The 288358-nt window shown below is 45.5% G+C and overlaps 1 protein-coding gene across 1 annotated transcript; it reads left to right on the top strand.

Annotated features, from left to right (window-relative positions):
• The first annotated feature begins 49547 nt into the window (after positions 1-49547).
• Positions 49548-221471, top strand: DISP3 (dispatched RND transporter family member 3). The gene is made up of 21 exons (XM_040326322.1): positions 49548-49864; positions 97765-98706; positions 105752-105971; positions 118794-118930; positions 121220-121354; positions 129285-129445; positions 131966-132105; positions 135358-135503; positions 141593-141754; positions 143059-143220; positions 153767-153889; positions 158731-158867; positions 173100-173281; positions 188417-188544; positions 192046-192218; positions 195803-195929; positions 199007-199152; positions 201305-201464; positions 204905-205018; positions 208039-208205; positions 216375-221471. The coding sequence occupies exons 2-21, from the start codon at positions 97785-97787 to the stop codon at positions 216735-216737; spliced, it is 4005 nt and encodes a 1334-aa protein (XP_040182256.1). The 5' UTR covers positions 49548-49864; positions 97765-97784; the 3' UTR covers positions 216738-221471.
• Positions 221472-288358: the final 66887 nt, after the last annotated feature.

The following is a 288358-nucleotide window of genomic DNA, read 5'->3' as shown; positions in this document are numbered from 1 at the left end:
ATATGATACGCTACGCCGGCTGAAACATACGCCGCCCTACGTGAATCTGGCCCTTAGATTTGAATAAAGTGGTGAGGGATTATAACTCTTGTCATGTTTTTTATTGCTGCGGTGTCCTTATTATAGGGATTCACCCTCTCCAGCTGTCCTGATCACCAGTGTCATAGGGAAGTAAAAGTGAGAGCAAATCCAAAATGTTGTTGTCACCACAACATGAATAGAGTAGAAATCATCTAGTGGGGACTGTTGACAACTTTCTAAGGCATGATATCCTTCACAAAGGAAATATTTCCTTACTTCCTGTTGAGTCTACAGGACAGGAAATGAGGGGAAATCTCCCTACTGAGAATCATATGGCGAAAAATTGCTGACAGCAGTTGTAACCCTCTCCAATTCAAAATTAAAATAAAATATTTTAGCTTTAAAGCTATGTACTTTAAATTAGACAATGTTTAAATCACACAACCTGTTAAATCCCAGCTCTAGCCATAGAGCAAGGAAGAGATAGAGCCTCTGTCGGATTTATATTGCTGTCTGTGTCTCTATATAGGAGACTTATTTTCACTTCCTGTCACAACAGGAAGTGATGTCAGATATCCCCAACAGAGCATAGACAGACAAAAGCAAACACATATGTTCAGTTGAGTGGGGAAGGAAGCATCTGACAATAACTTTATTGCTGTCTGTGTTTTCCTGACCCAGTGGCAACCACTCAACTATTTCTTGAATGGGTGTCACAGGGAAAGCAAGTCAGATAAATCTAACCAATCTCCCTTTCATCCTCTACATATCCCTTCTTTATCTTGTTCTTCTTTCCCTTCCCCTACTCCCTTATGCCCTTTTTTTCTTTCCCCGGTCTTCTTTTCTTCATCCTTTGCTTCACTTTTTCTTTCCATCCCTTACCTCTTTATGACCTCCATCCCTTCTCATTCTTCCCTCCCTCTCTTACATTCTTCCTTCCTTTTCTTCATTTCTTATTCATTTCCATCCTTCCCTTCTCCATCGTTTCCCTCCCTTATATGCCTATGTCTTTCCTTCCTTCATCCTTTCCATCCTTCCCTCCTTCTTTCCCTCCCTTATATGCCTATGTCTTTCCTTCCTTCCTCCTTTCCATCCTTTCTTTCTTCTTTACCTCCCTTCTTTTCTTAGGTCTTTCCTTCTTCCTTTTCATCCTTCCCTTCTTCCCGTCCCCTACTTCCTTATGTCCTTCCTCCTTTCCACCCTCCCTTCCTTCTTTTCCTCCTTTATTTCCTTATGTCTTTCCTTCCCTTCTTCCCCTCCCTTACTTCCTTATGTCCTGTCTTTCTCCTTTCCATCCTCCCCTTCTTCTTTCCCTCCCTTATTTCCCTATGTCTTTGCTTCCTTCCATCCTTCCCTTCTGCTTCCCCTCCCTTACTTGCTTATGTCTTTCTTCCCTTCCTCTCTTTTAATACTTCCCTTTTTCCCTTCCCTTACTTGCTTATGTCCTTCCTTCCTTTCTTCCTCCATTCCATCCTCCCATTTTTCTTTCCTTCTCTTCTTCTTTTCTTCCCTTACTTCATTATGTCCTTCCCTCCTCCTTTCCACCCTTCCTTTCTTCTTTCACTTCCTCATTTCCTTAGGTCTTTCCTTCCTCCTTTTCATTCTTCCCTTCTTCCCATCCCTTACTTCCTTATGTCCTTCCTTCCTTCCTCCTTTCCACCCTCCCTTATTTCCTTATGTCCTTCCTTCCTCCTATTCCATCCTTCCTTCCTTCCTTCTTTCTATCCCTTGTTTCCTTATGTCCTTCCTTCCTCCTTTCCATCCTTCCCTTCTTCTTCCTCTCTCTTACTTCCATATGTCCTTCCATCCTTCCTTTATTTTTTTCTTCTTCCTTCCTTCTTTCCTTCCTCCTCTTCTTCCTACCTTCCTTCTTCTTTTTCCTTCTTTTCTCTTCCTCTTTTCCTTCCCTCCCTCCACCATCCTTTTCTTGCTTCCTTCTTCTTTCTTTCTTTTCCTCCTACATCCTTTCCCTTCTTCCTTCCTTCCTTCCTACATCCTTTCCTCCCTTTCTTCCCTCCATCCTTTTCTTCTTTCCTTCCCTTCCCTCCATCCTTTTCTTCCTTCCTTCCCTCCATCCTTTTCTTCCTTCCTTCCCTCCATCCTTTTCTTCCTTCCATCCTTTTCTTCCTTCCTTCCTTCCCTCCATCCATCCTTTTCTACCTTCACATACTGTATCTTAATGGTGCACGCCTGAATTCTGGACATTTTCACTGTTGAGCTTCATTCAGCACAAACACGACAAGAGGTCCTCATTAGGTGATTGTTGTTTTATTGTGAATTAATGACAAGAATACTTTTTTTGCGATTTAATTGCTATGTGCTGGGATGGGGCCAACCAGAGGCCACTGCCTCGCTTCTAATTATTCGAGACAATTAATTACAAGGATTCCGTTAATTACCAACTGCGACGTACACATGGCGACCCCGAGCTGTCTATTGCCAGCAGATTGTATAGGAAAGGTTTTGATTATGGGACCTTACAGGATTAAATGATAAGTAGGAATAAAGTGAGCGCAAGTGTCCAAGGCAGGCTTAATGGCGGCAAAAAAAATGGAAGGTGTTAAAGCTTTTCTAATCGTAACTTTGTGATGCAAATTACAATTAAGCTGATTAGCTAATAGCACTGAAATCAACAGTCTCCTATAAAAGGAGCACACATTTGGAGGTATTTTTCTCCCTGTGGGTTGTGCGGGGGCGTTTAACTGCTTGCTGGTCAGATGCCTTCATTTTTATTCAGCTCTTTTCTGACGCACCCCAGTAGCTCCAAATTTCAGGGTGCCCTTTATGTGAGCCCAATGCTTGTAGGGTCCCCCTGTACCCTTCACCCTTCTAATGGTCATTGGGGCCAACCATGAAACTTGCTGACTAATAGACATGTGAATTTCGTTTCGTTACGAATTCGAATTTGGACGAATTTTTCATTATTCGGACATTCGGATGCATCCGAATTTCCGAATTACAAAATTAACGAATTTAAACAAATTCGAAAAAACGCGAACGAAATTCGAATTCGAAACGAATTAGAAAAAAAATTCGAATCGGATCCGAAAACAAATTCTATTCGCATCGAATTCGAAAACAATTCGAATCGAAAACAAATTCGAATAAAAAATGGAAAGCAAATTTGAATCAAAATCGAAAAAATATAAATCGATTTCTAAAAAAAGAATACAATAAAATAGAATATAAAATAATAAAACAATAGAATGAAAATCAAAGAATAGTAAAGAACAGAATGGAATTTAATAGAATGTAATCAAATACAATAATACAAATACATACAATCCAATCCGGTTGAAATAATTTCAAATCCGGTGGAAATAATTTCAAATTCGGTTGAAATTATTTCAAATTCGGTTGAAATTATTTCAAATTCGGTTGAAATTATTTCAAATTCGGTTGAAATTATTTCAAATTCGGTTGAAATTATTTCCAATCCGGTTGAAATATCATCGAATTTGGTTGAAATATTAACGATAGTGGATGAAATATTATTGAATTCTGTTGAAATATTTTCGAATCCGATCAAAATATGATCGAATTCGAATCCGGTAGAAATATTATCGTATCCGGTAGAAATGTTTTTGTATTCGACTGGGTTGAAAACGATCGAATTCCGAAAACGAATTTAACAAATTTATTTATTTATCTAACTTAACCCCTTAACGCCCGCCGCACGACTATATACGTCCACAGAATGGCACGTACAGGCAGAAGGGCGTATATATACGTCCTTGCCTTCTAGCGGGTGGGGGGTCCGATCGGGGAGCGATCCGGGACGACGGCGTTGCTATTCGTTTATAGCCGCTCCGTCGCTCCCCGGAGCTGAAGAATGGGGAGAGCCGTATGTAAACATGGCTTCCCCGTGCTTCACTGTGGCGGCGTATCGATCGAGTGATTGCTTTTATACTACAGTCCTACAGCCACACCCCCCTACAGTTGTAAACACGCGCCCCCTGTGGTTAACTCCCAAACTGCAACTGTCATTTTCACAATAAAGAATGCAATTTAAATGCATTTTTTGCTGTGAAAATGACAATGGTCCCAAAAATGTGTCAAAATTGTCCGAAGTGTCCGCCATAATGTCGCAGTCACGAAAAAAATCGCTGATCGCCGCCAATAGTAGTAAAAAAAAAAAAAATTAATAAAAATGCAATAAAACTATCCCCTATTTTGTAAACGCTATAAATTTTGCGCAAACCAATCGATAAACACTTGTTGCAATTTTTTTTACCAAAAATAGGTAGAAGAATACGTATCGGCCTAAACTGAGGAAAAATAAATTATATATGTTTTTGGGGGATATTTATTATAGCAAAAAGTAAAACATATTGCATTTTTTTCAAAATTGTCGCTCTATTTTTGTTTATAGCGCAAAAAATAAAAACCGCAGAGGTGATCAAATACCACCAAAAGAAAGCTCTATTTGTGGGGAAAAAAGGACGCCAATTTTGTTTGGGAGCCACGTCGCACGACCGCGCAATTGTCTGTTAAAGCGACGCAGTGCCGAATCGCAAAACCTGGCCTGGGCATTTAGCTGCCTAAAGAAATTAATTAAATAACGAATTAAAACAAAACAAAACAATTTTTTTCCTTTTGCACATGTCTACTGACTAATATAAAGGTACTGGTGGCAAGAAGAGGAGGAGCTAAACAGAATCCATGTAGGCTCCTTGTATAGTGTTCTGGGGATTCTCAGTTAATAATGGGTGGTCTGAATCACATTTACAGGCAGAATATCACCCTAAAACTTATTTTTGCATTGACTTGCTGTGTCATTTTTGCTTTGTTACAATAAATACTTGAATACTTGAATAAAGACTTGTATATTAGCACTGGAGGGAGCTCTACATCCCACTGCAATCAGGATTGTTGATTGATTGATTGATTCAGGAGGCAAATGCATGCAAGAAATGAACAATTTTTTCGAATAATACACTGCACTAATAACCTCTAAATTGAGCGGCTGCAAGCCCCACAACTTGACAAACCCAGGGCTGTCTTAATGCATAGGCACCCCTGGGCACTGCCCAGGGGCCCCAGGTGAAAAGGGCCCCATAATAGTATTGCATTATTTCATACTTGACAAGGGCCAGTCACGCTTTTTACTAAGCTGTCACAGGATGGCCGTGTCCTGAGCAGCATCCTGGAAGCTGTACTGTGCCCTCCTGACCCCCCCTGTACTGTGCCCTCCTGACCCCCCCTGTACTGTGCCCTCCTGACCCCCCCTGTACTGTGCCCTCCTGACCCCCCCTGTACTGTGCCCTCCTGACCCCCCCTGTACTGTGCCCCCCTGACCCCCCCTGTACTGTGCCCTCCTGACCCCCCCCCCCCCCTGTACTGTGCCCTCCTGACCCCCCCCCCTGTACTGTGCCCTCCTGACCCCCCCTGTACTGTGCCCTCCTGACCCCCCCTGTACTGTGCCCTCCTGACCCCCCCTGTACTGTGCCCTCCTGACCCCCCCTGTACTGTGCCCACCTAACCCCCCCTGTACTGTGCCCTCCTGACCCCCCCTGTACTGTGCCCTCCTGACCCCCCCCTGTACTGTGCCCTCCTGACCCCCCCTGTACTGTGCCCTCCTGACCCCCCCTGTACTGTGCCCTCCTGACCCCCCCCTGTACTGTGCCCTCCTGACCCCCCCTGTACTGTGCCCTCCTGACCCCCCCTGTACTGTGCCCTCCTGACCCCCCCCTGTACTGTGCCCTCCTGACCCCCCCTGTACTGTGCCCTCCTGACCCCCCCCCTGTACTGTGCCCTCCTGACCCCCCCCCCCTGTACTGTGTCCTTTGTGATTTGATTAATGTTTGATTTATGGAATGCTTTTTGTTTTGTTTAAAATCTATTTTATCAAACAAATTAATAAATACATGTTTAATTCTATCAACTATGAAAGTCTGTGCATACTGGTAGGGGCCAAGTGCATTTGTTTACCCAGGGGCCCATGATGCTATTAAGACTGCCCTGGACAAACCATTATGTAATACTAAAACAAAGGGAAACTGGTGCTGCGCTATGAATCATGATATACAGTTGTGCTCAAAAGTTTGCATACCCTGGCAGAAATTTGGGCATTTTTATTGAAAATATGACTAATCATGCCAAAAAACTGTCTTTTATTCAAGAATAGTGATCACATGAAACCATTTATAATAACATCGTTTTTTGGCTCCTTTTAAAATCAGAATGATAACATAAATCACCCAAATGGCCCTGACGAAAAGTTTACATACCCTGGAATGTTTGGCCTTGGTACAGACACAGGAGGTGGCACACACAGGTTAAAATAGCTATTAAAGGGAAATTTCCCACATTTGTGCTTTTTAAATTGCAATTAGTGTATAAATAGGCAATGAGTTTGTTAGCTCTCACATGGATGCACTAAGTCATGAGGAGGTAGAAAAGAACAGTCAAAAGACCTGCGTAACAAAGTAATGGAACTTTATAAAGATGGAAAAGGGATATAAAAAGATTCTCAAAAGCCTTAAATATATCAGTCAGTACTGTTTAATCCCTTATTAAGAAGTGGAAAATTCAGGGCTCTTTTGATACCAAGCCAAGGTCAGGTAGATAACTGTAAACTGGCCTATACTTAAAGCGGAGTTCACCCTAAAAAAAATTGTTAACCTTAGATTGATGCTCATTTTGTCTAGGGGAATCGGCTAGTTTTTTTAAAATCGAAGCAGTACTTACCGTTTTAGAGAGCGATCTTCTCCGCCGCTTCCGGGTATGGTCTTCGTGACTGGGCGTTCCTATTTTGATTGACAGGCTTCCGACGGTCGCATCTATCGCGTCACGAGTAGCCGAAAGAAGCCGAACGTCGGTGCGGCTCTATACGGCACCCAGTCCCGCAGCCCATACCCGGAAGCGGCGGAGAAGATCGCTCTCTAAAACGGTAAGTACAGCTTTGATTTTTAAAAAACTAGCCGATTCCCCTAGACAAAATGAGCATCTATCTAAGGTTAAAAATTAACATTTGTGGGTGAACCTCCACTTTAATAAAATACTACTACGACGTATACTAATTGAATAAAATAGTAAATCACACAAATATATCCAAATTGGAATGTTTCACACATGTAAAGTGCAAATAAATTAGAATAGTGAAATCAAAAAGTCCATAAGTAAATTTGACATGAAACAAAAAAGCCCATAGAGATGGAGGCCAATGATGTATTTTTAGACAAAACATGTCTTGTTGAGGTTCATCCGTATCACTGCATTCCATATATCTACTACCAAGCCCATTGAATTATGTGATAAAATGTTTTTTCCTATGGGATGTAAGTGTTTCATTCCTTTTAATAAATGCTATATAAATGGTTTTACACTATGGGCCAGATTCACAAAGGACTTACGACGGCGTATCTCCATGCAATGTATGTTCGTGAATAGGCGTATCTCGCTGATTTACGCATTCTAGGCGTAAATCAGCGTTCATGCCCCTAGCGGCCGGCGGAACCAGACAGCTAAGATACGACGGCGCAGGCAGTCGTATCTTAGCTACATTTAAGTGTATCTCAATTTGAGAATACACTTAAATGTACGACGGCTTAGATTCAGAGTTACGACGGCGTATCTGATGATACGCCGGCTTAACTCTTTCTGAATCTAGCTATTAATGTTGATAATTGTAAAGTTAAGCACTTGGGGGATAAGAATATGCATCATACATACCAGGGGGAGTACAACTGGGGGGATCCGTAGTGGAGAAGGATCTGGGGGTTTTAGTTGATCATAAGCTCAATAATAACATGCAATGCCAAGCTGCGGTTTCCAAAGCGAGTAAAGTCCTTTCTTGTATAAGAGAGGTATGGACTCCAGAGAGAGCGATATCATTTGCCCCCCTGTACAAATCATTAGTAAGACCTCATCTGGAATATGCAGTTAGACTCCCTCCAGAGGTTGTTCTGGCCAGCTCAGTAGATTGCTTTAAGAAAGGCCTGGATTCTTTCCTAAATGTACAGAATATAACTGAGTAATAACATTTATAGGTAAAGTTGATCCGGGTTTTTTTTTCTCAGTTTGTTTGCGCCCCCCAAAAAAATTGGAACACCAGCCGCCACTGCAACTTAGTATATTCATGCCCTCCCACATACTGACTCTCACCACCTTGACCACTTCAAATCACTTAAGTGGTCATGGTGGTTAGAGTCAGGGGTGTCCTAATGAGAGGACACTCCTGGGCACTGCCCAGGGGCCCTAGCTGCATGGGGGGCCCCTGCACTTTCCCCAAAGCAGCTGGTCCTTGAGCCCACGCTGCCCCATAATTGGGGGCCCCATGATGGCACTGAGAGTGATAGATACACAGGGGAGGCAGTCTGCCTCCTACCTACTTGATGTCTGTTTACCTTTCCTGTCATCATTGTAGGGCGCCAGAGCATTACTTTGCCCAGGGGCCCATGATGCTAATAAGACGGCCCTGGTTAGAGTGTTCCTTTAATATCTCTCAGAAGAAGTAAACCTGTGTATACTAATGACATTTAATTCGATCATCCTCTAGTTGTGTTATATTGGGGGGAATGGCGCAAAGCACCGGGCCACCTCCCTGAAATTAGTTTGCCACCTCCCTGAAGTGAGTTTTGCTAGGTTGGGATGTCTGGTAATTACGAATTGTAAACAAAAGCAAAGTATCTAAAATACGAAATACTGTATTTATCGGCGTATACCGCACACTTTTTTGCCCTTAAAATCAGGGCAAAATTGTGGGTGCGCGATATACGCCGATACCCGCGCCGTGTTTGAACCACTGTGCCGACATATACCGAGCGCAGTACACTCGGGTATACTCGGGCAGGCTCGGCTCCTCTCGCGGTCACGTCCTGTGCGTCCTGTAAGTTCTTTACGCGAGAGGAGCGGAGCCTGCCCGAGTATACCCGAGTGTACTGCGCTCAGTATATGTCGGCGGAGTGCTTCAAACACAGTGTGGGAAGCGGGGATCGGCTGAAGAACACAGCGGGAGGACACCACGATGGCCGCAAAAGAACACCGGACGGACAAGGCCGCCGATGGACGCGATGGACGCCGGGCAAGACACCGACGAGGGACATCCCAACTGTATTTCTTTTTTTCCAGGAATTTTTCTTCTCGGTTGGGGGTGCGCGCTATATGCCGGGGCGCGGTATAGGAAGATAAATACAGTACTCATTGATAAGACTATTTTCAGTTATCTAATCTCTTCCATATGAAAAGATGGATATGTATTAACACCTTGAGGCTTGTAATCTGTACATTAACATTCTTAGGCAGAATTCCCCTTGCCCTGATAACATTTAGTAATGTTACAGCTGAGAACTATCACTAGCAGCTGCAGGGCTTGTATTAATTATTGTGAACCAATTAGTGTGGATTCCAATCATGTGATCACTGAGCCTTTCTCTTATGTACTCATTGTAAATGAGAAAGATTTGGAAAGAGCATACCAGCATGTAAACAAAATTAATGGTATCATTAATAAAGATAAAATATTTTATTACTCATTATTATGTGTAAATAAACATAGAATGTATGTATATTTTTAACATATTTTGCCCATTTGTAATTTTCCAATAAATACATTAAGGATAATATACATCAAAATTGTGTAACATATACTGTCACAGTTTTTTATTAGGCTGTATTGACCTCTGGACAGTAAACAGTTAAAATTAGTTAAGTGGGAGTCGTTGCAATTTTTTTAAACAAATATATATATCTATCTATATATATAGATATATATATATATATATAGATATATATATATACACACTATGGGCCAGATCCTCAGCCAGCGGTGCAAATTTAGTTTGTCCTAACTTATGTGATTTAAGTTACGTTGCCCTAAGTTGGTGTCGTAAGTGCCGTATCCACAGCGCATTTGCGTCTAAATGTGCGCCAGCGTAACTTAAATTCAGAGGCGTAAGGCGGGGTTTTTGCAAGTGGGAAGGAAGTGGGCGTGCTTCATTGTAATGAGCCGTGACCCCATGCAAATGAGGCGCCGGCCGTACTGCGCATGCGCGCACGAATCGGGACCTCACTGGGCATGTGCAGAACTGATCTCGGCGCAATCAGTGAGATAGGTAAAAGGCCAAGTGTACTTAGTTTGAGGATCGCCCTGTGTCTAAAAAGCACCACACACACACACTTCCCTTGCTAAAGTATATCCCATTGTTCCCCTTCCATGAGCAATTTGCTTCTGCTCTGTTTGTTTGTGTGTTGGTAAGTTGTGTTTGTGAGAAAAGTGTTTGAGGAGTTGGAGAGTCTAGTTGTTGTTTGTGTTTGAGAAGTGTATTTATTTAATTTGTTTGTTATTGTTTTTGCTGATTGTTTTTTGGTGTTTGTTTTTTGGTGTTTGTTTTTTGGTGTTTGTTTTTTGTTTGTTTGTTGGTGCGTGTTTCTTTTTGAATTACTATTAGCTGTGTCCTTGTGTGTTTAGATTTTCTTTATTTTTTTGTGGTATAGATTTTTGTCAGGTTTTTGGGTGTGTATTGTCGATTGTTTGTCGGGTGTGTTTGTTGTTGCTGGGTGGTGTATGAGATGCCCCCTAAACGCAGGAAGCTTAATTTCACCCTGGGAGAGAAGCAAATTCTTGCTCGGGGCATTGTGAAATATGGGCGATTTCTGCATGGCCCTGAGAGCCAGAACACCACCCCGGCCAGGAGGAGGCAGCTTCTTAAAAAGATCACGGACCAGATCAATGCGGCGGGGGGGGGGGAGACTAGGACCCCCGCTGGCATACAGAAAAAAATAAACGATCTGAGAAGCGTCGTCCGGACTAAGATGGCAAGGATCGACGCCCATACCAGGGGCACTGGAGGAGGGGGACCCTGCCCAGTCAGACTGACGGAGGAGGAATGGGCAGTGGCCCAGTGTTTCCACCCACAGCAGGTGGTGGGCCTGCCTGGCTATACGTCAGATGTTCCTAGGAGGACAGGTAGGTTTTTTGGTTTATTCTCTGTTGATTAGCATGTGTGGGTGGGGGAAGGGAAGATGTGCCAAGTGTGTGGTTCCTCAAACATGTGATTGTTTTGTGTCCTCCACAGATGGCCAGGAGGTTACACGCCAGGAGGTTGGAGGCCAGGAGGTTCCACGCCAGGAGGTTGGAGGCCAGGAGGTTGGAGGCCAGGAGGTTGGAGGCCAGGAGGTTGGAGGCCAGGAGGTTGGAGGCCCATCGGGCCAGGCTGCAGCACCACCCCCAAGACAGGCAGATGATGAGTCCCAAGAAGGGCAGGATTCCCCAGGGGAGGGGATTGGCCAAACCTCCACTCATGAGGAGGTTGAGGGGGAGGAGGTTGAGGTTGAGTGGGAGGAGGATGATGAGGGGGAGGAGGAGGAAAATATGCAGATTGGCCGGGAAGTCCTCCTGGCCACTGATATGATGACCTTTGAGTCTTCCCCTGAGACTACCCCTGAGGCTGGCACCAGTCAGGCCACCATCAGGGGTAGCCCCTCTCACTTCTCCCCCAACAGGCCTCCAGTCACCAGGGTCACTCTCTCCCCTCCTCCAGGCCCGCAAGACTCAGCGGCAGCCAGGGGGACAACCCAGGAGACCGTGGCTGTGGGCGAGCGTCTGTCGGCCAGTGTGGTGAAGGACAATGCCCGGCAGACCCGCATTCTTGGAAAAATTCTGGAAAAACTGACGCAGATGGAGCACAGCCAGGGTGAAATGATGGAGGCACTCGGTGATGTGGCCACCAACTCAACGGCGGTCATAACATGTTTGAATGACATACAGACCGCCACAACGCGCGTGGCCCATGAGCTGAGTGCCCTGACCCAGGCTGTGCAGGACAATACAAGGTCTGGCCAGGCCAATGCGGCTGCCCTCACTGCCTGTCTCACTCGCATTGCAGGGGCCATGGAGGGCAGGCCAGCAGGGGCGGCTCCTCCTTCCCCAGCTCAACCCCCCCAGGAGGCTCCTCCTTCCCCAGCTCAACCCCCCCAGGAGGCTCCTCCTTCCCCAGCTCAACCCCCCCAGGAGGCTCCTCCTTCCCCAGCTCAACACCCCCCCAATGGACATCCTCCGCGACGGCGTGGCCGTGGCCGTGGCCGTGCCCCTGCCCGTGCCCCTGCCCCTGCCCAGCCAAGGCGTAGCAATCGCCGCCGCTAATAAATTTGCTGGGATACTTGTTTTTTTTTTTTTATGCATTTTTTTTTTTTTTTTATTTGGTCTTCTGTACTTATGATTTGGTTTATGTGTGTGAATGATGTGTGAATGTGGGGGGGTGGCATTCCTAAGAAATTAAGGTTGTCACCCTCAGTTTTGGTGGAGAAGGGATCCCCAGGACCAGGGAGAAGTGCAATCCCAGGTTCCTGAATGGTGTATGAATGCACAGTGACATAATTGGAGCCGTGGCGTGGCGTTACTGCTCCCAAGTCCCAAGGGGGGGGGGGGACTTGGATCTAATCCAATTCGATGTGCATGTGATGTGTCTGTGCAAGGAACCACAGTGGTGTGCATTCATGCATTATCATTGTGACTTTATTGATGTGCATTTACAGTGAAAAAATACATACTTATTGTGACATTAATCATGTGCATTTACAGTGAAAAAATACATACTTATTGTGACATTAATCATGTACATTTACTGGGAAAAAATGCCTTCTGCAAGGCGTCTCCTAGCTGTTGTGCCCTCAGCAGACCGGGTAGAGTTGGTTGGGATAGTATTGCCTGGGTCAGGGGTCAGGTCATTACATAAGTCAATATGCAGTCCCCTTCTGAGGGCAAAGTTATGGAGTATGCAACATGCCCCAATTATTTGACACACAAAGTCAGGGGAATACAGCAGGGTACCCCCAGACTTATCCAGGCATCTGAAGCGGGACTTCAGAAGCCCAAAGGTCCGTTCAACCACTCCCCGGGTTCGTATGTGCGCCTGGTTGTAGCGTTGCTCTCCTGGGGTTTGGGGGTTCCTGAATGGGGTCATTAGATGAGGTCCCAAGGCATATCCTGAGTCACCTGTAAGGGAAAAGACAGGAGGATATTAGTCATGCATGTGCCCCTTGTGATGTCAGCATCATGGGGGGGACATACCTGACACACATGTCACTCACCAATCAGCCAGCTGTCTCCATACATGTTCTGGTCAAAATCTCTTGAGATCTGTGTCTGCCGGTAAATGTAACTATCATGGCAGGATCCAGGAAATTTAGCACAGACGTGCCAGATGAGGCCATGGGCATCGACGATGACTTGCACATTAATGGAATGCCAGCCTTTACGATTCCGGAACATGTGCTCAGTATCATGGGGTGGTTGTAGTGCCACATGGGTACAATCAATGGCCCCGATGGTGCGTGGAAATCTGGCAATGTGATAAAAGTCGGTCATGGTCTTTAAACGCTGATCCTCCTGGGTGGGTTTCTGAAACTGATTTCCCATGCGCAGCAGGATTGCAGGGACCACTTGGTGCACACACCTGCTGATGGAGGATTGTGCCATCCCAGCCACGCCTCCACTTGTGCGTTGGAATGAGCCAGTGGCCAGAAAATGCAAAGTGGCCAGTACTTTGGTGAGTGGCTGCAGGGCATGGGAGCGTTGGGTTGGGCTGGTAAGATCATCCTGAAGTATTGTTGTTAATTCCAGGATGGCCTCACGGGTAAATCTGTAGGTGCGGTAAACTTCACAAGCAGGCATGCCAAACAAATCTTGCCGTGGGCGGTAGACCCTCTCCTGTGCCCTCATCCTCCTCCTCTGTGCCCTCCTCCTTCTTTGTGTCTCTATATCAACTAATGCAGCTAGTATCATTGCTGGTCCTGGCATTTTGGCAGAGAGATTTCAGTCCTGAACGTGTGTGTGCTGAGCTCTTCCTGAATGGTGTTGCTTCAGCAGACATTCAGACGGCATGTGTAAAATTAGGGCTGCTTTTATAATGTGTAAAATCCCACCAAAAAACTAACAGGTGCGCACAGGGCGTAATCTACGGCGCACACACTTAATTCTGTGGATCGCCCTATCTCCCTCATTTGCATCTTTGCCTATCAAATAAAGCGGCGTGCCTAGCGTAATTTGCGCACGAGAATGCGCCGGCGTAATATTTTTAGGTAGGACGGAAAAGCCCGAATTTCAGGCGCTTCTCGTTTTGAGGATCGGGCGCAAAGATACACGCCGTGTAAATTTAGAAAAATCGAGTTAAGTCGGCGTATCTCTTTTGTGGATCTGGCCCCTTATTACCAAAAAGTATTGGGACTCCTGCCATTACACACACATGAACTTTAATGGCATTCCAGTCTTATAGCTAGATTCAGGTAGCCGGGCGAATTTTTACGGCGGCGTAGCGTATCGTATTTACGCTACGCCGCCGTAAATCAGAGAGGCAAGTGCTGTATTCACAAAGCACTTGCCTCCTAAGTTACGGCGGCGTAGCGTAAATGGGGCCGGGCTTAAGCGCGCCTAATTCAAATGAGTATGAGGGGGGCGTATTTTATGTAAATGGGTGGTGACCCTACGTGATTGACGTTTTTTTACGAAACGGCGCATGCGCCGTCCGTGTACATATCTCAGTGTGCATTGCTCCAAAGTACGCCGCAAGGACGTATTGGTCTCGACGTGGACGTAAATTACGTCCAGCCCCATTCACGGCCGACTTACGCAAACGACATAAACATTTCAAATTTCGACGCGGGAACGACGGCCATACTTAACATTGACTAGGCCAGCTATTTGTTCAACTAACTTTACGCCGGAAAAAGCTATACGTAAACGACGTAAAAAAAATGCGCCGGGCGCATGTACGTTTCTGAATCGGCGTATCTAGGCATTTGCATATTCCACGCCGAACTCAACGGAAGCGCCACCTAGCGGCCAGTGTAAATATTGCACCCTAAGATACGACGGTGTAGGAGAGTTACGCTCGTATCTTAGCCTAATTTAAGCGTATCTGGTTTCCAGAATATGCTTAAATTTAGGACGGCGTAGATTCAGAGTTACGTCGGCGTATCTACTGATACGCCGGTGTAAAGCTTTCTGAATCTAGCTATTAGTCCGTAGGGTTCAATATTGAGTTGGCCCACCCTTTGCAGCTATAGCAGCTTCAACTCTTCTGGGAAGGCCATCCAGAAGGTTTAGGAGTGTCTATGGGAATGTCTGACCATTCTTCCAGAAGCGCAGTTGTGAGGTCAGGCAGTGGTGCTGGACAAGAAGGCCTGGCTCACAGTCTCCATTCATTCCAAAGGTATTCTTTGGGATTGAGGTCAGGACTTTGTGCAGGCCAGTCAAGTTCCTCCACCCCAAACTCACTCATTCATGTCCTTATGGACCTTGGTTTGTGCCCTGGTCTAAATCATTTGGTGGTGGTGGTGGGGGGGGGGGGGGTGGGCATTAGAATAGAATCTATCCGCAGATAAATCCCATCAAATGGGGGGGGGGTGGGCATTATGGTGAAGATCCAAACTGTCCCTGATTTTGAGAGACTGTACCTGACTTGGAACAAAGTCCCTCTGTCCCTCTTTCCACCTCATTTGTCCCTCATTTTGTTCTGATCTATATACAGCAGTTATATATAAAATGCACGTTTTAGCTCTCAAAAAGTGTCTCCCAGCGCTAAACCTTTCATCTGATTTCTAAATTACTGCATTTGTAAATTTCAAAAGCCAATATAAAAGAAAAGTAGTGTTAAAAAAAGCACTTGTGGGTTTAACTAATAATTTTTTTGTATAATTCTATTGTAAGGGGATGTGGCAGGAGGTGTGTCCTATGCCTACATACTTAATCGGTGTCCCTTGCTCTCATCTCAAAAAGTTGGAAGGTATGGATTATGGTGTGGGGTTGTTTCTCGGGGGTTGGGCTTGGCCCATTAGTTCAGGTGAATGGAACTCTTAGGCCTCGTACACACGATAGGTTAACCAGAGGACAGCGGTCTGATGAACCGTTTTCATCGGCCCAAACCGATCGTGTGTGGGCCCCATAGGTTATTTAACCATAGGTTAAAAAAAAGCCAACTTGCTTTAAATTTAACCGATGGATTCCTAACCGATGGGAAAAAAACGATCGTTAGTAGGCACAACCATCGGTTAAAAATCCACGCATGCTCAGAATCAAGTCGACGCATGCTTAGAAGCATTGAACTTCATTTTTTTCAGCACCTCGTTGTGTTTTACATCACCGCGTTCTGACACGATCGTTTTTTTAGACCGTTCTCATCGGATGGACTGATCGTGTGTACAAGGCTTTAAGGTGTCAGCATATCAAGACATTTTGGACAATTTCATGCTCCCAACTTTGTGGGAACAGTTTGGGGATGGCCCCTTCATGTTCCAACATGACTGTGCACAAAGCAAGGTCCATAAAGACATGGATGAGCAAGTTTGGGGTGGAGGAACTTGACTGGCCTGCACAGAGTCCCGACCTCAACCCAAAAGAACACCTTTGGAATGAGTTAGAACCCTAAACATCAGGGTGATACATCCTCCCCCTGCCTACAAAACTACGTCTCAGGCCCCATACACACCATAGAATCTATCCGCAGATAAATCCCATCAAATGGGTTTCTGCGGATAGATCCTATGGTGTGTACACTCCGTCGGATATTTATCCGCGGATAAATCTCCCCTGGGATGGATTTCCAGCAGATGGATATTTGCTGACATGCTCAACAAATCCATCTGCTGGAATCCATTCCAACGGATGGATCCGCTCGTCTGTACAGACTTACCGGATCCATCCGTCCAAAGGGATTCCCCGCACGCGTCGTAATGATTTGACGCATGCGTGGAATTCCTTATATGACAGCGTCGCGCCCGTCGCCGCGTCATAATCGCGGCGACGGCGCGACGCGTCATCGCCAGAGGATTTCCGCGCGGATTTCAATGCGATGGTGTGTACACGCCATCGCATAGAAATCTGCTGAAATCCTCGAGAGGATTTATCCGCGGATACGGTCCGCTGGACCGTATCCGCGGATAAATCCTCTTAGGTGTATGGGGCCTCAGAGTTTGCAGAAAAACAATTTGAGCCCTTAAGCCTAACAAAAAACTATGTACGTGGCAAACCACATGAAGTATACATGTGCAACACATACATGAGCAAATGGTATTTCACAAAGAGTACATAAATATCAGACATCATGTATACAATTTAACGTGTGGTGTACCCCCCAATGGTTAAGGGAAAACATATCAACAATAGCCTTATATCATTACTATCTATCTAATATATACAGTAATAAAGGGCATGAATATTTAGCATTATTATCCATGTTGGGTCACTGTCTCTCCTTGTCCAAGGAAGACGCGATGTTGCGGAAACACCTGAAAGAGAAAATAAACAGCAATGCAAATGCATCCTATCCTTATGATAATACAGTACAATATGAACATAAGTGAACCTTAAGGAGTTATTAATTGTCCTCAGCCGAGAACAGCATAGGAGTGTAAATACACCCTATAATATGTCTAAACTACACACACACACATATAAATTAAAGTGGGCCCCATCCTCGTCCGAAGATACCACCCCCTTCCACAACTAGTCTACATAAACTTTCCTTAGCATATTCTATCAATTACTTATAACATGAATAGAGGTCCACTCAGGTCAGCACTGCTTACGCCACCTGGTGACCAGCACAAGAACAATCCTGGTACATTGAACAGTCCATCATTCAAATTTAATGTGAATTTGCCCCTTTGCCACAGCTCATTCTACCTAACTAACTAAACACCCCAATGCCCTTGACATTGTGTTAGGCCCCGGAGGAACCTCATGCTCTCCCAAATCGCACACCTGCTCCTCTTCACTTTCACTCCCCTTTCCAGTCCACAACAAAGTGTCCCAGAACAGTTCAGAGATCCCGTTAGAGGGGATATCAGAACCTGAAATATTCTTCGGGAGATAGTTGCGCTTGGCAGTGGCTTTAACCGGCATAACTGTTTTGCCTCCCTTAATGGCCACAGGTATCACCTCCCCTACAGGCACACTGCTTTCACTCCTTGCAGGCTTACCCATTTCCGGTATTCTTTTCCTTGGGGACTCCGACATAAAAGCTAGCAACTGGGCCCGACCGCGGCCTCGAGGAGCGACCGGAGCTCTGGGTCCTGGGGCAGCCGCCGAGACAGGGAGAGCAGCTTTCCGCACTACTCGGGTGATGGCAGGTAGGCTCTTGATATCACTCCCAGACAGGGTAGTGACATTCTTGTCCCAATCTGCCTGCAGTATCACCGGAGGTTGAGCTGGTGAGACTACCTCAAGCAGGTGTTCCCAGCAATGTCCGTAGATGTCAGATGTTCATTGAGGGAACCATGAATGCCAACATGTACTGTGAAATACTCAAGCAGAGCATGATCCCCTCCCTTCAGAGACTGGGCCGCAGGGCAGTATTCCAACATAACGACCCCAAACCAGGGCTGTCTTAATGAGAGGGCACACCTGGGCACTGCCCAGGGGCCCCAGCTGCATGGGGGGCCCCTGCACTTTCCCCAAAGCAGCTGGTCCTTGAGCCCACGATGCCCCAAAATTGGGGGCCCCCATGGTGGCACTGAGAGTGATAGATACACAGGGGAGGCCCAGGGGCCCATGATGCTATTAAGATGGCCCTGCCCCAAACACACCTCCAAGAAGATCACTGCCTTTGCTAAAGAAGCTGAGGGTAAAGATGATGGACTGGCCAAGCATATCTCCAGATCATCTGTGGGACATCCTCAAACGGAAGGTGGAGGAGCGCAAGGTCTCTAACATCCACCAGCTCTGTGATGTCATCATGGAGGAGTGGAAGAGGACTCCAGTGGCAACCTGTGAAGCTCTGGTGAAATCCATGCCCAAGAGGGTTAAGGCAGTGCTGGAAAATAATGGTGGCCACACAAAATATTGACACTTTGGGACCAATTTGGACATTTTCACTTAGGGGTGTACTCACTTTTGTTGCCAGCGGTTTAGACATTAATGGCTGTGTGTTGAGTTATTTTGAGGCAACAGCAAATTTACACTGTTATACAAGCTGTACACTCACTACTTTACATTGTAGCAAAGTGTCATTTCTTCAGTGTTGTCACATGAAAAGATAGAATAAAATATTTATTCTAGGTTTTAACCTGGATCCTGGAGCTTGGAGACTTTACAGAGCTTTGAGGTTCCAGAAAGCCTCCATTTCTATGTCCACATCTTACCTGTTAGCATACAGTATATGTATGTAATAAATAACCTCTACGACTTTTTTGAGGCTAGGAGGAAGCATGCTTGCAGGGATAAGCTCTTGCCCATTGCTGGATGCCACTCTCAGCTGGGTTCAGCGATGTTGAAAAGAGTTAATTGTTCTGATTCCCTTCCTGTCCCATCTCTTATACATTTCTGGCAGACATTCCGTACACGCAGCTGCTTCTACAAACCTCAGACAACATTTATTTTCTGCAATGTTATGTACTAAATATAAACTGAAAAACGCTCCAGTTCCCTGGGCCTGGTTTTGATGGAAAAGTAGTAAAATAATGATCAGTAAAATCAGGTTTAGAAATAATAATTTATAAATAAATATAAATAAGGAAAATTAGACTTTAAACTCTGATGCCGCTAACACACAATCATTTTTCGGCATTAAAAAAAACGTTGTTTTTCAGCATGTCTAAAAAACGAAGTTTTTCAAACTTCATCATTAAAAACGATGTTGCCCACACACCATCATTTAAAAAAAATGATGAACAAAGGGCGGTGACGTACAACACGTACGACGGCACTCTGAAGGGGAAGTTCTATTCGCCATTGGGCTGCTTTAGCTAATTCCTTGTTAGTAAAAGACGATTTGCGCTTTTTTGTCTGTTACAGCGTGATGAATGTGCTTACTCCATTATGAATGGTAGTTTTACCTGAACGAGCGCTCCCGTCTGATAACTCGTTTCTGGGCATGCGCGGGTTTAAAACGTTGTTTTTGCCCACACACGATCATTTTTAACAACACGAAAAAGTACATTTTAAAAAACGACGTGAAAAAATGCAGCATGTTCAAATTTTTTATATTATGTTTATCATATTATGAGGTGATTCACAGTATAAAAAGTGAGAAATCCACCCCTCCCCCACATAACACATCCTGGTAATATACAATGAACTTTGGATCACCTCATATTATGATAAACATAACATAACATATGATAAACATGCCCAAGCTAGATATGTAAATAACCTGTAACACAAAGCAAGAACAGAGAAACGGACTTTATAATTTGGCAAGTTTTTATCTGGAATTCTGTTAATTTTCACTGAACATTAAAAGAGGATTGCTCAGAGCTGGATTAACTCTGTGTGGCAAGACTGGGCACAAATGATAGGAAATCTTATACTCTACATTGGGTTTACATCCACTTTAAATACGTATATGTATTGTTATTTGTCTGGAGGAGACTATTTAACACTCAAATTTATTCCATTTCCCCTTTCCATTACAATAATGTATGGGTTCAGTAACTGTCAGGTATGGGAACGCTTTCCGATAGTTGAGAGAAACTTTGCAGAACGTACTGAAGTCACCGGATCAGCATAGCGGCATTTTTAGTGAAGTTGAGCCTCATTATTCCTCCCTCTACAGCAGTGGTTCTTAACCTTTTAGTGCCGTGACCCCTTGATACAATTTCCTAAGTTGTGGGGACCCCTAACAGTAAAATTTTTGTAGCGTGCGTTGTCAGCATCCAAGGCAAGAAAAGTAATTTGCACCCCTAACCCACGGAAATTTTGCGCTCCCTGAGTCCCTTCCACTTGTACAGTATTAAAACCTCATATGGTACATTTTAGGATGTTCCACTCTTTCTCTTTGTTCTGCTTTCTTTACCTTTTATCTCTTGCTATCCTAATTTCTTGTTTTTTCCCCCATCCCTCTCTAGCCATCTTTCTTGTTTTTTCTCTTATTCTTTCTCTCCCTTTTTTCTTCTCTTTTACTCTCCCTTCCATGTATTCTCTATTTTTATTCCTTCTCTTACTCCTTTGTGGGGGGGGGGGGGGGATGGGATGAGGGGTTGTGCTTGGGGGGGGTTCTGATCAGCCAACTTAGGTGCTCTTGATTAAGGTCATCTGCTGATCTGAGAACTGTGTCTCCGACTTTGTGGTGTCTCGTAGCAGTGACACCTATGCTGAAATCAGGAGATAGGGTCTCCTCCAGCCCCTCCCACCTGACAATCCTCACCAGTCAGCGGACCTCTAGTCTCTGCCCCCCAGCCATGCCGTGAACTGAATGGGCGGCTGTGAAGAGGCTGAGTGGGCGGCTGTGGGCTCCAGGAACAGCCCAGCTGGGCAGCTGCAGAAAGGCTGGGAGAGTGGTGCGGGCTTCAGGAACAACCCAGGATTTGGTGACCCCTGGCAAATCATCATTTGACCCCCGAGGGGGTCCCGACCCCCAGGTTGAGAACCACTGCTCTACAGGATACCTTTAAAAGTTCCAACAGGCAGCCAAGGTTTCTTTAAGGCTCCATGCATATGGATTATACGCATTTATGCATTTTAATCTATAAGCGATGAACTAAAAATGATAATTTACATCACAGCAATCAAACACGATAACGCGGAGCTGGATGACCTTGGCCAAGTCTCTGGCAGTCTCCGAGGCAAAAATAGATCTCACAATCTGCAGACCATGAAATCATTGACCGCCGCTGTTAAGTAGTCAGCTGCTGCGCACACCAAAGTCACATTAGAGCCTGCCGCCCTCCCGCCGAATTTATGGATGTCTCCTTTCCTCCGTGTGCTCAGGTGGCAAAAATACTCCTCGAGGTAATGGCGTCACAATGGTTTAAACCAATGATGAAAACTAGCGTGCGGCTTTCAACATAATTCAAGGAAAAGAGTAAAGACTCAATGGCAGAAGTAAATCCCGAGGGGAAAGCAGAGAAGCTGCTTAATTCAGTCTTTCCCCTACACATGGCCGGTTTTCCTAACAGGTTCTCCCATACGAAAACTGCCAAAAAACGCCGGGCAAAAGTCCGCCGGATTTCCCTATGGGAAAAAAGAGAACTGGTTCTCTTTTTTTGTCCGGCGGTTTATGGGCAGTTTTTGCCATCGAGAAACTGACCGTGTGTACGAGGCTTAAGAATTGGTAAGCTGCAATACAATACATGTTTGCTTTTGGGTTTACTACCACTTTAAGTACATCCTCTATATTGTCCCTAGGGAGCCGTACTCTGCAAAGCCCAATATCTCTTGCAGCTGTGGCGGCTGGTGCTAAAAAAAATTTGGGGGGGCGCAAAAATACAAAAACAAGAAAAAAAAACAGCAATTGCAGCCTCACTGTGCCATCAAACGTCGTCACTGTGCTATCAAACGTCGTCACTGTGCTATCAAACGTGCCATGCCATCAAACGCAGCCACTGTGCCCATCTATTGTCGCCACTGTGCCCATCAATTGTCACCACTGTGCCCAGCAATTGTCACCACTGCACTGTGCCCAGAAATTGTCACCACTGTGCCCAGCAATTTTAACCACTGTGCCCAGCAATTGTCACCACTGTGCCCAGCAATTGTCACCACTGTGCCCAGCAATTGTCACCACTGTGCCCAGCAATTTTAACCACTGTGCCCAGCAATTGTCACCACTGTGCCCAGCAATTGTCACCACTGTGCCCAGCAATTGTCACCACTGTGCCCAGCAATTTTAACCACTGTGCCCAGCAATTGTCACCACTGTGCCCAGCAATTGTCACCACTGCACTGTGCCCAGAAATTGTCACCACTGTGCCCAGCAATTTTAACCACTGTGCCCAGCAATTGTCACCACTGTGCCCAGCAATTGTCACCACTGTGCCCAGCAATTTTAACCACTGTGCCCAACAATTGTCACCACTGTGCCCAGCAATTGTCACCACTGTGCCCAGCAATTGTCACCACTGTGCCCAGCAATTTTAACCACTGTGCCCAGCAATTGTCACCACTGTGCCCAGCAATTGTCACCACTGTGCCCAGCAATTGTCACCACTGTGCCCAACAATTGTCACCACTGTGCCCAGAAATTTTAACCACTGTGCCCAGCAATTGTCACCACTGTGCCCAACAATTGTCACCACTGTGCCCAGCAATTGCCGCCAGATTGCTTCCCCGTCCCCCAGCACTTACGTTTCTCGGGTCTGCCATCCTCCCTCGATGTCTTCTCCCAAAGTCCCGCCCTCAATGTTGCTTCAGCCAATCAGGTTACCAGTAACCACACCCGGTGAACCTGATTGGCTGAGACGAGTGTCAGTGTTAACAAGGGAACCCACGCCAACAGGCTGTAATCGGAAAGCCTATCAGAGCAGCACTTCCAAACACCAACAAACTGCTGTTATTCAGATGGTCGGCGCTCACCAGGGGGCCGGCTATCTGAATAGTGGGCGGCAGCGGAGAAAATACATAGAGATTCACGCAATGCATGAATCTCTATGTATTGTACACCTAACGGCGCAGGGGAGAGAGGGGGCGGCGCTCCTGCGTCCACTTTGGACGCACCGCCGCTGTCTTGCAGGGTGCTCTGGTGAATACTGGGGGGCCTCTTTAAGACCTACCTGGGTGGCACAAAGGGTCCACTGTGACAAAAATATTGGATTTGGGCTGACCGACCCTTTAAATAAACCACCCAGTCTTCCCAGAAAGATCTACAAATCTGCCCCAGACAATTACACATGGAACCATGGCGCCTTGGCATTCCCCGCTCTCAGCGCGCTGCGATGGAATGAGATAAGCGGCCCTCATTTCAAGTCGACATCCTGGTATCTGTATAGAACAGGTTTACGCTCCGGCAAAGGCACAAACTAATATATTCTTTGCCTCCGGTGAGAGATGTATCTACAAATATCTAAAAATCCTAAATGAAATAAAAATGCAGATAAATGGAAAAAGCGTCTGAGCCGGGAGCTGCGACTCTCCCCGGTGGCGGCGGCATTGCGATGTTTTTAGGGCATTTTAAATTTCAATATTTCTGCATTTTTCCCCTGACGGCCTCTGATTGAGGGAATCATCGGCTTATATTCATGTGGATATTCAATCATCTCCTCATATAAATACAACATTTCCATAATGAAGACCGCTAGTTAAAGGACCGCTAAATAATAGAAAAAAGTTTCTTTACCGCTGAACTCCAGGCAGATAAAAAAGGCACAAAATAATTGGGCTCTGTAATCATACAATAATGCGACATTACGTTTATTTATTTATAAACGCAAGCAGTCAGCCTCATACAGTCCAGGTACAGCAGAACTCGGATTTGGAGGGGGAGAAGCAGCACAACAAGCCAATCAGGTCATATGCTGACAAGGAGCATGCCTGTTAGGAGAAGAAAGCAGAAAGATGAGTTCATCACTGTGCTGCTTCTGCTTCACTGTCCAATCACTGACTGGGGGCGGGTCCGTGACATCCTGGACTCAGGTAGCTAGACTCAGGTAGCCAGGCGCATCTTTCCGGCGGCGTAGCGTATCATATTTACGCTACGCCGCCGTAAGTAAGTGAGGCAAGTACTGTATTCACAAAGCACTTGCCTCCTAACTTACGGCGGCGTAGCGTAAATGGGGCCGGCGTAAGCGCGCCTAATTCAAATGAGGATGGGGGGGCGTGTTTTATGTAAATGTTTGGTGACCCGACATGATTGACGTTTTTTTCCCAGTGTGCATTGCTCCAAAGTACGCCGCAAGGACGTATTGGTTTCGACGTGAACGTAAATTACTTCCAGCCCCATTCACGGACGACTTACGCAAACAACGTAAAATTTTCAAATTTTGACGCGGGAACTACGGCCATACTTAACATTGGCTACGCCACCTAGGGGGCAGCTTTATCTTTACGCCGGCGTACCTCTTACGGAAACGGCGTATCTTTACTGCGACGGGCGCACGTACGTTCGTGAATCGGCGTATCTAGTCATTTGCATATTCTACGCCAAACTCAACGGAAACACCACCTAGCGGCCAGCGTAAATATTGCACCCTAAGATACGACGGCGCAGATTGCGAGTTACGTCGGCGTATCTACTGATACGCCGGCGTAACTCTCTATGAATCTGGCTAAGGAAGTGGATTGATAGTTGTTGGCCATCATTCAAGTGGAAAACTGAGGACATCTAGTGGTGGGAAAGAAGAACTGCAAGAGGCAGCTCTGGATTGAAAGTGAATTACTGTTTGATCTTTCATACTCACCTGCTCTGTGGATCCTCTATCCCCGATCCTCCCCTTCTGGGGTCCCACGCTGGTGCTCCTGTCCCCCCCCCCCCCCCTTCACTGAATGCCCACTATAGCAAGGTGCTTGCTATGGGGGCACTGGTGCATACACACTCCCGGCTCAGCCCCGCCCAGAAAGCAGAAAGAAGAGTTCATCATGGTGCTGCTTCTGCTTCACTGTCCAATCACTGACTGGGGGCGGGTCCATGACATCCTGGACTCAGGAAGTGGATTGATAGTTGTTGGCCATCATTCAAGTGGGAAACTGAGGACATCTAGTGGTGGAAAGGAAGAACTGCAAGAGGCAGCTCTGGATTGAAAGTGAGTTATTGCAGTTTGATCTTTCATACTTACCTGCTCTGTGGAATGGTTTTGCACAGAGCAACACCGATCCTCCCCTTCTGGGGTCCCACGCTGGTGCTCCGGCCCCCCCCCCCCTCGCTGAATGCCCACTACAGAAAGCTGTTTGCTATGGGGGCACTCGTGCATGCACGCTCCCGAGTCTATGGACTCACAGAGTGCAGCTCAGCCCCCGCCCAGAAAGCAGGAAGATGAGTTCATCACACAGGCAGCCTAACTCTTCACTAAGAGTTTGAAGTTGAATCCAAATCAGTTTTACTTTAATTGTAAAAGATATATATTTTTTTAAAATAACAGATATGTCATGCTCTGTGGAATGGTTTTGCACAGAGCAGCCCTGATCCTCCCCTTCTGGGGTCCCACGCTGGTGCTATAGCAAGATGCATGTTCCCGAGTCTATGGACTCACATGGCCCCGCCCACCACTCCCTTCTTACTAGCTGTTCCCTACACAGCACTGGATCAAGTTTGGGCTCAGGTAAGGGGGGGGGGGGGGCTGCATGTATCAGGTTTTTTACCTTAATGCATAGAAGTGTCCCTAAACCCTGGGCCCTGCATTCACTATATCTGTTCTCTCACAGAACATGGAAATGCAATTAGTAAATATAAACGGCTAAATAACTTTTCTCATCAGCAGTATGTATATAGCAGTCTTGCGACTTCTATCTGTGTCTGGTTAAAGCTTGTAAGAGGAGTTTTCATTCTCCTCTGACTGTCCTATGAGGCTGCATGACCCCTGACCCCAGGGCTGTCTTTAATGTTGATTGGACCCTGGGCTATAAATGTCCTGCCCACCCCCCATGCAATTTTGCTCTCCACCTGCTCTGAGACATACAATAAATATCAGCTAGACTTAAAATCAGTTTCCTGTATCAGATCAGTGATTGCGATTTGTTGCCAGAGGTTACAGCATATCATTACCACTTACTGACTGGTTGCTAGAGGATACAGCACACATTACGGCTCACTGATTAGTTGCTAGAGGTTACAGCACATGATTTCTTCTTGTTGATTGGTTGCTAGAGATTACTGTACAGTAATACTGATCACTGACTGGTTGCTAGAGGTTACAGCACATCATTCAGCGTAGAGGGGCATGATATACATATGAATGCCGCCTTTATTTACATATAAATGCTTCCGGCCTCAGCTATTTACAAATGAATGCTCCAGTTATTTACATATGAATGACAGTTATTTACATGTAAACACAGCGTGGGCTAGATTCACATAGATTAGCGGATCTTTAGATCCGCGTAATCTATGTGATTTACGATCCGCCGGTGCAATTTTGCGAGGCTAGTGCAGTATTCACAAAGCACTTACCTCCAAACTTGCACTGGCGGATTGTAACTCCCCCAGCGGAATTCAAATTCCGCGGCTAGGGGGAGTGTACAATTTAAATCAGGTGCGTTCCCGCGCCGATTTAACTGCGCATGCGCCGCCAAAGAAATTTCCCAGTGCGCATGCTCCAAATGAAGTCGCTAGGACGTCATTGTTTTCGGCGGCAACGTAAATTGCGGCCATCCGTATTCCAGACCGACTTACGCAAACGACGTAAAAATGTGAAACTCGGCGCGGGAACGATGGCCATACTTAGCATAAGCTACCCCTCATATAGCAGGGGTACCTATCCGCCGGAAAAAGCCAAACGCAAACGACGTAAAAAAAAAGCGACGGGCGGGCGTTCGTTTCTGAATCGGCGGAAATCGGAATTTGCATATTCCTCTCGTAAAAAACCGAAGCGACACCTAGCGGCCGGCGGGATATTGCAGCCTAAGATCCGACGGTGTAAGTCACTTACACCAGTCGGATCTAAGGGAGATCTATGCGTAACGGATTCTTATGAATCAGTGGCATAGATCCGACCGTCGGATCTCAGAGATATGACGGCGTATCTCATGATGAATCTGGCCCAGGGTCTACAGGTGAGTCATCTGTACACAACAATAGGGCAGAGCTGGGCAGCATTAGTATCAGCACTTCACATTGAGATATTGGGACACAGCACAGGACTAATGCCGCGTACAGACGGTCGTTTTTTTGTGATAGAAAAAAACGATGTTTTATGTGATGAAAAAAAAACGAAGTTTTTCAAACTTCATTTTCAAAAACGATGTAGCATACACACCATCGTTTTTTCCAAAAGCTGTAGCAAAGCGCGGTTACGTTCAGCACGTACGACGGCACTCTGTTCCATTCAAACTCGCGTCCTAACTTGCTTCTGAGCATGAGCGGGTTTAAAAACGCTGTTTTAAACGTCGTTTTAGCCTACACACGGTCATTTTAATTGACGTTTTTAAAAATACATAAAGTGATGGTGTGTACGCGGCATAAAACTTCAAGGGGCAAGAGAATTTAAATTGGGATAATTGGCAAGTATGAGGCGCTGCTTTGGGCCCCATAACAATGACAGGGCCAGGGCAGCTGTCCCTTTTGCTCTGCTTTAAAGACGGCCCTGAAGTGTGTCCTAGGGAGTGATTCTAACTATGTGGGGGATGGGCTACAAGTGACACGACACTGATCGCTGCTCCCGATGACAGGGAGCAGTGGATTAGTGTCCTGTCACAAGGCAGAACAGGGAAATGCCTTGTTTACACAGGCATCCCTCCGTTTTGCCTCTCCGTCTCACATCGAGTTTGCGGGACCCACGGGCACGGTCACGGAGAGTGCGGCGGGGCACATGCCCGCTGCATAACTTCTTAAAGGGGGGATACCTGTACGCCCGATTGCCTACCGCTGCCATTCTGCCGACGTATATCGGTGTGCAGCGGTCGGCATGTGGTTAACTTGTAAGCAATAAATGTCAGAAAAGGCCTGGGCGCAGATTCTTGTAGATCACCGCATCTATGCGGCGGCGTAACGTATCTCATTTACGTTACGCCGCCGCAAGTTTTACGGGCAAGTGCTTGATTCACAAAGCATTTGCCTGTAAAATTGCGGCGGCGTAACGTAAATCCTCCAGCGCAAGCCCGCCTAATTCAAATGATCCGGGTAGGGGGCGTGGATCATTTAAATTAGGCACGTTCCCGCGCCTAACGTACTGCGCATGCGCCGTCCCTAAAATTTCCCGGCTTGCATTGCGCTAAATGACGTCGCAGGGACGTAATCGGTTTCGACGTTAACGTAAATGGCGTCCAGCCCTATTCACGGACGACTTACGCAAACGGCGTAAATTTTTTAATTTCGACGCGGGAGCGACGGCCATACTTAACATTGGCTGCGCCTCATATAGCAGGGGCAACTTTACGCGTCGCAAATCTTCCGTAAACGTCATAACTTCACTGCGTCGGTCGGGCGTACGTTCGGGAATTCGCGTATTTTGCTAATTTGCATACTCGATCAGGAAAACGATGTCGGCGACACCTAGCGGCGCAAAAAAAAAATGCATTTAAGATCCGACAGCGTATCGGATCGGATCTAATGGTTATCTATGCGTAACTGATTCTATGAATCAGTCGCATAGATACGACGGCCAGGATTAGGACTTACGACGGCGCACATTGCGTTGCGCCGTCGTAAGCCCTTTCAGAATCTGGGCCCTGGTCTTCAAGTGGGTAATTAAAGGTGCTAAAGTGCAGCTGAATAAATAAGGTTGGTTGCAGATCTTCCGATCGCCCGTCTGATTCCGTCACACTGACAGTCCCGGAAATGATGACAGGACTCGGAGTCTCATTAGGAGACGGCGCTCTTCAATACGCGCCGCTCCTCATCCATTTAGTATCACTTTATTTCATGGCTCGCAGGGAAAACGCGAAGTCACAGGCAGACGCACGCCACATAATAATTTGTTTGTGTCAGCGGCGGCTGTAGACAGCTCTTTAAGATATTGTACAGCAATTTAAAGCAGATAAGCAGGCAGGAGTGGCGGGGGGAGAGGACGAAGGCAGATTTATTGGGTAATCCCCGGAGGGGGAGTCGCCGGGACATTTCAGGTCATCGTGAAAGCAAATGTTAATCTTTTAATTTTTTTCAAACCCGCTGGGGAAAGTTAAAGCTGAATTCCGGCCTTCCCTTCAGGCTTGCGCAGTTGTACCGGCTCCTCTCCTCTACAGAAATGGCTTACGCTGATTTCACTGCACACTGTGAGCTTCTGACAATGTGCATTAGGAGCTGCAGCAAGTCACATAGAGCTAGGGTTGCCACCCGTCCGGGATTCACCCGGACAGTCTGGGTTTTGAATCATGCGTCCAGGTTTCAGACACCCGGACTGTGGCTTTAAGTAACCAAGTACCACAACCACCAAGTGCATAGGTGTTTAGATTGCCACCTTTTCTTTAAGTCAAACTCGTACACTTTAGCGGCCTGGGAGGTCTTCTTTGGGTGCCCCAAGGAGAACAGTAATGCGGTGCGCATAGCGTTCCTCAGCAATACGTTGATGTTGCCAAATTGCTCTTGCTGACATCATCGCCCTTTGAACCCCCCCCCCCCCCCCACCCCTCAGTGATGCCGAACCTGCCGCAGCACCCAGATGGCAACAGCCTGGTCTGAATAATTTGTCCACCTGAAACCCGGACACATGATTCAAAACACAGAGGGGCAGATCCACAGAGATCTGCACCCGCGCAGCGTATCAGAGATACGGTACGCCGCCGTACCTTACCTGGCTTTAGTTTGAATCCTTAAAGATTTCGCGCCGTAAGTTACGGCGGCATAGTCTATCTCTGGCGGCGTAACATCGCTTAATTCAAATCGGCGATTAGGGGGCGTGTTTCATTCAAATGAAGCGCGTCCCCGCGCCGAATGAACTGCGCATGCGCCGTCCCTAAATTTCCCGCCGTGCATTGCGCTAAATGACGTCGCAAGGACGTCATTTTTTTTAACATAGACGTGAATTACGTTCAATCCTGATTCACGGACGACTTACGCAAAAAAATAAAAAATTCAAATGAAACGCGGGAACGACGGCCATACTTTAACATGGCAAGTCTAACTATACGCCGCAAAACAGCAGCTTTAACTATACGCCGGAAAAAGCCGACTAGAGACGACGTAAGAGAATGCGATGGCCGCGCGTACCTTCGTGGATCGTCGGAAATAGCAAATTTGCATAGTCGACGCGGAAAACGACGCAAACTCCACCCAGCGGACGCCGAAGTATTGCATCTTAGATCCGAAGGCGTACAAAGCCGTACGACTGTCGGATCTAACCCAGATGCCGTTGTATCTTGGTTTGAGGATTCAAACTAAAGATACGACGCGGGAAATTTGAAAGTACGCCGGCGTATCAGTAGATACTCCGGCGTACTCTCTTTGTGGATCTGCCCCAGAATGTCCGGGTAAATCCCAGACTGGTGGCAATCCTAATAGGTGTGCGCACGGTCCAGGTGTGCCTGGGCTCACCCTAATCATTAGGGGTGATGAGTGTCTGTGCCACGCTCTCTCACACTCTCCAGAGCCAGTAAATTAGCACCTCAACAGTCTATGTACCACAGTGAATGAGTCACACTCCTATTGACCTGTTGGGGTCAGAATTAACAACTTGTTATATTTCAAGATATCCTGCAATACATGAATTATCATTATTGTCCCATCTCATGTAATTCATGATATCATTTCTCAGTCATCCTATGCCCCTATTGGACATAGGATGACCCAAGAGTTATTAGTGAAGCTGGTACAGGAGTACCCCCCATCCTTCAAAAGTCTCTGGGTATCACGGGCCATTCCGTTACAATATATATATATATATAAATAAAAAATTCCATAAATATAGCCCATAGTTTGTAGGAGATAAAACTTTTGCACAAACCTTGTGGACGGCCTTCCCAGAAGAGTTGAAGCTGTTATAGCTGCAAAGGGTGGGCCAAATAAACATTGAACCCTACGGACTAAGACTGGGATGGCATTAAAATTCATGTGAATGTAAAGGCAGGCGTCTCAATCAGGGCTCAAGTCCTGCGGGAACGCGTGGGAACGGAGTTCCTGCACTTTTTTCACAGCAGGAACTCAGTTCTCTTTGCAGGACTAGAGCAGCCGAGCCGCCCGAGCCGATCCTTCACTAAGCGGCGATGCCCAGCTCGAGTCACTGTCAGGGGCAGGCGAACCTTAGTAATCCTTTATGTTACTGGCCGCTTCCTGTATATGGATTCATCCGGTAGTGTTCAGTCACTTCCTCGATGCCGCAATGTCTCCTGGGAGCTTTTGTCATTGTTCCCAGGAGACATTGCGGAGGTCTGCCGCAAGTTATCGCAGGATTTAGAAAGAACTTGCGGTTTAGTAATTATGCATATGAGCGTATCATTTTTTTTTGGGGGTGGGGAAGTGGATCTTTGGTGGGAGTTCCCACACTTTTTTTTTCCCAGGACTTGACCCCTGGTCTCAATACTTTTAACAATATAATGTATGTAGTTTCTATATTGTCAGCGCCACCTAGTGGCCACAATGCACTTTTTTTTATTACGACCTCAATCAAGAAAAAAAAACAACAAAAAAAAAAACATTATGGCCACTAGGTGGCACTACAATATTGAATCAACATATATTAGAGAAAATACAGTGGCCCGGATTCAGGTAGATTTGCCCCTTAGTTACGGAGGCGCAGGCCCTGCGCCCCCGCAAATTTACTGCGCTGCCCGCGATTCACGGAGCAGTAGCTCCGTAAATTGCGTGTGCGCTGTGTAAACTTGCCCTGCGTAAGGGCGCCTAATGTAAATGATCCCGTAGGGGGCGGGAATCATTTAAATTAGGCGCGCTCCCGCGCCGAGCGCATGCTCCGTCGGGAAACTTTCCCGACGTGCATTGCGGTAAATGACGTCGCAAGGACGTCGTTTGCTTCAAAGTGAACGTGAATGGCGTCCAGCGCCATTCACGAATCACTTACGCAAATTACGTAAAATTCGAACGTCGCGACGCGGGAACGACGGGTATACTTTAGCATTGGCTGCCCCTGCTATTAGAAGGGGCAGCCTTACGCTAAACACGCCGTACGGAAACGACGTAACTTGCGTACGCAGGGCTCGCGCAACATTGTGAATCGGTGTTAGTATGCAATTTGCATACTATACACTGAGCACAATGGGAGCGCCCCCTAGCGGTCATCGCAAGAATGCAGCCTAAGATCTGCGTGGCATAAGAGCCTTATGCCACGCAGATTTTAGGCTGCAGTCGGCGTTACGATGTTCCTGAATCAGGAGCATTCGTAACGCCGGAGCAAGTAAGCAATTGCGCTGTGTAACCTATGGTTACACAGGCGCAATTGCTTCTTGAATCTGGGCCAGTGATTTTATTTTTCTAATTGTGAAGATGTTTGTCAATTCTACACAACAGACGTTTTATACATAGTTCCTATAAGATCAGGGCAGGATGAAACAAAAGCTGCAGGGGTCTGTGATCTACCCTGGACCCCTTGGACTTGTAGTCTTGTTACAACTGCCACTTCATCAGCCCCTCTCCCACACCACCCAATACTCACATTATAACAGTACAGGAATAGTTTGAGCTAAAGAATCATTTTTTTTTTGGCAGGTAAAATATCTACAGAAGATTAGAAGGCTGTCTCTCTTGCTGTCATAACGATGTACAGTGCATAATTAGGATTGATAGCTACATCATTAAATATCATTAACATGCTAGTTTGTAACTGATCAAATGTAGTAACCTTTCCATCAAAAGGCTTTCTCCTTCAATGCAGCGCGTGTCTCATTGTCAGTCGCGGGTTCTGAAATGCTTGGAAATGCTTTTTAATTTTTCTGATATTATAAAAGGTCATACCATCCAAAACTGACAATACAAAGTTAAAATAAATAGACTCATTTTTTATTGACTGACTCCAGTGTATAAAAGAACAACAACAACAAAAAAACAGAAAGTGGTTGGATCAAAACTGCAGTACAGTTACATAGTTAGGTTGAAAAAAAGACACAGGTCCATCTAGTTCAAGAAAAAAATAAAGAAATATATTATTTATATATATATATATATATATATATATATATATATATATATATATATATATATGCAGGGCTTTTTTTCAGGGGGGAACTTGGGGGAACTCAGTTCCACCACCTCTGGCTCAGACCCTTTGGTGCCTGCTCACCACAATCACTTGTAAACACAGAAGTCTGGTTTCTGTGTTTACAAGTGACAGCTCTGCACTCTGTGTGTAACCCCCCTGAACTCTGCATTCTGTATGTAATGCAATCCTGGTATTTAATGCCCCTTTAAGACCCTTCTACTGTTTTTGAAATCTGAACGGGGTCGTGGTTGAGTTCCTGCACCTATTTTCTGAGAAAAAAAGCTCTGTATATATAAAAAAAATAATATATTTCATAAAGGAAAGAAAAGATTATTAATAAAATATTACTATTAACCACTTCCATACCAGCCACCGTCATATGACGTCCACAAAGTGTCTCTACCATCCAGAGTGGACGTCATATGACGTCCTGGACTTTGAAGGGGGATATCTGAATGATGCCTGCAGCGAGAGGCATCATCCAGATATCCTTCTCTTGTGCCGGCGATTCTGCACAACATAAGAATGATCATAGCGGCGATTCCGCCGCTAGATCGTTCTTACAGGCGGCAGGAGTGAACATCCCCCCTCCCGCCGCCATCCGGTGCTTCTCCGGGCTCTCCCGTGCCATCGGGGGCCCGGAGAAAGAATCGTCCGGCGCTGGCAGGAAGTATAGAGATGACTGGTGACCAGATGGTCACCAGTCATCTCTATGACCGTCGGAGGACCCGGGCGCGATGTGATGACGTCACGCCTGGGTCCCGTAAGTAAACAAAGCCGCGATTGCGGCTGTAAGCCACATTATTCATGAGATCAGTGAATTTTTTTCACCGATCTCATGGTTTCCAGCCTGAAGGAGAGATGTGGGGTCTTATTGACCCCGCATCTCTCCATAAAGAGGACCTGTCACACACATTTCCTATTACAAGGGATGCTTACATTCCTTGTAATAGGAATAAAAGTAATAAAAAAATAAAAAAAGTGTAAAAAAATAAATAAATATGTAAAATAAATAAATAATAATAATAAAAAAAAATGAAAACGCCCCTGTCCCCGGTAGCTCGCGCGCAGAAGCGAACGCACACGCTAGTCCCGCCGACATATGTAAACGCAGTTTAAACCACATATGTGAGGTATCGCCGCGTGCGTTGGAGCGCCAGCAACAATTCTAGCACTAGATCTCCTCCGTAAATCTAAACTGGTAACCTGTAAAAAATTTCAAAGCCTTGCCTATGGAGATTTTTAAGTACCGAAGTTTGGCGCCATTCCATGAGTGTGCGCAATTTTAAAGTGTGACATGTTAGGTATCTATTTACTCGGTGTAACCTAATCTTTCATATTTTACAAAAAAATTGGGCTAACTTTACTGTTTTGTTATTTTTTTAATTCATGTTAACAATTTTTTCCGCCAAAAAAGGCGTTTGAAAAATGATTGCGCAAATACCGTACAAGATAAAATGTTGCAATGACCGTCGTTTTATTCCCTAGGGTGTCTGCTAAAAAAAACATTTATAATGTTTGGGGGTACTGCGTAATGTTCTAGCAAAAAAATGATGATTTGTACATGTAGGAGAGAAGAGCCAGAATAGGCCTGGTATGGAGGTGTGTATAAAAGCCCGGTATGGAAGTGGTTAAATCACATGTAAAAAAAATAGCAATGCTCAAGCGTCTACTGTTCATCCTTTCATTGTATCTCCTCCTAAAGTGAGTGCCACGTGCCAGCCCCTCTAGAAGGATGTCTCGCTCCATGGAACATTTCCAGCAGCTGTTAGGCCCCTTTCACACTGGGGCGGGAGGCGCGGTGGCGGTATAGCTATATTACATACAAGAGAAGGAAGTCCCGTCTCCTGGGCTGGCATTGGACAACTGTTGTGTCTATCATAGGAGGCGGGACTTTGTATTAAAGAGGCCACTGAGTAAGCAGGAGACTCTCCTGTATGTAATCTGTTGGTGCTCGTCCCACCCCCTCCCTGTCCCCTCCGAGGCTGCAGATGGGCATCGATCAGGCTACACTGATGGCAATGGTGAGTCTGCATTCATGTCAATGGTGAGTCTGCATTCATGTCAATGGTGAGGCTGCAGATGGGCACTGATTAGGTTGCATTGCTAGGCACTGACCCGTATTATGATTCACAGTTCATTATTTAAAATTACATTTCTTTTTTGAAACTTCCCTCGTAGGCCCAGATTCACAAAGACTTACGACGGCGTATCTCCAGATACGCCGTCGTAAGTCCGAATGGCCGACGTCGTATCTATGCGCCTGATTCATAGAATCAGTTACGCATAGATTTGGCCAAGATACGAGTGGCGTAAGTCTCCTACGCCGTCGTATCTTGGGTTGCAATAATTACGCTGGCCGCTAGGTGGCGCTTCCTTGATTTCCGCGTCGAATATGTAAATGAGCAAGATACGCCGATTCACGAACGTACGTACGCCCGTCGCAACAAGATAAAGCATGTCTCTAGGTGGCGCAGCCCATGCAAAGTATGGACGTCGGGAAAAAGCGTATCTTTTTACGTTGTTTGCGTAAGTCATACGCGAATAGGGCTGTGCGTAAGTTACGTTCACGTCGCAGGCATTGAGCCGACGTATCTTTGGGCGTAAATACGATGTGATACTGAGCATGCGCGCACATGCGCCGTTCGTTCGGCCATGCATCTACATGGGGTCAAGCCTCATTTAAATACAACACGCCCCCTACCAGCCTACTTTGAATTACGTGCACTTACGCCGGCCCATTTACGCTACGCCGCCGTAACTTAGGACGCAAGTCAGGGCTGGACTGGGACAAAAATTTGGCCCTGGACTTCATCCAGACTGGCCCACTTTGACAGGTCTCTCCCATGGCGGCCGGACAACTCCCCCACCCCCCCCCCCCCGGCCACCCAAACCCCCTTCACTTGCCACTAGCCGTTCTACCTTATTAGATACTGGTACTCTTATAGGCAGTACCAGTGGGGAAGCTAGACATTATTTTACCCGGGGCAAAGAATCAGTTCAGTGCCCCCCCTTATGGGACAAGATTAGGCAGAAGTGAGAAACTCCCAGGCCATAGCTGTTGAGTCAGCTGTCTGTCCCCTCCCCCATGCTTCTCTGTTCCCCCCAGGTAAGCGCTGCGGGAAGAGAGAGACAGAGGAGTGGAGGGGGGAGGCCCACCGGGAAACTCCCTGTAGTCCCAATGGCCAGTCCATCCCTGGTGATGGGCGACAATTGCAGAACTCTTCCTCCAGCAGCTGAAAGTTGGTCTCTCCCCCTCTCCCTGCTTCCAGCTTTTATCTGCTGGGAAAGAGACAGTAGACAGTAGACTTTGGGGGGACCTGTCAAGTAGTCTGTACGGGGCCCCGCAATTTCTATCAGCAGCCCTGACTGTGCCCAATGGTGAACCTACCTGTCACCTGTCCTTTGTGCACATACCCCAAAAAGTTCAAAAGAGTAACTAAGACAAATCTGTCAGTAAAGTTAAAGCTACGCAGCAGATAGAACAACAACAATAAAGACTTGGCTTTACGTTAATCCTGGCGATAGTGACAAACGTGACGGAACCTCAGAGGCGACAATACCGCAGGGTCACTAGAATTACCAAACAGCCCTTGACCGGGAAGGGGGGGATGATGCTGCCTGTGAGATGTCATTTCAGAGCCAGGCACAGACGGCTGCGGTTCACATCTGCCAGCTTAGAAAAGTCGAACGTAAAGCTGTTGCCCCTTCGGAGGTTTATTGGAGGGATCAACTTGCGCTTGAAGCCTGGTGCGGTTCATAGACCTCGACTGAGATGATGGACAGATCCAGGAGGAGAGGGAGGGGGAGCAGGGAATTAGAGGAAAAGGTCATACTACAGAATAGATAGAAAACCTTTTTTTATTACTTCATTTAAAGGTCTAGCAAAAACATTATAGTCTTTTTTTTTTGCATACATTAATAGCTAGATTCAGGTAGGGGCGCATATCTTTAAGGCGGCGTAGCGTATGGTATTTACACTACGCCGCCTTAAGTCAGAGAGGCAAGTACTGTATTCACAAAGCACTTGGGGCCAGATTCACGTAGACTAGCGGCGGCGTAACGTATCGTAGATACGTTACACCGCCGCAAGTTTTCATCGCAAAGTGCCTGATTCACAGAGCACTTGCAATGAAAACCTACGCCGGCGGCCTCCAGCGTAAGCCCGCATAATTTAAATGGGCGTGTGCCATTTAAATTAGGCGCGCTCCCGCGCCGGACCTACTGCGCATGCTCTGTTTCGAAATTCCCGCCGTGCTTTGTGCGCCGTGACGTAATTTTTTCGAACGGCGACGCACGTAGCGTAATTCCGTATTCCCGGACGGCTTACGCAAACGACGTTATTTTTTAAATTTCGACCCGGGAACGACAGCCATACTTTATACAGCAATACAATTGCTGTGTAAAGTTAAGGCAGGTCAAATAACGACTAACTTTGCGACGGGAAACTAGACTAGCGGCGACGTAGCGAACGCGAAAATCCGTTGTGAATCGCCGTAACTCCTAATTTGCATACCCGGCGCTGGTTTACGACGCAAACTCCCCCCAGCGGCGGCCGCGGTACTGCATCCTAAGATCCGACAGTGTAAAACAATTACACCTGTCGGATCTTAGGGCTATCTATGCGTAACTGATTCTATGATTCAGTCGCATAGATAGAAACAGAGATACGACGGCGTATCAGCAGATACGCCGTCGTATCTCTTTTGTGAATCTGGCCCTTGCCTCCTAACTTACGGCGGCGTAGCGTAAATGGGGCCGGCGTAAGCGCGCCTTATTTGAAATGAGGATGGGGGCGTGTTTTATGTTAATATTTGGTGACCCGACGTGATTGAAGTTTTTTACGAACGGCGCATGCGCCGTCCATGTACATATCCCAGTGTGCATTGCTCCAAAGTACGCCGCAAGGACGTATTGGTTTCGACGTGAACGTCCAGCCCCATTCACGGACGACTTACGCAAACGACGTAAAAATTTTCAAATTTTGACGCGGGAACGACGGCCATACTTAACATTGGCTAGGCCAGCTATTTGTTGGAATAACTTTACGCCGGAAAAAGCCATACGCAACGTAAAAAAAATGCGCCGGGCGCACGTACGTTCGTGAATCGGCGTATCTAGTCATTTACATTTTCTACGCCAAACTCAACGGAAGCGCCACCTAGCGGCCAGCGGGAAAATTGCACCCTAAGATACGAGCGGCGTAGGAGACTCCTACGCCGCTCGTATCTTAGCCTAATTTAAGCGTATCTGGTTTCCAGAAAAACGCTTAAATTAACGCCGGCGTAGATTCAGAGTAACGACGGCGTATCTACTGATACGCCGGCGTAAATGTACCTGAGTCTGGCTATTAAACTACAAAATTGAAGCTGAAGTTTAGTTTACTCCTTTCCCCCTCATCAATGGGCTAATGACATTTCTGTTTTTATTACATACCTTATTTTAGGCCCAATGATGTCATCGCTGGGTCTCTGTGCTTCTTTATGTAATGCAGGCAGATCATATCCTCCTGAAAACATCACAGCACCTTGCCTCAGTACTTCTCTTAAAGTGGTACTACACACACTTATGTGTTTAGTTCTATTGGATCAGTTACTCGCCATATTCAATTGTCATTGTTATTCTCCTGGGGTGCATGCCATGTGCTCCTGCCGATGCGCATGAGTTCACGCGTGCGTGCATGCATGCGCGGCACTCCGCGACAAACGCCCTATTTAAACGAGGGGTGCACACAGGATCAGTGCTGTCTGATCTGCAGCTGCCCCTGCTCACCTGCTTCTGTGGTTGATCTCCTGAACAACTCGACTTGATCTTCAGACTTCTCCTGCTTTCTGCCCGCACCTGACCTCGGCTCGCCTCTGACCTTGAACCTGCCTGCTGCTTTGGATACTACGCTGCCCACCAGTTGTTGAACCGGCCTGTGACCTGAACTGTTTGTCTATAGCTCCTGTTCCAGCATCTCCTTAACCAGCCTACCTACTTCCACTTGAATCCGCAGCCCTCTGAATTTGTGTACTGATTGCTAGACCCGACATCGGGAGTAAGTGTGGATATTGGTCGTTCCAGCCACCAGTCTGTCTGCTGTTTGGTTCTTCTCTCCAGTTGGTGGTCACCTCTACAGCACCAGGGACCTCGGAGCAGCCCGTCCAACAGCTGACCCGCCAGGCACTCGGATCATTCTGCACTCCCGCGCCACCGGTCTTCTCTACCTGGGGTCGCGAATCGTATACGTAAGGGAGGCATTCCTCTGGCTCGTCAGTCAGGTAAGTGAGAACTTGACACAAGCAAGCCTGCAAGCCTGCAACTGCAGAGTAGGCAAAATACAATGGGGAAGATCCACAGAGAGAGTACGCCGGCCTATCTACTGATACGCCGGCGTATTTTCAAATTTCCTGCGTTTATATCGTTGTTTTGAATCCTCAAACCAAGATACGACGGCATCTGGGTTAGATCCGACAGGCGTACGGCTTCGTACGCCTTCGGATCTAAGATGCAATACTTCGGCGTCCGCTGGGTGGAGTTCTCGTCGTTTTCCACGTTGAGTATGCAAATTAGCTATTTCCGACGATCCCCGAACGTACGCGCGGCCGTCGCATTCTCTTACGTCGTCTCTAGTCGGCTTTTTCCGGCGTATAGGTAAAGCTGCTGTTTTGCGGCGTATAGTTAGACTTGCCATGGCCGTCGTTCCCACGTTTCATTTGAATTTTTTTTTTTTTTTGCGTAAGTCGTTCGTGAATCGGGATGGGCGTAATGTACGTCCAGGTCAAAACCAATGACGTCCTTGCGACGTCACTTAGCGCAATGCACGGCGGGAAATTTAGGGACGGCGCATGCGCAGTTCGTTCGGCGCGGTTGACGCGCTTCATTTAAATGAAACACGCCCCCTACCCGCCCAACTTGAATTCCCCGCCATTACGCCGCTTAAGATACACTACGCCGCCGTAACTTACGGCACAAAATCTTTATGGATTCGAACCAAAGCCAGGTAAGGTACGGCGGCGTAGCGTATCTCAGATACGATGGGCCGGGGCAGATCTTTGTGGATCTGCCCCAATTACTGTATGTCTCCACTTCTAACAGCAGAGCCAAAAAACTAAATTTGCCTCACTTCTAGCACCTAAACTCAAGGCCGCCATCAGCGGGCCCGGTAAGAGGCCCGGATGGCAACCCCCTTTTTTTTGTAAGGAGCCCCGGATGCCAACCCCCTTTTTTTATAATGTTGTTTTATGTATATTTTTTTGTTTTTATTAAAGGGCCCAGAGGTCCCCAGGGCCCCGGGTGGCGACCCCCCCTTGTTTTAATAAAAAAAAAAATGATTTTTTTTAATATATTTTTTTTTATTAAAGGACCCAGAGGTCCTCAAGGCCCCCGGATGGCAACCCCCATTTTTTTATATATATTTTTTTATTTTATTTTTTTTGTAAGGGGCCCAGAGGTCCCCAGGGCACCCCGCGCTTCTCAAGTTTCTTAATTGGCGGCGGCACCCCCCCGCTTCTCAATTTGCGGCAGCCCCCCCGCTTCTCAATCTGAGGTGGCAGTACCCCCCCCCCCCCCCCCCGGTTCTCTGCTCCAGGGGGCCCATGCCTGAAGCTGTGTAAGGGGCCCCATAATTCCTGATGGCGGCCCTGCCTAAACTTTAGAGGGTGCTACACTTTATTTGAAAGATCTGCAAATGCCAACTGTACCAAATTGTCTGATCTGTGAAAACTGTGAGAAATGTGATGCTCTACTTACAGTATGTAACATTTGTTTATCTGTGTGTGTCTGTGAATTTCAGCGCAAATCCACTTTTCTAAAGGTCAAACATATTTATACAAAGAGCAGCTGAATCCCTCCGGCACAGGTACCAATTAGTTTTAAGGGAGAGGCGACATTTCTAAGCCACTTTTGTCCATATCTACAAGAACTGATGTATTTTCAGAGTCATTTTGCGTTTAATGTATATATTTTGCTGTTAGACCACTGTAAAGGTTATAGCAGTACCCGAGTACAAGGGGCCAGATTCAGGTACATTTACGTTGCTCCGCGGCAGCGTAACGTATCTGATTTACGTTACACCGTCGCAAGTTTACAGCGTAAGTGCCTGATTCACAAAGCTCTTACCTGTAAACTTGCGGCGGTGTAACGTAAATCCGCTCGCATGCTCCATCAGGAAAATTACCCGACGTGCATTGCGCTAAATGACGTCGCAAGGACGTCATTGGTTTGACATTAACGTAAATGGCGTCCAGCGCCTTTCACGGACGACTTACGCAAACGACGTGATTTTTTAAAATTCGACGCGGGAACGACGACCATACTTAACATTGCTTAGACCACCTAGGAGGCAGCCCTAACTTTACGACACGTATCGCTACGGAAACAACGTAAATTTAGATCGACGGGCATCGCGGACGTTCGTGAATCGCCGTAACTAGTCATTTGCATATTCTACTCCGACTGCAATGGCCTCGCCACCTAGGGGCCGGCCTAGAATTGCATCCTAAGATCCGACGGTGTAAGTCAATTACACCTGTCGGATCTTAGGGCTATCTATGCGTCACTGATTCTATGAATCAGCCGCATAGTTACGACGGGCGGATCACAGAGATACGACGGCGTATCAGGAGATACGCCGTCGTATCTCTTTTGTGAATCTGGCCCAAGATACCTACCAGCCATGTGACTGTCCCCCCATTCATGCACTAATGCCGCGTACACACGATCGGATTTTCCGTCAGAAAAACCTTGGCTGGTTTTTCCGACGGAATTCCGCTCAAGCTTGGCTTGCATACACACGGTCACACAAAAGTTCTCTGAACTTTCGACCGCCAAGAACGCGGTGACGTACAACACTACGATGAGCCGAGAAAATGAAGTTCATTGCTTCCGAGCATGCGCCGAATTGTTTCCTAGCATGCGTCTGAATTTTGCGCGTCGGAATTGCTACAGACGAACGGAATTTCCGATTGGAAATATTTTCCGTCTGAAAATTTGAGAACCAGCGCTCAAATTTTTGAGGAAAATTCCGATGGAGCCTACACACGGTCGGAATTTCCGATCAAAAGCTCACATCGGACTTTTCTTGTCGGACTTTCCGATCGTGTATACGGGGCATTGGGTGAACAAGAAAGCATCTGACAGTCGTTGTTGAAGAGTCAATGAAGAAGCCGATCCAGCCAATAGTGTTTCCATCTTGCAATCATTTGTGAACGTAACATAAACCTAATGAAACGTAAAAGATTGGTCCCTAAAGTTGTCTTTTGGCTGATTCAAACTCCATTTTTGCACTCACTGGAGTCACGTTTGGATCACTGCCACTAGCAGCTCCATTATTTGTCATCATAGTAACCAAGGGGATTTTTTTTAATTACTCAGGAGGTAAATAGCCAGCATGTTAAAATTGTAGATGGAAACTAAACCTGGAGAGATACAGTGAATGGAACCTTCGTGGTTTATCTCATAATTTATGAACATATTTTTAATGGTGAGTGACTATTACTCCAGTATCTTCTCCCTGAAGCTTCCAGTACACACATGTCAATGAATAAAGAGACGCACAGTGAGACGTTCATGTCTAACCTGGCTTCCCTTTCATCTATAGTTTGCCCCCTGACCTGGGGACATGTTATACAGTAAAACCTTGGATTGCGAGCATCATTCGTTCCAAAAACATGCTTGTAATCCAAAGCACTTATATATCAAAGCTAATCTCCCCATAAGAAATAATGGAAACTCAAATGATTCATTCCACAACCATGGGCGTCTGCTCCATAGGGCAAGGGGGGTCATTTGCCCCCCCCTGAAATTGCCAGGGAGAGCCAGGCGCAGGGCTGAACTGGCCCTGGGGACGATTTAAGCGGTGACTGCAGCGCTCCCCTCCCCTCTAGTTGTCCCTTATTAAGAGTGCCTGTCCCTCTTCTGAAATCAAATACATTTGTCCCTCATTCCTCTTTTAGACCTGCAATAAAAAAACTGTAGTGTTTCAGTCAAGGGAAAGAGGTGCTGTGTAATGTAAAGGGGTCCAGAGGTGCAGTTGTGACGAGGGGGTACACAGTAGTGACAAAGAGATATTGAAAGATGCAGGGGACACAGTGGGGTGTTTTTACATTTTAACGTGGGGGGCACTTTTAACCCCCGCTAGCGGTCAAAGAAACGGTAAAATGCCGCTGCCCAAGCGCCCCCCCCTCTGAAAAAAATTCTGCGGATGCCCATGTCCACAACCCTTAATTCATAGGTCCTTCAGTTTATAGTCCATATAAAAAGATTATAGCATTGCGAGGAGGCACCTCTGTAGCAATATGTTGCTAAATGTTGTACCTAAATGTAACCATATTGCTACACTTCTCTTTTATACTCACTTGTAGGAAAGACCAGGAGAACGAGGGCAGAGGGAGCTTATGTCACAGCTGTGTGTGGCCGTCGTCCCTCCGGATCGTATGATGAGTTTCTCAGTGCGACTCCCGAGGAGCATGTCTGTATTCAGTCATGTCTAAATCGCTAGCAACAAAAGTGAGTACACCTCTAAGTGAGAATGTTCAAATTAAGCCCAATTAGCCATTTCCCTCCCCGGTGTCATGTGACTCGTTCGTGTTACAAGGTCTCAGGTGTGAATGGGGAGCAGGTGTGTTAAATTTGGTGTTATCGCTCTCACTCTCTCATACTGGTCACTGGAAGTTCAACATGGCACCTCATGGCAAAAAACTCTGAGGATCTGAAAAAAAGAATTGTTGCTCTACATCAGTGCTTCTCAAATAGTGGGGCGCGCCCCCCTGGGGGGCCGCGAGGCTCCGTAAAGGGGGGCTCGTGTGACCTGGCAATTATCCCCCGTTTCCAGCCAGTGGCGGAACTACCGCCATAGCGACCAGGGCCGGCCTTTGCAATGATGTGTGCGGGGATGCTGGGGATGCTGATCTGCACGGCACCCCGGCGCTGCAGAGGGGGGGTGGCGCCGACGCGCCCGAAGTGTCTGACACTGTCTGGTCCCCTTGGCACGCACGCCCTCCCTTCCTCCCTCCTCCGCGTCTCAGGTCAGGTGGTCAAGTGGTAGCGCGGCGCCGTTGCGTGCATGCGTAAGGCATGCAGTTCAAATTCTAACGGCGGGACCAGGACGGTACTGACAGACTGCCTAAAGGTAAGGCTGCCCGTCCCCTCCACCTTATCCAGCAGGCTGACAGGTGTCATCCCTCCCCCACTTCACCTGTACTCCAATGAGAAGGGCCAGTTTATAAAAAAAAAACGTTTAAAAAAAAATGTCAAAATTGATCTTTTGTTGAAAAAAAAAGGAAAAAAATAAAACGCAGAGGTGATCAAAAACCAACGCGCAGTTGTCAGCTTAAATTGGAGGTTCATCTAAAAATCGTATAGAGCAATAACAATTTTATAGACAAAAGATACTATTTACAGTCGCACGGGGGGGGCCCGAAATGTTTTCTTCTTCCTAGTGGGGGCATGACAGAAAATAATTGAGAAGCACTGCTCTACATAAAGATGGCCTCTAAGTGAAAATGTCCAAATTGGACCCAATGTGTCAATATTTTGTGTGGCCACCATTATTTTCCAGCACTGCCTTAACCCTCTTGGGCATGGAGTTCACCAGAGCTTCACAGGTTGCCACTGGAGTCCTCTTCCACTCCTCCATGACGACATCACAGAGCTGGTGGACGTTAGAGACCTTTTGTTTGAGGATGCCCCACAGATGCTCAAATGGGTTTAGGTCTGAAGACATGCTTGGCCAGTCCATCACCTTTAAAGTTGATGTAACTTGCCAATGAGGGAGCAACACCTCGCTCATCCAGCCAGCAAAATAATGGAAACAGGTGACTATTTCACTGTCTTATAGAGCAATCATGACGTTGGCAAGTTATTGGCGCAGACAGAATCACTAATGTGGCATGGCCCTATAAATGATGACCCAAACAACTAAAGCCGTACACACGATCGGAATTTCCGATGGAAAAAGTCAGATTGACTTTTTCCATTGTAAAATTCCGACCGTGTTGAGCCCCATCGGAGTAATTCCATCGGAGTTTAGATAGAGAATATGTTCTATTTTACTCCGATGGAATTCCGATGTGAGTTTGCCCGGGCAAAAGCCTGATTGTGTGTACGGGGCATAACAAGTAGGGTGCTGGTCTGAAATTTTTTATTGCACACAATTAGGTGGATTCAGAGAGAGTTAGGCCGGCGTATCAGTAGATACGCTGACCTAACTCGGAATCTGCGCCGTCCTAAGTTTAAGTGTATTCTCAAACTGAGATACACTTAAACCTAGCTAAGATACGACAGCTTGCGCCGTCGTATCTTAGGGTGCAATATTTAGGCTGGCTGCTAGGTGGCGCTTCCGTTGAGTTCGGCGTACAATATGTAAATGACTAGATACGCCGATTCACGAACGTACGTGCGCCCATCGCAGTAAAGATACGCTGTTTACGTAAGGTGTTTTCAGGCGTAAAGTTATTCCATAAAATAGCTGGACTAGTTAATGTTAAGTATGGCCGTCGTTCCCGCGCTGAAATTTTTTATTTTTACGTCGTTTGCGTAAGTCGTCCGTAAATAGGGCTGGACGTAATTTACATTCACGTCAAAACCAATACGTCCTTGCGGCGTACTTTGGCGCAATGCACACTTGGATATGTACACAGATGGCGCATTAACATAAAACACGCCCCCTCATCCTAATTTGAATTAGGCGCGCTTACGCTGGCCCTATTTACGCTACGCCGCCGTAAGTTAGGAGGCAAGTACTTTGTGAATACAGCACTTGCCTCTCTGACTTAAGGCGGCGGAGCGTAAATACGATACGCTACGCCGCCTTAAAGTTGCGCGCCCCTACCTGAATCTAGCTAATTATGAGCAGCAACGCCAAGTGCAAGGTCACTTCCTTCATGGCCTGCCCAGATATCTGGCCTCAGAAAAGTGTCTGAAATATATTCATAAACAAAAAAAAATATTTTATTGATCATCTCTCTGCCCCATTTATCGTCATCTCTCTGTCAAAAAATATTGACGACAGATAGAGACAGAATGGTCTCCCTACATAACCTCCTTTGTGTGTATCTCATCGGTGAGTTATGGGTGATATTTTATGGCAGAGGCATTCCAAGCATTTACTAGGCTTTGGTGTAGTACAAGACAACACACAAAAACAGTAATATCAATATAACAATTTCAATAGCACCCATAGCCCTTTCCTATTATATTTTATGTAACATTTCATAAAAACAAGTAATAATAATAATACATTGTTCCTTCCTCAATGGATGTTGTTTTTGGTGTTTACTTTTATCAGCTATTCGAAAAAACACATACAGTAATAGTGATAATAATAATAATAATAATAATAATAATAATAATAATTATTTTTCATTGTTTATGTATACTTCTTTGGTTTCTATAAAAACACATAATAATAACAACAACAACAATAAATATAATTATATTAATATCATTTGGTTTCTATTACTCTAGCTATTGATGCTCATGTATAATTTTAGGGGTCATTCTTGGAAAAATAAATATATTAATATAACATTGTTACTGTCAATTATGTGTTTTTTTTGGCATACTTTTTGGAAAATAAAGTATTTTATAATGATAAAAATGATCGCAAAATATATTGTTATTGTTGTTGATACATTTTGGGTTGTTCTATACGACTTATATTATTAATAAAAATGATGGTAATATTTTATTGCTTCTATTAATACGGTTAATGTTGTTTATGAATGCGTTCAGGCCTTCTTTATACTTTTATGCATAGTTCTTTAACCACTTCAGCCCCTGAAGATTTTACTCCCTTCCTGACCAGAGCACTTTTTACAATTTGGCACTGCGTCGCTTTAACTGACAATTGCGCGGTCGTGCAATGCTGTACCCAAACAAAATTTGTGTCCTTGGCGTCGTTTCGCCCAGCCGAGCCATGTTGCTGCAGGCTGGTCGGCAAGTGGTTAAAAACATATAATAAGAAGGAGAAGAAGAAATTATTATTATTATATATTGTTTCCATTACGGTTGTTGTTTACTTTTTGGGTTGTTCTATAAAGACATATATTATTATTTGTATTATTATTATGATTATTATTATTATCTAATATTGTTTCTATTACTGTTGTTGTTTACTTTTTGGGTCATTCTATGAAGACATAATAATAAATAATAATAATAATAATAATAATCTCTGTCTTTATAGAATGACCCAATAAGTAAACAACAACAGTAATAGAAACAATATTATATACAGTAATAATAATCTTGTTTCCATTACTGTTGTTGTTTACTTATTGGGTCACTCAATAAAGACATTGGGCCAGATTCACAAAAGAGATACGCCGTCGTATCTCTGTTTCTATCTATGCGACTGATTCATAGAATCAGTTACGCATAGATATCCCTAAGATCCGACAGGTGTAATTGTTTTACACTGTCGGATCTTAGGATGCAATACCGCGGCCGCCGCTGGGGGGAGTTCGCGTCGTAAACCAGCGTCGGGTATGCAAATTAGGAGTTACGGCGATCAACGACGGATTTTCGCGTTTGCTACGTCGCCGCTAGTCTAGTTTCCCGTCGCAAAGTTAGTCGTCGTTTTAGGTGCCCTAACTTTACACAGCAATCGTATTGCTGTTTAAAGTATGGCCGTCGTTCCCGCGTCGAAATTTAAAAATGATTGTCGTTTGCGTAAGCCGTCCAGGAATACGGAATTACGCTACGCGCGTCGCCATTCGAAAAAATAACGTCACTGCGCGCAAAGCACAACGGGAATTCGGGAATTGCGAAATGGAGCATGCGCAGTAGGTCCGGCGCGGGAGCGCGCCTAATTTAAATGGCACACGCCCATTTGAATTGGCCCGCCTTGCGCCGGACGTCTTTACGATACACCGCCGCAAGTTTCCAGCTAAGTGCCTTGTGGATCGGGCACTAAAACTGGAAACTTGCGGCGGTGTATCGTAAACGGGTTACGTTACACCGGCGCTCTTGTACGTGAATCTGGCCCATTATTATTATTAATTAAATAAGAGAGAAGAGCCGGCACCTCAAAAGTCCTTGATGCAAAAATTTATTGGCTTCATATGAGCATTAAAAAGCAAACAGCTGACGCGTTTTGGCGTGAGCCTGAGTCATAGGTATTATTGTTATTATTATTATTATTATTATTATTATTATTAATAATAATATTATTATCTAATAATGTTTGCATTACTGTTGTTTACTTTTTGGGTTGTTCTCAAAAAATGTATATTATTATTGTTATTATTATTATTAATATTATTATTATTATATTGTTTCTATTACTGTGGCATTTAATGCTTATATATAATTCTAGGTGTTGTTCTTTGATAAAACATACTGTATAAAAATATAATATTGTTAATTTTCTTTTTTCTGTTATTAAATATATTTTGCATTGTATAATAATAATAATAATAATAATAATATGATAATAATTATATTTCTGCTGCTGTTTTGTATGTATATATATTATTGGGTTGTTCTCTAAAAACATAAAATAATATTATAATAATACAATATATAATAATAATAATTATATAATAATAATAATAATAATAATAATACTAATAAGAAGAATAATTATTATAGTTTTAATAATGTTTCCATTACTATGGCTGTTGTTGTTTATGTATACTTTTATAGATTGTTCTTTGAAAAAAAAAAATATATATATATATATTATTATTGCTTTAAATATTGGTATGTTTTTATCCTTTTTGTGTTGTTCTATAAAATCACACTATCTGTATTAAAATGCAATTATTGACGCCTAATAATACAATGATTATTTATTGATCAAGGCGTTTGATGAGCTAGGTGAATGACAAATGCAGATCCATACTGAGATGAAACATAAACACACAGAAGCTCTGGTTGTCTCTGTGTGTTTTTCACAGACTTTGTGTGTCTCTGATGAAGAAAAAGAAATGCAGCCAAATTCTTGTCACTGTCACCCCCTCCAGTCTGGGCTCTGTGCCCATGCAGGGTATGGGGTTTGCTGTGATCTAAGATCCCCCCCCCTTTTCCTTTCTACATGCCCTGCAATTGCTCTTCAAGCCCAGACTCTTGTGCCAGCTGTGGCTCCAGCAGCAGAATATATAGCAGCAGGGCTTGTACCAAGCGTCGGGAGCGCAGGGAGGGAAGAACAGCTGCAAGCCGTTGCTTGTACTCAGCTCTTCTATTCCAGCATCCTTTGGCTGTGTGCAGGTGATTGCAGAGACAAGTGCCTGGGAATCCTTCCTCCTTTATAGATGCCACCGAGGAGCAGGAGGAGACATCCTCGTCCCCTCCGTCATCCATATCAGTGGTAGCAGCCTGTATCAAAACAAAGAAGAGCGCCACATAAAAGGATGTGAGCTGGGAAGCTGAGCACAGAGAAGAGGGAGTGAGCAGGGAGCCTGGCAATTCACCACTACATCCTCTCCGGCAGGGTACCAATCTCCAGCATCCACAGCGAACCCAGCCCTTGGTAAGAACAGGGGGGCGTCTGATGGTTGGGTGGGTCGGAGGGTTGCATGAGTTAAATCGTAGCTGACGACATGGAATACGGAGACCCTGCCAATTCGCTACATTTTTCCTAGAAAAAGTACCTGTTTCCAGCTTACTTTCCCCATCCTTAGGTAAGATGGGGTTATATTTGGAGGGGCTCATGAAGTTGCCCAAATTAAATTCCAGTCAATTGAAATAACTAGCTAAGATGTAGGACTGTCAATAAACAAAGAGCTACATGCAATTTGCTCTTGTCCATTGCAGCCAATCAGTTTAGACTTGCCATTGTTCCAACCGGTTGCTATGGGTCATTGGGCTAGCCATACCATCCTTACTCTCCGTTGAACCTTACTAGACGTATATCAATACCGGTGTGCCTATGGGCTCATAACAGGTTGGTGCAAAACTAAAATGTTAACGAGCTTTGCACACTTGTCCCAGGTTTCTTTTTCCTGCATTGTTGACCCCTTTAAAGCTCAGTGTGAGTATTCCCCTCAATCAAAACAGGTCAATCATTCCAAATCAGTGCCCGGAAACTCCACTCCGGCTTGGCTTTTGCACACTTGTCCTAGGTCGGGGTGTAGGGGAAGTTTGGACTGTTGCAAAGGTCGGGTCCTTTTGTCTGGTCTGGCACATGGGTGGTGCGGTGAGGGGGTTCCAACTCTAGGGGGCGTCTCCTTGGAGGCGAATGTGGGGGAAGACCCTGAAGGTTCTGCAGTCCAATAAACAGGGTTAACCCCTTGCCTAGTAACCCGCCGGTATCGGATTAAACGCGTAAAGCCCAGTTTTTTAGTTGTTATGACTCAAAGACTCTCAACGTGTCTTTGAATAAATGCCAAATGTAGATTCTATTTTTTATTGTATTTTTTTTATTACCTTTTTCAGCATTGTTGACCCTTTAAAAGCTCAGTGTAAGTATTCCCACCCAATCATTCCAAATCAGTGCCCGGAAAATCCACTCCGGCTTGACTTTTGCACACTTGTCCTAGGTCGAGGTGTAGGGGAAGTTTAGACTGTTGCAAAGGTCGGGTCCTTTTGTCTGGTCTGGCACATGGGGGGTGCGGTGAGGGGGTTCCATCTCTAGGGGGCGTCATCTTGGAGCTGAACGTGGGGGAAAGACCCTAAAGGCTCTGCAGTCCAATAAACAGGGTGCCTAGTAACCCTCCGGTATCGGATTAAACGCGTAAAGCCCAGTTTTAATTGTTCTGTCTCAAAGACTCTCAACGTGTCGTTAAATAAATGCCAAATATAGATTTTATTTTTTATTGTATTTTTTTTTTTTATTACCTTTTTTCCTGCATTGTTGACCCTTTTAAAGCTCAGCGTGAGTATTCCCACTCAATCCTAACAGGTCAATCATTCCAAATCAGTGCCCGGAAAACCACTCCGGCTTGGCAGTGCCCATCGTATTGAGCTGGCAGCCAGCACGAGCGCCAGAGCAGAAATGTGTTTATCAGAAATTGTAATGACAGCGAGTTGCGTTGGGGGAAAAAGCTTGATCTTTTCACAGTATTGTTCCTCCTCCTGAAAATTCTGCAATTAGCGGCTATTCAGGATTAAATCCATCAATAATAGCGTTTTTCTTTTTCTTGGGTTTGTGGCCCTAAACTGGCACAGCGGTGTGCCCCCTCTGTGCCCCCAGCTTAATAAACTGTTTGACCTCATTATGCAATCGCAGGCTGTATTAGTTTTATGTACGGAGAATGCAGAGCTTGTATTTTCTACGCAGAGTGACATGCATATTAATGTACTTCCAGTGTGTTTTTTGACTACCTCTCAGTCATTACCCTCTTAATCACATTTTAGCCTGTGCAATTAACACCAACTTCCCAGACTCGACTCTGTGCCAGGCGCCGAGCACTGCTGAGCCGTGCACGTGTTCATCCTCTTTGTCCTGTCCCCCCCTCAGGTGGCTGCAACCGAATCCTTTGTCCTAAAAGCTTCAAATGTTTTTTAAAAAATACATCTTGCATTTATTGTTAATAATTTAGACAAAAAAAAAAAGGTCAGTTAGCGAATCAGCAATCAGCACTGGGCTGTGATTCAAAATCACTGAGTGCTATTAAATCCTGATAGCTTGCACACCTATCTCCAGTGATAACAAGCATAAGGTCTATTTAGGCTTATCTATGGCTGTTGGGATTTTTTTAAATTAATTAAAATATAAAAAAGATAAAGATAATCATAACTAGGGATTCTTGTAAATAAAAATGAGATTACTCTCGGTTTTTCCTTAAATTATTCATCTTTATTAATCCTTTTTGCAAGCATATACCCAAGACAATGGCAATTACCATAAAATAAAATAATTGCTAGGAATTGCATTGGATTGTGGGTGTCAGGCACAAATCTCATGGGCTTTTAAAAAAAAAAATCTTTGTTATATTGTACCTTCCCCTCCTTTTTTTTTTTTTTGCCACTATGGGCAGCTTCCCCTATTGCCCTCCCCAACTTTGGGCACACAGGCTCAGCTAATCAGGCAGGGCTAGATATGAATAGACACACATTGAACTGACTGCTAAATTAATTAAGTATACAAATATATAAATGATTAAATATATCATCAGATTAAGATTTGATGCTTTGGGTTACTGGTCTCTGTTATGTCTTTATTACTCTTGATCACTTTACTGCTATGTTTTGTAAATTAAACAAGATGTTACCCCAGGATCAGGGGCGGACTGACCATTCGGGCACTTAGGCACTGCCCCAGGGTCCCATGCCACTAGGGGGTCCCATCAGGGTTGCTGGCCTCAGTAAAACCAGGGACAGTATGTAAAAATCTGTTTTTAAAAAAATCCCAAGATTATAGCTGCCCCGCCTCTTCAGTACCTTTTCAGTGTGTGTGTATGTGTATTCTGTGTGTATGTATACTGTGTGTGTGTGTATTGTGTGTCTGTGTGTGTATTCTGTGTATTCTGTGTGTGTATATTGTGTATACTGTGTGTGTATATTGTGTGTCTGTATGTGTATACTGTGTGTCTATACTGTGTGTGTATACTGTGTGTCTGTGTGTGTAAACTCTGTATGGATACTGTATGTGTGTGTGTATACTGTGTATGGATACTGTATGTGTGTATGGATACTGTATGTGTGTGTGTATACTGTGTATGGATACTGTATGTGTGTGTGTGTGTGTGTGTGTATGGATACTGTATGTATGTGTGTATACTGTGTATGGATACTGTATGTGTCTGTGTATACTGTGTATGGATACTGTATGTGTGTGTGTATACTGTGTATGGATACTGTATGTGTGTGTGTATACTGTGTGGCCCCATAATCTCCTATTGCCCGGGGGGCCCCATAATCTCCTATTGCCCGAGGGCCCCATGAGTTGTCAGTCCGCCCCTGCCCAGGATGCACCCGCCCCATCTGATCAGGATGCACCCGCCCCATTTGGAGTGCTTACTTTGTTATAAATATCAGTTTTTAAATCAAACATGTATGCTTTGATGAAGGCTTCTTAGGCGAAACGCGTTAGCGTATAGCCTGTACCCGTGTACTCATGTAACCAATAAAGTTCTTTTATTCTAGAGCATACGGGTTGCCAACCCCTTTTTGATTTAAGTTTTGTAAATGCCCTTAAGCCCCCGTTCACATCAGCACGATTTGACATGCGATTTGACAGGTCGAATCGCATGTCAAATCGCAGCCTGTTGCCGGCAATAGGAGAGTCCCAATCTGTGTAACGCCGCCACTTTGCGGAGCCTCACTACTTTTCAAAAGTAGTTCCTGCACTGCTTTTGGCGACTTCGGGGGCGATTTCAATAGACATCTGTGCAGGAACCCGCATAGATTTTTTTTAAAGTCGGACTGAAATGCGGCTTTGAAATCATGGAAGTTCACCTGGTTTCAGAGCTGTGTTCGGTGTGAACGAGGGCTTCAATGCAGATTTTTGTGGATCACTGTAATTCAGTTCAGCAGTTTATTCTGGTTTTATTTTTTTTTATTTTTTTCTGGTCTACAAATAAAGATGACATTTGGGGAATCATATAACAGGAGACTCAGGAACTGTAGCAGTTGTTGGAGGACTACAAGGCTCAGCATTGTGTGCAAAGGGTCCATGGCAGTACACCATTTATGTGAAATGTATAGCTTGCTTTGGAGGTGCTTAAAGAACCCAAATACCTTAATTCTGTGTATGGGATATGAGCAGTTTATGAACTACAGATCCCAGCTTCAGACAACTTGAGATCCCACTGCACCACACTCATTACTATATATATATATATATATGTATATATACTATACATCTTCTTCTGCTGCGCCATTGCATGTACATTCATTCTGTGCGAATGTAGACAAGATCAAATATTATTAAACTATTTCCTCTCCAGGTTGAATGTAGAGGTCTATGGCTTATACCTGAATAGCTCTGTAATTTATTTTATTATTATTATTTTTTAATACACTCCTATAATGTATCTTGTTCATACCTGGAAGAGGGACATTTGATAAGTAATGAGGGACAAAGGGATTTGGTTCCAATATAGGGACGGGCCCTTCAAATCAGGGACACTTGGGAGCTATGGTGGTTACATGGGGGTATATTTATAAAAACAATTTGTGAAATCATTCGTCCAGCGACATTGCATGAACATTCATTCTGTGCGAATGAAGACAAGATCAAATATTATTAGACTATTTCCTCTCCAGTTTGAATGTTATTTGCTTATAAAGAGTAGATTGAAGCAGAAAAATACTGCATTATGACCACTTGATGGAGGTGATGATCATAAAAAAAAAATATTATTATAATCACCAGCTCCATTTAGTAGCCATAATGTAGTAGTTTCCTGGTTTACTCTATTGTGTATGAATGAATAACTATTAACCTGTAGAGAAAATTGCATTGTAACATTTGCAAAGTTCACAGAATAAATAGCTCTGTAATTTATTTATTTTATTTTTTATCAATGCACTTTTATATTGTATTTTCTTTGTAGAGGTCTATACCTCATACCTGGAAGAGGGACATTTGAGAAGTAATAAGGGACAAAGGGATTTGGTTCCAATGTAGGGACAGGCCCTCCAAATCAGATTTTATTACCTTGGGGTGATGCAGACTAGGGGGAATATTGGGGTATAGAGGGGTCAGAGTGCTGGGGGGATATCTGGGGTGTAGAGGGGTCAGAGTGCTGGGGGGATAGCTGGAATGTAGAGGGGTCAGAGTGCTGGGGGGATATCTGGGGTGTAGAGGGGTCAGAGTGCTGGGGGGATATCTGGGGTTTAGAAGGGTCAGAGTGCTGGGTGGATATCTGGGGTGTAGAGGGGTCAGAGTGCTGGGGGGATATGTGGGGTGTAGAGGGGTCAGAGTGCTGGGGGGATATCTGGGGTTTAGAAGGGTCAGAGTGCTGGGTGGATATCTGGGGTGTAGAGGGGTCAGAGTGCTGGGGGGATATGTGGGGTGTAGAGGGGTCAGAGTGCTGGGGGGATATCTGGGGTGTAGAGGGGTCAGAGTGCTGGGGGGATATCTGGGGTGTAGAGGGGTCAGAGTGCTGGGGGGATAGCTGGAATGTAGAGGGATCAGAGTGCTGGGGGGATATCTGGGGTGTAGAGGGGTCAGAGTGCTGGGGGGATATCTGGAATGTAGAGGGGTCAGAGTGCTGGGGGGATATCTGGGGTGTAGAGGGGTCAGAGTGCTGGGGGGATATCTGGGGTGTAGAGGGGTCAGAGTGCTGGGGGGATATCTGGGGTGTAGAGGGGTCAGAGTGCTGTGGGGATATCTGGGGTGTAGAGGGGTCAGAGTGCTGTGGGGATATCTGGGGTTTAGAAGGGTCAGAGTGCTGGGTGGATATCTGGGGTGTAGAGGGGTCAGAGTGCTGGGGGGATATGTGGGGTGTAGAGGGGTCAGAGTGCTGGGGGGATATCTGGGGTGTAGAGGGGTCAGAGTGCTGGGGGATATCTGGGGTGTAGAGGGGTCAGAGTGCTGGGGGGATATCTGGGGTGTAGAGGGATCAGAGTGCTGGGGAGATATCTGGGGTGTAGAGGGGTCAGAGTGCTGGGGGGATATGTGGGGTGTAGAGGGGTCAGAGTGCTGGGGAGGCATCAATCTAGCAGATTTTCCCACTGTTTCTTTGCTGTACAGAATGACTGTTCATGTAGTTAATATGGAGCTCCGCCCAAAAGGGGAAGCTCCGCTTGTCTGCCTCCTACCTACTTGATGTCCGTTTACCTGCACTCCATTGTAGGGGCCCCAGAACATTACTTTGCCCAGGGGCCCATGATGCTATTAAGACGGCCCTGATTGCCACGTATTTATTTGTAGAATGTTATATAAGTCAAACACGACCAACATTTTAGGGCTGTGCAGGGCCCCTTATGGTGATCCAGTTAAACATTAGCACAACAGTTTTATATCATGCACACTGAATCTGCATGTATAATTGCAGGGTAATTTGCATTAATTTTAGTTGTTTTTGATAGGATAATGACATCATCAAGGGGGGTATACACTGGGCCGCATAGTGATTTTCATAGGGTAGTTATGTCTGCTTGATTTGCACATTGATTGTTAGTGAACCCATTTTCACCTAGGGTTCTTCCAGAGGTTGCTAGGGGTCTAGCTCCAGGGCAATTGTGATCTTCTTAGCTGCCTGTAAGAAATTCTGACCACCATAGTAGCCACCAATTTAAAGGGCATTCTACCCACTGACCATCAATGTAAGGCGCATTCACTTTTCACTAGTCACCAATGCAAGGTGCATTTTTGCCACAGACAAGCATTGTAAGGAGCATTATTTTCACGGGCAAAAAATTTAAGTGATATTCTTCCCACTAGCCACCAATGTAGGGGACATTCTTCCCACTAGCCATCAGTTAAGGGGCATTCTTCCCAATGGCCACCAACATAAGGGGCATTCTTTCTACTAGCCACCAATATAAGCCATCCCTCTAGTGACAAATGTAAGGAACATTCTTCCCACTGGCCACCAATGAAAGAAGCATTCTTCCCACTGACCCCAATATAAAAAGTAGGGTTGTCCCGATACCACTTTTTTGAGACCGAGTACAAGTACCGATACTTTTTTTCAAGTACTCGCCGATACCGAATACCGATACTTTTTTTAATGTCATGTGACAGTGGCAGTATTTTTTTTTTTTTTTACTATTTTTTTTTTACAGTGATTTTTATTTATTTATTTTTTTAGGGGGGGGGTGGGGGGTGAATTGTCAGTGTGTTTTTTTTTATTTTATTTTTTTTTAAATTTTATTTATTTTTTAATATTTATTGCAATTTTTTATTTTAATTTTAATCAGCCCTGTTGGGGGGGCTTTGGTGAGATTTCAGGGGTCTTAACAGACCTCTGGCATCTCCCCTTTAAGACAGAGAAAGGGACTAGGGAAACAGATTCCCCAGTCCCTTTCTCAGCAGCTTCAGCTGAAATGAATGGAGGGAAGCTCCTCCATTCATAAACTGAAGCATTGTAAACACAGGAGGTTACGATGCTCAGTTATATGAATGGACAGAGTCAGTGACCACCGACTCTGTTCATTCTGAAAAGGTAGGAGCCGGGCTTAGCGGCTCCTACCTCCGCTCTCCCCCCTGACAGATTGAGGGGGGAGAGCGGCACGGACGGGGACGGGATGGATGGAGAGAGACTGCAGGGACGGACGGGGGGGGGGAAGAGAAAACGGGACGGACGGACGGGGAGGAAAGAGCACTGCATGGACGGGGGGGGGGGGGGGAAGAGAGAACGGGACGGACGGACGGGGAGGAAAGAGCACTGCATGGACGGGGGGGGGAAAGAGAGAACGGGACGGACGGACGGGGGAAGGGGAGGAGAGAGAACGGCACGGACGGGGGGAGGTGAGAGAGCAGCACGGACAGGGGAAGATAACACTGACCATGGGGGAGAGAAGATTTGCAACTCCCCTGCCTGCCCGCTCAAGTATCGGCTGAGGCATCGGGAGCATTTCTCCGAGTACAAGTACTCGGGGAAATGCTTGGTATCGGTCCCGATACCGATACTAGTATCGGTATCGGGACATCCCTAATAAAAAGCATTCTTCCCACTAGCCACCAATGTAGGGGACATTCGTCCCACTAGCCATCAGTTAAGGGGCATTCTTCCCAATGACCACCAACATAAGGGGCATTCTTTTTACTAGCCACCAATGTAAGGGGCATTCATCCCTCTAGTGACAAATGTAAGAAGCAGCGTTCTTCCCACTGGCCACCAATGAAAGGAGCATTCTTTCCACTGACCCCAATATAAAAAGCATTCTTCCCACTAGCAACCAATGTAGGGGACATTCTTCCCACTAACCACCAATGTAAGGGGCATTCCACCCACTAGCCTCCTATATAAGCGGTATTCTTCCCACTGACCACCAATGTAGGAAGCATTCTTCCTACTGACCACCAATATAAAGGGCATTCTTCCCACTGGTCTCCAATGTAAGGAGCATGCTTTCCACTGACCCCAATATAAAGAGCTTTCTTCTCACTGGCAACCACTGTAAGGGGCATTTTCCCACTTGCCACCAATATAAATGTAATTCTTCCCACTAGACACCAATGTAAGGGGCATTCTTTCCACTGACCACCAATATAAAAGGAATTCTTCCCACCAGCCAGGGCCGCCATCAGGAATTATGGGGCCCCTTACACAGCTTCAGCCATGGGTCCCACCCTGGAGCAGAGAAAATTAAGAAACGTGGGGGGGCCCGCCGTGAATTGAGAAGCAGGGGGTGCCACGAATTGGTGCCCCTTACAAAAAAAAATACAATTATATATATATATATATATATATATATATATATATATATATATATATATATATATATATATATAAAAAAAGAAATATATATAAAAAAGAGGGGGTAGTAATCTGGGACCCTGGGGACCTCTGGGCCCTTTAATAAAAAAAATAAAAAATCTAAAAACATTTAAAAAAAAAATTTTATAAAAAAAAAAGAGGGGGGGGGTTGCCATCTGGGGCCCTGGGGACCTCTGGGCCCTTTAATAAAAACAAATGTATATATATATATATATATATATATATATATATTTATATATATATATATATATATATATATATATATATATACATAAAAAATAATATTTTTTTTAATAAAAAAAGGGGGGTTGCCATAATAAAAACAAGCAAAAAATAAAAAGATAAAATAAATATATTAATTTATAAAAAATATATGTAAAAAAAAGGGGGGTTGCCATCCGGGCCCCTCGGGACCTCTGGGCCCTTTAAAAAAAAAAAAATATATAAAAACATTTTTTATTTTTTTTTATAAAAAAAGGGGGGTTGCCATCTGGGGCCCTCTGGGCCCTTTAATAAAAACAAATGTGTATATATATATATATATATATATATATATATATATATATAATTATATATATATTCATATATATATATATATATATATATATATATATATATATATATATATATATATATATATATTCATATATATATATATATATATATATATATATATATAGATAAAAATAATATTTTTTTTAAATAAAAAAGGGGGGTTGCCATAATAAAAACAAACAAAAAATAAAATAAATATTTTAATTTATAAAAAAAAATATATAAAAAAAAGGGGGGGTTGCCATCCTGGCCCCTGGAGTCCTCCAGGCCCCTTACAGGTGTACTGCCTGTACCCCCCTGATGGCGGCCCTGCTACTAGCCACCAATGAAAAGAGCATTTTTCCCACTGGCCACCAATGTAAGGACATTCTCACTAGCCACTAATGTATGGAGTGTTTTTCCCACTGGCCATCAATTTAAGGAGCATTCTTCCCACTGACCACCAATGAATTGTTTTTTTTGCTGGGTTTCCCTGAGACCTGAAATGATTTCAAGGTTTCCCGTGGGCTAGAAAGGTTGAGAAAGCCTACTCTATTGCTTTGAGGAAGAGGCCCGGCGAGATCTAAAACGTTGGCTTTGTTTGACTTCTGTGACATCCTATGAATAAATACGTGGGGATCTTCAATCTGTAACCGAGTGCTGGAGACTCTTCCTCCTCGTCTACAATAAGAGTCCTTTAACTCTGCAGTGTGCCGACTCTATGGAAACACTGTAGACGTCGGTATACAGATCTGGTATCATTTCCAGGAAATGCCATAGACGGTACAAAGAGGGAAGGTATTGTTAAAGGAACACCACAAACAAGAAGATGAAACAACCCCTTCTGAGAATTCAAGGGGGATGGGGGGGGGGGGGGCGTCTCGTGTAATATTTATCCATCTGAGCATTGGATGACAATTCATCATCCTGACAGCCCAAGGAAGATCGCTTGATCCGGCTGCGGTGGGATTTTCCTTTAAAGCTCACCTAAAGAGAGATGATGTAAAAGCTTGCTGCTGAATTATATCTCTGTGTGATTTTTAACATAGGTGATCGCAGGGAGCGCCATGTCCAATGTGTACGGTATTTTAAGATGAAGCGCCATTTATTGCAACGTTCACAAACCTTATCCCTGCAACATGACAGTTTGCTGCCTTTTTTGGCATCTTTATAGCCTTTCCTGTGTGATCGAATCTCTTGCTTCGGGCTGATGTACAACATCGTGTTTTATGTGTGCTACAACCTGGGATCACAGTGCGGTAAGGCTGGATTCACACCGCAGCACGGAGCGGCTCCCAGCAGGAGTCCGGTGCGTCCCCATTCTGTTTCAGGCTTGATTCACATCTATGCATGTTGTTTTTGAGCGTTTCTGCAGTGCTTGTGCGTTTTTGGATACGCGATTTTACAGCGATTTTGCCGCGATTTGCGTTGGTTTTTTTTTGTATATAGCTGGTTGCTAAGGAGGGGGCTGGAAAGCCAGCCGCCAGGGGCCTTAACAATCGATGAGTCAGAAGAAGAAGATATTTTTAATAAAAGACAAAAACGGTCTACTGTATTTTTTAACACCACACTACTTTTTTATGGTGAATGGGTAGGGGTACAATGTACCCCATACTCATTCACATGGGGGGGCCGGGACATGGGGGCCCTCCTGTTAATTGGAGCTTCCAGATTCTGATAAGCCCCCCGCCCACAGACCCAGACAACCACCGGGCCAGGGTTGTCGGGAAGATGGTTGTCGGGGAGAGGCCCTTGTCCCCATTAGCAAGGTGCCCCCCTGCCCCAATGCACCCATCCCCCTATGTTTAGGGTATGCGGCCTGGTATGGTTCAGGAGGGGGGGGGGCGCTTGCTCGTCCCCTCCCTTTCCTGACCTGCCAGGCTGCATGCTCGGATAAGGGTCTGATATGGGTTTTGGGGAGGGACCCCCACGCCATTTTTTTAAAATTTTTGGCATGGGTGTCACCTCCGAATCCATACTAGACTTAAGAGCCTGGTATGGACCTAGGGGGACCCCACGTTGATTTTTTTTTCAATATTTTTTTTAACCGGCAATTTTTTCTTTTTACATTTAGCGGGAAGCCCGCTGATAGCCGATGACTCATCGGTTGTTAAGGACACAGCGGTCGGCTTTCCGGCCCTGTCCTTAGCAACCAGCTATATACTGTAAAAAATAATAATAAAAAATGCAAAACGCTAATGTTCGATGGGAGCTTGCTGTTGGAAATTCCGACCGTGTGTAGGCTCCATCAGACATTCTCTGTCGGAATTTCCGACAACAAAAATTTGAGAGCTGGTTCTCAAATTTTCCGACAACAAAATCTGTTCTCGTAAAATGTAGCCAATTTCCAAAGCACAAAATTCCACGCATGCTTTGAATCAAGTACGAGACGGAAGTGCTCGGTCTGGTAAAACTAGCGTTCGTAATGGAAATAGCACACATTCGTTACGCTGTAATGGACTGAAAAGCACAAGGCTGAAAAGCGCGAATCAACTAACACAACTGGTATTAAACTTTCCTTTCTTAGTGCCGTCGTACGTGTTGTACGTCACAGCGTTCTTGGCGTTCAGAATTTCCGACAACATTTGTGTGACCGTGTGTATGCGAGACAAGTTTGAGCCAACATCCGTCAGAAAAAAATCCACGGTTTTGTTGTCAGAATGTCTGATCGTCTGTACACCGCATAAGACTGGGATGCCATTAAAGTTCATGTGTGTGTAAAAGCCGGCGTTCAAATACTTTTGGTGATATAGTGTATGTGGATGTCCATTTGGAAAATCTCCTCTATGTCTAGGGTATTATCATTGGGGTAGATTCAGGTAGGGGCGCGCAAAACTGCGGCGGCGTAACGTATGACATTTACGTTACGCAGCCGCAAGTTTTATGGGCAAGTCCTTCATTCACAAAGCACTTGCCTATAAAGTTGCGGCGGTGTAGTGTAAAAGGTGCCGGCGTAAGCTCGCGTAATTCAAATCATCCCGTAGGGGGCGTGGATCATTTAAATTAGGCGCGTTCCCGCGCTGAACGTACTGCGCATGCGCCGTCCCTAAAATTTCCCGACGTGCATTGCGGTAATTGACGTCGCAAGGACGTCATTGGTATCGACGTGAACGTAAATGGCGTCCAGCGCCATTCACGGACGACTTACGCAAACGACGTAAAAATTTCAAATCGCGACGCGGGAACGACGTCCATACTTAACATTGGCTGCGCCTCCTAATAGCAGGAGCAGCCTAACGACGTACGCAAACGACGTAAAAAAACTACCGCCGGGCGCACGTACGTTTGTGAATCGGCGTAAGTATGTAATTTGCATACTCTACGCTGACATCTATGGGAGCGCCACCTAGCGTCCATCGTCAGAATGCACCCTAAGATACGACGGCGTAAGAGACTTATGCCAGTCGTATCTTAGGCTAAATTCGGCGTATCTAGCTTTCTGAATACAGAAAGTAGATACGCCGGCGCTACTTAGCAATTACGCGGCGTATCTATGGATATGCCGGCGTAATTGCTCTCTGAATCTACCCCACTGAGTGGTGAGCTCAAAAATTGGACAACCCAATGAGAAAAGAGTATCGAAAAGAGAGAGAGAGAGAGAAAGAGAGAGATATTGGGATTTGGGGTTGATTTGGTTATGAGAAAATGAGAAAAGAGAGTATGGAAAAGAGAGAGAGAAGAAAAGAGGGGGGAAGAAAACATTTTTTATAAAAAGGGAGGGGGGACTTGGCCACTGAATGGTAGCATGAGGGCATGTGTACCTAACAGGATCTTGGAAGTAAGTGCACACTCAAACCGTAGTAGAAGTAAAAGGCCCAAAATTGGAAGAGTAATGCCGCGTACACAGGATCTGGCTTTTGCCTGGCCAAATCACATCGGAATTCAGACGGAATTCCATTGGAAAAAAATAGAACATGTTCTATATCTAAACTCCGATGGAATTCATCGAAATTTCCAATGAAAAAACTCTGATGGGGCTACACACGATCGGAAAATCCGATGGAAAAAGTGAAATTCCGATCGCGTGTACGGGGCATAACAGAAATGAGTCCAAACCGTCCACATGAGGCTGCGCGATTCAGATTTGTCCTAAATTCCGGAAATCATGCTTTCCATTTATTCAATATTGTTAATTTTACAAGCCCAAGCAGCCAAAAGGATGGTGCTTCAGGCTGACACCAACAACTGGCAATGGCAGATCGGGCTGCTGTCAGGAAGTATCGGGATTTGGGGTTGATTTGGTTATTTACCGCCCACCAGGGCATCATACAAATGTAGGCCATACTTAACATTGGCTACGCCTTATATAGCAGGGGTAACTTTACACCAGAAAAAGCCTTACGTAAACGACGTAAAAAAATGCGCCGGGCGGACGTACGTTTCTGAATCGGCGTATCTACCTAATTTACATATTCTACGCGTAAATCTCCGGAAGCGCCACCTAGCGGCCAGCGTAAATATGCAACTAAGATACGACGGCGTAAGAGACTTACGTCAGTCGTATCTTAGCCAAATTTCTGCGTATCTTCCTTTCTGAATACAGAAAGAATATACGCCGGCGCAGCCTAGAATTTTCGCGGCGTATCAATAGATATGCCGACGTAAACTCTTTCTGAATCCGGGCCGTAGTATTTCATCCCAAAAAGGAACAATGTGCGGACACGTACCCCAGATATGGAGCATTGTGCCAGGAGCCTGCAAACAACGCCAACCTACATCGGGGAGAGAAGGGTCAATTTTATGGAGGGTGGTAGGGCAATAATGCCAACAAGAAAGAAGATGATAATTGTGTTCTTGGGTACTCGTATTTTTTTATTTATTTATCCACATGCTGATAGTACTAGCCTGAACATTTACACGGGAAGCTACATATCGGATGGTGCACTGCACAGGCAGCTTGATGCAATCAGCGCTCAGTGGAAAACAATAAGGAAATAGTATTGCTGCTATTGTTGACCTGCTACCGAAAATACTGGTTGCCTGACTGTCTCTGAATTCTGATTTCAGATACTGCATACTTTTGTATTGCAATGACCGCCATTTTATTCTGAAGGGTGTTAGAAAAAAAAAAGTATAATGTTTGGGGGTTCTTTAATGTTATTTTCTAGCAATACTTGTAGACACCGGCCCAGATTCAAGAAGCAATTGCGCCTGTGTAACCATAGGTTACACGGCACAATTGCTTACTTGCTCCGGTGTAACGAGTGCTCCTGATTCAGGAACCTCGTTACACCGACTGCAGCCTAAAATCTGCGTGGCATAAGGCTCTTATGCCACGCAGATTTTAGGCTGCATTCTTGCGTGGGCCGCTAGGGGGCGCTCCCATTGTGATCAGCGTGTAGTATGCAAATTGCATACTACCACTGATTCACAAACTTGCGCGGGCCCTGCGCAAGCCAGGTACGGAGTTTCCGTACGGCAACTTTAGCGCAAGGCTGCCCCTTCTAATAGTAGGGGCAGCCAATGCTAAAGTATAGCCGCCGCTCCCGAGATGTGAAATTTGAATTTCACGTCGTTTGCGTAAGTGATTCGTGAATGGCGCTGGACACGATTCACGTTCACTTTAAAGCAAATGACGTCCTTGCGACGTCATTTGACGCAATGCACGTCAGGAAAGTTTCCCGACGGAGCATGCGCTGTACGCTCGGCACGGGAGCGCGCCTAATTTAAATGATTCCCGCCCCCGGCAGGATCATTTACATTGCGCGCGCTTACGGCAGGCAATTTTGCCGGCGCGTCCGCGCAATTTACGGAGCTACTGCTCCGTGAATCGAGGGCAGCGCAAAATATTTGCGGGGGCGCAGGGCAAAATCGTTGCCCTACTCCCCCGCAAATATCGCGCAAATGTACCTGAATCTGGGCCACCAAGTCTTAAAAAAGGGCAAGTACCCTTTTTTAATACACCGTATTTCCGCAGCAGTCTTACAAGCACACTTTTTTTGTAAAAAATTCACTTTTTTTAATAAAAAAATAAGACAACAGTAAAGTTAGCCCATTTTTTTTTCTTTTTTTTTATATTGTGAAAGATAATGTTACGCCGAGTAAAGTGATACCCAACATGTCACGCTTCAAAATTGCGCCCGCTCGTGGAATGGCGTCAAACTTTTACCCTTAAAAATCTCCATAGGCAACGTTTAAAAAAATCTACAGGTTGCATGTTTTAAGTTACAGAGGAGGTCTAGGGCTAGAATTATTGCTCTCGCTCTAACGATCACGGCGATACCTCACATGTGTGGGTTTTAACACAGTTTTCTTATGTGGGCGCTACTCACGTATGCATTCGCTTCTGCGCGTGAGCTCGTCGGGACAGGGGCGCTTTAAAAAAAATTGCTTTACTTTTATTCTTATTGTAAACATCCCTTGTAATAGAAAAAAGCATGAGGTCCCACAGTTGCGGAATGCTGGCTGCCCATATACCAGAAGCAGTGCGGGCGCTAGACTAATTTGCCTCTCAGCCCAGTCCACCCCATAAGACTGGTGCTACACTAACAGTGTAGCGCAAGCCGGCAGGGACTCTTTCCGTGCCGCCCCCCCCTGCAAAGTGCAGCCTTAGGCCTGGGCCTTGTTGGCCTAGGCCAGGATACAGCGTTGACAGGAAGTGATGAAAATATCTCCACTGTGGGGACAGCAATAAAAAGTCAGGCGTTCTACCTTACCTATTGAAACTTTAAAGTGGACCTCCGGACCAGAGTCCTCACTGTGCTCATATAGCTAGATTCAGAGACGTTTACGCCGGCGTATCAGTAGATACGCCGCCGTAACTCTGAATCTACGCCGTAGTAAATTTAAGCGTATTCTGGAAACCAGATACGCTTAAATTAGGCTAAGATACGAGCGGCGTAAGTCTCCTACGCCGTCGTATCTTAGGGTGCATATTTACGCTGGCCGCTAGGTGGCGCTTCCATTGTTTTCCCGCGTCGAATATGCAAATGAGCTGGATACGCCGATTCACGAATGTACGTGCGCCCGTCGCAATTAGTTACGCCGTTTACGTAAGAGATACGCCGGCGTAAAGATAAAGCTGCTCCCTAGGTGGCGCAGCCCATGCAAGGTATGGACATCGCATGCGCTGTTCGTAAAAAACGTCAATCACGTCGGGTCAATAGTCATTAACATAAAACACGCCCCCCCTGTTCATCATTTGAATTAGGTGCGCTTACGCCGGCCCGTTTACGCTACGCCGCCGTAACTTAGGAGGCAAGTGCTTTGTGAATACAGCACTTGCCTCTCTGACTTACGGCGGCGTAGTGTATATGCGATACGCTACGCCGCCTCAAAATAAAGCCAGTCTATCTGAATCTGGCTAATAGAATCCAGCCTATCACAAGACACTGTGGGGCAGATCCACAAAGCGAGTACGCCGGCGTATCTACTGATACGCCGGCGTACTTTCAAATTTCCCGTGAATCCTCAAAACAAGATACAACGGCATCTGGGTTAGATCCGACAGGTGTACGTCTTCGTACGCCTTCGGATCTAAGATGCAATTCTTCGGCGTCCGCTGGGTGGCGTCCCCGTCGTAATCCGTGCCGAGTATGCAAATTAGCTATTTCCGACGATCCACGTACGTACGTACGTACGTACGTACGTACGAGCGGCCGTCGCATTCTTTTACGTCGTCTCTAGTCGGCTTTTTCCGGCGTATAGTTAAAGCTGCTGTTTGGTGGCGTACTCAAGTACTCAATGTTAAGTATGGCCGTCGTTCCCGCGTATCATTTTAAAAAATGTTTTTCGTTTGCGTAAGTCGTCTGTGAATCGGGCTGGACGTAATTTACGTCCACGTCAAAACAATGACGTCCTTGCGACGTCATTTAGCGCAATGCACGGCGGGAAATTTAGGGACGGCGCATGCGCAGTTCGTTCGGCGTGGGGACGCGCTTTATTTAAATGAAACACGCCCCCCTACTCGCCGATTTGAATTAGGCACCGTTACGCCGCGAGAGATACACTATGCCGCCGTAACTTACGGTGCAAATTCTTCCAGGATTCAAACCAAAAAAAGTAAGTTACGGCGGCGTAGCGTATCTCAGATACGCTGCGCCGGGGCAGATCTTTGTGAATCTGCCGCCTTCTGTGCTTCACATTCTGGTCCATCTGAATGCTCAGCTGTGCTGGACCTGTCGCTGTGTGAAATATTCCCTTTACTTTGTTGCAAAAGTTCAAGGGTAAGCAGGAAAAATGAGTGACAATGTATAATTATTATTGGTGTAAGTAATGAATATAAATTGAATTAAAAATGTAGCATGCATATAAATTGATAGCTAATCTTATAGTTTGTGCCAGCGCCTCCCAGACTCCTCTGCTTCCCCCCCCTCCTCGCCAGCTCTCGGAGTGCATGTTAATGGGCACGGTGCTAAATAAATGCTAAATTTAGTCTTTTAGTGACATTACCTGATGCTTGCTCAGCGCTTTTAAATAGAAAATAAAGCAGGAATAGTTAAATAGAGTGAAATATGAATTTTAGACCAACCTCTGGATTTGTTAAAATATGCAAAGCATTAAAAGAGACCCGCACTCAGCAGAAAGATGAAGGCTGCCATCGCTGAGCTCTGCTTCTGGAAAATGCAGGTAGCCTGGCTTATCCTACTGAGCCAATGGCTTATTCTGAATCGCTAACCCAGAATAAGTATACATATCAGGAGTTGTTACTTGACACTGCCTTCACTGGGTGCATGCTTGCAGTCAAACACAGCCAAGCAACTGGCATTCTTTAGAAAGAAGGTTGTGACGGCAACCTCCATTTTTGTCACAATGGGGTTTCCTTTCTTAACCTCTACCCGACCGGCGCGCATATATATACGTCGACACAATGGCACTCCTGGGCAGAAGGACGTATATACCGTATTTATCCGCGTATACCGCGCACTTTTTTCCCCTTAAAATAAGGGGAAAATCGTGGGTGAGCGATATACGCCAATACCCGCTTCCCGCGCTCAGTTTGAATGCCTGCGCCGACATATACCGAGTGCAGTACACTCGTCTACATTTGGCCAGGCTCGACTTCGCTCGTGCTCACGCATAAACGTCACGGAGCGTGAGCACGAGCGAAGCCGAGCCTGGCCGAATGTAGACAAGTGTACTGCACTCGGTATATGTCGGCGTAGGCATTCAAACTGAGCGCGGGAAGCAGCGATTCAACGGGGAGACAGCGCGGGAGAAGCCAGGAGGACACCACCGAAGCCGCAGACGGACGCCGGACCCGACGAGGCCGCCGATGGACGCCGAGCAAGACACCAAAACTGTAAGTACTAAAATGTTTTTTTTTACAGGAATTGCAGGTCCACATTAGGGGTGCGCAATACCCCGATAAATACGGTATACGTCCCCTTTAACCTCTTGACCACCGGGCCTATTTTGGCACTTCTCTCTGTAAAAATCACATTTTTTTTTGCTAGAAAATTAATCAGAACCCCCAAACATTATATATATTTTTTTTTTAGCAGACACCCTAGGGAATAAAATGGAGGTCATTGCAACTTTTTTTCTCGCACGGTATTTGCGCAATAATTTTTCAAACGCCTTTTTTGGGAAAAAAGAAACGGTTTCGTTTATTAAAAAATAACAAAACAGTAAAGTTAGCCCAATTTTTTTGTATAATGTGAAAGATGATGTTACGCCGAGTAAATAGACACCTAACATGTCACGCTTTAAAATTGCGCACACTCATGGAATGGCACCAAACTTCGGTACTTAAGAATCTCCATAGGCGACGCTTTATTTTTTTTTACAGGTTACTATTTTCGAGTTACAGAGGAGGTCTAGTGCTAGAATTGTTACACACGCTCTAACGCACACGACGCTACCTCACATGTAGGGGTTTGAATGGCATTTACATATGTGGGCGGGACTTGCATGCGTGTTCGCTTCTGCGTGCGAGCTACCGGGGATATGGGCGTTTAAAAAAAAATAATAATTTTTTTTTTTATTTTACTTCATTTTTTTTATTGTTACTCTTTTTGTTTTTTTTTATCACTTTTATTTCTATTACAAGGAATGTAAACATCCCTTATAATAGGAAATAGTGTGCAGGTCCTCTTTATGGAGAGATGTGGGGTCAATAAGACCCCACATCTCTCCTCCAGGCTTACAAGCATTAGATTGTGAAAAAAAAAATTCACCGATCTCATGCAGACAGTCGCGATTGCGGCTTTGTTTACTTCCGTGACATAACATCGCGCCCGGGCCTCCGACGGTCATAGAGATGACTGGTGACCATCTGGTCACCAGTCATCTCTATGCTTCCCAGCCAGCGCCAGCTGTTTCGCTCTCCGGGCCCCCGATGGCACGGGAGAGCCCGGAGAAGCACCGGATGGCGGCGGGAGGGGGGGACGTCCCCTCCCGCTGCCTATAAGATCGATCAAGCGGGTGAGTAAGTCACGTGACGAGTGACGCAACGCGTAGGGGAGGAGCCTATGGTGACGGGACGACCGGACGCCAAGTCAGTCGGATCCGAGTGAGGAGATCTTGAAGCTGAGCGGCGAATTACTTGTCTGAGTCCTAGCGGGTTTCGTGAGTGCACACACTACAGATATAATCTCTGTCCATATTCCATCTTATTCAATATATTGTGCAATGAGGTTTTTTCTTTTTTCCTTTTTTTTTTTGCACATGATTGCCCCTGAGTATTGCTGGTGCCTGCACATCTGATCCTTACAGCTTGGAGCGTTGGGAGTGCCTCTGATCAGAGGGGAGGCATTGTGGATTATTCCAGTCAATATCAGGACTCTTAAAATTTCACTTAATATTGTGTTTATGTTGGGATTGATTTATTGTGAATTTGCAATCTGCACTATTTGTACCTTGTACCATACATTAAGTTAATATTAGCGCATCATTATTTTACAATTTACAAGCGGCGGAACTGCTGCTTTGATCATTCTTATCATGCAGAGAATCGGTGTCTGAAGACGGCGATATCTGAATGATGCCTGTAGAGCTGCACCCATCATTCAGATATCACCGCACATCATATGACGTCCTTGGTTGTTAGGTGGAAGCGCCATTACATAGTTACATAGATAGTCAGGTTGAAAAAAGACAAGTCTATCCAGTTCAACCACAAAAACTTAAACAAAATAAAAAACACAGTACAATCCCATACACCCAACTCCATACCCACAGTTGATCCAGAGGAAGGCAAAAAACCCCAGCAGAGCATGAGATCCAATTTTCTACAGCAGGGGAAAAAATTCCTTCCTGATCCCCCGAGAGGCAATCAGATTTACCCTGGATCAACTTTACATATAAATGCCCGCCGCGAGCTCCGTAAACCTGACCACGGGTCCCGCGGGCTCGATTGCCGCGGGGATACCCGCGATCATCTCACGGAGAGATAGAGCAGGGAGATGCTAATGTAAACAAGCATCTCCCCGCTCTGTCTAGTGACAATGACACTGATCACAGCACCGTGTAATCAGAAGCGGTGATGACTGTCTTTGTGAACACTCACTAGGGCACACTTAACTCCTACAGCGCCACCTCGTGGTTAACCCCTTCACTGCCAGTGTCATTTTTACAGTAATCAGTGCATTTTTATAGCACGGATCGCTGTAAAAATGACAATGGTCCCAAAAAAGTGTCAAAAGTGTCCCATGTGTCCGCCATAATGTCGCAGTCAAGATAAAAATCGCTGATCGCCGCCATAACTAGTAAAAAAAAGAAAAAATTAATAAAAATGCCATAAAACTATCCCCTATTTTGAAGACGCTATAACTTTTGCGCAAACCAATCAATAAACGCTTATTGCGATTTTTTTTGCCAAAAATATGTAGAGGAATACGTATCAGACTAAACTGAGCAAAAACATAGTTTTTATATATTTTTGGGGGATATTTATTATAGCAAAAAGTAAAAAATATTGATTTTTTTCAAAATTGTCGCTCTATTTTTGTTTATAGCACAAAAAATAAAAACTGCAGAGGTGATCAAATACCACCAAAAGAAAGCTCCTTCCATTTTACAGGGCACAGTTTTTATTAAAACAGCTTTATACGCCCTAAACAAATGTTACAGTTCCGTAGGTGTACAAGCTAGTAGACAGAGTTATCAGTTACATGCTGATTCTGCTAAACTTGGCCTAGTCATGTGGACATCAATGGCCCCCGGTCATGAAGCGGTTAAGCGAATGCGCGTTTCATTCTATAGTCGCTGTATGTGCAATAAAAGAAGCACGGCTTCATTTTTCAGAGAAAGTTTCTTTTGTTTGTAAGTTCCCTGTAATGCTGTTAATGCGACAGTGTTTTCTGCCAGATTGCGTCCTAGCCGCCATATATTGATCCAGCCGTACAACGAGCGTCGTGTTGAACACCTAATGGGCTGTTACGTCTATGGTCAATATTCAATTAGCTGTATTTTTCTTTTGTTGTCTGCGATGCCGACAGTGGCATTAACTTGTGTAGGAATTGTTCTGCAGGGATCTACAGTGGGGATCGAAAGTTTGGGCACCCCCAGGTAAAAATTTGTATTAATGTGCATAACGAAGCCAAGGAAAGATGGGAAAATCTCCAAAAGGCATCAAATTACAGATTAGACGTTCTTATAATATGTCAAAAAAAGTTAGATTTTATTTCCATCATTTACACTTTCATAATTACAAAAAAACATACCGGCTTTCACATTGAGTCTGCAGTGAAGGAGTTTTTCAGGCGGGATAGCAGCGCTATTTTTAGCGCTGTATCGCCTGAAAAACTCCTCAATGTGAAATGGGTCTTAGACAGGTATCTGCCCCCTCCCCCTGAAAGGTGCCAAATGTGACACCGGAAAGGGGGCGGGGGGAGAAATCCAGACAGCGGAGGTTTCATTTTTGTGTGGACCTCCGCTTTAAGTCAAGAATGTTTTCTTCAAACAGAACATGCTTCATGTAACAGAAAACAAGTCAAACAATTAAACTACTTAATTAGGGCCAGATCCACGAAGCCCGGGCGCAACTTAATTTTTCGGATTTAAGTTACACCGCCGCAATTTTTCCAAGTTAGAAGTTAGTGCCCGATCCACAAAGCACTTACCTGGAAATTTGCGGCGGTGTATCCTAAATCCGGCCGGCGCAGGGCGGGCCAATTCAAATGGGGCGAGTCCCATTTAAATTAGGCGCGCTCCTGCGCCAGACGTACTGCGCATGCTCCGTTTCCGAACTCCCGCCGTGCTTTGCGCGCCGTGACGTCATTTTTTCAAACGGCGACGCACGTAGCGTAATTCAGTATTCCCGGACGGCTTACGCAAACAACGTTGATTTTTACATTTCGACGCGGGAACGACGGCCATACTTTAGACAGCAATACACTTGCTGACTAAAGTTAGGGCAGCAAAAAAAAAGTGTCAATTTGCGACGGGAAACTATACTAGCGGCGTTGTAGCGAATGCAAAAAAACTTCGTGGATCGCTGTAACTCCTAATTTGCATACCCGACGCTGGTTTACGACGCGAACTCCCCCCAGCGGCGGCCGCGGTACTGCATCCTAAGATCCGACAGTGTAAAACAATTACACATGTCGGATCTTAGGGATATCTATGCGTAACTGATTCTATGAATCAGCCGCATAGATAGAAACAGGGATACGACGGCGTATCAGCAGATACGCCTGCGTATCCCTTTTGTGGATCTGGCCCTTAATCACTAGAGAAAAGTCCCTCCCATATTTAAAAGGAGAATTCCATTCTTCTGACAAGCTTTATATTGCATGGCTAGAGCCCAAGATATCAAGTGAGCATTTGTACACACCTGCTATTCTGCACAAGTGAAACACATGGCACTTTTAAAAATCCGGATGTAAATTTTGAAGATGGATTGCTTCACAGTGCCTGCAGATACAGAGGTCAGTTAGAGCTTGTTTTAAATCTCATTCGCTGTTTGTTAAGAATATGGAAATTTTGCTTTAAGCACAATGCAAAAGGAGGAGCAGAACACTGCAAGGTGATGGGTGGGAAAACTCCAAGGTGAGCAGGAACACCTAAAACTCTGAAGCCTCGTACACACGATCGGATTTCCATCGGACAAATCCATGGAATTTTGTGCGAAGGGCATTGGCCGTGAACTTGGTATGCATACCGACGGCAGAACTTTTTCAGCCAACATACATCTCTTTAGCGCCACTCTTTGGGCAACTTCTGCTAATGTTGTGCTATGGTTAGCATTGGTTTGGGGCATGCGTGTTTGTACTTTGGATTTTTTTTCGCCGTTCTTGTGTACACACGAGCGGTTTGTTGTTGGAAAATTTTGAAGCATGCTATAAGACATTTGTTGGCGGAAATTACAACAACAATTGTCCGATAGAGTATACAAACGGTTGGATTATCCGACAAAACCCTGCCATCACACATTTGTTGACGGAAAATCTGATCGTGTGTACGAGGCTTAAAGCCCTGTACACACGATCGGTTCATATGATGAGAACTGTCTGATGGACCATTTTCATCGGTTAACCGATGAAGCTGACTGATGGTCAGTCGTGCCTACACACCATCAGTTAAAAAACCGATCGTGTCAGAACGCGGTGACGTAAAACACAACGACGTGCTGAAAAAAACTAAGTTCAATGCTTCCACGCATGCGTCGACTTGATTCTGAGCATGCGTGGATTTTAAACCGATGGACGTGCCTACAAACGATCGTTTTTTTTTTCTAAGGCCTCGTACACACCACCGGATCTATCTGCTGGAATTGATCCGCGGATCAGTTCCAGCGGATAAATCCGGTCGTCTGTACGGCCTAGCGGATATTTATCCGCGGAGATTTGTCGGCCGGATCGATTTCAAGCGGATATAAATTTCTTAGCATGCTAAGAAATGTATCCGCTTGAATCGGGTTCAGCGGATTGATCCGGTGGTCTGTACAGACTCACCGGATCAATCCGTCCGCTCCCCTCCCTCGCATGCGTCGTAATGATTCGACGCATGCGTGGAAGTACTTACCTTCCAGCGTCGCGCACGTCGCCGCGTCATCATCGCGGCGACGGCGCGACACGTCACCGTGGAAGAATTCCGCGTGGATTTTGATCCGATGGTGAGTACAAGCCATCGGATCCAAATCCGGAGGAGGAATCTCCGCTGGAAGCGGACCGTTTCCAGCGGAGATCCCCTCGTGTGTACGGGGCCTAACCGTTAGGTATCCATCTGTTAAATTTAAAACAAGATTGCTTTTTTTTAACCTATAGATAAATAACTGATGGGGCCCACACACGAACGGTTTGGTCCGATGAAAACGGTCCATCAGACCGTTCTCATCGGTTTGACCGATCGTGTGTACGCGGCATAAGATAGGCAAGAACACCTAAAATGCCAAGATTCCAGTAAACAGTGCCACAAAATACTAAGATGATTGAGGACGTTTTTGTTACCCAAAGTGCCGATCCAATTTAGTCTCCCAATAGAGAACAGTAAAATGAAAGGGAGGGGGGAATGGTTGCGTTGGGAATACAGACAGTTGTTTCTGGATGCTTAGATACTTAAATAAATGAAGATGATCATAACTCGGAGAATGAAGCCCTTTGCTAACAGTGACAAGGGTTTGTGCTTAGCAATTATTTTTTCATTAAACATTCATGGGAAAGGGTTCCACCATGCACTGGGTAGGGGGCCAGTGTCCTAGTTCTAGCCGCGGGGGTGTGTGGCTCCATAGCGAAGTCATTGACTCATCTTCTAACGTGGGAAGAAGGGAAAAAAATATAAAGATCTCTCGGCTGGAAGTTTTCAATTAGTAATGAAACGCTGTATGCTTAACTCGAATGCATTGACTGGTTCACTCGCCATGCTCCCCCTTCTCACCTCTCCTTTCACACACGCAGATCGCGGTCTACAACGCGGCTCCAAATGTTCTCCTCCACTAACAGAGATGTTATTGACAAGAAAGGAAAAGTAGGTTAGTCTGTGCGCTGTTTTCCTTCAGTTAACTCCTTTCTAGCTGATCTCTAGACCAGTGTTTCTCAAGCTTTTTTCAGTCAAGGCACCCTCCAAATTATTGACAGTCTTGAGGCACCCTCCAAATTATGGACAGTATTAAGGCACCCTCCAAATTATGGAGAGTATTAAGGCACCCTCCAAATTATTGACAGTCTTGAGGCACCCTCCAAATTATGGAGAGTATTAAGGCACCCTCCAAATTATTGACAGTCTTGAGGCACCCTCCAAATTATTGACAGTCTTGAGGCACCCTCCAAATTATGGACAGTATTAAGGCACCCTCCGAATTATTGACAGTCTTGAGGCACCCTCCAAATTATTGACAGTCCTGAGGCACCCTCCAAATTATGGACAGTCCTGAGGCACCCTCCAAATTATGGACAGTCTTGAGGCACCCTCCAAATTATGGACAGCCTTGAGGCACCCTCCAAATTATGGACAGTCTTGAGGCACCCTCCAAATTATGGACAGTCTTGAGGCACCCTCCAAATTATGGACAGTCTTGAGGCACCCTCCAAATTATTGACAGTCTTGAAGCACCCTCCAAATTATGGACAGTATTAAGGCACCCTCCAAATTATTGACAGTCTTGATGCACCCTCCAAATTATGGACAGTCTTGAGGCACCCTCCAAACTATGGACAGTCTTGAGGCACCCTCCAAATTATTGAAGTCCTGAGGCACCCTCCAAATTATGGACAGTCCTGAGGCACCCTCCAAATTATGGACAGTTTCGAGGCACCCTCCAAATTATGGACAGCCTTGAGGCACCCTCCAAATTATGGACAGTCTTGAGGCACCCTCCAAATTATGGACAGTCTTGAGGCACCCTCCAAATTACGGACAGTCTTAAGGCACCCTCCAAATTATGGACAGTCTTGAGGCACCCTCCAAATTATGGACAGTCTTGAGGCACCCTCCAAATTATTGACAGTCTTGAAGCACCCTCCAAATTATGGACAGTATTAAGGCACCCTCCAAATTATTGACAGTCTTGATGCACCCTCCAAATTATGGACAGTCTTGAGGCACCCTCCAAACTATGGACAGTCTTGAGGCACCCTCCAAATTATGGACAGTCCTGAGGCACCCTCCAAATTATGGACAGTCTTGAGGCACCCTCCAAATTATGGACAGCCTTGAGGCACCCTCCAAATTATGGACAGTCTTGAGGCACCCTCCAAATTATGGACAGTCTTGAGGCACCCTCCAAATTACGGACAGTCTTAAGGCACCCTCCAAATTATGGACAGTCTTGAGGCACCCTCCAAATTATGGACAGTCTTGAGACACTGCCCGTGTCTTCTGCAGTGTGCACCTAAAGCTATGTGGTGTGTGTACTGCCTGTGTCCTCTGCAGTGTGCACCTAAAGCTACGTGGTGTGTACTGCCTGTGTCCTCTGCAGTGTGCACTTAAAGCTACGTGGTGTGTACTGCCTGTGTCCTCTGCAGTTTGCACCTAAAGCTACGTGGTGTGTACTGCCTGTGTCCTCTGCAGTTTGCACCTAAAGCTACGTGGTGTGTACTGCCTGTGTCCTCTGCAGTGTGCACCTAAAGCTACATGGTGTGTACTGCCTGTGTCCTCTGCAGTTTGCACCTAAAGCTACGTGGTGTGTGTACTGCCTGTGTCCTCTGCAGTGTGCACCTAAAGCTACATGGTGTGTACTGCCTGTGTCCTCTGCAGTGTGCACCTAAAGCTACGTGGTGTGTGTACTGCCTGTGTCCTCTGCAGTGTGCACCTAAAGCTACGTGGTGTGTACTGCCTGTGTCCTCTGCAGTGTGCACCTAAAGCTACATGGTGTGTACTGCCTGTGTCCTCTGCAGTGTGCACCTAAAGCTACGTGGTGTGTGTACTGCCTGTGTCCTCTGCAGTGTGCACCTAAAGCTACGTGGTGTGTGTACTGTCTGTGTCTGTGCTATTTTTCTCAATGATTTTCATCCATATTGCAGGGACCAGACATTACATTAAAGCCGCAAGCAGTTTTAAATTACTTTTTTCTTATAGTCATCTCATTTTGTGCAGGGACAGTTCTAAACACGTGCCACTTCACAGGCATACTATAGACACCAAGCAGGTACAATATTTAAAGGAATTTTTCATTTTTTTTTTTCACTTTAAGCATCATTAAAATCACTGCTCCAGAAAAAACAACAGTTTTTAAAACTTTTTTTCCATTGATACATGTTCCCTGGGGCAAGACCCGGGTTCTCAAAGACGTTTTACGACAATAACTTGCATATTGGGCTTTAAAATTTGCACTTTTGAATTCAAACGTTCGAGTCCCATAGATGTCAATGGGGTTCTAAATGTTCACGCGAACGGTCGGTCCGTTCAAAGGTACTGGTGCGAACTGGACGGGGGGGGTGTTTGGCTCATCCATAATCCTGAGACAGGCTGCACAAGGTACACCTGCTTCCTTTACTCTATTTATCTTGCACCCCTGACTTCTCTAAAGATGAGCAGCGCTCCTCACATACTGTATATCATACACATGACACACTAAAGTACACCTGCCAAGAGAGACATTTGGAAAAATACAAGCCAATTACAGGAACAAAGAGGAGATAACTGGTACTGTTGCCATGGTTGCAAAGAAAGCAGCTTTTGTATAGCAGCTGTTGAAGGACACAAAGTTAAATAAGACAATGACTGGTTTCATGAATATAACTGTAAACTTAAATCAATACAGTTTTTTTTTTTTTAAATCAAGCTAGCTTTGAAAGTCATTCTACTAAGGGCTAATAATTGGTAGAGTTTTTATGAAAATACAAAACCTGATTTTTTTTTTTATGCCTTGAATTTTGTTGGAACTGAAATTATATTCAGTTCAAATGACACTCTTTTGATCTAGACATAAAAGAACAAATCAATATCCACTAGAACTATAATATTACTACTATTTAGTTATGAATGGAGCCTACAAAGCTGTTCACAGGCTTCATTCATACGTGAATCGCTGTCAGCACTACAAAGCCCCAAACTGAGCGCTGGCTATCAAACTGAGCGCCAGTCTCAGGGATTTGGGCAAGCATAATGACCACAGTGGGGACCTAAGGACGAAATGTTGATTTTGGGTGTAGTGAGGTCTTCAACTGTTTAACCACTTCCTACCGGGCACTTTCACCCCCTTCCTGCCCAGGCCAATGTTCAGCTTTCAGCGCTGTCGCACTTTGAATGACAATTGCGCGGTCATGCTACACTGTAACCATGTGACATTTTTATAATTTTCTTCACACAAATAGAGCTTTCTTTTGGAATTTAATCACTGCTGTTTTTTTTTTTTTTTACAAAAAAAAATGATATTTTTTACAAGAAAAAAAAGACAGAAAGTTTTGAATTTTGCGAATATATAGAAAAATTAATTAAATGGGTTTTCGTTAATTTGGATATTTCCGAATTAACACATTTGTTGAAAAATTTGTTAAAAAAATTATTCGGAAAAAAATAAATAGCACGGGGCAGATCCACAGAAATCTGCACCGGCGCAGCGTATGGGAGATACGCTACGCCGCTGTAACTTACTTTTTTAAACTTTGAATCCACAAAGAATTTGCGCCGTAAGTTACGGCGGCGTAGTCTATCTCTCGCGGCGTAAGGGCGCCTAATTCAAATCGGCGAATAGGGGGCGTGTTTCATTTAAATGAAGCGCGTCCCCGCGCTGAATGAACTGCGCATACGCCGTCCCTAAATTTCCCGCCGTGCATTGCGCTAAATGACGTCGCAAGAACGTCATATTTTATAACATAGACGTGAATTACGTCCATCCTGATTCACGGACGACTTACGCAAAAAAAAAATATCAAAATAAACGCGGGAACGATGGCCATACTTAACATGGCAAGTCTAACTATACGCAACGAAATACCAGCTTTAACTATACGCCGGAAAAAGCCGACTAGGTAAGAGAATGCGACGGCTGCGCGTACGTTCGTGGATCGTCGGAAATAGCTAATTTGCATACCCGACGTGGAAAACTACGCAAACTCCACCCAGCGGACGCTGAAGTATTGCATCTAAGATCCGAAGGCGTACGAAGCCATACGCCTGTCGGATCGAACCCAGATGCCGTTGTATCTTGGTTTGAGGATTCAAACCAAAGATACGACGCGGGACATTTGAAAGTACGCCGGCGTATCAGTAGATACGCCGGCGTACTCGCTCTGTGAATCTGCCCCCACATGTCTACAGTTAAAGGATCACTAAGGCTGCATTCACACCTCGGCGTACTAAACTGCCGCGTTTTGTCCCGCGAATTGCGGCGACAAATAGCGCCGTTTTGTACCGCGATTCGCGGCGACAAAACGCCGCGATTGTGAATGCACCCTCACCCCCTCTATGGAGATGGTTCACATCTCCTATGCCGAACGCCGAAAGACGCCTGAAAAAAAGGTCCGGGACTTTTTTTCAGGCGACAGGCGACAGGCGGCAGGCGGCAGGCGTGGAGATGTGAACCATCTCCATAGAGGGCAATGTTACATCATCCCTCTGGCGTGTCGGGGCGGCAGCGGGCGTCACACTACAGGCGACAAAACGCCTAGGTGTGAATGGGCTCTAAAGGAAAAAAAATTTTTGGATGAAATGACTGTTTATAGGGTATAGAGACATAATAGTTAACTGATTTCTATTAAAATTTATTAAAAATAGATAAAAATCAATCATATAATGTGCCTCTTAGATGCAAAAACGAAACTGAAACTAGTTTAGTCTTTGCATGTTATTTTATGCCTCTGTGCTGGACAGTGCCATAGAGAGTCATGGCTAGGAAAACGAAACTAAACTCTCCCATGACATGACAGCAACATCAGAGCAAAAACGAGCAATGAGGACATGAAACCAGGACTGCAGTAAGGTAAAGGAAGCTATTTAGCTAAAAAAAAAAAATTCCTTTAGTGACCCTTTAACCCAGGGGTCTCAAACTCAAATTACCTGAGGGCCACAAGACAAGTTTTCATATGCCATGGGGGGCCGCATGCAAACTTTCAAACTTCAAAAACAACAGCACTGGTGTCAGCGAACACATTATTACCACCAGCACTGGTGTCAGCGAGCGCATTATTACCACCAGCACTGGTGTAAGGCAGGGTTTGACAAATTTGCTTGGAATCTAGGAGCCAGCTAAAAAAGTTACGAGCTTGCGCGCAGAAGCGAACACATACGTGAGCAGCGCCCGCATATGTAAACGGTGTTCAAACCACACATGTGAGGTATCGCCGCGATTGGTAGAGTGAGAGCAATAATTCTAGCTCCTCTGTAACTTAAAACATGCAACCTGTAGATTTTTTTAAACGTCGCCTATGAAGATTTTAAAGGGTAAAAAAGTTTGTCGGCATTCCACGAGCGGACGCAATTTTGAAGCGTGACATGTTGGGTATGAATTTACTCGGCGTAACATTATCTTTCATAATATTAAAAAAAATGGGGATAACTTTACTGTTGTCTTATTTTTATATTAAAAAAAGTGTAATTTTTTCCCAAAAAAAGTGCGCTTGTAAGACCGCTGCGCAAATACGGCATAACAGAAAGTATTGCAACGATCGCTATTTTATTCTCTAGGGTGTTAGGATAAAAAATATATATAATGTTTGGGGGTTCTAATTAGAGGGAAGAATATGGCAGTGAAAATAGTGAAAAATAACATTAGAATTGCTGTTTAACTTGTAATGCTTAACTTGTAATACCAACGGCCACCACCAGATGGCGCCAGCTCACATCTGGTGGTAATAACTTGTAATACCAACGGCTCACCACCAGATGGCGCCAGCTCTGCTCCCCTCACTTCCGCCCTGCCTGCGGGCCATTTATAACTGGTCCGCGGGCCGCAAATGGCCCGCGGGCCGGTACTTTGAGACCACTGCTTTAACCCATACATTGTGGGCAAAGTCCCACTGCATGGGAGAATATTTTTTTTTTCATGGAGTTCTCTTTTAAAAATAAAAAATACTTCAAATACGTTGGGTGGAAAAAAGAAGACAACATGTAAAAATGGGCCTTTTTTTAAAATGCAATATATAGTCATTTCAATGTTCCTTGTGCTACCCTGGTGCAAATAAAGAGAAACCAAGGTCAGAGGGGTGCACAGCAGAGGGGTTTCTGGCAAATAGGTAATAACATAAAAAGTTGTGACATCTGCTTTTTAGAAGTTTAAATTGATTGACAGGTTCACTGAAGAGCCTAAAGGGATCTTCTGATGTTATTACTTTGAGTCTCTGACCTGGAACAAGCATGCAACAAGTAAAGAAACAGCCCCTGATCTGAAAACTTGTTCCAGCTCAGTGACTTAATATTCCATACGGCGTTGGATTAGCATGGCAGTCAGGCAGTCGGCGGGTTCAGAAGGAGGTCAGCTATGGCAGGTCACATATATCCCTCCATGCGGCTTTAATGTCTCTTTTTTTCAGGCAGAAATCAGAGAAAGATCAGATGGAAGGGAAGGTTCTGCTGTAAATTGGTGGGGCAGATAGAACTCGGCTGAAGGTGAAGTGAGTCAGATAAAGACTTCATATATTTAAAGCAGAAAGTGACAGCTGTGCAGAAAAATGGATAATAAACGTATAATAAAATAGTGACCCAGCACCCTATCCATCACAGTGACCTGAACTATAAACGGCAACAATTCGATTAAATCCAGAGGTCTCACGCCTGTGAAATCGCAAAAAAAAATGATGGTATCCAAAATTATCCATAAGTCGATAATTAAAAATAATTTACAGTTCATGGCCCGGATTCTCAGTGGAGATACGACGGCGTATCTCCAGATACGCCGTCGTATCTCTGCGTTGCGCGGTCGTATCTATGCGCCTGATTCTTAGAATCAGTTACACATAGATTTCCCGTAGATCCGACTGGCGTAACTGTGTTACACCGTCGTATCGTAAATGCATATTTACGCTGGCCGCTAGGTGGCGCTTCCGTCGAATTGCGCGTTGAGTATGCAAATTAGCTAGATACGCGAATTACCGAATGTACGCCCCGGCCGACGCAGTACATCTACGCCGTTTACGTTAGGCTTTTCCCGGCGTAAAGTTGCCCCTGCTATATGAGACATAACTGCGGCGTACCAATGTTAAGTATGGCCGTTGTTCCGGTGTCGAAATTTGAAAATTTTACGTCGCTTGCGTAAGTCGTCCGTGAATGGGGCTGGACGTCATTTACGTACACGTCGAAACCAATACGTCCTTGCGGCGTACTTTGCCGCAAAGCACACTGGGATATTCCACGGACGGCGCATGCGCCATAAGTGCAAAACGTCAATCACGTCGGGTCACAGCACATTAACGTAAAACACGCCCCCTGTTCAACATTTGAATTAGGCGGGCTTACGCCGGCCGATTTAAGCTACGCCGCCACAACTCACGGAGAATACAGCACTTGCCCGTCTAAGTTGCGGAGGCGTAACGTAAATCGGATACGTTACGCCGCCGCAAAGATACGCCGTTCTACGAGAATCTAGCCCTATCTGTTTAGAGCTAACCATTAATTATGGCGCTATAATTATTGCTCTCACCCTAACGTTTGCATGGATACCTCACATGGGTGTTTACATACACGCGCTCACCCTACGCTATTTTTTTATGGGCTGTGTAAGGGGGTGACAGGGGTGTTTTAAAAAAAATAAAAAAAAAATTTAATTTTATTTTATATATATTTCTTACACTTTTGAATTTCTTTTAAAAATGTTAATTAGATCACAAGGGGGCTACCTATGTGATAGCATTGGTAGGGGACGGCTCCTCTTTATGGAAACATTGAGGGTGGGGCACACTTTGAGCGCCCCATAAAAGTGATCAGGTTGCTCTAGAGCCACCAGGATCATTTTTTTTGGAAAGCCCTTTGTTATTTAACCTTGGTAGTCAAGTGGTTAAACTATATAGCAAAAACGTTTTTATTAAACACATGTTTGCAAGTGAAAAAAAAGGGGGTGTTCAAGGATGACCCTTCAAAAACAAATCAGTTAAAATGTACATGTTTTTATAACAATGTACATGTTTTTAGAACCAGAATACCTGTGAAACGCGTAGACTCAACAAAGGATATGTACGTTTTTTTTTGCGATTTCACAGGTGTGAGACCTCTGGATTTAATCGAATTGTTGCCGTTTATAGTTCAGGTCACTGTGATGGGTAGGGTGCTGGGTCACTATTTTATTATACGTTTATTATCCATTTTTCTGCACAGCTGTCACTTTCTGCTTTAAATATATGAAGTCTTTATCGGCCTAAACTGAGGAAATTTTTTTTTTATATATATATTTTTGGGGGATATTTATTATAGCAAAAAGTTAAAAAATATTCATTTTTTTTTAAATTGTCGCTCTATTTTTGTTTATAGCGCAAAAACTAAAAACTGCAGAGGTGATCAAATACCACCAAAAGAAAGCTCTATTTGTGGAGAAAAAAGGACACCAATTTTGTTTGGGAGCCACGTCGCACGACCGCGCAATTGTCAGTTAAAGCGACACAGTGCCGAATCGCAAAAAGTGCTCTGGTCTTTGACCAGCAATATGGTCCGGGGGTTAAGTGGTTAATTAAAATCTCCTAAAATTTTGTTATAATTTAGTGGAACTGAAAATGCTCTATTTGGCAGATTCCTAGTTAGAAGCTTACTTCAGAGGACGTTTGCTTGCACCAGGCCAGTAACCCACTAAGTAGCTGATTGAAGGATGGAAACGAAAATTTTAGGGACAATGATTTGGAAGGGACCCAGACTTTGGACCAGGCATGTCTAACTGAAATAAAACAGTGAGCCAAAATGAATGGAATTATGCTTTAAAGTGACCCAATCACCAACTTAAAAAAATTGCGGGTAAAAGCACAAAAAAAATCAAGGATTTTTAAATATAGTAATGAAGTATTTTTTATAATTGTATATATAACCATGCATTCTAATAATATATACACAATACATAATACAGAGTAATACATATATTATCAATGTATCACCGTTATAGGCGACAGGAGAGGGCCCCCCTCCCGCCGCTCTCCCACGCCCTCCGCCGCTTACCGGAGCCATCCGTAGCAGCAGGGGCGATCGGGTCTTGTCATGCCAGTGGTATAGAGATGAGTGAGGGCAAGATGGCCCCCATCCGTCTCCATACCATTGCAGGGCGGAAGCGATGTCAAAACGTCACTTTCTCCCATACCTCTTAGGCCTCGTACAGACGGGCAAACATGTACGATGAAAACGGTCCGCCGGACCGTTTTCAGCGTACATGCCCGCCCGGAGATTTCTGTATGATGGCTGTACACACCATCATACAGAAATCCGCGCGTACTCGATTCGCGGCGACGAAGCTGCGCCGTCGCCGCGACGACGTGCGCGGCCCTGGCAGTTCAATGCTTCCACGCATGCGTCAAAGTCATTCGACGCATGCGAGGGATGGCGGCCGCTCGGACATGTACGGTAAGTCTGTACAGACGACCGTACATGTCCGACGGGCAGGATTCCAGCGGGCATGTTTCTAAACATGTTTAGAAACATTTGTCCGCTCGAAAACGGTCTGGCGGGCAAATGTACGCTGGAATCCTGTCCGCTCGGCTGTACAGACGACCGAACATGTCTGCTGAAACTGGTCCGTGGACCAGTTTCAGCAAACATGTTCGGTCGTCTGTACGGGGCCTTCAAGGGCCATTTTGTTGTCATTTTTTTCAAATTACAATTTTTTTTTATTGCATTTAAGTCCAAATATGAGATCTAAGGGCCAGATTCACAGATGAGATACGACAGCGTTTCTCTGAAACGCCGTAGTATCTCTCAGAGTATCTATGCGACTGATTCATAGAATAAGTTACGCATAGATAGCCTTTAGATCCGACACCGTCGGATCTTAGGATGCAGTACCTCGGCCGCCGCTGGGTGGAGTTTGCGTCGTATTCTAGCGTCGGGTATGCAAATTAGCAGTTACGGCGATCCACAAAGGTTTTTCCCGTCGTTACGTCGGCGCAAGTCTTAGTTTCCCGTCGCAAAATTAGGGGTACTTTAACATGGTGTAAAATTACTCCACCATGTTAAAGTATGCCCGTCGTTTCCGCGTCGCTTTAGAATTTTTTGTTTTTCCCGGCGTAAGTACGTTACGCACGTCGCGATTCACAAACACGTCGCGCCGCCGTAATTTCGCGCAAAGCACATCGGGAAAATTGCGAACGGAGCATGCGCAGTACGTCCGGCGCGGGAGCGCGCCTAATTTAAATGGTACCCGCCCCATTTGAATTGGGCGGGCTTGCGCCGGACGTGTTTACGATACACCGCCGCAATTTTACAGGTAAGTGCTTTGTGGATCGGGCACTAACACTGTAAACTTGCGGCGGTGTAACGTAAACGGGTTACGTTACACGGCCGCAATTCTATGTGAATCTGGCCCTAAAGGTCTTTTTGACCCCAGATCTCATATTTAAGAGGACCTGTCATGCTTTTTTTCTATTACAAAGGATGTTTACATTCCTTGTAATAAGAATAAAAGTGATCCAAATTATAAAAAAAAAAAAAAAAAAAAAAACAGTTTTAAAATCAATAAAATATAGTAAAATCAATAAGATTTTTTTTAAACGCGCCCCGTCTCAACGAGCTCTTGCGTAGAAACGAAGGTATAAGCGAGCAGCATATGAAAACGGTGTTAAAACCACACATGTGAGGTTTCGCTGCGATTCTGAGGCCTCGTACACACGACCGAACATGTCTGCTGAAACTGGTCCGCGGTCCAGTTTGCGCAGACATGTCCGACCGTGTGTAGGGCCTACCGGACCGGATTCCTGGGCTAGCGGACAGGTTTCCAGCGGACAAAAGTTTCTTAGCATGCTAAGACACTTGTCCGCTGGAACCATGTCCGTCGGACATGTCCTATGGTCAGTATGACTCATCGGACATGTCCGCTGGTTATGACGTATAACCAGCGGCCCGAAATTCCTCGGATGCGTGGAAGCATTGAACTTCCGCGTCAGAGAACGTCGGTGTCGTCGGTGTCCGCGGACCGTTTTCATCGGACATGTCTGGCAGTGTGTACAAGGCCTCAGAGCGAGACCAATAAAATTCTACAGGTTGTATGTTTTGAGTTACAGAGGAGGTCTAAGAGCCGGTTCACACTGGGGCGACCCGCTAGGCGAGTCAGCCGCCTGACAAGTCGCGTCCCATTCTATTCAATAGAACCGTTCTAATAGAAGCGACGCAAGTCGCTCCGACTTAGAAAAAGGTTCTTGTACAACTTTGGGGGCGACTCGGGGCAACTTGCATTGACTTCTATATATAATAGGGTGACCAGACATCCCCAGTTTCAGGGGACAGTCCCCTGATTGAGGACACTGTCCACGGACCAAGTCTGTCCCTGGTTTTGTCCCCAGATTGGATTTAATAGGGGGCAGGGGCAATTTCAAAGACAATCAGTGCAGAATTATAATAAAAAAAAATTGAATTACATCCACCCCCGCTTTGCCGTGCCTACTAGCATAGGGGGGTTGTATTTTTCCCATTATCTGTGCCCCTTTCTGATGATGATGTGCTGGTCGGAGTGGAGGGAATATTTCCTCAGTTTCGGGTGCATGCCCATTCAGCTTCGCTCGCATGTTCTTCTGCCTTGGCTCAAATCCTGGCCAGCCACCTGCCTATCTCCTTGCCTTCCCTGGCGGAAGGCAAGGAGATAGGCATCCAGTAGTAGCCCATCCAGTAATATCCGGGGCCCGAAGAGTAAGACTTGAGAGGCAGTGAGGCGGTCGCTGATTGTTGCCATTACTAGTAAAGAAAAAATATGTCCCCGGATTTTATTTAAAAAATCTGGTCACCTTAATATAGAAGTCATTTTGCAAGGCGCCTCTGAAGTCGTCTTCAGGACGCCTTGCCGAGTCGCCCCTGAAGTCGTGCCGCCCCAGTGTGAACCGGCTCTAAAGCTAGAAAGCTTTAGACCTCCTCTGTAACTCAAAACATGCAACCTGTAGAATTTTTTAAACGTTGCCTATGGAGATTTTTAAGGGTAAAAATTTGATGCCATTCTACGAGCGGGTGCAATTTTGAAGCGTGACATGTTGGGTATCAATTTACTCGGCGTAACATTATCTTTCACAATATAAAACAAATATTGGGCTAACTTTACCGTTGCCTTATTTTTTAATTCAAAAAAAATATTTTTTTTTTATTAAAAAAAAAGTGCGTTTGTAAGACCGCTGCGCCAATACGGTGTGACAAAAAGTATTGCAACGACTGCCATTTTATTCTCTAGGGTGTTAGAAAAAAAATGTATAATGTTTGGGGTTCTAAGTCATTTTCTATCAAAAAAAATTTTTTTTAACTTGTAAACACAGGCTCGGTCCTTAAGTGGTTAATATCATTTTCAAAATGGCGGCACCCAGCCGCAGTCCCAGAGCTTGTGGATGTCTACACAAGAGAGGCTTTTACAGCTACTTGCATAAAACATGATAAATGCATCTCTAATCTTATAAGATTATTTTGTTAAAATGAATAAATTGGCAACAGGGAATCTTTAAGGGGCAACGAAATGTCTACTGAGGGCCACAGCTACAATTACATGATAAGGAGTCTAGTACTTAGGTACCCAACAATATGGGAATCTTTGCAACTCATAAATCTTATCCCAGAGAAATAGGCCATTATAACATTTCCTGAAGTACTGAACTGCAAAACTACACAAGACTTAGGCCCGGATTCACGTACGAGTTACGCCGGCGTATTTCTCCAGATACGCCGACGTAACTCTGAGTCCGAGCCTTCGTATCTATGCGCCTGATTCTTAGAATCAGTTACGCATAGATTTGTATTCGATCCAACCGGCGTAAGTCTCTTACGCCGTCGTATCTTAACTGCATATTTACACAGGCCGCTAGGAGCGTGTATGCTGATTTACGCCTAGAAATATGTAAATCAGCTAGATACGCGAATTCACGAACGTACGCCCGGCCGATGCAGTACAGATACGCCGTTTCCGTTAGGCTTTTCCCGGCGTAAAGTTACCCCTGCTATGAGGCGTAGATGAGGCGTACCAATGTTAAGTATGGACGCCGTTCCCGCATCGAATTTTGAAAATTTTACGTCGTTTGCGTAAGTCGTTCGCGAATAGGGCTGGGCGTCATTTACGTTCACGTCGAAAGCATTGGCTTCTTGCGGGTTAATTTGGAGCATGCGCACTGGGATACTTTCACGGACGGCGCATGCGCCGTTCGGAGAAAGCGTCATTTACGTGGGGTCACATTAAATTTACATAACACACGCCCACATCTTCCACATTTGAATTTGGCGGGCTTACGCCGGCCTATTTACGCTACGCCACCGCAACTTTGGTTTGAGAATACGGCACTTGCCTGTCAAAGTTGCGGAGGCGTAACGTAAATAGGATACGTTACGCCCGCACAAAGATACGCAATTCTACGTGAATCCGTGCCTTATGCCGCGTACACACCATCACTTTATGTGATGAAAAAAAATGACGTTTTTAAAAACGTCACTTTAATTGACCGTGTGTGGGGGAAAACGTCGTTTTATGTCTTGTAAAAAACGACAGAAAAAAATTGAAGCATGCTTCAATTTTATGTGTCGTTTTTCAAAAGTGCACTTTTTACTTCACAGAAATTGACCGTGTGTAGCAAAAAACGTCGTTTTCTAAGACGTTTTTTCATCCACGCATGCCCAGAAGCAAGCTTCAATGGTAAAACGTGGTGGAACGTAACCTCACTTTGCAAGATCATTGTGAGAAAACGATGGTGTGTAGGCAACTTCGTCTTAGAAAATTGAAGTTTCAAAAACGTCATTTTTTACTTCACAGAAAGTGTCGTTTTTTTTCATCACATAAAGTGATGGTGTGTACGGGGCATTAGAGTTCTATGTCAACTGGAGTTTAGCTGGGGCCTCATCCAATTTAAACTCTTCAAGGGCCAAAAAAAAAAGACGCGAGAATCCTCCACTTGCACTGATCCATATTCACCCTTATCCTGGCCGCAATCTTCTAGAAGTACAACTTTCTTGAGTTTTTTTTTTTTTTTGACACATCCTTTTCTGAAAATACCACTCGACCTGAAACTGTCAGCTGGCGGGAAGAGAAGTGTGAAAGGGCGAGGTGTAGCGGTAAGAGGGAGTAGGGAGATTTAGATGGTTCTGAATGTATTACCATAAATTACCGACAAGTTAATCATGGAGGAGTTAAGAGCTTTGGAGCGCTAAAGAGGACACTGAGAGATCTCATGTTATCCAGATGAGTCACTTTAAATCTTTATTATCTCTTCCTTCCTGAGAAGTGCATCTCATTCTAAAAACTCCTTAAAGTGGACCTTTCAGTCATTTTACAAAGCAGTATAACCACCATGCCGATTATGGTGAGAAAGGGAACAAAAATCCACCCAACCAAATCAGTATGTAGCACAATAAAGTCCTCTTAGGACAAACGTATTCACGTTAATGTCCCATTCTGTCACATATCCCAAAAATAGGATTATCCCTAATTTCAGGACAGTGGGCGGAGCCATGCCAATCATTCCTTTATGCCCCAACATCCAAATGCACTTACTGACCCGCTGGTGGTGTATAGTGAAAATCTGCCTTAATTAAATAGAGCCCTTTATTCCAAACTACAAACAGCAGTTTTTTTTTTCAAAAACAAAACACCAAAGTGAACCAAGTAAGTGTAAAAGAGTGCACGTAGCGTGTGTCATTTGGTACCCTCCAGGGAGCACGACCCCTGAAAGGGGCAGTTACACCTTGTTTTGAATTTTCGGATTTTTGGATTTCCAATTTTCCAAATTTCTGAATTTTCAGATTATATGATTTTTATCTTTTATATTCTTTATTATTTTCTTTAGTACAAAACATTTGTTTAAAATACATACCGTAAATACTCGAGTATAAGCCGAGGGCTTATACTCGAGTCACTTTTTTGCGCCTGATCTCCCAGACTTTGGGGACCCGGTACCGGCTGGTCATAGGTCCCCTGGACCCCAAACTCTACCTCTGCAAGTGTGCAAAGTTTGTTGTCCGGGGAACCTACGCCTGGGGAGCACCGATTTTTCAAAGCCGGGCACCCCTTACATAGACTCCCATGTTAAATGGTAATTTCTCCGGTGAATTTGGGGACCGGTCTTAGGTCCCCTGGACCCCAATCTTGGCACACATATAGCCCCATTTCTTATCTATAAGTATGCAAAGTTTTTTGTCTGGGGGACCTACGGCCGGCCAGGTAGCACCGATTTTACAAAGCCGGGCACCCCTTCCATAGACTCCCATGTTAAATGTCAGTCTAGTCATGGATACAGTGAGGCATGGGCACAGTGAGGCATGGGCACAGTGAGGCATGAACACAGTGAGGCATGGGCACAGTGAGGCATGGGCACAGTGAGGCATGGGCACAGGGAGGCAAAGTGAGGAACAGTGAGGCACAAGTTTCACAACTCGCATTCGGCGCTCTATAAGTATTTATTCCAATCCAATCCAATCCAGATGGACACCCTAGGCTTATACTCGAGTCAATAAGTTTTGACAGTTTTTGTGTGGTAAAATTAGGTGCCTAGGCTTATATACGGGTCGGCTTATACTCGAGTATATACGGTACATATTTATACATGCTTCACATTATATAAACTTTAAAGTGCACATGTTTTTCCCCTTTTATTTACTCTCCAGGAAGATTAAACTTTATTATCTGATTTTAGAATTTCGAATTTCCGAATTTCCAAAATTTCGAATTTTGGAATATTTGGAAAAACACAGAAATGTGAAAATTCGGATATTTCCAAATTTACAGATTTGTCAAAATTTGTTTTAAAAAAAGGAATCTGGAACAAGACAAATTGCACAGCATGTAGCTGTAGCTGGTCTGGAGAATGCATGTAGTGAGGTGATGCCCCCCTCATTACGGCTGCGCTCAGGGCAGCTGTCCCTCTTGCCCCCCTCCCCCGGGTGGCATGTATGCAAGACTGGTTGAACAGGATTAAGAACCCTTTGGTAGATTAAACAGTGAACACACATGTACAGTACTTAGCTATTTGCTGTGAATTCCACGCTTGGCGAATATGTAAGTGAAACATAGTGGCAAATGGCAGTTATGATTTTCCCAGCCAAGGTGTCAAGGTGAACTCATCTTGATACTAGTAATACATTTGGGGCTAGATTCAGATAGCCCGCCGTAACTTTGTGCAGGCATAGCGTATGTCAGATATGCTACGCCTCCGTAACTTAGTGAGGCGGGTTCTGTATTCACCAAGAACCTGCGCCCTAAATTACGGCGGCGTAGCGTAAATCTGCCGGCGTAAGCGCGCCTAATTCAAATTGTGAAGAGGTAGGCGTGTTTTATGTAAATAAAACATGACCCCACGTAAATGACGTTTTTGACTAACGGTGCATGCGCCGTCCGTGAACGTAACCCAGTGCGCATGCTCCAAATTAACCCGCAAAAAGCCAATGCTTTCGACGTGAACGGAAATTACGCACAGCCCTATTCGCGAACGACTTACGCAAACGACAGAAAATTTGACGCTGGCCCGACGTCCATACTTAACATAGGATACGCCTCATATAGCAGGGGTAACTTTACGCCGGAAAAAGCCTAATGTAAACGACGTAAAAAAATGCGCCGGGCGGACGTACGTTTCTGAATCGGCGTATCTATCTAATTTGCATATTCCTCGCGGAAATCGACGGAAGCGCCACCTAGCGGGCAGCGTAAATATGCAACTAAGATACGACGGCGTAAGAGACTTACGCCAGTTGGATCTTAGCCAAATTCCGGTGTATCTTGTTTTCTGAATACAGAAAAAAGATACGCCGGAGCATCCTAGAAGTTACGCGGCGTATCAATAGATACGCCAGCGTAACTTCTTTCTGAATCTACCCCTTAGGCCTCGTACACACGGACGGACTGTCCGCTGAAAACGGTCCGCTGGACCGTTTTCAGTGGACATGTCCGCTCGGAGATTTCTGTCTGATGGTTGTACATACCATCAAACAGAAATCCGCGCGTACACGATACGCGGTGACGTGGCCTCGCCGTCGCCGCGACGATGACGCGGCGACGTGCGCGGCCCTGGAAGTTCAATGCTTCCACGCATGCGTCGAATCACTTCGACACATGCGAGGGCTTTCGACCGATCGGACATGTCCGGTGAGTCTGTACAGACGACCGAACATGTCCGACGGACAGACTTCCAGCGGACATGTTTCTTAGCATGCTAAGAAACATTTGTCCGCTGGAAACCTGTCCGATCCGCCGGAAAATTGTCCAGTTTCAGCGGACATGTTCGGTCGTGTGTACGGGGCCTTATCATTTAGGTTTGCTGCATTCCCACTTATGCATTTGGCATGACTCTCATCAGCCGTACACTCAGGAGAAGGCGCACGTTAAACTACTGAGAAATATGCATCCAACTATGAATTGGAATGAGGATTGGTTTCGAGACGCAAGGCCCGCAGTGTAGAAGGAGCTCGTTAAGGCTTCTCTGTCACCGCAAATTATACCGGGAGCCGTAACGCAATCCAGAATGATTTGTTGGGCTCAGACTGAGGAGAAGATGGTCTTATTGATTATTTTCTATCTTACACAGGGAGAGGGTGACTCATCACAAGACGATGTGACCCCCGAGGCCCCCTTGTGCCTTGCAAGGCGTCTTCGATATGTGACTGCCAGACTTATTGAGCCGGAGCCCGGGGGGGACCAATTATGTTGACAGCGTGCGAATCTGACTCCGTGTCGACGCCACTCAGGAGAAGCCGGTGATGGCTGACAAGTCTATGTCCCTTTATGTCAGCTGTCACCTCTGTAGAAGAGATGTCTTCACTAGGGAGCACGGCGGATCTATTTTCATATTTGTACAATAAATGGGATCACACTGAGCACAAAATCCGAGACGTGTCATCAAGACAGCCCCACCGACATGTGTGGCTTTATTCAGCAAGACAGACAAAGTGCCATAACCATAAAGGATCAAACTTCATCAGCCAACAGTAGATAACCCAGCATGGGAGCCGTCTGCGCATATTAAAGCTGAACGCCAGTCTTCCCCTCAGTCTTGTACAGTTGTACCGGCTCCTCTCATGTCCTAAAATGTCCTACTATGATTTCACTGCACACTGTGAGCTTCTCACTACTGTGATGGTTTGGGTCTGTCTACCCTGAAGGATGGCTGGTTTTCGCCATATTTTGGAGAGACAGACGCCTTAATTGCACAGTTGTGTGGTCAGCTATTTAGTGCTGGCCTGGCTGTGGCTCGGAGCCCCACCCACAGACAGGAAGTCTGGTCCCTGGGAGCCAGGTGAGCTCTCAACTCTCTGAAAGGAGTCAGAGAGAGGCTGCATGGTTTGCAGCTAGTGTGTGCAGATCTGCAGGTTGCAGATGCCGCTTTATGTTCAAGCAGCAAGTCGCTGACTAGGAGAAAAGCAAGGGTTGAGCTTATCTCTGGGAAATGCTGTGTGTTCTGAGGAACAGAACTTAGGCTTAGGCTAGAGGCCTGAAGCCGTCGGATGCCAAGATTGAAAGCCAGGAGGCTAAGCTCTTGAGTTTGTACAATGCAGTAGTGATGGAACCCCTGCGAGGGCTGCAAATGTATATGTGAACTTTTGATGTTTTTTAAATAAAAGTGGGCCACCAAGCCCTTAAAAACGCACCTAAAGTTGGAGTCTGTTACCGCAAGGTTACAATATGGTGTCAGAAGTGGGATCCGACCACCCCAGTTCTTAACCTCCTGCACATTTACGTCGGCAGAATGGCACGGCTGGGCACATGCACGTATAGGTACGTCCTGTGCTAGTACCCAGCCATGGGTCGCGGGTGCGCGCCCACGGCTCGGTCCAAAGACCGGGACCACGGGACCCGCGGACCCGATTGCCGCTGGAGTCCCGAGATCGGTCCCCAGGGCTGAAGAACGGGGAGAGCTGTATGTAAACACAGCTTCCCCGTTCTTCACTGTGGCGCGTCATCGATCGTGTGATACCTTTTATAGGGATACACAATCGATGACATCACACCTACAGCCACACCCCCCCTACAGTTAGAAACACATATTAGGTCATACATAACCCCTTCAGCGCCCCCTTGTGGTTAACTCCCAAACTGCAATCGTCATTTTCACAGTAAACAATGCATTTTACACAGTAAACAATGCATTTTAAATGCATTTTTTGCTGTGAAAATGACAATGGTCCCAAAAATGTGTCAAAATTGTCCGAAGTGTCCGCCATAATGTCGCAGTCACGAAAAAAATCGCTAATCGCCGCCATTAGTAGTAAAAAAAAAAAATAATAATAAAAATGCAATAAAACTATCCCCTATTTTGTAAACGCTATAAATTTTGCGCAAACCAACCGATAAACGCTGATTGCGATTTTTTTTTACCAAAAATAGGTAGTAGAATACGTATCGGCCTAATCTGAGGGAAAAAAAATGTTTTTTTATATATTTTTGGGGGATATTTGTTATAGCAAAAAGTAAACAATATTGCATATTTTTTAAAATTGTCGCTCTATTTTTGTTTATAGCGCAAAAAATAAAAAACGCAGAGGTGATCAAATACCACCAAAAGAAAGCTCTATTTGTGGGGAAAAAAAGGACGCCAATTTTGTTTGGGAGCCACGTCGCACAACCGCGCAATTGTCTGTTAAAGCGACGCAGTGCCGAATCGCAAAACCTGGCTGGGTCCTTTAGCTGCCTAAAGGTCCGGGTCTTAAGTGGTTAATACCATGTATTAACATCAATGACAGCTTGAAGTCTTTTGTGGTATTTGTGGATGAGGCTCTTTATCTTCTCAGATGGTAAAGCTGTCCATTCCTCTTGGCAAAAAGCCTCCAGTTCCTGTAAATTCTTGGGCTGTCTTACATGAACGGCATGTTTGAGATCTCCCCAGAGGAGCTCAATGATATTGAGGTCAGGAGACCGAGATGGCCACTCCAGAACCTTCACTTTATTCTGCTGTAGCCAATGACAGGTCGACTTGGCCTTGTGTTTTGGATCATTGTCATGTTGGAATGACCAAGTATGTCCCATGCGCAGCTTCCTGGCTGATGAATGAAATGTTCCTCCAGTTTTTTGATAATATACTACATTCATCTTGCCATCAATTTTGACCAAATTTCCTGTGCTTTTGTAGCTCACACATCCCCAAAACATCAGCGATCCACCTCCGTGTTTCACAGTAGGAATGGTTTACCTTTCATCATAGGCCTTGTTGACTTCTCTCCAAATGTAGTGTTTATGATTGTGGCCAAAAAGATAAATTTTGGTCTCATCACTCCAAATGACTTTGTGCCAGAAGGTTTGAGGCCTGTCTTTGTGGTGTTTGGCGCATTGTAAGCGGGATACTTTGTGACATTTGCGTAGTAATGGCTTTCTTCTGGCAACTCAACCATGCAGCCCATCTTTCTTCAAGTGTCTCCTCATTGTGCATCTTGAAACAGCCACACCACATGTTTTCAGAGAGTCCTGTATTTCACCTGAAGTTATTTGTGGGTTTTTCTTTGCATCCCGAACAATTTTCCTGGCAGTTGTGGCTGAAATTTTAGTTGGTCTACCTGACCATGGTTTGGTTTCACCAGAACCCCTCATTTTCCACTTCTTGATTATAGTTTGAACACTGCTGATCGACATTCTCAATTCCTTGTATATCTTTTTAAATCCCATACCCGTTTTATACAGTTCAACTACCTTTTCCCGCAGATCCTTTGATAATTCTTTTGCTTTCCCCATGACTCAGAATCCAGAAATGTCAGTGCAGCACTGGATGAAAGATGCAAGGGTCTGTCAGGAGTCCAAAAACTCATTGACCTTTTATACACACACACTAATTACAAGCAAACAGATCACAGATGAGGGTGGTTACCTTTAATAGCCATTCAAACCCCTTTGTGTTAACTTGTGTGCATGTTATCATGCCAAAAACACTGGTCGTTTTTAATGGAGCAGTGATTTTAATGATGCTTAAATAAAAAAAAAAAAATGAAAAATTCCTTTAAATATTGTACCTGCTGGGTGTCTATAGTATGCCTGCGAAAACGTCTTTAAGAACCCGGGTCTTGCCCCAGGGAACATGTATCAATGGAAAAAAAGTTTTAAAAAACGTTGTTTTTTCTAGAGCAGTGATTTTAATGATGCTTAAAAAAAAAAAAATTACTTTAAATATCGTACCTGCTGGGTGTCTATAGTATGCCTGTGAAGTGGCACGTGTTTAGAACTGTCCCTGCATAAAATGAGATTACTATAAGAAAAAGGTAATTTAAAACTGCTTGCGGCTTTAATGTAATGTTTGGTCCCTGCAATATGGATGAAAATCATTGAGAAAAATAGCACAGACACAGACAGTACACACACCAATTAGCTTTAGGTGCAATCTGCAGAGGACACCGGCAGTACACACCAAGTAGCTTTAGGTGCAAACTGCAGAGGACAAAGGTAGTACACACACTATGTAGCTTTAGGTGCAAACTGCAGAGGACACGGGCAGTACACACCAAGTAGCTTTAGGTGCAAACTGCAGAGGACAAAGGTAGTACACACACTATGTAGCTTTAGGTGCAAACTGCAGAGGACACGGGCAGTACACACCAAGTAGCTTTAGGTGAAAACTACAGAGGACAAAGGCAGTACACACACCACGTAGCTTTATGGTGCACACTGCAGAGGACACAGGCAATACACCACGTGAGAATACTGCAGCTAGCACCATCACCTGCCTGCCAGTAAATTAGGAAGAGCTGATCTAGCTAAACTATACAGTGTATAAATATATATATACAACAGCTGGGATGCATATATATCCTCTACACACTGTCACTTTAACTGACTAGCCTGCCTGCCTGCTCTATCTACCTACTAAAAATGACACTCTCTCTCTCTCTCTCTGTCTTCTCTCTTTTAACCACCGCAACACACTACAAAAGGCCGACCTGCAGGCGGCCTTTTATGTGGGGCGTGTACTAAACCCCCTGAGCCATAATTGGCCAAAGCCACCCTAGTAGAATTTGGCGCGAATGGCCCAAAATGTTCGTAATTCGACGAACGATCGAACATACGGTGTTCGAGTCGAACATGAGTTTGACTCGAATACGAAGCCCTAATGAGTATATAGATCCTTGAGCCTTTAGAACCACTTTAAAGGGGTTGTAAAGCTTTGTGGTTTTTCACACCCACTAACACACAGCTCCTTTATCTGCAACGTAGAGAGCATCCTGACTTTACCTTTACAACCCCTTTAAGGTGAAAAAACATCCTATGCTTAAATGCCCTTTACTTACCTGAGCCCTCAAAAGTCCCACGTCGTGAACGCGCTGGCTTCTCGGCCGGACTTCTCATTTCTTCTCGGCTCTTCATTGGATAGATTGATAGCAGTGCAGCCATTGGCTTGTGTGGCTGTCAATCAACTCCAATGACGAGAGTGCCGGGAGCGGGGCCGAGTCCTGTAGTTGGCAGCTATGGACAGCGAATACGGGACTCGGGAGCACGCCCGCAAAGGAAACCCAGGGGGGTTAGCTGATGTGGGGAGGAGCCGAGACAGCCGCCGAGGGACCCCAGAAGACGAGGTTCGGGGCCACTCTGTGCAAAACGAGCTGCACAGCGGAGGTAAGTATGACATGTTTGTTATTTTTTTTTTTTATTCAAACCTTTATTAACCCTTTAAGGAGAGGTCAGTAATATTGGCCTCCATGTATCTCCAATTTTTTTTTTTGGGAATCTTCTCTAACATGTCTTTCCTTTCCACAGCACCGTGGTTTGCAGGTAACATGGACACAGATGACCCCCTGTTACAGGACGCATGGCTCGATGACGAAGACGACGAGGTGGCCTTCAGATCACCTATATGCAAGAACTGCCAGTGGACTTCTAAGCCTTTAAAAGACTCCATGCCAACGTGCGAGTTTTGGAATATAGTGGGATGGGTGTTTACAAACGTTTATTGCGCTGCTTTTCTACTGGCCTTGGGCTGTTTGGTCCCCGTCGTCCTCTCGGTCATCATGTTTGTACATTACCCGACACTTGACATTGACATCTCTTACAATGCATTCGAGATCCGCAATCACCAGTCCTCCCAGCGGTTCGACGCGCTGACCCTTGCCTTGAAATCTCAGTTTGGCACCTGGGGGAGGAACCGCAGGGACGTTGCAGACTTCACATCCGAAACATTGCAGCGGTTGATCTTTGAGCAGCTACAGCAACTCCACCTGAATACCTCCCAGCAGGACGGCCCTGTACGGGTCAAACGCAACTCCCCGTGGTGCAATAACACTTTGAGAACTAATGGCTCAATCTCCACTCCTTCAGTACCCTTGACTCTGGCGGCGAATCAGTCTCGCCACCCACGTGGGGCATCTGTTAAGGAATATTCAGGTGTTTACGTGACTCCCAACACGCAGAGCCATGCTCACTGGCGGATTGAACTTATCTTTTTGGCCAGAGGGGACGAGGAGAATAATATCTTTACTAAAGAACGTTTGATGACCATCCATAGGATTGAGAGGAAGATCATGGACCACCCCCACTTCCGGGAATTTTGTTGGAAACCTCATGAGGTCTTAAAGGACCTTCCATTGGGATCTTATTCTTACTGTTCACCCCCTAGTTCCCTCCTGACCTACTTCTTCCCCACGGAGAAAGGGGGCAAGATTTACTATGATGGTATGGGCCAGGACCTGGCTGACGTGCACGGTAAGTCCGCACATTGTAATTTTCTACTACAAAAAGTTGAAAAGCTGCAGAATTATTTTTTATTTTTTTTTAAGTAATGGCTTAATGAGAGTTGAAAAGTCGCAGAAATGTTGAAAGTTAAAAACCAAAAAGTCAAAAAGCTGCAGAAATGTTAAAAAAACTAGAAAGTCAAAAAGCTGCAGAAATGTTAAAAGTTAAAAACTAGAAAGTCAAAAAGTTACAGAAATGTTAAAAGTTAAAAACTAGAAAGTCAAAAAGTTGCAGAAATGTTAAAAGTTAAAAACTAGAAAGTCAAAAAGCTGCAGAAATTTTAAAAGTTAAAAACTAGAAAGTCAAAAAGCTGCAGAAATGTTAAAAGTTAAAAACTAAAAATTCAAAAAGTTGCAGAAATGTTAAAAGTTAAAAACTAAAAAGTCAAAGAGTTGCAGAAATGTTAAAAGTTAAAAACTAAAAAGTCAAAAAGTTGCAGAAATGTTAAAAGTTAAAAACTAGAAAGTCAAAAAGTTACAGAAATGTTAAAAGTTAAAAAACTAGAAAGTCAAAAAGTTGCAGAAATGTTAAAAGTTAAACAACTAGAAAGTCAAAAAGTTGCAGAAATGTTAAAAGTTAAAAACTAAAAAGTCAAAAAGTTGCAGAAATGTTAAAAATGAAAAACTAGAAAGTCAAAAAGCTGCATAAATGTCAAAAAAATGTAAAGCTTTAAAAAAGCTGAAAAAACGTTTGAAAGTTAAAATGCTGCAGAAATATAATTTTATAAAACTGGAAGTCGGGTGAAAGTTGAAAATCTGCAGATAACTCTTTTATAAAATCAAAAGCCTGGTGCTCAGATCCTAGTAAGAATTAGGCCCTCACTTGCCCATGCTAAGCAGCCGCTGTCAGGCATTCACAAGGTGATACTGCTGCCCAGTGCTGGGACAAGGCCATTTGGTGCCCAGGGTGAAGATGGAAAACTGCACCCCCTCCCCCGTTTTTAAGAAAGAATCAATGTGCCCATCCGTCTGGCCCTTAGCATAAAATGTGCCCATTAGTGTTGCTCTTAAAATAAAATATGTCAATCATAGCAAATAAGTAGCATGCTGATGGGCACATTTTATGTTAAGGGGCACTCTGGTGGGCACAACAAAATATGCCCATCAGTATGCCCCTTACCAAAATATGGCCATCAGAGTGCCCCTTAACAAATTATGCCCATCAGTGTGCAGCTTAGGAAACATGTGCCCCACATACCTTGAGCTCAGGAGTAGTCAGCACAAGCTCGCAAGTGAGAGTCAGGACAGGAGCCAGGAGCAGAGAGCCGGGAGCCGCGAGTAGCAAGGGGATAGGGCGGAGCATGCACGTGACGTTTCATCCGACCAGGCGCTCATGTGACAGAAGACTGGGAGTGAGAGCCGCGCTCAGGAGGCGGGGCGCACACATGCAACGTCACTGGTTGCTGGGAAACAGAAACGGGGAAATCCAGCGACTGCTACTGTGTCCCCCCGAGCCCACCCAGTTGTGTGACATTAGCAAATTAATATTGACTAATGTCTTCCTGTTTTCCTCCCGGCCAATCAGGAAGCGGGCCCTGGGACCCGATTGGGTGGGAGTCCTAAGACCCAATTGGCCACAAATCCTAAGTCCTAATTTAATGGGACTCGGGAGGAGACGAAGGGGGGGGGGAGCCGTCATAGCCACGACCTGGATGGGGTAAGTGCAGGGCTGGCAGGGGGCCTGGCGGGTGACAGGCGAGCGAATTGGCGATCGAGTGACAGGGGGTGCAAAGTGACGTTCGATCAATTGCGCCAAGTGTGGGGGGTGGCTGGCTGGCTGGCTGGGGGGGGGGGGGTTTTACTGGCTGTCCCCCCAAGAAATTAAGCACCAACCGCCACTGGTGGAGGGGGGAGGGGGACGGCGGGATAAAGGTTTTATGTGAATAAATAAAACCTGATATTTATTCGCCCCTGCCAGTATTAAACAGTTTGTCTTATCCATGTAAACTGATACATCCTCCTGTAAAGCTTGAGCTTTTGAAAAACAACAGACTTGCTGGCTGGCTAGGACTTGGTCAGATGCAATATAATAAATGTTTGCTTTTGCATTTAATATTACTACCGACAGACTTCATCAATCAGATACAGTATCTCACAAAAGTGAGTACACCTCTCACATTTTTGGAAATATTTTATTCTATCTTTTCATGTGACAACACTGAAGAAATGACACTTTGCTACAATGTTGTGTAGTGAGTGTACAGCTTGTATAACAGTGTAAATTTGCTGTCCCCTCAAAATAACTCAACACACAGCCATTAATGTCTAAACCGCTGGCAACAAAAGTGAGTACACCCCTAAGTGAAAATGTCCAAATTAGGCCCAATTAGCCATTTCTTCAGTGTTGTCACTGAAAAGATATAATAAAATATTTACATAAATGTGAGGGGTGTACTTACTTTTGTGAGATACTGTGGCCCGGATTCACGTAGGAGAGCGCATCTTTGTGCGGGCGTAACGTATCCTATTTACGTTGAGCCTCCGCAACTTTGACAGGCAAGTGCAGTATTCTCAAAGCAAAGTTGCGGCGGCGTAGCGTAAATAGGCCGGCGTAAGCCCGCCTAATTCAAATGTGGAAGTATCCCAGTGCGTATGCTCCGAATTAACCCGCAAAAAGCCAATGCTTTCGACGTGAATGAATGAATGAATGACTTGTATAGCTCATGCGAACTGAATCGCCTCTGGGCGCTTTTTCCAGCCAGTGTCTGCTTGGCTGGTGCGGTCATTTTACCCCGTAGGATTGTGACACGCTTGGGACACACAGTCATACACACAGATATACATATATGAACGTAAATGACGCCCAGCCCTATTCGCGAACGACTTACGCAAACGACGTAAAACGTGAAAAATTCCGACGTTCATACCGAACATTGGTACGCCTCATCTACGCCTCATAGAGCAGGGGTAACTTTACGCCGGAAAAAGCCTAACGTAAACGGCGTATCTGTACTGCGTCGGCCGGGCGTACGTTCGTGAATAGGCGTATCTAGCTGATTTACATATTTCTAGGCGTAAATCAGTGTACACGACCCTAGCGGCCAGCGTAAATATGCAGTTAAGATACGACGGCGTAGGAGACTTGCGCTGGTCGTATCTTAGAGAAATTCTGGCGTATCTGATTCTTTGAATCAGGCGCCAAGATACGACGCCTCAGACTCAGAGATACGCCGTCGTATCTCCTACGTGAATCCGGGCCTGGGTGTCTTTTTGAGTTCCACTTTAGCGGATCTCAGGTGTATAAGACTGTATGAAGGAGTGGAGGAGGTGATAGAAGGAAGTCACGGCATTCATCACACGTTATCAGCTATCAAATAATGAATGAGTTGCATCATATGGAACAACAAAGTGTCCTTGTTCTAACACGGCGTTTGTTAGGCACGTCTCTGTATTGCTCCAAGCAGATGGCAGCTGTGAGATTGCTGTTAGTTCTTCAGATCTTTGAAGAATTAAAGCTAAACTCCGGGCAAATATAGAAGACATGTAATGCATCACTGAATGTGCTTCTGTTCTAAATGAGAAAAGTGCAGGTACTTGTTTGGGCATTAGTATCATCTTCTTGTAATCCCTGTACAGCAGAGCTCAGATTTGGAGAGAGAAAAGCATCGCAAGAAGCAATAAGTTGTGTGGCAGGTTTCATACGGCAACAAGAGACATGTTGATAGAAGGAGAGAGCAGAGTGACAGAGAGATTAGTTCATCTGTCTGCTGATTTTTCCTTTCATTGTGCAGTCAGAGGTTGAAGTGGTAGATTGGGCCTTAGGTAGATATAGTTTGGTGCTATTAATATACACTCTATTTCCAAAAGTATTGGGACGCCTGCCTATACAGGCACATGAACTTTAACCACTTAACCCCTGGCCCATATTGCTGGTCAAAGACCAGAACACTTTTTGCGATTCGTCACTGCGTCGCTTTTTTCCCCCACAAATAGAGCTTTCTTTTGGTGGTATTTGATCACCTCTGCGGTTTTTAGTTTTTGCGCTATAAACAAAAATAGAGCGACAATTTTGAAAAAAATGAATATTTTTTACTTTTTGCTATAATAAATATCCCCCAAAAATATATAAAAAAAAACATTTTTTTTCCTCAGTTTAGGCCGATACGTATTCTTCTACGTATTTTTTGTAAAAAAAAATTGCAATAAGCGTTTATTGATTGGTTTGCGCAAAAGTTTATTGGCCCGGATTCACGTAGGAGATACGACGGCGTATCTCCAGATACGCCGTCGTATCTCTGAGTCTGAGCCGTCGTATCTTGGCGCCTGATTCAAAGAATCAGATATGCCAGAATTTGTATAAGATACGACCAGCATAAGTCTCCTACGCCGTCGTATCTTAACTGTATATTTACGCTGGCCGCTAGGGGCGTGTACGCTGATTTACGCCTAGAAATATGTAAATCAGCTAGATACGCCTATTCACGAACGTACGCCCGGCCGTCACAGTAGAGATACGTAGTTTACGTAAGACTTTTTCCGGCGTAAAGTTACCCCTGCTCTATGAGGCGTAGATGAGGCGTACCAATGTTAGGTATGGACGTCGGAACAGCGTCGAATTTTTCACGTTTTACGTTGTTTGCGTAAGTCGTTCGCGAATGGGGCTGGGCGTCATTTACGTTTACGTCGAAAGCATTGGCTTTTTGCGGGTTAATTTGGAGCATGCGCACTGGAATACTTTCACGGACGGCGCATGCGCCGTTCGTAAAAAGCGGCATTTATGTGGGGTCACAATAAATTTACATAACACACGCCCACATCTTCCACATATGATTTAGGCGGGCTTACGCCGGCCTATTTACGCTATGCCGCCGCAACTTTGCTTTGTGAATACTGCACTTGCCTGTCAAAGTTGCGGAAGCGTAACGTAAATAGGATACGTTACGCCCGCACAAAGTCGCGCTCTCCTACATGAATCTGGCCGATACGTATTCTTCTACATATTTTTGGTAAAAAAAATCGCAATAAGCGTTTATCAATTGGTTTGCACAAAATTTATAGCGTTTACAAAATAGGGGATATTTTTTTTGCAATCATTTTTTTTTTTACTATTAATGGCGGCGATCAGCGATTTTTTCCGTGACTGCGACATTATGGGGGACACATCGGACAATTTTGACACATTTTTGGGACAACCGAAGTTCATTGCTTCCAAGCATGCGTCGACTTGATTCTGAGCATGCGGGAGTTTTGAACCGATGCTTTTGTGTACTAACCATCGGTTTGGACCGATGGTCAGCCGTCCATCGGTTCGATTTTAAAGCAAGTTCTCTAATTTTTGTCTGAAGGACAACAGACCGACGAACCTCGGTCCGTTTTCATCGGTTTGGTCCGATGGTGTGTACGCGGCCTTGAACGGTGAGTACAGGCAAAAAATCTTAAACCGTAAAATTAGGGGGTCGTCTAATATGCCCGGTCGCCTTATATACCGGCAAATACGTTTTTCGTACGAAAACGAAATTCCCAAACAAAATACTTCAGTGTGCACATGTCTAACTTTAGGAGTAATTCCAGAAAAAGCTTGTCTCTCTCACAAGAACAGAAGCAAGGTGTCACTGTTAGCAATTGTGGTTTCTATTTTTTTTTTGCTAGTTCTACAATATAAAGCAGCCTTTCTCAACCTTTAACCCAAGAGGAACCCTTGAAATTATTTTCAGGTCTCAGGGAACCCCCGCTAAAACCAATTCGTTGAGGATTGAGAGAATGCTCATTACTTGGTGGTCAATGAGAAGAATGTTACGTACATTGGTGGTGAGTGGGATTCCCCGTCTTACAGTGGTTGCCAAAATGCCACCCTTGCAGACCGCTACAAACCTCATTGGCATGGGCGTCCGCTCCATAGGGCAAGGGGGGTCGTTTGCCCCCCCCCCTGAAATTGCCAGGGAGAGCCAGGAGCAGGGTCAAAATGGCCCTTGGAACGATTTAAGCCGTGACTGCAGCGCTCCCCTCCCCTCTAATTAAGAGTGCCTGTTCCTCTTCTGGAATCAAATCCATTTGTCCCTCTTTCCAAAAGGTTCCTCTTTTAGACCTGCAATAAATATACTGTCAATATAGTGTAGTGTTTCAGTCAAGGAAAAAAGGTGCTGTGTAATGTGAAGGGGTCCAGTGATGCAGGGTGCTGTGTAATGTAAAGGGGGCCAGAGCTGTGGGGTGCTGTGTAATGTAAAGGGGTCCAGTGATGCAGGGTGCTGTGTAATGTAAAGGGGGCCAGAGCTGTGGGGTGCTGTGTAATGTAAAGGGGTCCAGTGATGCAGGGTGCTGTGTAATGTAAAGGGGGCCAGAGCTGTAGGGTGCTGTGTAATGTAAAGGGGGCCAGAGGTGCAGTTGTGGAGAGGGGGTACACAGTAGTGACAAAGAGATATTGAAAGATGCAGGGGGCACAGTGGGGTGTTTTTACATTTTAACGTGGGGGCGCTTTTAACCCCCGCTAGCGGTCGAAGAAAGGGTAAAATGCGACTGTGTATCTCCGCTGCCGAAGCGCCCTCCTCTGAAAAAATTTCAGCGGATGTCCATGCTCATTGGTATCATGCAACTGGTTCTTCCAAGTAGCGTTGGTCGCAGAACTATGCAGGAACCATCAAATAGAAAGTAATTTAGCTACAGCTCAAGGAATCCCTGGAAACCTCTAGAGCAAGGGTCTCAAACTGGCGGCCCTCCAGCTGTTGTGAAACTACAAGTCCCATCATGCCTCTGCCCGTGGGAGTCATGCTTGTAACTGTCAGCCTTGCAATCAATGCCACTTGTAGTTGGAGGGTCACCAGTTTGAGACCCCTGGTCTAGAGAAACTCTGAATGGCTGATATAGAGTCTATCATGGTAGGGTGAAGTCCTCTGTATTGGTCATGGCAGTTAGACAGGTTTTGAAATGTTGGTGCAAATTTCTCACCATGACATAGAAATAGAATTAGCCGGGGAACTTGCCAGCAAGCACACATCACTGAAAAGCCAGATTTGGAGGGTTCGGCATAGGACAAGTGTCTTGTGTAATCTGCCTCCAGAATAATGATTGTACTTTTACAGGATCTCTGAAGCTGGCCATGACTCACCCGGAGTTTTACTGGTATGTGGATGAGAATCTCACGACAGAAAACCTGAAAAGTTCTCTACTGCGGAGCGAGATTTTATTTGGCGCTCCTCTGCCCAATTACTATTCTGTGGAAGACCGTTGGGAAGAGCAGCACAGGAAGTTTCAAAACTTTGTCACCTCCTACGTTGGCGTTCTGTCCAAAGAGTCCACCAGGTAAGCCGTTGACTTTGATCACTAATTTAGTGTTTCATATTAAAGTAAATGGAAGCCAAAATATATATGTTTTTAATTTTGGGGTGTGGAAAGGCTAGAACCCTTGTAATGTTTTTATCACTGGGGAGTTATGCCCAACCTAAAGGGGTTGTAAAGGTTCGTTTTTTATTTTCTAAATAGGTTTCTTTAAGCTAGTACATTGTTGATTCACTTACCTTTTCCTTCTATTTCCTTTCTAAGGCCCGGATTCAGAAAGACTTACGACGGGCAGATACGCCGTCGTAAGTCCGAATCCGCGCCGTCGCAACTTTAAGCGTATGCTCAAACTAAGATACGCTTAAATGTTGCTAAGATACGACCGGCGTAAGTCTCCTACGCTGTCGTATCTTAACTGCATATTTACGCTGGCCGCTAGGGGCGTGTACGCTGATTTACGCCTAGAATATGTAAATCAGCTAGATACGCCTATTCATGAACATACGCCCGGCCGTCGCAGTACAGATACGCCGTTTACGTATGGCTTTTTCCCGCGTAAAGTTACCCCTGCTATATGAGGCACTGCCAATGTTAAGTATGGACATCGGGACCGCGTCGAATTTTCCGTTAATTACGTTGTTTGCGTAAGTCGTTCGCGAATAGGGCTGTGTGTAATTTACGTTCACGTCGAAAGCATTGACTTTTTGCGGGTTAATTTGGAGCATGCTAACTGGGATACGTTAACGGACGGCGCATGCGCCGTTCGTAAAAAGCGTAATTTATGTGGGGTCACGATGATTTTACATAAAACACGCCCACATCTTACACATTTGAATTAGGCGGGGCTTACGCCGGCCAATTTACGCTACGCCGCCGCAACTTACGGAGCAAGTGCTTTGTGAATAATGCACTTGCCTGTCAAAGTCGCGGAGGCGTAGCGTAAATAGGATACGCTACGCCCGCACAGAGTTAAGCGCTGCCTATCTGAATCTGGCCCTAAATGTTTTTTTCTTTGCCTTAATTTCTCACTTCCTGTTCCTCCTCAGTAAGCTTGCCCCCATCATCCGAGTCGTTTTGGCCGGGGGTTAGTCAGCATGCTCGCCCCCTCCCTTGGGACTACATCCCTGCGGGGAGAACATCTCCCCGCAGGGATGTAGTCCCAAGGGAGGGGGCGAGCAAACTTCCAATGGGGGCATTTATTTCCGAATGCAGCTTTCTACGAGGGGAGTTGATCTTTATTGTGGAGAGATTTAATTTTACTTCCTTTTGTGTGTCTGGCATGGAAACTAGAGGAAAATCTTTACAATAAGGCACATCCATGGCTTGGTAATGATGACTTGTGCCCTACTGTTCCATGTGAAGTGTGAGTTTTAATGATAGGCACACTTGAAAACATTAAAGGAGGGCTGCATGCTTTTCTAGAAAGGATTCAACATCGGGTGGAATTGGAGGCTTCTTTTTTTTTGACTGTCTGTGATGAGTAAAACACGTCTCCCTTGGGGAGCTCCGTGCCAGATCTGTATCGAACTCTCTGAACTTGTACAGAGCTTATGACAGCCACACGCTTGAATAGGCTCCAAGAGTTTTCCCGTAACTAGACAGAAGCGTGTTCCTATGCCGTCTAGATTCACTCTTCCGCTAGAAGAGGTTACTGCACAGGCGGGAGCAGGGCTGGATGGGAAACAAAACATCAGAAAGGCGAAAGTAGTCCGTTTTCACCTAAAATGTAAAATCTTAATGAGACAGCTTGTTTATAATTAAAGCGAGATGCTGAGGTTAGCGCGATTCTGCTGAAATAATTGTGGAAAGTCTCTTCGGAGTGGCGTGTTCAGAAAACGGAGCCAGTTTCTAGGCCGACTCCTCAGCATTCTTCTCAAGTCCTAATAGACAATTCATTGTTGGGTTGTTGCTGGGTGTTTCTGCTCTGTCTGCAGCATTCTACATTTGTATCTTGCTGAATGGATTGCCCTGTATATGAGGCTACCAGAAACAGTCAGTCAGCCACTATAGTTAAAGGGGTTGTAAAGGTAAAAAAAAAATGGGCCAGATTCAGGTACATTTACGTTGCTCCTCGGCAACGTAACGTATCTGATTTACGTTACACCGCCGCAGGTTTACAGCGTAAGTGCCTGATTCACAAAGCTCTTACCTGTAAACTTGCGGCGGTGTAACGTAAATCCGCTCGGTGCAAGCCCGCCTAATTCAAATGGGGCGGGCACCATTTAAATTAGGCGTGTTCCCTCGCCGAACGTACTGTGCATGCTCCGTCGGGTAAATTACCCGACGTGCATTGCGCTAAATGACGTCGCACGGACGTCATTTGTTTTGACGTTAACGTAAATGGCGTCCAGCGCCATTCACGGACGACTTACGCAAACGACGTTGGTTTTTAAATTTTGACGTGGGAAAGACGGCCATACTTAACATGGCTTAGCCCTAATTTTACACGGCGTAACTCAACGGAAACTACGTAAAGTTAGATCGACGGGCAGCACGGATGTTCGGGAATCGCGGTAACTACTAATTTGCATATTTTACGCCGACCGCAATGGCCTCGCCACCTAGCGGCCGGCCTAGAATTGCATCCTTAGGGCTAGCTATGCGTAACTGATTCTATGAATCAGTCGCATAGTTAGGACGGCCCTAACACAGAGATACGGCGGCGTATCAGGATATACGCCGTCGTATCTCTTTTGTGAATCTAGCCCCAAGTGCTATCAGCATGAGTCACTTCTGACTTCCTGACTTCTGACTAAAAAAGGAGACAGGGGAGGCAGCTGCAGCACACAGCCTGCGATTGACAGCCTCAGCTCAGTTTGTGTGTGCTGTGTGGAGGGGTGTGTCTCCCTTTCCTCCAATCAGCTCTCAGAGCTCTTCTTACTGAGCTCTGCAGAGTTTTACTTCAGCTCCCCACCCCCCTGATTTCTGAAAGCTCAGACAATCTGTATAAATTCTGCACTTTGAACTGCCGTAGAGAAGAGACGACTGCAGATAAGCAGGTACAACATATGTAGGGGGATTTGCTTCATCTCTGTGTATCACCTGAGACAAGTAACTTTACTGGGTATACTGTATATTAGGGTTTACACCCCCAAGTCCCTAAAAGTTAAGACTTGCTTTTCTGCACCGCCACCATAAGTCTCCTTCCCCTCCCCCGCCTAGTCTCAAACTCACTGGGAATGTTGACAGGTGTCCCGGCATATGGGGCTTATTAATGGGGGGCTCTTTAACAATGCCCTAGGTGGCTTGGGGAAGAATTAAAGCTGTGATGATTCTGCTTATTATAATCTCCAAGTGATTGATATTTCCTATTTCTCTGCCAATGCAATTGCCGAGCAATCCCCGGTAGTTTTGTATTTCCGCTACAGATACTAATTTAAAGCAATCTGCAGCTTAATTTAGACCTTCACTATAAATTCTGGGAGTAAATGGCTCCTCTGTCTTAATGTGATTAGAATTGAATTGTGTTTAGCACCTGCCACGTTTGATACAAGCATTTCCCGTATTTTAATACATTAGCCGCTGTTATTTCTTTTTAACACTTGACGTGTGGAGAACGGGGCAACTTACGGAGAGCGGGCCTGTGGGAAAAGTGCAAATCCTTAGTGGTGACCTGACAGCCTGAGCCGTCAAAACTCGCTATTTGTTCTAAGATCATACACCACCGCCCGCAGCTTCCTCTTATGCCCCGTACACACGATCGGAAATTCCGACAAGAAAACCGTGTTTTTTTTTTTTTCTGACGGAATGTTGGCTCAAACTTGAGTTGCATACACACGGTCACACAAATCTTGTCTGAAATTCCAACCGTCAAGAGCGCGGTGACGTACAAGGCGTACGACGAGATGAATTATTAGATTAATGGTGGAGAAACCCTTATTTCTTGTTGTTGGGTTACCAGGTTTGCACACATCTCAGCAGGGATTTTTGTCCACTCTTCTTTACGGATCTTTTCAAAATTCTAAAGGATTCTTGGCTGTTGCTTGGCAACATGAAGTTTCAGCTTCCTCCATACATTTCCTATAGGATTAAGGTCTGGAGACTTGCTAGGCCACTCCAGGGGCCGGATTCATAAAGAAGATACGACGGCGTATCTCCTGATACGCCGTCGTATCTCTGAGTCCGGCTGTCGTATCTATGCGCCTGATTCATAGAATCAGGTTACGCATAGATATGCCTAAGATCCGACAGGTGTAAGTGACTTACACCGTCGGATCTTAGGCTGCAATTCCAGGCCAGCCGCTAGGTGGCGCTTCCATATCTTTTACGCGTCGGATATGCAAATGAGCATTTACGCCGATTCAGAAACGAACGACCGCCCGGCGCTTTTTTTTTATGTCGCTTGCGTTCGGCTTTTTCCGGCAGAAAGTTACCCCTGCTATAGGGGTAAGTGCAGGTAAGTGCAGCGTATCCTATGTTAAGTATGGCCGTCGTTCCCGCGCCGAGTTTTGAATTTTTTACGTCGTTTGCGTAAGTCGTTCGCGAATACGGCCGGACGTAATTTACGTTAACGTCGAAACCAATGACGTCCTTGTGGCGTCATTTGGAGCAATGCACGCTGGGTAAATTTGCGGACGGCGCATGCGCTGTTCGATTGGCGCGGGGACGCGCCTGATTTAAATAGTACACGCCCCCTAGCCGCGGAATTTGAATTCCGCCGGGGGATTTACGATACGCCGCCGCAACTTTAGAGGCAAGTGCTTTCTGAATAAAGCACTTGCTTCAAAAAATAGCGGCGGCGTATCGTAAATCAGATAGGTTACGCGGATCTAAAGATCCGCTAAAATATCTGAATCTAGCCCCAGGACTTTAATGTGCTTCTTCTTCTTCAGCCACTCCTTTGTTGCTTTAGCGGTATGTTTTGGGTGGCTGGAAGACCCATCCATGACCCATCTTCAGTGTTCTGGCTGAGGGAAAAAGGTTCTCATAAAAAAGATTCTCATCCAAGATTGTACAATACACGGCCCCGTCCATTGGCTCCTCAATGTGGTAAAGTCGGCCTGTACCTTTAGCAGAGAAACAGCCCCAAAGCATCATGTTTCCACCTCCCGTGCGTGACTGTAGGGATGGTGTCTTTGGGGTCATAGTCAGCTTTTCTTCTTCCTCCAAACACAACCAGTCGAGTTTATGCCAAAGAGCACAATTTTGGTCTCATCTGAGCACAGCACTTTCACCCAATCCTTCTCTGAATCATTTAGATATTCATTGGCAAAATTCAGACGGGACTGTACATGTGTCTTCTTGAAGAAGGGGACCTTGCGGGCACTGTAGGATTTCAGTCCATGGCGGCGTTTTGTGTTGCCAATGGTTTGTTTGGTGACTGTGGTCCCAACTGCCTTGAAATCATTCACAAGTTCCTCCCGTGTAGTTGTGGCTGATCCTTTACTTTTCTCATGACCATCCTCACCCCATGAGGCAAAGTCTTGCATGGAGCTCCAGACTGAGGGCGATTGCTTAGTTATTTAGTATTTCTTCCATTTTTGAATAATCGCTCCAGCAGTTGTCTCCTCACCTAGGGCCAGATTCACAGAGCAAATACGACGGTGTATCTCCTGATACGCCGTCGTATCTGTTGTTCTATCTATGCGACTGATTCATAGAATCAGTTACGCATAGATATCCCTAAGATCCGACAGGTGTAATTGTTTTACACTGTCGGATCTTAGGATGCAATACCGCGGCCGCCGCTAGGGGGAGTTTGCGTCGTAAACCAGCGTCGGATATGCAAATTAGGAGTTACGGCGATCCACGACGGATTTTCGCGTTCCCTACGTCGCCGCTAGTCTAGTTTCCCGTCGCAAAGTTAGTCGTCGTTTTTTGGTGCCTTAACTTTACACAGCAATCGTATTACTGTATAAAGTATGGCCGTCGTTCCCGCGTCGAAATTTAAAAATTTAACGTCGTTTGCGTAAGCCGTCCGGGAATACGGAAGTACGCTACGCGCGTCGCCGTCGCGGGATTTAAGAAACAGAGCATGCGCAGTAGGTCCGGCGCGGGAGCGCGCCTAATTTACTGTAAATGGCACACGCCCATTTAAATTGGCCCGCCTTGCGCCGGAGGCCGCCGGCGTAGTTTTCATCGCAAGTGCTTGGTGAATCAGGCACTTGCGATGAAAAATTGCGGGGGTGTAACGTATCTAGGATACGTTACGCCGCCGCGATTCTACGTGAATCTGGCCCAGTGAGTACAAGATTAGATAGATAGATAGATAGATAGATAGATAGATAGATAGATAGATAGATAGATAGATAGATGAAGATAGATAGATAGATGAAGATAGATAGATAAAGATAGATGTATAGATAGATAGATAGATAGATAGATAGATAGATGAAGATAGATAGATAGATAGATAGATAGATAGATAGATAGATAGATAGATAGATAGATAGATAGATAGATAGATAGATGAAGATAGATAGATAGATAGATAGATAGATAGATAGATAGATAGATAGATAGATAGATGGATATTTAAGAATTATCATCTTTTTTGTTCTTCATAGAAGAAAGTTCTTTGTCATGGGATTGCCGCCGACTTTCTTTCTCCTTGCAGATAGAACTTTGCGTTCGCACAGCCTTTCCTTCCTTTCCTTTAATAAAACTCAATTACAATTCCCGTGGAATTTATTTCTAAATAAAATATGTACAGCCGTAATAAAAAATGCATAAATGCCACTTTCCGTTGCGCACGGAATCTTTCCTCCCCCCAGCCCTCGGCTGCTGACGAAGCGGGATCGCTCTCACCTGTGCCTCTGCGGACTGACACCGCATTGTTCTGCTAAATAGCGCTGTCTTCTCCAATGTGCCGCCGTTCTACAGGAGAGACACAATCGTTAGCTGCGTTTCTGTGGACGTCAGCACTTTGCACAGGGGGAAAGTACAAAATCCCACTGACAGGCCTGACAGGCGGGGGAGAAAAACACGCCGAGGAAACTGGGAAGCGGTCTGGGACTGGAGCAAGCTTGGCTATTGTCAGTGTGAAGAATAAATATATTCCCAATGTACAGCCTGCGCCAGCGTCCTGAATTCTCCTGAATATTAAATCGTGTGTCACAGACAGGAGAAAAGCTGAGGACACTTACTGTCACTTAAAGCTGAACCTCAGGCACAAAAACGTTCATTTAATCTATTCCTCTATAGTAGAAAGGACATACTGTACAATGGATATAAAAAGTCTTCCCACTGTTAAAATGTCCGATTTCTGTGATGTAAAAAAAAATGAGAAAAAGATAAATCATTTCAGAACTTTCTCCACCTTTAACCACTTCAGCCCCTGGAGGATTTGGCTGCCAAATGACCGGGCCACTTTTTGCGATTCGGCACTGCGTCGCTTTAATTGACAATTGCGCGGTCGTGCGACGTAACTCCCAAACAAAATTGGCGTCCTTTTTTTCCCACAAATAGAGATTTCTTTTGGTGGTATTTGATCACCTCTGCGGTTATTATTTTTTGCGCTATAAACAAAAATAGAGCGACAATTTAAAAAAAAAAAGCAATATTTTTTACTTTTTGCTATAATAATTATCCCCCAAAAATATATAAAAAACTATTTTTCCTCAGTTTAGGCCGATTATGTATTCTTCTACATATTTTTGGTAAAAAAATCGCAATAAGCGTTTATTGATTGGTTTGCGCAAAAGTTATAGGCCCAGATCCACAAAGAACTTACGGCGGTGTATCTATTGATACGCCGCGTAAGTTCTACGATGCGCCGGCGTATCTTTGTTTTGTATTCACAAAACAAGATACGCCTGAATGTGGGCTAGATCCTACCGACGTACGTCTTAGTACGCCGTCGGAACATAGGTGCATATTTACGCTGGCCGCTAGGTGGCGCTTCCATTGATTTCCGCGTAGAGTATGCAAATTGGCTAGATACGCCGATTCTTAGAACGTAAGTCCGCCCGGCGCATTTTTTTATGTCGTTTGCGTAAGGCTTTTTCCGGCGTATAGTTACCCCTGCTCTATGAGGCATACGCAATGTTAAGTATGGACGTCGGGCCAGCGTCAAATTTTCCGTTGTTTACGTCGTTTGCGTAAAACGTTCGCGAATAGGGCTTTGCGTAAATTACGTTCACGTCGAAAGCATTGACTATTTGCGACGTGATTTCAAGCATGCGCACCGGGATACCCCCACGGACGGCGCATGCGCCGTTAAAAAAAAAACGTAATTTACGTGGGGTCAAGTTGAATTAACATAAAACACGCCCACATCTTAGTCATTTGAATTTCGAGCCCTTACGCCGACACATTTACACTACGCCGCCGTAACTTACGGCGCAAATTCTTTGTAGATAAGGAACCTCTGCTCTAAGTTACGGCGGCGTAGTGTATCTGAGACGCGCTACGCCGGCCTATATATGCGCCGAGGTACGTGGATCTGGCCCATAGCGTCTACAAAATAGGGGATAGTTTAATGGCATTTTTATTAATACATTTTTTTTATTTTACTAGTAATGGCGGAGATCAGCAATTTTTATCGTGACTGCGACATTATGGTGGACACATGGGACACTTTTGTTGCTATTTTGGGAGCATTGTCATTTATACAGCGATCAGTGCTATAAAAATGCACTGATTACTGTATAAATGTGACTGGCAGGGAAGGGGTTAACACTAGGGGGCTAGGAAGGGGTTAAGTGTGTCCTAGGGAGTGATTCTAACTGTGTGAGTGGCTGGGCTTACTGTGATCACTGCTCCTGATGAGAGGGAGCAGACGATCAGTGTCCTGTCACTAGGCAGAACAGGGAGACACGATTGCGGGACGCTTATTGCAATTTATTTTACCAAAAATATGTAGAAGAATACGTATCGGCCTAAATTGAGGAAAAACATTTTTTTTTTTATATATTTTTTGGGGATATTTATTATAGCAAAAATTGTCGCTTTATTTTTTGATTATAGCGCAAAAAATAAAAACCGCAGAGGCGATCGAATACCACCAAAAGAAAGCTCTATTTGTGGGAAAAAAAGGACGCCAATTTTATTTGGGAGTCACGTCACACGACCGCGCAATTGTCAGTTAAAGCGACACAGTGCCGAATCGCAAAAAATGGGCCTGGTCTTTTACCTGCATTTTGGTCCGGGGTCTTAAGTGGTTAAAGTAGCGCAACGCTAAATAGGAAAAAATGGCCTGGTCATAAAAGGGGTAAAACCTTCCGGAGCTGAAGTTAAAAACAATAAATAAGAAAGTCCGGTCACTGCCCCCCCACGGTCACTGCTGCTCTCTCTCTCCTTGTGGCGGGTCTTGTCTCCGCCCCTTCTGGTTTTCTTGCAGGGAGCCTGTAGTGGGTGGGGTTTGCTGAAACCCCTCCCACAATGCTGTGATGATGTCACTGCTGCTTTCACAAGGTAATATCTTTCAAATTTCCCGCGTCGTATCTTTGTTTTGAATCCTCAAAACAAGATACAACGGCATCTGGGTTAGATCCGACAGGGTCTGGGTACGCCTTCGGACCTAAGATGCAATTCTTCGGCGTCCGCTGGGTGGCGTTCCCGTCGTTTTCCGCGTCGAGTATGCAAATTAGCTATTTCCGACGATCCACGAACGTACGAGCGGCCGTCGCGTTCTTTTACGTCGTCTCTAGTCGACTTTTTTCGGTGTATAGTTAAAGCTGCTATTTGGTGGCGTACGCAATGTGGCCGTCGTTCCCGCGTATAATTTGAAAAAAAAAAAATTGTTTGCGTAAGTCGTCCGTGAATCGGGATGGACGTAATTTACGTCCACTTCAAAACAATGACGTCCTTGCGACGTCATTAAGCGCAATGCACGGCGGGAAATTTAGGGACGGCGCATACGCAGTTCGTTCGGTGCGGGAACGCGCCTCATTTAAATGAAACACGCCCCCTACCCGCCTAATTTGAATTCCGCGCCCTTACGCCGCGAGAGATACACGACGCCGCCGTAACTTACGGCGCAAATTCTTTCAGGATTCAAACCGAAAAAAGTAAGTTTTGGCGGCGTAGCGTATCTCAGATACGCTGCGCCGGGGCAGATCTTTGTGGATCTGCCCCATGGGGTTCTATATTCGATTTCCCCTTTAATCCTCGTCTATTTATCAATGCTCTTCTGACGACTTCCCCCGCAAAGTCTCTCCATCTGAAATCTTAATAAATATACTTGATAATTTCTTCTGGGTACCCGCAGAACTGAAAGGCTCATTTTGTCGGCCCGGTCTGGATGATTAATTAAATTGATTAACAGTGTGGATAATGCGGCTGATGTATTGAGCCGTGCCCGGCGCTGTTCAAACAGGGATCTTTATGGGAACACGGCCTTTGAAGAGCGTTATTGAAGAAATCGGTTCGATGAGCAAGCTCATAAATTAAATTAGTTGCAAACCTAAACCATTAGGAAGATGGTAACGAGCCATTAACAAGTGGCAGTAAAACTCCACACTAAAATGTTTTTTTTTTATTATATATACCATTATAAATCTAATAGAAAAAATACCGGAGGGGCTTTTCTTTACTGCCCCCTAGTGGCTGGTCTGGCTATCTAAACCAGGGGTCTCCAAAGTTATCAGCGGGAGGGACACATTTTATATCATTTTTATAGGTGAAGGCATAAAATTTAATTGAATCAATTTGTTTTACTTCGGGCTCTTTTTTTATTTTTTTTATTTTATAATCTGACTGATATGGTTCAGAACATCGGAGAAAAAACTTCAGTAAAGCAAAGAAATTCCAAACAATTGGAGCCAATGATGGGAAATATGCAGATGGAGTTTTATTAGAGTCACCATCAGAATCCACCCTATTAGAGTCCCCCCTACATCAGGGTTCTCAGAGTCCCGCCCCCTTTTTTTTAGACTCCACACCAAAGTATGTCCTTACTTTAAAGTCACCCCTTACATCAAAGCCCCCATTGGTCCTCCCCCTACTTACAGCAAAATCTACGTCCCCATTAGATCCCCTCTTACATCAGATTCCACATCAAAGTATGCTTTAACATCAGAGTCGACCCTTACATCAGGGTCCCTATTAGATCCCCCCCTCACCCTAACATCAGAGTTTACACACCAGGGTTCCCCCCTACATCAGAACCCATATCAGATTCCCACATTACATCAGAGGACTCCTCCCTTACATCTGAGTCATTATTATCCCCCCCTTACATCAAAGTCTACATCAGAGTCCCCATTAGATTCCCCCCTTACATCAGAGTTTACATCAGAGTCTCCCCTCAACTCAGGGTTCCCATTAGCGTCTTCCCTTACATCAGATTTCACACCAAAGTATGCTTTTACATCAGAGTCAACCCTTATATCAGAGTCCCCATTAGATACCCCCCCTCACCCTTACATCAGGGTTTACATCAGGGTCCCCATTAGATACACCTTCCTTACATCAGAGTCGACCCTTACATCAGGGTCCCAATTAGATCCCCCCCCCTTAATATAAGAGTTTACATCAGAGTCAACCCTTATATCATAGCTGACATCAGGATTCCCCCCTACATCAGGCCTACATCAGGACCTATATCAGAGTCCCCCATTACATCAGAGGACTCCTCCCTTACATCAGGGCCCTCATCAAAGTCCCCCCTCAACTCATGGATCCCATTAGCGTCTTCCCTTCACTCAGATTCCACACCAAAGTATGCTTTTACATCAGAGTCAACCCTTACATCAGGGTCCCCATTAGATTCCCCCCTCACCCTTATATCAGAGTCAACCCTTACATCAGGGTCCCCAATAGATTAACCCCCCTCCCCCCACCCTTACATCAGAGTCAACCCTTACATCAGGGTCCCCATTAGAGCCCCCCCTCACCCTTACATCAGAGTCTAAATCAGAGTCAACCATTATATCAGAGTTGACATCAGGGTTCCCCCCTACATCAGGACCTATATCAGAGTCCCCGATTACATCAGAGGACTCTTCCCTTACATCAGGGTCCTCATCAGAGTCCCTTCCTTACATCAGGGTTCTCACTAGAGTCTCCCCTTACATCAGACTCCACACCAAAGCATGCCCTTATATCAAAGTCACCCCTTACATCAGAGTCCCCATTATCCCCCCCCCCCCCCTTACATCAAAGTCTATATCAAAATCCACATCAGAGTCTCCCGCTAACTCAGAGTTCCCATTAGCGTCTTCCCTTACATCAGATTCCACATCAAAGTATGCTTTAACATCAGAGTCAACCCTTACATCAGGGTCCCCATTAGAGCCCCCCCTCACCCTTACATCAGAGTCTAAATCAAAGTCAACCCTTATATCAGAGTTGACATCAGGGTTCCCCCCTACATCAGGACCTATATCAGAGTCCCCGATTACATCAGAGGACTCTTCCCTTACATCAGGGTCCTCATCAGAGTCCCCCCTTCCATCAGACTCCACACCAGAGTATTCCCTTACATCAGAGTCCCCATCAGAGTCAACCCTTATAACAGAGTTGACATCAGTGTTCCTCCTTATATCAGGGCCCATATCAGAGTCCTCCATTGCATCAAAGGACCCCTCCCTTACATCAGGGTCCTCTCCAGTGTCCCCCCCTTACCTCAGAGTCCACATCAGAGTGCCCCCTTATATTAGGGTCCCCATGAGAGTTCCTCTCTTACACCCGAGCCCCCTTCCCCCATACTACAGGAATCCCATCAGAGTCCTCCCTTACATAAAATTTCAAACCAGAGTTCGCCCTTCCATCAGAGTTCCCCCTTACATCAGCCTTGAGGCAGGGCAGGTGTGAACATATATATATATATATATATACAGTATATAGGGATGAGGGAATGATAGGAGAGAATGAAATGGTCCCGGAAGTTAACCTGTCGTTCTCATATTTCCTAATTTTTGTGTCTGAATATTTCTGATGGATGTCGTTATTTCCTCTCCCTAGTAAAGTCCAGGTTCTGTACGGGGGGACCGACCTGTTTGACTATGAAGTGCGGACGACCTTCAACAATGACATGCTGCTTGCGTTCATCAGCACGGGCTGCATCGCCGTCCTCGTTTACATCCTCACCTCATTCTCAGGTACCGGGTGAATTGTGATTTTCTTGTATAGAAAAAATAAATGTATTTCTATATGGCCATTGTGTAAGCCATGCGGTAAAGAAAATCCATTTTCTATAAATGCCTCATTGCCTCATCCAGAAGTCTCTACAGAGCCCAAGGCCACATTACAAGCTGCAATAAAGGAGAACTAAATGAAAAGCTTGTTTTCCTTTTGCATAGACATAGCTCCCAACTGTCTATGATTTGGAACAATGCCCCTCTGTCCCTCTTTCCCCCTCATCTGTCCCTCATTGTGGTCTGATCTATATAGTCGTATTTAAAATGCACTTTTTATCTTTCAAACAGTTTCCCAGTGCTAAACCCAGTGGCGTCCGCTCATAAAGGGCGCAGGGGCGCCTCCCCCTATTACATGCGCTCGTCCCCTAATCTACATATGTGTAGGACGCCAGACGCATGGATTTCAATGTTTTTTGTTTTGTTTTTGAAGCACATGATTAGAGCCGGAAGCTCTAATTGGATTCAAAAAGGGCGGGCTTGGGGCGCAGAGCACTGCGCCCCAAGCCCACCCAATTGTATGACATTAGTAAATTAATATTCGCTAATGTCTTCCTGTTTCTCCTCCCTATCTAATTGGGTAAAACTTTCATTTTTTCCCAGTGCCAGAGTCAAAAATGGAAGTGAGGGGGAACCCCCTCTTAGACAAATGCCACTGGAACTGGTGTCCCTATTGGGAGATTTCTCCTCACCACCTGTTTTGTCTTCCTGCTTCTCCTCCCTGCCAATCATGAAGCGGGTCCTTAGACCCCATTGGCCGGGTGTCCTAAGACCCGATTGGCCTCAAGTCCTTAATCCTGATTGGCTGGAAGGAGAAGCGAACGCTGGGACTCGGGAGGAGATGCAGGGGGGGGGGGGGGGTGATCCGCCAAAGCCCCAATCTAGATAGGGTAAGAACAAGCCCTTACAGTATAGTACTACAGTATTTCTTTCTAGACTGGTCATACCCCAGTATAAATCCAGGAACCGCCTTTAACAATTTGGCGCCCACGCTATAGCCGAAAGATGGCTTTAGCGCATGCTTAAAATGCAGGGAGGGCATCCATGGACATCCCCCTGTGCTCACACTGCCCGTGTGCCCCCCTGTGGCATGAGGGTGGCATGCTCTGTGATCGATGAGTCCTTGGGACTCGGGTGATTACAGATCGGGTTAAAGGGCAATTCACATCGCTTTATCATGTGATCAGCTGTCAGCCAATGACAGCTGATCACACGAAGTAAACAGAAGTCGGTTATCAGCTGACAGCGTGAGGAGAAAAGACTAAAGCCGATTACCGGCTTCTGTAAAAGGGACCATTTGCCCACCAGTGCTGCTCACTCGTACCCACCAGTGCCACCTACCAGTGCTCATCAGTACTGCTAATCTGTGCCCACCAGTGCCACCTACCAGTGCTCATCAGTACTGCTAATCTGTGCCCACCAGTGCCACCTACCAGTGCCCATTAGTACTGCTAATCTGTGCCCACCAGTACCACCTATCAGTGCTCATCAGTGCTGCCCATCAGTGCCTCATCATCAGTGTTCCCTGTCAGAGCTGCCTATTCGTGCCACCTATTAGTGCCACCTCTCAGTGCCCTTCAGTGCCATTTATCAGTGCCGTCCATCAGTGCCACCTATCAGTGTCCACCAGTGCCGCCTCATCAGTGCGCATTAGTGCGACCTATCAGTGACCATCAGCGCTGCCAATCAGTGCCTCATCAACAGTGTCACCTGTCAGTGCTGCCTATCAGTGCCACCTACCAGTGCCACCTCATCAGTGCCCATCAGTGCCACCTATCAGTGCCCATCAATGCAGCCTCATCAGGGAACATCAATGAAGGAGAATAATTACATGTTTGCTAACCTCAGTTACCACAAACCCTCAGTGGTGATTAAATACCACCAAAAGAAAGCTCTATTTGTGTGAAAAAAATATAAAAAATGTATTTGGGTACAGTGTAGCATAACTGCGCAATTGTCATTCAAAATGTGACAGCGCTAAAAGCTGCAAATTGGCCTGGGCAGGAAGTGCCCGAGTGTGTAACAGTCACAGACATATGAAAAATTCCGAAACGTAGGAGCTGTGCGGGGCCACGGGTCCTCTCACTCAGAGTATTATAGTTGGGGTTTCTCATTGTAAGGAAAGGCAGAAACATTAATAGATTTTCTTTAGATGTGTGCAGACGCTCATTTTAGTATCATTTGTGATCATGTTTGAACCTTTTATTATATTATTATCATTACCAGTAATAAAGGTGTCTCTGTATTATTCAGTGTTCCTGACCTTTTTTGGGATTGCCAGCATCGGCCTCAGCTGCCTTGTGGCTCTTTTCCTTTACCACGTGGCCTTCGGGATACAGTACCTTGGAATATTAAACGGGGTGGCAGCTTTTGTCATTGTTGGTATTGGTAAGTATATTGGAATTTATGATTTTTCTATTCTATAGAGTTACAGTATTGTATGTAGTGTTGCTCACGAATATTCGCATTGCGAATATTCGACTCGAATATAGCATATTCGAGAAATCGCGCTATATTTCGAATTTCGCGGTGAATATTCGCAATTCCGAATATTCGCATTTTTTCAATTTGATTTTTAAAACAGATCACATCCTATCGACGTCTAAAAGCATTGCTGGTATGATTAGAGACCCTGGGCCGAGTAGCTAAGCTGAGGCGATCCTTTTATGTTCCCAAATAGAAAAAAAAAACATTGCGATTTTTCGCTATTGCGAATGCGAAAATGATTGCGAATTTTCGATAACTGTGGTAGGAGAACTCTGATTGTCTCTGATGCAAAAGGGGGGGGCTTTGTGTATGTTTCTGTTATGAATATTTGTATGTTTGATATTATTTTTTTTTGTAAGAAGGAAAAAATTGCGCATACCTTAAAAAAAGGGGAGAATACAGCAGCAACTCAAAAATGTTATACAACATAATTTAATACAAGACAGAAAATGGAGTCGCTCTACAAGAATAAAAAATATGTCTAGTGACAAGACATGTGGGCAAATTATAAAATAAGCAAGCGCAAATAACTTGTGAAATACACAGTGAAACAAATATATAAAGAAATATAGTCCCAATAATAGAAAAATAATCTTTCATAAAAATGTCTTTGATATGTGAAGTGAAAAAAAGTCCAAAGCATGCAGCATGAACGTGTTCAATCTTCAAGGTGTTTGATTGACAAACGGCTGTGACAGATGGATAGAGTAAAGAATCACCACCAATGCAAAACACTTTTTATTTTGTATTGTAAAATATCAAGAATATTCTGAGCCAATCAGAGTGCTCCTTCTGCATTTGCCGAATATTCGCAATTATTTTGTATTGTAAAATATCAAGAATATTCTGAGCCAATCAGAGTGCTCCTTCCGCATTTGCCGAATATTCGCAATTATTTTGTATTGTAAAATATCAAGAATATTCTGAGCCAATCAGAGTGCTCCTTCCGCATTTGCCGAATATTCGCAATTATTTTGTATTGTAAAATATCACGAATATTCTGAGCCAATCAGAGTGCTCCTACAGCATTTGTCGAAATTGCGCAGTAAATATCGCATTCGCATGTTGCGATATTTCGATAAAATATCACGAATATTCTGAGCCAATCAGACTGCTCCTACAGCATTTGTCGAAATTGCGCAGTAAATATCGCATTCGCATGTTGCGATATTTCGATAAAATATCACGAATATTCTGAGCCAATCAGAGCGCTCCTCCAGCATTTCTCGAAATTGCGCAATAAATATCGCATTCGCATGTTGCGATATTTCGATAAAATATCACGAATATTCTGAGCCAATCAGAGTGCTCCTACCGCAGTTATCAAAAAATCGCAATTATTTTCGCATTCGCAATAGCGAAAAATCGCAATCATTTAATTTCGATAAAATATCACGAATATTCGAATTTAGCGAATATATCTCGAATATTCGAATATATATTCGAGATATATCGCGAAATCGAATATGGCATATTCTGCTCAACACTAATTGTATGCAATGTTGGGGTGCCGCCCCCCAAAAGATGGCTTTTAAAGTGGGTGGCTATGTAGTTAGCAGGCCAGCCTTGCAGCACAGAAGTCCATGGCGCGTAAGCGCGCATAATTTAAATGATCCCGTAGGGGGCGTGGATCATTTAAATTAGGCGCGTTCCCGTGCCGAACGTAGTGCGCATGCTCCGTCGGGAAACTTTCCCGACGTGCATTGCGGTAAATGACGTCGCAAGGACGTCATTTGCTTCAACGTGAACGTAAATGGCGTCCAGCGCCATTCACGATTCACTTACGCAAACAACGTAATTTTCAAAAATCGCGACGCGGGAACGACGTGTATACTTAGCATTGGCTGCTCCTGCTAATAGCATGGGCAGCCTTACGCAGAAACTGACGAACGAAAAACGACGTAAAATGCGAACGCCGGGCGCGCGTACGGTTGTGAATCGGCGTGAGTATACCTATTTTATGGACGCTATAACTTTTGCGCAAACCAATCAAACCAATCAATATACTCTTATACTCTTATATACTTATTGAGATTTTTTTTTTTTTTACCAAAAATATGTAGAAGAATACGTATCGGCCTAAACTGAGGAAAAACGATTTTTAGATATATTTTGGGGATATTTATTATAGCAAAAAGTAAAAAATATTGTTTTTTTTTCCAAATGTCGTTCTTTTTTTGTTTATAGCGCAAAAAAAAAAAAAAAATCGCAGAGGTGATCAAATACCACCAAAAGAAAGCTCTATTTGTGGTAAAAAGAAATTATGTAAATTTGGTTTGGGAGCCACGTCGCACGACTGCGCAATTGTCAGTTAAAGCGACTCAGTCCCGAATCGCAAAAAGTGGCCTGGTCTTTGACCACCAAAATGGTCCGGGGCTGAAGCGGTTAAACTGACCTCATTTACAGACCGAAGTTCATCCATTTGATCTAAAAGAACCAAATGATACATTGGGCCAGATTCAGATACATATACATATCTATCGGCGGGCGTAACGTATCTCAGATACACTACGCCGCCGTAACTTAGGGCGCAAGTTCCGTATTCAGAAAGAACTTGCGCCCTAAGTTACGGCGGCGTAGCGTATGTGGTCCAGCGTAAGTTACGGCGGCGTAGCGTATGTGGTCCGGCGTAAGTTACGGCGGCGTAGCGTATGTGGTCCGGCGTAAGCCAGCGGAATACAAATTTTCCATGCAGTGGGCGTGTTGTATGGTAATGAAGGCTGACCCCACGTAAATGACGTTTTTGACTAACGGCGCATGTGCCGTCCGTGAACGTATCCCAGTGAGCATGCTCCCAATTACGCCGCAAATAGTCAATGCTTTCGACGTGAACTTAACTTACCCTATTCGCGAAAGTTTTACGCAAACGACGTAAATTACGGAAAATTTGACGCTGTCCCAACGTCAATACTTAACATTGTGTACGCCTCATATAGCAGGGGTAACTTTACGCCGGTCCGACGCCTTACGTAAACGACGCATATAGATACGTCGGGCGCAACTACGTTCGTGAATCGGCGTATCTACCTAATTTGCATATTCTACGCGTAAATCTACGGAAGCGCCACCTATCGGCCAGCGTAAATATGCAACTAAGATACGACGGCGTAAGAGGCTTACGCCAGTCGGATCTTAGCAAAATTCCGGCGTATCTTGTTTTCTGAATACAGAAAAAAGATACGCTGGCGGGCCCCGCGCAAGCCAGGTACGGAGTTTCCGTACGGCTACTTTTAGCGCAAGGCTGCCCCTTCTAATAGTAGGGGCAGCCAATGCTAAAGTATAGCCGGCCTTCCCGCGCCGTGAAATTTGAATTTCACGGCGTTTGCGTAAGTGAAACGTGAATGGCGCTGGACGCCGTTCACTTAGAAGCAAATGACATCCTTGCGACGTCATTTGCTGCAATGCACGTCGGGAAAGTTTCCCGACGGAGCATGCGCTGTACGCTCGGCGCGGGAGCGCGCCTAATTTAAATGATTCCCGCCCCCGGCGGGATCATTTAACTTGCGCGCTTACGCCGGGCAAATTTGCCGGCGCGCCCTCGCAATTCACGGAGCTACTGCTCCGTGAATCGAGGGCAGCGCAAAATATTTGCGGGGGCGCAGGGCAAAATCGTTGCCCTGCTCCCCCTGCAAATATCGCGCAAATTCTACCTGAATCTGGGCCATTGTTTATAGTTATTAAACTATAGTAAAAAATGGCCTGGTCATTAAGGGGGTAAATCCTTCCGGGGCTGAAGTGGTTAAAAAACGCCAACGCTCAAAAACGCTTTAAAAACGTTGGACACAAACGCTCAAAAATGCGGCTCGCAGGTGTGAATTCTGCCTTATATCTGTAAATATGAAACTGTGACACAAAGATGAATTCTGATTGGTTGCTCTCAGTTGTAGGACTTTCATTAAGCCATAAAAACGTTGCGTCCCTTTGCCCATTGCAGTACAAACGCACTTTCTACTTTTTAATAATCTTGGCGGTAAACCGCGCGCCCGTGCTCTGAAATCCAATTAAAGCTGACTTAAAACAGTTGAGTCTGTACTGAACTCCTTGGTGGCTCACAACGGTTTTCGCCTTTTATATAAAAAGTACTTTTCTTTTTATCATTCTCCCGCTTTTCCGACAAGCTGCAATTCAATATTTCTTTTTAGGTTATAAAATCCGCATGTGGTGCAGCTTGATAGAAAATCATTGTCTTCTCTGTGATCAGCGCACAATGCTGGCGCTGCAGTTTTGCGGCCAGAAAATTCTTCAGCATTTTATGTTTAAAGTGCACCTGTAGCAAAGAAAAAAAAAGAAACGTTGGCTCTGTTAGTTGGCGGGTTATATAATTTACTGTGCTGTTGGGGCACAGAGGCAGCCAGATGGGCGGTAAAAATCAGGCAGGTGAGCCGTGGTTTTACCGCCCCTGACCACCCACCTGCATTCAACTCAACTTTATGAGATGAGACATGAGACTTCCAGAAGAGCATTTGTGAGGTTGGATGAGAAGGCCTGATTCGCAGTCTCCACTCTAATTCATCTCAAAGGTGTTCTATCAGGTTGAGGTCAGGACTCTGTGCAGGCCAGTCAAGTTCCTAGACCCCAAACTCACTCATCCATGTCTTTATGGACCTTGCTTTGTACACTGGTGTGCAGTCATGTTGGAACAAGAAGAGGCCGTCCCCAAACTGTTCCCACAAAGTTGGGAGCATGAAATTGTCCAAAATGTCTTGGTATGCTGATGCCTTAACCACTTAAGACCCGGACCTTTAGGCAGCTAAAGGACCCGGCCAGTTTTTGCGATTCGGCACTGCGTCGCTTTAACTGACAATTGTGCGACGTGGCTCCCAAAAATCGGCGTCCTTTTTTCCCCACAAATAGAGATTTCTTTTGGTGATATTTTATCACCTCTGCGGTTTTTATTTTTTGCGCTATAAACAAAAATAGAGCGACAATTTTGAAAAAAAAACAATATTTTTTTACTTTTTGCTATAATAAATACCCCCCAAAAATATATAAAAAAAAATGTTTTTCCTCAGTTTAGGCCGATATGTATTCTTCTACCTATTTTTGGTAAAAAAAAACGCAATAAGCGTTTATCAGTTGGTTTGCGAAAAATTTATAGCGTTTACAAAATAGGGGATAGTTTTATTGCATTTTTATTAATTATTATTTTTTTACTACTATTGGCGGCGATCAGCGTTTTTTTTTTTGTTACTGCGACATTATGGCGGACACTTCGGACAATTTTGACACATTTTTGGGACCATTTTCATTTTGTCATTTTCACAGCAAAAATACATTTAAAATGCATTGTTTACTGTGAAAATGAAAATTGCAGTTTGGGAGTTAACCACAAGGGGGCGCTGATAGGGTTATGTATGACCTCATCTGTGTTTCTAACTGTAGGGGGGTGTGGCTGTAGGTGTGACGTCATCGATTGTGATTCCTTATATAAGGGAACACACGATCATTGACGGTGCCACAGTGAAAAACGGGGAAGCTGTGTTTACACACACCTCTCCCCGTTCTTCAGCTCCGGGGACCGATCGCGGGACTCCAGCGGCCGCGGTCACGGAGCTTCGGACCGGGTCGCATGCACGCGCCCGTGACCCCGCGGCTGGGCTTAAAGGGCAACGTACAGGTACATTGATGTGCCCAGCCGTGCCATTCTGCCAACGTATATCGGCGTGAAGGGGTCCTTAAGTGGTTAAAGGGGTTGTAAAGGTTTGTTTTTTTATTTTCTAAATAAGTTCCTTTAAGCTAGTGCATTGTTGGTTCACTTACCTTTTCCTTCAATTTCCCTTCGAAATGTTTTTTTTCTTTGTCTGAATTTCTCACTTCCTGTTCCTCCTCAGTAAGCTTGCCTCCATCATCCGAGCCACTCTGGCTGGGGGTTAGTCAGCCAGATCAGCTTACTGAAGATGAACAGGAAGTGAGAAATTCAGACAAAGAAAGAAAAGGTAAGTGAACCAACAATGCACTAGCTTAAAGGAACCTATTTAGAAAAAAAAAAAAAAACCTTTACAACCCCTTTAAGATTTCCCTTCCCTTGAAAACTATTCGAATTTGAAAACTTTTCAAATCGATCCGAATTCGAATTTTTAAAATATTAATTGATTTGAATACGAATAAACAGAACAAATTCCATATACAAATTAAACGGATTAAATAAATTTAACAAAACAAATTTATGCAAAACTAAACAAATTTTTTTTTTTCGTTCTGCACATGTCTAAAGGTGGGCATCCCAATAACTTTTTACAATATACAATATAGTTGTCATGGATATGCAATAAAGTCTGGCAGCTTACCTGTCTTCATGTGTTCATTAGAGGCCAGACTCTCTTCCTGGCTGTCTTTTATCACCTTCCTCCCTGTATGGCTCCACCCAGGCCATCCCAGGAAGCCTCTATTAACCACTGCACTGCTAGTCTGCTTTGCTGTTCAACCTTTGTTTTTAGCTTGAGTGCCTGTCTGCTGTGTGCTAAGTTTACCTTCCTGTGTATCGATTTTGGCTTGTATGTGACCACTCCTGCTTGCCGGTTTCCCTGACCTTTTGCCTGTCCCTCAGTTACCCATGTCTGCCTGTTGCCCTGACCTCGGCTTACCCATCACTATCGCTTGTCCTGGTTGCTGCTTCCCCTCTTTCCCTGCGGAGCGTGACCTAGGGGATCCCAGGGGTTGCAATCTGGATCCAGCTGAGGCGAAGGCCATCCTCACCACTAGAGGCTCTGGTGAACACCAAGCTGAGTCTTAGACTCCGCGTCCTGGGGAATCTTGGGCTCACGCTTCCTCTCTGTTCGCAGCAATCGGCTATAGGGTTCACATCCCTGACCCTAATGAGGTGCACTTGTCACCTGGCCACAGGTGACCTGACAATAGTCTTTACAGGGCACAGCGTGGAGGTGTGCATGGCCCCGCACCTTATTGCACGCTGTTTGGTGGCAGTTCGGTTTTTGGTGTTGGTAGACGTCCTGGGGGCGTGCTTATTCGGAGGCAGTTTGGTTGGGATTTTGGGTGCAGCATTGTGTTGTTTGCCACGCGGGTGGAGTGTAGGGTGACCACGTGTCCCGGATTGCCCGGGACAGTCCCGCATTTGGCAGGTCTGTCCCAGGTCCCGGGCACCTTCATTCCAGAACAATACAGTGTCCCGAAATAAAAGTGACACAGCCACCCCCCCTCCCCTCTATCTGTTGCCCCCAAAAAAGGCCACCACTTGGCCGCTTTACTCACTGACAGCACCTGTCCTGGCCCGGGAATGTCTGGAGAGGCACAATCCCCGCCCCCTGCTTGTGATTGGAGAAATCATAAATCCCGCCTCTTGTGTCTAATCACAGCAGGGCAGTGTAAAGCCAGCGGTGGAACAAGGTAAAATGGGTCAGGACAAGTGTCGTCAGTGAGTAAAGTGGCGATGCGGCTCCCTTTTTCGGGGAGCGTGATCAGTTCTTCTGGGTAGAGCGTGCAGCTGTGCTGTGATTCATTACAGCACAAGCTGATTTTTGGGAAAGGGGTCCCTAAATGGCCGTTTGGGAATGTGGTCACCCTAGTGGAGCGGGTGCCGTGTGTGTGTGGGGGGGGGAGGCTGGGTGCAATTTCACCTGTGTGGGCAAGGATCCTTGCACTGGCCCTGCATTACGCGGTCAACGAGAGGTTAAACTAAATATAGGACAGGCACAACAAAGGCAGCGAGCTGTTACCATAGCAACCAGTCAAATTTCAGCTTTAAGTACATGGGAAACGTCAAACTATGAAAACGTATTTGTTGCTATGGGTTACCGCGCACATCGCCCTTTGCCTGATGTAATAGCACCTTGTATGTTCTATTTTCTATGAACCATTTTGTGTCTCTCCATAGGGGTGGATGATGTGTTCGTGTTTATTAACACGTACCACCAGGCCAAGCACATCAAAGACCCTCGTCACCGTATGATCCACACCATACAGACGGCTGGGAAAGCAACCTTTTTCACCTCATTGACCACCGCCTCGGCCTACGCCGCAAATATCTTCTCCCAGGTAAGAAGCAGCGACATTTCATAGGGCCTCTGTCCTGACCCTTGTGTTCTTGTTAAGGAGGCCATCTTGATGGGCAGAACCCCCAGGAAGTCTAAAGTAGCATCCTCTCCAAGGCTTCATTCACATGTGCGGCTAGGGTGTAGTAAAACCAGGTGGTTGGCCCGTAGTTTAATGCCACCCCTCCCCAACCCGTTGCCCCAATCTGGTTGCTCAGTTCTGTACAGATACGGCATCGTGGCCAGGCCAAAACTTAAAAAGCGCGTTGCATTCAGCAGGCGTTACGCAACAAATGCAAGTCTACAGGGTTGCATTCGACAGGCAGTGATGTGAATAGATAAGAAGGGATTAAATTGTATTTTTAAGGTGCAGAAAAAGGTCCAATGATATCAAAATATAATATAAAATATTTTTTATTTAAGGACAGAGTAAAATAAAAAAATAAAAACAATTGGCAAGTATGTTTCAATACAGGTTTTATGGATACAGCACTATAGAATGGAGTTCCCCAGCATGTTTCGCCCATATGTCGGGCTTCTTCAGGGGTTGCTGTCCAATTAGATGTACAAGCCTTCTATTGAGAAAAAATATATACATGTAATAATCACATCAAAGGTCAAGTTAAAATCACATAATACATGCACAATTATTTCTTTCTTTATATCATATATGATAGGTGATCAATTGGTTCCACCCTAATTCTGGAATTGCTGCACTTCTCTCTTTTGTCACTAGATGGGCGGGTATCTAGTGGCATTAGATAAGACAAGGGCATTGTAAGGACAGATTAGGAATAGATGGGGTGTCTCAGCCAATGGGCAGGGATCTTCCTGGGTCCCTTGGTCTGCCGGGAGAGCCTATTTATTTGGGTGGGGTCAGGTGATCAGGTTTCTGTGCCACCTGGACAGCTGTGTGGGTGGACGTGTGTTGTATTTCCCCGGGCTGCTAGGCCAGAGCCCCAGGCCTATCCCGGGGACATCTGGCTGCTAGTCTGTCTGCCCACCCTTTGCAGCTATAACAACTTCAACTCTTCTGGGAAGGCCGTCCACAGAGATTTAGGTGTGTCTATGGGAATGTTTGACCATTCTTCCAGAAGCACGTTTGTGAGGTCAGGCACTGATGTAGGACGTGAAGGTCTGGATCACAGTCTCCTCTCTAATTCATCGCAAAGGTGTTCTATTGGGTTGAGGTCAGGACTCTGTGCAGGCCAGTCAAGTTAGTTACTCCACCCCAAATGCGCTCATCCATGTCTTTATGGACCTTGCTTTGGGCACTGGTCCAAATCATTTGGTGAAGGGGGGATAATGGTGTGGGGTTGTTCTTCAGGGGAGCGGAGACTGTGACCCAGGCCTTCTAATCCAACATCAGTGCCTGACCTCACAAATCCACGTCGGGAAGAATGGTCAAACATTCCCATAGACACACTCCTAAACCTTGTGGTCAGCCTTCCCAGAAGAGTTGAAGCTGTTATAGCTGCGAAGGGTGGGCCAACTCAATATTGAACCCTACGGACCAAGACTGGGATGCCATTAAAGCGGACTTCCACCCAAAAATGGAACTTTCGCTTTTCGAAACCCTCCCCCCCTCCGGTGTTGCATTTGGCACCTTCCAGGGGGGAGGGGGGTGCATATGTCTGTCTAAAACAGGTTTGCACCCACTTCTGGGCATAAACTCCCGTGGGAGTCACGCCACTTCCCGGCCCCCCCCCCCCCGCTGTCTCCTAGGAAACACACTAGTCCCAGGAGAGAGCGGGGACCACTGAGGGTACGCCGCGCTAGTCGCGCATGCACAATAGGGAACCAGGCAGTGAAGCCACAAAGATTCACATCCTGATTCCCTCACCGAGGATGGCGGGGGTGGCAGCCGAGCGATTGCTCGGCCTCGGCTGCTGACATCGCGGGCACGCTGGACAGGTAAGTGTCCATTTTTAGGGGGTTAGGGTTGGGGTTAGGGTTTCCCATTGAAGAATATGGCTAGGACTCAGGAATTGGAACAGGGACCTCCCCCAAAGGTCAAAGGTCAAAAGGCGGGTTCCCAGAGGTCAAAGGTCACAGGGCGTGGCTGACCCACCCCCACCAAAGTGTACCGCCTACCCCAACTAAGTCGAGGAATGAACAAGTCGGGGAATGAACAAGTCCTTTTAAAAAAAAAAAAATTGGGTGGACCTCCGCTTTAAAGTTCATGTAAAGGCAGGCGTCCCAATACTTTTGACAATACAGTGTATTATAGTTTGAGCTTGACTATTATTAGCTCCAATTTTTTTTTTCTTACATTCTGTACTGAAGCTTTGGTTCATATTACAAAATGGCCTCCTTGGATGGTGACCTGTCAGTCTGCGTTTCTATAAACTGCCGTGATGGCTGTCAGAAAATTGTCTTGCAGACTAACGACCTGAGATTGGCCGCGGAAGAGGGAGCCGAGTTTCATTCCTTTCCTCCGCTCCGGAATTAGTTTTATGAATGTTTACTGCTCAGGCTGATATTGTTTCCTGACAGTTTTGACTCATCTCCCGTCTTGCCGCAGATCCCCGCTGTTCATGACTTCGGCCTCTTCATGTCACTCATCGTCTCGTGCTGCTGGGTAGCCGTGCTGTTTATAATGCCGGCGGCGCTGGGAATATGGGGAGCCTACGTTTCACCGCTGGAGACGCTGTGCCACTCAAAGTGAGTCGACTTTCATATTCCAAGGGCTGATTGACGGTAGAAATTGTTGAAAGTGTTTTCTAGCCTGATGTGCGTCTTGTGTACCTACCTTCTGTGATGACAGATATGTCACTTTACGACTGTAGTCATTTATCACGCTAAACGGGACATGTAGAGAGAGGAATATACAGTAATGTGCAAATATTTTAGGCAGATGTGAAAAAATGATGAAGAATGCTTTCAGAAATAGAAGTGTTAATAGTTTATTTTTATTAATTAACAAAATCGAAAATTCAAATCAAATCAATATTTGGGGTGACCCCAGGCCCGGATTTCCCACAAGGCCACTGAGGCCAGGCCCTGGGGCGGCAGGGCGCCAAGGGGCGGCAGTGGCATAGATTCTCCCGACGTCCGGAACATACAGTTGAGGGCGGTAAGTTATGGGGGAATCCGCTCGCTTGTTAACAAGTGATTGCGGCGATGTCGCCGAAATCACTTGTAAAATGTGTGCTCCCGTCCGTCCTCCCCTCTCCCCCCCACCCCACATACCTCTCTCTGCTGGCTCTGTCTTCGGGACTCCGTCCTCCCCCCCGGCCACCGAGTCTGTCTCCTGTTCCTGCTAGCACAGTGCTAGGACTCCTGTTTTGGAGGTGACAGGGTCAATAAAGAGAACATGTCACCTCCAATTGCTATCACACAGGGAATTGTTTTTTCCTGTGTGATAGCAAAAAAGTTAAGTGAAAAAAAATTGCTAAAAAAAAATAAAAAAAATAATAATAATTAAATTAATAAAGTAAAAAAGTCTTTAAAAATAAAGAATAAAAAAAATAATAAGAAAAATAAGAAAATTATACAAAAACAAAAAAAAGTAAGCGACAAGCTACAAATAAATAAAAATAAAAAAAATGATAAGAAAGTAAAAAACATAAATAAAAATATTTGAACTAACCGTGCCGCCCCTGCCATCCGGTTGCCATTCTCCGTTAATTTGAGGGGGTGGTTCGGTTGGCGGGGAGGGGGGTGCATTGTGGAACCTGGCCTTGGGCCGGCCCTGGGTGACCTCCCTTTGCGTTCAAACCACCATCAGTTCTTCTAGGTAGACTCGCACACAGTTCTTGAAGGAACTCGGCAGGTAGTTTGTTCCAAACATCATGGAAAACCGACCATAGATCTTCTGTGAATGTCGGCTGTCTCAAATCATTCTGTCTCTTCATGTAATCCCAGACAGACTCCATGATGATGAGATCAGGGCTCTGTGAGGGCCAAACCATCTCTTCCAGGACTCTATGGCCCGGATTCACAGACACTGGCGCATATTTATGCCGCCGTAGCGTATCTCCTTTACCCTACGCCGACGCAGCGCATAGAGGCAAGCACTGAATTCAAAAAGCACTTCCTCCCAAATCTGCGCTGGGTTCCTCAGGCGCAAGTCGGCGTAAGTGGAAGTGGGCGTGAGCCATGCTAATGAGGTGTGACCCCATGCAAACGATGGGCCGAGCGCCAGACAGATACGTATCGCCAACTGCGCATGCGCCGTCCCGTGGGCGCATCTCAGTGCGCATGCTCACAATCACGTCGGAACAACTGCCTAAGATACGTCGGATCACTGCCTACGGCGTGAACTTAACCTACGCCTAGTCATATTCACGTCCTACGTAAACTACGTAATATACGTCGGCTTGTGTTCCCTGGTGCAGCCCTTTGCATGAATGCTGCTGAGTTACACCTCCTTTATGGGGCATAACTTTACGCCGGACGTATGACTTTAAGCGCACTGCGTCGGACGGACTTACGTTCGTGAATCAGGGGAATCTCCCTAATTTGCATATGTGAATAGAAAATCAATGGGAGCGCCAAATACTTCCAGCGTAAATATGCGCCCACTCTACCCCAGCGTAGGCAAGTTATATATATATATATATATATATATATATATATGCTGTATATATATATATATGCGATATCAACGGCGTTAACGCAAACCCATGTTAACGCCGTCAATATTTTTATCGCGCGATTAACGGGGGTGGACGTGCAGAGTGTGCAGCTTACCTTCTCGCTGGATTCACAGGCAAGTTACTCACCTTGTCCCTGGATCCAGCGATGCCACCCCGCTGTGTGATCGAGCGGGTCCTCCTCGCTTGGCGGGTCCTCCTCGCTCGGCGGGTCCTCCTCGCTCGGCGGGTCCTCGCTCGATTCACAGTGCCTGTGTGCCGCCGATCTCCGTTCCCTGCGACGTTACGACGCACGGGAGCGGAGAACGGCGCCAAATTCAAAAAAGTAAACAAACACAATACACACAGTATACTGTAATCTTATAGATTACAGTACTGTATGTAAAAAATACACACACCCCCTTGTCCCTAGTGGTCTGTCCAGTGCCCTACATGTACTTTTATAAAATAAAAACTGTTCTTTCTGCCTGAAAAACTGTAGATTGTCCAAAAGTGTCCCTTTATGTCAAAAATGGTTTTAGATCAGCCAAAAAACAGCGATAATAAATTATAATCACTTGCAGAATTGTGCGATATTTGTGGGGAAATTCAGCATAAATTAGATAGATTAATCGTGAGTTAACTATGACATTAATGCGATTAATCGCGATTAAAAATTGTAATCGTTTGACAGCACTAATATATATATATATATATATATATATATATATATATATATATATAAAATAATGTTTGAGGGTTCTAAGTAATTTTAGTAATAAAAAAGTAGATTTAAAAAATAAATAAAAATAACATTTAAAAAAGATTTTTACATCCGAAATGGTCCAGGTTACAACTGGTCAATGGAATCGTAAAAAATAAATGAAAAATTAAAACATTTTTATTTATTATTATTTTTATTATTATTATTATTATTATTATTATCATTATTATTATTTTTATTATTTTTATTATAACATATACATATAAAACAAAATAAAAAAAATAAAATTTTGGGTCAGGAGTACCCTGTTGTGTGACTGCAGCTTCCCCAGAGCCATTGTGCCCTAGTGGAATTTGTCTGACCATCTCTGATCATCATGAGCTATTGATGAGTTGAATCCAGCTCCTCAGTCATACACATTCCAGGTTGTCTCATCCTGTCCATCCGCCATTGTCAGGCTGTGTTGTTCTAATGAAATGCCTGAAGGATTTCCACTTCAATCTGAAGAAATGGAATTGAAATGCATTCCAGTCTTGCTGCTTTTGTTTACTGCTCTCCGGTAACGCGGCGTGCTTTACCGAGGACATTTCCAATAATGTTCTTCTCTGTTTCCAGTTGCAGTGAGAAGTGTCTCAGGAAGAGCAGTCTGAACGTCTATGAAGATCTTATACTAGGCCGAGAAGCCTATTCCCACCATGTCCCCAGCACTGTCCCCTATCTGGACGATGACATCCCTCTGCTGACAGTGGAAGAGGATGCTGGTAGGTTGACTCTCTTGTTCTGTGACTAGGGTGACCACATTTCCAAACTGCCATTCAGGGACACCCCCCCCCCCCATTTTTTTTGCAGATTTTGGGGGCAGGGGCGTATGAAATCAGCGGCCCATGCGCAAGATCAAAAGTGGGCCCTAGGCATCAAGAAGAACAACTGAGTGGTCAGGGGGGGGGGGGGCACAGAGTAGTCAGAGGGGCAGTGCGATGGACAGGGGGACCGTGGGATGGACAGGGGGACCGTGGGATGGACAGGGGGACCGTGGGATGGATAGAGGCATACCTCCCAACTTTCTGAGATGGGAATGAGGGACACCTATTAGCAAAAATATGTAGGAGAATTATAAACAAAAATAAAAATGGTTAAACCCACAGGTGCTTTTTTACCACTACTATTCTTTTATATTGGCTCCTTGAGGGACAAACAAAGAGGAAAGAGGGACAGAGGGACAATGCCCTAAATGAGGGACAGTTCCTTCAAATCAGGAACAGTACAGGAGGGGGGAACTGAAGAACAGCACAGGTGGGACCAGAGGACAGCACAGGAGGGGGGGGCTGAAGAACAGCACAGGTGGGACCAGAGGACAGCACAGGAGGGGGGGCTGAAGAACAGCACAGGTGGGACCAGAGGACAGCACAGGAGGGGGGGGCTGAAGAACAGCACAGGTGGGACCAGAGGACAGCACAGGAGGGGGGGGCTGAAGAACAGCACAGGTGGGACCAGAGGACAGCACAGGAGGGGGGGGGGACTGAAGAACAGCACAGGTGGGACCAGAGGACAGCACAGGAGGGGGGGGCTGAAGAACAGCACAGGTGGGACCAGAGGACAGCACAGGAGGGGGGGGGGACTGAAGAACAGCACAGGTGGGACCAGAGGACAGCACAGGAGGGGGGGGACTGAAGAACAGCACAGGTGGGACCAGAGGACAGCAGGGGGTTGGAGAATGGGGGGTGAGGTAGGAGAGAGCAGAGAAGTTACTGGGGAAGATCAGCCAGGAGAGTGTTGAGGGACCTGTGGGCAGCAGAAGGAAACTGGATAGGAGGGGTGGCATATAGAGAAACTGATGCCCCCCATGTTCTTCTTGCAGTCACTGAATGCCCGCTTTTCCTCCTATACCTCATGCAGGCATTCAGTGGCTGCAAGAAGAACATGGAGGGCATCAGTTCCTCTATATGCCACCCCTCCTATCCAGGTTTAGAGGGAAGCTGCATGGACCCCCTGGAGTATGAGGCTGGGTTGCAATGGCGCCCCCTGTAGTTACACCGCTGCAGTGGAGTAACTAAAACATTTCTGGCAGTTTGAAGGAGCAATGAATGGAATGCTGGCAGGACTCTGAGGTTGTGATAGTCGCTGATGAGCCACTCCTGAGAGGATTGCTTGGTATACAGAGGGGGTAACAAGACTAGAAGGTGAAGAGGTGGCAGAACATGAAAGGCTGAGGGTGAAGGAGGAGGGGGGGGGGCTGCTGCAGGGAGAGGCAAACAAGTAGTGGGAGAGAAGAGACATTGAGCAGCTGGACAGGACTGGGTGTGAGGAGTTATCATGTGTGCAGGAAACATCTTCAGCTCTGAGGAGTTCATGCTGGGACCTGTAGTTCTTCACTTTTGGGGGGGGGGGGGGGGAGTCACATCCCCAAAAGTGAAGGATTACAAGTCCCAGCATGAACCCTGCCCTGATATCTAAGGAAGTTTCCTCCTTCCATCCAGGGTGTCATGTGTCAGTGTCTCTCCTGCCGACCCTTATCTGGAGCAAGCCTCTGAGTGTACTGTGCAGAGTGCAGACACACACTCCAGTGTCTTACTGAACTCTGACTGCTGAGGGAGAGCCGACAGGATTATAACACCGATGGATCTTCAATGCTGGTCAGTGCTTTGTAATGTTACTTGCCTTAGTTTGTACCATCTCTCATCTGTACACTGCAGTCTGTCTCAGAGTCTGATGTTTCTTCTGGCTGCCTGGCTGGACTCCAGAGCATACACGAGGAGGTGGGTGGAGCTGAACAGAAGGCGCGGAGGAGGAAGTTAAACTCTCATCTGCTGCTATAGGTCTCTCCCTCTCTCCTGCTCTGACGTCACTGGTTGCTACACGCCAAGCGGGAGGCAGGAGGTAGCAACCAGTTTGGGCACTGAGCCAGCGGTGGAAATAAAGTAAAAAGGGGTCTCACTCTCTGTCAGCTAGGGGTCCACCACAGGCTGAGACAGAGATGATGTATACAAAGGCTATTTTAGGGGGCATTAGATCGGCCCAGGCCAATTCCGGGACTCTGTATTGTCCCGTAATGAGGGTGTCCGGGACACGGGACACAAGTATTAATTAAGGGACAGTCCCGGGCAATCCGGGACATGTGGTCACCCTATCTGTGACATCATTCTATCTGGGGAACTCTGCACATGTGCTAAAGTCAGATCACTCACTCAACTCAATGTGGGTATTGTACAGTCCAGTCAGGTTCAACAGGCTTTTCAAAGTGCTTCTAGGTTGGTCTTCTGATTAGGGTTGCCACCTGTCCAGGATTTACCCGGACAGTTCGGGATCTTGTGTCCGGGGTTTCAGTCTGCCTGAAACCCGGACACATTATTTAGACTGGGCTGTGGCTCCCCAAGTAACTCACACAAAAATCTGTTGCCATTCGGGAGATGCGGGCCGCTGTCTGGGGGCAGGTTTGGCATCACTGAGGGGGAGCCATGATGTCAGCAAGAGCAGTTTGGCCACACCCACTGTTTGCTGCAGCGCGCTGCATTACCACTGTCCTTGAGGCACCCAAAGGTGCCCCAGGTCTTTTATTATCCTATTGTGTATACCATACCTCCCAACAGGGGAGGGGGATCGAAGTTGTTGAGCGGGGAAGGGGGGTCAAAGTTGTTGAGCGGGTGGGGGTCGAAGTTGTTGAGCAGGGGGGGAACCAAAGTTGTTAAGCAGGGGGGGGGGGGTTGTCAAGGTTGTTGAGCGGGGGGGGCAAAGTGGATGTCTCTCACCTGCCGTTCAGTTCTGCCCGCCTCCTCCTATAGGCTGCCATTCAGCTCCGCCCGCCTCCTCCTATAGGCTGCCATTCAGCTCCGCCCGCCTCCTCCTATAGGTTGCCATTCAGCTCCACCCGCCTCCTCCAGCAGAACTGCCCATTCAGCTCCGCCCGCCTCCTCCTACAGTACTGAGCGGGGGGGGGGGGGGGCTCGGATCCTCACAGTGTGGGAAATTTTACCCTTTTGAATATGCAGTCAGTGCAGGATAATCCCGCAGAATCCGTGCTTGTTGGGAGGTATGGTATACTACGAAAAAAAACGTGCCCTGTGCCGCTAAAGTGTTCAGGTTTGGCTTGAAGAAAAGGTGGCAACCCTACTTCTGATATATAATACACTCTATTGTCAAAAGTATTGAGACACCTGCCTTTACACGCACATGAACTTTAATGACGTCTTAGTCCATAGGGTTCAATATTGAGTTGGCCCACCCTTTGCAGCTATAACAGCTTCAACTCTTCTGGGAAGACTGTCCACAAGGTTTAGGAGTGAGTATGGGAATGTTTGACCGTTCTTCCAGAAACGCATTTGTGAGGTCAGGCACTGAGGTTGGAGGAGAAGGCCTGGCTCACAATCTCCACTCTAATTCATCCCAAAGGTGTTCTATCAGGTTGAGGTCAGGACTCCGTGTAGGCCAGTTAAGTTCCTCCATGCCAAACTCGCTCATCCATGTTTTTATGGACCTTGCTTTGTACACTGGTGCTCAGTCATGTTGGAACAGAAAGAGGACATTCCCAAACTGTTCCCACAAAGTTGGGAGCATGAAATTGTCCAAAATGTCTTGGCAGACTGACGGCTTAAGTGTTATGCCGCGTACACACGATCATTTTTCGGCATGAAAAAAAACGACGTTTTTAAAAACGTCATTTAAAATCATCGTGTGTGGGCTTCACATTGTTTTTCGGCTTCTGAAAAACAACAAAAAAAAAATTCGAACATGCTGCATTTTTTAACGTCGTTTTAAAGAATGTCGTTTTTCGGGTTGTAAAAAATGATCGTGTGTGGGCTAAAACTACATTTTAAGCCCGCGCATGCCCAGAAGCAAGTTATGAGACGGGAGCGCTCGTTCTGGTAAAACTACCATTCATAATGGAGTAAGCACATTCATCACACAGTAACAGACAGAAAAGCGCGAATCGTCTTTTACTAACACAAAATCAGCTAAAGCAGCCCAAAGACGAATGGAACTTCCCCTTTAGAGTGCCGTTGTACGTGTTGTACGGCACCGCGCTTTTTTCATACTTTTTTTAAAACGATGGTGTGTGGGCAACGTCGTTTTTAATGATGAAGTTGGAAAAACATTGTTTTTTGGACATGCTGAAAAACTACGTTTTTTTCATGACGAAAAATGATCGTGTGTACGCGGCATTACCTTCACTGGAACTAAAAGACAAAAAATAAACCCTGGGACTTTAAATGAAGTGGGTACCGTTCTGCCAATAAGCAACCCAATAAGTAATAAATACAGTAAAGGTATTTATTTGATTTTGAAACAAGAGACATAAATAGCATCAATAATTGCCAATTAAAAGAATACATCAAGTAATAATACATAGTTATCATAGCAGTCATGGTACACGGGCATCTGTGGTGCCCAATTGCCATGTAAGTAAAATATGTGAGGTAATAGTGACAGGATAGTGGTCATCGTCATTATACAACAGCATCTGTAGTACCCAACGCGTTTCACGAGGCCAGCTCGCTCCTCGGGGGTGGATGCATGTGACAATGTCCCTAAAAGTAAAAAATATGTATACTGCATATAAATTGGCAATAAAACATGGTGTTGGTTATTGTAACGGTCACCACCGTTTACGACCTTCCATCCCATCCACGACAGCTTATCGACACTCCACAATCAGGCAAACGAACACGACCCATAAGAATTCCCCCCAGACACGAGACACACAGCTCTGTGCTTCTGGTTTCAAATGTAATGATAATTTAATGGTTTCTTCTCAGCTTTTTATGCAGTTACAATCATGTGACAGTATTCAAAGGGACAATGAGATCTCCACCCCCCTAATCACACACTAAGGCTAATTACTAAACATTCCAGACGTGTCGGCGCCGGCCTATAATTATCATGATCTAATCACTGCACATTCCTTCATTAACAGCATAACAAACAAAACACCATCACACACTGAGTTACCTAGACAGACGTTCTGTCTCCGACAAGTACATCCCACACATAAATAGTATTTAGCATACATAATTAGAGGTCTGGGAGCAGACCTGGATTAACACCTTTACACAAGGACAATGAAATGTCTTCCAGGCCCTGACTCAATTAGCATGTCACTAGTCAGGGCTAATCATAGAATGAGTCACTATTGACTGGTTGGGTCACAATTAACCAACATCTTGCAGTATCTCAAAATCCTGCAATATGAACTATTATTAATGTCCCATCTCATGTAATACATGAATTATGATTCACTTGCCACCCCATGCCCAAAGGGCACAGGGTGGACTCAGACCCAAGAGTTATCAGTGACGCTGACACAGGAGTATCCCCCATCCTCACAAAGTCTCTGGGTGTCACGGGTCATCCTGTTACAGTTATATATAAGTGCAGGTTTAGAGGGAAATTCGAAAATTCAAAATTCCAAGATTTGAAAAATTCAAAAATCTGAAAAATTCTAAGTTTGGAAATTCGAAAATCGGAAGTTCGAAAATCCCAAAAATTCAGAATTCGAGAATTTCCGAATTCCAAATTTTCGAATTACAGAATTTTCCCATTTGCAAAAAAAGCAAAAAAAAAAAAACGAATGAAACGAAAACGAGCGCAATCTTTTGGCAGTGCATATGTCTATTATGTAGCATTCCCCTCCCTACAGGATGGAACATGTTCATTGGCACTGCCCATGAACGTACTATACAGACACATATATATCATATAGAATATGTTGACAAGACATGCATACAATGATTATTTGTGATGTTATATTGGAAAATAAGAGGTCACAGGCTGTTTATACATTTTCTTTCTATTTAAGCGCTGTCTATTATTTACAAATGTGAGCCCGATAAAGCACCTCCCTGTCTGCTCTCTCCAGTGGCCCTGGAGTTCGGTGACGTCCCCCTGGTCTCCGTCCTGCCAGATAACATAGAGCAGAAGATGGAGGCTGACCGTACAGACCAGCTCATCAGGTGGTTGCACACCATCCTGCACCACTGCGTCCTGTGGACCACCGTCAAGGGCCGCCATATTACCGTTGGTGAGACGATCCGTCCTATTTACCTTTGTCCAATGAAGAGAAATCCAGTGAGATTATAGTGACCAATTAAAATTGGTCTTTCATTGTCCTGAGCTGTAGAATATCGGTTGGTTGTACATTATGTTACAAAGGCAGGCACTGTTCAGAGAATAGTTGATATCCGATCGAAGGTCATCAGTGAGGAAATCCAATCTAGCAGAGCAGGGCAGACAAACGGGTAGCTTGATCAGGTATTACAAACGCTATCACAAGCATTAGACGGCAGGCTTGGCTGGCTTAAATCAGGTTTGGTCTCCACCCAGAGTATGGCCACAATCAATCACCTTGTAGGTGGATAGACAGACAAGAAGAATGCCACGACCAAAACCAGAATGCTGGAACCAACAGCTTTGAAATGCTCCAGGAAAGCTATTTTCATGCTGAGCTAATCAAAATGACCACAGCTAATCACAGTTATAAGTCAAGTTAAAAGTCAAGTTAAATGTCAAGTGGCTTTGTGTGCCGTTGAGAAGGTAATTAGCGACATCTGATTGAGTTTACAAGTCATTTTAGGAGGGGGTGATTCTTATATATATATATATATATATATATATACACAGTGGAACTTTGGATTACAAGCATAATCCATTTCACGAGAATGCTTGTAATCCAAAGCACTCTCATATCAAAGTGGGGTTTCCCCATAGAAGTCAATGGAAACAAAGATAATTTGTTCTGCATAGATGTCTAATGGGGCGTGCAGGACCGCATTTGGCCAGAGACGCCGGTGACGCTCGGATTGGTTCGGAGCTGTTCGTAAATACTCAGAATCACTCAGAAATACTCAGAAACACTCGGAAATTACTCAGTTCCCTAGTGTTTCTGAGCCTTTCCAAGGGTTTTTCCGAGATCAGCCGAGCTGTCCCCGAGTATTTTCGCGGCTCTCCGGCACCCCCCCACTTCTGGCCACATGCGGTATTGCATGCCATAGAAGTCAATGCGGAAACAAATTATCTTAGTTTCCATTGACTTCTATGGGAAAACTTGTTTTGATATGCGATTGCTTTGGATTACAAGCATTCTCCTGGAACGCATTGTGCTCATAATCCGAGGTTACACTGTACTTGTTTTGTGTAAGTGACCTGGAAGGAATTGCCGCGGCAGTCCCCATAGTTTTCTTAATTATCTAGTATCCATTAAATACTGAAGTAACAGCTTTGGTTGTAGCAAAGCTTTCAATCTAGAGCTATGTTTGGTTGCTATGGGTGATCTCCCTCTGCACACGTTATTCATTAAGCCTTCTATCTGCCTCCCATTTCTTTCAGGTTTTTTTGTGCTGGTCCTTATCCTTTCTGTATCATTTGCGGCACGCCTTCGTCCGGCCAGCCGGGCCCCAGTGCTCTTCAGACCCGACACGAATATTCAGCTACTGCTGGACCTTAAAAACAACCTAAGTGCGGAAGGAATAAGCTGTGTCACCTGTTCAGGTAGGTGGGAGCCAAGCACAGCAAGCCAAAAGAGTAAAGGGGCATTAAATCTGCCTTACCAGCAGGGCCTGGGACAACGGATAGGCAGAAGGGGGAGCTGCCCTGGGCGCTGTGGTATCATGTGGATGGTGGAGGGGCACCACAAGGAAATTAGGGGGAGGGGATTTGTGTGGGAAGGAGGAATTTGGGGTGCAACAAGGAGTAAATATTTTTCTAGTTAGGGAAATTTGAGGAGGAGTGCTAAGATTGGTAATCTAGAAGTACTCGCATATCAAAGCGCGTTTCCCCATTGAAGTCAATGGAAACTAAAATAATTTGTTCCGCATTGACTTCAATGGCATGCAATACCGTATGCGGCCAGTAGCGGGGGGGTGGGGCACCAGAGAGCCTCGGAAACGGGCAGAAAGGTCTGAGGACAGCTCAGCTGTTTATCGGCCCACGTTCCAGTTTTTCAACGGCCCGCCTGGTTGTTTGGACATATATATCTTTTGTGGCCCCCCCGACGATCTCCCAGTGCAGGGGCCGCAAAGATGTATATGCCTTAGAGGACAGGGAGGAGGCGGGACGAGCGTCGTACATACACAGGAGAATTTCCTGTTTACGGGCGGCCTCTGTAATAGGAAGTCCTGTCTCCGGCGCTGCAATTGGACGACTGTTCTGTCCATTAAAGATGGTGGGACTTTAATAAAGAGGCCACTGTGTAAACAGGAGATTCTACTGTAGGTAAACTTTGGCGCTCGTGAGTGCATTCCTGGCAATGGTGAGTGCATTCCTAACAATGGTGAGTGCATTCCTGGCAATGGTGAGTGCATTCCTGGCAATGGTGAGTGCATTCCTGGCATTGGTGAGTGCATTCCTAACAATGGTGAGTGCATTCCTGGCAATGGTGAGTGCATTCCTGGCAATGGTGCTGAATTCCTGGCATTCCTGAATTCCTGGCAATGGTGGGTGCTGCATTCATGGCAATGGCGGGTCTGCAGATGGGCACTGATAAAATGGCATGCACAGCCGGCTTAGCCACACAACATATTTTTAGAATTGGGCCCACAGCAAGGAAATAGAACAATTTTTTTTTCTGAACACAATGGGCCGGATTCACAGAAATCGGCGCATCTTTATGCAGGCATAGCGCATCTAGTATACGCTACACCGACGTTGCGCAGAGAGGCAAGCACCGAATTCTCAAAGCACTTGCCTCCCAAACTGCGCTGGGTTCCCTCGGCGTAAGCCAGCGTAGGTGGAAGTGGGCGTGAGCCATGCTAATGAGGCGTGACCCCATGCAAATGATGGGCCAAGCGTCATAGAAGTACTTAAAACGAACGGCGCATACACCGTCCCGTGGCCGCATCCCAGTGCGCATGCTCAAAATCACGTCAAAACAACTGCCTAAGATACGTCGAATCACTGCCTACGACGTGAACGTAACCAACACCCAGCCATATTCACGTACTACGTAAACGATGTAAAATACGACGGCTTGTGTTCCCTGGTCCATACCTTTGCATGGGTTGCGCCTCCTATATTGGGAATAACTTTACGCCCGAAGGTACGACTTGCGTAAAACCGCGTATATGATGCGCCGGGCGCAATTACGTTCGTGAATCGGCGTATCTCCCTCATTTGCATATGTGCATAGGAAATCAATGGGAGCGGCAAATGCGCCCACGATACGACGGCGTAGGCAAGTTACGTCGGTCGTAGGAGGCCTATTTTCAGGCGTATCTAGTTTTGTGGGCACGGCGCATACATACGACGGCGCATATTTGCACTTACGCGGCGTATCTCGAGATACGTCGGCGCAAGTGCTTTGTGAATCCGGCCCATTGTCTCTTATTAAACACGCGCTACATTTACAATTGACCACATTCTGGGAGATGACCTTCCCCCTTTCACCAAACAATCTCTCTGACCCGTTCCGGGGGAAGGTTATCTCTCCAGAGCCTGTCAATATTACATTCGCTTAGCCCCTTTAATGCCACAATAGAGGAGCTGAGACGCGATCGGTCTGCACTGAAATAGCCGTGACATTTAATTTAGATGGAGAAAAAGAAACGTACAACAGATTCTAATAAAGTATATGCTATGGGTTGACCTTCTTGCAGGTTAAGGCAGAAGATTCAATGCTGAAGAGTACCTGTCAGGCGTATATGGCCGAGAAAAAGCCATTTGGTGGCTCCGTGATATGTAATAAATGACAATTTTTAGGAGTGACATTTCATTAGTAATGTTTTTAAAGCTCGACTCCTGACCATTGCTTTAAATAATAAGGGCACCAGCCAGCTTAAAAAAAAAAAAAAAAGCAGATCAGACGGCAATCATCAAAGTTTTTCCACTCTTTGATGCCCAGCGTCATTCAACTTGAAGATTGAGGACATACTATGCATGTACAAATAAAAATAGAACCATGGTCCTGCGCCCTAAGGAAGCATCACCACGACACCCTACAATCAGTGGCGGCTGGTGCTCAAATTTTTTTGGGGGCACAAACAAACGAAAAAAAAAGAAAAAAAAAACAATTGCAGCCTCACTGTGCCCATCATTTGCCGCCACTGTGCCCATCAATTGCCGCCACTGTGCCCATCAAACGCAGCCACTGTGCCATAAAATTGTTGCCACTGTGCCATAAAATTGTCGCCACTGTGCCATCAATTGATGCCACTGTTCCATGCCATTGTCGCCACTGTGCCCATCAATTGTCGCCACTGTGCCATGCCAAACGCAGCCACTGTGCCTATCAATTGTCACCACTGTGCATTGCCAAATGCAGCCACTGTGCCATCAATTGTCGTTACTATGCCATGCCAAATGCAGCCACTGTACCATGCCATTATCGCCACTGTGCCTATCAATTGTTGCCACTGTGCCATGCCATTGTCGCCACTGTGCCCATCAATTGTCGCCACTGTGCCATGCCAAACGCAGTTACTGTGCCATCAATTGTCATCACTGTGCCATGCCAAACACAGCCACTGTGCCATGCCATTGTCGCCTCTGTGCCCATCAGTTGTCGCCACTGTGCCATGCCAAACGCAGCCACTGTGCCATCAATTGTTGCCACTTTGCCATGCCATTGTCGCCACTGTGCCATGCCAAACGCAGCCACTGTGCCTATCAATTGTCACCACTGTGCATTGCCAAACGCAGCCACTGTGCCATCAATTGTCGTCACTATGCCATGCCAAATGCAGCCACTGTGCCATGCCATTATCGCCACTGTGCCTATCAATTGTCGCCACTGTGCCATGCCATTGTCGCCACTGTGCCCATCAATTGTCGCCACTGTGCCATGCCAAACGCAGTTACTGTGCCATCAATTGTCGTCACTGTGCCATGCCAAACACAGCCACTGTGCCATGCCATTGTCGCCTCTGTGCCCATCAGTTGTCGCCACTGTGCCATGCCAAACGCAGCCACTGTGCCATTAATTGTTGCCACTTTGCCATGCCATTGTCGCCACTGTGCCATGCCAAACGCAGCCACTGTGCCTATCAATTGTCACCACTGTGCATTGCCAAATGCAGCCACTGTGCCATCAATTGTCGTCACTATGCCATGCCAAATGCAGCCACTGTGCCATGCCATTATCGCCACTGTGCCTATCAATTGTCGCCACTGTGCCATGCCATTGTCGCCACTGTGCCCATCAATTGTCGCCACTGTGCCATGCCAAACGCAGTTACTGTGCCATCAATTGTCGTCACTGTGCCATGCCAAACACAGCCACTGTGCCATGCCATTGTCGCCTCTGTGCCCATCAGTTGTCGCCACTGTGCCATGCCAAACGCAGCCACTGTGCCATCAATTGTTGCCACTTTGCCATGCCATTGTCGCCACTGTGCCCATCAATTGCCGCCAGAATACTGTATGTATTCAGAGCCATCAAGATTTACATATTTGTGTCATCTCTAAACTGGCATCTCAGTCCAGGAAGATGGTGACCTTGAAGCCTGAGCAGAGCTGGCTCCATCCTACTGGAGAGAAAAGCAGATGAAGGCATTGGGGGGGGGGGGGGGGCTGGAAGTAGCTTTGGCTTATTAGCACTTTTATAACACTGCCCTGTCATGGCACCAAGTGAACCCATAGAGCCGCCTGAAAAGCACTCTGCTCGGAATAATCTCTTCCAATAAACTTATTGATGTTTACTTTTGCTGCGTCGAGACTTTCAATAAGCTGTGAATTGATCGGGTCAGCGGGCTGTTCTTTCAGTGAGATAATTGGTCACTTTGGGGCCTTATCCACCCGTCCCAGGGTGATATCACAGGCGGTATTCATATCAACCTACTATGGTAAGCCTATTTAACGCTGCTACTCGCGGGACCTTGAGATTGATCTGCGTATTATCAATATACCACACTTAATGAAAGTAAAGGAGTTTGAAGTTATAGAAGTTCATCTTTCAAATATTAATGGTAAAGACATTAAAAAGTTTCGAAATCCTCAGAGCCGCCTTACTTATTGAACGGGAACAAATACCGCGCTGCGTACACCTCGTCACCTGAAGGAAACGGATGCTGTATGAAACGTAATCTAGTTCAGGGGTTTTTCAAACTTTTCATTATGAACGCCACATCATTTATTTTACAAATATACACTGAACTTAGGTCAGGATCCCCATCAGAGTCCTCCTTGCATCAGAATCCCTATCAGAGTCCTCCTTGCATCAGAATCCCTATCAGAGTCCTCCTTGCATCAGAATCCCTATCAGAGTCCTCCTTGCATCAGAATCCCTATCAGAGTCCTCCTTGCATCAGAATCCCTATCAGAGTCAGTGGCGGTTCGTCCATAGAGGGCGCTGGAGCGCCGCCCCCCTCTGGCTCTCACCGCCACTGAGTCTAATAACATAGATTCATGCATTGCACAAATCTATGTTATTGTCCCGCTGTCGCCCACTATTCAGCTGGCCGGATGTTGAGTGCCAGCCAGCTGAATAACGGCAGCTGGTTGGCTGTACGGAAGTGCCTATCAGAGCCAGCGGCTCTGATAGGCTTTTCGAGTACAGCCCTCGGGTCCCCGGAAGCTTGTCCTCTGAACGCACGGTATGTGCGTTCCTTGGATAAGACTGACAGGCGTCTTAGACAATCAGGTTGGCCGGTTCTGGCTACCGGTAACCTGATTGGCTGAAGCATCATCGAGGCGAGGGTCGAGGACGTGGATGGCTGACTCCAGTAAAGGTAAGTGCCGGGCGGGGGGGGGGGGGGGGGAGGGGCACAACGGCGATGAAGGGCACAGTGACATCAATGGGGACAATTGGCACAGCGGCGACAATTAAAGGTCACAGTGACGAGTCTGACAACAATAGGCACAGTGGGGACAATGGGCACAGTGGGGACAATTGGCACAGCGGCATGAATGGGCACAGTGGCGACAATTAAAGGGCACAGTGACATCAATGGGCACAGTGGCAACAATTAATGGGTACAGTGGTGTGTTTGATGGCATGGCACAGTGACTGCGTTTGATGGCATGGCACAGTGGCTGCGTTTAATGGCATGGCACAGTGGTGACAATTGATGGCACAGTGGCTGCGTTTGATGGCATGGCATAGTGACTGCATTTGATGGCATGGCACAGTGGTGCGAATTGATGGCACAGTGGCTGCGTTTGATGGCATGGAACAGTGGTGACAATTGATGGCACAGTGGCTCCGTATCCCAGTGCGCATGCTCTTAATCACGTCTGAAATAGCCAATGCTTTCGGCGTGAACGTAATTTACACAAAAGCCCTATTCGCGGACGACTTACGCAAACGACGTAAACGACGTAAAATTTGACGCTGTCCCAACGTCCATACTTAACATTGTCTATGTCTCATATAGCAGGGGGAACTTTACGCCGGAAAAAGCCTTACGTAAACTACGTAAAAAAATTCGACGGGCGCACGTACGTTTCTGAATCGGCATATCTAGCTCATTTGCATATTCTACGCGGAAATCAACGGAAGTGCCACCTAGCGGCCAGCGTAAATATGCACCCTAAGATAAGACGGCGTAGGAGACTTACGCCGGTTGTATATTAGCAACATTTAAGCGTATCTCAATTTGAGCATACGCTTAAAGATACGACGGCGCGGATTCAGACTTACGACAGGCGTATCTACTGATACGCCAGTCGTAAGTGTTACTGAATCTAGCCCTTTGTTTTTTGTAGACCCTTAAAAACGTCATTTTTTAGAACCCGAAAAACGGTCGTGTGTACGCGGTATAATTCCTAGTACACACGATCGGTTTTCCAGATGGTCAAAAGACTGAGGGGAAAACCGAGAACCGGCTCGGCCCCTTTTTTACACACGGCCGGTTTTCCCAAAAGGAAAACTGCCAGGAGAACTTTGGTCAGAAAAAACATAAACTGAAAACTGCAGGAAAAAAACGCCGCTATTCACGGCGAGAAAAAAGGGAATATGTTCTCATTTTTTAAACCGCAGTTTTCCTGTTGGGAAAACTGCTAATGAGCGTACACACGTTCGGTTTTCCCGGCCAAAGGAAAACACGGCAGTTTTCCCGACGGGAAAAACGATCGCGTGTACTAGGCATTACAGCTTATGCTGTGAGTTAGTTTAACATGTTTCGCTTCCATTCAGGTTTGCTTGAAGGCATCTGTTTCCCAAAGGAAGCCTGATTTTTCTAGCCTTTTAGAGAGACGCACTATTCCATTTATTAATTTCGTTTCCCTCTTTTGAATCCTCTATAAGTGACTGCAGAGATAATTTAAAATAGAACAAAAAGTGGAGTTTTCCTTTAAGCTGGCGCCCAGGCTCCCCAAGCTGTCCGCCTTCTGCTTATTCATTTTGTGCGGGGTGCGTCTAGCCCAGAGATGACGGGAAAGAAGCAGCAGACTCCTAAATCTTTCATCCACCTTGTGCCAGGAAGCTAAGATGAGAGATCCATAGTCTTATCTCAGATTTCTCTGCCAGTTCCTGTCTGCATCTTTTATTTAAACCTTTCCTGGCCTAAAGCTTCATTTTATTTCTGTTTCTCCTCTTCCTGAAACTTGAAACAAGAGAAGCAAGATGGGAGCAGGTACCAGCCCAAGGGAGACCAGCTGAAATTAAATTATTTCGAACTGGCGTCTGTTTGGTGCCAATCTGCCTCCTCCTTCCAGACGACAGGATACAAGTTACAACATAGAAGTACTACAAAGAACCTTTTCTTGCTTTGATCAAGGCAGCCAACGAGAAACCCACAGGCAGAGGCGGCTCTAGGCTTTGTGAGGCCTTAGGCAAAACTTGACATGGGGCCCCACTCACACCCATGATGGGAAAAATATTTCAAGGACAAGAGCCTCTTCCTCACAACCCTGGCCGGTGGTTGTGGGGGTCTTATCGGAATCTGGAAGCCCCCTTTAACAAGGCGGCCCCCAGATCCTGCTCTTAAATAACTAAGGGGCGGGGGCCACCCAGTGATGTCACCTGGTGAACTCTCCTGGTTGTGCCGTCATTGACTGAGGGCATGCTGGGTCATTGATGTCACAAGTAGTGGTGTCACCGATATTCACTGGTTGTTAGGCCTCGTACACACGGACGGACTGTCCGCTGAAATCGGTCCGCCGGACTGTTTTCAGCGGACATGTCCGCCCGGAGATTTATGTCTGATGGTTGTACACACCATCAGACAGAAATCCGTGCATACACGATAAGCGGTGACGTGGCCGCGCTTTTGCAGCGACGTGCGCGGCCCTGGAAGGTCAATGCTTCCACGCATGCGTCGAATCACTTCGACACATGTGAGGGATGGCGGCCGAGCGGACATGTACGGTGAGTCTGTACAGACGACCTAACATGTCCGACGGACAGGCTTCCAGCGGACATGTTTCTTAGCATGCTAAGAAACATTTGTCCGCTGGAAAACGGTCGGCTGGACAAATGTCCGCTGGAAACCTGTCCGGTCAGCCATACACACGACCGAACATGTCTGCTGAAACTGATCCGCGGACCAGTTTCAGCAGACATGTTCGGTCGTGTGTACGGGGCCTTAGGGATGCTGGCGGCCCCGCTTCTGAGTCAGGACTCTTAACGCTGCCTGAGCACAGCAGCTTTAAGGTCCCCTGTCCCTCAAAACTGGGGTAATGCATTGGGTAAGTTAGGCAGCTGGGAGGCCTTATGTTTACCCAAGGAATATGCAAATTAGTATTTACGCCGATTCAGAAACGAACGACCGCCCGGGGCTTTTTTTTTTACGTCGTTTGCGTTTGGCTTTTTCCGTCGTAAAGTTACTCCTGCTATATCAGGGGTATGTGCGGCGTATCCTATGTTAAGTATGGCCGTCGTTCCCGCGTCAAATTTTGAAAATTTTACGACGTTTGCATAAGTCGTTCGCGAATAGGGCTGGACCTCATTTACGTTCACGTCGATTCCAATACGTCCTTGCGGCGTACTTTGGCGCAATGCACACTGGGATATTTTACGGACGGCGCATGCGCCGTTAAAAACCAAACGTAAAAATTGCGGGGTCAAGTCAAATTTAAATACAACACGCCCCCAACATCCCCATATGAATTACGCGGCCTTACGCCGCAACACATACGTTACGCCGCCGTAAATAAGCGTGCAAGTTCTTTCTGAATACAGAACTTGCGCCCAAAGTTACAGCGGCGTAACGTATCGGAGATAGGTTACGCCGGAGGAAAGATACGCTCAGGTATCTGAATCTGGCCCCGTCAGTGTAGAATTAATTTGAAAAAATCTGAATTACACACCCCCGCTCCGCCGTCCAACTAGCTTAGGGGTCTATTTCTTTCCATTATCTGTGCCCCCTTCTGATGATCATGTGCTGGTCGGAGCGAAGGGAATATTTCTTCAGTTCCGGGCGCATGCCCATTTAGCTCCGCTCTCATGTTCTTCTGCCTTGGCTCAAGTCCCGGCCAGCCGCCTGCTTATCTCCTTGCCTTCCCCATACCTCCCAACTTTTTGAGATGGGAACGAGGGACACCTATCAGTAAAAGTATGCAGGCATAGGACACACCCCTTGCCACCCCCCCTTAACGGAGAATTGTAAAAAAAAATAACAAGATTGGTTAAACCCACAAGTGCTTTTTTTTACCACTACTATTCCTTTATTTTGACTTTTGGAATTTGCAAATGCAGCAATTTAGAATTTGGATGAAAGGTTTAGCGCTGGGAAACATTTTTTCATAGATAAAAAGTGCATTTTATATACAACTCTATAGATCAGACCAAAATGAGCGACAAATGAGGAGGAATGAGGGACAGAGGGACATTGCTCCAAATCAGGGACAGTTTGGAGCTATGCCATCCCTGGCGGAGTGATCTTCCTCCGCTCCCCACCCAGTAGCAGCCAATGTACATATTTAGAGGCTGGAAATACTATTAGGCTCAAGTGTGTTTTTGCTGCTAAGTATGGATATTATTTTTTCATTCATGATCATAAAAGGAGACCTTGAATACCGTATATACTCGAGTATAAGCCGAGTTTTCAGCACATTTTTTTGTGCTGAAAATGCCCCCCTCGGCTTATACTCGAGTCCCCTTTTTGCGCCTGATCTCCCGGACTTTGGGGACCAGGTACTGGCCGGCACACATATAGCCCAACTGTTCCTCTACAAGTATGCAAAGTTTGTTGTCTGGGGGACCTACAGCTGGGGAGCACCGATTTTTCAAAGCCGGGCACCCCTTCCATAGACTCCCATGTTAAATGTCAGTCTAGTCATGGGCACAGTGAGGCATGGGCATAGTGAGGCATGGGCACAGTGGTGCATGGACACAGTGAGGCATGGGCACAGTGAGGCATGGACACAGTGAGGCATGCACATGGACACAGTAAGGCAAAGTGAGGCACAGTGAGGCATACAGATGGACACCCTAGGCTTATACTCGAGTCAATACGTTTTCCCAGGTTTTTGTGGTAAAATTAGGTGCCTCGGCTTATATTCGGGTCAGCTTATACTCGAGTATATACTGTATATCGCAGTTTTCCTTAACCAAGGTTCCTCCAGACATTGCAATGGTTTCAGGGGATGATAAGCAGGAAGCTGCAGTTGGATGCCCTGCCTGAAAATACCTTTGTAATTTATACACCAACATCATTTGGCAGTGGCTAGTTGGGACTAGCAACCATTAATGTAAGGGGCACCACAAGGCCCTTAATAGAAATGGTACTTTCCCACATGGACTGCCAGTGGAAGGGGTCAATTTTCCATTGACCACCAATGTAATAGAGGCGTGTCGCTACAAGCCACTGATGGAAGGCGCACTTTTCGCTTTTTAGAACTAACCAAGGTATAGTCTTAGGCCTAGTATCATTCATGGGAGTGTACCAATTGTGCCTTTTTTTTTTTTGTTTGTTTTATGTTGTTTTGTATATGCAGTTGCATCTGCATTCTATGATGAGTGATTTTTACTCACTGTATCCTTTTATACCTTTACTAAAACTTTTGAATGATAAAAAAAAAAAAAAAGTGAGAAAAATTAAGATATAAAACAGTTTTGTTTAGATAGGTGTTATTTTGTCTAACTCTTAAATGAAAAATGTAAACTGGCTATGATTGTGCTGGATATTTCTATAGTTAAATTGAAGCCTGTTTTATTACAAAGGGTTATTCCAAGAGAAACCTCGCAGCCTTCAAAACAACATCCGGACCTCATCGGACAAGAAGAAGAGAGGCTCGCTGTCAATGGGGAGCTCACATGGAGTCTTCAGTGACACCGGACATGAAGGTAAGGACTACAAGGGCCCCCTGGTGAGACATGAGACAGCTTAGAACTGCTCTGGAGGTATGAATCAGGAGAAAAACTCTGTGCTGCATTGTGCAATAGTAGCTCCTATCCTGTGCTTTATGTACTGGTCACTATGAGAGAGTGGGCACAGAACACCTCTACAGCTAATTCCCAGTCTAATCATTTGGGGTTCTTGGTTTAGAAAGTCATCTAATTTGCATATTATAATGATATATATCCTCTTGTCAGATCACAGTGATTTCACCATACATGCAGAGGAAAGAAATGTATATTTGTAGCAAGGGCTTCCTGCCACTCAAGAAGGAGGGGGAGAGAAAGGCTTTCTTCAAAGATATAATTGGTAAGTATAAACTTACACAACTCACACTAAGTATAAGGATAGGATGCCTGTCTCCACGAGCGCCGAACTCGTATCCTGATCTTCTCATTTAGCAGCACTCAGCTCCTCGGATGTCAATGTAAGCGGCCGCTCGTATCCAAGTGAGGGAGCAGAGAGGAGAAGGGAGAGAGGGGGGGCGTATCGCGTGGACAGTGCAATAGTAAAAACTTTTAATGAACAAGTAAGGGATAAAATAAGAACTCACATTGAGCGGTATCAAAACAGTCGCATCTCCCACGAGCACCGCGCTCGTATGCCGTCCGTTAGGTGTCGCTCGTAAACAATGTTCTAGTGTCCCGACGCGTGTTCGTCACGTCACGTGACTTCATCAGGGGATCCCCTGATGAAGTCACGTGACGTGACGAACACGCGTCGGGACACTAGAACATTGTTTACGAGCGACACCTAACGGACGGCATACGAGCGCGGTGCTCGTGGGAGATGCGACTGTTTTGATACCGCTCAATGTGAGTTCTTATTTTATCCCTTACTTGTTCATTAAAAGTTTTTACTATTGCACTGTCCACGCGATACGCCCCCCCTCTCTCCCTTCTCCTCTCTGCTCCCTCACTTGGATACGAGCGGCCGCTTACATTGACATCCGAGGAGCTGAGTGCTGCTAAATGAGAAGATCAGGATACGAGTTCGGCGCTCGTGGAGACAGGCATCCTATCCTTATACTTAGTGTGAGTTGTGTAAGTTTATACTTACCAATTATATCTTTGAAGAAAGCCTTTCTCTCCCCCTCCTTCTTGAGTGGCAGGAAGCCCTTGCTACAAATATACATTTCTTTCCTCTGCATGTATGGTGAAATCACTGTGATCTGACAAGAGGATATGTAATTACAAGAGGCTGAACACTAGCAAGCCAGTGTATATGTGAGTGATAACGAGGAGGTAAGCCTTTATTTCACCTAATGGTGTGGGTTGCATGACCTGTGTACTGGGTTGCACTTTTAACCATTTGGACTTTGATCTTTTACCCATCGCTTTTCTTAGTCACTTTTTTCACTTAATTGCGTTTGTACACCTTTTTTTCACTGCATTGAGCTTCCATTTTCCACGATCCATCCCAAGCTGGATGGAGTACATCAGATTTATTGCACAACCTTACACTATCATTTCTAGATTTTGCGTTTTATCACTCAGCGCAGCACGGACCAGAGTGACCGAAATACAATTATCTTAGGCTATTCATTTGTTAAGACATTCTTTGTTGCACTTTACACGTTCTGTTCCCTATTCCAACACCCCCTCCCTTCCCCCCACTTCCTCCATTGTCCGACCATCCCCCGTTAGCTTAACCACAGCGCAGACACTTACCACTTTTAAATAATTGTTTTTTGTGTCCTTCATTGGAAAGGCCCCCTTTTTTGTTTGCTGCAGTGCTCACTTCTAACTTTACACCCCCCTACCTAGCCACTTCACTGTCCCCCCATCCATCCATTACAGCGCAGGAGTACCACCCAGTTTCAATGATATATATATATATATATATATATATATATATATATATATATATATATATACACTTTGGCCCAGATTCACAGAGAGCGGGCACACGTTACGCCGCCGTAGCGCAAATAATATACGCTACGCCGACGCAGCACAGAGAGGTAAGCATGGAATTCACAAAGCCAGTGCTCCCAAAACTGCGTTGGGTTTCTAAGGCGCAAGCCGGCATAGATGGAAGTGGGCGTGACCAATGCAAATGAGGCGTGACCCCATGCAAATGATGGGCCGAGCGCCAGACAGATACGTATAACGAACCGCTCATGCGCCGTGACGTGGACGCTTCCCACACACGTCCAACATAAACAACGTAAAATACGCCGGCTTGAGTTCCCTGGTGCAGACCTTTGCATGTCTGCTGCTGGGTTACACCTCCTTTATGGGGCATAACTTTACTCCGGACGTACAACTTACGCACACATCGCGTAGCCTGCGTCGGGCGCAAGTACGTTCGTGAATCGCCGTATTTCCCTCATTTGCATATTTGAAAGGCAAATCAATGGGAGCGCCACATGCGTCCAGCCTAAATGTACGCCCACGCTACGCCACCGTAGGCAAGTTACGTTGGCGGGATTAAGCCTATTTTTAGGCGCATCTTGGTTTGTGGGTTCGGCGCACAGATACGCCGGCGCATATTTTCACTTACGTGGCGTATCTTGAGATACGTCGGCGCAAGTGCTTTGTGAATCCGGGCCTTATTGTCAGAAGTATTGGGACACCTGCCTTTACATGCACACAATCTTTAATGGCATCCCAGTCTTAGTCCGTAGGGTTTAATATTGAGTTGGCCCACCCTTTGCAGATATATCAGCTTCAACTCTTCTGGGAAGGCCGTCCACAAGGTTTAGGAGTGTCTATGGGAATGTTTGACCATTCTTCCAGGAGCACATTTGTGAGGTCAGGCACGGATGTCAGGCAAGAAGGCCTGAATTACAGTCTTCACTCTAATTCATCCCAAAGGTGTTCTTTCAGGTTGAAGTCAGGAGTCTGTGCAGGCCAGTCAAGTTCCTCCACTCCGTGTCTTTATGGACCTTGCTTTGTGCACTGGTGCGCAGTCATGTTGGAACAGGAAGGGACCGTCCCCAAACTGTTCCCACAAAGTTGAGAGCATGAAATTGTCCAAAATGTCTTGGTATGCTGACACCTTAATGCCGCGTACAGACGATTGGACATTCCGACAGCTAAACCGTGGATTTTTTTTCCGACGGATGTTGGGTCAAACTTGTGCTGCATACACACGGTCAAACAAATGTTGTCGGAAATTGCGAACGTCAAGAACGTGGTGACGTACAACACTACGACGAGCCGAGAAAAATGAAGTTCAATAGCTAGTGTGGCTCTTCTGCTTGATTCCGAGCATGTGTGGAATTTTGTGCATTGGAATTGTGTACACACGCTCGGAATTTCCGACAACAAGTTTTGTTGTCGGAAAATTTGAGAACCAGCTCTCAAACAGAAATTCCGACACCAAATGTCCGATGTAGCATACACACAGTGGGATTTTCCAACAACAAGCTTACATCAAACATTTGTTGTCGGAAATTCAGAATGTGTGTACATGGCATAAGAGTTGTTCCCTTCACTGGAATGGAGGGGCCAAGCCCAACCCCTGAAAAACAACCCCAAACCATAATCCCCCCCTCTACCAAATGATTTGAAGGGAAGGCCCAATACTTTTGGCAATATAGTGTGGATGAGCGAGTTTGGGGTGGAGGAACATGACTGGCCTGCACAGAGTCTTGACCTCAACCCAATAGAACACCTTCGGGATGAATTAGAACTTTTCATCTGCAATCAGTGCTTGACCTCAGAAATGCGCTTCTGGAAGAATGGTCAAACATTCCCATAGATACACTCCTAAACCTTGTGGACGGCCTTCCTAGAAGAGTTGAAGCTGTTATGTTTGCAAAGGGTGGGCCACTCAATATTGAACCCTACGGACTAAGACTGGGAGGCCATTAAAGTTCATGGGCTAGATTCAGAGAGAGTTACGCCGGCGTATCAGTAGATACGCCGTCGTAACTTTGAATCTACGCCGTCGTAAATTTAAGCGTATTCTGGAAACCAGATACGTTTAATTTAGGCTAAGATACGAGCGGCGTAAGTCTCCTACACCGTCGTATCTTAGGGTGCATCGCTGGCCGCTAGGTAGCGCTTCCGTCGATTTCAGCGTAGAATATGCAAATGAGCTGGATACGCCGATTCAGAAACGTACGTGCACCCGGGGGAATTTTTTACGTCGTTTGCGTAAGGCTTTTTCCGGCGTAACGTTACTCCTGCTATAGGAGGCATAGCCAATGTTAAGTATGGACGTCGGGACAGCGTCAAATTTTGCGTCGTTTACGTCGCTTGCGTAAGTCGTTCGCGAATAGGGCTTTGCGTAAATTACGTTCACGTCGAAAGCATTGACTATTTGCGACGTGATTAGGGGCATGCGCACTGGGATACGTTCACGGCCGGCGCATGCGCCGTTTCGTTAGAAACGTCATTTACGTGGGGTCATGTTTTATTTGCATAAAACACTCCCACCTCTTGACAATTTGAATTCGGCGCGCTTACGCCGGCAGATTTACGCTACGCCGCCGCAACTTACGGAGCAAGTGCTTTGTGAATACTGCACTTGCCTCTCTAGCGTAAATAACATGCGCTACGCCCGCACAAAGTTACGTCGCCCTACCTGAATCTAGCCCCATGTGTGTGTAAAGGCAGGTGTCCCAATGCTTTTGGTAACACAGTTAATATATACTGATAGAAACGCTTTTGTTTAGAATTGCGTTCCTAATTGATACAAAGTGGCTTCTTCTGTGTATAGAGTGGCTGCCTGCCATGTTAAAGCTTCGTTCTTCTTCCTTTGATAAACATGGCAGCAGCCAGAAGAAGACCTGTCTTGTTGACTGTAAAAGTTGAATTTTTTTTCTCTTTCTGCTCAGATCTGCAGAGAACAGTGTACATTACAAGGTGTCCATGGGAAGGGCGGACTACAATATATAGACTGTCATTGAACGCTACGGCTCCAGCACCCTGGCTGTCCACCCCGTCCCGTGAAGATGATGTCACCTCTTTCCAGGTATGAGTTATGCACTGACCAACAATATTCCCCAATAACCACAGTGCTCAGGAGTCAGTCCAAGCAAAATCAATATTTTCTTTGGGGTCAAGTCACTCGCTGGTCTCTTATCATTTGGATTCCAGCAGTGAGATTTCTGAAGCTCAATTTCCAGCTCCACCCAAGGCATTACATTAGGCAACCTCACTCTGTTGTCTAGATTTGTCATTTACATTATATTGTGAGGATTGTGGTAGGAAGAATTAGACTCCATGGCAGGCCAAGAGGAGCAGAGCTACACAAAGCTGAACTCGTCCCAAAGGTCAATAGGAAGCCAATGAACCAAAATCAGCTAATAAATGAAATATGTAATACAGTTAATAAAAAAAAAAAATACAGTGGAAGCTCGGATTACAAGCATAATCCGTCCTAGGAGAAGGCTCGTAAATACTAAGTACTTGCATATCAAAGCGAGTTTCCCCATAGAAGTCAATGGAAATGAAAATAATTTGTTCCACATTGACTTAATTGGCATGCAATACCGTATGTGGCCAGAGGTGGGGGGGCGCTGGAGAGCCTTGGGAACATGCGGAAAGGCTTGGGGACAGCTTGGCTGACCTCGGAAAGGCTCAGAAACGCCTGGGAAAGGAGTATTACCAAACTGCTCCGAACGGCTCCGCTCAGCTCTGCTAGGCTCCGGCACCCCCGCACCCCCGCACCTCAGGCCAAATGCAGTACTGCAGGCCCCATTAGCTTGAATTCTGCCTGTTTTGTGAGACAACCAGGGCCGGATCTATGATGGGACCAGGTGGTACCATGGGTACCAGGCAGTACATTTAGGGAGGTGGCATTCTGCCGCCCCTGCCAGCCCGTTCTGCTGCCTGTGAGGAGCACGGCGCCGGGCTGCCTGTAAGGACACTCGCAGCGGAAGCAGTCAGCGAGTGAGAAGGCGCCGCTGCCTCTCAGGAGCCCGGCGCCACTGCTGTAGTGGTGTCAGGACACAGGAGCGGGCTGTAGGGCTTGTCCGGATTTGACACATGTGCGTGACTGTGTGTGATCGCGGCCACCCGGAGTCCCGCCCCCCTGCCTGGCACGCTCTTTCTTCTGACTGCCTGCAGTGCCTGGGATGAGGTCTGTGTCATCCGCTCTTCCACCCGCCTGTCTGTCAGCCTGCCCCTCTCTGTAAGCCTCCCCCCGGCAGCAACACCCCCCTGTCAGCCCCCTCTCTGTAAGAACCCCCCCTATCAGCCCCCTCTAATGTGAAGTAGTGAGTGTACAGCTTGTATAACAGTGTAAATTTGCTGTCTCCTCAAAATAACTCAACACACAGCCATTAATATCTAAACCACAGCAACAAAAGTGAGTACACCCCTAAGTGAAAATGTCCAAAAGTGCCCAAAGTGTCAATATTTTGTGTGGCCACCATTATTTTCCAGCACTGCCTTAACCCTCTTGTCCATGGAGGTCACCAGAGCTTCACAGGTTACCACTGGAGTCCTCTTCCCCTCCTCCATGATGACATCACAGAGCTGGTGGATGTTAGAGACCTTGCGCTCCTCCGCCTTCCATTTGAGGAGCCCCACAGATACTCAATAGGGTTTAGGTCTGGAGACATGCTTGGCCAGTCCATTACCTTTCCCTCAGCTTCTTTAGCAAGGCAGTGGTCATCTTGGAGGTGTGTTTGGGGTCATTTTCATGTTGGAATACTGCCCTGAGGCCCAGTTTCTGAAGGGAGGGGATCATGCTCTGCTTCAGTATGTCACAGTACATGTTGGCATTCATGGTTCCCTCAATGATCTGTAGCTCCCCAGTGCCTGCAGCACTCATCCAGCCTCAGACCATGACACTCCCACCACCATGCTTGACTGTAGGCAAGAAACACTTGTCTTTGTTCTCCTCACCTGGTTGCCGCCACACACGCTTCACACCATCTGACACCAAATACGTTTATCTTGGTCTCATCAGACCACAGGACATGATTCCAGTAATCCATGTCCTTAGTCTGCTTGTCTTCAGCAATCTGTTTGCGGCTCTTTCTTGTGCATCATCTTTAGAAGAGGCTTCCTTCTCAGAGAACAGCCATGCAGACCAATTTGATGCAGTGTGTGGCGTATGGTCTGAGAACTGACAGGCTGACAACCACCCCCCTCAACCTCTACATCAATGCTGGCAGCACTCATAGGTCGATTTCCCAAAGACAACCTCTGGATATGAAGCTGAGCACCTGCACTCAACTTCTTTGGTGGACCATGGCGAGGCCTGTTCTGAGTAGAATCTGTCCTGTTATACCGCTGTATAGTCTTGGCCACCGTGTGGCAGCTCAGTTTTAGGTTCTTGGCAATCTTCTTATAGCCTAGGCCATCTTTATGTAGAGCAACAATTCTTTTGTTCAGATCCTCAGAGAGTTCTTTGCCATGAGGTGCCATGTTGAACTTCCAGTGACCAGTATGAGAGAGTGAGAGCGATAACACCAAATTTAACACACCTGCTCCCTATTCACACCCGAGACCTTGTAACGCTAATGAGTCTCATGAAACCAGGGAGGTAAAATGTCTAATTGAGTCCAATATGGACATTTTCACTTAGGGGTGTACTCACTTTTGTTGCCAGTGATTTAGACATTAATGGCTGTGTGTTGAGCAAATTTACACTGTAAGGCCTCTTTCACTTGGGGCGGACGCGGATCAGTGATGATCCGCCCTGTGAACCTCCACTTGCTCAGCGGGGATCATTTCCGCTGAGCCGGCGGATGACAGGGTGGTCCCTGACGGATGGAAAAATAGGGTTTTCCTCCATCTGCAGAATCGGAGGATTGCAGAACCGGGTGAGATCGGGTGTCAGTGGATGTTCATCCGCTGACACCCGCGATCTCATAGGGACCAATGTATGTCCCTTTTTCATCCGTACACGGATGGATGAAAAAGCGGACATACGGTCCGCCCGTGTGAAAGGGGCCTTAAACAAGCTGAACACTCAGGGCCAGATTCTCAGTCAGCGGCGTAATTTTGTGCGGGCGTAACGTATCCGCTTTACGTTACGCCTCCGCAACTTAGACTGGCAAGTGCTGTATTCTCAAAGCACTTGCTCCGTAAGTTGCGGCGGAGTAGCGTAAATCGGCCGGCGTAAGCCCGCCTAATTCAAATTTGGATCAGGGGGGCGTGTTTTATGTAAATCTACTGTGACCCGACGTGATTGAAGTTTTTGCGGATGCGCCGTCCGTGGAATTTCCCAGTGTGCATTGCTCCAAAGTACGCCGCAAGGACGTCATTGGTTTTCGACGTGAACGTAAATGACGTCCAGTCCCGTTCACGGACGACTTTTGCAAACAACGTAACTTTTTCAAATTTTGACGCGGGAATGACGGCCATACTTAACATTGGTACGCCGCACTTATGCCTCATATAGCCGCGCGTACGTTCGGGAATTTGCGTATCTAGCTAATTTGCATACTCGACGCGTAATTCGACGGAAGCGCCACCTAGCGGTCAGCAAAAATATGCTGTTAAGATCCGACGGCATAAGAGACTTACGATTAGGATTAGGACTTACGACGGCGTACATGGCGCTGCGCCGTCATAAGTCCTTTCTGAATCTGGGCCTCACTACTTTACATTGTAGCAAAGTGTCAATTCTTCAGTGTTGTCACATGAAATGATAGAAGAAAATATTTACTACGGTGAGGGGTGTACTTACTTTTGTACTTACTTTTGTGAGATACTGAATATTCTTTTTCTGAGACATCGTCTCTCAAGGACCAAAACCAGACACAGCCAGGCGCCCGATATTTTCATAGGGAGCTTAGCAACAGCAGTCTTCACGTTTCTTTTAGAACTGCTAAAAGATTCATGTAGAAACAATTTTCAGTTGGGTTCCCGGGTTTGTTTGGTTTGTTTTTAGTGTTTTTGACAGATGTCATCATTTCCTGCATAATTTAGTAGTCTTTAAATGAAATCTAATCTTCCTAAACTTCTGTTGTTGAATGCTGCATACTTTTATCTTTCTCGTCAAACTGATTCCATTGTCACCGACAAAGCAAACAGTTGAACAAACAGAGCGATAAAAATAAAAAATAAACAAAAATGGAAAAATAAGTGGTTGGGGAGTTTTGATTATTATTTTCCTGGATAATAAATACGAGAGGAGAGATTTCGGTGAAATTTGGCAAATCATAATCTCCCAGAGTTGTTTGATGAGCTACTTAGATAAAATGAATTTAAAGAGAACTCTTTTTTTTTTTGTTTGTCTTTTTTTTTTTTTTATGTATTATTATAGTTTAATTTATTTGATTTACTATTCATTGTGGTATGGCTTTCTTTTATTTGTTTTGTATTTGATCAATATTTGTGTACTATCGCTTTACTGTTTTCGACAAAAGCACCTCTCCAGCTTCTGCAACCCTCAGGAGCATTTAAAGCTCGCCCTAAAAAACACCCCAAAACAACTTAACCACTTAATCACCGCTTCCTAGTCGAATTACTGCTACAAGGCGGTTACTTAAAGCGGAGGTTCACCGCTAAAATGCTGTTTTTACCCTTAGGCCTAGTACACACGAGAGGATCGATCCGCGGAAACGGTCCGGAGGTCCGTTTCCGCGGATAAATCCTCTGGCGGATTTTGATCTCCTGGTTGTACTAACCATGAGATCAAAATCCTCGCGGAATTCCCTCCGCGGTGACGTGTCGCGCCGTCGCCGCGATGATGACGCGGCGACGTGCGCGACGCTGTGATATAAGGACTTCCACGCATGCGTCGAATCATTACGACGCATGCGAGGGATGGATTCGGACGGATTGATCCGGTGAGTCTGTACAGACCAGCGGATCAATCCGTTGGACTGGATTCCAGCGGATCGATTTCTTAGCATGTTAAGAAATTTTGATCCGCTGGAAATCCATCGCAGGAAAAAATATCCGCTGGATCGTACACACCAGGGGATCTATCCGCTGAAACCGGTCCGCGGATCAATTCCAGCGGATAGATCCTCTCGTGTGTACGGGGCCTTAGGCCTAGTACACACGAGAGGATTTATCCGCGGATACGGTCCACCGGACCATATCCGCGGATAAATCCTCGAGAGGATTTCCACGGATTTGGATCCGATGGAGTGTACTCACCATCGGATCGAAATCCGCGCCGAAATCCCCTCGCGATGACGTGTCACGCTGTCGCCGCGATGATGACGCGGCGACGTGCGCGACGCTGTCATAAAAGGAATTCCGCGCATGCGTCGAATCATTACGACGCATGCGGGGGATCCCTTCGGACGGATCGATCCGGTGAGTCTGTACAGACCAGCGGATCGATCCGTGGGATCCGATTCCAGCGGATAGATTTGTTGGCATGTCAACAAATTTTTATGTGCTGGAATTCGGAAATATCCGCAGATAAAGATCCGCTGGAGCATACACACCAGGGGATCCATCCGCTGAAAACGATCCGCTGAGATTTTTCAGCGGATGGATCCCCTCGTGTGTATGGGGCCTCAGAGTGATGCTCGTTGTGTCTAGGGGAATCGGCTAGTTGTTTTAAAATCGAACCTGTACTTACCTTTTTAGAGGGCGATCTTCTCCGCCACTTCCGGTATGGGCTGCGGGAATGGGCGTTCCTTCTTGATTGACAGTCTTCCGAGAGGCTTCCGACGGTCGCATCCATCGCGTCACGATTTTCCGAAAGTAGCCGAACGTCGGTGCGCAGGCACAATATAGAGCCGCACCAACGTTCGGCTTCTTTCGGCTACTCGTGACGCGATGGATGCGACCGTCGGAAGCCTGTCAATCAAGAAGGAATGCCCGCTCCCGAAGACCATACCCGGAAGCGGCGGAGAAGATCGCTCTCTACAACGGTAAGTACTGCTCGGGTTTTAAAACAACTAGCCGATTCCCCTAGACACAACGAGCCTCAATCTGAGGGAATCGAAGTTAAAAAAAAACATTTATGGGAGAACTCCTGCTTTAACTCTGGGAGGACGTCCATGGATGTCCGCCCCGAGAATCGTTCCCGCGCGCCCCAAGCAGGCGCGCACACGCGATCATCAGTGCTCGCCAGGTCCACGGGACCCGCAGCAACAAGGATCGCGGTAAAGGGCCAATGAAAGCGGCTCTTTACCAAGTATTTTATTGGAGGATCAAAGAGTATAAAAGAGTGTGTTTGGAGGATTCACACACGTCTCCATCATGAAGGAATAGTGCAAATAAAAATAAATCTATATAATAATATTCATAAGTTCATAAAAGAGATAACATTCTATGTTATAAAAAAAATGAGAAAAAATGACTTTCAAAGATGAATTCCAAGTTCTTGTGATATTATGCAGAATGGTGTTTACATTCCCAACAATTTTAAACAGAGGTTCTGAATCTTGATGTAAATATTTTTCAGTAACACGCTTGTTGGATATCAGCATTCCTTTCCTCACACTCTCACAATGTGAGGAGAGGAGAGAGCCGCTAACTGGCAAGTGTAATAGGGGACATCCACATTGATAATCAGGGCACTGATCATCAGTGTCTTAATTATCAGTGCAGCCCCAACAGTGCCCATTAGTGCTGTCTATCAGTGCCAATCGGTGCCAATCAGGGCTGCCAATCAGTGCCCATCAGTGCTGCCTATCAGTGCCCATCAGTGATGCCAATCAGTGCTGTATATCAGTGCCAATCATTACCCATCAGTGCTGTCTATCAGTGCTTACCAGTGCTGCATATCAGTGCCAATCAGTGCTGCCTATCAGTGTCAATCAGGGCTGCCTATCAGTGCCCATCAGTGCTGCATATCAGTGCCAATCATTACCCATCAGTGTTGTCTATCAGTGCCTACCAGTGCTGCCTATCAGTGCCCATTAGTGCTGCCTATCAGTGCCAATCAGTGCTGCCTATCGGTGCCAATCAGGGCTGCCTATCAGTGCCCATCAGTGCTGCAAATCAGTGCTGCATATCAGTGGCAATCATTACCCATCAGTGTTGTCTATCAGTGCCTATCAGTGTCAACCAGGGCTGCCTATCAGTGCCTACCAGTGCTCCCTATCAGTGCCAATCAGTGCCCATTAGTGCTGCCTATCAGTGTCAATCAGGGCTGCCAATCAGTGCCCATTAGTGCTGCCTATCAGTGCCAATCAGGGCTGCCTATCAGTGCCGCCAATCAGTACTGCATATCAGTGCCAATCATTACCCATCAGTGTTGTCTATCAGTGCCAATCAGTGCTGCATATCAGTGCCAATCAGTGCTGCCTATATCTGCCCAGCAGTGCTGCCTATCCGTGGCAATCAATGCTGCCTATCAGTGCCCACCAGTGCTGCTAATTAGTGCCCATCAGTTCTGCTTATCAGTGCCAATTGGTGCTGCCAATCAGTGCCCATCAATGCCGCCTATCAGTGCTGTATATCAGTGCAGCTTTATCAGTGCCCCCTCATCTGTGCCCACCAGTGCCACCTCATCCTATGTCCCACTGACCCCATCCTCTGCTCCATTGATCACATATGTGGCACTTGAATGAATGATGAGGAAGCCGCAGCTGTTCACGGTGAATGGCTACATCTTCCTCATCAGACCCTGAGACAAGAACGGCATACCGCGGCTGGGATGAGACAAATTTAGATGGGGGGGGATACCCGATTTTTGTCTTGCCCAGGGCAGCACAGAACCAAAGTACACCCCCGGGCTCACCATAACTGATTTGTCTTTCTTGTCCCTGGAGATCAGCATACAGTATTTTTAGGGCTGATGAATAAAGAAAATAACGAGGGCCTCGCAGTGCTTTCCTTCCAGCCGGCTCCTCCTCTCTCTGCCGGTGACTTGTCCTTAATGTTCCCCTAACGGGGAAGTTCCTTCACTGACTGCGCAGGCGCAAACTTCCCGACGGAAATCTCCGAACCTCGCCCGGCATCCAGGCTCATTCTTTAACATCCCAGTGGATTGGAGGATGTTAAAAAAAGAGCCAGGAGGCCGAGCGAGCGGAGCGAGGACGTGAGGCCGACTGGCCACTTACCTCGGAATCCACGTTGCCCTGGATGCCGGCCGCGGTTCGGAGATTTCCGTCATCAAGTTTGCGCCTGCGCAGTCCTTGAAGGAACTTTCCCGATAGCTGGAACCATCTCAGCACATCATCTTGCGCATGCGCTGGAACTTCCACGATAGCTGGAACCAGCACGGCAGATCACCGGCACTGAAGCTTTATATTACAGCATCGCCTGTCGCACTTGTTTAGAGTCGCTCTTTCATTTTTGTACCCTAAAGACTTTCAGGCAACGCTTGAGAGAAGCCCGTCCACCGCTGCGTACCTCAGGATCAGCCAGAATGCTTTTAGGACAGGCAGATGTGACGTTGTTGGGAAAATAAAGGTTTTCCTGGCAGAACGCTCCCATTTCAGAGCTCTTTAAGCACCTCACATCTGCGTAATTCTGTCTCGCCGCAGATTTGCATCAGTGCAGATAACACAGATGGAGAGATGGCGCTATGAGGCTGCCGTCTCTGCTTTGTTGTGCTGGAAGAGAGATTACATCTTGGTGATCCTTGGAACAAGTCAGCCGAACTGGGAATGCAGTAAGGCAGCAGAGGCAGCTGTCTAGGGCACACAAGTGGCCGGGGACTGCAGAGACAACTCAGGTTCTGTTTTTATGAAAAGTAAAAGCACATGCAGAACTTCCAGAGCAACTGGTCAGGTTTTATTGTAATAAAGCACAGGGCGGCTTTATGAAAACTGGAGTTAAAAAATTAAGAATACATGAATTGTTAAACAGGTTTTACAGTTCCCCTGTGGATTTATTTAACCACTTAAGGACCCCTTCACGCCGATATACGTTGGCAAAATGGCATGGCTGGGCACATCTACGTACCTGTACGTGGCCCTTTAAGCCCAGCCGTGGGGTTGCACTCGCGTGCACGCGACCCGGTCCGAAGCTCCGTGACCACGGGACTCGCGGACCCGATCGCCGCTGAAGAACGGGGAGAGCCGTGTGTAAACACAGCTTCCCCGTTCTTCACTGTGGCGCCGTCATCGATCGTGTGTTCCCTGATATAGGGAAACACAATCAATGATGTCACACCTACAGCCACACCCCCCTACATTTAGAAACACAGATGAGGTCACACTTAACCCCTACAGTGCCCCCTTGTGGTTAACTCCCAAACTGCAATTGGCATTTTCACAGTAAACAATGCATTTTTATAGCATTTTTTGCTGTGAAAATGACAATGGTCCCAAAAATGTGTCAAAATTGTCCGACGTGTCCGCCATAATGTCGCAGTCACAAAAAAAATCGCTGATTGCCGCCATTACTAGTAAAAAAAAAAATATTAATAAAAATGCCATAAAACTATCCGCTATTTTGTAAACGCTATAAAGTTTTGCGCAAACCAATCAATAAACGCTTATTGCAATTTTTTTACCAAAAAATATGTAGAAGAATACGTGTCGGCCAGAACTTTTTTTATATCTTTTTTGGGAGATATTTATTATGGCAAAAAGTAAAACATATTAATTTTTTTCAAAATTGTCGCTCTATTTTTGTTTATAGCGCAAAAAATATAAACCGCAGAGGTGATCAAATACCATCAAAAGAAAGCTCTACTTGTGGGGAAAAAAGGACGCCAATTTTGTTTGGGAGCCACGTCGCACGACCGCGCAATTGTCAGTTAAAGTGACGCAGTGCCGAATCGCAAAAAGGGACCAGGTCCTTAACCTGCATATTGGTCCGGGTCATAACTGGTTAAATGAAAGCCTAGGTCCCAGAGGGTCCTCCAAAACCTCCAAGAGGGTCCTCAAACTTCATACCAACCTCAACAGTTAAAAACATGGAAAGGCTCATTAGCATACCTCCTAATATTTGGAGATGGGAATGAGGGACACCTACCAGCAAATGTATGTAGGCATAGGACACACCCCCTGCCACACCCCCTTAAAGGAGAATTAACCAAAAAACAGGTTCATTGAATCCACAAGGGCATTTTTTTACCACTACTATTCCTTTATATTAGCTTTTAAAATTTACAAATGCAGCAATTTAGACATTGGGTGAAAGGTTTAGCAGTGGGAGACACTTTTTGAAAGATAAAATGTGAATTTTATATACAACTATATAGATCCGAGCAAAATTAGGGACAAATGAGGAGTAATGAGGGACAGTGGGACATTTCTCCTAATCAGGGACAGTCCCTCAAAATCAGGGACGGTTGGGAGCCGTGGTCATTACTGAATTCAGAAGTACTGTATTTTTTTTTTTTTTTTTTACTATAATTAGGTAATATTGAACAAAAATACTTGGGGCAAACTTACTGATGTATTTAAGAAAGGCGCACAAATCTGCCATAGCTCATAGCAACCCATTATTAAAGGGTACAATTTTTTTCCCCCTAAATATCTTCCTTTACCTTAGTGCAGTCCTCCTTCACTTACCTCATCCTTCCATTTTTCTTTTTAATGTCCTTATTTCTTCTGAGAAATCCTCACTTCCTGTTCTTCTGTCTGTAACTACACACAGTAATGCAAGGCTTTCTCCCTGGTGTGGAGTGTCGTGCTCGCCCCTCCCTCGGACTACAGGAGAGTCAGGACGATCTCTACGTTGCAGATAGAGAAAGAAGCTGTGTGTTAGTGAGCGTCCTGACTCTCCTGTAGTCCAAGGGAGGGGACGAGCACGACACTCCACACCAGGGAGAAAGCCTCGCATTACTGTGTGGAGTTACAGACAGAAGAACAGGAAGTGAGGATTTCTCAGAAGAAATAAGGATATTTAAAAGCAAAATGGAAGGATGAGGTAAGTGAAGGAGGACTGCACTAAGGTAAAGGAAGCTATTTAGGAAAAAAAAAAAACTAATTGTACCTTTACAACCCCTTTAAATTATCTGTTCTCATTGCCATGGGTGAGAGCACATACCGTATTTATGGACCTGCATTCCTGTAAAAAAAAGATTTTAGTACTTACAGTTTTGGTGTCTTGCGCGGCGTCCATCGGCGGACTCGTCGGGTCCGGCGTCCGTCTGCGGCTTCGGTGGTGTCCTCCTCGTCGGGTCCGGCGTCGTTCTGCGGTGTCCTCCATGCTCGATCCCCGCTTCCCGCGCTGAGTTTGAACTACTGCGCCGGCATATACCGAGCGCAGTACACTCGTGTATAGTCGGGCAGGCTCGGCTCCTATCACGGTCACGTCCTGTGCGTCCTGTGCGTCCTGGACATGACTGCGAGAGGAGCCGAGCCTGCCCGACTATACACGAGTGTACTGCGCTCGGTATATGCCAGCGCAGAAGTTCAAACTCGGCGCGGGAAGCGGGTATCGGCGTATATCGCGCACCCATGATTTTGCCCTGAATTTCAGGGCAAAAAAGTGCACGGTATACGCCGATAAATATGGTAATTACTACTTGCATTTTATTTTAACAGAATCCAATGTATTTTTAGGTTCAGTCTGTTTTTAATAAAAATAAAAAGCATAATAAACAATAACTATGAACTTGATATATAACATAATATAATTTTTTTTAACAAGCTTTACTACACATTCATAGCGGCTTATTAAAAGCCTAATGTATTTTTTAAGAGGAAATAAATATTACAATTTAACATATTGTGAACAGGCGCTAAAACTGACCATGCTTATCTTGAGCGTTGCTTCTAATGGGACCCTCGGGATACCATTTACTTCCTTAGCAGGGCTGCACAACTACTGTTCTTCAGGGCCCCTGACATGTCGGGATTTGGGGGTCCACAGAATCATTTTTCTTAGGAAGAGAAATCCATGCTGTATTTTTATCATATTTTCTATAATGTTTAAATTAAAGCGTATTTATAGCCAAAACTTTTTGTGTTCTGGATAGAGAGAGGAAAGGTAATAACTTTTTTTTTTTTTTTTTATTGTTGGTAGTGAAAAGTCTAATGAGAGCCAAGGGACTATGAGTCCAAAAATCTTTAATACCGGTGGTAATTCTTACAAATAGACATAAAACAGCCAAAGCATTTTAAGTTCCCATAAATATCCCTCTTGCTCTTCTATGGCTGCTGTTCCTGGGCACTTTCTATGGTTTATTCCCCAAATAATTACTTTTGGTGACTTTGCCGTTTTTGAGTCTTAGCTTCATACAATATTTGAGCCACAAAGGTGGGGGAGATTTTTGAGCTCCCAAAGCCTGTTGGCTGTTTTATGTCTTCTTATATGAATTACCAACAGTATTGGAGATGTTTTGGCTCTTATGGCTTTGTGAGGCCTTAGGCAAAACTTGACATGGGGCCCCACTCACGCCCATGATGGGAAAAACAATTCAAGGACAAGGGCCTCTTCCCCACAACCAGGGCCGGTGGTTGTCTAGGCTTTGTGAGGCCTTAGGCAAAACTTGGCATGGGCCCCACTCAAGCCCATGATGGGAAAAATAATTCAAGGACAAGAGCCTCTTCCCCACAGCCCTGGCCGGTGGTTGTCTAGGCTTTGTGAGGCCTTAGTCAAAACTTGACATGGGGCCCCACTCACGCTCATGATGGTAAAAATAATTCAAGGACAAGAGCCTCTTCCCCACAACCATGGCCGGTGGTTGTCTAGGCTTTGTGAGGCCTTAGGCAAAACTTGGCATGGGGCCCCACTCACACCCATGATGGGAAAAACAATTCAAGGACAAGAGCCTCTTCCCCACAACCATGGCCGGTGGTTGTCTTGGCTTTGTGAGGCCTTAGGCAAAACTTGACATGGGGCCCACTCACGCCCATGATGGGAAACATAATTCAAGGACAAGTGCCTCTTCCCCACAACCATGGCCGGTGGTTGTCTAGGCTTTGTGAGGCCTTAGTCAAAACTTGACATGGGGCCCCACTCACGATGGTAAAAATAATTCAAGGACAAGAGCCTCTTCCCCACAACCATGGCCGGTGGTTGTGGGGGGTCTGTGAGCAGGAGGCTTAACGGAATCTGGAAGCTCCCTTTAACAAGGCGGCCCCCAGATCCTGCTCTTTAATAACTAAGGGGTGGGGGTCATCCGGTGATGTCACCTGGTGGACCCGCCCCTTGTGACGACACTGACTGAGGGCATGCTGGGTCATTGACATCACAAGGGGTGGTGTCACCGATATTCACTGGTTGTTAGGGATACTAGCAGCCCCGCTCCTGAGTCAGGGCTCATAACGCTGCCTGACCACAACAGCGTTAAGATCCCCTGTCCCTCAAAACTGGGGTAACGCATTGGGAAAGTTAGGCGGCCTTGAGGCCCCTGTGAGTGGGAACCCTTAGGCGAACGCCTAATTTGACTAATTAAAGAGCCGCCTCTGGCCACATACACACGATCGAAAAATTCTGACAAGAAAAACGTGGATTCTTTTTCCGACTGAATTTTGGCTCAAACTTGTGTTGCATACACACGGTCACACAAAATTCCAACCGTCAAGAACGTGGTGACGTACAACACTGCTGTGTGCTTGTCTATCAATACAAATCTATTAATCGGCTAAAAAGGGGGGAAATAAAATAGAATTTAAAAATTAATATTTGGATGAATACTATAATTATGAGTGTCTGTGAGACACTAGTGGAAAGATCCCTGCAATTTAATGTCCAACTCCACCCACATGCTGTGACCAGTATTTGGCGCCCCACTCCCCCTGTTGGACATTTTTGCTGCTTTATAGATAATGAGGAAAGAGTTCTTAGCTCTGGAAACCCCCCAACATATAGAAAGTCATTGGGGTTTATTTACTTAAACTAGAGAGAGCAAAACCTGGTGCAGTTGTGCATGATAACCAATCAGATTCTAACTTTAAAAAAAAAAAGAAAAGAAATGGGAAGCTGATTGGTTTCTATGCATAGCCCCACCCACTTTTGCACTCTCTGGTTTTAGTAAATCAACCCCATTGTGTGATTCAGCCTACCAGTCTTCCCCCATAACCACAGTACTCTCACCATTTAATTAAGGAATTCTATAGGTTTGTGCAAATCACAATCCCTGAGGAACAGAAATGTGCAACCCTGTCTAGTTGGCACCACTCTATGCTGGGAGATTTCTTCTCAGTCTCCAGGGAACAATGGGGAGCCATCTAAAATGATCAGTTATTAGGGATGCTGCTCTCCTGAGGCTGACTTATTAGGCCGTTTGTACCCTTTATAGTGATTGAGATCATCAAGCCAATTATCCGGATTGTGTAACAGTCTCTCTGCAAGCATGGTCACCCTTAGCGCCAACCTAGCTACCCCGGTCTTATTATGTTGTTAGGGCTGAGAACTCAGAGAACGCTCAGGAGTGCAGAACAGAGGGTGCCACCTTGTAAAATATGTGTTTTCGTTAATTGTTTAGGTGTATAAGATTCCTTACGGTAACTACACCAGGAAGCTGACCGCTTGTGTGTCCACCATAGGGCTGCAGAGTGACGTTTGTCCCAAGAAGTGGATGATCACCTCCTCAGCCTGCGACTCTCGCCGAGGGTGGAAATTCGACTTCAGCTTCTACGCTGCTGACAGGGAGCAGAATTACACCAGGTAAATGACCTCTTGGAAATCACATCGCATCTAGTTGCATAAAACCCACCACACTTTTTGCTAGTGTCCGTTGCAACTCTAGGCAAGGAAGGGTTGGAACCAATGTCAGGTTTTTATTGCTAGACAAAGTTAAAACCAAGTGCTGGATACAGATTCTCAATGAGTCTACTAATTGCATTGGCACTGGGCACACTGGTTCTTGTTCAACACAACTCCACAAAACAGGGGGAAATGATAAGGATTGACCCCTGATACAACCTCAGGGCGAACCCCATTCTGCCGTTTAACCCAAATCATAATAGTGAAACATGCAGGCCAGAGAGGAGAGAGAAACAGTCCACATCTTCACCTTCCAATGTCCAGCCATAGAGAGATCGGGTGGAGCCTATGCTGCTCCTTTTATTAATAACATGACATCATACAGATAAGCATACTGATTGGTTCAGTTCATATAGTTCAGTCCCTTATTACACGCCCCTGTGACGTCTGTTCTTGGCATACTGCACACGTTTCAAATGTCTCTAATTAGCACAAATGTCTGCGTGTCATACAGGGATCCCCATTCAATTTCACAAGGGCTTCATTCTTCAGTCGATGGGATGGGCCGGAAGGAGGGAGTTTAGGAGTGCAGTAGAAGGGGCCAGCTGTCTTCACTTAATTACTTCCTGAAGGTTCCTTTAACCCTATAATGTCTCTTAAGGAAAGTAACAGCACTGTGGTGTATTTTCACACATACATATGTAACATTTGAGTAGCTCAGGAGGAAAGTAATCATAACACAAAATATTCATTTTAGTACTTCCATCACAGAAAGCCCAGCATTGAGAATCTACATATATACAGTCCAATGAGAGTGCCAAAAAAGTCCAGGATTCAAAAGTTTTTCATGATAAAATTGGTTCATAGCAGAAAAAAATCCAATGCGTTTCGAGAGTCAAACATTTTCCCCCTTCATCAGGGTTTAGGAATTTGTTTGAGCTCAAAGTGGTTGTGAACGCTGAATTTGTTTTTACTTATCTTCTATGTATTCTATGTGTGCAGCTCTGAGCTCAGCCCATATAATACTTACAGTGGATATAAAAAGTCTACACACCCCTGCTAAAATGTCAGGTTTCTGTGACGTAACAAAATGAGACAAAGATAAATAATTTCAGAACTTTTTCCACCTTTAATGTGACTTATAAACTGTAAAACTCAATTGAGAAACAACCTGAAATCTTTTAGGGGGGAGGGGGGGGGGGGGGGGGGGGGGGCAGGAGTAAAAACAAAAAACTAAAATAATGTGGTTGTACACCCTTTTATAACTGGGGATGTAGCTGTGTTCAGAATTAAGCAATCACATTCAAAAACATATTAAATAGAAGTCAGTACACACCATCATCTAAAGTGCCTCTGATTAACCCCAAATAAAGTTCAACTGTTCTAGTAGGTCTTTCCTGACATTTTCTTAGTCGCATCCTACAGCAAAAGCCATGGTCCGCAGAGAGCTTCCAAAGCATCAGAAGGAACTCACTTCACAGTGCTCACTTTTTTTGCCGGTGGTGACAGTGTCCGTGCTGCGAGCGCGAGCGTCAATGATTTAAAAGCCGCTCCTTCTCCTCAGAGTGTTCTGTGATAGGAGGAACACAAATCTTCCCAGCAGCGCCTCTGTTCTGTGTTCCTCCTATCACAGATGCCTTCTCATTCTCGGACGAGATGAGAAGACGTCCGTGATAGGCGGAACACAGAACAGAGGCGCTGCTGGGAAAATTTGTTTTCCGCCTATCACAGAACACTCTGAAGAGAAGGCGCGGCTTTCAAATCATTGACGCTCGCGCTCGCAGCACGGAGACTGTCACCGCCTGCAAAAAAGTGAGTGTTTGCGGTGATTGCACTGGGGGGGGCAACAAGTTCAGGCACAGTGGGGGCAAGTGATGGCACAGAGAGGGGCAAGTGATGACATAGTGAGGGGCAAGTGATGGCACAGTGAGGGGCAAGTGATGGTACAGTGAGGGGCAAGTGATGGTACAGCTAGGGGCAAGTGATGGCACAGTGAGGGGCAAGTGATGGTACAGTGAGGGGCAAGTGATGGTACAGCTAGGGGCAAGTGATGGTACAGTGAGGGGCAAGTGATGGCACAGTGGGGGCATGTAATGTAATGGCACAGTGAGGAATGTAATGTAATGGCACAGTGAGATTTGAAATAGCCTGTTTCTGTCAGCGGTTCTGGCTACCCCTCAGCTTCCAGAAAGACTAGTAAGACGGGGGTAGTCTTATACAGTGAGTATATCCCAAAACCAAAAATGTTCCTGGAAAATGAGGGGGTCGTCTTATACGCCCAGTCGTCTTATACGCCGGAAAATACGGTATATTGAAATATCTTACTGGAGAACCCTGCGCTATGTAGGGATAACCAAGGCCCGGAATTACAATAAGGCAAGACCCTGAGGCAGATAAACGTTGAATGGTACCAGGCTGTCTCTTGGTTTATTATTTTTTGTACATATTCTTCTTATGTTTCTTATAACATAAGGAATGTTAAAGGGTTAGTTCACGTTTACCATAAATCTGCCTATGCAAGTAAGGGGCACATGTACACAAAAACAAACTGTGTAACTTTGAAGTTGGATAATGCCCCTGCTATAGGTGTAGGCCATTTAGGTACTTCCCAAAGCTTGGTCAAAAAAACTCCAGAGGTGGAATCATCCCATCCTGCCTTGTGGATAGGATATTTCTGAGACACTTCTAGCCATTACTGCTCGCCCCCGCCATCACAGGAGCTAGCTCTCAAACTCCCACACATTTGTTGTCTACTATCTCCTCCATCGCAGCATCGCTGAGCTCAGAGCTACTTTGACAGGGGAGAGAGAGAGCGCATGCCGGGTGGCTTGAAGTGGCTGAGGGTGTCTTAGCAACATCCTAGCAACAAGAAAACATGGAATGATGCCAGCTTTGAGAGTTTTCAGCCAGGTTTCAGGAGGTACTTATATGGCCTACACCTATTGCAAAAAACTATTTCCCTTTGGTCAAAGCTGCACAGTTTGGTTTTATCTTCAGGTTCCTGCATAGGTAGTTCATTGTTAAAGGTAAACTAAGCCTTTAAAGCTGAAGCTGGGCACCGTTTAATTTGGTTTTGTATTCATTAAAAAATAACATAAAAAAAAAAAAGAACGTGGAAGTATTTGAGTTTGTTTTTATACCAGCCTCCTGCAATCGCCTATGCTGCAGTGCTAAGATTGGGAAAGATTTTAGTAATACTAGAAGCCAATCATGAGGTTCTGCACAGCACAGTGCTTTCAGACTCCTTCCGGTAGCTTCCTGATAGGAGAAAAGAGCAGACTGTTGACCATCAGGGATGGACTGACCATTCGGGCACTGCCCGAGGGCCCCATGCCTCTAGGGGGCCCCATCAGAGTTGCCAGCCTCAGTAAAACCAGGGACAGTATGTAAAAATCTGTGTTTTTTTACATCTGTCCCTGAAATGTCCCTTACCGACATCCTTTTGGTCTAAAAATCCCAAGATTATAGCTGCCCCGCCTCTCCAGTACCTTCTCAGTGTGTGTATGTATACTGTGTGTCTGTATGTGTGTTCTGTGTGTGTGTATACTGTGTGTGTATGTATACTGTGTGTGTATACTGTGTATGTATACGGTGTGTGTGTGTACTGTGTGTCTGTATGTGTGTTCTGTGTGTGTGTATATTGTGTGTGTATACTGTGTATTGTAAGGGGTTAGCTCGGTAGCGGGGTGTGTGACCTCCTGAGTGGGTTCACTACACACTGAATTTATACAGAGAGGCAGCCGTGGGTGGTTGAAAAACAAGGGTTATGGTTTATTCTTCCATATTGCTGGAAACAAGTTCAAGCATCAAAACAGCATAAACAAAACAAAACATAAAATAAACCCTGGCCACTTGGGCCATCTACCTTCACAACACAGGAACCTACCTATGGAGTCTGGCACAGCCTACTGCTGGGCAGACACTGCTGGTCTTCCAGCAGAAAACAGTAGTCTTTTTGATTTTCTTATCACACAGCAAACATATCAACTACCACTTCACCTTCAGAAGTCTTCCTCAGCTCACTGCTCTCCTTAACTCAACAAGTCTCAGGATGCAGCATTGAGTAGTAATCCTCTGGACAATTTATAGAGGCCTTAATTGCCTCATTCTGAACAGCTGAAGCTATTCAACGTCCTTAAACCTTTCTGGCTACCTCTGCAGCCGACACCTGATAGTAATTGGTGAATTTTCTGTCTGTGACAACACCCCCAGATTTACCTGACTTCCTGTCACAGTATGTATACTGTGTATGTTTACTGTGTGTGTATATTGTGTATGTATACTGTGTATGTATACTGTGTATGTTTACTGTGTGTGTATATTGTGTATGTATACTGTGTATGTATACGATGTGTGTGTACTGTGTGTCTGTATGTGTGTTCTGTGTGTGTGTATACTGTGTGTGTATACTGTGTATGTATACTGTGTGTGTATATTGTGTGTGTGTGTACTGTGTATGTATATGGTGTGTGTACTGTGTGTCTGTATGTGTGTTCTGTGTGTGTGTATATTGTGTATGTATACTGTGTGTGTATATTGTGTATGTATACTGTGTATGTATACGGTGTGTGTGTGTGTGTATACTGTGTATGTATTCGGTGTGTGTACTGTGTGTCTGTATGTGTGTTCTGTGTGTGTGTATGTATACTGTGTGTGTATATTGTGTATGTATACTGTGTATGTATACGGTGTGTGTGTACTGTGTGTTCTGTGTGTGTGTGTAAATTGTGTATGTATACTGTGTGTGTATATTGTGTATGTACACTGTGTATGTATACGGTGTGTGTGTGTGTGTGTGTGTGTGTGTGTACTGTGTGTCTGTATGTGTGTTCTGTGTGTGTGTGTATATTGTGTATGTATACTGTGTGTGTGTATTGTGTATGTATACTGTGTATGTATACGGTGTGTATGTGTGTGTACTGTGTGTCTGTATGTGTGTTCTGTGTGTGTGTATATTGTGTGTGTATATTGTGTGTGTATATTGTGTATGTATACTGTGTGTGTATATTGTGTATGTATACTGTGTGTGTATACTGTGTGTGTATATTGTGTGTCTGTATACTGTGTATGTATACTGTATGTGTGTGTGTGTGTATACAGTACTGGGGGCCCCCATAATCTCCTAAGGCCTGGGGGCCCCCATAATCTCCTATTGCCCGGGGGCCCCCATAATCTCCTATTGCCCGAGGGCCCCATGAGTTGTCAGTCCGCCCCTGTTGACCATATTAGTGTTCTGATGCTCTTTCACTGCCCAATCACAGACAAGGGTGGGTCATTGATCATGCTATATACAGGCTTACCAGTAAGTATCAAACACAAATGAAGTTTGGTTTGCTTGGATTTGAGGAAATACAGTTTCAGCACACTTATAGAATACGCTCATTTTTATTACATAAAGTGTAGAGAATGGTGTGACCACACAGATGCAGTGGCGTCCCAATCAATGTTCCCCCGGGGGGTTATTGTAATTGAAATGTACCCCTGGGAAGGAGAATGAGAATCTGCAATAAGGCCCCCTCCCCCTGCAGACACTTTGATCATTTCCAGCATGGTGAATTAGGCTGTTTATTTGGCCTCTCCATCCATCAGCACACTGCATCTCTTCTTTCAAGTGGTCTGTCTAAGCTGCATCTTGCTTATTCCCAGGGCTGGATAGACGGCTCGGCTCAGCGCCTCCGCGGCCGGCTCTCGTATGATCCGCGTGCTTGGTATTCTGGTCTTGTCTGGGGAAGAGGCAGGCTTGTCTGTCTCAATGTATTATTTTTCATGGACAGCAAACCTTTATATGAACACCTAATTTTGAAACTGCCCATAATGATTATATTTTCAAATAGTGATTCATTTTAATAATGCACATTTTTTTTTTTTTTAATGCTAAAACAACCCTCAAGATGAGAAAATTAGTTATACTTACCTGGGTTCATGCTGTTCAAAAACAACAATCGCTGCTGGAATCCAACGCTTCCAGCTACGGCCCTTACATCACCACTGTTTCTGCATAATATATGATTTATGTTATCCATTATTTGTTTTCGTATTAACATTTAATGTACAGCAACAGATTTGAAGAGATGGCTATCTAGGGAGACATCACAGCAGTAGTTATCTCCTGTCAAGAGTGAGTCATTATTGACCTACTCCCTAATAAATTTCAGCTTGAAATTAGTTCTTCAAACCACATTTTTTTTACAATAAAGAAGCAAAGGAGTCAGAGAAAAACATGTGCAAAAAGCTGACAGCTCCATCTGCTGGCCAAAAAGAAATACTCTTTTACACAGACAATTTTCCTGACGAGAAAAATGCAATTTTTTATTTATTCACATTGTGAAAAACGGACGTGTGTAGGCTTTAACCACTTCCCGCCCGGTCAATATACAATTGTCGTCTGGGAAGTGGTTGTGAAATCCTGACTGGACGTCTATTGACGTCCTGCAGGATTTCATGCCGGCGCTCGCCCGTGGGGGTGCGCAGCGCGGCTATCGTTGATGCGGGGTGTCAGTCTGACACCCTGCATCTCCGATCTCGGTAAAGAGCCTCCGGCGGAGGCTCTTTACCATGTGATCAGCCGTGTCCAACCACGGCTGATCACGATGTAAACAGGAAGAGCCGTTGATCGGCTCTTCCTCACTCGCGTCTGACAGATCGGCGGCTCTCCTGACAGAGGGTTCACGCTGATTGTTTATCAGCGCAGCCCCCCCTCGGATGCCAACACTGGACCACCAGGGAGTGCCCCCCGGTTGCCAAATGGAGCAAAAATAAATAAAATAAACACAATCGATGCCAATCAGTGCCCACAAATGGGCACTGACTGGAAACATGGGCAACACTGACTGTAATAATGCCCAGCAATGCCATCAGTGCCACCCCTCAGTGTTCATCAGTGCCACCCAGTGTCCATCAGTGCCACCTCTTAGTGCCCATCTATGCCCAGTGCCCACCTATCAGTGCCCATCTGTGCCACCCATAAGTACCCATCAGTGCCACCCATAAGTTCCGCCAAAGAGTGCCCAGTGCCACCTATGAGTGCCCATCAGTGCCGCCTATGAGTGCCCATCAGTGCCGCCTATGAATGCACATCAGTGCAGCATAACAGCGCCGCCTATCAGTGCCCATCAGTGCCACCTCATCTGTGCCCATCAGTGCCATCTCATCGGTGCCCATCAGTGACGCCATATCAGTGCCCATAATTGAAGAAGAAAACTTACTTATTTACAAAAAAATTAACAGAAAAAAATAAAAAATAAAAATTCAAAAATTTCGGTCGTTTTTTAGTTGTTGCGCAAAAAATAAGAATCGCAGAGGTGATTAAATACCACCAAAAGAAAGCTCTATTTGTGGGAACAAAATGATAAAAATTTCATTTGGGTACAGTGTAGCACGACCGCGCAATTGTCATTCAAATTGCGACAGTGCTGAAAGCTGAAAATTGGCTTGGGCAGGAAGGTGCGTAAGTACCTAGTATAGAAGTGGTTAACGACGGGAAAAAAATGTGCATGTTTAGAAGCAACTTATGAGAAGGGAAATTAGCATAATCAGCCCAATGGGTGGCGCCATTCGAATGGAACTTTCCCTTTATAGTGCCGTTGTACGTTTTGTACGTCACCGCGCTTTGATCAATTTTTTTTTATCACAATCATGTGTATGCAAGGCAGGCTTGAGAGGAATCACGTTGAGACAAACGTTGTTTTTTTTTTCCATGAAATGAAAAATGGTCGTGTGTACGCGGCATTAGACTAATGCAATAATAGCCTAAGTGACTAATTTGTAATGATGGTAATTTTTTTAATGCTGAAAAAAACACTGAGCCCTGGTTCACACTGGGTACGATTTGGAACGATTTGAGATGCGATTTGACATGTCAAATCGCATCTCAAATCGGCGGCAATTGTCGGCAATGGCACTGTCCTAATCAGTGCGACGCCGTATCTGCGATTTCAAAAAGTAGTTCCTGTACTACTTTTTGCGATTTCGGGCCGCGATTTACATTAAATTGCGGCCGAAATCGCGGCAAAATCGTGGCAAAATCGCGGCCACGAAAACGCGGTAAAATCGCGCATTTTACCGCGATTTTGAATTTGCAGCAGTGTGAACCTAGGCTCAAGGTGAGAAATTTGTTATACTTACCTGTGTTCATTCTGTTGTTCAATCCAACACTTCCAGCTACGGCCCTTACATCACCACTGTTTCTGCATAATATATGATTTATATTATCAAAAAGTAAAAAGTAAACAATTTTTTTTTTTTTATCAAATACCACCAAAAGAAAGCTCTAGTTGTGGGGGAAAAAAGGACACACATTTTGTTTGGGTACAGCATCGCACGACTGCGCAATTGTCATTTAAAGTGATGCAGGGGTGTTTAGCAAAAAATTGCCTGGTCATTAACCACTTCCGGACCGCCGATATACGTCGGCTGTTTGAAGAGGGATATCCCTGTTATGGCAGCAGCTAGCTGCCATAACCCAGGTATCCTCGTCTTAAGCAGGCGGTCCGGTTTCTGATAATGGTGGTCTCTGCGGCAGATTCGCCGTGAGATCGCCGTTATCGGCGTCGGGAGAGAGGGCCCCCCTCCCGTCACTCTCCAATGCTGTTGTATGGATACGAGTGTGGGGAAGATGGCCTCCACCTGTCTTCATACCATAGCAGGGCGGAAGTAACGTCAAAATGTCACTTACACCCATAGCTCTTAAAGGGCCATTTTGTTTTTTTTATTAATGCATTTTAGTGTAAATATGAGTTGTGAGGTATTTTTTGACCCCAGATCTCATATTTAAGAGGACCTGTCATGCTTACTTTGTTCTATTATAAGGGATGTTTACATTCCTTGTAATAGATATAAAAGTGACCCAATTAAAAAAAAAAAAAATCTACCGTATTTATCGGGGTATTGGGCGTTCCGGCGTATAGCGCGCACCCCTAAAGTGGACCCGCATTCCTGTAAAAAAAAACATTTTAATACTTACAGTTTTGGTGTCTTGCGCAGCGTCTATCGGCGGCCTCGTTGGGTCCGGCGTCGGTCTGCGGCTTCGGGGGTGTCCTCCTCGTCCGGTCCGGCGTCCATCTTCGGTGTCCTCCCCGCTCGATCCCCGCTTCCCGCGCTGATTTTGAACTACTGCGCCGGCATATACCGAGCGTATTACACTCGTGTATAGTCGGGCAGGCTCGGCTCCTCTCGCGGTCACGTCCTGTACGTCCAGGACGTGACTGCGAGAGGAGCCGAGCCTGCCCGACTATACACGAGTGTACTGCGCTCCGTATATGCAGGCGCAGTAGTTCAAACTCGGCACGGGAAAGCGGGTATCGGCGTATATCGCGCACCCACAATTTTGCCCTAAATTTCAGGGCAAAAAACAGCGCAGTATACGCCAATAAATACGGTAAATAAAAGGTAAAATAAATAAGAAAAAATAAATAAAAATGTTTAAACCTGCCCTGTCCCGCCGAGCTCGCGTGCAGAAGTGAACGCATACGTGAGCAGCGCCAGCATATGAAAACGTTGTTCAAAACACACATGTGAGGTATCGCCACGATCGGTAGAGAGAGAGAGAGCAATAATTCTAGCTCTTGACCTCCTCTGTAACTCAAAACATGCAACCTGTAGAATCTTTTTAAATGTCGCCTATAGAGATTTTAAAGGGTAAAAGTTTGTCGCCATTCCACGAGCGGGCGCAATTTTTGAAGCGTGACATGTTGGGTATCAATTTACTCGGCGTAACATTATCTTTCACAATATAAAAAAAAAAGGTTGGGCTAACTTTACTGTTATATTTTTCACTCAAAAATGTGTATTTTTTCCCAAAAAGTGCGCTTGTAAGACCGCTGCGCAAATATGGTGTAAAATAAAGTATTGCAACGACCGCCATTTTGTTCTCTAGGGTGTTAGAAAAAAAAAGTATAATGTTTGGCGGTTCTAAGTAATTTTCTAGCAAAAAAAAATTTTTTTAACTTGTAAACAACAAATCTCAGAAAGAGGCTCAAGTGGTTAACAGGGCAAATCCTTCTGGTCCTTAGTGGTTAAGGTTGTAATTTTTGTAAAGAATAAAGTGGACACGTACATTTGAAACATTTGTTCACATTTTTTCAGTGCTCTATAAGCAGATATTTTATTTTTGTCACTGTGCTGCATTCAATATTTTATACAGAATGACTTATTTATCCTGCAATGATTTTCTCAACAAGACATTTAGTGAACTGCCACTGTTACGTCTTGTACCAGCATGAAAGACAGGGGTCATTTCAGAAGGTCAGCCCAAGCAACACAAAGTTCAGGAGGACGCATCTTACGTTCCTTGCTTTTCATTTCTCTATCGGAGAAAGGAATCTTGTTTTTCTAGCTTTGAGTGTCTTTCGAATGGAATATTTAATGCAGGATTGATAAAACATTCATGGGCACTTTGCCGCTTTAGAAATGACAAAGTAGAAAGTAGGAAGAAACGTTCATTTAGATTTTGATAGTCCTGCTCGGAATTCGATCACATCTGTGTCTTTCATTAACATTAAAAAAAAAAAAACGGAGTTTCCTGTAAAATATCCGCCTAATGTGCTCCTCGCATCAAATTGCCATTTCAGGATAAAGAGCTTTTTGCTAAAAGTTGCAAGTGGTTTATAATTAAAAGAAGATGATGTACTCAATTACCTCAAAGATTTGTTTAGATTTCACTTCTGCTATGGTTTGCTGATATTAAAGCTAAACTTCGGCTGGAGAAAAAGCTCTTAGCTGAAGGCACGTTTTCCAGATGGATTATGATTATTGTCTTGTTATGGAGCACCATGCATCTCTAGATATATGTTGACCATTATGCCTGATGTAGGGCTAAAGATGAACCTTTCCTCCATGTTTTTTCCATTAACTCGTTGGTCCAATCAATATTAAAGACGGCCCTGGGGGTACCCTTGTTCTGTGCCATTTTCATTAAAGGCCCTGGGACCAGGCCATTATCGCGTTGGGCGCCAAGTCTGGGTCTCATGAGAGGACTACCCACCGGGGTAGGCTCTTCTGGGCTACGCTAGGCACTTGGGATGGGATCACCGTATTACACATGGGGTACTCTTGTTCTGTGCCGTTTTCATCAATGCCCTGGGTCCAGGCTAAGGCTGCTGTGAGGGGAATGCTCAACCTTAATAAAAATATGGAAAAAATATGAAGAAAAGGTTCATCTTTAGCCCTACATCAGGCATAATGATAACATGGAGGAACCTTTCCTCCATGTTTTTTTCCATTAACTCGTTGGTCCAATCAATATTAAAGACGGCCCTGGGGGTACCCTTGTTCTGTGCCGTTTTCATCAATGCCCTGGGACCAGGCTAAGGCTGCTGTGAGGGGAATGTTCAACCTTAAAAAAAACATGGAGGAAAGGTTCATCTTCAGCCCTAAATCAGGCATAATAACATGGAAGAACCTTTCCTCCATGTTTTTCCCATTATTGCGTTGGGTGCCAAGTCTGGGTCTCATGAGAGGACTACCCACCGGGGTAGGCTCTTCTGGGCTACGCTAGGCACTTGGGATGAGATCACCGTATTACACATGGGGTACTCTTGTTCTGTGCCGTTTTCATCAATGCCCTGGGTCCAGGCTAAGGCTGCTGTGATGGGAATGCTCAACCTTAAAAAAATATGGAAAAAATATGAAGAAAAGGTTCATCTTTAGCCCTACATCAGGCATAATGATAACATGGATGAACCTTTCCTCCATGTTTTTTCCATTAACTCGTTGTTCCAATCAATATTAAAGACGGCCCTGGGGGTACCCTTGTTCTGTGTCATTTTCATCAATGCCCTGGGACCAGGCTAAGGCTGCTGTGAGGGGAATGCTCAACCTTAAAAAAAACATGGAGGAAAGGTTCATCTTTAGCCCTACATCAGGCATAATGATAACATGGATGAACCTTTCCTCCATGTTTTTCCCATTAACTCGTTGGTCCAATCAATATTAAAGATGGCCCTGGGGGTACCCTTGTTCTGTGCCATTTTCATCAATGCCCTGGGACCAGGCTAAGGCTGCTGTGAGGGGAATGCTCAACCTTAAAAAAAAACATGGAGGAAAGGTTCATCTTCAGCCCTAAATCAGGCATAATGATAACATGGAAGAACCTTTCCTCCATGTTTTTCCCATTATCGCGTTGGGCGCCAAGTCTGGGTCTCATGAGAGGACTACCCACCGGGGTAGGCTCTTCTGGGCTACGCTAGGCACTTGGGATCACTGTATCACCGTATTACACATGGGGTACTCTTGTTCTGTGCCGTTTTCATTAATGCCCTGGGACCAGGCTAAGGCTGCTGTGAGGGGAATGCTCAACCTTAAAAAAAACATGGAGGAAAGGTTCTTAAACAAGTTACGTAGGCGTATCAACAGATACGCCTACGTAAGTCCGTTTCCTATGTTTAAGTGTATTCTCAAACTGAGATACACTTAAACATGCCTAAGATACGACGGCTTGCGCCGTTGTATCTTAGGCTGCAATATTTCCGCTGGACCGCTAGGTGGTGGTCAGCATAGAATATGCAAATGACTAGTCGCGCCGATTCTCTAACGTACGCTTGCCCGCCGTAGTGTTTTAACGTCGTTTCCGTAAGCGATACGCGGCGTAAAGATAAAGATGCCCCCTAGGTGGCGTACTCAATGTTAAGTATGGCCTTCGATCCCGCGTCGAAATTTCAAAATTTAACGTCGTTTGCGTAAGTCGTCCGTGAATGGCGCTGGACGCCATTTACGTTACAGTCAAAACAAATGACGTCCGTGAGACGTCATTTAGCGCAATGCACGTCGGGTAATTTACCCGACGGAGCATGCGCATTACGATCGGCGCGGGAGCGCGCCTAATTTAAATGATCCACGCCCCCTGCCAGGATCATTTGAATTAGGATGGCTTACGCGGGTGGACTTTATGCGACGCCGCCGCAAGTTTACAGGTAAGTGGTTTGGGAATCCGGCACTTGCCACTTAAACTTGCAGCGGCGTAACGTAAAGTACATACGTTCCGCCGCCTTAGATGTATAAGAATATGGCCCAATGATTACATGGATGAACCTTTCCTCCATGTTTTTTCCACTAACTCGTTGGGCGCAAAGTCTGGGTTTTATGAGAGGACTACCCCCCGGGGTAGGTTCTTCTGGGCTACGCTAGACACTTGGAATGAAATCACCGTATTACACATAGGGTACCCAGGGCCGTCTTTAAGGGAGGGCAAAAGGGGAAGTTGCCCTGGGTCCTGTCATTGTTGTGGGGCCCAAAGCAGCTGCCTTAAGCCCCGTACACACGATTGGAATTTCCGATGGAAAAAGTCAGACAGACTTTTTCCATCGGAAATTCCGACCGTGTTTATGCCCCATCGGATTTTTTCCATCGGAAATTCTGAGGAATTCCATCGGAGTTTTGATAGAGAACATGTTCTCTTTTACTCTGATGGAATTCTGTCGGAATTCCGATGTGATTTTGGCCGGTCAAAAGTCCGACTGTGTGTACGGGGCTTTATCCTTGCCAACTATCCCAGTTTAAATTCCCTTGTCCCATGAAGTTTTAGTCCTGTGCTGTGTCCCGATATCTCAGTGTGAAGTGCTGCTACTAATGCTGCTCAGCTCTGCCCTATTGTGTACAGATGACATACCTGCAGACCCTGTCTTTACATGTAACGTCATTCATATATAAATCATGTAAATTCATATGTAAATAGCTGAGGCATTGATATGTAAATAAAGGTGGCATTCATATGAATATCATGCCCCCCTGCAGTGAAAAGATGATGTGCTGTAACTTCTGGCAACCAATCAGTGAGCAGTATCACTGTACAGTAATCTCTAGCAACCAATCAACAAGAAGAAATCATGTGCTGTAACCTCTAGCAACTAATCAGTGAGCCGTAATGTGTGCTGTAACCTCTAGCAACCAGTCAGTAAGTGGTAATGATATGCTGTAACCTCTGGCAGCCAATCACAATCACTGCCTAATCTGATACAGTAAACTGATTTTAAGTCTAGCTGATATTTATTGTATGTCTCAGAGCAGGTGGAGAGCAAAATTGCAGTGGGGGGTTTTGCCCAGGGTCCAATCAATATTAAAGATGGCCCTGGGGGGTACCCTTGTTCTGTGCTGTTTTCATCAATGCCCTGGGACCAGGCTAAGGATGCTGTGGGGGGGAATGCTCAACCTTAATAAAAACATGGAACAAACATGGAGGAAAAGTTAATCTTTAGCCCTACATCAGGCATAATGATAACATGGATGAACCTCACGCGGGTCGGTTACTTGCATTACAGCCCTTGAGTAACTTCAGACCACAAGGGAACAAAGTTTCAAAGCTTTACTTATAAAAATGCAAAATGAACATGTCGAATTCTAACATGCAAGAACAAGACTTTTCCTACAGCCCTACTCTTAACCCAGGCTGTATGCTGCCCCGGCATACCTGCAAAGGTAGAATCCGTGTACAAAGAATAGGATCCATTAGTGTCATTTCCCAGGGCTGGAATCTTCGAGGACGTACCCCAAGTCCTGATGATTTTCTGCATAACGGCAGTGGCAAGCAACATTCCTCTGCTCCCCCTGGGTGTAGCTCTCTGGTCTTCTCTATTATTAGATTTTCTTATAGGCTCTGGACCTCTCTGTTCAGGGGCAGGGGGTTGGGGGCTCTCAGCTCCGGACCACTTTCCCTCTTTTATATAATAAAGTCAGTGGATTGGAACCAAAGATAACCCGCCAAAAAACCGACATAGGCATTAACTTTTGCCTTCCCGTCCAGGGCAGCATCTAACTAGCGTGACTTCAACCCGCTTACATGCCCAATAACCGTCCTCTGCTGTGCTAACTCTGGCCCCTTGGGACCAGCATCTCCACTCTACACAAATCAAGCTTCCAGCCTGGTCCAGGTACCACCTCCACGAGTAAAGACTACAAAGGAGAAGGTTCAGAAGTTCTGTATTTGCTGCCAACCAGTCTTGTTTCTTTGAAATGACAGATGCCAGTCACATAATAATGTATATTAGGAGTGGCACAATAAACACATGCCAATAGGGTATTTCAAATCCAATTTTTGTATGCGGCAATCAATGGATTATTTATCACAATGTCAAATGTTATCTTTTTGCTTTATATCCTCCTCAGGAAACTTTACTTCACCTTGGTGCACAAGAACCCCGTGCATGGAAAGATCTGCACCTCTCCTGCTGGGTGCCAGGGGTCCGGGTCTGATGTGTCCAACAGAGGGGCCTTCTATGTACCTACAGAAAAAGGTGAGAAAATGGCCCTTGTCTAGGCAATATGGGACTGTCACTGGAGAGAAATAAAAACTGTCTGTACTGCCATCTGTGTCATTTAAAAAAAAAAAAAAAACTTCACCTTTTTATCCTTAAAGTGTTTGGTACCCCAACATTTCATATTCCTGATGTGCCTGCTGTACCATGTACTTGTATGAAAAAGTCTCCTGTCCTCTTTTTATTGCTCCCTTTGTGTGAAATCCCTGGTGTTCCTGCCAGACCCTCTGCTTTCCTATTAAAAACTGACCAGACCAAGCAGGAAAGTACACCGTGGTCAGTTCTCTAGCATTGTGAGCAGCTCACAGTGTGCAGTGAAATCAGAGTAAGCAAAGGGAAGGCTGGGGTTCAGCTTTCAGCCATCCAGATTGCAGCCCCTCGATCTTTGTGCGGCTCTGCCGTTTACTAAACTCAAGCAACACGTGCGCCGTCGGCGGAATATTAAACAGCAGAACATAAGGGGCTCCCAGACACAGATGTGTTTTCTTTATTACGGAGCTAAAGCAGATTCATAGAGCAGATAATGAAGAAGCGAAAACTCCAGCCTCACCGTATTAAACCACAATGAAGCCAACAGTTGCGGCTCCATCGTTTGGCTTCCGCATCTGCCAAAGAAAATATTCTTAAAATGAAAACGATCGCCCGGAATTAGCTTTTTGCTGAAATAAAACTCCCAGCAAGACGCTTCCTTTATGTACACCACGACGACGGAAGGCGGTGATTTCCCGTATTGTAAAAGCGACTTCGACTAGTGGAGCGGAGCGCGCCTGTCAGCAGGACCTGGCACAGGGCAGGAGGCGACAGTATCTGTACAAGAGCTTTGCTTGGTTCCTTCCATGCAGAATCCAAGAAAAAGGAACTCTTATTAAGGCCTCGTGTACAGCGGGGAAAATAATGATTTGATCCCCTTCAGGTTTTGTAAGTTTGCCCACTTACAAAGAAATGAAGCAGTGGCGGCTGGTGCTCAAATTTTTTTGGGGGGGCGCAAACAAACTGAAAAAAAAAAAAAACATCAATTGCAGCCTCACTGTGCCGATCAAACGCAGCTACTGTGCCCATCAATTGTTGCCACTGTGCCATCAAACGCAGCCTCTGTGCCCATCAATTGTCGCCGCTGTGCCATCAAACGGAGCCACTGTGCCCATCAAATGCCGCCAGTTTGCCCCCTCAAATGATGCCAGTTTGCCCCCTCAAATGATGCCAGTTTGCCCCCTCAAATGATGCCAGTTTCCCCATCAAATGCAACCAGTTTGCCCCCTCAAATACAGCCAGTTTGCCCCCTCAAATGACACCAGTTTGCTCTCTCAAATGATGCCAGTTTGCCCCCTCAAATACAGCCAGTTTGCCCCCTCCAATACAGCCAGTTTACCCCCTCAAATACTGCCAGTTTGCCCCCTCAAATACCACCAGTTTGCCCCTTCAAATACAGCCAGTTTGCCCCCTCAAATACCTCCAGTATGCCCCCTCAAATACAGCCAGTTTGCCCCCTCAAATACAGGCAGTTTGCCCCCTCAAATGACGCCAGTTTGCCCCATCAAATGCAGCCAGTTTGCCCCCTCAAATACCGCCAGTTTGCCCCCTCAAATACAGCCAGTTTGCCCCATCAAATACAGCCACTCTGTCCCCTCAAATGATGACAGTTTGCCCCCTCAAATAGAGCCAGTTTGCCCCCTCAAATAGAGCCAGTTTGCCCCCTCAAATAGAGCCAGTTTGCCCCCTCAAATACAGCCAGTTTTCCCCCTCGAATACCGCCAGTTTGCCCCCTCAAAGACAGCCAGTTTGCCCCCTCAAATACAGCCAGTTTGCCCCATCAAATACAGCCACTCTGTCCCCTCAAATGATGACAGTTTGCCCCCTCAAATAGAGCCAGTTTGCCCCCTCAAATAGAGCCAGTTTGCCCCCTCAAATAGAGCCAGTTTGCCCCCTCAAATACAGCCAGTTTTCCCCCTCGAATACCGCCAGTTTGCCCCCTCAAAGACAGCCAGTTTGCCCCCTCAAATACAGCCAGTTTGCCCCCTCAAATACAGCCAGTTTGCCCCATCAAATACAGCCACTCTGTCCCCTCAAATGATGACAGTTTGCCCCCTCAAATAGAGCCAGTTTGCCCCCTCAAATAGAGCCAGTTTGCCCCCTCAAATAGAGCCAGTTTGCCCCCTCAAATAGAGCCAGTTTGCCCCCTCAAATACAGCCAGTTTTCCCCCTCGAATACCGCCAGTTTGCCCCCTCAAAGACAGCCAGTTTGCCCCCTCAAAGACAGCCAGTTTGCCCCCTCAAATAGAGCCAGTTTGCCCCCTCAAATACAGCCAGTTTTCCCCCTCGAATACCGCCAGTTTACCCCCTCAAATACAGCCAGTTTGCCCCCTCAAATACCACCAGTTTGCCCCTTCAAATACAGCCAGTTTGCCCCCTCAAATACCTCCAGTATGCCCCCTCAAATACAGCCAGTTTGCCCCCTCAAATACAGGCAGTTTGCCCCCTCAAATGACGCCAGTTTGCCCCATCAAATGCAGCCAGTTTGCCCCCTCAAATACCGCCAGTTTGCCCCCTCAAATACAGCCAGTTTGCCCCATCAAATACAGCCACTCTGTCCCCTCAAATGATGACAGTTTGCCCCCTCAAATAGAGCCAGTTTGCCCCCTCAAATAGAGCCAGTTTGCCCCCTCAAATACAGCCAGTTTTCCCCCTCGAATACCGCCAGTTTGCCCCCTCAAAGACAGCCAGTTTGCCCCCTCAAATACAGCCAGTTTGCCCCCTCAAATACAGCCAGTTTGCCCCCTCAAATGACGCCAGTTTGCTCCATCAAATGCAGCCACTTTGTCCTCTCAAATGCAGCCAGTTTGCCCCCTCAACTTACCTTTCTCGCGTAAGCCATCCTCCTCTACGCTCCCTTGATGTCATCTCTGCTCGCCTGTCGCTTCAGCCAATCAGGTGACCGGTAACCAGACCCGGTGCACCTGATTAGCTGAGAGGTGGGTCAGTGTTAAGGAAGCGATTCCCTAACACAGCATTGTGTAAACAGCGAACTCACAGCAGTTGTTTAACAATTTGGAAGCCTATTAGAGCCTATGGCTCTAATCAGGCACTTCCAAAACACACCCACCGCTGTTATTCAGATGGCCGGCGCTCAACAGGCAGGCCGGACACCTGAATAGTGGGCGGCAACAATACATAGATTCATGCACCGCATGAATCAATGTATTGTTGATTGACGGGTGCAGGAGAGAGGGGGCGGCGCTCCTGCGCCCACTATGGATGCACCGCCACTGTAATGAAGGGGATATCATTTTTATCATACTTTAAGTTGCCTCCAGGACAGCCAAAGTCGCCTGTCCTGGAGGCAACTTAAAGTTGCGTTGTAAGTTGCTTCAAGTCACGCTGAAGTCACCATGCAAAGTGTGAACCGGCACTTAACAGGTATGTTTCTGTACTTGAAGAAATATATACCGTATTATTCATGTTTTTTTTTTTTTTTTCCGTCAGCCACTTCAAAGAAGTTGTCACCAACCCTGGATTTTAACCCTTGCCTGAACACAGCCTGCGGGAAGCCTGCTGTCCGGCCTCTAGTAGACACCGGAGCCATGGTGTTTGTGGTGTTTGGAATTCGAGGGATAAATCGGACCAGGGAACCAGATAACCATGTACTGGGTGAACTGGTAGGGGAAATAATATCATTATCTGGATATAGCTGACCTTATTTATCAAAGAACGGACAGTATTGGCAATCTGCTTCAAACTCTCACTGTCCAGCTGTTGTTTCCTTCTTCATTGATATGTGTTGGATGCTGTAAGGCCATACTGCTTTGTATATACCAGTGATGGCGAACCTTGGCACCCCAGGTGTTTTGGAACTACATTTCCCATGATGCTCAATTATACTGCAGAGTGCATGAGCATCATGGGAAATGTAGTTCCAAAACATCTGGGGTGCCAAAGTTCGCCATCACTGGTATATACACTCACCGGACACTTTATTAGGTGTCACCTTACTAGTACCGGCTTGGACTCCCTGTTGCCTTCAGAACTGCCTTAATTCTTCGTAGCATAGATTCGACAAGGTGTTGGAAACATTCCTCATAGATTTTGAACCATAGTGACATGATGGCATCACACAGTTGCTGCAGATTTGTCGGCTCTACATCCATGATGCAAATCTCCCATTCCACCAACGCTGTATCTTGGCCAAGGCCCAGGCCTAGGGCAGCACTTTGCAGGGGGGCAGCATGAAAAGAGTCCCCGCCGGCTTGCGCTACACTTTTATAGGTAGATTCAGGTACAATGACCTAACTTTGTGGCGGCGTAGCTTAAGGAATTTAAGCTACGCCGCCGTAAGTTAGCGAGGCAAGTACATGATTCTCAATGTACTTGCCTGCTAATATACGGCGGCGTAGCTTAAAGCGGGCGGGCGTAAGGGCGCCTAATTCAAATGGGTTGGGGGGGCGTGTTTAATGGTAATTAGCCTTGACCTCACGTTTTTGACGTTTTTCAAACACTGCGCATGCGCCGGGCGACTACATTTCCCAGTGTGCATTGCGGTTACGTACGAACTCATTTACATATTCTACGCCGACCGCAATGGAAGCGCCACCTAGCGGCTATCCAAAATATTGCAACCTAACATATGTTTAAGCGTATCTCTGTATCTTCTGAGTTAGGTCGACTTATCTACTGATAAGTCGGCCTAACTCCTACTGAATCTACCTATTAGTGTAATTTTGGATAGAAGCCCCTGTTAATTATTTTTTTGCCATCCGTTCATTTCCTTTCATTTCCTGCCCCATAGCCAGACAGGAAGTGAGAGGAAATCTCTGCAGATTAAGCTAAATCCCCACTGGAAAATTTCAGGGCAAGCCTTTAACAGGAAGGGGTGTGGCCTTGACAGGAAGGAGTGGATTATATTTAAATCAGGGGTTGCACAAGTTTAGTCAGGCCTAGGGCAGCACACAACCTAAATACACCACTGCATTCCACCACATCCCAAAAGGTGCTCTATTGGATGAAATGTGGTGACTGTGGAGGCCATTGGAGTGCAGTGACCTCAATCTCCAGTGGTGAGATGATTGGAGCTTTGTGACACGGTGCATTATCCTGCTGGAAGGAGCCATCAGAAGATGGGGACACTGTAGTCATAAAGGGATGGACATGGTCAGCAACAATACTCAGGTAGGCCGTGGGGTTTAAATGATGCTCAGTTGGTACTAAGGGGCCCAAAGTATGCCAAGAAAATATCCCCCACACACCATTACCCCCCCACCACCAGCCTGACCCGGTGATACAAGGCAGGATGGATCCATGCTTTCATGTGGTTTACGCCAAATTCTGACCCCAACATCTGAATGTCGCAGCTGAAATCGAGACTCATCAGACCAGGCAACGTTTTTCCAATCTTCTATTGTCCAGTTTTGGTGCGCCTGTGCGAATTGTAGCCTCAGTTTCCTGTTCTTAGCTAACAGGAGTGGCATCCGGTGTGGTCTTTTGCTGATGTAGCCCATCTGCTTCGAGGTTCGAGGTGTTGTGCATTCAGAGATGGTATTCTGCATACCTTGGCTGTAACGAGTGGTTATTGGAGTTACTGGGCCGGATTCAGAAAAGAGATACAACGGCGTATCTCCTGATACGCCGTCGTATCTCTGAGTGCGGGCCGTCGTATCTATGTGCCTGATTCAGAGAATCAGTTACGCATAGATTTCCCTAAGATCCGACAGGTGTAAGGCCTTGTACACACGACCGGATCTATCCGCTGGTATTTATCCGCAGATCAGTTCCAGCGGATAGATCCGGTGCATGCTAAGAAATCTATCCGCTTGAATCCTGTCCAGCGGATTGATCCGGTGGTCTGTACAGACTCACCGGATCAATCCGTCCTCTCCCCTCCCTCACATGCGTCGTAATGATTCGACGAATGCGTGGAAGTCTTTACCTTCCAGCGTCGCGCACGTCGCCGCGTCATCGTCTCGGCGACGGCGCAACACGTCACCGCGGATGGATTTTGCGCGGATTTCGATCTGATGGTGAGTACAGCCATCAGATCCAAATCCGCCAGAGGATTTATCCGCTGGAAACGGTCCGGCGGACCGTTTCCAGCGGATATCCTCTGGTGTGTACGGGGCCTGAGTGTCTTACACCGTCGTATCTTAGGCTGCATTTTCAGGCTGGCCGCCAGGTGGCTTCCGTATGTTTACGCGAGGAATATGCTAATAAGGTAGATACAGCGATTCAGAAACGTACGTTCGGCCGGCGCAATTTTTTACGTTAGGCTTTTTTTTGGCGTATAGTTACCCCTGCTATATGAGGAGTAGCTAGCTAATGTTAAGTATGGCCGTCGTTCCCGCACCGAGTTTTGAATTTTTACGTTGTTTGTGTAAGTCATTCGCGAAAAGGGCTGGACGTCATTTACGTTCACGTCGAAAGCATGACGATTTGCCAACGTCAATTGGAGCATGCACACTGGGATACATCCACGGACGGCGCATGCGCCGTTTGTTAAAAACGTCAAAAACGTGGGGTCACTACTATTTTACATAGTTACACTGCGCCGCCGTAAGTTTCAGCGCAAGTTCTATGTGAATACACAACTTGCTGCTCAAACTTACGGCGGCGTAGTGTATCTGAGATACGCTACGCCCGCCTAAAGATAGGCAAAGCTCTCTGAATCTGGCCCACTGTTGCCTTTCTATCATCTCAATCTCAAACCAGTCTGCCCATTCTGCTCTGACCTCTGACATTAACAAGGAATTTTCCTCCACACAACTGTCGCTCACTGGATATTTTCTCTTTTTATGACTATTCTCTGTAAACCCTGAGAGATGGTTGTGCGTGAAAATCCCAGTAGATCAGCAGTTTTTGAAATACTCAGACCAGCCCCTTTTGGCACCAACAACCATGCAAAGTCACTTAAATCCCCTTTCTTCAACATTCAGATGCTCGGTTTGAACTTCAGCAAGTCGTCTTCACCACATCTAGATGCCTTAATGCATTGAGTTGCTGCCATGTGATTGGCTGATTAGCAGTTTGTGATACCAAGCCATTGAGCAGGTGTACCTAATAAAGTGTCCGGTGAGTGTATGTAGGGGAGTGAAGTAGAATGCCACTCTACTTTTGTAAATGAACCCCAAAGTGGGAGAACAGGAAGACACTTGATTGGATAGCAGCTTTCAGACTTTAACATTTATTATTGAAGCTGTGTGCATGTCATTGTCTGATGTTTGTTTTTCGCCCTCTTTGTGTCTTTTCCGGAAAGGGCAGGGTCATCTACGATGACAAGTTTGACCTCTTTAAAGAGATCGGTAATCTGTGTAGTCTGTGCAAGGTGATGGCCAGCAACAGGGATTTGGTGAAGCCGGGCGGAGCTCAGTGCCTTCCCTCAGGTAATAGTTTTTTTATGCATTTGGCCGCAAGACAAAAACATAGCTTGTAAATGGACTGGGACATCCTGCTATGAGTAGGGCTTCTGCCGAAACGCGTTAACATATTACTGCTGTATATAAGGAATTGTTGCAATGGATGTGAGTAGCCAGCTTCATTGTGTTAGGAGGATTATTGCTACAATTCAAAGGCATCTGGGCCAGAACACCGGTTTCCAGTCTCCCAGGTAATTTGCGGTAGAGCATATTGTCTTTGCTGGGACAGAGGTGCCCTAGGTAATACCCATATGTGATGCTGAACCTCCATGTTGGTATGAAGTAGTTATTAAGACATGTGCACTTTGTATAGTTCCGAATTTCGTTTTTTTAATGAATTTCGACAAATTTGTTAAATTGGGAATATCCAAATTTTTGAATTTCCAAATTTTCCGAAATTCTGAGTTTCCGAAATTCTGAGTTTCCGAAATTCTGAGTTTCCAAAATTCTGAGTTTCTAAAATTCGGAATTTCAGAAATTCGAAAACTCATATTTGGAAATTTGGAAAATTCAGAAATTCAAAAATCTAGAAATTCGGAAAATAAGAATGAAAATCCAAAAATAATGTAAAATCCGAAAATTCATTCTTTCAAACTTTCTGTCTTATTTTCAGCTTTTGAAATTTGCAAATTTTCTGATTTTCTGTTTTTTTTTATTCCCGAATTTTCAAATTTACGATTTTTCAAATTTCAAATTTTTGGGAGCAGATAGTGTCAAGGGGTGGAGTCATTGGTCTTGGGAGCAGGTAGTGCCAATTGGTGGTGTCATGGGTCTTGGGAACAGGTAGTATCAATTAGTGGTGTTATGGGTCTTGGGAGCAGATAGTGTCAAGGGGTGGTGTCATTGGTCTTGGGAGCAGGTAATGTCGATTGGTGGTGTCATGGGTCTTGGGAACAGGTAGTATCAAGAAGTGGAGTCATTGGTCTTGGGAACAGGTAGTGTCAATTGGTGGTGTTATGGGTCTTGGGAACAGGTAGTGTCAATTGGTGGTGTCATGGGTCTTGGGAACAGGTAGTGTCAAGAGGTGGAGTCATTGGTCTTGGGAGCAGATAGTGTCAATTGGTGGTGTCATGGGTCTTGGGAGCAGATAGTGTCAATTGGTGGTGTCATGGGTCTTGGGAGCAGGTAGTGTCAATTGGTGGTGTCATGGGTCTTGGGAGCAGATAGTGTCAATTGGTGGTGTCATGGGTCTTGGGAGCAGGTAGTGTCAATTGGTGGTGTTGGGTCTTGGGAGCAGGTAGTGTCAATTGGTGGTGTCATAGGTCTTGGGAGCAGGTAGTGTCAATTGGTGGTGTCATGGGTCTTGGGAGCAGATAGTGTCAATTGGTGGTGTCATGGGTCTTGGGAGCAGGTAGTGTCAATTGGTGGTGTCATGGGTCTTGGGAGCAGGTAGTGTCAATTGGTGGTGTCATGGGTCTTGGGAGCAGATAGTGTCAATTGGTGGTGTCATGGGTCTTGGGAGCAGGTAGTGTCAATTGGTGGTGTTGGGTCTTGGGAGCAGATAGTGTCAATTGGTGGTGTTGGGTCTTGGGAGCAGGTAGTGTCAATTGGTGGTGTCATAGGTCTTGGGAACAGGTAGTGTCAAGAGGTGGAGTCATAGGTCTTGGGAACAGGTAGTGTCAATTGGTGGTGTTATGGGTCTTGGGAGCAGATAGTGTCAAGGGATGGTGTCATTGGTCTTGGGAGCAGGTGGTGTCAATTGGTGGTGTCATGGGTCTTGGGAGCAGATAATGTCAAGGGGTGGTGTCATTGGTCTTGGGAGCAGGTAGTGTCAATTGGTGGTGTCATGGGTCTTGGGAGCAGATAGTGTCAAGGGGTGGTGTCATTGGTCTTGGGAGCAGGTAGTGTCAATTGGTGGTGTCATGGGTATTGGGAGCAGATAGTGTCAATTGGTGGTGTTATGGGTCTTGGGAGCAGATAGTGTCAATTGGTGGTGTCATGGGTCTTGGGAACAGGTAGTGTCAAGAGGTGGAGTCATTGGTCTTGGGAACAGGTAGTGTGTCACGCCCCTGACGGTAAGAGCCTGATGTGCGGAAGACGGCCTCCCTTGCAGCTCTGACTCCGAGCTCCTGGTAAAGTGGACAGGAGACTCCAAAGTACAAAGTCGCACGAGTGCCTTGCAGGGTCGCTGTTGAGTCGCTAAGCTGGAGTTGCTGAGCAGGTAGCGGAGAGGCACAGGTGCAGGTGGTAGTCCCAGGCAACTGTCAGCGGGTAGAGGAAGTGGTCAAGCCGGGTCATGCACTATCGGATACGTCTGGAACACAGGCGGAAGCCAGAAGCAAGGTCACAGGGCAGGCTGGGTCGGTATTGGGCTGGCAGCAGAGTAGCAGAATCAGTAGGCGAAAGCAGGGTCCAAAACAAGCCGGGTCGGTGCAGGCGGAGAGCAGGGATATCAAAGGCAAGCCGGGTCGGGTCAACGGTACAGGAAACAGGATACAGGTTACTAGGTAGGTTAGCCAAACGCTATAGAACGGACAGCACCTGAGTCCAAGAAGAGGCCAGCCTAAATAGCCTGTCTGGCGCCAAAAACACTCAGAGAGTGCACCCTGCGGCGCCCGCACGTGCACGCGCACGAGCGCGCGCACGGGAGCGCGCACGCGCACGGGAGCGCGCACGCGCGCTAACGGCGCTCCTGTGGAAGCTGAAGACCCAGCTCGACCTCTATGGCCGCCATTTTGGGTGCTGGCATGCCCTTCCTGACATAGTGTCAATTGGTGGTGTTATGGGTATCGGGAGCAGATAGTGTCAATTTGTGGTGTCATGGGTCTTGGGAGCAGATAGTGTCAATTGGTGGTGTCATGGGTCTTGGGAACAGGTAGTGTCAATTGGTGGTGTCATGGGTCTTGGAAACAGGTAGTGTCAATTGGTGTTGTCATGGGTCTTGCAATTCAAATTGGCCTAGTGGTGCTTGGTTGAAGTGCTAACCACAAAGCCACTGTGCACAGGCAGAGAACCACTTGGCCAATAAATGCAGTAAATAGGTGCCTGGCAGAATAGGATGAGCACATGTTCACAGTCCTATCATCTGATATTTCGTCTTTCAGGGTACAGCATATCATCCTTTCTTCAAATGTTACACCCTGAATGTAAGAACATTCCCGAGCCAAACCTTCTCCCGGGTCAGCTCTCCCATGGTGCTGTCGGTGTAAAGGATGGAAAAGTCCAATGGATCTCTATGGCATTTGAATCGGTAAGGGTTAAAGAGATCGTAAATATACTACTACTGGGACCAATGTGTCAAACAGAGGCAATGGCATCCACCATATTTCTTTCAGATTTCCTTTAAGGTGACCAATTGATATAAAAAAAAAAAATACAAAAAAGTCCATTCTCTAAATGTGGGCACCTTGAGTTTGGTGAAAGCAACTTGTCTATATTTCAGTCAGCAGTTTACAAAGGGCAACAGTTCTTCCCCGTGTATCCCATGACATATGGGTACCTCTCCATTGGCTGTTGAGACATTCTCTTTGCATTATGAGATGATGGGATTGCATGGGACTAGCATTGGACTGTTACCTGTGAACCATCTAAAATGCCATAATCCCTTCAATAAGCTGTTTTGCTGATTTAAATGGTTCAGTTGAAAAATGCATAAAAAAAGTGGAACTTTTCGATTGCAATTGATTTTGAGAAATCTCATATTTATACATTGAGCCCCTTGCTTACCTACTCTATTTTTTCTTTATGTAGAGGGTGTGTGTTTTTACGGGTATTTAGAGGTTGTGGAATTAATTTGGTTACTTAAGTTTATTACTTTTGTGTTTTTTTTTTGTGTATTAGATCAATAATTGTATTGTGTTGCTTTATTTTTTATTTGACTTTTTTCCAGTCTTTTTCTTTTTTTATTCTGTCTTTTAATGAAAAAAAAAAGGAAAATTATGAGTCTAATGATGGGCCATTTTTTTTTTTTTTTGCACAACAAGCCTGGAATATTTGAAAGGGGCCTCCAGAACCCTCATGTGACATTTAAGCCATTTTCATCTTTTCAAACCCCAAAAAATAACTTAAAGTTTATGAAACCATAAATCTATTGTCCAGTAAAGACTACCAATCTCATAGACCTGAGAGGCAACCTAATGGTCAACTGAAGCTCACATGGCAGGTTTACAACGTGAGCTAGTGGTTTAACATTATTAGCCTGTACTGTATTATTAGCCTGTACTTACCTTATTTTTGTCTCCAATTTTTTTAGTAAAAATGGAAAAAATTTGCAAAAATGTTCACAGTTTAAAAAAATTTGAAAGATTTTATATGGTCAGATTGTTGGCAAATTTTCAAGAAAACTAAAAATGTCAAATATTCCCACCCCTACACCTGGCCTTATTTCTTCGTACTTTCTGTATTTTAAAATTGGAGGAGGCAGAGGGGGAGACTTACTAAAACTGGAGAGTGCAAAATCTGCTGCAGCTCTGCATAGAAACCAATCAGTGTCCAGGTTTTATTGTCAAAGTTTAGGGTCCTTTCACACTAGCGGACCGTTCGCCCGCTCATTACAAGTCCGTTAACGGACTTGTAATGAATCCCTATGGGAACGCGTCCGTTAGCGGATGGAGCATCTGCTAGCGTCCGCGTCAGTCGGGATCCACTTTTCCGAACGGAAGAAACCCTATTTTTCTTCCGTTCGGCGGAACGGACCGGATGCAGACGGACAGACGGTCCGTCTGCATCCGGTCCCCCATAGGGGACAGCGGAGCAGAGACAGGGCGATCCCTGCACTGTGTGCGGGGACCGCCCTATCCGCCGACAGCTGAGCGGTGATCTCCGCTGAACTTTGGCGGACACACGGAGCGGACCCAGAAACGGTCCGCTCCGTGTGAAAGAGCCCTTAATCGACCAAACTGAAGTTAGAGGCTGATTGGCTACTATGCACAGCTGCACTGCATTCTGAGTGCACCAGTTTTAGTAATTCTACCCCCAACGAGTGTCGTCATATTCCCCTGTGTTGACTAAAATTGGGAAATCATCAAAAGCTGTGATTTAGACTGTCAGGATTAATGTATGTATATGTGTATATATATATATTGATTCCAGAAATGTCCATGTTCATGGCTGGTTTTATAAACATCTCCCTTGTAATGAGGACAGTCACTTGTCTTGGACACAAAGCCTTAGCTCCTCTCTTAGGTTTTTACCTATTGGGTTATTCATATATTCATTACAATTTCATGAATTCCTCCAGAAGCCCTGTATAAGTAAGCATAACAAGATTGTCTCTCAATCCTCCAGCGTCTTCCATGGGATAAAAATAAAACAAGGACAAGCATGGAAAAACCGCCATCCTGGTGACCCCCCCAGTGCTTTCCTGCTACATGCATGTATAATGAATGATTCTTCTCCCGCAGACCACCTACAAGGGCAAATCGTCTTTCCAGACGTACAAGGACTATCTGAAGTGGGAGTCTTTCCTCCAACAGCAGCTGCTGCGTCTCCCTGCGGACTCGGCTCTCAAACATGGATTTCAGACCTGCGAGCACTGGAAGGAGATCTTCATGGAAATTATAGGCAAGTGAGAGCTACCACAATGCTTTGTGTACAACCTTCCTTATGGGCCATTTTAGGGAGTACTGGTGTAAATGCCATCACCGCCACAACTATTAGTTTTAGTGGGTTGAATCACAAGACTCTTGACAGCTCAGGTAAGAGTTATCTCCTCCTTGTTAATGCTTTCTGTCCCACTGTTTGCACCTCTGTTCTCCGCTGCATTCAAGAGACGCCTCTGCCTGAAGAATTTTTAGCATTTGACACCTTTGTGTGGGTTGGGTGCCTGGCTCCCCTCTACACTCTGTGCTTCCTATTCCTGACCCCTACACAACTACAGGGAAAAATAATGGTGTAGGTGCTGACGGAAGGAACCACGGAACACAGCACACACACAAAATAATTGAATGACGTAGACTGGTGTTTCTCAAACTTTTTAAGATGGAGGAACCCATGGCCTAAAGGAACCCCTGCTTATACTGTAAGTACTATCGCTTGAGCTCACAGTAGGTTAGTGGGATAGTCAGTGGGAATAATGCGCCTTACATTTATAGTCACAGTGGGAAGTATCCCCCCCCCCTTACAGGTTTAAAACAGTGGTCTTCAAACTGCAGCCCATGGGCCAGATGTGGCCCTTTGCTTGCCTTTGTTTGGCCCTTAGGGTGCTATTCCTCCCACTGACACCAACAAAGGGGCATTATTCCTTCCACCTACACCAGAGGTCTTCAAACTTTTCAAACAAAGGGCCACCTTTACTGTCCTTCAGACTTTCAGACTATTGTGGCCAGCGGGGGCAGAAAATGTCATGGGCCCGGCGTCAGTGAGAATAAATATGGCCTCAGGGTTGGTGGTCAATAGGAGGAGGAGTATTCCCCCTATTAGTAGGAGGAATAGTATCCCATCATTGGTATCCCTGGAAGATATAGTGTCCCATTGTTTGTGTCGGTGGGAGGAATAGTGCCTCATATCAGTGGAAGGAATTGTGTCCCAAGGGCCGGATTAAGGCTAGCCAAGGGCCACATCTGGCCCTCAGGCCGCAGTTTGGAGACCCCTGACCTACACCAAAGTTGGAGAACTATTCATCCCACTAACACCAATGATGGGGCACTATTCCTCACACTAATCCCAATAATGGAGATTATTCTTCCTACTAATACCAATACTTTACACCCACTTACCACCAAGTCTTGGGCATTTCCTACTCCCACTGGCCACAGTCTGGCCCTCCTAAAGTCTGAAGAACAGTGAACTGGCCCATTGCTTAGAAAGTTCCTCCACCCCAAACTCGCTTATCTATGCCTTTATGGACCTTGCTTTGTGCGCTGGTCCAAATCATTTGGTGGATGGGGGATTATGGTGTGGGGTTGTTTTCGGGGGCTGGGTTTGGCCCCTTAGTTCCAGTGAAGGGAACTCTCAAGGTGTCAGCATACCAAGACATGTTGGACAATTTCATCTCCCAACTCTGTGGATAGAGTTTAGGGATGCCCCCTTCCGGTTTCAACATGACTGCACACCAGTGCACAAAGCAAAGTCCATAAAGACATGGATGAGCGAGTTTGGGGTGGAGGAACTTGACTGGCCTGCACAAAAGTCCTGACCTCAACCTGATTGAACACCTTTGGGATGAATTAGAGAAGAGACTGCTAGCCAGGCCTTTTCATCAACATTAGTACCTGACCTCACAAATGCACTTCTGAAAGAATAGTCAAACATTCCCATAGACACACTCCTAAACCTTGTGGACGGCCTTCCCAGAAGAGTTGAAGCTGTTATAGCTGCAAAGGGTGGACCAACTCATTATTGAACCCTACGGACTAAGACTTGGATGCTATCACAGTTCATGTGCATGTAAAGGCAGGTGTCCCAATACTTTTGGCAATATAGTGTATGTATATATATATATATATATATATATATATATATATATATATATATATATATATATATATATATTGTGAGGGGTTAGCTCGGCAGCAGGTGTGTGTGACCCCCTGGAAGGGTTCAGCACACAAAAAAACATAAAGGCACAGCAGACAGTGGTAGGAGGAAAACAAAAAGGTGCAGGTTTTATTTGAACTATATACAAATAAAAATATGACGGAAAACAAAAGAAATACAAAAATAAATCCTGGTCAACTTGACCTGCTCGCTATAAACGTTGGTGTCCCCAACTAACAACTGGGTACAGCCTTGTGCTGCCCCAGTCCCTGACTCCCTGCTGTTTAAATCTCTTAGCAATAGCCACATAGGCTTTGTCTCACCGCACAGACATCACACTCCCCAGACTATTCACACAGATCTGGTTCCAGGTTGGAGCATATCTCTTAGCATGCTGGGAGCTTTAGTAGAGGACCTAACGAGCCAACCTGATACAGCTGGGCTCATCAAGTCCTCCCAGCAGGACTCCCAGCACTTCCCCTAGAGGTACAAACTGGCATAAAGCCTGAACCTAGGAGAAATATATACAGCATCTTGGATGCAACCAGGGGATTTAACCTGCCTACTGTCACATACCCCCCCCCCCTCTTGTTTCAACCTTGGGGTTGGAACATCAGCATTCAGGCATGCATGCACCCGAGACAGTGGGGCAGATTCATCAAGAGATACGACGGCGGATCTCCTGATCCGCCGTCGTATCTCTGAGATCCGCCGTCGTATCTGTGAGAGCCGACGGTCAGATCTATGAGGCTGATTCATAGAATCATATTCCTCATAGATCTCCCTTAGATCCGACTGGTGTAAGTGACTTACACCAGTCGAATCTTAGGCTGCAATCTACCGCCGGCCGCTAGGTGTCGTCGCTTTTTTTTACGCGTCGGATATGCAAATGAGTAGAACCGTCGATTCAAGTCCGTACGCCCGCCCGTCGCGTTTTTTTAACGTCGTTTGCGTTCGTTTTTTTCCGGCGGATAGCTACCCCTGCTATATGAGGGGTAGCTAATGTTAAGTATGGCCGTCGTTCCCGCGCCGAGATTCAAATTTTTACGTTGTTTGCGTAAGTCGATCGGGAATACGGATGGCCGCAATTGACGTACCCGCCGCTAACAATGACGTCCTAGCGACGTCATTTGGAGCATGCGCACTGGGAAATTTCGCCGGCGGCGCATGTGCAGTTAAATCGGCGCGGGAACGCGCTTGATTTAAATTGTACACTCCCCCTAGCCGCGGAATTTGCATTCCGCCGCGGGAGTTACGATCCGACGATGCAATTTTCGAGGTAAGTGCTTGATGAATACTGCACTAGACTCGCTAAATTGCACCGGCGGATCGTAAAACACGTAGATCGAGCGGATCTAAAGATCCGCTGATCTACATGAATCTGGCCCCGTGTGTCTACATTCCCCATTTGGATGCCAGGGCGATGTTTTACAGTAAAGTTAAATTCTTGTAAATATATATAATTTGCTTTTCTACTTTAGCTAGTGTTGAATATGTGTAGACTTTTACTTTGTTCTGTCTTTCAGGAGTGCAGAGTGCTTTGTACGGCTTGATTCTGTCGCTGGTTATCTGCGTGGCGGCTGTGGCGATCTTCACTACACACATTCTCCTGCTCCTCCCGGTGCTTTTTACCATTTTAGGTACGCATACAATGGCTCCATAATACATTTATATCTGCCGCATAATATGCAATTTCATCAAATCACTGTTTGACTTTCCATTCTGTTGTGTTCAGTATTGCACGTTGTCCATTATTGAAGATGCTTCATGCTCTGTTAAGGCTTGATGACCTGCAGAATGAAGGCTGAGACCATCAGATGTGGGATCTGTTTAGGCGCGGCTCGAACAGATACATTACACTCATTGGAAAATTGAATTTTGTCTCATCTGCAGATATAGAGGGAGTGTGCTTGTATTGCCAATGTCTATTCTGAGCAAACTACATACAATGAAATGCCTTTAGAATTATATAACTGATTATATTTCATACAGGGATTTGTAAATTCTCAGTCTAGCTGGTTTCTGTATATCAGACTGTGCAGTCAGCTCTGTTTATGGGAGCTTATACAGGGTGATAAGGAAATCAACAGCTTCTGCTCACAATGAGGGCCTTGAATAAAATAGAGGGTTATTTGGAATAGAAGATTTACAAAAAATCTGGGGACATATTTTTTTTTTTTACTAGTTATGGCAGCAATTAGCGACTCTCTGCCTGTCGCCCACCGCCGCCCGCCTCACAGCCTGTCAAGTCTTACTTTCTGGGCCCCGGCTACTAGTGGGTGGGGAGCGGAGGAAGATCACTCCGCCAGGGAAGGCAAGGAGATAAGCAGCCAGGCTGGGACTTGAGCCAAGGCAGAAGAATGTGAGAGCGGAGCTGAATGGGCATGCACCCAAAACAAAAAATACACCCCTTAGCTAGTAGGAGCCGCGAAACGGGGGTGAGTAATTCAGATTTTTTTTTTTTATTCTGCACTGACTGTCTTACATTTATGGGTAGATTCAGGTACGGGCGCGCAATTTTAAGACGGCGTAGCCTAGCGTGTTTACACTACGCCGCCTTAAGTAAGAGAGGCAAGTACATGATTCTCAAAGCACTTACCTCCTTACTTAGGGCTGCGTAGTGTAAACGCGGTGGGCGTAAGGGCGCCTAATTCAAATGGGTTGGAGGGGGGGCGTGTTTAATGGTAATGAGGCTTGACCTCGCGTTTTTGACCTATCTTGGATACTGCGCATGCGCCGGGTGCCTACATTTCCCAGTGCGCATTGCGGCTAAGTACGCCGTACGGGCCTATTGATTTAGACATGGACGTAAACTACGTAAATCCCGATTCGCGGACGATTTACGCAAACAACGTAAACATTTCGAATTTCGCGGCGGGAACAGCGGCCATACTTGACATTACTCTTCCACTAGGGCCTAGCTCTAACTTTACGCGGCCTATCTCTAACGTAAACGGCGTAAAAGTACTGCGTCGGCCTGACGTACGTTCGTGAATCGGCGTATCCCCTCATTTACATATTCTACGCCGACCGTAATGGAAGCGCCACCTAGCGGCCATCCAAAATATTGCAATCTAAGATAGGACGGCGCAAGCCGTCCTATCTTAGATATGTTTAATCGTATCTCTGTTTGAGCATGCGCTTAAACATAGGTCGGCGTAGATTCTGAGTTAGGTCGGCTTATCTACTGATAAGCCGGCCTAACTCTTTCTGAATCTACCTATTAATATTGTCATGTAATCATTAATAAAACATTGAATAATTGTTTTTCTTTATCAGGGGTGTACTGGACACTGGGGCTGTGTCCTGGACGTCAGTTATATTCCCCCAGTACTTAAGTCTTGGTCCCTTTAAGGGGGATGGTTTTGGGGACAATGCTTGGTACTCAGGAGTTCTCACTAATGCAGGGTGAGGCGTTTCGGGACTGATTTCCAGTACTCTCCGTAATAATTAGTCTGTATTAGGGACCTCAAATTTTGGAGGTTCAAAGAGTTTTGAGTGGCAAGAACCTCCAAACCCTGGCTACCAGGCAGTTTAGAGGAGTTCCCGAGCTGTGAGCAGGGTGAATGCTCTAGGAACCAAAACTTGTTGCTGAACCCTTGCAGCCTGTACGGCACCCTAAACCATGATGGAGCCCTACCGCAGTATGGGACCAAGAGATCAATGTTGAGCCAGTCATGTGGTTCCTTTGGCAGAGCCCACCCTCTCACACCCCAAAGCACACCTCAATGTTGAGGGCATGTGGCCTGGTATGGTTCAGGATGGGGGTGCTCGCTCCTCCCTCCCCCTGCTAGGGTGCATGCTCAGACAAGGATCTGGTGTGAATTTTGGGGGGGGGGGGGCCATGCAGTATTTTTTCTTCATTTTTGCATGGGGTTCCCCTTAAAATCCATCCAAGACCCAAAGGGCCTGGTATGGATTGGGGGGGCATGACGTTTTTTTTTACATTTTTGTATTGCCGGAAATGGTATTGTATTTTTGGCAATTTGAATAAAAAATGTTTTTCTTTATAAATTTCAGTTTTGCTGCAGCAGGTTCTATACGTGGTACAGATGCACCACTTTACAATCAGACTAAGGGGATCCCCCAGGCACTATATTTAAAGGGAGTTTTCATTTTTATATATCTATATAACCACTGCTCCTGTAAAAACAATTTCTTTTTGCATTAATACATGTCCTCCAGTGCAGTACCTGGCCCCCATACTCTTCTTATTGCCCAAAACTTGAATATAAGCCTTCAAAATGGGGAGTTTTGATTTTTCAAATTCAGGTCCCATAGACTTCAAAGAGGTTCAGGGTTTGGGTCCGAACTTTTGCAATGTTCTGGCGCGAACCAAATTGGTGGGGGGGGGGGGGTTGTTCGGCCCAACTCTAGTCCATATCTGAGAGTAGCAGTGGTGGAACAGAACAGCAGAGGAAAGTGTGTGTGGGGGGGGGGGGGGGAGTGTAGCTGGGTTTGACCATTATGAAAATGAACTTGTTGGTTTGTCCTGCATGGGCATTTAAATATCCCATTCCTGGCATATCTCAATGGTACAGCTGGGCAGACCTGGTTCTGAGCCACATGGTTGCTGGCATCGCTAAAGTAGTACTGTTTCGCAGAATTACAGACATTGAAATAATTTTGTATGTTCCTTCTTTCTCCTCATTTGTTACAGGTGTGGTGTGTCTCGTGGTGACCTTAATGTACTGGCTGGGATGGGAGATGGGAGCAGTAGAGGCCATATCCCTATCAATTCTGGTTGGCTCATCTGTGGATTACTGTGTCCATTTGGTAGAGGGATACCTCCTCGTGGCAGACAGTGTTCCTCAACATCTCAAGGAGGTAACTCACTAGGCCACGCAACCTCGAGACAGCTCTAGAAACCAAGCTCTTTAATCATTATGTATCAAGATTTTACATTCTTTTTTTTTTTTAAAAAATACAAAATAAACAAGATGATACAAATCATAGCAAGATGACAAGATAATAAATACATTTTGCTTTAGAAAACAGGTTCTCAGTTGACGAGAGATACAATATTACAAACAGAAAATCAGGTCCCCAATAATTACCATCAGTTACAGTGAAGGAAGAGAATTGAGAATTGATAGTGAGATTGTGTTAGGCCTCGTACACACGACCGAGGAACTCGACAGGGGAAACACATCGTTTTCCTCGTCGAGTTCCTTGTTAGGCCTTGTACACATGACCGAACATGTCCGCTGAAACTGGTCCGCGGACCAGTTTCCGTGCACATGTCCGACCGTGTGTAGGGCCTAGCGGACATTTTTCCGGCCTAGCGGACAGGTTTCCAGCGGACAAAAGTTTCTTAGCATGCTAAGAAACTTGTCCGGTGGAAACCTGTCCGTCGGACATGTCCGATGGTTAGTACTAGGGTTGTCCCGATACCACTTTTTTAGGACCGAGTACAAGTACCGATACTTTTTTTCAAGTAGTCGCCGATACCGAATACCGATACTTTTTTAAAATGTGTCCCCAAATGCAGCCATGTCCCCCCCATATGCAGCCATGTCCCCCACATATGCAGCCATGTCCCTCACATATGCAGCCATGTCCCTCTAGCCATGTCCCTCACATATGCAGCCATGTCCCTCTAGCCATGTCCCTCACATATGCAGCAATGTCCCTCTAGCCATGTCCCTCACATATGCAGCCATGTCCCTCTAGCCATGTCCCTCACATATGCAGCAATGTCCCTCTAGCCATGTCCCTCACAAAAATGCAGCAATGTCCCTCTAGCCATGTCCCTCACATATGCAGCCATGTCCCTCTAGCCATGTCCCTCACATATGCAGCCATGTCCCTCACATATGCAAAAATGCAGCAATGTCCCTCTAGCCATGTCCCTCACATATGCAGCAATGTCCCTCTAGCCATGTCCCTCGATGCGGCGGCGCGATGCGGCGGCGCGATGCAGCGGCGGGGGGGAAAGTATTCTATTTAGGTATCGGGGGTATTTGCGCGAGTACGAGTACTCCCGCAAATACTCGGTATCGGTCCCGATACCGCCACGTCATCGCGTTTTCTGTCCGCGGGGAATTGGTCTGATGGTGTGTACACACATCAGACCAAAAGCTCCCAGTAGACATGTCCGATGAAAACTGTCCGCAGACCGTTTTCATCGGACATGTCTGATCGTGTGTACAGGGCCTGAGGCTGTCAAGGAACTCGACAAGCCAATTTTCTCCATTCCCGTCAAGGAAATAGAGAACTTGCTCTCTTTTTGGCTCGTCGAGTTTCTCGACAGTTTCCTCGACGAAAATGTACACACGACCGGTTTCCTCGGCAAAAAAATATCTCCCAGCAAGTTTCTTGTTGGTTTTTGCCGAGAAACTTGGCCGTGTGTACGAGGCCTCAGGAAGACAAGCTATCTAGAGTGGTTGCCCTTCTCTGAATAGGCGAGTGGAAGTGTATAAGATTCCTCTGACATAAATATGAAACTGCTTTAGGGAAATTAAAGAAAAAGAAGAAAGAGAGATAAGGATAAGGAATAGAGTAGAAAAAAAAGGTAGCGGTGTAGAATAAAAGGAACAAAATGAAAGGCTATAGATTTATCAAGAAGAAAGGAGACGTGGGAAGATTGTTGGGAATACTAAGAGCACTGGTCGGGGAAGAAAGAAGGGGGGAAGGGTTGAGGACTCCGGGGGAGATGTTGGGAGGTGGGGGTTGGTGGAGTCGGCACTGGAAAGAATCATCCTCATTATCCTGTATCTAGGGCCATTCCCTTCTATATGGGTTGAGAGAGGAGATTCTCTGGGCTATTTACTAGTCCAAGAGATTAAAAAAAGAGTTAGGAGCAGTATCTTTTATCTATAGCTCAAGATTAAAGTGGTATTAAAGTCTTTTTTTTAAATAACAAACATGCTATACTTGCCTGCTCTGTGCAATGGTTTTGCACAGGGTAGCCCAGATCCTCCTCTTCTCGGGTCCCTCGCCAGCGCTCCTGGCTCCTTTCTCCTGCTGAGTGTGCCCACAGCAAGCAACTTGCTATGGGGGCACCTGAACTAAGCCGCAGCTCTGTGTGTCCTTTCAGACACGGAGCCACAGCTTGTCCCTGCCACCCCTCTCTCCTCCAATGATGCCCGCTACTGTCTCAGCCAATGAGGAGGGAGAGTCCCCGGACTTCATGGCTCTTGTGCAACATCTCTGGATAGAGATGGAGCTCAGGTAAGTATTAGGGGGCCTGCTGCACACAGAAAGTTTTTTATCTTAATGCATAGAATGCATTAAGATAAAAAACCTTCTGACTTTAAAGCTGGCCAGAGACTGGCCGAGATTTGAACCTACTACGGGCTGGCTAATTTTACCCAAGTTGATCCATTGATCGACTTGAGTACAACCAGCATGTCGGACTTTCACTTCCAATTATTGCCAATGGTTATAGCCGCTAGAAATAATTACTGTGTTCTCCCAGCAAGGGTGATCCCCCGAACCCCTGGGAGAACACATTGATTATAACCCATGGGATCCCACCCCGCTGGGAGAACACAATAGCCCTGCAGGAGGGATTCTACCATCAACACTAACTATGTTGGTAGTGAAATTGAGCGATTTTCTTTCCTGCAAGCCTGGAAGGAAGTTGGGTCAGCAAGTTGCCACTTAGAAATCAAGCTCTAATAAGTAGTACAAGAGCTTACAAATTTAAAGTGGTTGTAAACCCCCCCCCCCCAAAAAAAAAACAAAAAAAACTGCAAGACATAGCATACTAGCTCAATACGAAATATTCGCCTTAGATCGAAGCCCCCGCTGCGGTTCCCGCACACTGCTCCGGCAGTTATTTTTGGGTATCGTGGGCTCCGGCGCTGTGATTGGCCAGAGCCACGATGACGTCACTCCCGCGTCACTCCTGCGTCAGCTGAAGCAACAGCACGAACGAGCCGTTGCTTCAGTGCGCATGTGCCGATGACATTGGCACATGCTGATACAGGGGATATCCGGTTTAGGAGATATCCACGGTAGCTACAGGTAAGCCTTATTATAGGCTTACCTGTAGTAAAAAGTGAATTTTAAGGGTTTATACACCGATAGAATTTATTAAGAATATTCACTTTTATAGTCATCGTCAAGGTTAAATCTTTCTTTGCTTTCAACCACAGTAATGAGAAAATTTGAAGGATCAGGATTTAACAAACAAATTTCTAACAAATTTCTAACAGTGAATGCGTTTTTTGTTTGATAAAGTCCATTCGTTGTAAAAATGTAATGTTAAAAGCAATTACATTTTTTAACATACCGTTTTATTGTTATTTTCCCCCCGGTTTCCAGGTTCTAGGTTCCTGCGGGACTGGGTGTTCCTATTCAGAGGTTAGATCAGTGTTTCTCAACTCCAGTCCTCAAGGCGCCCCAACAGGTCATGTTTTCAGGCTTTCCATTATTTTGCACAGGTGATTTGATTTGCCTTAGCAGTTACCACAGCCGTTTCATCTGAGGGAAATCCTGAAAACATGACCTGTTGGGGCGCCTCGAGGACCGTAACTAGCCGACCTGCGAGTCTGCTCTATATGGCGCCTGCGCAGTCAGCTCTACACGGCGGGGCGCAGGCACCGTATAGAGCCGACTGCGAGTCGGCTAGTTACGGAAAACTGGTGACGCGCCTTATGCGCCAGTTTTTCACCAGACGTCAATCATCTAACCTCTGAATAGGAACGCCCAGTCCCGCGGGAGCCAGAACCCCGGAAGACGGGGGGAAAATAACAATAAAACGGTATGTACGGCAAAAAAAAAAACCCAGCATACTGTAGATGTCGGAAGTATGCTGGATTTAATAGTATATAGATGTTTTTTAGGGTGAACCTCCACTTTAAGTACTTTCGCACAGCATTCTTCAAGGTGTCGAATGTAGAATAATGGTATGACAATCTACTAGTGTGTGGCCGGGATAAATCCCTGTAGCTGTAAAAAAAAAAACTCACACTGTGGTTTTACATGGTAGGAATTTTATGAAGCTGATTCCAGATTCTTTCCCTTTTCAGCTCTGTAGATATCGAGACATACAAATCCATTGCTGATTGGTGGGTCACTCTACCATATTTACATTATCATTACTGGTATGAGATAAGAATCATTGCTCTTCCCCCACCATCTACAGGAATGCCCTTGAGAAGTCTCTCACCTGATTCTCATTGCAGTAAATCCAGCGTATTATGAGCTGCAGGCCCCTGGGAAATCAAGCGAGACAATGACAACAGCATGGGGGAGAGGATTCTGGGAAGTCATGTCCATTTTTGATTGCTTTGGTTCCAAGAAAGAACATTTTTAAATACTGTTGCCAGTTGTATTTGCCAAAAAGAGATAAGCCAATTAAAGAAAAAAAATTACAACATAGCTGATATAGCAATTTTATACAATCCATCACATTTTTTAACGCAACCAGAATTAACTTGCTTAACGTTCATGATTATAACCTGATGATTTTAACCCCTTTACACAGACATAACACAAATATGCGGCCTTCGGCTTCAACTGGTTGTACTGGGATGATGGTGGCAGCTACAGGCATCCCCCCGATACCGTTTTTAGAGCCGTCGGTCGGGTTTCTAGTAATAACAACCGATGCGGCTAATCAGTTCGGCAGTTATTACAAGCAGCGGGAGGGGACGCCCTCCCTCCTGCCGCCTTCCACTACTTGTCCGTGCTCTCCCGTCCCACCAGGAGGCCCGAGTGACCAACCAGCGCACCCGCCAGCTGGCCAGAGACCTGAACAATGCCAGAATCGGCTTCGATGGGGATTCAGATCTAGTAACCTGGAAGGGATGTCATGACATCCCTTCTGGTTTACTAAAGGATTAAAGGTGCCCGATTTAAAAAAAAATGACAGCATTCAAAACAGCCAAACTTGGTGTTTTGAATGCTTTTACTTGCAAAGGAGAGATTTGGGGTCTTATAGAGTACCTTTCACATGCCTGTTACTGTCACATGGGATATTTACATTCCTTGTGACAGCAATAAAAGTAAAAAAAAAATAAGTAAAAAAACGTTAAGCGCCCCAGACCAGAATGCTTTGGCACTATCTAAATTAATTTTGAATGAAAACATTTCCCCTCACCCTCATCCGGGGTAGGTTATGTCTAGGGGCTCTGCCAAAGACCACACCCCTTGAGGGAGGAGAAAGGAACTGACGGGGCCTGTCACCGGGCTGAGCCCATAGGCAATGTTACTCCACAGTGTGAACCCATAGGGGTGGAGTGGTTATTCTAGGGGGCTCGGCGCGGCATGGGTCAGTCTCACTCACTTTCACTGGGACCAGCTGCTTCGGAGGGTCCTGGAGATAGGCTCTGTTCGAATCAATAAAACATGAAGGTCTAGCCTCACAAAAGGGGACTACAATGGTTAATAGTCTTATGCGTACGACAATCAACTTTTTTGCCTTCACCAACTGCTTGTTATATGCTAATTGTTTTTGTGGGCCTTGTTGGCCACCCAAAATGTAATGGATGTTACTCTTTTTATATACATTCATAAAAAAAAAAAAAATTTTTTTTTAAAGAGCCCCATCCCTTGCACGCAGAAGTGAACGCATAGTAATGCCATGTACACATGATTAGTCCATCCAATGAGAACGGTTTGAAGGACCGTTTTCATAGGTTAACCGATGAAGCTGACTGATGGTCAGTCGCGCCTACACACCATCAGCTAAAAAAACGATCGTGTCAGAACGCGGTGACGTAAAACACAACGACGTGCTGAAAAAAATGAAGTTCAATGCTTCCAAGCATGCGTTAACTTGATTCTGAGCATGCGTGGATTTTTAACCGATGGTTGTGCCTACTAACGATCGTTTTTTTCCCATCGGTTAGGAATCCATCGGTTAAATTTAAAGCAAGTTGGCTTTTTTTTAACCGATAGTTAAATAACCTATGGGGCCCATAGTTTTTGACCGGAAAAAAACGGTCCATCAGACCGTTGTCCTCTGTTTAACCTATCGTGTACGAGGCCTAAGTCGTGCTCGCGTCTCGCCTTGACCTTTAGAGCAAGAGCAATAATTCTAGCACAAGATCTCCTCTGTAACTCTAAACTAATAACCTGTAGAAATGTTTAAAGCATCGCCTATGGAGATTTTTTGAAGCACCTTAGTTTGACGCCATTCCACGAGTGTAGCTATCTTTTTACTTGACGTAGCATCACCTTTTACATTATACAAAAGAATTGGGCTAACTATACAGTTTTTTTAATAACATTTTTAATTCATGAAAGTGTATTTCCTCCCAAAAATTTGCATTTGAAAGACCGCAGAGCAAATACACTCTGACAGAGTATTCACTAGATTCTAATGAATGAAAAAAATATTTACTGGAGACTTTTAAGGCAGATGTAAACCCTACCAGCACTAACCTCCCTGGCGGTATGATTCTTTCAGAAAAAAGGTGCTGAAAGCGGTACCATTATTTGCAAGGAAATTTGGCGTTTTATACTGTAGGTCTGTAATTTTTAGAAATAACTCACTTAAATCTGACCAAACAAGATTCTAATAGGCATCCCGGGTATGACATTTTTTTAAAAACAAAATTATAAATTATAATATAATAAATAATTATAAATAATTAAAACAAATAATAATATAATTATAATAAAAATTATTCAATAATGTAATCAAGTCAAAATCACTGAAATTTGCTCAGTTGCAGAATTGTTGCTGTCATTTTTTTGTTTTTTATGACGAATTTCCCCACAAATCGCTATGGACAATCTACAGTTTGCAGGGAGAAAGAACAGTTTTTATTATATAAAAGTACATGTAGGGCACTGGGCAGACCACTAGGGACAAGGGGGGTGTGTATTTTTTTCATACAGTACTGTAATCTATAAGATTACAGTATACTGTATGTAATGTGTTTGTTTACGTTTTTGAATTTGGCGCCGTTCTCCGCTCCTGTGCATCGTAACGTCGCAGGAAACGGAGATCGGCGGCACAGGAGGACGCTGTGTGAATCGAGCGAGGTCCCGCTCGCTCACACAGCGCGGTGGCATCGCTGGATCCAGGGACAAGGTAAGTAAACACTCCCTGTGGATCCAGCGAGGCGAGCCCGAGTCTGACTCGGGGTTACCGCTCGCAGCATGAAAATCTAACCCCGAGTCAGACTCGGGAATACCGCCAGGCAGGTTAAAGCAATGTGTATCATAAAAGACAAATGTAGGTGCTGCCCAGGTAGAGAGGTAAAGTCCAGCTAGATGGTTATGAGTGCGGGCAGGGACAGGGAGCTCATCCTAGCTCCAAGCCGCGGCAATGTCGAAGGAAAAGATCCATAAGCCACAAATCATTAAGCAGACCCATGTGCATGAAGTGAGATGAATGGCAGCCTCAGCCTGGACTCCAGCCAGGCCATTGCTCTGACGCGTTTCGCTCCACCCCTTGGAGCCTACTCATGTTCCAAGTGGCAGAGCTAAACACAATGGTGGTGTGGCCTGGCTTGAGTCTGAGCTGAGGCTGCCATTCATCTCATTTCATGCACATGGGTCTGCTTAATGATGTGTGGCTTATGGATCTTTTCCTTTGACAATGTGTATCATAAATTACCACCATATATTTCATAAAATACAGTTTTTAACTTTTACTCCACCCCTTGTTAGCCGCTTCCTGTCTACATGCATTTCCTCCAGTGTTGGCTGAACATCATTGCTCTGCACTGGCTTCTTGATGGTGACCATTACTTGTAGACCACATCTACACAATATGTGTTGGCAGTCAACAAAGGAGCTCAATTGGGAGACAGTTGTCATTCCATACCAGGAAGAGACTGGACAATAGTAGGATCACCAGAGATTCTTTAAATAAAAGTTACAAATTTAAAAAAAGACATTAACATACTGTATGAGATTTTACTGATTGAGTGTACATCACCTTTAGCTAAGGGTCATAAATAAAAGCTGAAAGTTGAAGTACTTGGTGAGCATCAAGATGTAGTAACTGCCCAGTTGTATGCCCTATATAGCAAATACTAAAGTTCAGTAATATTTTTCTTTTTTGATTGTACTGCTTGTTTCTTCTTTCAGGACCCAACTGCTTGCCGTCAATGGAGAGTCAAAGAGGCTGTTCGCCACGTTGGTGTAGCCATCGTCTCCAGCGCCATCACCACGGTCATAGCCACCATCCCGCTCTTCTTTTGCATCATCGCTCCCTTCGCTAAGTTTGGGAAGATTGTTGCGTTGAACACCGCCATCTCAATTGTGTACACTCTGGCCGTGAGCACCGCGCTGCTCAGTATGATGGCGCCCAGCACCTTTGTCAGAAACAGGACTTCTTTCCTCAAAGCCGCTCTGGTGGTCATCCTTTGCGCTGCCGGGAGCTTTTGTGTTTACATAGTCCTGCTCAAAACAGGGTTGACCATCCCCATTCTTAACGGGACCCCGCCGTAGAGCAAAAAAAACATTTTTTAGACACATTTTTATATACACAATTTTTTTCCTCAATGGTGGGTATTGTCAGAAGTGAAAAAAAAGCAACACACTGTGTTTTCTTTTACGACAAATGCACTTTATTTTATTGTTCTCTGATGCATACAACAGCAGACGGGCCGTCAGGAGCTGTGCAGATTAATGAGAGGGCAGAACCTTTTGGCAAGTTCCTTAATTTATGGAAGCATTTGTGGCCTTAATAAGCACTAGCAGTCTAAGATTGATGGACGTTACTCCGAAAGAGTGGCCTACTGAATTTAAAGAGTTTCCAACCAAATCTAAAAATTTAGTGCTTGGGCATTCAGTGTAGATGAACATAATGCAAGCATTCTCGATGTGCTTTCCATCAATGGTAAGGATTTCATGATAATACTTCTTTATCCCCATTGGCCTTTTGGTCAAATTAACTAAGGGTAATACATGTAACTGTTAATTGTACTGAAAATTATAGCAAACTTTCTTGGTGCTCCTTCAAAAAGTTGACTTATCCTTGAAAAATGTATATAATATTCTCTACAGTTAATCATTTAGGTTAAACCCCAGACAAACCGCTTACTACACAGATGAAATATTGGAGACCTGATGTTTCACTGTTATAGTTAAAGTGGAACTTCACCCAAAAGGGGAAGTTCTGGTTGTTTGCATCCTCCTCCCCTCCACTGCCACATTTGGCGCTTTTCCCTTACTGGCGAGGCCGGCTCCTGGACCCAAAGCTGTTTGAAGAATTGGCTTGGGTGAGGACATGGCTTGATCCCTGGACATGTAAGTGTTCTTAAATTTAAAGTTAGCAGCTACAGTACTTGTAGCTGCTGATTTTTTTTTTTTTCGGGGGAGACTGGAGCTCCTCTTTAAGTAACCTATAAAGGTCTTGCCTTTCCTCCAACCTGTGACTTGACAGAGAAAGATGAAGAAGCAGACTGATTAGCTCACTCTGCCCCCCCCCCCCATATAAGCATGCCCTTTGTTAGCACAAGAACTACAACTGACTGGATACTTGTGCTGCTTCTCCCTCTCCCAGACTTAACTTTGCTGTCTGAGGGCTACAAAAGACTGACATCAAGTCAAATTTGGGCACTTACATTACAAAATACATTTAATAATGTATTAATGAATGCAACGTTGTATTGCTCTCTATCTTTTATATCTGCCTGGAGCTCAGTTTATTGGTAAAATTGTTTCGTTATCCTGAACCAGAGGACAATCTGAATCTGTTCACAGGCCACACTATTGATATAACCTCATCCTGTCCATGTCTTGTGCAGTCATGTTCTATGTGGAGTGCCTAGGGTTCAATGATGATGTCTTTGTTTTGTACCATGCAAAACAAGGAAGTGGACCTGGTGCCATAGGACAGTGGTTCTCAACCTCAGTGCTCAACTACCCCCAACAGGCTATGTTTGCAGGTTTTCCTTTATCTTGCATATAGAAATCTGAATTTTGGTCCCCAGGCGTATCTGGTTTCAAGAATACGGCGCATAGATACAACGGCGCATCCTAGAACTTATGCGGCGTATCAACAGATACGTTGGCGTAAGTTCTCTCTGAATCTGGCCCAATGTATATATTTCTTAGAGGCTATTCTTAAACTTTTTCTTGCATAGGTGATTTAAATCAGAGTCAATGGTTTGGTATTTTGGACAGCTATTTTATCTAAGAGAAATTCCAAAAACATGGCCTTTTGTGGGTACGTGAGGCCTGAGATTGAGAACCACTTCCATAGGATTATCACTGGGGTCATAACATAGCTGTTAGTGAAATTTCACCTAAAATGTTTTTTTTTTATTATTGCAATTGTGCTGTGGATGTTGGCATTTCAAACAATCCATGAGTTTCGCCCAAGCTTCAGAGGCTGAGGCAGTAAGATCTCTGCACCTGAGTTTCCTGCAGGACCCACCTTTAGTGTTCATTACAACGTTATAGTTCCTGTTTTTATATTACGCAGAATACAACAGGGGGTGCTCAAGGGAGTTACAAGCGGTCACTTGTTAAATTAACCAGGAGCTATCCACGAATGAATACCAGTTTTATGTTGCTTGACGCTTTAAAGCCTAACTTCAGTCAACATATTTTTTTTATAGCATAAGGAAGGGTTGGGATCTCTGCCAGACTTATTACTAATTACAAAAGCTGTAGCAGATGTGCCACAATTATAAAACGTATTTTTTTAATAAATATAAGGAAAAATAAAAAAGTCAACACATTTCAGAGGAAAACATGTCTCTTCATGAGGGGTTTAAACCTTAGATCACCTCAAATATGTCTGGACTTGACTGAATTACAATAATAATTAATCATCAATATACAATAATAATATGTAATACAATAATATTCAATAACAATTTTCATTCTACTGAATATCGAATAAAATATCATTTTGGTCTCTTTCGACCTATGGTTGTGGCGCTCTCACTACTGCTTGTGTAGTTGAACTTTGCTCAGGACCCCCCCCTCTCCCCTGGGGATTTTTGATACTTGTGAGCGGCCTTACCAAAGCAAACCAGATTGACCAATGATATGGACTTTCACAAGAATACTGGATATTAATAAGGGATCTGGCACCTCTTATGCATGGACTAGGCTTATATTACTGTGTGTTTTTCTTCTGGAGAGATAATATCACCAGGAGAGAAAATAAAAAGAGAAAATATCCCGATATGGGCACAGGCACAGACTCCCAGAGGTTATAACCCTTCTCTGCTTTCTACAAAAGTCAAAACTGTTTTGCCTAGAGTTGGGCAATAAGTTGAAGGCAAGCTGAATTTTACAGAATTTTTTAATTAGACATTGGGTGAAATTTTTTTTGAAGAAAGAAATTGGTACTTTGATTAAAGTTTTGCTCATAACCCAGGCCCATTACAAATGCAGTGAACACAGCTTCTGTACAGACTGAATTTTTCAAAAAGTTTTAAAAAGGTGTATGTATGAGCCCTCAGGAAGGGTGTTCTATCTGGAAGTTCTTTAAGTTAACATACATTGGTAGACAAACTTGTAAGTGATGCAACACACTTTTTACTCAATTTTTATGCACATGTTGACACGGTTACAGGTTTAAAGGCCAAGTCCAGAAAAAATATTCTCCAACTTAGGTCAGGCTTCATCATGTCAAATCACCTAGTGGTTTCCTATATTTATTTGAACTGTTATCCCAAGATATATTTGTTCTATGCTTTCTCTACCTTCAATTTGTGGCTATTACTGTTGTGTTTGGTTTAAGGCAGATGGAGGTAGGTTGCCACTCCAGTGATCCTCGATTCACCCCCAAAGAGTAACATATGATGGTTGTCACTAGAGATCAACAAACTTCTGAAAAGTTTGATCAGTCCGGTTCCACCAAACCTTTTTTTTTTAACTTACAAGTCTTGGATTTTCTGGACCGGAAGTCCCACGGAAGTCAATAGGTATCAAAACGAGCTCCAATAGTGTGTATTAAAGGGCAGCAAAGAATTGTGCATAATTGTTTGGGAAGCCCTGCCTGATGACATAATTGGGCCAAGAAATAAAAACAATTTTAACGCAGTCCAGGAAACCAAGAAGTGGATCCTAGTAACCAAAAGAGCCTAAAAATAAGGGTTACTAGTCCAGATGGGTGGCACTGGCAGCTGAGCTAATGATGCTCAGGCAATAGTAGAAGCAAACATATGGTAGGAACAACCCGAGCCACTTGGGGAATTGAACAAACAAACTCTGAAATTCAGATTGGGACTTCTGAATTCATGAAAAGTCCAATGTGGTCCGAATTTCGGGATCAACCCTAATTGTCCACTATTCTGGGGGCCTATTACAGTTGAATTAAGAATATTCTGTATGTGCTTAGGCACCTTGAAATTTCTGTAGACACCTCCAGGGCCAATGAAAAATGTGATCTCTCTCCAGATAACCAACACAAAAAAATGTTGGCCTCAAAAGTCAAACACTCGCCTCTTCCACTGCCCGTGCCACCAAATGGTGCTCTTTGGAAGAGAAATCGTCCTCTAAAGTCTTCAGAAACCAACACCTTTGGGAATGTCAATCTTCTAATCTTCTGATCCCCTGCTACACACATTGGTTCTACCTGCCAAACTCCACATCACTACTGTGTCCTGTAGCGATGTAGAGTTCAGCAGGAGAAACCAATGAGTGTAGAAGGGACCAGGAGTTCGACACTGCCAGAAGGGTCAGACTTAAAACTTCAGAGGAAAATATATTTTTAAATAGAGCAGCTTTCTGTGGTATCTGCCTAAAGGGATAATGGGGCCAAGAAATGGAAACATTTGGATGCAGTCTGGGAAACCAAGATGAAGCTCCTAGCAACCATGGAAGCGTTTTCATTTTCCCCATAGCTTTGACTTAAAATGGACTTATTATAATAGAATTATGGATTCTATGACTTTATGAATAACAGTAAATCCATAGGGTGAACAAAACAGTCATTGAACTGCCAATTCCCCAAACAAAATAACTAGCTGATGGGTCAGTTGGCCCGCCAACAAATAACATTTTTTGAGGAGACTTGGCCTTTACGGTAGGAGAGAACCCACGTCGTTTTCTCCTTCTTATTCTGAGTATGCCGTTTTCAAGGCACCGTTAGTTCACTTTTATGAAAACTGTGCTTTTTTTTCTATTCCTGTGGCACAAGACTTGGAAAACGTACAATCAAGTGTTATTCATGTGTGAGCTGGTCAGAAATTCTTACTGTGTTGCAACATGTTTTTTTCGCAAAAACTACAACTAAAGAACAATGAAATGACTGTTTTCTAGGATAATTTCACTTTTTTTCACACATTTTTTTTAATGGCACAAATTAAAAATAAAACTTGTGATCTTGACAATGCACAAAGGCACGGTTGGAGTTGGGAAAAGCATGTAGCAGCCTTGCTGGTTTGTAAAATGTTAGCTTCTCCCTGTGTGTAACCTCAGATTACGCCTCAGTGGAGTTTCATGGAGGACTGCAAGCGGCATTGTCAAATTTTTCTTTTTCTAAAAGCACAAACAATGGCTGTGATTGGTTCTTAGGAAACTAATATTTCATCAGTATTGATCCAAGGACTGTAGACCTGTAGACTGTAGAGGTTGGTTATTTGAAAACAGACCTGGGACAAATTAAAGGATAATTCAATAGCTAATGATGCCAACTGGCTGGGGTACAGAAAAAAATTCAACATTTTCGTTTTATGGATCTACTTAGTAAGGCAATGTCAAGGGCAATGACGATGGGCAAAGAACTCCACAAAAAAACTCAGCTAAGCACTTCTCTGTTTAAACTTACCTCAAAACTTATATCCATTGACATTTTAGGTCAAATACAATTTTTTTTTTAAACAAATTTTATTTACTCTTTATCTCGACCAATAGGAGACCTTTCCAAAGGCATATCAGCTTTCATTAAGGGGTTCTAATATCAAAAGATTAGCTTGCCGTTTAAAGGAGAGGTAGGGTCAAAGCTTCTTTGGCCTTTCTTCTCCTCTGGGTCACAGAAGCACTCTTTGTTCTGCAAACTGTGACCTGTTTTCAGCCAGTCCAGGCCCTGGAAAAATCCTGACTTTAACCACTTGCTGACCGCTTCATGAACAAATACGTCGGCAGAATGGCTTGGCTGGGCAAAGCAACGTACAAGCTCTGTGACCGCGCCAGCAAGACCCGCAGACTCTATGTCCGCCGGTGTCCCAAGATCGAATTACGGAGCTGCAGAAAGGGGGGATGTGCCTGTGTAAACAAGGCATTTCCCTGTTCTGCCTTGTCACGACATTGATCACTGCTCCCAATCACAGGGAGCAGTAGATCAGTGTCCTGTCACAAGGCAGAACAGGGAAATGCCTTGTTTACAAAGGCACATACCCCAATTCCTGCTTCCACACTGAGAACAAGGGCCTTTTTTGCAGCATGCTGGCAGGGGAAGATCTTTTCTACTCAGGCTGTGGCTGCTTTCTAAAGAAAATAAGACTTTGAACAGCTTTTGTATTGATGCACATGGAAAATATTTAGCTTATGGGCTTTAGGGCTCTTGCACGTAGGTGCCAAAAAACACAGGGCCAGATTCACAGAGCAAGTACGCCGGCGTATCTACTGATACACCGGCGTACTTTCAAATTTCCCGCGTCGTATCTTTAGTTTGAATCCTCAAACCAAGATACGACGACATTTGGGTAAGATCCGACAGGCGTACAGCTTCGTACGCCTTCGGATCTTAGATGCTGGGTGGAGTTCGCGTCGTTTTCAGCGTCGGGTATGCAAATTAGGTTTTTCAGACGATCCACGAACGTACGCGCCGTCGTCGCATTCTCTTACGTCGTCTCTAGTCGGCTTTTTCCGGCGTATAGTTAAAGCTGCTATTTTGGGGCGTATAGATAGACTTGCCATGTTAAAGTAAGGCCGTCGTTCCCGCGTCAAATTTTTATTTTTTTATTTTTTTGCGTAAGTCGTTAATAAAATACAAAAATCTGTGTTACTGGTCAGTATTTTGTGCAGACGCGTGTAAATCAAACCTTCCCCTTGAATAGATTGTATTATTTAAATATGTGGCATTCCTGGAGCTTTACGATACTTGTTTTCCTATGTTGTCACCCTGTTGCATGGGCTTCAGGTTTAAAGTGCAACTCCAGCCCAAGCTATTTTCGAGTAATGACATTCTAAAGTGTTACGATTACCTCATCATTGCTCTTGACGTGCCTTACTAATGATTGGTGGTCTTTGGATTTAATTGAAACTCTTGTCTTATTCTTCATGGAAGAGCTGTGTGATTTCCTAACTATGTAAAAGTTTTACTACTTTGTTTGAATAAAAGATATTTTAAATCTCATTTGAAGTGAGAATCATTTATTTCCACCAGCTGAGAGATGGGGAGCTTGTATATGAAAGTTGTCTGGGCAAAAAAACAACAACCCCTACTGTATATAATGTAGTCTGTCAATAACACTTACACAGCAGTCACAGTCTTTATGACCCCCCCCCCCCCCCGTAACATAGTTCTATTACCTGGTGAGACTGCCAGGTAAGTCTTTTATTTTTCAATTTCCTTTAACCACTTGCCGTCTGCCTAACGTATATATGTACGTCGGCAGCATGGCACGGGCAAGTGAATCTGCCGCCTAGCGGGCAAGTGCGTGCCCACCGTGGGCTCCGTTACTGTGCCCGCGGGACCCGCGGACTCGATGTCCACTGGTGTCCCGGAGCGGCAGAATGGGGGGATGCCGTTGTAAACAAGGCTTCTGCCTAGTGACTGGACACTGATCGTCTGCACCCTGTCATCGGGAGCAGCGATCAGTGTCGTGTGACAGGTAGCCACGCCCCCACACAGTTAGAATCACTCCCTAGGACACACTTGGCCCCTTCAGCGCCCCCTAGTGTTTAACCCCTTCCCTGCCAGTGCCATTTACACAGTAATCAGTGCAGTTTTATAGCACTGATCGCAGTAGTATGGACACTGATCGTCTGCTCCCTGTCATCGGGAGCAGCGATCAGTGTCATGTGACAGGTAGCCACGCCCCCACACAGTTAGAATCACTCCCTAGGACACACTTGGCCCCTTCAGCGCCCCCTAGTGTTTAAACCCTTCCCTGCCAGTGCCATTTACACAGCATTTTTATAGCACTGATCGCAGTAGTATCCTTTCCAAAACGATTTTCAGAGATGATTGTCATATTTTTCATCAGGGGTTTAACAGGATATCAGTAATATGTATTCCAGTCATGTACATGTAAAAAATCCATGATGTATGACCCTCATTTCGGGCCACATGAACCTAGAATCCTACTATACATAAAGCATATGGAGATTTCACATCCAAAATGGGCCTACGAAAAATACCTGTGAGAGGCTTTAAAGCGGAGGTTCACCCAAAAATAAACCTCCGCTTTTTGGAACCCTCCGGTGTCACATTCGACACCTTTCAGGGGGGAGGGGGTGCAGATACCTGTATAAAACAGGTATTTGCACCACTTCTTGGTATAGACTCCTGCGGCCCCTCCACGTTACCTCCCCTCCCCCCCGTTGTGTTCTGGGAAACACTCGGCTCCCAGAACACAACGGGGACCAGTGGGAACGGCGCAACGCGACTCGCGCATGCACAGTAGGGAACCGGGCAGTGAAGCCGCAGCGCTTCACTTACCGATTTCCTCACCGAGGATGGCGGCGGGGGAAGCAGAAACGTTGCGGGCGACCTGGACAGGTAAGTGTCCATCTTTTAAAAGTCAGCAGCTGCAGTATTTGTAGCTGCTGGCTTTTAAAAAAAAAAAAATTGCAGGTGAAACACTGCTTTAACTCCCCACAGAAGCGTACAAAGGCCTTTAAGTTTTATTAAAATTTAGGGGCAGGTATCATCCTGCTGCAGGAGACTCACTTCTCCTCTACTACCCATCCCAATTTCTTTGACAAATCGTACAAAGCACACTACTTTACAACCTTTGAGTCCAAGACCAGGGGAGTTTCAATTTTCATTAAAAATACTATGCTATTTGATGTTAAGCATATATATATATATATATATATATATATATATATATATATATATATATATATATATATATATATAAGGACCATGCTAGCTGTGAGGGAGCATTTATAATTTGAGGCCTAGGGCAAAGGAGTTCTTGTCCAGGAGGAGAAAATTCCAGCCTGAGCTCATCGAGGTCCAGCTATGCTAAAGTTGGGAGGACTATTTGCTAAGAAACTCTCATGCTAAAGAAGGGGGATTTTCACCTGATGCTAAGGACATGGGGGAGTTCCTGTCTGGTGAGCTCAGTAAGGAAATGTCTGCCTGACACAGGAGGGAGGCATCTAAACACCCAAGGACTTGAGACTACAGACCTGAGTGTAGGAACTGGGTGAATGTTGCTGCCAGAGGTGGCTCTTTAATTAGGCAAATTAGGCGGTCGACTAAGGCCTCGCGTTCACAGGGGCCTCACGGTCGCCTAATTTGCCTGACGAGGAAGGGGAGAGCCCAGCATCGGGAAGATTGATGGCACTGCCTGCGGATGTGTGGGACCAATCTCCTCATGCAAGGACTCTGCACTAAAAATGTAATACTTTTTCCCATTATGGGCGTGAGTGGGGCCTCATGGCTAAGTTTTGCCTAAGGCCTCACAAAGCGTAGAGCCGCCTCTGGTTGCTGCTATACACACGACCGGGTTTTCCGACGGGAAAACTGCTAGGAGAGCTTTTGGCCGGGAATCTCGGCTGTGTGTATGCTCCATTGCAGTTTTTCCGACAGGAAAACTGCCGGAATCGGGCGGCAAAAAAAAAGAGAACCAGGTCTTTTTTCCCGTCGGGATTCACAGCTGTCTTTTTCCCAGCAGAAAACGTACGTTTTTGGCAGTTTTCCTGTGGGGGAAAAATACCAATGGAGCATACACACGGTCGGGATTCCCGAGGAAAAGCTCTCATCGGAGTTCCTGACGAGAAAACTAAACGTGTGTACGAGGGAAAAAATAGAGAGTAGGTTCTCGGTTTTACCCTCGGGATTTCCGACTGACCTTTTGCCGTTGGGAATCCCGAGCGTGTGAACAGGGCATCAGGCTTGCCGGGCCAGGGTCATTGCTTATTGTGTCCCAATGCTGTCCGTTCCCTTGAGCTATTGTTGAAGGGACTGTTCTAAGAAGTAGCTGCAGAGTGAGAAGTGTCCACTTATAACCGTTCATCATTCTGGCATATCCTACAGCTCCTGGTACCCTATCCAAATTCTTTAGCAATAAATACAGAAAAAGGCAACCCCCTAAATAGTTTAATTGTGTCAGAGGAGTGGGTGTTGCTTTGTGCCTGCCTGTGCACTGGTCCAAATCATTTGGTGGAAGGGGGATTATGGTGTGGGGTTGTTTTTCAGGGGTTGGGCTTGGCCCCTTGGTTCCAGTGAAGGGAATTCTTAAGGCGTCAGCATACCAAGACATTTTGGACAATTTTATGCTTCCAACTTTGTGGGAACAGTTTGGGGATGGTCTTAGGGGCAGAACTGCCCCCTCTATCCATCCATATCATGAATCTATCCACGGCTGCTGCGGCCACCCCTTATTCATACGTCCGGCCCCTTTCAGGACGACGGGCGCATGAATTACAGCAGCAGGGGTATTTTTTTGAAGCACCTGGCTCGAATAGACTTCAAAACAGGGTGGACTCAAAGCGCAGAGCATTGCACTCGGAACCCACCCAGATGTGTCGCCTCTCCGCCAATCATTAAGCGCATGTCTGATACCCGTTTCTCGATTGGCAGAAAGATCAGGCGATCCTATTGGACGCCTAGGAGGAGGAGGAGGTTGATGAACGGCAGAAGCCGTCATGATCCTCACCACAGGAGGAGGAAGAAAGCTGCTGGACATGCTGCCCGCCCACTTCCTAAATGCGGTAAGTGCGGGGGTTTGATATCCTGACTGTCCTCAGTCACTGGATGGTCCCTTCCTGTTCCAACATGACTGCGCACCAGTACACAAAGCAAGGTCCATAAAGACATGGATGAATGAGCTTGGGGAGGAGGAACTTGACTGACCTCACAAATGCTCTTCTGGAAGAATGGTCAAACATTCCCATAGACACACTCCTAAACCCTGTGGACGGCCTTCCCAGAAGAGTTGAAGCTGTTATAGCTGCAAAGTGTGGGCCAACTCAATATTCAACCCTACGGACTAAGACTGGGATGCCATTAAAGATCATGGCCCATATTCTCTCTAAAAATCCGCGGGCTGCGCTTAAGGCACTTACACTCCGCTGTCCCAACTTACAGGAGCAAGTGTTGTATTCCCCAAACACTTGCTCCGTAAGTTGGGACGACGGAGTGTAAATTCCCCCGGCGTAGCCTGGCGGATCTCCAAGGGGGCGGCTTGTATTCAAATTAAGCGCGCCCCCGATTCTAATGAACTGCGCATGCGCCGGGCTTCAAAAAGCCCAGTGCGCATTCTCCAGTTCTCGGCAGAAAACGTCAATGACGCCAACGCGTGCGTCATTGACGTAAAGTCGTATTCAAGAACGACTTACGGAAACGACGTACCCGACGAAAAAACACGACGCGGACCCGACGCCATCCGTAACATGGCCTACGTGGGACTTGCGGAAACTTATTCCTCATATAGCAGGAGTAAGTTTCCGCTTACGCAAACGACGTTAGCGACGGTTACACGACGCAAACTCGTTCGGGAATCGGCGTAGAAGGATCATTTGCATACGCAAATGAGTCCTTCACGTAAATGCCATCTAGCGGCGGCCGGCGTCATTACATTTAAGATCCGCCAGTGTAAGTGACTTACAGATGGCGGATCTTAAGTGTATCTATGTGAAAATGATTCTAAGAATCAGTCGCATAGATACACGGGCCAAAAAAGGGAGATACGATGGAGTATCCTGAGATACTCCATCGTAACTTCTATGAGAATATGGCCCCATGTGCGTGTAAAGGCAGGCGTCCCAATACTTTTGTTAATATAGCGTATGTATTTCGTATGTGTATTTAGCTGTTTGGTTGGAGGGTTAGCTTTAAAAACAATTATGACAAAAATGACCCCAAAACATTCTAGCTTCTTTTCAGGTTCTTATTCCTTGCGACCAGAAAAGTGTGAAAATTGCTGAATCCTCTTACACTGGAAGGGAACATTGGAATTATTTTTCAGTCTTTGTGTTGATTTTCAATAGAATATATGCTGTGCAGAAAACGAGAGTCGAGAAGTGGACACATTCTAACAGCATTATCACTACGGGAATAAAATTATGGATTAGCCGCCGCAATGTAACGCAAAGAGACAAGGAAGAAAAAAACGGATGTACTTCTGGCGTTAGGCCTCGAGGGACTATAATTTACCTCGAAAAGTGACATTTGTTTCGACTCTGGACGGCACGGCGCTCTCTAATAATATCTACCCCTGGCACAAGCTCATTTCCTGTAGTCACTTGTAAATAATCTGTTTTGATATAAGCATTTGGCTGATAAGACGATCGGCTGGATACTTGTGCCTCTGCCTTATGACTTATCTGATCTTCACAAGACGCGGTTTCTGGCAGGGGCCCCGTCTCACACATTCAAACCACGTACTAGCTTGTAAGAGTATCATGAAGTAAACTGGGCTGATTGTGTTACTTAAGCACCATGTCCCAGTCATGCAGAGGAAACAACACATCATAAAGAAAATCAGGATTGTATGGGGCTCATTGTCATTATAGCGTACATTAAAATCCATGAAAAAACACATGCATTGATATGCATTGACATCCGCTTTTCAAGCACATTTCAGTGCTTTTTAATAAGTGTTGACTTCCCTTAATGTGTGTTTTATTTTTTTGTGTATTTTTTTTATTTCCCGCATCAATTATGAGTGTTTATATAGATTTTGTATGTGTTTTTGTGCATTGCGGTGCAGAAAAATGCTGCATACTTCCGCACAGCTCTGCATTGCACAAAACACGAGCTCTCAGTACTATGAAAATCTCAAAACTATGGAAATCTCAGTACTACGCAAATCTCAGTGATATAAGACTCTGATGGCCAGATTATTGTAATACGCCGGCGTATCTACTGATACTCCGGCGTATTTTCAAATTTGCCGTGTGGTAGCGTTTTTTTGAATCCTCAAAACAAGTTACGACGGCTTCGATCCGACAGGCGTACGGCTTCGTACGCCTTCGGATCGTAGGTGTAATACTCCGGCGCCCGCTGGGTGGAGTTTGCGTTGTTTTCCGCGTCGGGTATGCAAATTAGCTGTTTACGGCGATCCACGAAGTTACGCGTGTTGGTCGCATTCTCTTACGTCGTCACTAGTCGGCTTTTCCCGTCGCAAACTTACGCCTGCTATTTCATGGCTTAGATTTAGACCAGCCATGTTAAAGTATGGCCGTCGTTCCCGCGTTGAATTTCAATTTTTTTTTTTGCGTAAGACGTCCGGGAATACGAAAGGACGAAACGCACGTCGCCGTTCAAAAAACACGTCGGGGCGCCGTAATTTCGCACAAAGCACGGCGGGAAATTTCCTAACGGAGCATGCGCAGAACGTTCGGCGTGGGAACGCGCCTAATTTAAATGGTACACGCCCCATTTGAATTAGGCGGGCTTGCGCCGAACGCATTTACGTTACACCGCCGCAAGTTTACAGGCAAGTGCTTTGTGAATCAAGCACTTGCGCTGAAAACTTGCGGCGGTGTAACGTAAACGAGATACGTTACGCCGCAGCGCAGGTACCTGAATCTGGCCCTCAGTACTTTGGAAATCTCAGTGTTATAATGCCCTGAACACACAACCGGTTTTCCAGTCGGAATAAAATCAGACGTTTTTTTTTTCCCCGACGGAGTTCCGATGGAATTCCGCTCAAGCTGTCTTGCATACATAAGCAAACAAAATGGTAAACTGCGCCAATAATATTAATAATATAAAGTCCACATCAGTCCTTAGGATGACATAAAAAAAGATGTATAATGTCCCAAACATACACCAGTGTTAAGCTGCTACTTAAATAACAACTCAAGGAAGTCCATCAGCTGTACAGTGGTCCATAAATCACATAGAATCAGTTGAGTGACATCGCAGTGATTACCACAATAAAAGTGGCCACCACCGCACTCAAATGGCCGCTTACCAGAAGGCAAGCACAAAAGCGCATTCGGCTAAAACCCAGCCGCGGCCTTTGGCTTGCAAATAGAAAATGCCATAAAACTATGCCCTATTTTGTAGTTGATTTTTCCCCCCAAAAAATATGTAGAAGAATACATATCGGCCTAAACTGTGGAAGAAATGTGTTTATTTATATATTTTTTGGGGTTATTTTTTATAGCAAAATGTAAAAAATATTGCTTTTTTTGTCAAAATTGTTGTTTCATTTTTGTTTATAGCGCAAAACATAAAAACAGCAGAGGTGATCAAATACCACCAAAAGAAAGCTTGTGGGGAAAAAAGGATGTACATTTTTGGACCGAGCAATTGTTAGCTAAAGCGACGCAGTGCCGAATCTCAAGAAATGCTCCGGTCAGGAAGGGGATAAATTCTTCCGGGGCTGAAGTGGTTAAAGGGTTGCTCCCTCTGATAGTCTCTTCTATTTCCTGTGCTGAGTTCCTGGCCTTGTGAACCTGCTGTGATTGATATAAGAGGCTCCCACCATCATTACTGGATTAGTGTGGGAACACACAAAGGTAGGTGCAAATACCCCTTCGGGGGTGGGAATACACAAATATGGGTGAGAATATCCCTTTGGGGGTGGGAATACACAAGATTGGGCTCAAAATCTCTTTGGGGGTGGGAACACAAGTGTGGGTAGGAATACCCCCTTTTGAGGTGGGAAGACGCAAAAGTGGGCTGGAATACCCCTTTTGGACCCAGAATACACAAAGGTGGCCTGGAATACCCCTTTGGGGGTGGGAACACACAAGGGTGGGCTGGAATACCCTTTTTGGGCCAGAACACACAAAGGTGGCCTGGAATACCCCTTTGGGGGTGGGAACCTACAAGGGTGGGCTGGAATACCCCTTTTGGGGCCAGAACACACAAAGGTGCCCTGAAATAACCCTCTGGGGGGTGGGAACACACAAGGGTGGGCTGGAATACCCCTTTTGGGGCCAGAACACACAAAGGTGGCCTGGAATACCCCTTTGGGGTGGGAACACAAAAGGGTGGGCTGGAATACCTCTTTTGGGGCCAGAACACACAAAGGTGTCCTTAAAAACCCCCTGAATACCCCTTTGGGGGCTGTAATACACAAAGGTGGTCCGGAATACCCCGTTGGGGTGGGAACACACAAGAGTGGGCTGGAATAGCCCCTTTGGGGTGGGAACACACAAGAGTGGGCTTGAATTTCCTTTTGGGGGCCGTAATACACAAAGATGGTCTGGAATACCCCATTTGGAGGTGGGAACACGCAAGAGTGGGCTTGAATTCCGCTTTTGGGTGGCCTGGAATACCCCTTTGGGGTGGGAACACAGAAGAGTGGGCTGGAATAGCCCCTTTGGGGTGGGAACACACAAAGATGGTCTGGAATACCCCCTTTGGAGGTGGGAACACGCAAGAGTGGGCTTGAATTCCCCTTTTGGGACCAGAACACACAAAGATGGTCTGGAATACCCCCTTTGGAGGTGGGAACACGCAAGAGTGGGCTTGAATTCCCCTTTTGGGACCAGAACACACAAAGGTGGCCTGGAATACCCCTTTGGGGGTGGGCACACACAAGAGTGGGCTTTAATACCCCTTTGTGAACCAGAATACACAAAGGTGATCTGGAATACCCCTTTGGAAGTGGGAGTACGTAGTGTGGGCTGCAATATCTCTTTGGGGGTGGTAACACACAAGATTTGGTGAGAACACACAAGAGGGCTGAACACAAAGGCGAGTGCCAATACCCCTTTGGGGGTGGGAACAAACAAAGGTGGACTTGAATGCCCTTTAGGGTGGGAACGCATAAGAGTGGGCTGGAATATCCTTTTGGGGTGGTAACACACAAGAGTGTGTGGGAATACTCCATTTGGGGATGGGAACATACAAAGGTGGTCAGGGACACCCAAAGCTCCCAGGTGGATAGGAGTAGAGTGTGAAATTCTGGTAAAGAGATCCTACTTCACAAGCACCCAAAATATATAAGAATCGAGGGGCTGACCCCCCTGATGCTCCATCTATGACTAAACTAACACTTGTGGGTGGACAGACACTTTAAATCACTATCCTCCTCTTAGTTCAGGCTAGAGTTATTCACAGATATGATCCATTTGGCAGCAGGGTCATATGTGAGATTTAGGAAGTGGTATGGGATATGAGATTATTGCTGGGGGTGCGACAAAAGTCTATTGATCCTTTTTTTCCCCACAAGGATAGAAAAATAACCGTCATATATTATTATTCTTGAGCCGCGGGCTTGCCGATCAGCCGTAAATAAGCACATACGGATCCCATCTGCAGTCATCGGGATTATTACCTCCTGCTAAAGATTGCTTTAGGCCGCGGCAATTCATAATGCACGCCTGACTAGCTAGCATTGTTGATGTCATTGAGTAAATACCCTCCTCGCCGTATAATGGAATGGATAGAGAGCCGCGGATGCTTTGTCAAAACGTGCGCCACTTAGGATGTGCTCAAATTGGCTGCCGCCCGCCCCGCTGCTAACGCTTCGGCGTAATGTTGCTGGCGGCGGATGGATGAGACGATACGACCAGTGTCATATTTCACTCATGCAAATGAAGTCTTCTAAAACGTTTGATTAAATTGGAATTCTCGCTCTCCCTCTCTCCAGCGCTGAGAGAATGAACTTGTTTTCTTCTGAAAGTTAATTAAAACCAGGCAGTAGAAATTTCAAGGCCTGAGCAAAATTGAGGGTTTGTTGAAAAAAAAATTGGGTGAAATGTAACCAATGTGTATGTGTAGTATGACCCCCTTGGGGACTGCTTGGATGTACCTGCTCATCTGCATCGCCATGACCTTGTGGACATTCCAACCCACCTGACACTCTGGGTTCAGATATCTTTGCACCACCTTATAGTAAATAATACAAACAACTCAGTGGCCTGGATTCACAAAGCACTTACGCCGACGTATCTCGAGATACGCCGCGTAAGTATAACTATGCGCCGTCGTATCTATGCGCCCTGCCCACAATCTGAGATACGTCTAAAAATAGGCTTCCTACGACCGACGTAACTTGCCTACGCCGTCGTATCGTAGGCGCATATTTACGCTCCCATTGCATATGTGCATTTTCTATGCACATATGCAAATGAGGGAGATACGCTGATTCACGAACGTACTTGCGCCCGGCGCATAATATACGTGGTTTGCGTAAGTCGTACGTCCGGCGTAAAGTTATTCCCCATATAGGAGGCGCAACCCATGCAAAGGTATGGACCAGGGAACACAAGCCGTCGTATCTTTTGTCGTTTACGTTGTACGTGAATATGACTAGGCGTAGGTTACGTTCACGTCGTAGGCAGTGAGTCGACGTATCTTAGGCAGTTGTTTCGACATGATTCTGCGCATGCGCACTGGGATGTGGCCACGGGACGGCGCATGCGCCATTCATTTTAGGTACTTCTATGGCGCTTGGCCCATCATTTGCTTGGGGTCACGCCTCATTAGCATGGCTCACGCCCACTTCCACCTACGCTGGCTTACGCCGAGGAAACCCAGCGTATCTTTAAGAGCGAGTGCTAGCAAGTGCTTTGTGAATCCAGTGCTTGCCTTTGTGCGCTGCGTCGGCGTAGCGTATATTAGATACGCTACGCCCGCATAAATATGCGCCGATGTATGTGAATCCGGGCCAGTGTGTTTATATTCAATTAACGTTTACTGGAACGATTCAAAAGGATATTGTTACACAGAGGAGGCAAAATATCTACTGATCTTTGGGTAACAGCCCTGAATCAGCAAAGGAATTCCTCTACAATAACACAAGATAATTTGTAGATAACAGTATAGTATATACACATAAGTACAGTAGAATATTACCTGAAAGGATAAGCATAGGTTAAGTATTAATGCTGGCAGACTTCTAAAGGGGGAACCCAGGCTGGCCTATTAACCTTCAATCCTAATGAGAGATACCGCTTAATAGAAATGGTATGAGGGCCCTTTAAGCAGTAATGACAGCAATGTCGCCGTTGCATGTCTGGTGGTCTTCACCGGCAGTCAGAGCTCATTAAAGGGTCACTAAAGGAAATTATTTTTTTTTTGCTGAAATGACTGTTTATTGGGTATAGAGGCATAAAAGTTAACTGATTCCTTTTAAAAATGATTAAAAATTGAATTTAATCTATCATATAATGTGCCTCTAGTTTCACTTTCGGTTTTAAAGGTACATACATGAAGTTCCGGGTGAGAGGTTAGTTGGGAAGACTCACAGAACAAAAACAAACAAATCCAGGGCAGTGTTTTGTTTTTAAAATGAATCTGATTGGTTCTGAGGAGTTTTAGACACACAGTAATGACAGCTTAGACCACAGTGAAAATCTCCCAGTACCATGGTTATAAGGAAACAGGCAACCAGGAAGTGTGGAGATCACAGCAGAATTACAGCTACTTCAAAGCAAAAACGAACAACGAGGACATGAAACCAGTACTGCAGTAAGGTAAAGGAAGCTATTTAGCTAAAAAAAAAAAATCCTTTAGTGATCCTTTAACTATATTTAATAAGGTGCAATAACAAGAGATGGGATTTCTTGAAATGGAAGAAGCTAAAGATGCCTATGTACAGTGTTCAAAGATAGGTGCAGTAAAGTATTCCTGAGGTAAAGCTGTCTGTACACAGTGTCCCAGTGAAGAAATAAGGAAAGGTTTGCAAGGGTGGGCAATTGCCCTCTCACCAACGACCAGACCGATTCAATGCCTTCTGGACAGCAGCTCCCAGAGCGACGCTCGTGCAGGGGATCTGCTGTGACGATCACCCAATGCGAATGCTCTAGCAAAGCGCGGTGATTAGGGATGAGCTTCATATTCGAGTCGAACTCACGTATGTTTCGATCGTTCGTCAATTTACGAACATTTTGGGCTGTTCGCGCCAAATTCGAGTGGCGTTTCACGGCCCATAATTCACTGCGGCATCGCAGTGCATTGCTGACTGATGATTGGCCAAGCATGCACTATGACCCGCATGCTTGGCCAATCACAGCTTGCAAAAAACAGAGAGCCATAAAACAGAGAGCCATAATTGGCCAAAGCCAGGGTGGCTTTGGCCAATTATGGCTCACGGGGTTTAGTACACGCCCCACACTATAAAAGGCAGCATGCAGGTCGGCGGAGTGTAGTGTGTTGTGGTGGTTAAAAGAGAGAAGACAGAGAGAGAGAGTGTCATTTTTAGTAGGTAGATAGAGCAGGCAGGCTAGTCAGCTAAAGTTACAGTGTGTGAAGGATATATATGCATCCCAGGTGTTGTATATATATTTATACACTGTATAGTTTAGCTAGATCTGCACTTCCTAATTTACTGACAGGCAGGCAGGTGATTGTGCTAGCTGCAGTATTCTCACGTGGTGTACTGCCTGTGTCCTCTGCAGTGTGCACCTAAAGCTCATTTTGTGCAGGGACAGTTCTAAACACGTGCCACTTCACAGGCATACTATAGACACCCAGCAGGTACGATATTTAAAGAAATTTTTCATTTTTTTTTCACTTTAAGCATCATTAAAATCACTGCTCCAGAAAAAACGATAGTTTTTAAAACTTTTTTCCATTGATACATGTTCCCTGGGGCAAGACCCGGGTTCTCAAAGACGTTTTACGACAATAACTTGCATATTAGGCTTTAAAATGAGCACTTTTGAATTCGAACGTTCGAGTCCCATAGACGTCAATGGGGTTCTAAATGTTCGCTCGAACGGTCGGTCCGTTCGAAGGTTCTGGTGCGAACCAAACGGGGGGGGGGGGGGTGTTTGGCTCATCCCTAGCTGTGACGTACAACATGTACGACGGCACTATAAAGGGGAAGTTCCATGCAGATTTTGTGTTAGTAAAAGACGATTTGCGCTTTTCATTCTGTTACAGCGTGATGAATGTGCTTACTCCATTACTAACGGTAGCTTTACCTGTCTCATACCTTGCTTCTGAGCATGCGTGGTTTTTTCACGTCGTTAAAGCCCACACACGATCATTTTTTACAACCCGAAAAACTACATAGTTTAAAATGTCGTGAAAAAATAGAGCGTGTTCGAATTTTTTTTTTTCGCTTTTCAGAACCCGAAAAATGCTCTGAAGCCCGATCGTTTTAAATGACATTTTTAGAAAACGTTGTTTTTTACAACCCGAAAAATTATCGTGTGTACGCAACATTACAGGTCTACTTTTTTTGTTGTAACACTTTTTTTATTTTTTTATTTTATTCATTCATATAGCGATCTCAGCCATCTGTCAACTGTTCACCCTTGCTCCGAATCTCTGCGTTAAATGTTTATAAAAGCGGAGGCAGAGCGGCAAAACAAAACAAAAATAAATCAATCCTTCAGCAATCTTTTTTAATAGGTCTCACGGAGTTTGGCGCCCGGCGTGAACACGATCGCAGGCTTGGTTGGAGATTTTACAGCAGAGCAAAACCCCTATTGCCAGCAAGGTTTGAGCCGTTTACAACAGAGAAATAAATTGATTCTCTGTCTGGATGAAGCTGGAAGTCTTGGAAGATGGCGGATCTGGCACACGCCGTTGCTGCCGATCCCCGGGCCGGATTGTGTCCCCCCTCTCTCTCCCCCGGCAGGGAATCAGGCTCTGTGGTCTGTTAGTAATATCAGGAATTAGCAGCGAGAAGAAGAAGCACCTTGGTTTGGAGGAGTCGGGTGGAGAGGTTGCATTCCCAGGACTCAGCGTTTAGGTTATGAGATTATATTTCCCTGAGTGTTGCGGCTCGGTGTATAAATCATTTTCCATCGCTTTTCGCTCTCACAAGGGGATATGCTAAATATTGCCATGAAATTGCTGCTGAGGGGAACGTCCTGCCAACGCGCCTAGAATCCCAATTGCATTGTTATTCTGCAACGCCGGGTCCTTAAAGCTGAACTCCGGGCAGATAGAAAAATCACACAAATTAATTGCGTTATTATGTCTCCATTAAAGTATATGGAACCCTGGCAACAAACTTCTCCATGTGCTCCCTACTCTAGGGTGACCAGACATCCCCAGTTTCAGGGGACAGTCCCCTGATTGAGGACACTGGGCCGGATTCATGTAGATCAGCGGATCCGCTCGATCTACGTGTTTTACGATCCGCCGGTGCAATTTAGCGAGGCTAGTGCAGTATTCACAAAGCCCTTATCTCGAAAATTGCACCGTCGGATCGTAACTCCCCCGGCGGAATGCAAATTCCGCGGCTAGGGGGAGTGTACAATTTAAATCAGGCGTGTTCCCGCGCCGATTTAACTGCGCATGCGCCGCCGGTCGAAATTTCCCAGTGCGCATGCTCCAAATGACGTTGCTAGGACGTCATTGTTTGCGGCGGCTACGTCAATTGCGGCCATCCCTATTCCCGATCGACTTACGCAAACGACGTAAAAATTTGAATCTCAGCGCGGGAACGACGGCCATACTTAACATTAGCTACCCCTCATATAGCAGGGGTAGCTATCCGCCGGAAAAAGCAGAACGCAAACGACGTTAAAAAAAAGCGACGGGCGGGTGTACGGACTTGAATCGGCGGTTCTCCTCATTTGCATATCCGACGCATAAAAAAAAGCGACGACACCTAGCGGCCGGCGGGAGATTGCAGCCTAAGATTCGACTGGTGTAAGTCACTTACATCAGTCGGATCTAAGGGAGATCTATGCGGAATCTTATTCTATGAATCAGCCTCATAGATCCGACCGGCTGGACTCAGAGGTACGACGGCGGATCAGGAGATCCACCGTCGTATCTCTTTGATGAATCTGCCCCAGTGTCCCCGGACCAAGTCTGTCCCCGGACCAAGTCTGTCCCTGGTTTTGTCCCCAGATTGGATTTAATAGGGGGCAGGGGCAATTTCAAAGGCAGTCAGTACAGAATTAAAATACAAAAATTTGAATTACACACCCCCGCTACGCCGTGCATACTAGCATAGGGGGGTTGTATTTTTCCCATTATCTGTGCCCCCTTTCTGATGATCATGTGCTGGTCGGAGCGGAGGGAATATTTCTTCAGTTTCGGATGCATGCCCATTCAGCTCCGCTCGCATGTTCTTCTGCCTTGGCTCAAATCCTGGCCAGCCACCTGCCTATCTCCTTGCCTTCCCTGGCGGAGTGATCTTCATCCGCTCCCCATCCAATAGTAGCCGGTGATCTGACGATATGGTTCCGGCTATCGAGATGGTTCCTGTAAGGACTGCGCTGGCGCAATCCTTGCCGACGGATAGGGTTGCCACCTCATCCCTTTAAAACAGAACACATATGAATTACACAGGTTCTGAGGCTAATTAAGGTGGTAATTAGACTCCTTTGGTGCCTTACCTGCATTAAATTAGCCTCAGAACCTGTGTAATTCATATGTGTTCTGTTTTAAAGGGATGAGGTGGCAACCCTACCGACGGAAATCACCGAACCTCCAGGGCGACGTGGAATTTGAGGTAAGTGGCCAGTCGGCCTCACGTCCTTGCTTCGCTCGGATGGCTCGCTACGCTCGCTCGGCCTCCTGGCTCTTTTTTTAACATCCTCCAATCCACGAGGATGTTAATGCCGGCCGAGGTTCGGAGATTTCCGTCGGCAAGGATTGCGCCTGCGCAGTCCTTACAGGAACCATCTCGATAGGGGAACCATACCGACAAGTCACCGGGGCCCGGAGAGTAAGACTTGAGAGGCTGTGAGGCGGGCGGCGACGGGCAGAGAGTCGCTGATTGTTGCCATTACTAGTAAAGAAAAAATATGTCCCCGGATTTCATTTAAAAAATCTGGTCACCTTACCCTACTCTTTGCAGCCACATCAGTCCCGGAGGATTTGGCTGCCATATGACCGGGCCACTTTTTGCGATTTGGCACTGCGTCGCTTTAACTGACAATTGCGCGGTCTTCCGACGTGGCTCCCAAACAAATTTGACGTCCTTTTTTTCCCAGCTTTCTTTTGGTGGTATTTGATCACCTCTGCGGTTTTTATTTTTTGCACTATAAACAAAAATAGAGCGACAATTTTGGAAAAAAAACAATGGTCCGGATTCACAGAGAGCGGGCACACATTACGCCGCCGTAGCGCAAATAATATACGCTACGCCAATGCAGCGCAGAGAGGCAAGCACGGAATTCACAAAGCCAGTGCTCCCAAAACTGCGCTGGGTTTCTCAGGCGTAAGCCGGCGTAGGTGGAAGTGGGCATGAGCCATGCAAATGAGGCGTGACCCCATGCAAATGATGGGCCGAGCGCCAGAAAAGTACTTAAAACTAATTGAGCATGCACTGGACCGTGGACGCATCCCCGTGCGCATGCTCACAACCACTTTGGAACAAATGCCTATGCTACGCCGGATCACTGTGTACGCCGTTAGTGTAACCTACGCCCAGCCAGACCCACGTCCAACGTAAATTACGCCGGCTTGGGTTCCCTGGTGCAGCCCTTTGCATGGATGCTGCTGAGTTACCCCTCGTTTATGGGGCATAACTTTACGCCGGACATATGACTTTACGCGCACTGCGTCAGGCGCACGTACGTTCGGGAATCGCCGTATCTCCCTCATTTGCATATTTGAATAGAAAGTCAATGGGAGCGCCAAATGTGTCCAGCATAAATATGCGCCCACTCTACGCCACTGAGTGTCAGTGATTGTTGAAGGTGGCAATTTTTGTACATTCTGTGACCACTTATAGACATCTTTTCTGTTTGTTTATATTCTTTTATTTAGTTTCTTGTTCACATTTGCCCATGTGGGTATTAGACTGCTCTGATCTGTTCTGTTGCCCTGGTGCCACCCCAACGGGAGACACCTTTTGTACACGTACTTATACATGATGAATGTATACATATATGGATATTATAGTTGCGGATGTGGCAATGGAGTGATGTTAGTTTTTGATACTAAAATATTAGCTGGTGTTTGGCTTCAGTTTGTTAGTGTATATAAATCTGCTAGTACATCTAACATTTCCCTCCCCCAGACTGACAATGCGCTGCATCTCCTGTGCTCTTTCATCCAGAGCAAGATGCTGTAATACAGTTGTGTTACTGGCCAGATCACCAGGTGAAAACAGAGGGAAAAAAAAAAAAGCCAAAGAGAAGGAAATGTAAGCAAGTGATCACATGCAATATAACATTTTTTTGGCTTTATGGATTCCAGGTTGTAGAATGACCCAATCAGGATTCTAGATGCGCTCGCAGGTTGTCGCCCTCAGCAGCAATTTCATAGCAATAAGTCGAAGATCCCTCGCAAGAGCCGAAAATGATGGAAAAATTATACGCCGTGCTGTAACAATCTGGGAAATATCATCCCATAAAATTAGAGAGGAGTCCGGGCCAAAAACTCAACATTTTGTTATAAACGTCTCCCCCTTATAGTCTCCCGAGCAGCAGAATAAAGCAGCCCGTTCAACTTCACATCACTTCCTTCTTACAACAGATCTTCTATGCCGGCTTTGTTTTCTTAAAGTGGACCTGTCATCAAACATATGTTTTTATATTAGCCAGTTAAAGCGGAGGTTCACCCAAATAACATCTATATCAGACCAACTTCTTTATACTTCTTTCTATGCTGAGGAGGAATGTCCTCTGGGAGGTCGCCCAGATGATTGACGTCCTTTCAGAAAAAGTTTACCCCGGCAGATAAGGCCCCGTCCCCGTCAGTGCGTCACAGCGTTTCCGAAAAAAGCCGAACATGCAGAGCTGCGAGTTTGCTCTATACGGCGCCTGCGCACCGACTAGGAGCCAGAATTAGAATTATTGCTCTCACTCTAATGATCATGGCGATATCTCACATGTGTGGTTTAAACACTGTTTACATATGTGAACGCGACTTATGTATGCATTATGCATGCGTTCGCTTTTGCTCGCGAGCACGGAGGGACGGGCACTTAAAAAAAATATATATTTTCTCTTATTTATTTTACATCACTGAATGTAGAAAATGTTGCATTTCATCTGGAAATCAAGGTCCCAAAGTCTGGAGGAAGAAGGGAGAGGCACACATCTGCTGGTCTTGGTCCACTGTGTCGTATTAAAGGGGAGTTCCACCCACAATTTCACTTTTTAAATCTAAATACCCCTGTAATACACAAGCTTAATGTAGTCTAGTAAAGTTAGTCTGAAAACTAAGGTCCGTTTTGTTAGGTTGTTAGAGCATTTAGTTTGTTTATAATCTAGAAATAGACCGTGGCCATCTTAAGTGTGGGCATCATGAAGCCAGACTGTATGACTTCCTGGATTTCAGCCTTGCAGATCTTGCACATGCTCAGTGCTGCACAAGCGATGTAATAGGTTTCAGTCAGGTTTATTTGCAAGGACTACTGGGATACATGATGCCTTTCCCAGAAACCCTTGCGAATAGCCTTGTGACTTAATAGCCTAGGCTAATAAGGAGGAGGAAGTAATGAAGGACTACAAAATAAAGGTATTTACAAGCAACAAAATAAATAAAAATTGTCCATTCTGAACACTATGAGATTAGGGCATGCAGCACAGACAAACATAAAAAAATGGGTGGAACTCCACTTTAAGTCCAAAGTCAGTGCTTTATGGAGATGCTGATTTCATTTTTCCAGCTGGACATGGCACCGCCCACACTGCCAAAAGTACCAATACCTGGTTCTATGATCATGGAATTATTGTGCATAATTGGCCAGCAAACTTGCCTGACCTAAACCCCATAGAAAATCTGTGGGTATTGTCAAGAGGAAGATGAGACACCAGACCCAAAAATGCAGAGGAGGTGAAGGTCACTATCAAAGCAACCTGAGCTTCCATAACACCTCAGCAGTGCCATAGGCTGATCAACTCCATGCCACACCACATTGATGCCCTAACTTATGCAAAAGGAGCCCTGAACAAGTATTAAGGACATACTATACTGTACATGGATATACTTTTCATTAAGCCAACATTTCTGTATTAAAAATCTTTTTTTTTTATTGGTCTTATGTAATATTTTCATTTTCTGAGATACAACATTTTGGGTTTTCACTATCTGTAAGCAATAATCATCAAAATGAAAAGAAAGAAATGCTTGAAATACATCACTCTGTGTGTAACGTATCTACTGTATATAAAATAGATGAGTTTCACTTTTTGAAATGAATTACTGAAATAAATTTACTTTTTCATGGTATTCTAATTTTATGAGATGCACCAATTTCTTTGGCTGTTCTATATTGTGGCATGTCTGGAATTTAGTCATGAAGACTTTTATCGGTATTGAATGGTCCAATTTTATTGTACTTAATTCCATCAGTGAGGTGTACAGAACAAATTAAGGATGGGATGGGGTTGAAATGACTGGAAACATTTCTAGCTTAGCAATGAAGTAAAAAAAAAAGGACGGTGCAGAGGTGATGTATTCATCATGCAGGTCTATATCCTAGGGTCAGTATATAGATTCAGCACATGAAAATTTTATCACATTAGCTGTGTATGAAGGAACAGATATTTAATCATCAGCTTAGGAAGGGATCGGTTACAGGAAGAGCTGTGAGGCTGAGGAATAAGTTGTCATAAAACAGCAATATGAGAACAAAATCAATAAAAAAAATCAAAAGAATTGTAATTATTATGCATAATGTGGTATGTTTTTACCCAGGGAACTGTAGGGGTGCAGACTGGCGCTGATTGACTTTAGGCAGTCCCAGTGTGTTTGTTCGGGTGGCCCCCCGTTGAGAGAGATTTCAGTACAGGAATAGTAAGACACAGAAACACGGTGTATCTGAAATCATTCTCTGACTTTCCTGATAATATTAAGACAATTATATGCATTACAAAAAGGGGAGGGGACGAACATTAATTTGGGCAAGAAATAGGTACAATATTTAAAGCAATTTTTTTTTTTTTTTTATTTAAGCATCATGATGCTTAAATAATGAAATAAAATAAATTCCTTTAAATATTGTACCTGCTGGGTGTCTATAGTATGCCTGTGAAAACGTCTTTGAGAACCCGGGTGTTGCCCCAGGGAACATGTATCAATGGAATTTTTTTTTTTTTAAATGGTCGTTTTTTTCTGGAGCAGTGTTTTTAATGATGCTGCATCATTAAAATCACCGCTCCAGAAAAAACGACAGTTTTTAAAACTTTTTTCCATTGATACATGTTCCCCTGGGGCAAGACCCAGGTTCTCAAAGACGTTTTCCGACAATAACTTGCATATGGGGCTTTTAAATGAGCACTTTTGAATTCGAACGTTCGAGTCCCATTGACGTCAATGGGGTTCTAAATGTTCGCGCGAACGTTCGGTCCGTTTGAAGGTTCTGGTGCGAACCGAACGCGGGGGTGCTCATCCCTATTCAAGGCCTTCTTAACAAGGCCTTGAGAAAGCAAGCAAGCTGAACAAGAAATTGTAGTTTTATAACTTTTAAGTGTTCTTAGCCTTTGTAAGATCTGCAAATAAAAAATGAATATGCTGTGAGTGCTCCTGGATTCTACCTGCTTTGCATAAGTTTCAAGATTTCATTTCCATTTCGGCACAGGGATTTATACCTGTATCATAAGTGATTAAGTGAAATTCTATATCCTCATGCATATAATACTGTATCTGCTGAGGCACCTAAGTAATTAATCATATGGAAAAATAATATGCACAATATATAAATGACAAGTCAAATCATTGTCTTTGTTTTTCATATTACATATAAGGCCTCGTACACACGGGCAAACATGAACGATGAAAACGGTCCGCCGGACCGTTTTCAGCGGACATGCCCGCCCAGAGATTTCTGTATGATGGCTGTACACACCATCATACAGAAATTCGTGCGTACACGATACGCGGTGACGAGGCCGCGCCGTCGCCGCGACGATGACGCGGCCCTGGAAGTTCAATGCTTCCACGCCTGCGTCAAAGTCATTCGACGCATGCGAGGGATGGCGGGCGCTCGTACATGTACAGTAAGTCTGTACAGACGACCGAACATGTCCGACGGACAGGATTCCAGCGGGCATGTTTCTAAACATGTTTAAAAACATTTTCCCGCTCGAAAACGGTCTGGCGGGCAAATGTACGCTGGAATCCTGTCCGATCGGCCGTACACACGACCGAACATGTCTGCTGAAACTGGTCCGCGGACCAGTTTCAGCAGACATGTTCGGTCGTGTGTACAGGGCCTAAGACGTTCACAGAGGCTGGCAGGACCTTTGTGTTCTTTTCATTCTAAGTCAAGAACATTATGTGGTCCCCTGACCATCATACCCATACCTTGTCAGACATTACATTCCAAAACCATGGCCATTATTATGGAGTTGGCCTTCTTTTGTTGCTTCCACTCTTCTTTCCATAAGATTTTGAGTGTGCCTGTGTGAATTTGTGTCCCAACATGAAGGCCTGGTTCTTATTCTGAGCTCTGATTCATTGCAAAGGTGTTTGGGGTTGAGGTCAGGGTTCTGTCCAGCAAACATGAATTCCTTCACAGCAAACTGCTCAAACCATGTCTTTATCAAGCTGGCTTTTAACACTGGGACCCAGTCATGCTGAAGCAGAAAAATACTTTCCTCAAACTGTTTCCATACGGTTTGAAGAGAACAATTGTCCAAAAGTCATTTTTAAGGGAAGTCCACATATTTTAGGCCATATGGGTAAGTGCAATGGTCAGGTGTCTGAGAGCATGCATTGGATTTGTGCTGGCAGATCCCACTCTCCTATCCACCTAGCCCCCCACATGACAGGTGATACAAAATAGTGTAACTTATACAAAGAAGGTAAAATCCAGTAGCACCTCATTTTTATAAAAAAAAATATATATATATTTGTAACTCTCGGAAAGGCTCAAAAGAGTTAAAAATGATCACATGCTTTTTCAAGACTTTCCGACCAACAAGCAATCCTTATGCTGGCACACTTTCAGCTAAGCCATTAATACTTCAAGGACTTTTGGCCAATGACCATTTATTGAGCAGTTTGCATGCTTTCTCAGGGCATTTTGGCCAACAATCATAGGCGTGCACACATAGTGTGCCAGGTGTGCCTGGGCACACCCTAATTACCCTGTTCTGAGCAGATTCCCCCTGCTGCTTGGCTGCAGAGAAAGGGACAGGGGAATCTCTGTCCTCAGACCCTTTCTCTGTCTCAAAAGTGAGACATCAGGGGTCTGTTTAGTCCCCTAATATTTCACCAAAGCCCTCCAATGGGGCTCCTAATATAACTGTAAGAAAAAAAAATGATCGTAAAAAAATATGGTAAAAAATGTAAAATAAATGATAAGTAAAATAAATAAAAAAATAAAGATAAACTACTAACACCAATCTCTGCTCTACTGACACTGTCTATTGCCCTGCTGCTATATATATATACATATATACATATACACACACACACACACACATATGTATGTTTCAATTTTGGGGTGCACACCCTAATGCAATAGGCTGCGCACACCTATGCCAACAATACATTCACTTGCAGCTTGCATGCTTTCAACTAACCCTTTTATTTTCTAAGACCTTCAGACCAATGGCCTTTTCTTGTGCACCGTGCTTGCTTTCTCAAGGCCTTCCAGCCAATTACTAATTCTCATGCAGCTTGCACACCTCAAAAAAAGACTTCTGTGCTTTAAGGCCTTTCAGCCAACAACCATTTGTTATGCAGCTTACAAGCTTTTTCAAAGCCATTGACTGATTCTCATTCGGCTTGCACGCTTTCAACTAGACCTTCTATGATTTTAAGGCCTTCAGGCCAACCCTAATTTGTTGCAGCTTGCACACTTTTTTAAGGCCTTCAGGCCAATTCTTAATCAGCTTGCACACTTGCATGCTTTCAAATAAGCCTTCTATGCTTTAAGCCCTTCAGGCCAATGACCATTTCTTGTGCAGCTTACCCACTTTCTCAAGACCTTCCTGCCAATGACTGATTCTCAGTCGGTTTGCACGCATTTAACTTGGCCTTCTATGCTTCAAGGCCTTCAGGCCAATGACATTTCTTTGTAGCTTCCACACCTTTTGAAGGTCTTCCCCAATGACCAATCCTTAATAAGCTTGTATGCTTTCTATTCTACGAGGCCTTCAGCACAGTGACCATTTCTTGAGAAGCTTTTACAAGGTCTTCTGGCCAACAACTAATTCTCATTCATCTTGCACACTTTTAATTGGGCCTTCTATGCTTCAAGGCCTTTGGGCTGATGGCCAGTTCTTGTGTGGATTGCACACTTTATAAAGGTTTTCCAGCCAATGACAGGTTCTCATTCTGCTTGCGCCCTATTGACTAAGCTTCTATGTTTCAAAGGCTTCTTGCCAATAACTGTTTCTTGGGCAGCTTGAATCCTTTTCCAAGGCCTTCCAACCAACAACCAATTTTCATTCAGCTTGCATGCTTTAAACTAGGCCTTAAATGCTTCAAGGCCTTCAGGCCAACCCTAATTCTTTGCAGCTGGCACATTTTTTTAAGGCCTTCAGGCCAAAGGCCCAATCTCAATCAGCTTGCACGCTTGCATGCTTTCAACTAAGCCTTCTATGCTTTAAGCCAGGGATCCTCAAACTATGGCCCTCCAGCTGTTGCGGAACTACACATCCCATGAGGCATTGTACAACTCTGACATTCACAGACATGACAAGGCATGATGGGAATTGTAGTTCCTGAACAACTGGAGGGCCGTAGTTTGAAGACCCCTGCTTTAAGCCCTTTAGGCCAATGACCATTTATTGTACAGCTTACACACATTTTGTCAAGACCTTCCTGCCATTGACTGATGCTCATTCGGTTTGCATGCATTTAACTTGACCTTCTAGGCTTCAAGGCCTTCAGGCCAATGACATTTATTTGCAGCTTCCACACTTTTTCAAGGTCTTCCCCAATGACCAATCCTTAATAAGCTTATATGCTTTAAACTAAGCCTTCTATTCTACGAGGCCTTCAGCACAGTGACCATTTCTTGAGAAGCTTGAACGCTTTTACAAGGGCTTCTGGCCAACAACTAATTTTCATTCATCTTGCACGCTTTTAATTAGAGCTTCTATGCTTCAAGGCCTTTGGGCCGATGGCCAGTTCTTGTGTGGATTGCACACATTCTGAAGATTTTCCAGCCTTCCAGGTTCTGATTCTGCTTGCGCCCTATGGACTAAGCTTTCTATGTTTCAAAGCCTTCTTGCCAATGACTGTTTCTTGGGCAGCTTGAATGCTTTTCCAAGGCCTTCCAACCAACAACCGATTCTCATTCAGCTTGCATGCTTTAAACTAGGCCTTCTATACTTCAAGGCTTTTCTTATCAATGGCCATTTCTTGTGCAGCCTGAATGCTTTCTCAAGGCCTTCAAGGCCTTGAGAAAGCGTGCAAGCTGCACAAAAAACTTTCATTTTATAACTTTTAATTGCTTTTAGCCTTTGTAAGAACTGCAAATAAAGATTGAATATACTTTGAGTGCTCCTGGATTCTACCTGCTTTGCATAAGTTTCAAGATTGAATTTCTATGTCAGTATAAGGATTTACACCTGCATCATACATGTAAGTGATTACGTGAAATTCTATGTTTCGGTGCATAAAGTACTGTACCTGCTGAAGCACGTAAGTAATTCAACATATGGAAAAATAATATGTACAATAAAGAAATGACATGTGTCAAATCATATACTTAATTTATGTTTTTGTCTTTCATATTTGAAGGGGTAAAATTGGAAGTATGCTGCACATCAACGTGACTTTGTAATACTGAACAATCCCTAGGGGAAGAATATTCTGCTGCACATCATACTTCCTGTACCAATTCTTGCTAGACTCTCATTTTAAAGTAACTTGCAACGTAGACTTCCCATTCAATAATTAATACATTGTTAAACCCCCTTGCTGGATGTGTAAGAGATTGCCATCTGCAAGCGGATAAGTGATGGATTTAGTGTGCATATTTTAGTATGGTATTTTTCATCCAGGCACAGTCCTGGGTCCTTGGATTATTGAATTCCTTTATTAAATGTTTTTTTGATGCATCCCCCTATTGAATATGGGTTGTTTGTATTCAAGATATGCGGAGAGAAAAACGCACGCCGTTTCCAAGCACTTTACTAAAAGGGCAGAGATGACGTGCAATACACACAGTCCAATGGCAAGTATTCTGATTCTCTTTTTGAAGGGAATCTGCAGACTTCTCAGATACTATGACCACAATTTTATGTATTTTTTGTTTAGCTTATGAACATACACTATTGATGTAGACTCATTACTTAATTGATATCCTGATAAACTCAGGGCTATCCATTTCTGCGGGAAGACCCAAATTACTATGGGTGAAACAAATGCAATCAAAAACAGACTACATGCTCACCTATCGGCTTCGATCCCAAAACAGGAAGGAGAAATCCTCCTCTCTTTAGCTTTATTAAAAATTCAACATTACAAAAATGCATTCTCATTCGTCAACCCACACAATTCACACCCATTTCACCCACCCCCTTGTGAGGCTGTCATTGGCCAGTTCATATAAGGGATGGTTTCTTATTTCATGTTCTTCTTGAAAATCCACGTGACATAAACGTTCTCTCAATAAAGCAGACCAGTTTACATAGAATTCCTTTTGGGGTCTGTAAAAGACAGGAGCATGGGGGAAGGGTGACTTCCTATAGAAAAGTCCACAGTTGCTACTCCAAAATGAAGCGTCCAGGAAAGGCTTGGGAGTGAGAGCTTAGAGTGGAGAGTGGGGAGGATTACATCTGTTCTTAATAACATGTCCTTGTATATTCAACCTTAAGTTCCAAGATGTACTTATAACTTTAAGAACCATTATATATCATTCCTGATATCTGACAAAATCTTTATCAAGGAAAATAAGCAGGATTGATCATTCTCATACATACATATGCATATACAAAAGTAAATATGGAAATATTAACCGAAATTAAAGAAATATAAACCGAAAAACACTTTAATAGTTCTAATTAATAACATAAAATTTTCATTTTAGTTTCAAGTCCATCACACTATATTGTCAAAAGTATTGGGACACCTGTCTTTACACGCACATGTATTTATAGAAAGGAATGTGTGGAATGCAGTGTAACCAGTGACGTATGAGTCATAAATTCTTGTTTTGGGCGTAGCCCTCTCTTTCTCTCCTTCTTAGTCTCTGTTTAATATTACTAGGCAGAGACGTCGTGCGCTGTGTCAACAGGGCGCACTTCACGTTGTGGTTAACAACGGTATTGCATTGAGTTTCTGGGTGGAGCTTACCGTTTATAAGAGGCAAGTCCGGATGTATGTTTCATTCATTTCTATTTCTCAGTATGGACAGCATGCCTCCTATGAAAAGGAAAGCTACCAGCTCCGCACAAGTTTTTAAGAGAGCTAAATATGCCACTACCAGGCCCGGACTGGCCATAGGGCATACCGGGCATATGCCCGGTGGGCTGTGGCGGCCCGCGGGCCAATAGCGGCCCGCGAATGGCCCTTGGCGGCCCGCGGGCCGTTTGCGGCCCGCGAACGGCCCTCGGCGGCCCGCATGTCACTTCTACCCAGAGGTGTACCAAGGCCCTTGGGGCGGACTGGGCTGGGTTGTAAGAATGCATTTGCCCCCTGGGCTGCTCTAATGTCCTGCAAAAAGGCCACTGAGCTGGCCGAGTGCGCCACCTGCCACAAGTTGTGGATTGTCCACTGGCCACGTCACCTGCCATGTCACCTGGTCACGTCACCTGCCACAAGTTGTGGATTGTCCACTGGCCACGTCACCTGGCCACATCACCTGCCACGTCACCTGGCCACATCACCTGCCACAAGTTGTGGATTGTCCACTGGCCACGTCACCTGCCACGTCAACTGCCACAAGTTGTGGATTGTCCACTTGCCACGTCACCTGACCACGACACCTGCCACAAGTTGTGGATTGTCCACTTGCCACGTCACCTGCCACAAGTGGATTATGCACTTGCCAAATCACCTGGCCACGTCACCTGCCACAAGTTGTGGATTGTCCACTGGCCACGTCACCTGGCCACGTCACCTGCCATGTCACCTGGCCACGGTACCTGCCACAAGTTGTGGATTGTCCACTTGCCATGTCACCTGGCCACATTACCTGCCACGTCACCTGCCATGTCACCTGGCCACGTCACCTGCCACGTCAACTGGCCACGTCACCTGCCACAAGTTGTGGATTGTCCACTTGCCACGTCACCTGACCACGACACCTGCCACAAGTTGTGGATTGTCCACTTGCCACGTCACCTGCCACAAGTGGATTATGCACTTGCCAAATCACCTGGCCACGTCACCTGCCACAAGTTGTGGATTGTCCACTGGCCACGTCACCTGGCCACGTCACCTGCCATGTCACCTGGCCACGTTACCTGCCACAAGTTGTGGATTGTCCACTTGCCATGTCACCTGGCCACATTACCTGCCACGTCACCTGGCCACATCACCTGCCATGTCACCTGGCCACGTCACCTGCCACAAGTTGTGGATTGTCCACTGGCCACGTCACCTGGCCACGTCACCTGCCACATCACCTGGTTATGTCACCTACCACAAGTTGTGGATTGTCCACTTGCCACGTCACCTGCTTCAAGTTGTGTATTGTCCTCTTGCCATGTCATCTGCCATGTCACCTGGCCACGCCACCTGCCACAAGTTGTGGATTGTCCACTGGCCACGTCACCTGGCCACGTCACCTGCCACAAGTTGTGGATTGTCCTCTCGCCATGTCACCTAGCCATGTCACCTGGCCACGTCACCTGCCACTTCACCTGGCCACGTCACCTGCCACAAGTTGTGGATTGTCCACTGGCCACGTCACCTGCCACGTCAACTGGCCACGTCACCTGCCACAAGTTGTGGATTGTCCAATTGCCACGTCACCTGCCTCATGTTGTGTATTGTCCACTTGCCACGTCATCTGCCATGTCACCTGGCCACGCCACCTGCCACAAGTTGTGGATTGTCCACTGGCCACGTCACCTGGCCACGTCACCTGCCACAAGTTGTGGATTGTCCACTTGCCATGTCACCTGGCCACGTCACCTGCCACGTCACCTGCCACATCACCTGGCCACGTCACCTGCCACAAGTTGTGGATTGTCCACTGGCCACGTCACCTGCCACGTCAACTGGCCATGTCACCTGCCACAAGTTGTGGATTGTCCACTTGTCACGTCCCTGCCACAAGTGGATTATCCACTTGCCAAATCACCTGGCCACGTCACCTGCCACAAGTTGTGGATTGTCCACTTGCCACATCACCTGGCCATGTCACCTGCCATGTCACCTGGCCACATCACTGGCCACAAGTTGTGGATTGTCCACTGGCCACGTCAACTGGCCACGTCACCTGCCACGTCAACTGTCCACGTCACCTGCCACAAGTTGTGAATTGTCCACTTGCCACACCACCTGACCATGACACCTGCCACAAGTTGTGGATTGTCCACTTGCCACGTCACCTGCCACAAGTTGTGGATTATCCACTTGCCAAATCACCTGGCCATGTCACCTGCCACAAGTTGTGGATTGTCCACTTGCCACGTTACCTGCCACAAGATTCAGATTGTCCAATTGCCACGTCACCTGCCACATCACCTGTTCACATCACCTGGCACGTCACCTGCCAAAAGTTGTGGATTGTTCACTTGCCACATCACCTGGCACGTCACTTGCCACGTCACCTGCCAAAAGTTGTGGATTGTCCACTTGCCATATCACCAGGCCATTTCACCTGGCCACATCACCTGCCACGTCACCTGGCCATGTCACCTGCCACAAGTTGTGGATTGTCCACTTGCCATGTCACCTGGCCACATCACCTGCCACGTCACCTGGCCATGTCACCTGCCACAAGTTGTGGATTGTCCACTTGCCACATGACCTGGCCACGTCACCTGCCACATTACCTGGCCATGTCACCTGCCACAAGTTGTGGATTGTCCAATGGCCACGTGACCTGGCCACGTCATCTGCCACGTCACCTACCACAAGTTGTGGATTGTACATTTGCCACGTCACCTGGCCATGTTACCTGCCACAAGTTGTGGATTGTCCACTGGCCACAGGACCTGGCCACGTCACCTGCCACATCACCTGGCCACGTCACCTACCACAAGTTGTGGATTGTCCACTTGCCACGTCACCTGGCCGTGTCACCTGCCACAAGTTGTGGATTGTCCACTGGCCACGTCACCTGGCCACGTCACCTGCCACAAGTTGTGGATTGTCCACAATGCAATGCAAGCAATTACATTTTTTTATGGTTTTTCATAATTTGCCATCATTTTTGAGATTTCTAATGTAAAAAAATAGGTCACCTTTAAAAACGCCTATACTGCATTTGATGGGGCACAGTGGCTGCATTTGATGTGACACAATAGCTGCATTTGATGGGGCACAGTGGCTGCATTTGATGGGGCAAAGTGGCTGCATTTGATGGGGCACAGTGGCTGCATTTGATGGGGCACAGTGGCTGCATTTGATGGGGCACAGTGGCTGCATTTGATGGGACAAAGTGGCTGCATTTGATGGGCACAGTGGCTGCATATAATGGGGCACAGTGGCTGCATATAATGGGGCACAGTGGCTGCATTTGATGGGGCACAGTGGCTGCATTTGATGGGGCACAGTGGCTGCATATAATGGGGCACAGTGGCTGCATTTGATGTTTTTGTTCAGTTTGATTGCTTCCCCCCAAAAAAATGTTGAGCACCAGTGTGAGCCAAAAGGCTTGCACTCACAGATACTCCACTGAAAAGTTATCAATTCTCATGTCACTTTTCAGAGGCATTTGACAGACAGTAAGGAGGTGATGCCTAATTTCCTCCCTGCCTGTTTTAACCTCAGCCAGTCCCTCCAGATATTTCACTTTGTACTCCACCTTATTTTCATTACTCTTTATAGGTATTAGATGTTCTCTCACCTTATTCTTTGCACATCTAATACATAATGAGAGTTCTGGAAATAAGGTGGAGTTCAAAGTGAATTTCTAAACCTAAGTTGAGAACCCCTTTCAGAAGATTTGAGGATATTATTAAACTCAGAGACTGGTGGACTTAGGCCATCATAAATAGATTGAAATTCTGCCAGTTCAGCAGAAATTTCAATCTACCAATGTGCAGACTGGTTATACAGACTCCGATCTATCAACTGACTTCAGTACAACAATGGGAAATGTCGAACCATTTCTCTCTGTTCCAGCAATGTGGAGTGATTTCTCTCTGTGTGGGCATTCCATCATTAACCCCCGCCGCGTGTCGTCCCCCCCCGGGCTGCTCAGTCTAAAATGCCCGGGCCTATTTTTTGTCCCAGTCCGGGCCTGGCCACTACTAGAAGATACAGGCCTAGTACCTCGACTCCGGCGTCGAGTGTATCGACTCTTGTTCCGTTTGTGAGGTCAGGCACTGATGTTGAACAAGAAGGCCTGGCCTCGCAGTCTCCACTCTAATTCATCCCAAAGGTGTTCTGTCGGGTTGAGATCAGGACTGCCAAGTTCCTTCACCCCAAACTCGCTCATCCATGTCTTTATAGACCTTGCTTTTTTTTTTTTTTTTTTTTTCACAATCAAAGGTTTTTATTTAGAGATAATAAACATAGCAAGTAAAGGGACAGTTCCATTACATGGATTATGCAGGGTACAAAACAAGTACTGATAACAATAAATGTCTGCGAACAGTAAAATTTAGCCAAAGTTGGTAAATTACATTCAGATAATTTAATACATATAATAATAGTTTGTAAGTGGGAGGGGGGGTAGGTGGGTAAAGGGTGAGGGGGAAGAAAGGAGGGGGGGGATGGGGAGAGGTGTGGGTAGGGGTTGCAAAATTGAAGGCATTGGTAAGTCTATCGACGGGTGAGTATAGGGTGTGTCCAGGGCAGTACGGGTGGTACTTATTTCAGCTTCTTAGTACAGGATTGGATGTGTGTTCGTCGGAGTGAGCATGTCAGTCAAGACATACAAGTAGGGAGGGTGCAAGATAATTAATTGCATAGGGACTGGTATTCAGCAGAGTAGGTAAACAAGAACCATGGTTGCCAAAGCTCGTTGAATTTCGTGCTATTTTCAGTTTTCATGGCCAGAATTTCCTCCATTTTGTAAATGTAAGTGATTCTATCCAACCATTCTTTGATCTTAGGTATCTGGGTTGACTTCCAATATACAGGGATGAGGGTTTTAGCGGCATTCAGTAGGTGTCTGGTAAGGGACCTTTTGTATTTGCTAATGGGTAGGTGGTTGATGTGAATCAGGCATGCGGCTGCGTCTAATGTGATTTTTGTTTCCGTGATGTGCCTGATCCAGTCAGTCACCTGTTTCCAGTAGGCTGAAATTACGGGACAATCCCACCAAATGTGCAAGAAGGTGCCTGTGCCCTTACCGCAGCGCCAGCATGTGTCTGATGCCGTCTCAAACCATTTTTTGGCCCTTTGAGGTGTGATATACCACTGTGTTAGTATTTTGTAGGAAATCTCTTGATATCTTGTGCTCAAAGAACACTTGTGTGACCATATGCATGCTTTTTCCCATTGTTTGTCATCTATGCTAATACCGAGATCCTTCTCCCATTTAATTTTGTGTTTGCTCGTACCTTCTTGCGTTGGTTGGATGAGCCAGGAATAAGCTAGAGATGTAGCGTGTGGGACTGGTCGCCTTTTATAGCAGATGTCTTCTAGGGTAGTTAGGGGTCGGCTATAAGAGGGAATAGATCTGGTGTTAACTAGGAAGTTTTTCAGTTGTAGATATAGCCAAGGGCCTGGGCACATATCACCAAATTCCTCCCTCATTGTGTCTAGGGATTTGACTGTGGTGCCGGAGAAGCAATTTAGGGCTAGTAAGTCTGGAATTTTTTTGCCTTGGAGACCTGGGGGGAAATCCGGGTTATCGAAGATCGGGGTGAGGGGGCCCGGTGTCGTGGACATTCCATGTTTTGCCGTTACCGTATGCCAAATTTTGAGTGTGTTTGCTATTATTGGGTTTTTAATTGATTTGCTTATCTTTGAGTGGGAGGCCCATGGGGAGAATAGTGTGTGGTGTGGGGCTATGTACCTCTCTAGTTGGACCCAATCTTTTTCTTTGCTGTGGCAGTGCCAGTCTATTATCCTAGTGATATGCGATGCTTGGTGATATTTCTTGTAATCAGGGAGTCCTATTCCACCTCTGCATTTATGTAGTGTTAGTAATGAGAGGCTAATCCTTGGGTTTTTGTCAGCCCATAGAAACCTTCTTTGTATTCTAAGTAATTTGGTAAAAAATAAGTTCGGTACGTGTATAGGTAAGGCATTAAAAATGTACAGAAGTCTAGGGAGGATTGTCATCTTCAGAATTGAAGCTCTTCCGAACCATGAAAATAATTTTGGTGTCCATTTATTGAGATCATTGGAAACTTGTTTAAGTAGTGGGGAATAATTGGCCTGGAAAAGTATATCTAAACTGTTGGTCAAGTTTATTCCTAAATATTTTAGGGATGAGGGGACCCAGTGGAAAGCATGGTTAGATTTCAGGTGGGTAATTTGGTCATGTGGTAGTGTCAGGTTAAGGGCTTCAGATTTAGATTTATTAATTTTGAAATTAGAGATATATCCGAATGTTTCAAATAGTTTCTGTAGATTGGGGATTGAAAAGAAGGGACTAGTAAGAAAAAACAGCAAATCGTCTGCGTAAGCCGCAACTTTGTACTCTTTCTTGCCTACCTTTAGTCCTTTTACGCCTGTAGCCAGGTTGACTGCTCTGATCAGCGGTTCCAGGGAGATAATAAAGAGAATGGGGGAAAGGGGGCATCCCTGACGGGTCCCATTTTGTATCTCTATAGGGTCAGATAGGGTGTTATTTACTTTTATTCTGGCTTGAGGATGCTGGTATAAGGCCGACAACCATGACAACATGCTTTCTCCTAGGCCTATGTGCGTACAAGTGGAGAACATATATTCCCAGGATATTCTATCGAAGGCCTTTTCGGCGTCAGTCGATAGTAACATTCCATTGGTCTTGGATATTCGTGCGTGATGTATTAAGTTGAGTGCCTTTGTAATATTGTCTCGTGCCTCTCTGCCCGGCATGAAGCCGACTTGTTCGGGGCCAATTATTTTGTTAAGTATGGGTTTCAATCTGTTAGCTAGGATTTTTGTTAAAAGCTTTAAATCAACGTTTAATAACGATATGGGTCTGAAATTGGCACAGTCAGAATGGTCTTTGTCGGGTTTAGGTATCACTGCAATATGGGCCATGAGAAAGGAGGTAGAGTTATGTTTATTTTTTGCTAAGTAGTTAAAGGATGAGAGGAGGGGTTTACAAAGGGTATTCATGTATGTCTTATAATATTGGGACGTAAAGCCGTCCGGGCCTGGGCTTTTTCCTGTTTTTAAATCTTTAATTGCTACTTGTAGCTCCATGAGATTGATTGGTTCATCTAATTTGGAGGTGTCATCTTGTTTGAGCGTCGGGAGTTTGCTATCTTTTAGGAATTCTGATATCGCTTCCTTTTTGGAGTTTGTGATGTGATGTGGTTTGTGTTGATCGGGGAGGTTATATAGTTTTTTATAGAATTTTGAAAAAAGGTTGGCAATCTTTTCTGTGTCATGACTTAGTACCCCCTGGTTATCTTTAATAGCGTGAACGAGGTTCGTTGATTGTGCGTCTTTAAGAGCTTTCGCAAGAAGTTTCCCGCTTTTATCCCCTTGCTCATAGAAAATGTTTTTCCGGAAAAAGAGGGCCTTTCTAATTTTAATGTCAAGGATCTGTTTCAGTGAAGACCTACAAGTTTGCAGTTCTTCTTCTACGGATTTCGAGAGGGACTGCTTGTGTTGAGTCTCTAATTTGGATATTTGGTGTGAAAGACGTGCAATTTCCCCCTCTCTATCCTTCTTTCTTCTGGAGCCCCATTTGATTAGTTCACCCCTTATTACCGCTTTGTGCGCTTCCCAGTTATTTAGGGGGTTTGTGTCATTGTCAAGATTGGTCTGGAAGTAAGTCGTGATTTTTTGGTGTATGTCGTCTCTGATTTCTTGGTCAGTGAGTAATGTTGCATTAAGCCTCCAGTTAAAAGTGGAGCGTTTAGGTGGGCCGAGTTGTAGTGTGATGGCAGTGGGGGCATGGTCGGATAGTGAGATTATGCCAATATCAGCTCTTAGTAACCTGCACAGGTCTCTTTGGGAGATGAAAATCATATCGATGCGGGAATATCTTTTGTGGGGTGGCGAAAAGAAAGTGTAGTCTTTTTCTGAGGGATTTATCGATCTCCATGAGTCGACGAGTGTCAGAGATTGCAGCAGTATTTTAATACGTTTCAGTGTCCTGTAAGATACGTGCGTGTGGCCATTCGATGTGTCTTTAAGTGGGGAGAGGGGAATGTTGAAGTCGCCCCCTAGAACAATACATCCCTCTGCAAACCATTTAAGTTCGTCAATGATTTTACGGCAAAATGTGATGTGTGCTGCATTGGGGAAATACACGTTTGCTAGAGTGATCGGGGAGCCTCCCCATGTGCCTTTTAAGAAAATATAACGTCCCTCTGGGTCTGAAATTTGGTGTTGAAGAACAAAAGGTGCGTCTTTATTGAGCAAGATAGATACCCCTTTAGTCTTGGCCAGGCAGTTGGTGGCGTGATATGCTTTTGTAAAGATATTGTTCGTGATTTTGGGGATGTTCTGCCCTTTGAAGTGGGTCTCTTGTAGGAAGACCACAGAGGGACGGATTTTTTTGAGTTCCCTCAGTAGTTTTGTTCTTTTTTCGGGGATGTTCAAGCCGTTAATGTTATGTGAAATGAGCATGGGGGACTTACCTAGAAATGAGTATGCCATTTTGTGGACTTAGTGCCTTCTATGTGGTGGTAATCTGGGGGAGGGGGAGCTGTGATGTGTGTGGTGAGGGGAGGGAGGATGGGGGGGGGGTACAGGGTAGGGGGATAGGAGGGGTGTTAGGATCAAAGGGTTAGGGGGGGGAGAAAGTAAGTATGGATGAGTTGTACTCGATTCACACCTTAAGGGTGATGAGTTAATTAGTATCTTAAATATTAAGATCTAGTAAATACTCCTGGGGGTGAGTGGGAGTCACGCGCACGAATCGCCTCAGGGCAAAATCCTTCTCTGTTATATAGAGAATGGACAATGCCTGAAGTTGACTATGCGGTAATATAGAATTAGGTTTTGTATGTGTGGAGAGATGCCATGGGACCTGAGAAGTATGTGTGTGAGATAGTTGGAGTTCTAGTATACTTAAGCCGGTAGGGAGAAGGTGAGAGGAAGAGGGGTAGGCTTTAATTGAGGTGTTGAAGAAACAAGGTGTAAAGTAGTATTTACTTGTCTTAGGGATTAGGTTTAATCAGTGTGGAATGGTGTGGTATTCGAGTCAGTTATGGGGATACCTTCACTTATTCCTTCAGTGTCATTACTTATATCTATTACCATTGATGGTTTATTTTAGAGGCTGTTTCACCTCTAAGATGAAGGTTTTGGTTGAAAATCGGAACCATAAAACAAAGAAAAAGAAAGAAAACAACAAAGAGGAAGAACCCAATGCTTTCATAGAACACTCAGGACTCTAACTGTATCAAATGTGAGTTCAGTCAGGGTAACATCTATGAAGTATAGTGCACCAGCACTGTGGAGATTCATGACAACCTCTAGTATACAGTATTGGTCAATTATGAGAGGCATTAATGCTAAGACCTGATTTTCCATCCTAACATAAAATAAAATAGGGCGGCAGGTCATATAGTTTGGTAGTTTGTCTTCTCAATTGGATTCCCACCCGGTATTTAAGTGTGTGCGGGTCATGTGTGTCCGTCATCCCCGTGCCTAAGGACTAACCTGGATATCTGGAGTGATCACCTCGAGGGTGCCTGATGTGGTCGTACTAGTCTACTAGGCTGCCTGTTTAGGATGTTAAATAGGGAATCATGCATGGTGGACATTGGAATTAGAGCCTGTTGTGTGATAGAGTTCAATTGTGACACGTTTCATTAATGCGTGAATTTTTTGGTGTGTTGTCAAAGCACAAAAAAGGGGTCTCCACCCTGGTAGCTATGGTAAACTGTAACTAGGCACATAATGAAGAATCAAAACAACAATATATAGGGTGCTTAGGATAATGTCCTCCTTAAAACACCTGTGGCCCTTGCCACTGTAGGGTAAACAATGAAAGATCCACTTTTCCTGTGTAACAGTCAAACAGGATATTTGCTAGTATAGTTCAAGGTGCAGTCAGTTCTGGGTTAGATCTCATCAAGTAAACCCGATCATAAAGGGCAAAGGTACCCAGCCTACATCCTTTCCTTTTCAGGTATAACCGGGGTACGCGTAAACATGTAAAGAGTAAGTGAGCACCCGTTCAAATTAACTTCATAGTCTGTCCGAAGGGGTGCAATGTGCCATGTGTGCGTCCAACAGGTTAGCAGGTTACTCACGATTAACATATCTATGGACATGTATGTTATCTGGGGTGTTGGGTTGTATCGGTCCTTCTTTGAGTAGCTGCTGGACAGGCTTGGTGTGGAAGTCCTCTTTTTTCCTTGCACGGCTGGTTTGTTCTCTGTAAAACAAGGTTAAGACCTGGAAGAGAAGGGCATTGAAACAAAGGTAAACCTGTAGGGGTGCAAAGGGTTAGTTGCCGGTTATAGCTCGATTTGTCCTTCTAGAGTGTTACTCTGTTCAGCATATTGTGCAGAGGTGGGCGGATGAGGTGAGGTGGGTTGGTGATTGTCAGATGATCTGTCCCGTTCAAGAGTGTTCGTTGATGTATGGATCTTGGAGACGGGAGAGATAGTGCCATCTACTGGTTATTATCATGTTGAATCATCCCATGCATTCTGGCATTAATATTAAAAAAGAAGAAAACTGCATAAGGTGATATGCTGAGTGGGGCACTAGGGACCCCAAAAAAAAAAAAAAACCGTAATAAAAAAAAAAAAAAAAACTAGACGAAACATTTGAATAGGGAACGTAAGGATGGGAGTGAAAAACTGGACCCATAACTGCTGAGCTTGTGATTCAAAGTGATGAGTCAAGGATATTTTCGACTCGTTATTACCACATGTGAGCAAGTTTCTGTCTTGTTTGAGATGGTGGTCTGTTATCCGGGTTCTTTACAGACGTTGTGCTTCCTTCACTCTGGGGCTCCGTGAGCTTTTGGAAGTTGCTGGGGAGTCGTTGTATCTTCTGTAGGAGTTGCCACGTTGGCTTCTCTGTTGCTTCGGGGAGAAGAGTGATGGCGGACCGGGTGAGTGCTGTGGGTTGTTGATGAGGGGTGGTAGAAGGAAGTCAGCATACCAGTCTGGTAGCTCTACAGGCGCAATCTGCAAAGCCTCGCAGAATTTCAGGAGATCCTCCGGGGTTCTCAGCAGGTGTTGTTTGCCCATGTATGCGGCCTGTAAAGCGAACGGGAACTTCCACCGGTAAGTTATTCCCTTTTCTTTTAGGATGGCAAGGAGAGGTTTCAGTGCTCTCCTGTTCCTAAGGGTGATTGGTGAGAGGTCCTGGAACAATTGTATTGCAGCATCGCCATGTTGGATCTGGTCTGCATTCCTCGCCTTGAGCAGTATTTCTTCCTTAAGGCCGAAGTTTGGGAGGCAGCATATGATATCCCTGGGAGGATTATCATCTGGGACCCTGGGTCTTAGCGCTCTATGAGCGCGGTCGAATTCGATGGGGGATTGTTCTGGCCTTTCCAATAGGTTGTTGAAGATGGCGGATAGCGCCGGTCGTATGCCTTCGGGGACTACCGTTTCTGGGACCCCCCTTATCCTAATATTATGTCTGCGTCCCCTATTGTCCAAATCCTCAATTTGTCTGTTCATGTCAATCAGGTGTTGTGAGTGGGACGCCGAGATGTCATCAAGTCTAAGCAGGGCCCTGTCTCTCCTCTTGCCAGCGCGCTCCGTCACGGCCATCTGCTCTGAGAGCCTGAGTAATTCAGCCTTAATGTCTGTGATGGCTATGGTGAAGGAATTTTTTATATCCGCTGCAATGTCTGTCATTGCTGCGTAGGTCAGGGGTATGTCAGCCCGGTCCGTACCTTTAGATGAGTCCTCAGACGCTGGGAGGGAGACCTCATCATCCTCCAGGTCCTCCATCATGTTCAGCCTAAGCGGCGGCGCCATCTTGGAGGCCTTGCTTTTGCCGCTGAAGCAGAATTTGCTGAGGTTCGTTGGGGTAATTTTCCTCTTAGGGGTGTTCAAGGATCGCAGGGAGCGGTTGTGTGATCCTCTCTTGGGTTGGGAGGACATAATCCTTTAGAAATCCGGCCGATTTCAGCTCTCAGGCCCCACGGAATGTCGGAGCTCCTCTACACTGCTGCCATTCGCATCGCGCGCCAAGCCACGCCCCGACCTTGCTTTGTGCACTGGTGCGCAGTCATGTTGGAACAGGAAGGGGTCATCCCTAACTATTCCCACAAAGTTGGGACCATGAAATTGTCCAAAATGTCTTGGTATGCTGACAGCTTAATGCCCTGTACACACCATCGGAATATTGAACTGTGAATATCGATGGGGCATTCTGTACCGCGTACCTGAACCTTCCCCTTCTCTCTATACTCTCTACTTCCTTCAAAGTTTATGCAGTGAAAATAAAGCCTACAGTTGAAGGTTTTACATCTTGTGTGGACATTCCAATTCCTACAGACTTTCTTCCCTGGACAACGAACTTAGAGGTAACATGCAAATCTAAACCAGCAGCTCCTACGGGGGTAGTGCTACAGGCAGGGCCGGATTTGCTCTCCCTGCCGCCCCAAGGCCAGGTTCCACAATGCACCCCCTCTCCGCCAACCAAAACCCTCCCCCCCCCCAAATCAATGGAGAATGTGCGGCAAGGTTAGTTCAAATATGTTTTGTTTGTTTTTTTACTTTTCTATCACTTTTTTTATTTATTTGTAGCTTGTCGCTTACTTTTTTGAATTTTTGTATAATTTTCTTATTATTTTTGTTATTCTTTACTTTTTTATTTTATTAATTTAATTATTATTTATTTATTTGTTATCAATTTTTTTTACTTAACTTTTTTGCTATCACACAGGAGAAAACAATTTCTTGTGTGATAGCAATTGGAGGTGACATGTTCTCTTTATTGACCCTGTCACCTCCAAAACAGGAGTCCTAGCACTGTGCTTGAACTCCTGTCACAGCTGAGAAGGGAAGAGCACAACTCTCCCCTCCCACTGTGTACATCGGCAGCAGGTACAGGAGACAGACTTGGTGGCCGGGGGAGGATGGAGTCCCGAAGACAGAGCCAGCAGAGAGAGGTATGTGGGGTGGGGGGGAGGGGAGGACAGACGGGAGCACATATTTTACAAGTATTTCGGCGACATCGCCACAATCACTTGTTAACGAGCGAGCAGATTCCACCATAACTTACCGCCCTTAACTGTATGTTCCGGGCATCAGGGGACTCCATGCCACTGCCGCCCCTTGGAGCCCTGCCGCCCCAAGGCCTGGCCTCAGTGGCCTTGTGGGAAATCCGGGCCTGGCTACAGGTGGCCTACATTATAAGATTTGCTGAAAGGTCCATGTCTGTTCTGTATCTGGGTAATGGCGTTCCTTTAATTTAGACTTCGGAAGTGTGGAGCTGAGACTCAAAGCCACATAACTCATTACTCGGTTGCTGTATTGAATCCTTCGGGAGAGTTGCTGAACAGAACATGTGGATTCCCGGAAACTCGGCCTTGTACGTGGTCCAGGGAGGGCTGCCAAACTCTACACCTCCCTTTAATCTTTTCCTCAGTGAAGAGCATTTAATGCGTTACTGCAGTGATCATGAATCTCCGGAACACTATTATAGCCCATCGCTGGCATCGCCATCATACAGCTCAGAATTCATATTCTCCTAGGTGTGCCGATCTCTCTGCAGATAACTCTTCTTACTGAGTCACAAGGGTCCGAGACGGTAAAGGAGTCATTGTCATCCTAAAGATGAACCCCAGCTCACAAGTCATATTATACAACAGCATAGGCACTTCAAGTTTAACCACTTGCTGACCGCTGCACGACTATATACGTCGGCAGAATGTCACGGCTGGGCAGATCGGCGTATATATACTGTATACACATGTCGCCTTTAAGGCCCGTAAACAAGCATTTCCCTGTTCTGCCTAGTCACAGGACATTGATCACCATTCCCTGTGATCGGTAGTGGTGATCAGTGTCTTGTCACACATAGCCCATCACCCCTACAGTTAGAACACATCCCTAGGACACACTTAACCCCTTCAGCGCCCCCTATGGTCTCTGACCATCTTTTGTATCATATCTACAGTCTCTGACAATCTCTTGTGTCATGTCTGCAGTCTCTAACCATCTCTTTTATGATGTCCGCAGTCTCTGACCATCTCTTGTATCTTTCCCACAATCTCTGACCATCTCTTGTTTAATGTCTGCAGTCTCTTACCATCTCTTGTACCATGTCTGTAGTCTCTGACCAGCTCTTGTATTATGTCCACAGTCTCTGACCATCTCTAGCATCATGTCTGCAGTGACCATGTCTTGTATCATGTCTGGGTGGAGCTTCGGGGAAGTGAGTGTGGTAATTAATTAATAGCTGTGCTGCAAAGTGTCCCTGGAATTTTTTTTCAAATGTTGGCAACTATGCGATGCAGTCTGTTATTGGCGGCTCCTGGGGCTAGACAGCGACAGCTTCGGAGGCCATCGGCAGTATACCTGGGGATTTTCTATGGGTGCAGCATACTTTATTTCCCAGTCCATGCACTACCGTGCTATCTGTCAGCATGTGGATACCTCCTTTGATGACACAATGCTGGTTGTTACCAGCATTTTTGGACTTCACTCTTATCACTGCACCCTTCCTGACCCCCTTATACTATTTCATCAACCCATGTCCTCCATCCTTAACCCTGCCGATATGCCTGCTCATACCAGGGTCCTGCTTCCCACTATGCCTTGGCCCTCATCTCCCATGCATCCCACTGTCGTGGTAAGCTTGTATCCCCAATTGACAATTCTCAATTGTCTTCTTCATTTTCCCTCCATTTCCCTTTTTTTTCCCTCTCCCTCCTTCCTTCCCCCCCTTTTTTCCCCCTTCTTTTTCTGTCTTTTTTCTTCTTCTCTCTCTTTTTGCCTTTTTCCTCTTCCTTTTCTTTCTCCCCCACTCCTCTTATTATGTAGTTGAGTGAACTTTTCTTCCTTTTCCCTTTCTTTTCCAAAAACCCCCTCCTCTTTCTCTCCCCCCCTTTTTCTCTCCCCCCCCTTTTTTCCCCCTCCCCCTCTCCTCTCAAACCCCCTCTACAGTTCCACGACCAAAACACCCCCTTGTCCGCCGTGGGGGGAAACATTTGGGCCGCCCGGCTCCGCGCCTTAGCAAATTGCTCACTGGGTAAGCTATTACTGTTCTTATGCTCTACATTGCTGAATCATATTACATGTTCTTTGTATTATTAAATTTTTTAGATTGGTTTTCCTGATGAAGTGGTATTCCGCGAAACTAGTCGAAACCCTGACCAATCGTTGATGTGTACATCTGCTTGTTTTGCAATTTTATTTATAATGAATCTTTTTATATAATCATGTTTATTGTGTTCTATCAGTACCGAGATAGTCCCTTCATTCAACTGGATGGGTAGTTTCAGGCCTAGTCTCAGCAACTATTCCCCTGTCCCCACCCTACCTCTTTTCCATCATGTGCACAGTCTCTGATCATCTCCTGTATCATGTCCACAGTCTCTGACCATCTCTAGGATTGTGTCTGCAGTCTCTGACCATCTCATGTATCATTCCCATAGTCTTTTAGCTGGATTCAGTAAGAGTTAGACCGGCGTATCAGTAGATACGCCGACCTAACTCGGAATTTGCGCTGTCCTAAGTTTAAGTGTATTCTTCTCAAACAGAGATACACTTAAACCTATCTAAGATACGACGGCTTGCGCCGTCCTATCTTAGGGTGCAATATTTAGGCTGGCCGCTAGGTGGTGCTCCCATTGCGTTTGGCGTAGAATATGTAAATCAGTAGATATGCCTATTCACGAACGTACGTCCGCCCGTCGCAGTAAAGATACGCCGTTTCCGTAAGAGATAGGCCGCCTAAAGATAAACATGCCCCCTAGGTGGCGTAGCCAATGTTAAGTATGGCCGTCGTTCCTGTGTCGAAATTTGAAAATTTTATGTCGTTTGCGTAAGTCGTCTGTGAATAGGGCTGGACGTAATTTACGTCCACGTCGAAACCAATAGGTCCGTGCGGCGTACTTAGCCGCAATGCACACTGGGATATGTACACGGACGGCGCATGCGCCGTTCTTAAAAAACATCAATCACGTCAGGTCACACTTTATATACATAAAACACGCCCCCCACATCCTCATTTGAATTAGGCGCGCTTACGCCGGCCCCATTTACGCTACGCCACCGTAACTTTGCAGGCAAGTACTTTGTGAATACAGTACTTGCCTTGCAAACTTACGGCGGCGTAGTGTAAATGCCATGCGCTACGCCGTCGCAACTATGCGCCCGTCATCCTGAATCCAGCTATTTGACTATATCCTGTTGCTGTTTTTATTTGTAGCCATTTGGTGATGTCAGGAGCTGCACGTGAAGCTCTAAATATGAAGAAAGTAGTTCTGAACTGTTTAAAGGGAGGGAAGGGGTTAATTGTAGGTTCAGAAAATCATATTTGGGTTCTTTTGTGGAAGAACTGCGTCCTGCTGTGGAAGCGTTTCTGAGATTCAGCGCAGGAAATACATCTCTATGAAATGAAATAGATATATATATATATACAATATCCCTAAATACGGCAGATCTCTGGGCTTTGTTCTGCTGTCACAGGAGATATTAATGGCGGGGAAGTGCGGTTTGGTTCCGCAGAGCTGATGAGAAGTGATTGGAGGGAAGAGAAGATAGGAGCCATGACAGCTGCCACAGCAATCATTCATCATTACTACGTGAGCGTCATACATGGTGAGGCTGGGACCAGAAAACATTTATTGGCAGACAGGAATTCAGGAAAACAAACTCCATCCATCCCTTCAGTCTTGCACAGTTGTACCGGCTCCTCTCCTGTACAGCAATGGTTTACTCAGATTTCACCGCACACTGTGGGCTTCTCACAATGTGCATTAGAGGATGCAGCAAGTCAAAAAAAGCCCACCCCATTTCCTGGCTGGAAATCCAATTTATTAATTGGATTTCACTCTTCTTAATCATGGAGGCTCAGTTTTACATGTGGGCATGTAGTTGCCCCCTAACTGCCAGAGGGTATTGTGGTTGAAACTCAGCTAGGGGCCTACACTGAGGTTGGACTCAAGACAGGAATATACCACCGTCACCGGTCATATCATTGCAATGCCAAAATTACCAAATCTTGTGGCCTTTCAGTACCATTGTGCCAGTCAGTGGCGGTTCGTCCATAGAGGGCGCTGGAGCGCCGCCCCCTCTGGCTCTCACCGCCACTGAGTCTAATAACATAGATTCATGCATTGCACAAATCTATGTTATTATCGCCGCTGCCGCTGTTCTATTCAGATGGTCGGCGCTCATGTCCGGCCATCTGAATAACGGCAGCTGGTTGGCTGTACGGAAGTGCCTATCAGAGCCAATGGCTCTGATAGGCCTTCCGAGTACAGCCCTCGGGTCCCGGAAGCTTATACAAGGAACGCACTAAGGATGCGCTCCTTGTATAAGACTGACAGGCGTCTCAGCAAATCAGGTTGGCTGATTCTGGCTACCGGTAACCTGATTGGCTGAGATGAGCATTAACCCCAACCCTCCTAGCCGGGACAGCATCCACTGACTGTTTCAGCCTGCTTACTTTCACATCATTGTCCCGAGGCCCGGTCCCCCTACAGAAGTACATATGACATCCGTGAACATCGCTGCTCAAAAAAAAAGAAAAGGAAAGCCAACCGGAGACATTCTCATCATTTTCCTTCAGCAGAGCTCAGATGAGACAGATAAGAGGCGCTCTTAGGAGCCGTCACTGCGGCTAATTGTCCTCATTGGGCCGGAGAGGCTCCATTATAACACAGAGGCTTTGTTCTGCCAAGCGGCAACAAAGGATCTCAAACAATTGTTCCGGATGAGTCATGTTGAAGTGACGGCAGAATTCCAGGAAAATAAAATAAGAAAATAAATAATAATAATAATAAAAAATAAAAAAACAATGTTTTGAGCCCTGTCACTTGCGTTACAGAAAACAAAAACTCTCGATCAAAATCTAATCATTCCACATTTATCAGTTCCTCTCTTCTGAATCCTACCAGACTCTGGTGTCTGTCCATAAGATGCAGTTTCTGTTGTACTTCTCTGCACTGTACACTTTGACCTTCTCACAGTGTGTATTAGAAGTTGCAGCGAGTCAGATAGAGACAGTCTCTAGAAGAATTGCATTCAGGATAGAAGCTTTTGGCCATAAAAACGGCAAACACCTAAATGTGTCTAGACTCGCCTAAACGCTAGGTGCCTTTAGCGCTTGAGTGATTCTGGACAATTAACCACTTCCCTACCGGGCCTATTCTGGCACTTCTCTCCTTCATGTAAAAATTATATTTTATTTGCTCGAAAATTACTCTGCAGAGGCACATTGCGGGCGGTATTGCCGCAGTTTCCCATTGTTTTGAATAGGAAGGAGCGGTGAAGGAGCGGTATACATATTGCTCCTCTCACCGCTCCAAAGATGCTGCTTGCAGAAGATTTTTTTCTCTCCCGCCAGCGCATCGCCTCAATGAGAAATCCCTCGGGTTTTCACATTGAATATGCAGTGCAGGAGTTTTTTAGGTGGTATAGCAGCGCTATTTTTAGCGCTGTACCGCCTCACTGTGTGTCTCACTGTGCCCATGCCTCACTGTCTCCATGCCACACTGTGCCCATGCCTCACTGTGCCCATGCTTCACTATGTCCATGCATCACTGTGTCCATGACTAGACTGACGTTTAACGTGGGAGTCTATGGAAGGGGTGCCCGGCTTTGAAAAATGGGTGCTCCCCAACCGTAGGTCCCCCAGACAACAAACTTTGCACACTTGTAGAGAAGAAATGGGGCTACACGTATGCCAAAATCTGGGTCCAGGGGACCTACGACCGGCCTGTACAGGGTCCCCAAAGTCACCAGACACAGTGAGGCATGGGCACAGTGAGGCATTTGGCACAGTGAGGCATGGGCACAGTGAGGCAAAGTGAGTCACAGTGAGGCATGCAGATGGACACCCTAGGCTTATACTCAAGTCAATACGTGTTGCCCTTTTTTTTGTGGTAAAATTACTGTAGGTGCCTTGGCTTATATTCGGGTCGGCTTATACTCGAGTATATAAGGTACGTGTGTGTGTGTGTTCGCTTCTGAACGCAAGCTACTGGGGACAGGGGCGTTTAAAAAAAAAAAAAAAGTTATTTTATTTTTTACTTTACATAATTTTTTTTATTTTTACATTTTTTTTTTATGTTTATTTTGTTTATCATTTTTTTTTCTATTACAAGGAATGTAAACATCCCTTGTAATAGAAATCTATTGTGACAGGTCCTCTTTATGGAGAGAGGCGGGGTCATTAAGACCCCACATCTCTCCTCCAGGCTGGAAAGCATGAGATCGGGAAAACAATTTAACTGATCTAATGCTGACAGCCACGATTGCGGCTTTGTTTACCGAGATCAGATTTGCGGTGTGTCAGACTGACACACCGCAGCAACGATCGCCGTGATGCCCCCCCCCAATCCCCGGGTGAGCGTCGGCTGTTATCCTGCTGGACGTCATATGACGCCCAGGCAGGATAACTGAACCAATTCCCGGACGTCATTCTGCTATAGGCCGGGCGGGAAGTAGTTAATAAATGTTCATGGTTCTACTTCACTAACGTCAGCGGCCTGGTGTGTCTTCTTCCCTTACATGAGTCCATTCATCCCAGATCCTTGCGGGAGCTGTAGGAGTTTTTGAATGACCTTGGGCCCCTTGGATTTGTCTTTGGGATTCATCTTTCCACGCAAACTATTTACAAACGCATTACTAGGAGCGCAGTGTGAGTGGTGCGCAGGGCCGATCCTAGGGTCACAGACGCCTGGGTGCAGAAATATTTCTGGCGTGGTCATATTACTAACTCCTCCCCTTTACAATTGTTTCTATGGCTACGACTCAAACACAGAGATGCTCCCCTAAGAAGTCTTCATTAGTGTCCCCCATCAGAGCCCCCCACAGCAGGTGTCCCCCATCAGAGCCCCCCACAGCAGGTGTCCCCCATCAGAGCCCCCCACAGCAGGTGTCCCCCATCAGAGCCCCCCACAGCAGGTGTCCCCCATCAGAGTCCCCCCAGCAGGTGTCCCCCATCAGAGCCCCCCACAGCAGGTGTCCCCCATCAGAGCCCCCCCACAGCAGGTGTCCCCCATCAGAGCCCCCCCAGCAGGTGTCCCCTATCAGAGCCCCCCCCACAGCAGGTGTCCCCATCAGAGCACCTCCAGCAGGTGTCCCCCATCAGAGCCCCCCCACAGCAGGTGTCCCCATTAGAGCCCCCCACATCAGGTGTCCCCATAGATAACTACTTGTCCAATAGAGCCCTGTAGCTCGGGCGCGCTGGGAGCAGAAGCACATTACAGGGGGCGGGGCATATGTGGCATCTTTGGTTACTTGGAAGGTGGCATTTCTGGGAGCAGCTCATCACACCGCCTATGGGAAAAGAGCCGACACACGCAGAGGGGGTGGGGCAGACAGGAGACTGCTCCATGCGCACCAGACAGAATTAATTAGTGGAGCCTAGTACCGGAACGTATTCTGGTACTAGGCTCCGCTGTGGTACCCAGCCCGTATTCCGGGTATGTGCTCTTGTCAGTTGCCAGCGGAGAGAGCAAGCGGGATGGGGAACCGCAGAACCATCTACATGCGCTCCGCCTCTGGACACAGACAATGAGGAGGGAGAGGAGCACTTTGGAGCTTCGGCGCCCCCACCTCTGCGGCGCCTGGGTGCGAAGCACCCCGTGCACCCTGCCTAGGATCGGCCCTGGTGGTGCATCCCTCGTGCGTGACCAACTGCTTGTTTGTTTGACCATAAACTTCACCACACATGTGAGATATCACCGCGGACGTCAGAGTGAGAGCAATAATTCTAGGGCCAGCATTCACCCTTAAATTCAAATAAAAATAAAAAAGTTGCCTCTGTAGGCAAAGGGTTAATGTGAGTGTTTTTATGTCTGCCTGCAGTTCAACTTTAAATCATTTCTACAAAAGTATTAATAAGTTCTGTTTTCCTATTTGCCGGAGATTGGACAGGTAGATGGCATTTGGCTTTGAATTCACTGAAGACGGTGGGAAATGGCAGCACAGAGAAAGCAATTAAGGTTAACTTCAAATATTAGCATATTGGCCAGACGGGCCGACTCCAGGGGCCTGGAACTAAGGGCAAAGGATTTCTCTGGCATCAAATAGGAATTTGTATTGTGGCTGCAAAATAAAATAAAGTTTTAGATAGTCAAGCAAGGATCAGGTCTGTCCGAGATTTTATATGACCAAATCCATACCTCCATTTTTAGATGGTTTTCTATTTTTTTTTTACAAATAAATATGTGAAAAGTGTGGCGTGCATTTGTATTCAGCCCCCTTTACTCTGATACCCCTAACTGAAATCTAGTGGAACCAATTGCCTTCAGAAGTCACCTAATTAGTAAATAGAGGCCACCTGTGTGTAATTTAATTTCAGTAAAAATACAGCTGTTCTGTGAACCCCTTAGAGGTTTGTTAGAGAACCTTAGTGAACAAACAGCCCCATGAAGGCCAAGGAACACACCAGACAGGTATAAAGTTGTAGAGAAGTATAAAGCAGGGTTAGGTTATAAAAAAAATATCCCAAACTTTGAACATCTCCGTTCAATCCATCATCCGAGAATGGAAAGAGTATGGCACAATTGCAAACCTACCAAGACATGGCCGTCCACCTAAACTGACCGGGCCAGGCAAGGAGAGCATTAATCAGAGAAGCAGCCAAGAGGTCCATGGTAACTCTGGAGGAGCTGCAGAGGCCCACAGCTCAGGTGGGAGAATCTGTCCACAGGACAATTACTAGCCTTGTACTCCATTAAACTGGCCTTTATGGAAGAGTGGCAATAAGAAAGCCATTGTTGAAAGAAAGCCATAAGAAGTCCCGTTTGCAGTTTGCGAGAAGCCATTTGTGGGACACAGCAAGCATGTGGAAGAAGGTGCGCTGGTCAGATGAGACCAAAATTGCACTTTTTGGCCTAAAAGCAAAACGCTATGTGTGATGGAAAACGAACACTGCACATCACCCTGAACACACCATCCCCACTGTGAAACATGGCGGGGGCAGCATCATGTTGTGGGGATGTTTTTCTTCAGCAGGGACAGGGAAGCTGGTCAGAGTTGATGGGAAGATGGATGGAGCCAAATACAGGGCAATGTTAGAAGAAAACCTGTTAAAGTCTGCAAATGACTTGAGACCGGGGGGAGGTTCGCCTTCCGGCAGGACAACGACCCTAAACATACAGCCAGAGCTACAATGGAATGGTTTAGATCACAGCATATTCATGTGTTAGAATGGCCCAGTCAAAGTCCAGACCTAAATCCAATTGAGAATCTGTGGCAAGACTTGAAAATTGCTGTTCACAGACGCTCTCCATCCAATCTGACAGAGCTTGAGATATTTTGCAAAGAAGAATGGGCAGAAATGTCCCTCTCTAGATGTGCAAAGCTGGTAGAGACATCCCCAAAAAGACTTGCAGCTGTAATTGTAGAGAAAGGAAGTTCTACAAAGTAGAGAGGAATGAATATAAATGTAAGCCACACTTTTCACATATTTACCATATTTATCGGCGTATACCGCACACTTTTTTCCCCTTAAATAAGGAGAAAATCGTGGGTGCGCGATATACGCCGATACCCGCTTCCCGCGCTCAGTTTGAATGCCTGCGCCGACATATACCGAGTGCAGTACACTCGGCTACATTCGGCCAGGCTCGGCGTCGCTCGTGCTCACGTATAAACGTCAAAGAGCGTGAGCACGAGCGAAGCCGAGCCTGGCCGAATGTAGCCGAGTGTACTGCACGACGGTATATGTCGGCGCAGGCATTCAAACTGAGTGCGGGAAGCAGCGATTTGACGGGGAGACAGTGCGGGAGAAGCCGGGAGGACACCACCGAAGCCGCAGACGGGCGCCGGACCCGACGAGGCCGCCGATGGACGCCACGCAAGACACCAAAACTGTAAGTACTAAAACGTTTTTTTTTACAGGAATGCGGGTCCACATTAGGGGTGCAATACCCCGATAAATACGGTATTTGTAAAATAAAATTGAAAACCATTAATCATTTTCCTTCCACTTCACAATTATGTTCCACTTTGGCCGCATTCACACCTGAGCGTAGCGTTTTCGGACTTTTTTTCCGGGGGTTTTGTTGCACGTTTTGTCGCGCGTATTCACACGTGTTCGCGCGTTTGCATACAGCGTTGTCTGACGTTTTTGAACTTCGTCGTTTTTTATTTAAGCCAATAGGAAAAATTATCATCTCTTTCATCACTTGTTGCTATGTTTGTAGATTTTTTTTATCTTCTTCCTGGGTGAATATCCTATTTTACAGAACAGATTAAAGCGACAAAACGCCCGTAGAAACGCGCGTTGTCGCGCTAGACGCTTGAATCGAGCGTTTCCATTAGTTTCTATGGGAATACAAACGTTCAAAAAAGCCCAAACGCCCAAATCAGCCCGATTCCAGAACTTGTTTGAGCTTCAGGCGTTTTGGAGTGGATATGTGAACCGTCTCCATAGAGAATAATGGATTTTTTCCCCTCTAGCGTTTTATAGCTTCAGGCTTCAGGCTACAAAACGCTCAGGTGTGAATGCAGCCTTCGTGTTGGTCTATCAGATAAAATCCCAATAAAATACATTTACTTTTTTGGGTGTAACGTGACAAAATGTGGAAAATTGCAAGGGGTATGAATACTTTTGTAAGGCAGCCTATGGGCTGCTGTACACGCAACGTGCGAAATACACGCAGAAATACGCCTGCGCTAAACCTTAAACTTGTAAAAAAAGTCAGAACATTTCAGAACTTTCTTGGTTCTGTTATTTCCTGTCGGACAAGAATCCCCCTTGTATTTTCCGTCTGTAAATATTTTGACTTCCAAAAAAAGGTCTACATTTTTTCTTCCCTCCGCCTTTATTAATTCAATCAGCGCCGTAGCAATTAAAACTGAAGAGGTCTAGTAAATCCGGAGGGTAATTATTCATTTTTTCAACAAGTTTGTAAAGGAGTTTACGTCTTCAGAAGCCTCGCGGCCCGCTGAAAGAGAGCTTATTGATCACCTCCGAGGCTGGAAGTGCCGAGTCTCACTACGGAGGGAACGGAGCCAACACCAGCCTCTGCCGCATCGCTTTCCACGAGCCAATCCGATGCAACGTTCGTGCGTTATTAGGGCGCGTTAGAATGGCGTTAATTGAAACAACTGATTGCAGCTCAGGTATTAAAGTTAGGACGAGTGGATGATTTTGTGAGACTTTATTTTGCAGCAAAGTTACTGCACAAAACATTATAGGATCTACAATATGTATAAATAATTTGTTGGACGAATGTCACAAGCATTTGCCCAGCTTTAAAGAATTATCCTCATACAATGTCCAATATGATTATTTCCTATGACCGTCAGCGCCATCTAGTGGCCATAATGCTGTACTTTTGCCTCAATTTGAAAAAATACTGCATTATGTCCACTAGATGGAGCTGACGGCCATAGGAAATAATGAGACAAAATACACGGCATTGTCAAAAGTATTGGGACGCCTGCCTTTACACACACACATGAAATTCAATGGCATCCCAGACTTAGTCTCCCCGGTGACAGGTGTTATTGCAAATTTTTCAGCACTTCCTGATATACTTTATGTCACGTCTATATAAACTCCAAGCTGCCAATTTATCATCACAGCCGAGGGAATCAAACCAGAGGTAGAATTGTGAAGTTTGGAGTGAAAAGGACATGAAAACAGAGGCCCAGATTCAGGTAGATTTGCGTTTTTTTTACGGAGGCGCAGGGCAACGTTTTTGCCCTGCGCCCCCACAAATTTACTGCGCTGCCCTTGATTCAAAATGCCCGGCGTAAGCGCGCGCAATTTAAATGATCCCGTAGGGGGCGGGAATCATTTAAATTAGGCGGGTTCCCGCGCCAATCGTAGAGAGCACGCTCCGTCTGGAAACTTTCCCGACGTGCATTGCGGCAAATGACGTCGCAAGGACGTCATTTGCTTCAAAGTGAACGTGAATGGCGTCCAGCACCATTTAAGAATCACTTACGCAAACTACGTAAATTTGAAATTTCGCGACGCGGGAACGACGGGTATACGTAACATTGGCTGCCCCTGCTAATAGCAGGGGCAGCCTTACGCGAAAGACGCCATACGGAAACGACGTAAACTGCGTACGCAGGGCTCGCGTAACGTTGTGAATCGGCGTTAGTATGCAATTTGCTTTAAGTTATAAAAATGTCGCTCTATTTTTGTTTATAGCGCAAAAAATAAAAACCGCAGAGGTAATCAAATACCACCAAAAGAAAGCTCTATTTGTGGGGAAAAAAGGACGCCAATTTTGTTTGGGAGCCACGTCGCACGACCGCGCAATTGTCAGTTAAAGCGACGCAGTGCCGAATCGCAAAAAAACGACCCGGTCATTGGGCAGCCAAGTCCTCCGGGGCTGAAGTGGTTATTTAGCTCCGATTCTGCTTGTGTATGCCAGAATTGTTCTGCAGTCATATGATATACAATCCGACTTCCTCCGAATAGTTATTTTTTGCTCCAGGGTTCCCCTTTAGGAAGTCTGAAGGATTTAGTGGTGAGCGGGGGTACCATCGTCTCCCCGGTGACAGGTGTTATTGCCAATTTTTCAGCACTTCCTGATATATTTTATGTCACTTCTATATAAATTCCAAGCTGGCAATTTATCATCACAGCCGAGGGAATCAGAAGTAGAATTGTGAAGTTTGGAGTGAAAAGGACATTAAAACTGAATCTTTGTAGATGGAATACAGCGTGCTGGGGGGGGGGGGTTGGGGTGTGGGGGCAAAGCTTAAAGCTCAGCATGGCTACTATCTATGTGAGCAGGATTTCATCAAAATATTGTCAAAAGTATTGGGACACCTGCCTTTACACGCATATGGGGCCAGATTCACAAAGGTTAGCGGATCTTTAGATCCGTGTAACCTATGTGAATTAAGATCCGCTCCCGCAAGTTTGTGAGGAAAGTGTCAAATTCACAACACACTTACCTCCAAACTTGCGACGGCGGATCCTAACTCCCCCAGCGGAATTCAAATTCCGCGGCTAGGGGAGTGTCATATTTAAATCAGGCGCGCTCCCGCGCCGATTTAAATACGCATGCGTCGTCCGGGGAATTTCCCGGCGTGCATTGCTCCCACTGACGTCAATAGGACGTCAGTGGTTGCGACGTGAGCGGGACTTGCGACGCGCGTGTTCGTGAATCGGCGTACGCAAACGACGTAGGAAATTTCAAAGTCGACGCGGGAACGACGGCCATACTTAACAATACTTACCCCTGCTTTTAGAAAGGGTAAGTATACGACGGAAAACCGCTACGGAAACGACGTAAGAACACAGCGTCGGGTCCGCGTACGTTCGTGAATTTCGCGTATCTCGCTGATTTACATATTATTCAGTGTAAATCAGCGGGAACGCCCCCGGCGCCATTTTTAAATCAAAAAAAAGATCCGACAGTGTAACACAGTGTGACACTGTCGGATCTCAGCCCTATCTATGCGTAACTGATTCTATGAATCAGGTGCATAGATAGGACCAGTAAAAATCCGAGATACGATGGTGTATCTGAGATACTCCATCGTATCTCTTTTGTGAATCTGGCCCATGAACTTTAATGGCATCCCAGTCTTAGTCAGTAGGGTTCAATATTGAGTTGGCCCCGCCCTTTGCAGCTATAACAGCTTCACCTCTTCTGGGAAGGCCGTCCACAAGGTTTAGGAGTGTGTCTATGGGAATGTTTGACCATTCTTCCAGAAGTGCATTTGTCAGGTCAGGCACTGATGTTGGACGAGAAGGTTTGACTCGCAGTCTCCACTCTAATTCATCCAAAAGGTGTTTTACCGAGTTGTAGGCCAGTCAAGTTCCTCCACCCCAAACTCGCTCATTTATGGACCTTGCTTTGTGCACTGGTGTGCAGTCATGTTGGAACAGGAAGAGGCCGTCCCCAAACTGTTCCCACAAAGCTGGGAGCAGGAAATTGTCCAAAATGTCTTGGTATGCTGACGCCTTAAAGAGGTTGTACCAATAGGTAAGCCTAATAATAAGGCTTACTTATAGGTACAGTAAATATCTCCTAAATGTGCGAGAGCAACAGCTTTGTGCATTAAGGCACAGATTCTCAAAGGCGTTACGACGGCGCAACACCATTAGCGCCGTCGTAACTCCTCATCTGGCCCCGGGTATCTATGCGACTGATTCTTAGAATCAGTTACGCATAGATACCCATTAGATCTGACATGCGTAAGGCTGTTACGCTGTCAGATCTTAAAAGCAATTTTTTTTCCCGCCGCTAGGTGTCGCATCGTCGTTTTCCCTGTTGTCTATGCAAATGAGGTAAGTACGCGAGATTCCCGAACATACGCGCGTTCGACGCTGAGAATTTACGTTGTTTCCGTAGCGTACGCGACGCGTAAGGTTGCCCCTGCTATTATGAGGGGCAACCAATGTTAAGTATGGCCGTCGTTCCCGCGTCGAATTTAAAAAAAATTACGTTGTTTGCATAAGACGTCCGTGAATGGCGCTGGACGCCATTTACGTAAACGTCTAAGCAAATGACGTCGGGGCGACGTCATTTAGCGCAATGCACGTCGGGTAATTTACCCGACGGAGCATGCGCAGTACGCTCGGCGCGGGAGCGTGCCTAATTTAAATGGTGCCCGCCCCATTTGAATGGGGCGGGCTTGCGCCGAGCGATTTAACGATACACCGCCGCAAGTTTACAGGTAAGTGTTCTGAGAATCAGGATGTAAACCTGTAAACCCGCGGCGGTGTAACGTAAATCACATACGTTACGCTGCCCAGGAGCAACGTAAATGTATGAGAATCTGGCCCTAAGTGTCAGTCAAACGGCGCACAGCGGCAGCCATGCTGGTTGCTGAACTCATATTACTCCACTCCGGAACGGCTGACCGGCTGGTCTAATTAATTATATAATGAATGTGCAATATGCGGCTGTTCAATGTCTAATTCAGCCTTGTGATTTACAAATACGAGGCCTCCTCTCTCTGCGCAGGACATCCATCTTCCCACCGTCAGCCATACACACACTCTGTACAGTTAGTCGTCTATGCGGTCTCATATTTCTCACTCAGGCAATCAATCCCCTTTGTTGCCTACGAGTGTTTGATGGACCCTCATCTATTTGCATTCTTAGCTGGGTAAGTTATTGCCACTGTGAAAGGACGACCTTCAGTGCGGCGGCTGGAGGACGCGGGATTTGTTTTATGCCCGGAGCTGACTTTAGAAGGAAAGTTGTTAGCGGCTGATATTGGTGCACGCCGAAATGTACAAACAATGGCTGACATTTCAGGATCTGGAAATGCTGTAATAGCGTTGGGGCCCAACCAAGATCAACATGTGTGATGGGACCACTAGGGACCCCAGAAGCCAAAGGAAGGAGGCTTGGTGGGGTTGGTCATTTGGACCATTAATACTCTACTATTTTATAAAACTGATTGTCAATCAATATCAGCAAAAATCTACGAATGTTTTATTTCTTAACTATCATATGAAAATGATATGTTCAATAGTAATCTATATGTGTTAACTATCCATCTATCTATATGTATCTCACACCCTCTGTCCAGGGCCGCCATCAGGGGGGTACAGGCAGTACACCTGTAAGGGGCCCGGATGGCAACCCCCCTTTTTTTTTTTTTTTTATAAAATATATATATATATTTTAATTAAAGGGCCCGGGTGGCAACCCCCTTTTTTTTTATTTATTTTTTTATAAAAAAAGATATATATATTTTTTTATATATTTTATTTATTTTTTATTAAAGGGCCCAAAGGTTTCTTTTTTCTTTTTATTAAAAGGCCAAGAGGTCCCCATGGTCCCGGATAATTTTTTTAATAAAGGGCCCTAGATGGCAACCCCCCTTTTTATATATATATTTTATTTATTTATTTTTATTTTTATTAAAGGGCCCAGAGGTCCCCAGGGCCCCGGATGGCTACCCCCCCTTTTTTTTAATATATATTTATCTTCATTTTTCTTTTTTTTGTAAAGGGTCTGCCCCCCCACTTCAATTTTCTCAATTAGCACCGGCACCCCCCCCCGCTTCTCCGGCACCCCCCCCCCCGGTTCTCTGCTCCAGGGGGCCCATGCTTTCTACCCATCCATCTATCAACACACTTAGCATCTGTCCATCTATCTATCTTCAATCCAACCATCTACCCACCCATCCATCAACTATCTTTTCATCCACCCATTCATCTTTCCATTTCTCATACATTTATCAATCCCTCCATCTTCTATCCAACTATCTACCTATCCACCAACTATCTATCTAGCCATGCATTAACTCTCTTATCATCCATTCATCTTTTATCCAAATATCTATCCACCCAGCTGTAGTGAAGTAATATAGTGGTTAGATAATTGATGTTTAAGTATTAAGTAATGATGTAAGTAATTTTCCAGCAATCCGATTCTTCCAGAGAGAACACTTTATTAACTTCCAACACAGAACAAAGTCCAATACTTGCAACAGATGACAAAAATTCAACAGAGTAAATATGACAATGAATGCCAGCCTTCAGAGTCCCAACTTTTCCTAGACCTGTGTCTTCATATCCATGGGGTATGACAAGACTGACCTCCAGATTATATTCCCTATACACTGAATGGCTGAGCAATTTGATTGGCCGTCTTTATTAGGTCTTTGATCTACCCTCTGTGCAATTAGATTAACAGATACTAATGTGACCTGTACAATGGACTTGTCCTAGAATGCCTACATATAACACCATATATATATAAAATACATTCATATATATATTAATATTACAACACCAGCCATAAACTCTCTTATCATCTATCCACCCATTCATTCATCCTTAGTCCAACTATCTACCCACCCATCCATCAATTATCTTATCCGTCTATTCATCCAGGGCCAGTGCTACCACTAGACAAACTAGGCAGCCATCTAGGGCGCACTGCTGTCTAGGGGCGCCCGGCCACTGGTGTTCCTTCTTTCTTCTCTCTGCAACAAGCAACTAATGCCCTGTACACACGATCGGAAATTCCGACAAGAAAAACTTTTTTTTTTTTTCTCACGGAATGTTGGCTCAAACTTGTGTTACATACACACGGTCACACAAATCTTGTGGGAAATTCCGTCCGTCAAGAACGCGGTGACGTACAAGACGTATGACGAGCCAAGATCAATGAAGTTCTATAGACAGTTCGGCTCTTCTGCTTGATTCTGAGCATGCGTGTTTTTTACATGTAAAGACAGGGGCCCGGATTCACGTAAATCGCGTATCTTTGTGCGGGCGTAACGTATCCTATTTATGTTACGCCTCCGCAATTTTTACAGGCAAGTGCCATAGTCTCAAATGAAAGTTGCGGCGGCGTAGCGTAAATAGGCCGGCGTAAGCCCGCCTATTTCAAATGTGGTAGATGTGGGCTTGTGTTATGTAAATTATATGTGACCCCGCGTAAATGACGCTTTTTTACGAACGGCGCATGCGCCGTCCGTGAAAGTATCCCAGTGCGCATGCTCCAAATTAACCCGCAAGAAGCCAATGCTTTCGGCGTGAACGTAAATGACGCCCAGCCCTATTCGCGAACGACTTATGCAAACAACGTAAAATTTTCAAAATTCGATGCGGGAACGACGTCCATACTTAACATTGGTACGCCGCATCTACACCTCATATAGCAGGGGTAACTTTACGCCGGGAAAAGCCTAACATAATTGGCGTATCGATACTGCGTCGGCCGGGCGTACGTTCGTGAATTTGCGTATCTAGCTGATTTACATATTTCTAGGCGTGAATCAGCGTACACGCCCCTAGCGGTCAGCGTAAATATGCAGTTAAGATACGACGGCGTAAGAGACTTACGCCGGTCGGATCTAATACCAATCAATGCGTAACTGATTCTAAGAATCAGGCGCATAGATACGACGGCTCGGACTCAGAGTTACGACGGTGTATCTGGAGATACGCCGGTGTAACTCGTACGAGAATCCGGGCCAGGGTCTGCAGGTGAGTCATCTGTACACAACAATAGGGCAGAACTGGGCAGCATTAGGAGCAGCACTTCACACTGAGATATCAGGACATAGCAAATGACTAAAACATCAAGGGACAAGGGAATTTAAACTGGGATAGTTGGCTATAGTTGGCAAGTGTGAGGCAGCTGCTATGGGCCCAGGCCCGGACTGGCCATAGGGCATACCGGGCATATGCCCGGTGGGCCGCGGTGGCCCGTGGGCTGCTTGTCACGTCTTCCCCCAGTGTAACATGCAGGGGGTCCAGAACTGTTAGGGGGGTGTCTGTGTAACAAACTGTGGGGGGGTTGTGTAATGTAAAGGGGTCCAGAGGTGCAGGGTGCTGTGTAATGTAAAGGGGTCCAGAGGTGCAGGGTGCTGTGTAATGTAAAAGGGTCCAGGGTGCTGTGTAATGTAAAGGGGCCCAGAGGTGCAGGGTGCTATGTAATGTAAAGGGGTCCAGAGATGCAGGGTGCTGTGTAATGTAAAGGGGTCCAGAGATGCAGGGTGCTGTGTAATGTAAAAGGGTCCAGAGGTGCAGTGCTGTGTAATGTAAAGGAGTCCAGGGTGCTGTGTACTGTAAAGGGGTCCAGAGATGCAGGGTGCTGTGTAATGTAAAGGGGTCCAGAGGTGCAGGGTGCTGTGTAATGTAAAAGGGTCCAGGGTGCTGTGTAATGTAAAGGGGTCCAGAGGTGCAGGGTGCTGTGTAATGTAAAAAGGTCCAGAGGTGCAGGGTGCTGTGTAATGTAAAAGGGTCCAGGGTGCTGTGTAATGTAAAGGGGTCCAGAGGTGCAGGGTGCTGTGTAATGTAAAAAGGTCCAGAGGTGCGGTGCTATGTAATGTAAAGGGGTCCAGGGTGCTGTGTTATGTAAAGGGGTCCAGTGGTGCAAGGTGCTATGTAATGTAAAGGGGTCCAAAGGTACATCCCATCATTAACCACCACCGCGAAGTGCTGCCGCGGCGCCCACCCCCGGGCTGCTCAGACTAAAAATGCCCGGGCCTATTATTTGTCCCAGTCCGGGCCTGTATGGGCCCCACAACAATCATAGGGCCCCTCTTTTGTCCTGCCTTAAAAACGGCCTGCATAAGACTCTAGTCTTAAATGTGTAATTTTGAATCAGATGTTCTTCTAAAGAAAAGTATCTTAAATCAAGGATTCCTTGCAACAGACCAGCTGATGGTCAATCTGTCCGCTGAGCTAATCCTGCTCTTGAGGTGAATTGGGTATCCGCCAGACTCCAATAGGAAAAGTGAAATACGGGGGCCAACATAACTCCTTCACCAGAAATACTGCACAAAAATAACATTCAAACTCTTCCATAAACCCATTCATGACTAATTCCTTTTAAGCCGCTGTACAATGGGTTTAATAAAGACAATCGAATCTATAATCCTCGCAAAACTTAATCTTTGCCATAATACATTAATGTGATTCCAGGTCGGTGATACATTCCCTTGTACGCGGATAGGAAATATGAGACGCGGGTATTACGTCTGCCAGGCTCCGTGCATAAATTCCGCGCTCTCTGTGTAATTTAATGCTAAAATGTGTTTTACTCGGGCTGTCATTATTTCCAAGCAGAATGGAATGATTTGAAACTGAACTTCTACATAAACATGATTGCATTTTCAGCAGAGAGCTTTTCTGCATTTGCTGAAGCTGCACGAGTGAAGAGAAACAAAGCCAATCAACATGAAAGGAGATTTCCTTGCCGAATGAAAAATGATATTATGCAGGCAGAGAGGTGTGCGGGATTCTAGAAGGATCTCTCTGTTCTGTAATATGATAGAGTAAGGTGACCAGATTTTTTAAATTAGGGTTGTCAGCGCCCGGGACAAGGCAAGAAATTTGCACCCCCCCGCCAGACTTTTAGCACTCCCTGAGTCCCTTCCACTAGTACAGTATTACTGACCAACTTGATTCCTACACTGACCTACCCAACCACTGCACTGACCTACCTGATTTCTACACTGACCTACCTGATTCCTATGCTGACCACTACACTGACCTACCTGATTCCTATGCTGACCACTACACTGACCTACCTGATTCCTATGCTGACCACTACACTGACCTACCTGATTCCTATACTGACCCCTACACTGACCTACCTGATTCCTATGCTGACCACTACACTGACCTACCTGCATGTGCATGAATGTCCCCAGGTGGTCATTATGGTCAAATGTAAATGTCAAATGTAAATTGGTAGGGACCCATCTGGATTGTCTTAGCAGCTGGTGGGACACAAGGTCCTTGAAGGTGGTCATTATGATCAAATATAAATTGGTAGGGACCCATCTGGATAGTTTTAGCAGCTGGTGGGGTACAAGGTCCTTGAAGGTGGTCATTATGGTCAAAAGTACATTGGTAGAGAACCATCTGGATAGTCTTAGCAGCTGGTGGGGTATAAGGTCCTTGAAGGTGGTCATTATGGTCAAATGTACATTGGTAGAGACCCATCTGCATAGTCTTAGCAGCTGTTGGGGTACAAGGTCCTTGAAGGTGGTCATTATGGTCAAAAGAACATTGGTAGAGAACCATCTGGATAGTCTTAGCAGCTGGTGGGGTATAAGGTCCTGGAAGGTGGTCATTATGGTCAAATGTACATTGGTAGAGACCTATCTGCATAGTCTTAGCAGCTGTTGGGGTACAAGGTCCTTGAAGGTGATCATTATGGTCAAATGTAAATTAGTAGGGACTTATCTGGATAATCTTAGCAGCTGTTGGGGTACAAGATCCTTGAAAGCGGTCATTATGGTCAAATGTACATTGGTAGAGACTCATCTTACATACGGCTCCCCTTATTTGGTATGGTTCAGTGACAGTGAACTGGCGGCATTCATGGTTGTATCTGTGGTTATTAGTTCAATTCAGTGCTGTGCGGATGGAGGCCTACCTTGTGAGTTTACTCAGGATGATGTCAGGAGCCACACTTAAGACTCCCTATATCAAGTCTGTTATCCATCAAGTCCACCATTGCCCTACAGTGTATCTCTCTGCAGGTTGGTGACGTAAAGGTTAACCGGCTTTCACTTGCCAGTGACATTGACTGTCTAGGAATAATGATTCTTCTTTTCAATCCCGTAAGGCTTGGCACAATTATTGCGCACTTTCTGTGTGATATATGAAAAAGCTTTAATCAGTGTCTTCAGTTTGATCTGATATAGAATCCGTGTTCATGTCATCGGTAGCACCGTAACCTTTAATGTGCTGATAGATATCAGAAATACAGATAGGGCACGCTGTAAATCTTAGCCACTCTTCCTAATCCTCGGCCCCGATCATTAAATAATGTGACATTTTTCTGCCGCTCATCCTGACAGCTGCGTTCTGTGATTCCCATTTGCTTTTATTTAATTTCTATTGCCGTCTTATGTGGAAAACGATGCCTTTAGCAGTGCAACAATACACTGGTTTTCTGGCTCTCAGCATTGGGTCTCAGTGCCCAAAATATGTTGCAGCTACAAAGAGATCTAAAATATAAAGGGGAAAAAAACGCGCTAATGTAACAGTAAATATTGATAAAAAATATATTAACCAGTAATAAATAAAAATAGAAAAAATATATTGTCCAATGAGCAGCAGCTTAATGTGAGATATACAGGGGCAGATCCACAAAGAGAGTACGCCAGCGTATCTGCTGATACGCCGGCGTACTTTCAAATTTCCTGCGTCGTATCTTTGTTTTGAATGCTCAAAACAAGATACGACGGCATCTGGGTTAGATCCGACAGGTGTATGTCTTCGTACGCCTCCGGATCTAAGATGCAATTCTTTGGCGTCCGCTGGGTGGTGTTCCCGTCGTTTTCGGCGTCGAGTATGCAAATTAGCTATTTCCGACGATCCACGAACGTACGAACGGCCGTCGCATTCTTTTACGTCGTCTCTAGTCGGCTTTTTTCGGTGTATAGTTAAAGCTGCTGTTTGGTGGCGTACGCAATGTTAAGTATGGCCGTCATTCCCCCGTATAATTTAAAAAAAAAACATTTGTTTGCGTAAGTCGTCCCTGAATTGGGCTGGACGTAATTTACGTCCACGTCAAAACAATGACGTCCTTGCGATGTCATTTAGCGCAATGCACGGCGGGAAATTTAGGGACGGCGCATGCGCAGTTCGTTCGGCGTGGGGACGCGCTTCATTTAAATGAAACACGCCCCCCTACTCGCCGATTTGAATTAGGCGCCGTTACGCCGCAAGAGATACACTACGCCGCCGTAACTTATGGCGCAAATTCTTTCAGGATTCAAACCAACAAAAGTAAGTTGCGGCGGCGTAGCATATCTCAGATATGCTGCGCCGGGGCAGATCTTTGTGAGATATACAGAATTTGGAAGCAGTGGTGACGTCACTTCCGGTCGTGGCCACGCCTGGAAGCTCTTGTGTTTACAACGCTGATGATTCTTTGCTGTATTGTCAGTGTGATTTTTTGTTAAATAAACCTTTTTTTCATTAACCTACTGCACTATGGAGCGCCCCTTTTTCTCCTCTATGTTATTTTGAGCTGATGTGAGGAGTCAGGCCGTGTTGTTGGAGCTGTTGATCTGTTGGATATTGGATTACACCAGAAACTTGTGTGTATAAGTCTGCTATGTATGCGAATCAGGAGCTGGGACGGCAATGAGAAAATAGCAGTAATCGGTTTTAAATAGATATCGCAGAAAGGCTTTATTTTTAGCCTATTAAGGTGAGAGGCTGGGGGAAACTGTTTTAGCACCTGCACTGGATGAAACAGCACTTGCACCTTTTGATATCACCGTGATGCTGTGAAGATTGCTTGCCTGCACTTTTGGAGTTTATTGCACATCATTCTGAATTATGAACTTTTTGAAGAATTAATTTATTAAAGCGGAGGATCACCCTAACAACAGCAAAAAAAAACAAAAACAACGGCATACTGTAAATGTTGGAATTATGCTGAATGGAATGTTAAATACATGTTTTTAGGGTGAACCTCCGCTTTAATAAGACTTTTCCACTATTGCACTTTGATTGCTGTGTTTGCACATATTTATTCATTTACCGGTATATAAGACGACTGGGTGTATAAGACGACCCCCTAATTTTCCAGCTAAAATGTTGGTTTTCCCCCTTCCTACTAGTCATGCCTCGCCTCACCTCACTGTGCCATTACATGCCTCACTGTGCCATTACATGCCAGACTGTGCCATTACATGCCAGACTGTGCCACCATTACATGCCAGACTGTGCCACCATTACATGCCAGACTGTGCCACCATTACATGCCTCACTCTGCCACCATTACATGCCTCACTGTGCCACCATTACATGCCTCACTGTGCCACCAATACATACCTCACTGTGTCACTGTATACCTCACTGTGCCATTGCATGTCTCGACGATCCCTTACCTTATCCCTGACATGCAGAATCTGTCGGCCGCCCATTTTTCAAAAGCCGTGCCTCCTCCTCGTGCTGTCCTGTGATAGGCGGAACACTCAGCTTCCCAGCAGACACTGTGTTCAGTGTTCCGCCTATCACGGATGCCCTCTCGTCCGAGACCGAGGACGAGAGGGCACCCGTGATAGGTGGAACACTGAACAGAGGCTCTGCTGGGAAGCTGAGTGTTCCGCCTATCGCGGAACAGCAGAAGGAGGAGGCGCGGCTTTTGAAAAATGGACGGCCGCGGTCTGACTGAGAGTCTGCATGTTAGGTTACCGGCTTATAAGACGACCCCCGACTTTTAGGAAGAATTTCATGGGTTAAAAAGTCGTCTTATTTGCCGGAAAATACGGTATTTATTTATTCATTGGATTTCTGCCTACCTGTCTTATACGGGTAATTTATTGATTGCTGATCTGTCTTCATTCACTTGTTCACTTGGATATATTTTTGGCACTGGAATACTGCACGTTTTAGTCCATTCATGTATTCCTGTTTGGTTATTTAATTAATTGATTAGTTTTAGATTTATTAATTATTTGTTCACTTATTTATTGACATAGTTATTTAGTGTATAGTAAGCGCCCCTTACCTCCTCCTTTATTCATTATTGTTATTTATGTGCAAACATTTTTTAGGTGGCTGCTACTGATTTTAGGTTTATTATTATCCTTTTTTTTCCCTGTTTGGTATGCGCATTAGTCTTACCCTATTTTAATACATTTAGAAAGTTAAAATCACGCATAAAAACAGCAGAGCCGGCCGGCTACAAACAAATCCCATCCTCCTAGCGAGACAGCGTGGTGACGTTAGCACGTTTCTTTCTCCAAACATGTTTCGTCATATCTGACGTTGTCAATGGGGAACTAAAATATATTGTTTAAAAATTCAACAAAAGATTATTTTAGGGCACCTTTATAGTATTGTGCTGCGGTAGCCATTGATTTTTATGGCACGGCAACACACCTCCACAATGCACCTGTGTAATATCTTGTTCCGGAGAGGCAATTATGATCACAAAAAAACGCTGAACTCTATTAAACGTGCATTAACTCTAGGTACGTTTATCGGTTCAGCGTGTTTTTTGCAATGGCCAGAAAAAATAAAATTTATGGCCAATTAAATAAATAAACGCCTAAAACTCTGCTAAACTCACCTAAACTGTTTTGAAAAAATGCAGCTTAGGTGAGATTATAAAGCTGATTTTCTCCTGTTACAAGAAACCAGTGGCCTCAAAGCAGTAGTAAATTGTTGGGTGTTTTTTTTTTTTCTACCTAACCTGAAAGGTAATGGCATAATGTGCTAGTAGGCATCGCCTACTAGCACATTTTGTTATACTTACCTGAAAACAAAGCCTTCCAGTGCCGCTCTGTCACCGCTTCACCCGGTCTTCCTTTCGGGTTCCTGGACTCTGGCTTTGTGACTGTCTGGAGCCACGATGACGTCACTCCCGCCCATGTGAAGGACCCGTTGTTTGTGGCACAGGACTCTGAAGGAATGGCCCGTCTCTTCACCAGACACAGCCACAAAGAGAAGAGAATTCTTGTTGGGCAGTGTGTTAGTGCTCGGACGAACACACCGAATTTTAATGGTTTAAGGAATGTCAGGCAAAATGGTCGGCCCTCGAGCATGTTCACTTCATCAAATCTGGCCCTCTTGAAAAAAAGTTTAGACACCCCTGCTCTACTAGTACCTCTTAGGCCCCGTACACACGGCCGAGGAACTCGACGTGCCAAACACATCGAGTTCCTCGGCCAGTTCAGCCCTGAAGCCGCCGAGGAGCTCGGCGGGCCGAGAGCTCCCATAGAACAACGAGAAAATAGAGAACATGTTCTCTATTTTCTCGACGAGTTCCTCGGCGGCTCCATCGGGCCGAAAGTGTACACACGACAGAGTTTCTCGGCAGAATCCGGCTCTGACCGAGTTTCTCGCCGAATTCTGCCGAGAAACTCTGTCGTGTGTACGGGGCCTTAGATGTGATCTGTGACCATAAACCAGACCTTTATGTACTTTGTGGAAAGAGCTCGGTATCGGGTTGTGCACTGACATATTGCCCTCTGCAGAAAGTAAAAGGTAAACATTTCACAGTAACTGAACACCCGGCGTTTAGTTATTTCAGCAGGGACTCCATTATAAAACCACATCCATTAGTCCGCAGTTTTACGTTGAAGTTTAGCCCATATAGACAACCCAACAATCAATATAAACTTTGCAATGGAATAACATTTTCGGTAAAGAATACTGGAGCCAAAACAAATGAAGTGAGCAAAAAAAAAAATGAGCTGGCCGATGGATATTCTTAAATAATGCATCTCTCCGGTCTCTCCGCTAAATGATTCTAACTGTAAAGCCGGCTGGTTTGTTGCTGGTGAAAAATGAACATCGCTTTAATTTGCGTCCCGCGAATTTCTAATCTTCCACGGTAATTATGCCGCTTTGTCTTTATCTCTTTGTATAATGATGGCAAAATAATTAGTTTACACAAGTGAGCACTGGAAAATAAGACCTGGCTCCTCAATTAACTTGTGTATTGAAGAATGCGCAATCAGACGTTACTGTAATAACAGAGACGAGATAAATTCTGGGATGGGATTCTATAATCACAGCTACACCAGGGTGCAAAAAT

Source organism: Rana temporaria, chromosome 10 (assembly GCF_905171775.1).
Source record: "Rana temporaria chromosome 10, aRanTem1.1, whole genome shotgun sequence".
Taxonomy (NCBI): domain Eukaryota; kingdom Metazoa; phylum Chordata; class Amphibia; order Anura; family Ranidae; genus Rana; species Rana temporaria.
The sequence above is the reverse complement of the archived record's forward strand: the minus strand, read 5'-3'. Positions and strand labels throughout refer to the sequence as shown.

Bases quoted from the DNA above. Each gene is read 5' to 3' on its own strand.
- DISP3 (XM_040326322.1), top strand. From the start codon at position 97,785: ATGGACACAGATGACCCCCTGTTACAGGACGCATGGCTCGATGACGAA. The intron at 98,707-105,751 runs GTAAGTCCGCAC...GTACTTTTACAG, and splicing joins GGACCTGGCTGACGTGCACG to GATCTCTGAAGCTGGCCATG. The intron at 195,930-199,006 runs GTAATAGTTTTT...TTCGTCTTTCAG, and splicing joins AGCTCAGTGCCTTCCCTCAG to GGTACAGCATATCATCCTTT.